The sequence below is a fragment of the Xiphias gladius genome, chromosome 21 (assembly GCF_016859285.1).
Source record: "Xiphias gladius isolate SHS-SW01 ecotype Sanya breed wild chromosome 21, ASM1685928v1, whole genome shotgun sequence".
In the NCBI taxonomy this organism is placed as follows: Eukaryota; Metazoa; Chordata; class Actinopteri; order Istiophoriformes; family Xiphiidae; genus Xiphias; species Xiphias gladius.
Window position 1 is genome coordinate 7,793,492 of NC_053420.1, and position 272,978 is coordinate 8,066,469.

The 272,978-nt window shown below is 41.1% G+C and overlaps 16 protein-coding genes and 1 non-coding gene across 37 annotated transcripts; 10 read left to right on the top strand and 7 right to left on the bottom strand.

Moving 5' to 3' along the window:
• The first annotated feature begins 212 nt into the window (after positions 1-212).
• Positions 213-14,082, top strand: lactbl1b (lactamase, beta-like 1b). Of its 3 annotated transcripts, none has more exons than XM_040116041.1 (7): positions 213-272; positions 3,481-3,652; positions 5,603-5,709; positions 7,929-8,086; positions 10,700-10,947; positions 12,504-12,609; positions 13,104-14,082. In XM_040116041.1, the coding sequence occupies exons 1-7, from the start codon at positions 213-215 to the stop codon at positions 14,080-14,082; spliced, it is 1,830 nt and encodes a 609-aa protein (XP_039971975.1). The 3 variants fall into 3 exon arrangements, with proteins under 3 accessions (XP_039971975.1, XP_039971976.1, XP_039971978.1); XM_040116042.1 differs by having other exon boundaries at positions 213-266; XM_040116044.1 differs by lacking the exon at positions 213-272 and having other exon boundaries at positions 3,547-3,670.
• A 2,397-nt stretch (positions 14,083-16,479) lies between these two features.
• Positions 16,480-22,739, bottom strand: nmur3 (neuromedin U receptor 3). Its single transcript, XM_040115964.1, has 3 exons — positions 22,684-22,739; positions 20,182-21,111; positions 16,480-17,054 (listed from the first exon to the last, which is right to left on the bottom strand). Exons 2-3 carry the CDS (start codon positions 21,092-21,094, stop codon positions 16,624-16,626), a joined length of 1,344 nt encoding a protein of 447 aa, XP_039971898.1. The 5' UTR covers positions 21,095-21,111; positions 22,684-22,739; the 3' UTR covers positions 16,480-16,623.
• Positions 22,740-28,837: 6,098 nt separating this feature from the next.
• Positions 28,838-38,646, top strand: si:ch211-220m17.5 (guanylin family protein). Its single transcript, XM_040115858.1, has 4 exons — positions 28,838-28,882; positions 37,584-37,804; positions 38,056-38,248; positions 38,399-38,646. Exons 2-4 carry the CDS (start codon positions 37,730-37,732, stop codon positions 38,455-38,457), a joined length of 327 nt encoding a protein of 108 aa, XP_039971792.1. The 5' UTR covers positions 28,838-28,882; positions 37,584-37,729; the 3' UTR covers positions 38,458-38,646.
• A 5,185-nt stretch (positions 38,647-43,831) lies between these two features.
• On the top strand, positions 43,832-46,287 carry LOC120783200 (guanylate cyclase activator 2B-like). The gene is made up of 3 exons (XM_040116005.1): positions 43,832-44,044; positions 44,239-44,425; positions 45,838-46,287. The coding sequence occupies exons 1-3, from the start codon at positions 43,973-43,975 to the stop codon at positions 45,906-45,908; spliced, it is 330 nt and encodes a 109-aa protein (XP_039971939.1). The 5' UTR covers positions 43,832-43,972; the 3' UTR covers positions 45,909-46,287.
• A 2,535-nt stretch (positions 46,288-48,822) lies between these two features.
• trnap-agg lies at positions 48,823-48,894 on the top strand. Its single transcript has one exon. It is a non-coding gene; the product is annotated as a tRNA-Pro (tRNA).
• A 14,524-nt stretch (positions 48,895-63,418) lies between these two features.
• alpl (alkaline phosphatase, biomineralization associated) lies at positions 63,419-78,920 on the bottom strand. Its single transcript, XM_040115495.1, is given in 13 exon segments — positions 63,419-64,378; positions 64,910-65,029; positions 65,144-65,335; positions 67,774-67,908; positions 68,054-68,123; positions 68,279-68,385; positions 68,388-68,418; positions 69,141-69,316; positions 70,686-70,860; positions 73,799-73,914; positions 74,998-75,117; positions 76,014-76,179; positions 78,780-78,920. Coding segments are annotated over 12 exon segments (1,629 nt in total). The 5' UTR covers positions 76,135-76,179; positions 78,780-78,920; the 3' UTR covers positions 63,419-64,112.
• Positions 78,921-81,144: 2,224 nt separating this feature from the next.
• ece1 (endothelin converting enzyme 1) lies at positions 81,145-106,236 on the top strand. 3 transcript variants are annotated; one of them, XM_040159106.1, is made up of 19 exons: positions 81,145-81,155; positions 89,306-89,392; positions 91,150-91,270; positions 93,141-93,353; positions 93,817-93,941; positions 94,071-94,217; positions 94,710-94,775; positions 95,146-95,334; positions 95,562-95,704; positions 95,985-96,099; positions 101,107-101,217; positions 101,315-101,413; positions 101,601-101,678; positions 101,790-101,893; positions 102,218-102,328; positions 103,571-103,638; positions 103,812-104,002; positions 104,565-104,660; positions 105,175-105,351. In XM_040159106.1, exons 2-19 carry the CDS (start codon positions 89,306-89,308, stop codon positions 105,349-105,351), a joined length of 2,241 nt encoding a protein of 746 aa, XP_040015040.1. In that variant the 5' UTR covers positions 81,145-81,155. The 3 variants fall into 3 exon arrangements, with proteins under 3 accessions (XP_040015040.1, XP_040015039.1, XP_040015038.1); XM_040159105.1 differs by lacking the exon at positions 81,145-81,155 and adding an exon at positions 81,668-81,807; XM_040159104.1 differs by lacking the exon at positions 81,145-81,155 and having other exon boundaries at positions 89,264-89,392; positions 105,175-106,236.
• A 276-nt stretch (positions 106,237-106,512) lies between these two features.
• eif4g3a (eukaryotic translation initiation factor 4 gamma, 3a) lies at positions 106,513-157,564 on the top strand. The gene is made up of 35 exons (XM_040158807.1): positions 106,513-107,512; positions 116,667-116,739; positions 119,204-119,371; positions 121,647-121,739; positions 123,095-123,127; positions 128,051-128,230; positions 129,127-129,238; positions 129,432-129,592; positions 130,648-130,782; positions 132,117-132,224; positions 132,453-132,501; positions 133,285-134,064; positions 135,031-135,119; positions 136,764-137,052; positions 137,279-137,403; positions 139,055-139,174; positions 140,078-140,233; positions 140,669-140,866; positions 141,702-141,848; positions 141,998-142,234; positions 143,318-143,422; positions 145,881-146,019; positions 146,356-146,468; positions 148,448-148,538; positions 149,465-149,582; positions 149,753-149,976; positions 150,869-150,981; positions 151,393-151,565; positions 152,704-152,829; positions 153,232-153,313; positions 153,840-153,938; positions 154,153-154,299; positions 155,510-155,591; positions 155,731-155,877; positions 156,565-157,564. Exons 1-35 carry the CDS (start codon positions 107,349-107,351, stop codon positions 156,744-156,746), a joined length of 5,358 nt encoding a protein of 1,785 aa, XP_040014741.1. The 5' UTR covers positions 106,513-107,348; the 3' UTR covers positions 156,747-157,564.
• A 2,812-nt stretch (positions 157,565-160,376) lies between these two features.
• Positions 160,377-170,864, top strand: hp1bp3 (heterochromatin protein 1, binding protein 3). Of its 3 annotated transcripts, none has more exons than XM_040116196.1 (13): positions 160,377-160,541; positions 161,012-161,092; positions 161,667-161,847; positions 162,678-162,740; positions 162,846-163,002; positions 163,100-163,243; positions 163,385-163,444; positions 163,743-163,882; positions 164,149-164,239; positions 165,127-165,286; positions 166,267-166,378; positions 166,915-167,064; positions 169,189-169,714. In XM_040116196.1, the coding sequence occupies exons 2-13, from the start codon at positions 161,026-161,028 to the stop codon at positions 169,712-169,714; spliced, it is 1,851 nt and encodes a 616-aa protein (XP_039972130.1). In that variant the 5' UTR covers positions 160,377-160,541; positions 161,012-161,025. The 3 variants fall into 3 exon arrangements, with proteins under 3 accessions (XP_039972130.1, XP_039972131.1, XP_039972129.1); XM_040116195.1 differs by lacking the exon at positions 160,377-160,541 and adding an exon at positions 160,880-160,889 and having other exon boundaries at positions 169,189-170,864; XM_040116197.1 differs by lacking the exon at positions 162,678-162,740 and having other exon boundaries at positions 169,189-170,864.
• Positions 170,865-171,378: 514 nt separating this feature from the next.
• sh2d5 (SH2 domain containing 5) lies at positions 171,379-177,377 on the top strand. 2 transcript variants are annotated; one of them, XM_040116503.1, is made up of 10 exons: positions 171,379-171,569; positions 172,026-172,092; positions 172,191-172,271; positions 172,389-172,463; positions 172,640-172,786; positions 174,018-174,218; positions 174,609-174,792; positions 175,252-175,357; positions 175,474-175,633; positions 176,405-177,377. In XM_040116503.1, the coding sequence occupies exons 2-10, from the start codon at positions 172,042-172,044 to the stop codon at positions 176,609-176,611; spliced, it is 1,212 nt and encodes a 403-aa protein (XP_039972437.1). In that variant the 5' UTR covers positions 171,379-171,569; positions 172,026-172,041; the 3' UTR covers positions 176,612-177,377. The 2 variants fall into 2 exon arrangements, with proteins under 2 accessions (XP_039972437.1, XP_039972436.1); XM_040116502.1 differs by lacking the exon at positions 171,379-171,569 and adding an exon at positions 171,576-171,816.
• A 1,968-nt stretch (positions 177,378-179,345) lies between these two features.
• On the top strand, positions 179,346-185,834 carry kif17 (kinesin family member 17). Its single transcript, XM_040115776.1, has 14 exons — positions 179,346-179,609; positions 179,893-180,039; positions 180,259-180,360; positions 180,634-180,823; positions 181,820-182,272; positions 182,440-182,534; positions 182,637-182,838; positions 183,034-183,131; positions 183,301-183,416; positions 183,728-183,956; positions 184,449-184,707; positions 184,856-184,917; positions 185,005-185,128; positions 185,542-185,834. The coding sequence occupies exons 1-14, from the start codon at positions 179,379-179,381 to the stop codon at positions 185,733-185,735; spliced, it is 2,502 nt and encodes an 833-aa protein (XP_039971710.1). The 5' UTR covers positions 179,346-179,378; the 3' UTR covers positions 185,736-185,834.
• A 2,939-nt stretch (positions 185,835-188,773) lies between these two features.
• On the bottom strand, positions 188,774-190,605 carry zgc:158258 (uncharacterized protein LOC791186 homolog). The gene is made up of 3 exons (XM_040116328.1): positions 190,501-190,605; positions 190,042-190,237; positions 188,774-189,927 (listed from the first exon to the last, which is right to left on the bottom strand). The coding sequence occupies exons 1-3, from the start codon at positions 190,603-190,605 to the stop codon at positions 188,774-188,776; spliced, it is 1,455 nt and encodes a 484-aa protein (XP_039972262.1).
• Positions 190,606-196,830: 6,225 nt separating this feature from the next.
• On the bottom strand, positions 196,831-202,229 carry yod1 (YOD1 deubiquitinase). 2 transcript variants are annotated; one of them, XM_040116403.1, is made up of 3 exons: positions 202,120-202,229; positions 200,130-200,342; positions 196,831-199,584 (listed from the first exon to the last, which is right to left on the bottom strand). In XM_040116403.1, the coding sequence occupies exons 2-3, from the start codon at positions 200,335-200,337 to the stop codon at positions 198,887-198,889; spliced, it is 906 nt and encodes a 301-aa protein (XP_039972337.1). In that variant the 5' UTR covers positions 200,338-200,342; positions 202,120-202,229; the 3' UTR covers positions 196,831-198,886. The 2 variants fall into 2 exon arrangements, with proteins under 2 accessions (XP_039972337.1, XP_039972339.1); XM_040116405.1 differs by lacking the exon at positions 202,120-202,229 and adding an exon at positions 201,966-202,071.
• A 1,427-nt stretch (positions 202,230-203,656) lies between these two features.
• Positions 203,657-214,935, bottom strand: pfkfb2b (6-phosphofructo-2-kinase/fructose-2,6-biphosphatase 2b). Of its 9 annotated transcripts, XM_040115996.1 has the most exons (18): positions 214,751-214,935; positions 214,477-214,548; positions 214,199-214,353; positions 213,431-213,556; positions 212,684-212,780; positions 211,181-211,247; positions 210,890-210,964; positions 209,704-209,760; positions 209,425-209,549; positions 208,981-209,188; positions 208,520-208,666; positions 207,634-207,738; positions 207,241-207,370; positions 207,058-207,120; positions 206,900-206,964; positions 205,956-206,123; positions 205,214-205,236; positions 203,657-204,538 (listed from the first exon to the last, which is right to left on the bottom strand). In XM_040115996.1, the coding sequence occupies exons 3-18, from the start codon at positions 214,281-214,283 to the stop codon at positions 204,469-204,471; spliced, it is 1,611 nt and encodes a 536-aa protein (XP_039971930.1). In that variant the 5' UTR covers positions 214,284-214,353; positions 214,477-214,548; positions 214,751-214,935; the 3' UTR covers positions 203,657-204,468. The 9 variants fall into 9 exon arrangements, 8 of the variants coding, with proteins under 8 accessions (XP_039971930.1, XP_039971931.1, XP_039971929.1 ...); XM_040115997.1 differs by lacking the exon at positions 214,477-214,548; XM_040115995.1 differs by having other exon boundaries at positions 214,199-214,548.
• Positions 214,936-215,191: 256 nt separating this feature from the next.
• On the bottom strand, positions 215,192-228,599 carry phtf1 (putative homeodomain transcription factor 1). Of its 5 annotated transcripts, none has more exons than XM_040115633.1 (17): positions 228,056-228,599; positions 227,696-227,734; positions 225,489-225,545; positions 225,325-225,394; positions 224,938-225,096; positions 223,910-224,090; positions 223,623-223,689; positions 222,730-222,921; positions 222,261-222,506; positions 221,514-221,642; positions 220,753-221,022; positions 219,443-219,574; positions 219,232-219,318; positions 218,824-218,979; positions 218,557-218,652; positions 217,428-217,553; positions 215,192-216,015 (listed from the first exon to the last, which is right to left on the bottom strand). In XM_040115633.1, exons 2-17 carry the CDS (start codon positions 227,729-227,731, stop codon positions 215,995-215,997), a joined length of 2,025 nt encoding a protein of 674 aa, XP_039971567.1. In that variant the 5' UTR covers positions 227,732-227,734; positions 228,056-228,599; the 3' UTR covers positions 215,192-215,994. The 5 variants fall into 5 exon arrangements, with proteins under 5 accessions (XP_039971567.1, XP_039971565.1, XP_039971564.1 ...); XM_040115631.1 differs by having other exon boundaries at positions 227,696-227,817; positions 228,056-228,598; XM_040115630.1 differs by having other exon boundaries at positions 227,696-227,857; positions 228,056-228,598.
• A 1,195-nt stretch (positions 228,600-229,794) lies between these two features.
• On the bottom strand, positions 229,795-230,736 carry LOC120782996 (olfactory receptor class A-like protein 1). Its single transcript, XM_040115636.1, has one exon. It carries the CDS (start codon positions 230,734-230,736, stop codon positions 229,795-229,797), a length of 942 nt encoding a protein of 313 aa, XP_039971570.1.
• A 4,471-nt stretch (positions 230,737-235,207) lies between these two features.
• On the top strand, positions 235,208-236,512 carry LOC120783184 (olfactory receptor class A-like protein 1). The gene is made up of 2 exons (XM_040115977.1): positions 235,208-235,254; positions 235,390-236,512. Exon 2 carries the CDS (start codon positions 235,405-235,407, stop codon positions 236,368-236,370), a length of 966 nt encoding a protein of 321 aa, XP_039971911.1. The 5' UTR covers positions 235,208-235,254; positions 235,390-235,404; the 3' UTR covers positions 236,371-236,512.
• The last annotated feature ends 36,466 nt before the right edge of the window (positions 236,513-272,978 follow it).

The window sequence follows — 272,978 nt, forward strand, 5'->3', positions numbered from 1 at the left end:
CCGTACAAAGGGAGAGATTGCGCATTTCTCAGTGCCTTTTGGTAGCATTAAAAGTATTTACTATTGGCCCAATACTAGTGGCCTCCTTTTATGATTGCCATCTACGAACTTGCCATCTTAGAGCAAGAAAGAAAAGCAGCCGGACAGATTTGGTGCAGAGGCTATAACTGCTTGTTTTTTGTTTTTCATGTAACAGCTGGTGCAGTAGAGCCATGGGCAAGGCGGGGAGTAAAGTCCTGAGAGAGACCTCAGTGGACGGGGTTCAAGCACAGGTAAAAGCAGCCACCTACAAGCCACACACATACAAGCTGTCCAAACTCCTGCCTGCACGCATACAAACTCGAAAACACTCGAGACAAGCTGGTAAATACACCAAAAAAGGTGTATTAAACTAAAAATAAATTCAGCTGCTGTGATGGTTAGCACTCTGGTATTTAGTGGTTGTGTGTTGGTGTGTGTATGTTCATGTGCGTGTACGTGTGTGTGTGTGTGTGTGTGTGTGTGCGTGTGTGTGTGTCCGTCCTGACTCTGGTGAAATGGGCCAGCTGCTGTGCTCTATACAGCTATCACAGGTTATGCAACCAGGATCAGCCGCAGCTTGCTTTCACACTTCATTTTCCCCACATTGCATCATCATACCTACAATCATCAAAATACATTACTGAGCTTCGGACAAACCATTAATATCTTGTGATTAAGCTCACTGAAGGAATGATAGTCACTGGATGTACCAAATGACGGATAGAAATTCTATTTATTGCTAAGATTTTCAGCTTTTTAAAAAATAATTTATATAAGCTACCCACCAGAAGTAGAATAAATCAGGTTAAATTTAATTTTATGTTGCGATATTGATAGATGTTGTGGGATAAACGGTTCATTTGAGAAACCATTTATAGCTAAAATAACCAGATGTCCACATGCTCTGTTTTGGCAGCGTCCCCAAAGACCTGAAAGATGTTTTTTTAACTTAGTATGCACAAGATTAAAAAAAAAAAATCTTTAGGACTTCTGGGACTCTATACTTTTAATATTATCCAGTAAATTAAATACCTATAACATAATGGTACTTTATCAGATTGATTCATTACATTGTAAATCCAATACTACCATTAAGCTTTCCTACTCACAGATTTTTAGTGTCCCTTCAGTTAAAATTGTGTTTTCACTTTGCCTCTCCAGTTTCTCTGTGCTGAACTTAAATCCGAGTTTAACAAGTGCATGGAGTAGTAAGATTTTATTGACATCACAACTAGTTCTTGAAGCAAGTTGGGTCCAATATGCAACTTACACAAGTTTGTTACGGAAACTAGAAGCCTCCAGTGTGCACACACTGAGGATCAACTTTTCAATGAAGTAGGAGTCATCTTGCAACCAGCAGCTAAACTTTAGAAATTAAAAGTACTAGCATACTGTATGCATATTCATACATTTTTGACTTCTCAGTGTCACTGTATGCATATTCATACATTTTTGACTTCTCAGTGATGGAGAATGTCACAACTGGTGTAATCAGGGTAACAAAAAAAAAAACAGAGGAAAGAACCAAAATGCATATGCTGAGGCAAAGCTATTTCAGTTCAGGGGTTTATTTAAGGCAAAGAGGGAAAAAAAGGCTTATGGGATGGTGAAGCGGGCACGGGTCAAAACCAGGAGAGCAGTCCAAACAGGAAAAAAAATCCAGAGAGGAGCAGGCAGGAATCCAAAGTCCAGCAAACGGCAAAAAACTGCAGAAACGGGGGACAAAGACAAGAAGCGCAAAGGAACTTCACGTAACATACTGACAAGTGAAAAAGGAGAAGGACAAGGCTATATCTACACAAGAAATGACTGACAAATGGGAAACAGGTGACAGAGAAAAGTTGCTGGAAAAAACACAAAAGCAGGAGGTAAAAACAACAATGGACACAGACGGAAGAAATTTCAAAAATAAAAAAGGAAATGACGAAACAGAGTCCAGGCGGGATATTATTTCAAGCAGAATATTTTTACATATCTTAAAACATGTCCTGGCAGGATCTTGAAGTATTGTCTGCAAAGGCCAGTGCTAGATATTAAAAGGAAACATACTTTGGTCTGAACAGTATAGCACATCTCATCATCCCATGGTATATGTCATCATATCATCCAACCGTACCGTCCGATAAGAAGATGAGCAGGCTTAGCCACCATTGGTCTTACTCTTGCATACAAACGTCAGATGAGATGACATTTTTTTTGTCACACTGTATTACTGGTAAATCTCATTGATTTATAGATTTTATGTTAAAGAATTAACGTTTTTCAGCAAATTCACAAGCAACTCCAAAAATAAATAGATAATTGAAAAGAATTTTTAAAATTGTCCAATATTAGCCATTAGTACCCTATCACAGATTATCGTATCGCCAAGTTTATTTTCAACCGTAAAACTTCTCTCTCAGTACATACCTTATTCACAATTCTTTAAAAAATATATATATTTCAGGGATTCTTATCAAAAAGGTTTGTTTATGTTGTGTGTTTACCTTTAAAAATAAAATTTAAACGGGCCGATTTGTCCGATATTTGAAACTCTCAGATATTGTGTTGGCGACAAAAATCCAGCATCAGTCAGGCTGTGCAGTCTTTATGTCAGCTGGCAGTGGTTAGAGGGAAGAGGCTGGAACGCATCTTATCCTTGGTCATTATCTAAATTCCCCCCCGACATCCCAAATTGTCCGTCATTCCCTCACCCAGTTGATCCAAAATTCGCTGCACCCAATTGATTGCACTTTTCAGCTCCTGCTCTAGCTAAAAGGCGCACCCTATCACCCCCATCTCAACTTGTTTTGGCTGAGCGGGTGCCATCTTTGTCAGCCCGCGCGGCTCGGTGGCGGACTCCGCGAGGCGAAGCAGGACTGAAGTGAATTGATTCACCGGGATTAAGGATTAAGATCTCCCCGGCCGCTTTGGTGGAGTAATTCCGGGGATTATGATGTCAACAGCCTGTGGCTGCAGGAGAGGAAATTGAATTGTGAGGGACGGGAGTGCCGATTGCCCAGAATTACAGCAGAAATCAGAGCTGGGAGTCCATGTCTGTGCCTTTCTCCTGCTCAGGAAAACCTCCGTGGGACACCATTTACTGCCTTCGGGGTATAGGAATCACTTACATAGTAGAACTAACTCTGAGTAAATGTCTAGGATGCTGATTGAGTCATAAGAGGATTTCTGTGTCACTGGTAATCCATCCTGCTCTGGCCTGTGAAGCATCAGGTGGTGAGTACCGCTAAGTGCAACAGAGATCACTTGTAGGGTGAACAACATGACAGGGATTCCTGACTCCTTCTTTTACAACTGAAGTCAACAGATAATATACAGGGGAATATGGAGAAGATGTCTGGTCAGACGCTGTAAATATGGGAAACTTTCAGAAGTGTATAACCTAACGATTGTACACATTCGCTGCTAACCTCCTGCGTGTTGTTGCTTGTTTGTGTGCCCCTCTGTCTGCCATTTAAGCCAACTCCTGCTGTGGCTGCTCCCGCTGCCACCGTCAAATTCGAAGGACTCACAAAAACCAGCAGGATGAAGGTGAAATGGACCCAGCTGGGTCTAGTATTCTTCCTCGTTCTCTCACTGGTGATGACAGGATGCTTCTTCTGGCAATATCAGCTGCCAAAGGTTCTGCCAGGTAAGGCCAACGCACGTGGTAACAGGTGAGGCACCTGGTGGCGTGGGACGTTTTTTTTCCTTTTGAAATATTGTTGCGGCCAGGCGACCGCAACAACATTTCTTGAAGCTAAGCAATCCTTAATTTAGCTTGGCTTGATACTTTAATGTTTTAAGGTTTTTTCCATCAACATCTCAGACCACATAGTTATTCAAGTTACTGAAACAGGAAAATTGCAAATAACCCAGTACTTGAGACTTGGACTTCATTCAAAATGATAAAGTATCAAGATGTGAAAATTTAATTTTAATTTAAATTAATTTTGACCTGCAACTAGACTGGGAGATGTACCTTGTTTGAGACTTGGAGGAAAAAAATCTGACTACTGTACCGGACCTGTTTGTTTTTGTTTGAGACAACACAGAGTTATTAGGACAAAGTTCATCATGTTAATTTTGGTAAAAAAAAATACAAATAAAAAAAATTAAACAGATTGAAACATAGCTGTTAGTCAGTTATGCTCCTTATCTGATCTGAGTGCAACAACAACACCCAACCTCAGCTCCTATTACGTTGATAATCGATAGATATTTTTTCTCTTTATTAAAAGATACATATCTCGTAATTAAGAGATTTTAAAAATCTCTTAATTGTGAGACCTTTATCATGCAATTATGAGATAAAGTCTTGCTAAATTATAAAAACTTGCTAAAATATTAGCCAACAGTTGTTGTACTTGCTGGGAGCGTGTATGGTTGGCAGCATCGCAACAAGTTCTAGATCTCAGGAGGCAGTGTCCATTAAAACTGTGCAAACAACTGGAACTTGACAGCGAGTTGATGGTTTTCATTTTGTCAGACAAGACAAAGTTGGATTTAAAAAAATCAAAGAATAAAGGCAACGTTCAAGATTGAACCGTGAAATAAATGACAGTGAAATGTTTTTGTTTTTTTTTTCATTTTAGTGCATTCAGTCCTGGAAAATCAGTGTAAATGTCAAACATCCCTCCAGCTGTACCAGTGGTGCTTCAGATCATAAGTTTGCTTTAAACTGCCGTGGGTCTGAGTCTCAGTGTCCTCATTCATCCTTTCATTCATTCAGTCCAGTTGTTTGTGCATGTATGTTCTAATAATCGCTGTCCTTTCAGCAGACTCCCACCTGCCTGCCTTTCCCACCAGCAGAATCACCTAACCTTCCCCCGCCTTAGCTGTCCAGCACTCTGTTATTTGCCTGCCCTTTTTGATCCTGATTGTGTTTTGGACCTTGCCTGTTTTTTTTGGATTTCTGCCTTAGCCTGGCCCTTTGTACTTTGTTTGGCTGCTTGGATTTTTGTATCCTTGGTTCGTTTTGTTTTTTCCTAAGTAAAGACTCTTTACTTTTACATCTGCCTCCTGCACGTGGGGCCCGTTTCCGAGAAACACGACATAAACATGTTGACACTTAATTACAAACAAAATGCCTTATTCTCCAAAATATTTCCCCGGTTTGTGATCTCTACATGAATCTGTATGAGTAAAGGGACATCAGGCGATATCATTAATGGGAAAAGCACAACTCCCTGCAGGTTCTGAATTATATTTTCCAGTATGTACTGATACATCTTTTTATATTCCAAAAAAATAATTTTCATGTATAGTAGTCCTTTAGAATGAAAATGCAAACGGTGGCCTCAAGCTACACTGAAACATATTGAAATACACCCTGTTCATGCAGAGTTCACAGCGGGAACAGGATGCATCTCTCTTGATCAGGAAGTTGTACATCATACATCCTGTCAAACTGTAATCATCAGCGTGTAGAGAGAAAAAAATGAAGCCCAGAGCCAGCTCAGTTACACTACATTATGCCGGCTTTTGTGCCATCGATACATTAATCTATCAAATATCAAGTGGGAATTACACTAGCCTTTCCCCCTGTCTTTGCTCTACTTTTTCTTTCTTTCCCTTGTCACATTTTCTCTCCGACGCCCAGATGAGGGGATGGGTCGCAATGCCAAATCAGAGATGACGTGTCCCCGCTTCCCTGAGCCCCTCCCACTGGAGCATCCTATCCCCAGTCTGAAGGAGGCACTGGAAAAGGTGAGAGGAGTCGTTCGTCAGGCAAAGATTGAAATCTGCAGTCGTATTTCCGTCATGCGCTCTCAAGTTCGAGGAAATTTACAGGCCGGCTGTCTTAATCCTTCACACCAAATGCCGTTTGCAGTTGACAGAAGGAGATTAAAGACATAGTGGATGAAAAACGGAGTGTCTGTCTGCGCAAAAAGGTTGTGTTTCTGTGCGCAGCGAACCGCAGTGTTCCCACTTGTTGTTTTGCCTGCTCATGTCACTTTCCAAACTAAAAGGCACCCCCTAATGAAAATAGCAGGTCTCATTAAACTAATATCTTTGGCACAGCAGGACATCAAAGTAATGGCTCTGGGGTTTCATATTGCATTTAATAAGGGATGCCAAAGGGACGCCAAAGTAAAAGCGCAGAAAAACAAAACATAAAAATACTGTGTGAAAGTACATTTGAGCTGAGGTGCTCATTTGATAAATTGATGCCTGCAGGTTCGATACAAACAGCATGAGTGTCATTACTGACTGTACCACTTCGAAACATGTTGAACGAATGGTATCAACATGCCAAGGCACCAGACCACCAAAACATGGCTTTGAGTTATTATACCCAGAGGAATTTATTTTGTCCTGCAGTGATGGAAGAGGTATTCAGATCCTGCGCTTAAGTAAAACCACAAAGTAAAAATACTTGAGTACAAGTAAAGGTTCTGTATTTTAAATCCTACTTAAGTAAAACTACATAAGTATTATCAGCTGAATGTACCCTAAAGCATCAACATTTAAAAGTACTTGTTCTGCAGGAAATCGGGCCCCTGTCAGGGACATATTATTATATATGACATTATTAGATCGCTAAAATACTGATGCATCGATGTGTAAGAAGCTTTTTACTGTTGTAGCTGGTCAGGGTGGAGCGAGTTTTAACTACTGTGTCTATACAGCTAAGTAGATTTATCACAAGATAAATCGAGGGATCATGAGGTAATTAATGGAGTAGGGAAAAAGAAAAAAACAAAGTTCTTCTACACAAATTTGTATTCATTTATTCATCTATTATCTAATCTTTTTTTTTTTTTAATATTGAATACTTCTATTTCTTTTGGCCTCAGAAAAGTTATTTGAAATGAAACCATCTAAGAAATTTCAAATGGAAATGTCTCTTTGATGGTACTGGGACAACTCACTGACATTTGAAACATGAAGCCTCAAATAGACACTGGTTTAATTTTCAGACCAGAATACATTGTATTTTATAAACTTTAGTATGTTTTTTATGGTAAATATTTCTGTGACATAAATGTTATAGAGTGAAAAGTACAACCTTTCCCTCCCAAATGCAGTGGAGTAGCCCACTACTCCTGGCATTTCCATTAAATTTTTCTGATGTGTCTCGTCTTGATGAATTCAAATTCTAAATGAGTTGGACGCGCTGAGCAAGAGGAAATACAGTAGCAGTGATTGTGCCAGGTAGAGAAATGTACACTTTGTGAGGGATTCATCATCAAGCAGTAAAAATAGCTGCGGCTGTGATCCCCTGCCGTTTGCAGCGGCTCCTCTGAAACGCATAAAGCGTGCGTTTAACATGTAGCTCAGAGCTACAGTTTGCAGCCTTAATTTCTTTTCTTGAGAGGCCAGAACAGCAAGTGATCTAAGTGAGCATAATGACAGAGCTGATGATGGCAAGACGTATTCATATTATGTGATGTCGACAGGAGGGGGGAACGGTCTAGGTCACAAGTTTCAGTAGCACATTTGTGATAAATACAGCTCAGGAAAATAAAATGAAAAAGCTTCCACTATACCTCCTCCACTCTATAGTCTAAAACTGAGTTCAAACTTCAGAGAATGTCACCTTAATTTCATATGGATTTTCACTGGAGTTTTTCACTTTCGCTAATGGTTTTCTTAACTGTGGGTGTTGTGAGGCCATTTGTCACAGTGATCAAGGACCGCAAACAAAGGTGCCTCGATTTGACACAGAAATAGTTTACATACATTTTGGCAAATACGCTTTTTCACTTCCTTGCTGGGAGACTGATGAGAAGAACGATACCACTCTCACATCTGTGAAGTGAAAATCAAGCCACAGCCAGCAGCCGGTTAGCTTAGGTTAGCATAAAGACTGGTAGCAGGGGGGAAACAACAAGCCTGTCTTTCTTTAAAGTTTATTTTTTATGAAATAATTTACATTTAAATCCATCTGAAGTGGAAAATTTTTCCTGCTCTGCCTCCTATAGGTGGACGTTTTGCTTCGGCAGAGCATCAACCCCATCAGCGTTCCCGCTCTGTCGGCCATTGTGATTTTAAACGACACAGTTTTATGGACCGGCAACTTTGGAAAGAGGAATGCCAGTGACCCTCTCTCAGGACCCCCCAATGAGTACACAATCTACAGGTGAGTCCTGGACTGAAGCCCATATCACAAATGTCACAAATGTCCCTGACAGTGAATCATTCATCTTCGTTAGCCTGCTTGATTAAAGTGGTAACCTGCAAGACCCTTGAAATCACAGTAAAGTAATACTTTAATTTTGAGGACGAAGGCTGAAATGTTCGCCAAGCTGCCAGGAAAAATAAATTCTGGTATAGAAATACTGTCGAAATAGAAATAGTCGTTTTTTTTTTTTTTAATCTTATTTTGCTTGGCCTAAAATTGGTCAAATTTAACTATACTGACACTAAAAACTGTTGGAACCAAGAACAAAATATACGCACGTTTTTGAGCATTGAACGTAAACTCCTCTGAAGCTTATTAAAACTGTATAAATACCAGAAATAAAACTGAGGACATGAGCTCAGTGTCTTCAAAAGTAGCTGATGATCACACATCAAACATCCTCATCTTTTCATGGTCTGTTCAACCACAGTGTTTATCTCTGCTCATTCTGGCTAACCAGTTTTTCCTCCACCGATTCTCTTGCCGAAATTGGAAACATAAAACACATTGCTTCCTGTGCTGCAGAGGAAACAGTGTGTTTTCATTATGGGATGAGCTTTGTTATATCATCTTGATTCAGTGTAATGAGACCATGGGCTCTGTATATAGATATCGTTGCACATCTGCACCGTAGCTCCTGACTTTGATGTGTAATTGATGCAGCATGATGGCGATCCCGTTACTCCTGAAAGTCTGATGATGACTCTGAAAAGGCAAAGTAACTGCTCAGTGTGTATGGCAGCCCAGGTCTCAAGCTACATAAAAACAGCTGGGATACGCAATTAAAGTTATTTACTGCTGGAACAGATCATGGGGGTTTCCAAACAAAGATTTACAGTAGTTAAAAAAAAAAAGGGGGGGGGGGGATATAAAACACAAAATCACAGCCACCCCGAATGACAGCAGGTGCCTAAGTACTACATTTGCGGAGTAACGGGCAGTCCTGAGTTGAAGCGGTGGACTGGGTGCTCCTCCAGTCACATGTGTGATGTTGGCAGCAGGGAGGAGTGACAGGCCAGTCACCGAAGGGGGAACTGCACAACAACGTTTTCCATACATGAAAACAAGATAAGCCATACTCCAGCATCTCTGTGAGGCTGTGCATTATCACAGAGGGGCGTTGAGCTAAAGGCTAACATCGGCATGCTAATATGCTCAGAGTGACGATGCTAGCATTCAGATGTTTAGCAGATATCGTATTTAGCATGTTTACCATCTTATTTTAGCATGTTAGCATGCTAAAATCTGTTATGTAGCACCAAAACAAAGTACAGTGGAGGCTGATGGGAATGCCGTTGAACAGGTAATTAAACAAGTATTGGATTCGACTTTTGAGATCCTACAGTTTCATTAACGCAACACGACATTTCACACAACCCCACATTTCAAACTCCACTGCTAACGTTTGTAAAGCAGACCTGCTGTTGATAAAGTGAAGTCTCCATTCCCAGTCCAAGAAAACCCTGATGAGAGTCCAAGACTTAAGAAAAGCTCCTCCATAACCACAGAAGATATTATGCAACCATGTTTATGGACTGAGTAGTGCCCCTCCGCCTGTGTCGTTTAATGTTTATAATTGGTGGAATGTCCCTTTAATACTTGACTTGAAGTACAGTCAGATACAAATGATCTAACTGTCGTCACTGAATGTCCTTTATGCTGAACTTGTAACGGAAATGCCAACATTTGTTTATACAACACTGTTTGACCAGAACACATTTTTGTTGTTACAAAATGTAGTAACGCACCTTGTTTGCATTACCAATTTACATCAGGAAAATACAGAATAAAATATAATCCTCTGGTGCAAAAACTCAATGTACAATGAAACAATTCAAAATCCGCATGGAAGGAAGGAATAGACCCCCTCCATTCAAAATTGTGTTTTGGTCAATGTTACTTCCCTTGTATGTTTGAGCTTCACCGTACAGAATGATGTATGTCAGAGTTTGGCACTAGAAGGCTAGCTGTTTCCCACTGTTTCCAGTCTTTAAGCTAAGCTAAGCTAACCGGCAGCTGGTTATTGCTTCATATTTACCATACAGACACGAGAGTGGTATTGATCTTCTCATCTAACTTTTGCCACATAAGCATTGTTCCCCAAAAATGTTGAACTATTCCTTTAACTGTCTTTACCAGACCATATGAGTCCCACTGCACTGTTGCACCAAAACACTGAAAAATACTGTTTTAGGTTCTACCACAATTCCAATGTATAAATCAGTTTACAATTTTGCATGTTGCTACTCAATAAAAACTATAATGAAAATACTGACAGTAAATTTATTTAATCTGGCACGGCATATTTTGCTGTTTTTTTACTTCTATTCAACCAAACAAGTCCATCATATGCAATTCTTTTAAACTGCTGGCCAGGCAGAAGGCAAAAGACATGTTAATGGGGAATTAAAAAAAATAAACAAAGCCAGCTGGCCAGACGTGACGATAAGAGTTTGCAGTAAACAAAAACTGTGCATCAGTGTGCCAACACAAAGACACAAAGTTTTTTTTTTTTTTGTCAGATTACACAAAGATTAAAACAATCGCATTGCTCCGTTATCTGGCTTTCAGAATTGCCAGCCTATCCAAAATCTTCCCGACACTGATGCTTTACAAACTGTGGGAGGATGGCAAGGTCGGCTCCCTCGATGATCCTCTGGAGAAATATGTGGAGAACTTCACCATCAAAAATCCTCTGGGGAAGACGCGAGACTCAGAGCTGAAATATGTGACAGATGGTCTGATATTCCTGGACAGCGGGGAGGTTCAGATCCGCTCCTCCTCGGTCACCCTGCGCAGGATGGCCAGCCAGCTCTCAGGTGCGTGGATCCAGTGGATTATAATGAATTAACTTAAAGTTTAACCAAACTCCTGAAACTCCAGAGAGCCCTGTGACTTACCTTTTCAGAGAGCCAACGGTTGTGATATGAAGAGATCAAATCAGATACAGTATGTCCGTTAGGTCTTCAATCTACAGTACATGTTAGGCAGTTGTTTGAAATTGCATCCTTTCTATCAGACAAAACCAAAAAGTGGTGCTGCATTCGAAAAACTGTAGATATGTTTTCTTTATAATTCTTGTGTTGGATGTGGACACAACTATAAGCACAGGAGCTGACCTACTGAAACTTAAGAATGGAGTAAAAACACCAAAAACTAGAAAATGCGAACAGTAGAGTGCAGACCTCCGCCAAGGCAAATGTCAAACACCATAAACCAGACTTCAGAGGAAAAAATTCAAATTCATAGTAAATGATCCAGATCTGCTCCAAAATTTAATGACTTCTTCCCTGACCCACGCCCCACCACTCCACCAAGTTTGGTGCAAGTCAGTTCAGTAGGTTTTGCGTAATCCCGCCGACAAACAAACAAACAGACACAGATGAATCCATAACCTCCTTGGTAACACAGTAATAAAAGTGATTTAGGTCTTTTTTAAGCAAAATGCCAAACGTAATGTTTGAAAGCTTCTCAAATGTGAGAATTTGCTGCTTTTCCATGTCTTACATTACATTGAAATGAAGATCTCCGGCTTTTAGACTGTTTATCAGACCAAAAAAAAAGCAACTCGAAAACATCCCCTTTGGCTTTAGGAAACCGCAATGGGGTTTTTTTTTTTCACTCTTTTCTGACATTTTATAGATCAAACAAAGCTTCGAGTAATTAATCCCAACCTTAGTTGACTTGACCCTTACCTGCCGTCATTTAAAGCCAACAACCTGCAAAGAGACCTTAGACATCTTTAAAAATATTTCTTGCCATTAATGAAGAGAAAAACTATGAACAACCATTACGGTCCTATAGGTACAAAAGAATTAAAAAAGGATTCCTCTAGTTTGTATTTAGAGATTGCTGACTTGCAGTAGAGATGCAATAGAGATATTAAACAGTTTATGTCGCAGCTGACTCCTAAGATCCTGGAGTTTTTTTAGCCGTTACATCTATAAATCCACAAAGCAAAATATTTGGTGTGGTCTTGCATAAACACGCACCTGTTTGTGTGAAGCAGATTTTTAGTTTGTAACACTTCACACTATGTAATGAAATAAAAGTAAAGATGAGAGAAACACCTGAGGCAAGGAGAATCATATATCTTTGAATGTCCTTCCTTGTCTCAGTGTCTCACCAAGGTATCAGGGCTGAAACTAACAATCGTGTTTGGAGAACTGTGAGTTTGTCACGCAACAATAAGTGTTGTCACAAACGAAACAAAATAACCATCAGACTGAAATATAAAGTGAAGAGGTTGGAGACAAGAGGTGGAAATGTCTCCTGCCTACAACATAGTATTCATCTGTTTGTTTGTTTTTTGCTGTTTTTACTGACTAATTTTAGTTTTTTTTATTTAACACTGTTTTACTGTGGGCTGATCCAGGCCTGCCCAGGAGACTCCGGGCCACAAATCTGCTTTGGAAAGGAAAAACGCAATCTGCAATGAATCTGCTACAAGATGATGTCCTCGTCGCAGACCCAGGCACCAAGTAAGATTTGTTTTGCTGCGTTATTTCATTTTGTTAATATGCACATTCTTATTGGGCAGACTGGAATAGTAATCTGTGTGAAAATGCATGAATATCTTTATTCTTAATGGTCTCTTTATTGTCAGAAAAAAAACCCCAAAAAAACATATTTTAGGCTAAATCTTTGTGATTTTCAAGTGTGGCACTATTAAAAATACTACACTGACCTAAACTCGTGTTTATTTCATTCATCACCTGAAAGTCATCAGTTTTTGATAATTTTAGGACTGAACTCTGAATTCACACGTGTTTTGTAGAGGTGCTGGAAGGTGGATTTTGTTACCATTGGACACATCCAGGCTAGTTGTTTTCCCCTGCTTCCTGGTTTTGTGCTAAGCAGCTGCTGGCTGTAGCTTCATCATTCAACTAGGAAAACCTCTTTTTTTTTAAATCATCTACAGGAACAAACGTACTTTTTAAGATATGCTCCATCTACATAACTTGCTTCCCTCCAGATGTCACTACAGCAACCTCGCTTTCTCTCTGCTTGCTCATGTGATGGCCGAGCGGGTGGCTGGAGTTGACTACCAGCGGTGGGTCACAGACAACATCCTGGACCGGCTGGGGATGGAGGACACGGGCTTTGACATCACCCCGGGGCTGCAGAGTCAAATGGCTTTAGGAGTGTACTCCAGTGGGAAGCCGGCCCCGCTCTATGACCTGGGTTGGTACCGGCCTTCAGGTCAGATGTTCTCCACAGCGGCAGACTTGGCCAAGTTGGCCATGATGCTGCTTGGTGCTTATCACCGCAAGCTGTTGGAGCCAGACTCATTGAAGATCATGCTGACTCCACTCTTCAGGTGCGATAAGGACTACTTTGCCAATCGTACCGGGACGCCATGGGAGGTGAACGAGCTGATGGGCTACGAGGTGGTGCGTAAAGATGGCGATTTGGATGGGTACTCTGCCACCTTCTCTCTGGTTCCCAGACTGAAGGTTGGTTTGGTAGTGCTAATGGCTGGCAGCAGGTCTCAGAACCAGGATGTGGTCGTCAAGGCCTACAACCATATCATCCCAGCCGTAGAAAAAGCCTTCAGGGAGGCCAAGAAGGTCCTCTTTGCTCCCCCAAACCCAGAGCCTTACATCGGCTTCTTCACCTACGGCAACATCACCTTCTATGAGATCAAAGTTGGGCCAGAGGGAGTTCTGAGCATGCAGCAGTTTGGGCCTCAGATTGAAGAGCTGATCCCAGAAAAATACAGGACAATAAAGCTCAACTACCTGGTCGACCGGGTGTTCAGAGTCGTGTTTGAAAAAGAGTACCCCTGTGTTTTGCGAGTAGGCACAGCCTCAGTGTCTCTGGAAGCCCAAGATGGCCAATTATTTAACTTCTACACGTTTGACAAACGGGGTTTGTCCCCTGGTTTTGATGCTCCAGGACTGAATACGTATAATGTGGTCAGAATAGCCCGCAGGCCATCCTTCTCAAGCTGAACTGCTGCAATGCTGTGGCCTAAAGACAAGTGGTATGTCCTTTTGATGTGTGAGGAACTGTAAACAAAAAGAAGGCTGTGAATATTGAAAGACCAAGTGGAAAAGTTGGGGTCATTTTGGTGGTCACAGATAGGATTGTGCTCTTGATTTACACAGAGCACAGAGAGGGACAGTGTTTTGTGAAATTAATTTTTCTTCTGAATGATGTATGTGACTGTCCTTGAACTGGTCCTTCATTATGCCTCCTAACTAAACATTCACGCTATAGTGATACAGTGCTTGTGTTTTTCCTGCCTTCATTTAAACCGCTCTCACATTGTCTTGGTCTGCTCCGTCCTCTGCTCCGTTTTCATGAGTGCGATCAGCAGAACACTGGCTTACAACAAACAGTCGTTGCGGTCATGTACATGAATATTTACATACATTTCATTTTCAATTCTTGGACAATGATCACAGTTCCATGAAATCATTGTCTCATACATATTTATCTTCTTTCGGTGAAGAGAAAAAAAAGATTTTGTTTCTTTGTGGTACTATTCTTGTGGCAGGTAAAATCAGGACATTTTCATGGCAGATGTGATTGTGCATCGCTTTTAATTAAATGGGGATGTTGCCATGGGTATGGGACTGCTGATTTAATATCAATAATCATGGACTTACATGTGAATAAATGGCAAAATATTTTGGCTCCCCAGTAAGCATCGAGTAAGGACAGAGAGGCTTTTGGTTGCCTGTGTGCCACTTTCCTGTGTAATCCCTGAAAATGGACTCCAATTCATCCCTACCACTAACACAAATTATGAATAATACACTGCCCTGACTGCTGCAGGAAAATTACAGATTCAAGTGTACAAAAATAACCCTCGTAAAGCAAAGGCTGATTTTGACCTTTTATAAGAGACTGACTCTCTGGGAATGTGATGGAAATGGAATATAGATTGAAAATGTTGCCTAGTCTTGAAACATCAGGTTCAACGAGTGAAATCGAGGGAATGTGAATGCAATGCTGCCTAAAAAATAAAACTGTTGTATCTATTTTATATGGCAATGGGTGAAATACTGAAACGGGCATTGAACTATGCAATCCACTTTCGTCACATGCCAAAGAATAAAGCTTGTTCCGATTAATTTTGGAAAGGGAAAAAGCACTTGGTTCATGCAGTACTGTAAGTCATCCTGGAACGAAACTGTATCAACATGCAAATTATACCAAGCGCTGATTTTCTGCTATTGTTGGGGCTGCTATTTTAGTTCAGATGTCACATCAGGCTTATGCAGCCTTCAGAGAAGCAACAATCACACAGTGCAGTCACAATGATGACGAAATTCTCATTACAAAGTAATAAAACATCTTAAGTAACCGGGCATTTACAAAAGTTTAAAAAAAAGTAATAATAATAACAATGGCTACACGTGGATAGCTTAGACATTTATTCATGTAGCTTTTAAATTAGGCATTGCACAATAGCCACTTTCATATCTGCAAACAAGAGCTTAACAATCAATCAAATCATGTACACACTGGCTGGCTGTTCAACAAGAGACCAAACAAGATCAAGAAAAAGCTCACGGTAAAGCATTACATTCTTTACTTGCTTACAAGTTCCACTGAAACACGACGAATGATTTGACCTGTTTTCACTGCCCGGCACCACGTCAGATTTCCGAAAAAGACCAAGATAAATCTAGTACAACATATTATCATTCAGATCAAATTTGTTTGTCCCACTGGGTTCACTCTATAAGGCATACAGCAGTTACAGCATAAGACAGCAGTTGGAATATACAGGCACTTTTGACCAACATTATCCATAGTAACAAAAAAAAAAACAAGTAATATCAAAGAATACTGTACAAACAAGCTCTTTAATGACATGTAATACGTTCAAAGGAATGGTTCAGCATTGTGAGAAAGCCATTTTCTTGGCGAGAGTTAGATGAGAACATCAACACCACTCTCACATCTGTATAGTAAATATGAAATTGGAACTAGCAGACTGGAAACATGGGGAAGCAGCTAGCCAGGCTCTGTCCAAGGGTACAAAAGAGATGCACCCAACAGCGCCTTTAAAGCTCACTTATTAACTACTTACAGTATAACTAGTTTGTTTCATCTGTACAAAAACGAAAGTGTGAAAACGTTGCAGTTTTACAGAAGGTTATGTGCTGGATTATTTCTTGGCCCTGTAAAATTGCAGCTAGTCATTGTTAAACTTCTTGGGTTTTTTACAAATCGAATAAATGAGATACGCATTAACATCTTAATTAGTGAGCGTTAGAGCTGCTGGAAGGTGGATTTTTGTACCTCTGGACAGAGTCGGGCGGGTAGATTCCCCCTATTTCCCGTCTTTATGCAGCTTTATGCTAAGCTAAGATGCTGGCTCCAGCTTCATACTGCATGGACCGATTTGAGCGTTGTATCCATCTTCTCCACAAACTCTCAGCAAGAAAGTCAATAAGCGCATTACACAAAATGTCACGCTCCTCCTTTGAAGCAGCTCGGGATCAGCTGCTTGATAGCTTATTCAAATCAAATCTCAATTAGAACACAGAGGTCTTGCAAGTCGTCTCTTCACATTCATATGTAAGGATTGCAGTGTCCACGCTCAGTGTCATGTTAGGAGACAGCAAAGGGATGAAAGCATTAGAGTCCTTAGCCTCAGCCTGAGCTCTGGAACTCGAGACAGAGGGTTCCAATAAGATTTTGGGGAAGGGCGGCGAGTCCTTGACAGAGCTGTTGTCCTCCGTCTGGGAGCACACAAGTTCGCGGAAACACTCCCTGAACCTTGTGGAGAGCAGGCTGTAGATGACAGGATTGACCGCAGAGCTGAGGTAGAAGAGGACACCCGACAGGATGTGGACGTACTGATAAATATTGTGCATCAAGTCGGTCCACTGGCTGATGGAACTCCACAGGAGCCGCTCGATGTGGAAGGGCGCCCAGCAGACTCCGAACACAGCCACCACAATTGCTAGAGGATCAGGCCAGAGAGAAAGCAGACTGCTTAAAAAGGTTTTATTCATTACAGGTTCGACAGTTTTCTTTCTTATTGCTCCTCTTCCATGTTATTTATTACTTCAATGTATTTTTGATGACACTTTCCCCTTTACTAGGAAGCTGTTCAGATGGAAAGAGAAGATGTAACATGCTAAAAAACATCACCCCAGATTAAATATTTGTTTTACTCCATTTATTTGACAGCTCTACTTACTAGTTACTTTTCAGATTAAGATTTTAAAGAAAACAAAACAGGATGGGCTTATTGAATATTCTGCATAGTTAAATATTACACCAGTGGTTCCCAACCTTTTTGACTTGTGCACTCTTATAAAAAAGCAGTTTTTGGTTGAAAGATTGCTCAATAACCTTCTAAATTTAAATAACTGTTATTGGTCCAAAGAGGTCAAATTATTCGTTATTTTACCAAAAAAGCAAAGATTAGAGAATCATTTTTAAAAAAATGTGTACAGACTTGTGGAGCAGAACTTCTGCTTTTTCTTCTGTCCCACCCCATTCGCCCCGTAGCTTAGGAAACCACTAAGATAAACTATCTAACTGTATATAGAGTAGTACTGATGATGTTTTTAAAAGAAAATAAATCAAAAAAATCTTGGAAGATGGAAATTCAGTGTGCCATTACCATTACTCCCATTACTCGGCAAATGTTGCATATTGTCACAGTCCGCTATCTGCAAAAGACAAACCCACAATATATGCCCCCAAAATCCCCAAATATAATTTAAAAGCCTGTGTCGAATAAAATTTGGAAGATTTCGTAATGTACACTTACTTAGACAGGATAAAAGGTGGGATAATATTATCCCATCAAATTTCTGTCATATGGCATGAAAGGTAGTTCTGAACACAAAGTCACGCTTATGTAAGAAGTGTAGGTGTAGAAAAAAAACTTGAGTATTTTCTTGTCATTTCATTCATAACCATTTGTAAATGTGTCCCTCTGAGCAGCAGATGATGGCTGACAACGTTTGGTGGTTGGAGCACTCTCACATCCCTCTCCTGGTGATCCATGAATAATGGTCGCACTGATGGAGGTTCAACAGATGCAGGCCGTTTACGACGGTGGACATACGTACGGCATCCAACTAACCGACATGGCTTTCTTTCGGAAGCTTGGTGGCAATCCCCGCGCTGACAAGATATCAATGATTTGAGAGCGGCAAACATCTGATGCTTAGTTTCTCTTTTCCCAACGACAGAGTTTGTGATATTTTTCTGTCAAAACCCTTAACACAGTTGTTGTTTTTTTTTCACTTTTTCCCCCTTAAGTAGTGCTGGACGTTTGGATAAATCGTCTTATTCCACAATGTTTTCGACAGTATCACATTTATATTCTGTATCATCTTGTTCCAGCTCTTTGTTGAAGCTATATGATGTTTACACTTAGTGAAATATTCAGACCCGTGAGTCCATGTTTTTTTTTTTATGGCTGCACCATAAATGCACCAGACATCAATAATGAATATTCTAGATATCTTTTGCATAATTTTATACACATTTCAGCCTGATATGTTTCATATGTTTGATCTGTGAGTGTGAATAATGTTTGGCTGCATGAGTTTATACTAACTGAACCAAATCTTCAAATCTTGAAGCTGCTATAATCAATATTTGTATATTAACAATGGGTCAGGTGACTACATGTACTGTACGTGTACCTCACTAGTAGCGAAAAACCTCCAGAGAATTATCACCCAACCCTGCAGTTTCCCACAGCTCCGTGGATTGTTTTTTAGTCATTTCAGCGTATTGTTTTGGTTTTAACAGCCCACTTAACTACTTTTGTTCACTCTAACCCCTCTCATGAGAGTTATTTCTAGGCACAGTTGGTGGCTGTGTTCAGCCAAAAAAACCTTTAAAACTCCAGTGTGCACTACCAGTCCAGCACCAAAGCGGCAGACAGACAGTCAGTGATTATCTGGCGGAGACAGTGAAGCATTTAGCGTCTAAAAGGGCCAATGTTTTCCTCAGTGGAGCTAGTGGAGAGAAGACTAGAGCTAGTAGAAGAAAGAATGTACTGGACTTACATTCATCACAAAATGGCACCAAATGAATGCTCATGTTTCCCCTGTGTCTGGTGGGAATTAGTAAATAAGCAACTGTTTGCCAACACAGTCACCACATCAACTTTATAAGCTGACATTAAGTCAGTGGCCGAGTCGAGTGGCCAAAAAATCCATAATGCAGGTTGAAGTGTTTCTCTATAACATAACACTATATTGCATTTATTGTACAGTGTATTCTGAGCATCTTTCGCACAGAAAATTCCTTACCAGTTATTTCATACCTAATATGCGTGACTAAATAATTATTAGGAATACCGCTGAGGTAAACCGTGAAATGTGCCTGAAAGCTCCAGAAAAGAAAACAATCACGCAAGCAGTCCTTTATCGGTCGAAATCATCAGTTATGAATTCAAAACCTCCAAATCTGAAGCTTGGTCAGGACCGTTCAGTATGAGTGTATTTTGATCAGATTAGATCATCAATGGCATCTCCCTGGCAATATAAGCAAACAACCCTAGAATTTAATCGTTATTTTGTTAAATTCTCACTGTTTCGAGAAAAAAAAAACCTGGCCTCACCTTATTCATGCAGATCTCTGCCAGCCTCCAACAAGTGAGATGAGCACAGACGAAAACGTGAATAGAGAAACATCTCACCTGAAAGTACCAGGATTGCTCTAACCTTGGAAGATAATACTGTGTTCATGTTGGGTTCCGTCAACTTAAAGTAAGAAGCTGATTGTTTCGAATGAACCCTGTCGTACAAACAAAAAAATGATTTACAAAAAGTGGCGGGATGGACTGTATACTGTAAGAACTGTACTACCATTGTAGATGATAAGTCATTAAGCCCCAAAGCTTAGAGGAAGTAATGAAGTAACAGGATCCCCTTCAGAATACAAATGATCCGTACAAAGCATTGACAATCCCCTGTCAGTATATTCTTTGTGTTTTGCTCCGGTTTTGTCTTTTGGAACATGTCTTGGCATGGATTGCGCAGATTAAAGGGGATCTGGTTTTAAATGATAGCAGCCTGTCATTTTTCTGAAGAAAGGAAAAAAAAAAAAAAACTCACAGAGCATCTTGATGACCTGCTTCCTGCGCCTGTCCTCCACGCTGATCTTCCTCCGAACGCTGCTGCTACAGTTCTTTCCCAGGCTCCCGCTGGAATGGTGTCTTTCCCTGCCCAAATGAAGCCCCATCACCAGGTACAGCATGCTAATCACCATCATGGGTACAAAATAGAAGCACACAGTGGTGATCTGCATTACCAAGTTATAGATCCACAGGGGCTTCAGCACCGTGCATGTGGCCGACTCCTCCATTCTCTCTGGCAGGTAGAAGATGCCATGCAGCGAGGTGTTGGGGATGGCACAGATCATCGACACCACCCACACGATGGTGATGACCTGCTTGGCGTGCTGATTAGTCGACAGGTATCGTGTTTTGAGCGGATGCACCACGGCGATGTACCTCTCCACGCTCAGAGCTGTCACGTTGAGGATTGAGGCGAAGCAGACTGTCTCAAAGAGGAAGGTCTTGAAGTAGCAGCCCCCCTCGCCGAAGGGGAACGGGTAGTTCTGCCACAGTTCGTAAATCTCCAGGGGCATCCCGAACAAAAGCACGAGGAGGTCCGACGCGGCCAGGCTCACCAGGTAGAGGTTGGTGGGGTTACGCATCTTCTTGTGTTTTGCTATCACGGCGCATGTGAGCAGATTTCCAGACAAGCCAGTGAGGAAGATGAGGAGGTAAACACTGGTCACTGGGAGGAAGAAGGGAGATTGTTTCGGACCCAGGATTTCAAAGAGGTTGACCTCAGTGAATTGGTCGTTGCTGTAATTCCCAGTGCCGTTTAGCGGAACACTGGTATTGTGGAACGGTCTGGATACGTTTGAAGAGGAGCCCTGCATAGACAGCTCCATTTCAGAGAGGAAAGCTGGAGAAAAACCAGGAGATGTCAACACATCCTGTGCCATATCTGGGTTCATTCAACACCGGGGACCTGCTATAGACAGAAAAAAAGACGCATGAACTGAAAAGTGCTGCCTTTGATTAACGACCCCGGGATGATGCCTATTGGGGGTCAAACTTCAGTTTAGCATTTCTTGTTGTTTCATAAATCCCTTTCCAATTAAAAGTATGTGATTCATACATTCCCAGAATTAAAATGGAGGATCATTTTAACCAAACTAGTATGACTAGGGCTGCAATTTAAGATTAAGATGATCTGATGATTATTTTCTTGATTAATTAATAAATTGTTTTGCCTATAAAATGTCAAAAAGAAAGGAAAAATTCAAATTCGTTGTTTTATCCGACCACCAAAAGTGTTCAGTTTAAAATCCTAAATGATTAAAAAAGCAGCAAATCTGAGAAGCTGAAAAAAAAGAGAATGTTTGGCCTTTTTTTTTTTGACTGAAATGATTATCAAAATAGTTTCTGATTAATGTCATGTGCATCTGCTAATCCATTAATCGACTAATTGTTTCCACTCCATAGTCCCACTTAGGAGTTTGGCATCCCAACCGTTTAAAACAACAATTGATGCTTCATTTTTCATAGCAAAATTAATCTTATAACGTCAGGACCACCTGGTGCAGAAGGCATTAATCCTGATAATCAAAACACACTCTGAATGTGTTTACCATGCAGAGCACACACGGATTTATTTATCCCAAAGTTGCATAAAGGAAAATTATTTCCACTTGTACGTTTTGGAACATAAGCTACATAGACCGTGAGCTCAAGTAAGCAGTTATGCACAGCTCACAGCCTATAATGAGACTATAAACTGCAGCAATGACGGAAACCTGATTTTCACCAAATTGTCATTTTCTCTCCAGGACATCAGTGACTCCTGGATGTCAAAAGACATTTTCTGTCGATCATGGATGGTGAGGAAACAATTTAGTGGGAGGAAAAACAAGAAAACAAACCAAAAAAAAAAACAAACAAATAATAATAATAAAAAAAAAAACCCAAATTGGTCTCGCATCGATGCGGCCGATTCGTCATGTGGGTGGAGGAATATTGCTCTCACCGCCGCACTAATATGGCTCCAGTCACTGTCATCAACTGGTGCCTGCTGTGGATAATTGGCATGACACACACCGCACCGAAGGATGCTAAGGACTTCCTCCACAAGGTTAATTATGTCGCCGCGTCTCACGCATCACCCCGAAGATCACAGGTTACAAGTGACAAGTCCGGTATGAGCTGCGTTGCTGGACGTTACCTTAAAAGACACTATAATGTTCCTCTAATGTTAGAACCTGCCTGCGAGGTGACAGTGACATTAGACGGCAGTTAGATTGGTAACTTTAAAAAAAACTGCATGTAAAATGTTTAATATTACTTTATTATTATTATTATTAGGGAATCGAGGTTAAACATCAAACACCAGTTGTGCTTTTTGAAATACTTCAGTCAAAAAGCAAATAAAAATGTAAATACAACGACAATATGAAGGATATTTTAAACTTGTCAGAGGCCTATAAGTTATTTTTCAAAAAAAAAAAAATTACAATGATTTGATCAATTCCTCTTTTATCTATTTACAATAGGATTCAATCCTCACCTTAACGCTGCTGCTCTGCGCGCCGCTTCCCAAAACGCGCTCCCCGTGCGGTCATGCCTGGAGAGGCGGTGACACACAGCGCAAAGCGGGCAAAAATAGAGAAACGTGAGTAAAGACGGCGAGAGTTGGTGGAGGCGTGTCGGGTCGAGGCAGAGACCGACGGGAGGACCGTGACTGCGCTGCGGCCACGTCCCATTCAGGCAGGGATTAAACTGCTGAGACTTAGAGAAGAGGGGGAGAGAGAGGCAGGGAGAGAGAGGGAGAGAGAGGGAGAGAGAGGGGGGGGGGCTCATGAGAACACGTATTTTTCCTAATTTGTCTGGGAGGGCATAAGCTTTCATTCACAAAACAAACAAAACAAAACAAAAAACAAAAAAAGAAATAAGTGAATGAAGAATACATTAATCACATTACAGACGTGAAATGCTGCAGCTAATTCAAGTGTAATTAGATTTCGCCACAGGAATACTAAAACACTGTAGGTGTTTTGTTTTTGTTTTTCTGTTCTTTGTTACGTCTTGATAAAATATTGTTATGTGGGAAACATTAGGGGCTGTACAGAAATGATTAAGGGGTGATGGGAAGTCGGTGGGGGGGGGGTAATGTGTTTTAATTTTTCTGGAAGAAAGGTTGTCTATATTTTTTTGGGGGGGGGGCAGAATTACTGCCAGGTCAGACAGGTTTTGCTTGCTGTAATCCTTCCTCCTGTCTAAAATGTCCCCTCCGTGGGTACGACCTCCTACCTCTGGGGCACAAATCCATAGTCGTTCTGTACGAAGATACATTCCCAGGTTTACCTGAAGTTAATAAGAGGCTTCAACGGTCTGCGTTTGCAGTCTTTTAGTATATGTGGTATATGTGCTACTGCCCCTGCACCGCAGTAGGCGGCAAGAAAACGAGGGGGGGAAAAAACGCACACAGGGAACTGCGAGTGAGGATTTTGTTTTTTTCCGTCACTCACGCTGGAAACACATTAGGAAGGGATCTCTGAATGGCCAGCATGAAAAGAAGGGAGTTGCTTTAAAGAAAGCAAAACCGGTTTCAATGCTCATATGGGCACATGACTGTTGGCTTAAGAAAGGAGTTGAAAAATGGTGAGCCTCTCCTTTAAATTAGCACAAGCCTGTGGACACACCTGCTTTGCCAAAACCGGCGATCCAGCCTTGCCCGAGCGCCCTCCAGACGTGACCTTGGCTCCCCTCAGGATCTCCAGGGACTCCCCCTGGGACCGGACTCTCCCCGCTCTCACTGCAGTTCGTGGACTCCCGCGTTTCATGAAGGCTGCTGGGAAGAGTTCTGCGGAGAGTGAGCCCTGTGTGTCCTCTGGTAGGAGTGATTGGACGTACACAAGACATATTCCAGGGTTGCATTTGAATATTAAACTGGCTGTATCAAAATGTCATACTACAGTGGCCTCCATCCAATGCAGGCTGCAAAATGCCGTAAGCCTCGTAGTATCTAGTTTGCAAAGTCATTGGGAGAGGAAGACAGGCTTATTTGTAACATAGCTGCAATTGAACCAAATAACCACGATTAAACCTGATATCCATAATGCTCTATAAACAATAAATTCTTAATAAACCCATCTGTCGGCTGGAGTACTGTACTCCAGCCAACAAATGTCATGATCCATTTTACGTTCTACTGTTGCACAGCATCTGTAGATCCTGTGAGACGGCATCTGGCTTTTCAGCAAATGCCCCAAAACTTGAACACAACAGACCGACGTTGGTTTTCTGTTTCAAACCAATTCAGTGTCAATATTGGGGGTTTTTTTTTTGTTTTTGTTTCTTTTTGTTTTGATTCTATAACCTTGATCACATTTATCATTGTAACCATGACGACGAAGATCCTCTAGGCTTAACAAAGCACTCATTTTAACCGAGATCTTCCCCTAAACCTAAATAAACCTTTTGCATAGCATTGTCACGACGTGAAAAGGTTATTTATTTTCCAACAGTGATTTGTAACAGTTCATCTGTGGCCCATCTCCTGCCACCGTAGGGGGGCTAATTCAGGAAACGCTCGTATGGGTCATATCAGAGGGTGCGGACAAACAACCTATATAGGCTTTAGATTGGAGGACTCGGTGGAAAAATAGCCAACGCGCCGGAAGAGACAAATTCCATACAGTGTTTATATTTTCATACCCTAAAATCGACCATAAGAACAGTAGTATGGAACAGCCTGCACTAATCTGCAATGAATTCCTTTTTGGAAGCAGAAACAAATTGTGAACACACCCTTGACATATCATCACTTTTCAAGTTGATACGATGAACTTGTCAGCAAACAGTTGCCTAATTACACACCCAGCAGTAACGGAGCAACATTGTGCTGACGCCTTTCCTGCCAGCCACAGAGATGTTTGATTGTACCTGCTTTTTGGAAAACGTTTTTTTTTTTTTCAAGAGATTCAATTTGTAGTTTCACTTTCCCGAGTTTGTTCACGGCAAAAATCAGTACAGTTTCCTTATAGCATCTATCTTTTGTTTAACTGGGTAAATCTGTAGGAAAAAGCAGTTTTCCAAAGCTGATCTATGTGAGAACTGAAGAGAAATTAAATATGCCATCAGCGAAGAACCTCCACAACCCATATTCACAGAGTAACACTCTGTCTGGCTGAAAATTCATTGACAATGAGCCATTAACTGATACAGCCTTCGATTTTTTGTCCTCTTTTTGACAGCAAAAGTTACATGCACAAGTACTATCAATTCAGAAGCTTGCATTTAAACTGTCGTTACCTTGGTTTGGAATCAAATTTAACCGCCACCCCCCCCTTGAAAACATAACGTGCACTAGTCTGCTCTTTCAACATTTTGGTGTCCATTTTAAAAAAGATTTAAACTGCTGCATTTCTGTGTGTATAATTGTTCAGACTGCATCAATGAAGAGCGAATGACCCACTTACTTCAAATCATTTCTCCTTAAAGACTATTTTTTTAAGCTGTACACCAAAAGTTGTGATTCTTATTAGTATTCAGCACTGGTATGGCTTCCCCCATTTTGCATGATGAGTACATCACGCCTTTCTTATTAAAGTCTGTTTTCTCAAAGTACAAGCCAGAAAAACGCTTGTCTATGCCTTTTTTTTAAATCCGTACCTCCGCATGCTTTTTTATTAATTCCTTTAGTCATTGTCAGATACTCCCTCAAAGATATTTGTCTTGGTTTGTATTTAATGTGGCTCTAAATTGTTTATTCCCCCTTTTATAGTATTGGAGACCTACTTAATAGAGAGGAAGATTTCTGCAGCCTGGATTTCTGCCAATTGTTGTATAATCCGTGAAATCCCGAAATATAAATAACATAAAACACCAAAATATATGTAAAGTATATATACAGTGTTTGGCAGATGCTCCTCTCCACATCCACGTACAGTCCTGTTCAGAATTCATCAAATCACATGATAATTGACATTTGGTAGCGATCAGATAACCCCATTTATCTGCTGCCCATACGTGTAGAAACTGCTGCGGGGACTCAAGTTGTGTGCTGACATAGCAAGTTTGAAGTCATTCCCTAGAATAGGTTACTATTTAAACAGCGCACAAGTCTGAAGAGCATTACTTTCCTGACCATAAAAATGCGAGAGAAAGTGCTACGTGCGAGTTGGTGTGGAATACAGGGGGCTCTGCATACTGCCGCTGGGTGTATTGACACACAGGAAGCTGTGGAAGGGAGCACAGACGAGGGGTCAACATGGGAGTGTCTGAGCAGGTGTCCGATGCGTTCGTCAGCAAAGTAAGACCAGATTATTACCAACCATTCAATGCGGGCAGCCCGTGGCCTCAGACACCGACCACTACCGAAACAAGCTTTAAAAAACACTGGCACATTATCAGCTTTTATATTGATGCGGTAAACTTAGAAAACAGCTTCCTATTTACAGATCCAGTTGATGGGGATCAACATTATCATGCATCTGGAGAGTTTCTGTCCACCTGGTTTACTCTGGTCTCTACCAACCCCTGAGGGAAATACCTGGCTCTAAAAGCTCCACTCTGCTGAGCAGGTAGCGTACGTGCAGTGGGTTTTTGGCTGAAAATGACGGTATGACGTCGGTGAGAATGAACCAAAATAGCAAATATAAGATCAAAACAATGAGCTGGATGAATCTGTAAAGCTCCATTGCTGAGGTGAACTGCAAAATCCGGTTATAATTCTCTGTTGGTTCATCACTGCAAACTACACCTCTCACACACAGCAGTCCTGTGATCCATTGCTAGAATAAAACTATTGATTGTAGCTGTTTTACGGTTGGTCCTGCTCTACAACCTGATCTCGAGGCCTTGTCTTGTCTAGTTTAAAGATGTTCATTATTTAAGTTCTATGCTTTTTATGCTGTTATGCTGCATGTTTTTTAAATTAATGTGTTTTCAAATGACCATGCAGCAAACCCGGTGCCATGTGATACTTTTGCGCAAGAACACTGGACACACTGCAGAAAAAGGGGAAACGGGAGGTCAAAAGACAACGCTGCGGTGACAAAGATTGTTTGATATTTTTCCGCCCTTTGTTGTGGATTTCGGCTCATCTCACCCATAATCTAAACACTTTTAAATTTTATTAAAAGTTTGATGAGATAAAACCGGAGCTAGTGTCACTGTGTTATTGTAGTTCAGCTCTGTTCATGTCTGCATCCGAATGCCGAGCTGCCCTTCTGGAGGTTCTTATCTAAAACTCATCAGTGATGATGATGATGTTGATGGTGGTGGTGTTGGTGTTGTCTAGTGCTTTGCTCATGGTGGAACTGTTGGGGTTCTCTCTATAATACTGTAAGGTCTTGACCTTACTCCATGATTGGACATTATATAAATAAAATGAATCGAATTGAATTGAAAAAGGGGCCCGGCTGCTCATTTTTTGCATTTAAAAAAAAAAATGCATCTTGGTCAAACTCTGCAGGTGTTAAAGGTAGATTTGGTTTCCCCTTCCTCACGTGTCTGTCTGTCCTCAGGTTGTTTGCTCTCCCTGTCTGTGTGTGTGCTGGTCTTTGTGTTGTCTCCCTTTAAGGAGCTGGGCGTGGCTGCCGGGGTCCCTCTCCCGCCAACTCACCTGCACAGCCGCTTCCAATCCATTCATTAACTCCCTCAGCTACTGCCGTATATACACCCAGCTCAACTCTCCAATCTTCGCCAGATCGTTCAGCCGTGTCTGTGGTGCGGCTGCTAAGGCCAACTTCAATATCTCGCTCCTTGTGTGGTTTTTCTCGTGACCTTCTCCAACTTCTAGTTTCCATGTGCTCAGGTACAAAACCTCCAGCCTGCTCCCGTTTCCGGTCGCACTCACCTCCTTCCTTGTTGCCAGTCATCTTCAGAACCATTGCACCTGCTCCTGCCCAGTTCTTGTATCCGGTTCATCGTCGATACCTGTCTTTCGTGTGGGCTACGGCCAAGACTCCCTCCCCTGATCAGCTAACCCTGCTCTGCTCGACAATCTCTGCGAATCCCCACTCGTATTCCCCGCTCGGTGATGCAGAGGGGGATACAGAGGATGAACCTTCATCAACAAGCCACAGTTATCACATTTTTTTTTATCTGACAACTACAAGTGGTCATCAAGAATTACACAAGACTCTCGAGCTTACTACCACCAAGTACAATCCATTAAAGCTGAGTTTTCGTCCCACTGTTGTTTTGTATATCGACTGCTGCTGGGTAAATGCTAATCACACAGGAAGAGGGACTATAACATTTATAACTGGAACAGCTGTACATGAACAATTACAGCATTAATACCTATTCAATGCAACCTTGAAAAAAATGAAAACAATAAATAAATAAAATAAAAGTAGAATAAATAATCATTGCAAGACAAGAGGAAGAGATAGTCACTGCTAGTGTTGTGTTTACCTGAAAAGTAGCGCTCTAAAAAGAAACATCACTAAAAGAAACAAAAAATACATCAGTCTTTGCTGGACACTGCATTTAATTTCAACTAAATGCCAACTGGATCGATGCTTTTCAGCATCATAAAAGATAAAGGAAAATAGGAAGGGAAAAGAAAACTGTTCTTTGCTTACAGACTAACCACCATTGTACTAAAGTGTCCCACATCGTCTTTTTTTCAGTTGTCTCAAAGCTCAAGTTCCAGCTCACACACAGGACTGCGGTGGCTGAACAGGCAGGTCTTCTTCCAGCTATAAAGACACAGACGTTGTCCTTGGCGCCTGAAGTTGCCAACAGAGGGCACAGTAAGTTCAGGTTACTGCGACTGACTGTACTCACCTCCTGTAGATTAAACATATCAATGGAAAGCCTGATAAGTGTAGGTGAAATGTTCCCTGGACCCTGACATCCATTTAAAGAAAAAAGAAAAAAACCACTGTATTGGACGCCCACCACTATGGACAACCTTGTCCACATAGTGGTGGGCTGTTCTTCTTAGTTCATGTTTATGTTGATAAGGAAAAACATTAGGACATGTATATAAAAGTCTGTGAAGATTCTCAGGCAACTAGGTCATGGTATTTCTTGAGGTTCTTGAAGATGACCTCCCATTTCACCTCTGAAATGAGAGGTGAAACGTCTTTAAGAACCTCAAGCAAGTCCAGTTACCTTCTTATATCACTTATTTATATATATATAAAAAGGGTTGCTCGTAGTCATGAACTCCCAAAGTATAATCATCCAACTTTGCAGAGTTCCCCTTAGCGCTGCAGAGCGTTAAAGCCTCTTTAAGTTTTGGTTTTACAACCACAACTCTGCTGTTTTGGTTCACTCTCACCGCTCTCATTGTTTCCACCCGCAGCACGCAGGTGTTTTCAGCAAAAAAAAAAAAAAAAGCTCAGATAAACTTACCGTACGCCACCTGCTCATCACCAAACAGCAGATATACACAGCAACTAGCTGTTGAACATAGTGGAGCATTTAGCAAAAGAGCCTTATATTTCCCTCAGGTGTTTGTGCAGAGCAAAACAGAGGTTAAGGAGAGTAAATGTTGGACTTGCATTTATTAACTGGACACAAACATGACTCCAAATGAATGCTAGGGTTGCTCTGTATCCGATGGATATGTAAATAGGCAACTGTGTGCTAACATGGCTGTTGTAGCAAGTGGCTATTGGCACAGCATAAAATAATTTTTTTTTTTTAGACAATAGTTTGCTTTCCCACTTTATGGCAACAGGTTGGGGAAGGCCCTTTCTACTTCAAACAGACAATAGCCCCCAGCACAAAGTGAGTTGCATAAAGAAATTGTTTTCTCGGTTTGATGTGGAAGCACTTGACTGGCCTGCACAGACCCCGGACCTCAATCCCATCCATCACACTTGAGATGAAACGAAACACCCACTGTGTTCGCCAGGCCTTATCACCTATCAACATCCTTGGCTGACCTCACTAATGGTCTTGTGGCTGAATGGAAGCCAATCCAGAAGAGTGGAGGCCGTGACAGCACTATATTACCATCCATGGTTTTGGAATGAGATGTTGAACAGGTGTAAATAGGTGTAAAGTTTGTGTTTCCATGCTGTGTATGCACTTGTTCTGATATTCATGCTACTGAGCATGAACAAATGTGGTCTGATACACTTTGAGTCCTCTTCCAAATCTGTAAACCAATGTGAAGTTTGACAAATAATACAGTCCTGGTTGCAAGTATTGGCACCTGTCCATTTTATGTACAGAATTTAAAATATCTTCAAAAATAAATGGTTATTAACCAATTTTGTACAATTTTGTGCATTCAAGCTCTTTTAAGTTTGCAGGAGTCCTTTTTGCAATGGCAGATTTCAGCTCTCTGCAAAGGTTTTCAATGGGATTTAGGTCAGGACTCATTCTTGGCAGTTTAAAACATGTTGTCCTGCTTAAAGACCCAAGATTTTTGCCTCAAACCTAGTTTTCTGACATTGGGTAACGCATTTCGCTCTAAAAGTCCTTGGTAATCTTCTGATTTCATAATTTCTTTGACACATTAAACGCCTCCAGTACCAGAGGCAGCAAAGCAGCCCCACAGCGTGATAGAACCTCCATCATGTTTGACTGTAGGTAGGGTCTTCTTTTCCTTACGGGCTTCGTTTCGTCGCCTATAAACAAACTGATGCGCTGCATTCCCGAAGAGCTCTACTTTGGTTTCATCTGTCCATAGAGCATTATCCCAGAAAGCCTGTGGCTTATCTATGAATGTTTTTTCAAACATCAGTCTTGCCTTTCTGTGCCTTTCTTTCAATAGTGGTGTTCTCCTTGGCCTTGGCCCATAGAGCCCTACTCGGTTTAGTGTGTGACAAATGGTACGGGCTGAAACCAGCAATCCAGATTGCTCCAGGTCCTTTTGAAGCTCTTGCGTGGTGTTTTTTCCACAATCTGCGTCAACCTTCACAGACTTTACTAATTTAGTTTCTTCTTAGCACCACGTCCTGGAAGCATTTTATCAGTTTCATGGCTGTGAATCTTCACAATAACATCACAAACTGTTGGATTTCAGGATCTTTGGCGTTTGCCTTGTAGTCTTTGGAATTGTTATGTTTTTAGATAACATTTCTGACAGGAAACTGGAAACAATCAGCCCCTTTTTAATGCAGTAAAACCATCCTTCATTGGTCAATTCAGGTCATATGAACACTGAAAATTAAGTATAGGTGAATCTTATTTGATTTTTATTTTGTTTGGGGAACTAATTTAAATTCATGAAAAGTGTGCCAATAATTGTGTCGATTGTACATTTTATGCCTGCATTTTTTATTTCACTATATTAAAGCATTTTGTTGTTGTTGTTGTTGTTCAGTAACTTTTGACATACGTTTTGAGACGTGTGGCATGTGTGTTTCACATATAATAGCCTACCAATATTGCTGCTTAGGAGGCCTGCAAGCTCTTAACCTTTTCTTGATGAAATGTGTTGAATTTGCACAGTTAAAGAATTGAATATCGGTGAATATTTTTCAGCAAAACTGAAGAAAAAAGTAGGTATTCCTTTTGCAATAATTGTGGTAAATGTTCTTCTCCTCCAGAGGAGCAATCAAGCAAAGTGGTGCAACGTGTTATAAAGTGCACTGAAACATCAAGTTTAAACTTATAATTTAGTTCACCTAAGTGCAATAAATGTGAGAGACCTAATTCAATATGATGCATTGAAGATACAACAGGGTTATTTATCTTCCATGATGTGCCTTTCGTTAGTCCCTTTGCAGCAGTTCCTCTTATCTTTATCATATGAACATGTTTGGCCTTTCAATTCATGACTGTTTTCACAGGCGTCCTTGAAAAGGGTCTGAAAGATACATCAGAGACATAAATCAAAAGGGCTGTGCTCTCTGCTTTGAGCTGATGATTTACAGAAAAAAGGTCGGGATTGTCTGCCTGAGAATAAAATAAGAGGCATGCACAGGTCTACATGGCATAAAACATGTTTCGGTCCCTCAAAAAAATCACAGCAGAATGGGCCTCGGTTGCTGCAGAGCGTTGCAGCCACCAGCTCATATAATACCTTGACCTCGACATCCTAGGCTGTCATTTCGTTTTAAAGACCAAGAATCTTAAATAAACCTTTGTCTGTGTAGCTGTTATTTTATTTTGCAATAGTTGGTAACCAGGGCAACGCAGCACAAATTGCTTCACCCACTGAATGAAATCACTCATGTACTGATAGAGTTTTTATGGGTCGACATAATAAGCACTTAGAAAATGTAATTTAAAAGATTCACTTAACATGGATTTTGAAATGGCTGCCTGAAATGATTGGATTTCATGAGCAAATTTTAACTAGAAACATATATATACGCATACACCTTCGCAGACTTCTCTCATTGAGTTTCTCCTTAGCACCGTGTTCTGGAAAGATCTTAACAGCTTTATGACTGTGAAACCTCTTGATAACTATACAAACTGTTGTAACAGGGATTTGAAGATCTTTGGCATACCCTTGTAGCCTTTGGAATTGTTCTCTTTTCATGATAACATTTCCGGCGCTCTCAGCCAGCTCCGTTGTCTTCGCCACTGTGAAAAAGAAACTGGAAACAGTCAGCCTCCTTTTATGTAATAAAACCATCATTCATTGATTGATTCAGGTCACGTAAACACTAAAAATTAAGCACAGTTGAGTCTTATTTGTTTCGTGTTTTGTTTGAAGAACTCATTTAAATTCATGAAAAGGGTGCCAATAATTGTGGCTGGGGTACATTTTGTCTTTGTATCATTTCACTATTATGCAAGTTTTTTCCTTTGCTCAATAATCTTGAACATTTTATCAAAATATTGTGGCTATACAAATTTGTTCTTTTTCATTTATTTCCAAATATATTCTGAATTATCTACTTGAAATTCAGGGTTGCCAATGATTTAAACCAGGACTGTAGGATGGTTACTGAAATGTTCTTATTTTGAGGTGATTAATGAAAGCTGATATTTACACTGTCAATTAATTTACCCTCTTGGCCTGAACATGCAAATTGTCAACTGTGGTTACAGTATATCTTATCAAGTTGTTATTGCTCAGTCAATTTTTTTTCATGTTTTCCTTGTTTCAACTTTGTAGTGACTGATAATTAGAGGCAATAACTTCTGGAAAATAATCGAGATGTAACTGAAGACATTTCTCCTCCTGCTCCTCCATCTTTTGAGTGTTTTTCATCCTCTGGCTTCTTCACACCTCAACAGAGGAACATATGAATAAATGTATTCCATAAAACTGTAAATCATTGAATAAAACTGTAGAAATGACTGAGGTGTCGAGAGGGGCCTCTAAAGCCCAAGGCCGCAAAAATGATAATCCCGGCCCTGATTATCATTTTATTTTATATCAGATCCAAACTGTGCCTACAATGAAGGTGAAGGTCATCCTCCATGAATTAAAGAAACAGATCCACACTGCAGTCTGTGTATCAGTCCCACCGTGATACACGTGGAGCTGCAGTTGAGCTGGATATGCCTAATCAATGCACCTAGATAATAAGTTACTCCACTTGATCAGATAAACACGACTATGATTGGTTTGTGCTAGGCATATAGTGGCACAACCCTTTTTTTAATTACCATAACGGATAATGAAATATCGATGTACCCTTATATGCAACCGGATCTTCAAATTGTCACTTCTGTGTTTCTGTGGAAATAACAGTCTGTAGAGTAACAGTGGCCAGACAAAGAAATCAGAAAAAACAATCAAAAACAAACAGTTTTCCTAACAGTCTTTTTATTATTTGCTTTGTGGATATGGTATGGTTACAGATGGAAAAAATAAAAGTTATGTGATTCCCTGTTTCCCCATTGTTTCTTTTAAAATACTTTTTAGAGGCCTAAATCCAGTAAGAAAGGAAAAATTATCCAGTAATTCATAATAAAAAAAATCCAAGATTAGAAGGACGTCTCATAAAATAATTATCATTTTTTTTAATAGAAAGAGGCTTTGCTAGTTTTATATCATCATCAGATTTATCTCCTGATATGTTGTGGGTATCTCAGACCAGAAGTGAAACCGCAGGGCTAGAGCAGTCATCATGCATTAAATTCAAACTATTTTTTTATTACAATCTGAAGGAAGCATACAGTCTTAGTGTATATGCATTATATTTCAAAGATGTCAAAGTAACTTTTGTCATTATTAGACGGGCTGAGGGGGAAGAGTATTATGAATATTATAAATCATCAAAAGAAGACACATTATGAGAGATAAGCTTTCAAGAAGAGAGTACAAAAAAGCAGACCTCAGTCTCTGTCCACTGGTCTACTGACATAAGGGCACAGCCAAGCGATGGGAACAGCGGCAGTAGATACAACACTTAGCGGAGGGCTGTCCTGCCTGCGCGTGAAATAAACAACGCTGATTTACTGGTTAGAGTGTGATCAACCGAGCATAAATCCGACACTCCTGACAAGTTTATTCTGCAGGAACTGGATGAGTCAACAGTGTCAATTTATGGCTTTGTAGTAAAGCTGCCACCGTTTCCCGAAGTCCAATATGACATATGATAAGCAATGAGATTCTCCATCACACGATCAATTTTTTACGCCGCGACGAGATATTCAAGTATTGTAGATGTAGACGACAGGTTGTGAGCAATATCCGTACATTTTTGAACATTTGTTGAGCAGTATTTATGCAGTAATGACAACAGTGTTTTTACTTTTCACATGATACATCATTTTATATTTCTTAAAGGAACTTATTCCCTGACTGTACATTCACCTCTTGAGTTATGCGTTGTGTCTCCTGTGTGGGCAGGTTAGGGATGAAATGCACTTCACCGGTTTTGGCATTTCTGTGTGTACTTGCTGTTTGAGAACGGTTCATTATCTCTTTATTGGCTGTGCTGTGACATAACATGTACGACAGGGAGGATTTGTGCAGTTTACGGCTTCAGATACGGCAGTAAAGAGCTCGTTTGCTATTGCCGTTGGGAGGATTGATATCACTCTCATGTCTGTACCATAAATATGAATATACAGTCAGCAGCGGGTTAGCTCAGCTTAGCATGAAGACTGGAGAGCATTGGAAACAGCTACCCTGTCTCTGTCTCAAGGAAACAAAATACACCCATCAGCCTCAACGTCAAAACTTGTAAATGGTTTTAATGTTGTGGCTGATGTGTGGCCTAACAGCACCTCTACAGCTAACGTTACATCTCCTTTGTTTAATGATTTAAAAGCGTAAAAACTCGGACATTTTTTCCCCTTCAAGTTTCCAAGCTAACCGGCCACTGGCTGCAGCTTCAAGTTTATCTTACAGGCATGAGAGTGAGAAAACTAAGCGTATTTTCCCAGGATGTCTAATTATACCTTTAACCATCATTCATTTTTGAGTTGATCCTATGGTTTAACTGTAGTTTGTGAGTGGACAGTGCCCGTTCATTTCAGTAAAACCTGAAAATCACAAAAAGAAACGGAGTTACAAGACCTTCACATGTCCACAATTTTGGAAATTAAACATATATTAAATGTAAACATACGTATAAAATGTTAGATAACAGATAGTCACACGCTATGGCAGCATATTTAACATGTGACACAGTGCACAACAGAGACGCCCTGGCACACCGAGTAAACTGAAACTAATAAAATCATCCACTTAATCACTGAGAGCAGATAATTATTGCTCAGACATCTTTGGCCTTCGTGAGTCACAGCACGAGCGCTGTCTGAAAAAAAATAATACACTTGTAGGAGAGTAGAGTTTAAACTAATCTCCTGCAATAAAAACAATAAAGCAATCAAGCCTTTTTGAAAGCAGAGGTTCATTATATTTCAAGTTAGTTACATCTCTGCTTCATTCACACCCTGATGAAGATCTGCGTCTGGCTTTGTCACACACCACGTATGACTCATGGTGTTTTTTTTCTCACCTAGTTTGCTCTTCCTGTGGACTTTGTAGGATTTGATGATGGCCACCAAAGGTAATAAAAACATTTTATATCAAGTTTGGACACTGCATTGTCAGATGGAGAGCAAATATTGGACTCTACATTCAGCATGTGGTCGGAAGCACGACTTAAAATCAATCCTCCGCGTCTGCTGGACGCGTACAGTAAGTAGGCCACTGTTTGCTCGCGCGTTTAAACGATGCTAACGTGCTAATGTTTATGAGTTGTTCTGCTGCCCGGCCGAAACGCTGCCCGCTGACCCACTTGACTGTAAAATGTCTGCGGTGAAAAGGGGCTCAGATGAAATACTCAAACAGATTCTATTCACACTCAGGCTGATGATTTACTTCCTTCCAGCCTAAGTGGACGTCATTAGTCTTACCTGTCTGAATAATTGCCCTCTCCCATGACTTGGAGAATATCTTTCACTTCTTGGCTCAGCAGAAAAACAAACAGTAAAATTTGACGAAGAAACAGACTCGACATAAATACCTTGGCCGAATTCTGAAGTCGGTTTGCTTCAATTTTTTTGATCAACAATACATAAGCAGCCTCTGGGAGCAGCACACTCTGTTGTAGTCGGGGTGAACGGATATTCCTGCGTGCGGCGAAATGCCGGTCATTATCAATATACTTAATTAGGCAAGCTGGTACTGGAAGGTCACAGGTTTGATCCCTGCAACAGCCGATGTGTCTGCCTTCACTGAAGTACTGTTGAACTTGTCACCAAACCTCTTTCATAGGGACAACTCTTTAGCTTTGAGGGAACAGCTACGAGAGATATTCATGTTGTTTCCAGTTCTCTTTATTCAACCCACACCTACCTCCCAAGAAATGTAACACCCGTTGTTCTTCACACCTAGTCTTAGTTGGCCTGAAAACCATCTGGGAAGTATACACATATCTTACATTTATTACCAATAATTAATTCAGATCTAATTAAGGTTTTATGCAGCAGAAGCAGAAAGCAGGAGTCTTACGGCAGAATAAAGTAAATACCATCTGATTAGTCCGCACCAGGGGTTAATGAGAACACTGCAGGCATCTCACGTAGGCTAGAATAATATTTTTATGTGAATTTAATGGTTTGTGTTAGCCGTGTGATGTGCAAATGGGTGAGTTCGTCTTCATAAGATGATCAGAAAGGCAAGGATATAAAAGGGAAGTATTTATATTTGAATTTAATAACTTTATCTATTTCTCTGTAACAAGCAACATGTAATGTGTATAGTGTTGTGAAACACAAACAAAAAGAATATATTTAGATATGAAATAAACATATGGCTCCTACTAAATATGATTTGCTCGAGGTCTGGCAGATATTTCAACCTATAAAACAAAGTCCAATAATGTGCATAGGTGTGAGTGACAGGACCTCCTAACAATGAGCTGGTGTGGCTTCATCAACATCAATGGAGCGCATGGTAACTCTTTAACCCAACCGGAGGCAGGATCAATTCTTCAGAACAGAGCAGAAAAGTGAGCCACGGATCCATAAATATAATCAGACAGGTGATGAGGTCAAAGTAGGTTTTATGAATTCCCCTTTATAACCCCATCGCTACACATTAACCTGTGAGAAAAACTCCCATTTTTGAAGCACCTCTGGTCACATGACCGCCGGGCTGCAGGGGCAGGGCTGTTTAAAAGGAGACCTTTCGGACGGAGGGAGAGCAGACACTGAGCCGAGCGCAGCCACAGCAAGAGCAAAGAGAGCTACGAGACAAACTGCTGTCAACTGTCACCATGAAGTCCGCATTCGCCACCATAACTCTCCTGGTCCTGGCTCTCGGCTGGACCTCTGAGGCCGTGCAAGTCGAAGTAAGTGCATCACCTAGCATTTCTGTTGCCGGGCTGGACAATACTCATTAGAAAAAGGAGTGACTATATTTATCCACATACACTGTAATACATTCTAAAGAATTACAAACCATTTGTCTCTGCCTGGTACTTTTGTATTGTCACATTATTTGAACAAACGCTACATCAGCAAACTGGGCCTTTAGTTAGGTTTCAGTTCTCTAATACAAACATCTTCCCACTTCTTCTCTTCTCTTCATCTGCCTCTTCAGGAAAATGGACTGTCTTTCTCGCTGGAGGCCGTCAAGAGGCTGCAGGAGCTGACAAAGAGCTGGGCTCTGACAGGACAACAAAACCCCCGATTCAGGGCTAGCACCGTGTCCCTCTGTGCCGACCCCATGCTCCCGCAGGAGTTCCTGCCGCTCTGTAGGCAGAGAGGAGCGTCCGCATCTCTCACCAGACTAGGTGAGACCATCACAAATCTTTGTGATGGATTTTCAAGTGAACATGTCAGGTCATGATTATTAAAGTACAGGTGATTCAGCGGTGTCTGATGTCAGGGGCTCTGCAGCAGTGGCTAATCTGTCACCTTTCTGTTTTTTGTCTGTTTTTCAGCTTATGTTCCGATGGACGTCTGTGAGATCTGCGCCTTTGCTGCCTGCACTGGCTGCTAAACAAACCCTGCAAGCCAGAAGCATCTTGCCGAGCTTAAGACTTGTGATTTTTATTCTCCTCCTCAGAACTATTTTGGGGAATTTCTCAAAATTTTTCCCTGCAATGATGAGACAATGACTTTATGTTCTGACTCTGGCCCACTGGGCACTTTATACATTTTTGAGGTGGTGTTTTGATATGTTTTTTTTTTTTTGCAAACTGTTACTTTATAGCATATTTACAACATTATTTTTCTGCTGAAAGTTCTTTCTCATGCAGTTTATTTTTGGAAGATTGTTTTTTACATTTCTATCTTACCAAGCTTTGTATACAGATTTAAAGGGAGAGTTTTCTTTTTTTTCTTCTTCTCCTTATTCCTTAACATTAATTTGAATAAAAACCCTTCGCTGATAGATTTGTGTGTACATTGTGTTCTTTCCTGTACAATTCAAACGCTCTATTACTATTATTAGTATGATATGTACTACTAGTTGCAGGTTATTCTCAGTCTTGTGGAAAATGTCTTTTAACTTGTAGTTAAAAAAGCAGTAACACTTTGGGAGATTGTGAGAGAGTTTAAAAGTTATAGCCCTGTGTTGAAAAATATACTTAAAGCTGCATTAATTTATTTTTGGCAGGTAGGGGACAGAAAAAGATCAAAATAAACTGAGAGGTATAAAGGTCATCACTACATCCAATGGCTTACAACATTAATATAGTTAATGTGTTAGCAAACAAACGCTTGCCTATTTAGACATTAAGCAGGCACAGAAAAACATTTGCGTTCATTTGGAGGCATGTCTTTGATCACCTGTCGAGTGTAAGTCAGTATTTACTGACCTTTTAGCTGTGTTTTGGTCTCCTCCTGAGAAACCTGTTTGGGTCTATCAGAAATGGCTGCCTGGAGGGGTTGACGAGAGTAGTAAATACAGATGTGCACAAGCAAAACTAGAACGAGCTAACAGAGGGTGCCACGCTCCATAGAGCTGAGTATTTGGTTCTTTATTCTCTGTAATTTCAGTGGTATTAGCCACATCCAGTGCTACTACCACAGTGTCTTTTTTTTGATACCATCACTGTGGGGTACTTAAGTCTGAAGTTTTCAAATTCAGCACAAACCAGTTTTTTTTGTGTGTGTGTGTGGCATTTATTTTCAAGCTGCTGCATAGTGTTGCCTTATTAGTATTAACACAACTTACACCATCTGCTCAGGCATCCTTTGCCTTCGTGTCTGCCTCAAAAATATTCCCATACTCGACATTATGAATAATTTATTCAATGTATTTGTATTTAATAATTTATTTTATGCATCTTATTTGACTCGGCTAAACTGCCTCACTATACAGATATACTGTCAGTCCAGGGCATCGGTGGACTCTGCCTACCCCCCCAAACACTTGCAATATGCGTTACTCATTACTCATTTCTGAAGCCACATAATTAATGCAATGATGAGTGTGTTTGTTTGAAGTGATAAAAACATACATGAATATATACAGTGAAAGCTGCACAGTATTTCCTGCGTGTGCGGCAAAGCAATTTTTTTGTTGTTGTTGTTGGGTGTTTTTCTTGCTTTATAGGAGAAAAACATCACTGCAGTTTCCCCCCCCCCCCCCTTTTTATTAGGTTTAAAAAGAGATACAGTAAATAGACACATACAGAACCGAAAAATATGAAAACTAAAACCAGGTCTGTAGCTACCAATGAAGATACTAAGGTCATGTCCTTGGTATTGTGTTTAGGAACTTGCAGATTTTAAAAAAAAAACTGAAAAGGAGCTACTTCATTTACACACAAGGCTGATTCTGGGTGATTTTGTAGACTATGACAAATCAGAATAACTTCACTTTGACTAGCTGTAGGCAAAAAAAAAAAAAACGATTATTATTGGAATTTATTCAAGAGATTTAGTATCCATCCACCAGATTTATATGCTGGCAGTGTGGAGAATGACTTGAAACAGCATTTAGACGTGTAGGGATCTAAAATTTATAAAGAATTTTGAACAGGTAAATGAATTGACCCTTTGTAGGGTTGTATAACAGACAAAGGTTCCCAGACCTTTAGAAAGAGGATTGCTGAAACAGTTTTACTGTTCCTGGATTATGGTGATGTAATTTATAGACTCGCTGCTTCCTCTACTCTTATGTTCCTGTAGACACCATTTACCATCTGCTCTCAGGTTCATTACAAGTGATAATAACAACGCTCACCTCACACCATTTCATGTGATACAGTTGGTTGGCCTTCCCTGTCTGAGCGACATAATACCACTGGTGTTTATTTATCTACAAAACATTTGTTGGTAAATTGCTATATGTATCATCCTTGCTGCTCTGGGCCATATTTAACCAGCGGCTGGTTGACACATCGGGAGCCCTGAACCAGAAGTGATCTAGGAAGAACCGCCTTTGCTGTTAGTGCAGCAGTGTCACTGAATAACCCACAACGTCGCCTAAAAATCCAAACACTTACAGATTGCTTTAAGCATGTACTTTCATAATTTTTCTGTTTTGTTAATGGAGTTTCTCTCCTCTTGTTATTTTGGTTGTATTTCTTTTCTAAACTGTTAACAGAGTGTTGCTGTACAAGGGGTAGGTATGTTTAGCCAACTTGTCCTGAAAAATAAATAAATGTTAAAAAAAAAAATTAAATTAAATTAAATTAATTACGTAACAAACGAGACAAATAACGGGACCATTGCCTTACAAGCCATACACACATGCATTTTAACACACTGTGGAAACAAGGCAGGTTGGGTCCATGGATTCATGCTGTTGATGCCAAATTCTGACCCTACATCTGCGTGCCTCAGCAGAGGCCGAGATTCATCAGGCCAGGCTACGTTTTTTTCCAGTCTTCAACTGTCCAGTTTTGTTGAGCCTGCTCTTGACTGACAGGAGTCGAACCCAACGTGGTCTCCTGCTGGTGTAGCCCCTCCGCGTCAAGGTTTGACACGTTGTCCATTCTGAGATGCTTTTTCTGCTCACCACAGTTGTAGAGACCGGTTTCCTGAGATACCGCAGCCTTTCTGTCGGCTCCATCCAGTCAGGCCGTTCTCCTCTGACGTCTCTCATCAATAAGGCATTTCCGTCTGCAGAACTGCCACTCAGTGGATGTTTTTCTCGCCATCCTGAGTCAACTCCAGAGACTGTTGTGCATGAAAATCCCAGTGGATCGGCAGTTTGAGATATAGTCAAACCAGCCCGTCTGGCACCAACAACCACGTCACAGTCAAAGTCACTAAGATCACATTTTTCCCCAATGTGATATGAAGTGCTACGTAAGGCCATATTGAAGTTTGCTGAAACTTATTTTTCCTTGTGGGGGGATTCTTTCACTATTTTGTGTGCAAGAAGCCACAAAAAATTCAATGTTTTCTTGTTCAGTGTCTGAGTGGCCTAGAACAGACATTTCTGTTGGGCCTCTGATCTTATTCATAATGTGTTTTCTTTTGTACTGGGAGCCTTTGATTACAGTGTGTTTGACACACTATAGGCAGTATCTTAAGCTGCTTCGTGAGGTAGTCACCTGGAATGGTTTTCAATTAATTAATGCTTTTGAGATCATCAGTTTTGTTATGATGAGGTTCTGTTGGTATACAGCAAATAGCCCTATTCAACTACAGTAGTAATCCACAGTCCATTACCACTTTAAGACATGAAGGTCACTCAATCTGGAAAATTTCAAGAACGCGTAGAACTGCTATGATGAAGCTGGCTCTCGTGTGGACGGCCCCAGGAGAGGAGGACCAAGAGTTACCACTTCTGCAGAGGATACGCGTGTCAGAGTTACCAGCCTCAGAAATCTCAGTTTAACAGCACCTCAGATTAGTGCTTTCCAGAGTTCAAGAACCAGACACATCTCAACATCAACTGTTCAAAGTAGATTGTGTGAATCAGGCCGTCATGGTTGAATTGCTGCAGGGAAACCACCGAGGGAGACCAATAAGAGGAGGAGAATTGCCTTGGCCGAGAAACACAACAAATAGAAACTAGACCAGTGGAAATCTGTATTTTGGTATGATGAGTGCAAATTTTATGATTTCTGTTTCCAACCACTGTTTCTTTCTGAGAAGTAGAGAAGTTGAACATACGGTATCAGTACGTACGGTTCCCACTGTGAAGCACGGGGGAAGAGGTGTGATGGTGTGTGGGCGCTTTGCTGGTGACACTGTTGTAATTTTATTTAGAATTCAAGTCATACTTGATCAGCAGGGCTACCACAACACACCATCTGGTTTGCACTTACTGGGACTCTCATTGGTTTTTCAACAGGACAATGACTCAAAACACACCAGTAACTTTATGATGTTTCATTAACATTAACATGTGAGGCTGTTGTCTGTGTCTGTGTATGTGTATGTATTTTGTGGGAGACTTGTACATCATGTACAGCATATTGTAGTTCTGCAAGTCCCATGCTACAAAATATACCATCATTTTGGATATTTTGTCATCCATCTTTTATCCAATCCGTTTTTCACAATACACTGACAAACGTGATTTAAAACAGCACACTAGGGAAAAGAGTGTCTGAAAGTTAAAAGTCACATATTATGCACAGTTATGGATTTACATTTAGGTTTTGCAGGCCTACAAGGAAATGTTTGCATGCTTTGTTTCTCCTAGACTGTCCATTGCTGCAGCACCACTATTCTCCCTCATGTTGAAACAGTCCCCTTAGGCCCCAATCAATTTCTGTCTCAAAGTTATAAATAAAAAATAAACAAGACAGTTCATGCCGCCCCCTCCCATTTTAACTCACTGGGAGAAAAAACTGTCAAAACAGGTCGATTTGTGACTGCTGTGGCTTCTGAGACAATGTCTCTGAGTTCACACAGTCAGACCACTTTTCAATGTTGATGGAGGAGCTGCAGACTGTGACTCATAATCATAATGACTTTTCTAATATTCGCTTATATGTTTCAAAACAGGGAATTAGATTGTCCTTTGAATTTCGAGCGATAAGTAACTGTTTTGCCAGCATTTTGAGCTTCCAGGAACTTTTGTTTTAAGGTGCGTTTTTTCCCCCCACTGTGTGAGCAAACAAAAATGCTGCCAATTGGATCTGGAAAACGTCATCATATTCAAACATCGCAACTATTCAAACAAGTGACCTATATAAATCGGCCCTGTAGGTATATAGCCTCTACCTTATCAAACAGCTCTTTGACAAATATCTGTGGGAGAAAGACAAGACATGAGATTTATTAGATGACACTGAGGGATCTGGTGCGTTATAATGATACGCAAAGTCAATAATTAAATATCGTGCTGACGGAAGAAACCACAGAGATAGAGGTTATAAAAAAATTTGGAGGATAGTGGTTATAAACTAAAAAAGAGGATCCAAAAGAGGTTATCTTTGACCGGTCAGCGTACCCCTGCCTTCACTCTACGCAACCTGCCAGTTGTCTTTGTTAATAAATCCCTCACTGATCTGTCCAGACACCTTATAAGAGGCAGCACAAGCGTACAGCGACCACAGAAGAAACATTCCTCTAAACTAAGGGGCATCTTGCATCATCTGAAAATGAGAACGCTCAGTGTTGTCGTTGTTTTGGTGCTGTGTGTGTGCAGTGGGGCTCTAGGTGCGGAGGTTAGGGTGAGTATCCCGTTTCTTGAAAATACTGTTGACATTCTTTATCTTATCAAGCTGCGTGTTTTGTTTCTTTCTTTTCACTCACGTGTTTCACTGCAAAGCACGCTTTCTTACTCAAATCAAAGCACCTGCCCTTGGGAAAAATTCGAACCGTACGAGATTTTCCTTGTGACTCAAGGTTGTTCCTTCCCCTCCAGCTGGAAGGAAGGAGCTACCCCTTGGAGGCAGTGAAGCAGCTGAAGGCGCTGATGGGCTTAGACGACAACGATAGCCCTCACCTGGCCGAGACAAGTGTTGTAGCCGCTTGCGCCAACCCTCTCCTGCCGCAGGTCTTTCGGCCGGTTTGCCAAGGGAAGGGAACAAGCATTGTTTTCTCCAACCTGGGTAAGACTGGTCCAAGGATAAATAAAGAAATAACAAATATGGAAATGTTATTGGATACACTATTCGTCTCTAAACAGCACACTACAGAGGCTATTGCGTGGATAAGAAGTTGCACTATTGAGATACTGGGTATTTACTCACAATAAGCCAATAACATATTTTAGTCTATCTCTCAGTACTATTCCCACTTCGTATCCTCTCTATCTCTATCCTCTCACTCAGGCGTAAACCCATTCATTCCCCGTGGAGATGTAAATCTGTAAATCTAAAAACGGGCCACAAATATGTAGTTTCATTTTTTCGGAAAATGATGGCATTATTTCCTAAAACAGCTAGGCACTGTAGTAAACTACAGCCTTGTAGTTACTCAAACAGTTTGCTGGGTGCTCTTCTCTGTCACAGATTAATACACATATAACTCACCAAGACAGTGAATGTGTGATTAATTCAAAATAGATAGTGGCCACATTCATTACATTGAAGGAACATGTCACCCAGTTGACAAATGTGTTTTTAACAGTTTTTAGTTTGGACAACAATACGATGTATTGAGCTTTGGCTACCCTGACAATACTTGGGTCAATTAATTGTTGGTTTTGGTCTTTTAATGGCATCTGCTGACAATTATAAGATATAAAATATCACCAAAAAATCCCTTTGACGAAGAGGCTGACGGGCAACGAGTGCAGCAGCTGCTTAGCCTGACTTGGCATTGCCCGGCTCTCTGCAAAGGTAACAAAATCTGCCCACCGGCACCTCTGACGTTTGCCAGTCAATGAATTATATCTCATTTGTTTAATCTGTACAATAATCCCTACAGAGAAAGGAGTCAGCTCAATCCAAGTCTCACACTATTCCTTTTATAACTGACCGCCTGTACCACCTGAGCCACAGCTGCTAAACTACCTGTTAAGTGAGCATCAGCATCAACATTGGGCTTTTGTTAAATTCATGTAGGACACAATCACACACGGGCTCTTAGAGATGCTGCTTAATCTACAGTTTTATTACTCAGGTACGCGCTGTCTCTCTCTCTCTCTCTCGGATTTGAGATTAAAGACACTGTCAACAGCCGCGCACTTGAGTTAGTTCACTCTAATGGATTCCTAGAGTTTAGTGTTTGCACATTATATTATGCACATCCTCTTACTGCTGCACCATAAAGTGTCTCTGGAATGAAAATGCCAGACAAGAGGCCAATGGAAAGCTGTGCAAACTGTCTGTGGGGACAATTGACGCTCATTAGACACAGACCGCCCCCTTGCTGCTGTATGGAGATGGATACGGCGACGGATCCCAGTATTTATATTAGCATAAAACTGGAAAGCTGGCCCTTGGGTGGTACAAAAACATACTTTAGGCCAGATAGATATTATATTATGTTTAAATATTTTTTTTCTTGCACTTTCCAGTGTATATCATCACGCCTTCGGATCCCTGTGAAATATGTGCCAACCCCTCCTGCTTTGGGTGTCTGAAATGAGGCTGCCATCTGCTAGACACACAAACACATGGACTGAGGGGGCCTCTGGGGGGGCTTCATCCTCCATAGTTCTTCCACTGTCCGTGTATAAGACATCCACAGTTATGGGCTAAACACGTCCTGTCATCCAGCAACCAAGCCAAATGGGTCTCAAGGCTAAATGGTCAACATACTGGATTTTATTCACCATAATCTTTTTTTTTTTTTTTAGGTAGATGCTGTTCATTCATACATAGTAAGACCCACAGGCTGACCCCTTGCTAGTAAAGTTTCAAAAAGGCTTTTCTGCATTGTTTAAACATTATTTTGATGTCTTCAACTTGCCATCATATTGAACTTCTAATTTATTGAATCTGATGCAGCCTCTCAATAATAAAAATATATATTCTTTGCACCAATGAAAGCTGTTTTTTTTTGTAGTTTCAAAAACACGGTCATGCTGACACACTCTTTGTCATACCTTTGTACAGACACAAATGCAAACATACACCATACACACACACACATGCATGCACACACATGAAGGGAGTGTGCTGTTTTATAGCATACCATTGATTGGACAAAAAATGAAAGGACATTACGTTAAGTTGAATGAAAGCAGATGACAACAAAAAGTTATTGTGAGGGGAAACTGTCATTGGTTCCACTATTTAAATCGAAAGATTCTCTAATTTTGAGATGAATCATCCAGTTTAAATAAATAGTTGACATACCAGGCTGAAAAACCAATAATACATCTCTGTTCACTCTTCTACTGTGGTTTCAGAGATCTATCTTTATTTTTTTACCCATAGCGATTACAAAGTTAAAGCTTATCTAGATGTTAACAGTACTTTTGGTTTGTGTTTGTATGTGTGTGTGTGTGTGTGTGTGTGTGTGTGTGTGTGTGTGTGTAGTCAGTGACAATGGATTTTTTGTCAATAACCATTTGGTAGGATAGCCAACCAGAGCAGGTAATTTATGTGAGCGTGATCAGGAATCTATGCATTACCGACATCAGGGTTCGATATACATGACATCAGTGACCTGCTTTCTCTACCACTGCGCTTTACAGTGTTCATGTGTCACACAAGGTCATCAGTCAGGAACTCCTATTTACAGTCATTTAAAGCTGCACCACTGCCTGCATAGTGTTTAATTTCCATCCACTGATCTATAAACCCCACAACAATGTGAGTTTAATGGACCAGGTGATGGACTGGTCAAATGAAAAGTGATCAAACGCAACAATCACTCTGTTTAATCCTTGATAGCTGATGTGATTTTCCCTCCATAGTGTGGATTAAACTAATTAGAAATAAAGCTCAAAATGTTTTTTTCTTGGGCATTGAGTCACATATTCGATGCCTGTGTTTACATGAGCATCCTGGTTCTGGGTCTTATCCTGTTTCAGTGATATTTGGGATATGACATTTATATATGATATTTGATATTGATACACATAAGGCCTGATTATTCATATCTCTGTATACACGATCATAACGGTAACCAAATTTTCTGATCGCCTCGCTGCAGGTGTCTCTTGATTTCTCACTATCTCAGCCACTGCGTTCTATCCCAACAAATGATGAATCGATTAGTAGAAAATACTCCACGGATTAATGGTGGAACGTATCTAAGTGCATTCAATTGATAGGGAATGTAAGTGTGGTTTTGGGGTACTTGTGCTGAGTGTTTTCATTTTGTGCTACTTTATTAGATTTTATGAACGAATGAATGACTATTTTCACACTTACATAACCTACAGTTATATTACACACACACACACACACAGACACAGACACACACTTACATTATACTTCCTCTTCACCACATTTCAGAGGGAAATATTTCACTTTTCAGATTAAGACTTTTCGTAAAAAAAACATATGATCTTCCTTCAAAATATGTTTGATCATATGTTATGATAGTATATAAAGTAGATATAATTAGCTCCCCCTTGACCAGCTACAACACTGGTGCTGAAATGTTTAGTCAATTAATCAGTTCTATCAACGGCAAATCAATCTGATTACAGAAAAAAAAAAAAGATTAAGCACATTAAAAACACAAAGCGACGACACAGTAATAATAATTAAAAAAAAAAAAAAGCAAACGTTTTCTAAAATGAAAAAAACAAACAAACAAAAAAAAAAACAGAGACAGACACCACTGGCTCAGACAGTTTAGTCTGCCCAACTGGATTTAAACGAAGACGGAAAAATCGGGGAGGGAGACCTCTCGCCATGTCTGGATCATCTGGTTTGCCCCGGCAGCTCCTTCTCGCCGACGAACGTCGACCTCTGGCGGTCATTTGATGGCGTGACAACAACAACGACAACAACAACAACAACATATCAGCGTCCCAGCAATGGACGTTACCAGGGGGGCTCGCCGTCAATTCCGGCCGTTAATGAAACACAAACCGGTCGAAGAAAATCCACGCACTCGGTAGGTGTGTACGCTGGTGCAACAGAACGCACTAATTGAGGATAAAGTTAAATTTGAACCGTGTGGCGTTCATTGTAAGTCGACCCTGTTCGTTTTGTGTTTCAGGAGGAAAACGAAACGCTTCACCATGTCAACAGCCACGGTCTTGGTCAACCGAGGGTAAGTGGACTGGAGAGTTGTGGCGAGCAATCGAATAATAGTTTTGCTCAGGCCATACATTTGGTGTTCATTTCTGTTCTAGGCGAGTGTTTTTAGCCGTCGGACTCCCGCTGTTTCCGCCCACGCCGCTGTTGCTCGTCGGGGCGAATCGTGGCTCGTCCCGATTCATGTAAGTGGGCAGTAACTTGGCAATGAAGAAAAGTAACAAGAGACAAGAAATACTTCTTTTTTTTTAACTAACGTACGACAGGCGAACTTCCCGTGTGATCAACTTTCGTGTAAAATCTCTAATGTGACTCTATAAATGCCAAAACAAACGGCACGTGGCTCGTTGGTCTAGGGGTATGATTCTCGCTTAGGGTGCGAGAGGTCCCGGGTTCAAATCCCGGACGAGCCCATTCTTTTTAATTTTATTTTTTGGGGAAAATTGAAGAAAGAGATGGTCATGCTGTTGAAGCAACGTTCAAAACTTTAAAATACACCCCCAAAGAGACCCTAAGATAGGCAATTAGGTACACAGATACCAACAATAAATAAATGACACCGAATGATTAGTAATTCGATCAAAAGCAAAACAATCAACAATTCCGATGGCACATTAATAATTAAGTTGGTTTATCAATCAAAAATGTCACTCACTCGTTCCAGATTTGTTTATTTTTTCTCTTTTATGCCATTATAAATTGTGCTTAGTGTTTCCATTGTAGGACACTTAACTAGATTTAATGAATGAATGAACATTCGTATTATACACACCCTCTTACGTTATTCTTCCCCTTCACCACATCTCAGAGGGAAATATTGTACTTTTGATACGGCATTTATGTGACAGCTATAGGTACTTTTCGGATTAACATTTTTCATGCAAAACACATGATCTGCCTTTAAAATATGATGCATCATTACAGATTGTAGTAACAGTATATAAACTACACAGTATAAAGTAGTTAAGATTAGCCCCACTCTGACCATCTACAACCGTGAAATCTTGCTGTGATGTTTATGCCTTAGTGATAATAAATGCAGTAATATCAGACTATGAATCTCTTTCAAAAGTAATACATTCATTTTTTAATACTTTTTGCTGCTAAGTAAAGAGTCTGATGGATGTTAGTCTACGTGGTTAATGTATGTAGGAGCAGCTCGGGGTGCCATTTGCCACTTAATGTCCCCTCAATTTACCATATTCAGTTTCTAGCAAGCTCATTTCTCTTAACACCCACCAGAGGGCACAATTCACTAAACTAGTTTTACTACATACTGCATACTTCATAGTATGTTGGTGGTATATGGATATACCCTCCGCACAAATCTATTATTTTCATTCAGTAATGTATTCACTTTTTTTTTTTTTTTCTGGTATGCTGCCACAAGAATAAAATTAGACTATATGTGTGTTGTCGCTGACATTCAGTAGACTGTCAACATGCTTATCGTTAAGTGTGTACTGAAATAGGTTGCAGCAGTTCAACCCTGAACAGGATAAGAAGTATAGCAAAAGGGGGCATGGATGCATGGTTACCATTATCCATATATAAAGTGACTCAACTCTTCACTGAAATTGGAGGGTTTTACTTTCATAGTTTTTTATATATATATATGGATAATGGTAACCATGCATCCACCCCCCCCCAGGGTTGAACTGCTGGAACCTATTTCAGTACACACTTAAAGATAAGCATGTTGACAGTCTATTGAATGTCAGCGACAACACACATATAGTCAGATAAACGCATTCACATTCATAAATAAGATCTAGAGTACCCGTTTCATCTAATGTGCGTGTCTTTGGACTGTGAGAGGACATGAAATCTCCGCATGGAAAGGCCCCAGTCAGCAGATCAGATATAAAACCCACAGGCTATCTTGTTGTTAGGAGATAAGGGAAACCCAGTGAATACATGTGTATTTTGACTTTGAAGATTTGTTGGTTTGAAACCAGCCTTGAAACCCTCCCCTCTCACCCATCACGGCCCTTTAAAAGACTTACAGCCGCTGAAAGTGTTATGAGTTATGTTTTTTCTGCATGCATTGAACCCAGCAACATAAACTTGAAAGTCAGTTTTTCGACATGTTGCTGTTGCTGTCAACATCAAATGAGTCAAGTTGCTGCACTTCCCCCAATCTTGCCACTGGAGGCCGTGTAACTGCAAGTACAAGAATGTGTCAGTTTACCGTTAGTTACTGTTGCTACACCCTATTGCACCAATCGACTATTTGATTAATCATCTTATGATTTCAGCTGTACTGGCAACTATAAAACTGTCACTGGCAGATTTGATCAGCTTGTTGGCTAGCCAATGAAACTAGTGTTAGCTTCATGTGTTGGTTGAGAACAATGTTTCCAGCTGATTGATTTTAACATAAAACTCATTTAAAAGGGTTCTTAAATATGGCTACATATGTAATTTCAGGCTAAAAGACTGAGGCTGAGGCTAAAGCTGCATGTCCAAAGCAAAAAAATCAGCATCCTCACCAGATAGTTATCCATGTGGTTAGTCCTAATAATGTAGGATCAGCCTGTGGGTCTTAATATGTTTTTACTTTTAAAAAAAAAAAGAATTTAACTTACAAGAGAAAAGGTTCTGAATATGACAACTAACCAATGTGTAAGGTGAACATAATGCAAAACCAGGCAGCATTGGCCAGGGTTGCCTGAGTCTAAATTTCCCCAAATTCAATAAAGAGCAGGACTGAGCTGCTAATACGACCTTCTGACAGCATCCAGAACCACCTGTGACAGTGGGGAAATGCTACACAGTGGATGTGCTACTCATGAACGGGGCTTTTTTTTTTTAACATAACCTGTAATCACACAAACTAATACAGTTAGATAATGTAATGTGTCTTGGCCTTGAAAGTAACAATTGGCTACTACTGTAGATAGGAAGCTAGTTATAAGGACATTCTAACATCTGCATGTTATGTTACAGGAGATAAAAACACTGTTTACTCAGTTCCTTATTCTTTTTCTCTTGCGTATTTTCGGTTTTGCAATTGCAAAAGAAAGCGGCCACTCTCTACAGTCACTAAGAGCTTCATGCACACTGCTTCAAAGTTCAAGGTGTTAAGAAATCCACAGTCTGACTGGACAACTCAGCCTTACTAAACTATGACTGGACACTTGCTGTGTTGGGGGGGGGTTATTGGATTTAGCAATGGTCAATATTCTGTTCCCTCCCACATCTGTCTTGTGCTTTGGCAGATAATAACCCACGCTTGTTGTGTGCACCATGGTCTTTGATGTCTCTCTTATGTGAAAGGATCCTGCATTTCATCAGAATCACTCTATATTCCAGGCACAACTGCTGCAGATTTCCTTTCACCTTGGAGAGACACACATGTGTTTGGCAATTTACCTCGGTGTCTGTCTGTCTGCTTCAATCCTCAACACTCTTATCTTGGCAAACCCTTCCCACCGCATATCTTGACCGACTTAATTTTAAGTAGGATGTGCAATAGATGATTAGCAATTCTCTCCTTCACTCATATATCAAAAGCCTAAACCTGACTGGATGATTGCACCAACTACTGAGCTCCCATTAGATTTGAGGTGATTGAGGTACAATCACTAAATCACTCTTCACTTTATATCATCAACAACCAGTCTTAACACTTGTTAGAGCAGTTTAGGGGGTTTTAGAGCCAGTGGGACACATAATCATCCCAATGCCCAACACATAGTTTACTGATTGCTTGATGCTTAATTAACTCAGTGGATGTTTTCAGGATTAAAATCTTAGAACATAAGATATGTAGTGTATGGGGCTTTGTGAGGCTATAACTTTTGCCAGTCCTGGCTTCAATGCTGCCTGAGGCATCCTGAGTCTGACGCAGCCAGATTACAAGTAGGATCTTTGCCTCTACATGACAGTCTACAGTAAGTAAATGGTTTACAAATCAGTTTCTGAAGTACTCCTTACAGCTGCCGAAACTGCCTAATATTGGGTAATGAAACGTAAAGCTGAACCATTTCAATATACAGTTGCACTCTGGTGGTTATTGCCAATAGGATAGAGTCTAACTCTTTAATTTCAATATTTTAAAAACCCTAAAATAAATAATACTATAACTTTAATAAATAATACTTTTCCTCCTGCTCTATTAAAAAATTGCCTAAGTCTCGAAAGTTCGCAACAGAAGATTCTGTTTTTTTAGTGTTCAAATTCCGTTTATGCTGAGCTGCCACATTTTGGGATATTTTGAAGGCTCTATTTTGAATTTTCTTTTGATACTTTACCAGTTACTTTGTCAATACATGGAACTTGTGATGATATATACCACCTCTAAATCAATGTAAATTATTTTTCTGAGCATCCAGGGGCAGGGCTCCAACTAATGTTTATTTCGTTACTGATTAATTTGCAGATTATTTTGTCGGTGAATGGTTTGGTCTATAAAACATCAGAATCCAGTAATCCAGCAGTTTAATAAATATCCTGACATCCCAGGCTACAAAATGGCAGAACTTTACTTGAACCAAGTGACCTGTCCAATTTTCTTGAAGAAACCAACTCATCCTTGCGTAAAATAGGGCTGACCGCTGGTTGTTATGGGAAAATTGGAGGATAATGACACACTCAGTTAAAATACTTGTTAAAGATTTAATGTGATTCAGCTTTAACCTTACATAACTGGTCCAGAATGCAAGTTAGCCAATATAATCTACAACTTGTGAACTTAAAGTGTAAAGACGGGTCATCTGAAAATATAACACAGTGAAGGTGCAAAATCACTCTTCATTCATCTCAATGAGTAGCTGAACAAGTCCTTTTATATTTAAAACTGAGTTTAATTTATCCAGTTGATGCTGTCTGTCATTTATGTCCGTTCAACAATTAAACTGTTAACTATCATTTCATTGTCAACTGTAAATCCATGTCCAATTTCATATTCGTTTTCACTTATACTAACATTAGGAAGTAACAATTTAGTTAATGATCAAATCTACACTCAAAACTGAAATTTCAAACCTCAAATGCTCCTCTGGGAGCATACGTCATCTTTAAAGATTTATATAAAGGAAAGTTTTGCTGCAGAACCATCAACCCAGTCTGAAGGAGCACGTTTGTCTCTTAAATAATCATCGGACCTGTTTGACAGATAATTCTATCACATCCATCTGTAGTGTTTAGCTGTGTCGATAATTTGAACTGACATAATGGTTGATTATTGGTAGAGCGGCAGGAAATCCTCAAAAAAGGCTTTTTTTTTTTTTTTTTTTTTTTTTATAAAGTTGGCCCATCTGTACCCAAGATATAATAAAACACAATGCTGAAATGGTATGTAAAAAATAAGATTATAAATAGAAGCCATAAAGGCGAGGAAATGGCAGCTAAAGATAAAAATATTGATGTCTACTAATTAAATCATAAGAAATAAGGCTTTCTTTTTGCAGCAAATTCTCAGTCTTTGCCCACCGGGAGACCTCGTTTGAACGACTAGGTCTGTGGACTAATAAATATTACTTATAATAATCATTTTTAGACCATCTTGAAGATACACAACAGTGGTACCCACAACTGTCTTTGTCATTTTACGTTTTTATGTTTTTTTCCAAAATTTTTTTAGTAGAGGGCTTGAGAAATCTCAAAAAGCACAGTTAAGTTTCGTTATATACAGAGTGGAATACAAACAGAGGTCTTGGATTTCAGCTATTACCAAGGAAACATTTTACCAAGTAGAATTGTAGGACAAAATCACAACAACTTGTTTTGCTTGGCAATATTTTTCCTCAGTTTGAATAAAAATATGTATACACACTAGATGCTCCATATTTTGGAAACACTAAATTAAGTTAGAAATTGACTCATCAACTGAAATGGACTGTCTCGGGGCAACTGGCATGACAAACAAACAAACAAACATAACCTGTCAATGACTGTCACGAGTGACCTTTTGACCTTTGTTTCCCTTGGCTGGCTGAGATTTCCTGCCACACAGGTTTTCACAGCTATAACAAGCATCTGCATGAACCCGAAATTCTCCCAGTGCAAACACTCCTTATCCTTTCCTCCAGAAGCCTCAATTAGAGAAGATTTTTTTACCCAGAACATAAAGTTCAAAGTCTTGTGAGCATTTTAAAGTTTGAACGAATTCTGTAGCTGCACATTTGTCAGCAAGCTTTGAAAACCGAGTGGGTTGAAATGTTCCTCTCATAGACTTCCATTATAAAATCATTATTTTCAAAAATGAATATAAAATTTCTGTTATATGCTAAAAACACAAAAAGTAGGAGCAAAGTCTTCTGAACAAGCTGCACAGTTTGAATGATGTTCATAGCACAGTCTATGCCGGATTGGATATGCGGCAAAGTTTGAAGCTATAATTAACAAAATGAGCAAATGGGACAACAAAGTGTGTGTGCTGGACAGCTGATCATTTAAAAATTAGTTTAAAAATATTTTAAAAGCTTTGATGCCAGAACCCAAAAAAACGGGAACTACAAATAAAAGAAAGGCAATGAATCATTTTCTGAGCTTTTTCTCTTATTCTTTCTTTGTGCACTATCATTTCTATCTCTCAGTCTTTGGTTCTCAGCCCCCAAACCCCCAGCTATTTTTCAACAGTAATCAGTGGTTAATCCCATTTTATAGCCAGATGGACAGATAGAAGGTCTGAGTTTCATAAGCATGGGATTACCTTCTGATTACTGTCTGGTTATCAACATGTTTCTTAACACATTCTTTATATTGGTTTTTTACTTTCCAACACACTCAGCGTAGACGAGTTGGATGAGATAAAGACAAAGAAACAACACTTTTTAGGATAAATAGAGACATTGAATTGATGAAGAATGTAAACTATAATCTTGCAGTGACCACAGAAAGGATATCTTCTTGGGCTGTAGGCTAAAGTACAAGCAGATGTCTGATAGAGCTCTTAGAGTTTACTCTACAGAAAACTGTATGTTTGCTTTCATTGATGGATCAAGTCAGCTGAAGGGAGGAATGTATGTGTAATGATTGACCACCAAGGTTTGTTTGGGAATAAGTGGATCCCAACAGTCACTTACTACCACATATGAAAGAGTCTTCTGTTTCATCAGAAATTCAAGCAGCCATTCATATGCTGACATCTTGAAAAAGCAAATAGGAGCTAGCTGTTCTAACAAAGAGTAACTGGACCGACTGTTAATTGCCATGGAACGAGGCAAAGGCCCCCAATATTGTGTTTTAATTGGGGGCATTATCAACAGTGGCAGCCTGTGGGAGAAGGGATTTGGGTTCACCAATCAGGTTAATTGGATATTAACTGTACTTGGCGAGTTATTCTCTTCTGTGATCATCAGATGAATACGGCAGTTATGGGACACCAGCCAAAGTAAAATACTCCGCTTCATTTAGAATTTCTATTCTGAAAACAGTATGGATTTAAAAAAGTTATCAATTTTTACATTTTGCCTTTTGATATGGTTTTTGTTATTTGCATTCTACTGTACCAATGTTGTATGCAGCAGAACGGTAATCATCTTGTTCAATTTGGATAATTTATTGGTGATGTGATGTGAACTCCTTCATAGTGGGAAATCCTTCCTCCCGCGTCTGTGATAGTAAATGTTCCCTGACCTCAGATACAGAACCTGATGTGAACTCTAACAAGTCTCATTAGTTTTCTATCTGTCCCGGTTAATCTATTGCAGTGACTCCTTTCGGGCTTAAAAAGCTCATTAAAGGTTAACTTGGTGTCCTCTCTCCCACACTGGGATTTTCAAGGTAACAAGAGGGAAATAGTGCTATGTTCACTATGTGGATTAGCTTATGCATGCAGCTGTGGAATACAGTCAAGACACTGGGTGGGGGAGGTGAGGAAGGACTAAAAGGAGAGGGCAGAGGGGATATAATTGGAACCAGGAGACTACCAAAGAGATCAGCTCTGCTTCATTTCAAAGCTCTTTTCTCAGGGAATGTAAGAGGAAAGAAAGCCGGTGCAGAGGTGAAGCATGCAATCAAATGATCCAATTTGAAAAAAGAGTTGAAGCAGTTTTAGAAATAAATCATGAACCAAAATTGACTCTTCAGTGTTATCAAGATAATCAAGCCCATCAAAATGGTCTTATTCTAACAACCACAGACTTAAAGTTTTAGTTTATATTGTTTGTTGTCATCAGTTAAACACCTTGTAGCCTCACTGAGGAGAGTCGGTTTGTCAGTTCAAATCATGTTGGTGAATGTTTAAGGAGTAGGATGTGCTCTTTTTGACTCCTTGTATTGTGTGCATAATCCAGATCTCTGATTTTGGATTGAACACTAATTCATTTTCTGAGTCCAGCTAAAGATGGCACATAACAGACAATGAAAATGTCATAAATGCACAGCTGCTCATCAGGAAAATCTAGTGTCATCAGTTAAGACTTTAATCAAAACTTTTCCAGCATCTTGACATGAAATTCAGCTCAAAATATCAGAAGAGGAGAGGTTGGATCAAATGAGTGTTAGCTCCTCCAAGACTTCTTTCAGAGATTTTTTTTTTTTTGGATTACACATCAATAAACTTCATTAAGACTCTGGTGGCCTTTTTACAGCTTCGGTATTCCCATACATCCAGTTTATTACTGCATCTATTCCTTGTGTCTTTTTTTTCATTTCCTTTTTATATGTATATTTCTCTTTTTTATGTTCATCTTTTCCTGCAGGAAATGTTTAAAAAAAACTATGTTTTTTTTTTAAATATAGAAAAATGAAATTTCTCTCATTAGACCTGAATGAGAGTTGTATCCTACTGCTCAATGCTGTACAACAAACTGCCCCCTTGGTATAGTGAAGATTAACTGTACTATAATCAAACGGCTAAGTCACCCCCTCTCTCACTCTAACTGTCTTTCTCTCACCCTACCTCCCTTTTCTCTTCCAGCCTTAACATCGCTGCGCAGCCTCATCTGCCTTTCTAGAATACACTGGGAGGTCTTGGTTGTCTAACCAAGAGTGCTGAAATAGTGGTGACCTTATACTGGCTGCCGGAGTCTCCTCGGGAGTATTTAGTCAGTCCTCTGTCCAGTACCTTGCGCAGAAATAGCTTTTAAAGTAAATATTAGCCTCTCAAGGATATTTGATAGAGGCATTATTGCATTTTCTCATATTCCTTTGGAAAAATAAATAAGATCTATTACAACATATATAACACACACTTCAAGAAACAGATGGAACTTGCTGCACTTCAAAATCAACTGATTTGTCTTGGTCCATCAGAATAACCGCTCATTGTTTAGCCTTGAATCTTGAGTTCATTAAAAATTATCCGTGAATTTCCTGGTGGTCTTATGGGGCCTATCTCTGTAGCCCCCAGAAAGACAAAAGACAGGGAAACACACAGTTGAAACACACTTAGAGAAATTCATATTCTCCCAGTACCACTCATCCTTATGACAGAGATTTTGGTTTGACCGTCAAAAACACCCATCTACAATTTTACTTTATTATCTGAAAAATTGGGTTGGCATCAGAGATATTGCCCAAGACTTAAATTTAAAAAAATCAAACAGAACTTTTTTGGTCATGATTGGAGATGTCTTCTTTTCGGTGAATCCTTTCTTTTTCTTATCTATTATCCGGAAACACATATTCCCAGTACGGTCGGACTTCCATTAACCCCCTCGCATCAAATATAAATCCATCTTAACTGCTATTTAAAGTGTAAAGTTAGGCAACTAACAGTAAGGTTAATGAAAAACAATAATGATTTTTAGTAAGAGACAGAATGGAAACCCCACTTTCCACTGTCAAAGCTACACATTTTGTACAGCCAACCATCCACCCAGGCCTCGTTGTTTGGCCATATAATTTTTGAGCTGCCTCGACCTTTGCTTTGTAGAATTATTTTCCAACAACTATTAGAACTTTTTGCTTATCGGAATCATTCGAAAAGAATTTGGATGAACAACCAAGAATATTACTCTTCTGGTGAAAGCACCTCGCATCACCACATATGCTATCCATTTTATCACTGGAAAAAGTTTTCGAGGCCAACCAACAGATTTCCTTAGTCAGTTAAAGGTTAGGGTAGTTGAGAGAGGACCAGAAGGTATTTACTTCTGTGGAAATAGAAGATTAATTAATTAATTAAGACGTGAATGCAGCAACAGCATCAGGCCTTTTCTCAGATCGAAAAAAATTCTGTTAAATGTTGGATGTAACTAATTAGCAGAAGCAGATAAGTGAGGCTGAAGGAAAGGAATACAAGTATTCTCGTGATTGTGTCCACTCCTGACAACGGGTTATGTTAACATTGTATTAGTCACCTCCAGTGAAATGATTGGGGTGAGCAGTGCAAGCCTCCTAAAGCTTTCCAAATAAACTTCAGTTTACATGAATCATTTCAAATGCCAAAAGGAAAAACAGAACAGAAAAAACAAAACTGAACACAAAAATTACTTATCTGGATTAACAATTGTGGCTTACGTCAAAGGAATCTTCTTTTGGGATAACTTGATGGCTAACCAAACAACCTGCCTAAGGTTGTTTTGGAACCAACAGTAGCAACATATGCATGGAGCAAGTTGGTACCCAGCTCAACTTTTGTTGCTGCAGTATCATTGCCAATGTGCTGTGTTGGTCAATCAAATAATGCAGATTTGTGGTGGCTTCCTTTCTAATTTAAATGCTATTTCTGATGTTAATTTCGCAGTGCCTATGATGTAAGATTAAACTGTTGCTGCTGTGATAATTTTCCAGAGTTGTAAAAATACTACTGTTTTAGAGCAGGGCTGATTTTAGCCTGAATCCCTGCATGTCAAGAGATTATTTGAGCCTGCAAGTTTCCAAACTGCAATAATAAAATGACAAGTTACAGTACACAGTATGCAGTTGTCATTTACTGCCACCACACAAATTTTCCCAAATACCAGTACATGTCGCCTAACTCCATCTGGTACAGTATTGTGTATATACAGAAGGTTTGAAAGAGACAACCGCCAGTCAGATCAAAATCCAACACACACCTGTTCTCATGCATCAAGGAAATTGTATATGCATGTAAAAGACAGTAATCTGGGATTCCGTCGATCAGCTCTCTCTGAAGCTGCTCCATTGTGAAGTGAATAGGAGACTGACTTTGCGCACCCAGTGACAGTACAATAAGAGACAGCAAAGCAGAAAGTAAAAAGAGTTATCTTATCAATGGCTCACAGTTGGTGAATGCAGCTGGTGAAATTGGCTGACATCCAGAGGGAAGAATCCCAGCCAGAAGTCACTCTTAAAATTTATGGAATTGAAATCCACTGCATAATCACTCAAACGGCAGCTCCCTTGATATATTTGCTTAACTAAGCAAGCCAAAGAGTTTTGGCTTTGTTTCACAAAATGCAAGAACGGCAACTGGCTGCCAACCTAAAACACTCATGTATGTCCCTAATTTTTTAACAGTAGTCATAATGGGTGATGTCACTACTTTGACAGGGTTCAAACTGTTGTTTGTTGTGTGTTGAGGTAATTGGAGATAATTGGGGATCTTTTGTGTGAAGTTAAAAGCTTGGTTTCATGTGTGTCTAATTAGTACGTAAATTTGCTGGGCACATTCGTCCCTGACTTTATTGGGAATTTTTCCTTCCATAAATTTAAACCACTACGGCTGGTCTCACTCTCAAGATCATTCATTTCCAACAGTCTTCAGTTCCTGCGTTTTTTGGGCGGATTTCCAGCTATTATATTAATGACTGCGAGGTTGTCTGTGAGAAGAATTTGAGAACCAAAATGAAAATATGTGCAAAAGTCAGGGCGGAGTCCTGATTCTTTCTGCCCTCATTAGCTGCAAAGGGATTAGCCCTCATGCTGGCTGCCCTCAGAGGGGTGATGGGAGCAGGGGGGTGTAGAGAAAGGCGATTAGGACATGTTCACCTCTTCCCAGTTAGAAATGATAAGAGACTATGAGATTATGAACAGGTTCAGAAATGTGCAGAGGGAATGACAAAAGTACTCAACACAGCATCTAAAGAATTAGCAAGTTTAGTAGCTAGAGGTAACCTTGGTAAAAATCCTTATGAATATAGTAAATATTAAACTTCCTTCTTGACATTTAACTAAGTATTTTGCATAGTGGATCCTGTTGTGGATCATTGCTTGTTTTATTAAATGCACTCAACTGAACTAGATCACCCAAGGGAAGGGGGTCAACAGCTCCATTTTTGCCCAGAGAATGATCTCTGCTTTGAAAAGGGGAGAATTAGTATCTTCTTGCAGCCTCACTGCTCCTTTTATACAGCAGCCCCGTAGCTGTCAGCCTTGCCTTGCTTTCTTAGTTTAATCTGTGTGAGGCTCTAAAACACAACACACTCCTTTTCTATTCATTTTTTTCAATTATTCAACCATGCCCACAGTAAATCAAAGTGGCAGAGATCATGACACAGATTGAAGAGAGGGTCCCTGATAAAGAGATGGATTGATTGATTGATATAAAACATCATCACTCAAAGTAAAAGTGGCCAAACCAACGGGAGAGAGATAAATTTAGCACAGAGGGGATGAAATGGAAAGCATCAAGCTGTCACAGCATGCTGCGCGGAGAGATTGAGGTGATGCGTATGATGAACGACTTGATATCAGTAGTGTCAGGGCGAGTGACGCTTTGATGACACAGTCAGAACTTTTCGGGGTCGACCAAGATCTATATCTACAGCAGAACAGTTACAGTTCTTTCCATTACATCCAGGCAGTGAAATATCTGACTGAGACCGATGATCAACTGACAAGGAGGATCTTGTACATAAAAGAGTATATCTATTTGTCCCGGCTCTTCATTGAAGCTATATTTATACCCACTTATACCCATTTCCTCGAAAATTGTAGACACACATAATTGTTATCTTCGCAAACTTTGGGATCTCGCCTAGAATTAAAAAGTTTGGTGGTTTTGAAAAATGTTTGGCTATGCAGCATGAGTTTGTAAAGACTGGCCCACCATTAAGGGTTAAAAGGCCATAGCACTGTGTTGTCATATTTTACCTCTGTAACTACAAATTAGCTATATTTTACAGGTTTTCTAACCCTTTTCAAATGCAGAATATACAGCCATAGATTTTTGGATGTATTTCTACCACCTTTCCAGAAAGCTATTGGTTGACATTAATTTCTTTATGGAGTATGGAATTTGAAGCTTGTTTTGTGTAATGCTTTACAGTGAACATCAGCTCTGCCAATGTGACATGTTAACAAGTTACAATACAACAACCTTATACGTAACCAACACCTCCCAGCCTCCAATTACTCACAAAGCTCATAAGCCAAAAAAGTTTTCTAGCTCCCAGGTTTGCTTCCGTGTTGTTGCTGCCCACTGCGCATACTGTATGCATGATTCTCGCACTGGCCTCGACGGCGTGTACCTGTTAAGATCATTGACTTCATGGATGACGTCAGGTAAATAAAATACCTTTTCTTGAATCTGGTAAGGTTTTCCAAATATATAACCTTTATGATTTAAAAATTTATAATACAAAGTGTAATAATTGACCTTGTTTGCACTTGGAGGTGTCCTGTCAACAGTTTACAGCTGTCTCTTTTGTAATAGAGGTCTATGGGGAAAATGCTTTTTGGGACTTTTTCATATACTGTGAGTGGCCACTTGGTACAGGCTGATTGGTGGCACTGTATCCAGCTCTATTAATACATCAATGATGTAGCTAGGGAATTATATAGAAAGATTATATTCCCATTCTTTGTTCCGGCTTCTATGCTCTGAATGTTCATTGTTTCTGTAACTGGGGTAAACAGCCATTAATTGGCAAAACACCTGATATATAAAAATAAATGAACAAATCAGGGACGTTGGCATGTTTCAGACATCTTAAACAGAGCTAATGAAAGCTTGGAATGGTAGATAAATTACTGATTTTTAAAACAAAGTAGAATGGTTTGAAAAAGGTTGACTTGAGAAGTGAAGTAGACATGAATTGTAGTCAATGGGCTAAATTTTGCAAAGCCACTGGTTTTATCCTTTAAGGGGTTGACAGTTAAATTTACTACTGTACAGTAATAGTGGACTTGAACTGGAGAATTGTGTACATAAAAATCAAGATCCCATATATAACCAAAGGCTTGGGTCAAAATTACAGTGTTTCTGGTATGCAACCTTATACGGAACAAGGCTTTGTGATATGAACTCCCCAGAGACTATGGCTTGCAAGAGAAAATTGTACGTCTGGTGAGGCCACCACAAGCATCTCTATAGACCTGACTCGATTCCAGCTGCCACGAGTGAAAGAGGACTGCGCCAGTCATGGCTTATCAACTTAACTTCTTGCCTTGTCGTTGATGGATTTCATAACAAAGCTCTTACAAGGCAACCACCTTTAAGTGTCAAGCAACACACAAAGGCCTTCTCCTGGTTTCATCACCCTTGTCATCATTTTACGAAATAAAAGGTTCATTATTCTGGAAATCCAAGAAGCACATACATGGTGAGGCATGTACAAATATATTTGAGAGTGAGATGAAGTTGGGGATTGAAAGCCCACTTGAATATTCATGCTATACAATCTGATACCCATCGTTATCTTTCGCTAAATATAGAATACAAAAGATTAAAACAGGATTAAAGGACAACAATTTGTAGCTGCCGAGAGGCATAGAAGATTTGTAATCTGCAAAGCAAGTTTACATAAAAGCATGAAGTGTCCCCCGAGGCCTTCAGTAGATTCCACACAGCCATTATGTGTGCTGATATTGAGAATGTACTAGTACCCACATGAGGACTTGATCTCATACACGTTTAAGCTAAACCACCACTTTTCATGCTTCAGCCAACATGAGTCCTCTGTTTTCCCAGTGAGCACGTGATTTCAAGGAATGAGTGGCTTCAGTCCATTCACATTCCATGCAAGCCACAACAGAGCAGATGGAAAAGTACAACATACAACATATGTGACCCCCTAAAGAAAAGGATGTTCACTAACACAAGTTTAAGGCATTAATGTTGCATCAAAACTGACAAGATTATCACAAAACAAACACATTGTCTTTATTGGTTAAGAGATTTTACAACTTCTGTTGTTGGACACAACAATGTTAGGTGGGCTTTTTCAGTGCTTTTTGCAATTATGCACAAGGTGTATTACAAGAAATCCATCATATTTTTTACTTTTGTTAATTATACATTCACTTGCCTCTGGTTTTGGCATAAAATTTGTCCTTCGAAATGTGTTGTAAACACACCATAATTACATGAGAGATCTTTTGCTTATGAGGTAGATTCTGTTAACTGCACATTTAAAATATGAAACATATTCAAACGTTTAAAAAGCCAATCTATCAATTCAAACCCAAAGGGTTTACATTAAACAAAGATGTTTAACAGGTCCTAAATTCCTTAATAAAACCTACTGAATAGACAATTCATAATTGAGATCTCTGATTTTGTGGCAATCTCTGCAACACCATTTTTTATTTCAGTGCATCAGGGGTGATTGATTATTTTGTAATGCTTTACATGTTTGTCTAAATAAAACTGATATACTTATGCTTTTGACCATTAATTATGAAAACATGAAAGTGCGTTAAAAGTGGTCCCATGATCAAAATAGTCAAGAGTGAAATTAGAAAATTTAAAATACAACAAAAAAAAAAAAAAACAATTGTTTGATGACTAGTTAAAAAGGATATTAACAGGATTAGGACTGTCCGGGGCAGGTCAGCAGAGAAGTCGGGTGACTGTGAGAAGGGCTGTGATGCTAGAGAGGACGGGGTGTAAACCAGCAGCCCCGCTGCGTGACATACAGTGTTCCCTGTTCTGGCCGATGCAGGCTGCATATGCCATTACGTGGGGGATGTAGTTCTGCTCATGGACCCCATGAAGCAGGTGAGCCAGTGGACCTTTCGCAAACACGGCAACATCCTCTCCTCCATGAGTCTCCATGCTCAGAGGTACAGCTGCCTGGGCCTGGTAGTTATTTTCCTCTGAAAGGAAGAAGCACAGAGAAAAGATTGTTATACAATGCTTTTATTGAGTAAAACTGAAATGTAAACAAAACCTTTGTTTAAAAGAAAACTTCGTCAGGCACCTTTAATCTTAGTTGTGCAATTCAAAGAGTTATAAGTCATTTTGTGATATCTTACTGGAATTTGCTGTGGTAGTGTTCCCTTAGTTGTTCCAAGAAAACCTATTTTATATGTCAAAGTCGAGCAGCACCCCATTATTCAGTCATGCTCTTTACCAAAACTATGATGGTGTTTATTGCAAGTACCTCAAGTGGAAAAATTAATATTGTCTCCTTTTCTGTCGTCCTTGTATATCTAAAATTGCTTTGATGTCATAATATCTACCTATGTGAGGTTATTTTGGGGAATAATACAACACACCATTAACAGCAAAGTGGTTGTACCTGCATTTTTTAGAAAGTTAAGAGATTTGGTTGGATTTTCCCTTTAAATATGGTTCCGTTCCTAATAAAACATACAGCCACCTGGTGGCTACACGATTTTACTTACTGTAGTCAATAGCCGACACGTTCTCCCTCACACCGTTGACAATTTTGTAACCTGGTCCGTTCCCATATAAAATGGAGGTGAAGGGCTTCTGATCGATATCACTCAACATGGGGGCCAGACCTGTGGATGGAGACAGAGCATTAGGCATTTTTACTACTATTATTAGGAATTAGTACTAGTCATATGGCACAACAAAAATAAATTGTACTGATGTGCATCATAGTCCTTACATACCAAATATTGTGCTTCCTCTCATTGTGTAGCCTCCGAAGTTGAACATATGAGAATGGTCAGCAGTAACTATGGTCAGTGTGTCATGGATGCTCGTCATGAGATCTGCAAGGCCGATGGCCCGGTCCATTTCCACAGCTTCATGTAGAGCTTGCTTGGCCTTGCCCTCATGGTGTCCATGGTCAATACGTCCCCCTGCAAGAGGAGAAAACGCTTAAGGCCGGTTCATGCTTTAAACTAAGTAGTTTGTATGACATGTCATTTGACCATGTCTGAAGCTGTTCAGCCAAGAGAGGCATGGCGCAATAATCGTTCAAATGGGTCTGGCAGTGCACGCTTTCAGGCAGTCTGAAAGTGTGCTAAAGCAGTAGACAGCTTGATAGCGAGGTTCGAACCCCTGCATACGTTCTCACATCCACAAAGCAGGCCAATCGCTGCATGAATTGTCAGATGCAGCCCCCAGTATTCCCCCATCAAAAATGCGTAGGAGCTGGGATTTCAGACATGGTTCAATGACCTAACAAGCACTCCGTTAGAAACATAGAGACCGCCTTATTCTCGCTAAGTCTGGCTGAACAATTGCTGTTACACTTGCAGGTGTTTTCCAAATAAATATGGTTATCAACACCTAAATTTCTGTTCCTACTATATCTAATATCATGCTGAGACTTTCTGCTGACACTGACAGACATATTTTTCAGTTTTTGTTTCAGCACCCATGATAAGACCAGAAAAATACCAAATGTTGTTGGAATGGCTTGTGTTTGGTTTTCTCCTACATAGGCTGCCTAGAGTACACAGCAACAGATATAAAAATTCACATGTTGACGGGCATTGTGGCTGGTGTGATCCCATCGCAAGGTGGTCTCTATTTCCAATTGTATTTTATTAACTGCTGCACAAAATGTGTCCCTTGAAGGAACAATTAAGTGAAGGGAACTTGGTAGCAAAGTAAAAGACTTTGAAAAAAAGGTTACTTTTGAGCCAACAGTAAAAACGGATGTTTTATCTAAACTAAGTGCCACTCAGTGAATCGTTAGAATGTTTTCTAATGACTTCCAATGGTATGTAAAAGGACCTGAGGTGTTATATGATTTTAATACAATCTGGTGTTATGTTTTGGCTGGCTGCAGGGCAGTCCGGCTAACCACAGGCAACCCTGCTGTTTCTACCAACTGTCACTCATATGTTTATGCTGTTATGGTGTCTACACATCATCAGACGTGTTAAGTACTGTAACAGTTATTACAACCATCAGAGTTTATCAGCTTCATGTAAACTTCTCCGTTATCAAAGCTACATTGGTTCAGGGGACTTGTTAACCATGTCAAATTTTTACAGAACTGTGACTAGGTCCTAAGACTGCTAAAGTGATTTTTATGTAAAAAGAAAAATATTAAGGGTCCTTTTCAAACATGATACCAACATGTAAAACTGGCAGCAGTTAGCGATAACAGTGCATATTTTAAAAGGGGCATATGTTCACAAAGTTGTCGACCACTTTATTATCTCTAGTAAAATGAAATTTTCATGTGCAATATTTTGGGTAAATTAAGACATGATCCTATTCAACATGAAAAAAAACGGTGAACCTATCAAACCTAACAAAATGTACCTAACCTAACAAATTGATGGTGGTGTCTCTAATTTTCATGCTCCCCAACATTGATACTAAACCACAAACTGAGTCATGTTTTCCTCTTTATTGTCAGTCAGCAGATGTCATTGATTAATTCAATTTCTTTTTGTGGAAGACATAATCAGACCTGTGTAAGAGAACAAGAGTAGGCATACCTAGTTGTGCTGGACCCCGAATGCAGTCAGTTGATAAGCTACACCAACACAGTACTTTAAGCATGCTTTCCCTGTGTCTCCAGTCTTCCCTCTGTTTCTTACAGTAGAGAAACAGAGGGAAATCTGGTAAAGGCAGCAAAGTGAAAAGAACACCTGCTAATGCCTGTAAAGCTCACTAATTAATATGCTTTATCTTGTTTGTGTAATCTGTTGAGCTATTCCTTTACATAATTCTGATGAGAGCAACAGGCAGCACCTTTTATCAGAAGGCCACCAATCCAAATCATTAAACACAACACACTGTGTGATTTTATCTCCCGACTGTTAACCCCAACTGGCCCAGACTCTGTTCAACTTGGTCCAAATAATCCTGTCTCCCAAGCCCCCCCTTCGTGCCTTGGCAGATATTTACTGTGATAGTTTAGATATTTACTGTGATAGATAGATTGTCTAGATAGATTGGCTTCAACAAAACCTATGGCCTCACTACCCTCCAAACAGAGTGCTTGTCCTTTGCCAAAGTGCCAAAGTAAGCCACTGCTCTCCAGCTCTCTTTTTTCTTTTATCACACAACTATTTCTGTCACTTTTCATGTGTACAACAAAGACCAACTCCATGAATGCCTTTTAAGACGAGACTATCTTTAAATGTGTAGAGTTATACCCACTTGTAGGATTTGTTTAAGTCAAGACTACGGAGACATGCTGAAAACATAGGGTTCTTGGAGAGAAATCGAGGTGTGAAGCATACTGGACCAACTCAGCAGACAAGCCTGACAGATCTGAATCCAAAACAAAAGAATACTGTCCAATTTCACCATTATAGAGGTACAAATTCACCTTCTACAAGCAGGTAAAATCCACTGGGGTTCTTCCTCAGGATCTTGATGGCCACCTCCACCATCTCTGTCAGTGAAGGATCAGTCTCAGTGTTCCTCTCCAAGTCATATGTCAGGTCCCCAGGTTCAAAGAGACCTGGAATAAGGGAAGGCACGGTTCAAGGAGAAACAGGATAATACACACAGAAAATAAGCCTACAGCAAATGCATACACACATAGTATGGCTCTTCATTTACACTTCAATGAGAGTTGCATAATGACACTGAGACTGGAAACTCACCCAATAAGTAATCCACGTTGTTAGGGTTCAGTGATAAGAGCTGCTTCTTGTTCCATACATAATGGCCTTTCTGCACAGTTAAAAAATAAAAGACACAAATGCAAAGCTTAGTGTGACTGGTAACACTGCAGTCACTTTGAACTCCTAAATATGCAAATGTAATTGGGAAGATAAAAGAGGGACCAGGGAGAAGTATAACGAGAGGGAAGAGGAGGAGAAATTTACTTTAGCCCTCATTCTGGAAGACCACTCCTCCACCAGGTTTCTCCCGTCTTTCCGTGTGCCGTTGTGCTTCGCCATGCCAGGGTACTCAATATCTGACTTGTTTTTGGGAACATGTACTTTCTCCCTCCACCCATAATCACCTGAAAAGTTGCAGAACAGAAAACAAAATTACTGTCTCAATTGTAGGCCCAAATGACTACATGCCCTGTGTGAGAGAGAACGTCAAACAGAAAATCGCAGTCTGGTTGTAAACAATTTAGTTAGTTCTGTTTCAGTAGAAAATCAGGTGAAACGTTAATGTTCACCAAAGTGTCTGTTAACTATTTGTGCGTCTTTTAGGTCAATGCAACCCAAATCACCTGGAGGTCAGCTGAAACTCTTGAGAGCTATCTAGTGTTAAGCTCTGTACTAGAATGAGGGCTGCAAACGATTATTTTTGTGAGCAAATTTCATGGCAATCCATCCAATAGTTTTTCAGATATTTCACTATAGACTGCAAGTGTGAACCTCATGGTGCCGCTAGAGGAAATGTCAGGTGACTGCCAGAGTCATGTTGCTTCGTTCTGTTTGGATCATGAATGCCTGTGCAAAGTTTCTTGGCAATCCATCCAATACTCGTTGAGATATTTCAGCCAGAACCAAAGTGGTGGACCAAATGACAGGCCAACATAGGAATCCCTGAAGCCATGCCACTAGTATGGCTAAAAACCCAATAGGTACAAGGACATGTTAGAAATTTTTGCTCAAAAAAATGACAGAAATGATTAATCGACTACCAAAACAGCTGCTGATTATTTTTCTCTCTGATCAATTCATCAACTAATTGTTTCAGCTCTGATGAGAATCAATACTTTCCGCTCACATCAATGTTGGGAATGTTTTCAAAGAGCTGTCTGGCGATGTCCTTGCAGCCAGCCTGCAGGGCTTCAGCTGGCATCTCATTGTCGGAGTACCAGTCTCTGTCCACACTGTGGGCGTAGGCAGCACTGGGAGTTGCATGGTTGACACGTGTCGTTGTCACTATTCCCACTGACTTGCCTGCAGTTGACATACAAATGCAGCTGTCTGAATAAAGGCTGAGTCATATTTTGATTAAAAGGAGAGTTTCAGACTCAGGAAATTCACAACATTTTTAGCACAAAATTTTCATGTTATGAATCACTCCACAGCCAGTATGGACAGCAGGGATGATTACAGGAACCAAAAACCTTTCTTAACGACAGTATGGGCATGTGAACCGAGACAAAGTCAGCACTTATCCTTTAATCATGTAGAATCAAGCGTAAATCATGTGAAAAACATCTTAGAATGTTCGGTTCAAGAGCACTTAGAAATTTGATCATCAAATACCAAAAAAAAAAAAAAAAAAAAAAAAGATCTCCGAAGTTTTGTTTTGAAGTCCAGGCCCCCCATGAAAATGCTGAAATCACTCAGCCCTAGCCCAAAAACTATTTTAACAGTCTTGTCCACCAATGATCAATGGATGGAGCAGTGTTTGTCGGCATAAAAAATGGTTTCCCTCTGATAAATCTTCTAGGTCTAAAAAGAAAAAATAACATAACTGGTAAAGCCAGCAGAGGACAGTCCCATAAAATGACCCGATGAAACACACATTTGTGTTTGCTTTCTGCAGGAGGTCAGCTGCTGCCTGCCATGTTCCCTGGGGAATGATTGGATTTCTTACTATCCATGACCCCTGACCCCACACACACCCTGACCCTCACCCACCCCTAACTTATCACCACTCCTGCCCTCTGAAAATACAGGGTACTAATCCCTTTCAACATCTGTTGTCTCCTTCTCTGTTGTGCATTTTATCATTCTGTCTTTTAAGTTGTGTGTTATGCAACGTGTGTTCAAGCAGCTTACATAATGCTGTGATGTATCCTTGAAAGTTAAAAGCACATTCTTAAAGAAAATCAGTGTCATTCATCGGGAAACTTAGGAAAAGACGTCATCTTTCAGGCTTTTGATCAAAACTATCTGCATGAAACATTGCTCTATGTTGTGTTCTGGCTCTATGGATACACCATTGAACTGATGATTGAAACTGAAGCCGCTCATATACCCGTGTGCGACTAATTTTTTCTGTGCCAATAACACGACAAACAACAACAACAAAAACCCCATTTGATTCAAGGACACAGAAACATTAGAGTTCGGCAAAAGTAAAAAAACATCCACAAACCTTATGAAACTTCATGGCAAGACAGAATTTTCTAAAAAATATGTAGATAACTCTACCACTAGTATTTTTACATGAGAGCACATTAAAAAATAACCCTTTCCATCAAGTAAATGTTACTCGCAAACTGCTCTGAGGATAAAAACTCTGCAAACCCTGTAGACAAGGAAATGTCTGTGAAAATGGCCCGCGTTGTATTCCGTTACTGTAATGGCACTCTACCTGCGTCCTTAGCCCATCTGAGGATGGAGGTGACCTCATTGCCCTGTGTAGTGTTACACTGGGATCGGACGGCAGCTGCACTCACGCCCACCGTGCCCTCGTTGGCCTTGACCCCGCAGAGGTAAGCTGTGGCTGTGCCAGCACTGTCTGGCACCTGTGCATTAGTGTTGTATGTCTGCAGAGACACAGGCCATTGACACGTGATCAGAATTCAAATATCGAATGGGACTGTTTATAGTCGCTCTGATGTAAGTTGTTCAAACGTGACACTAGCTAGATAGGTGCTGTTCCTACAATAACAGCCACTGATACAAACACATTTGGTGCTCTGTGAGGTATTTACGGCTAGAGCTGAAATGATTAGACAATCGACAGACAGTTAATCGTAACATAGTTAAACATAGTTCCAGGTTTTCAGTGTGACGTGTTGCTGCTTTTTCACTCATAAATTGAATCTCTCTACATTCTGGACTAACAATCAGACAAAACAAGCAATTTTTAGACATCACCTTGGGCTGTGGGAAATTGTGATTGGAATTTAAAAAAAAAAAAAATTCTGCTATTTTATAGACTAATAGATGAATCAAAAAAGTAATCAGCAGATAATTGATAATAAAAATAATTGTAAGTTGAAGCACTACATATAACATCAGGACAGTTATACAGTTATATTTACTTGTCTTTCTTACATGGCTTCGGCCGTGACTCCAGTTTTCCCCTTTGTTCCCCCGTTTTCCCTCTCACCCTTGTGTCTCCACCTCCCCTGTCTCCTTCTGTGTGTGTTTGCATGCGTTACTGGTGTGGCTCTCATTTTCCTGGCTCCTGCTTCTCCTCCACACCTGTCTTCCATTAGCTCATCAACCCTGCAGTACAAGAATCCCCCGCCTCTTCAACCACCCATTGCTAGGTTGAGGCATTGATCTCGATGCTAGTCACTTGGCTGTTCCTGTATCTAGTACATGTGAGTTATTTCCTGTGTTTCCTCATGCCTTTTACTGTGTTCAGGATTCCTGGTGCCTGTGCCACTTCAGCTTGCCAGCTGGCTACCTTGCTCATCTACCTGCCTGCCCTCCCTACTACCATGTTGCTTGTGTCTGCCTTTGGGTCCAGAAACAAACAAGCCCTAACACTTCCCATCTACTAATAAGCAATTTTCACTGCTCACATTCACGCTAAAAAAAAACAAAAAAAAAACTGATAGGCATGTGAATGAGTGTTATCAATGCTATAATTTAAAACTTTTTGTAGAATGTGTAATTCAGGAATATATCAACACGACATATTTCCCATAAATGTGGTCATTGTGTCTCTATGGGTCGTATGCATGAGACTCCTACTGTCTTTCCAAATAAAACGTAATTTTTACGTGAGTCATTTCAAACGCTCGTCTCTGAGTCTGACCGGCAGTAAATGCAGAAGGCAGCACCCTGGAATGTCTATCATGGCCAACTGCTCATCTAGATCCAGGTCAACTTAGCACCATCCATGGAGTCACAGTGACGAAATTTATAGGGAATACGCCAGCAGAGGTGCCTCAACATTACCGTCGGACGTTTTGGTGATTTGGTTAATTAGTAAATGCAGATTTGTTTTGTTCTACACTACAGCGCGATGATCATAGCTATGCACCGAAAACCCTCTGTGACTTCCCTGGCCCAATGTTGTCCATGGCGGTGACGCAAACCGTGCAGATCTATAATATTATAATTTAGAATACTGTAGCATGTTGGGTGTAGGAGTCAGTTCAAATGTACTCTGAGTTAATGTTATTGCGTTACATTTTTAAAAGGGGGAAAGTGAGGAGTGAAATGTTATATGGTGATATTAATTATATATGATAAAACTATTACATTAAAGAGCATCTTTAGGCTACCAGGCGTATATGCAGGTGTCTATGAATTGGTATTTCAATGCAAGTACGCCGTTCCCAGGTGAAAAAATAATAAATTCCAGTCAGGCACTTTGCAGCCTGTGCATACAAGTGATGGTTCCAAGTCTACGGACACTGCGGCAGGAGCATTATTAAGCTACATAAATCAAAAAGCTGCCACTTCTTATAGAATTAACAGCAGGATAATGCAGGAGATGTATAAACAACACTCCACAGGTGAAAGATCCACCGCCAGTATTTTAGCATTTAGCGTTTAGCCAGAGCCAGCAAGTCTGTGTTGATCACGCCACACGGCAGGTGTGTTTTATTTGGGACACCTGCCGTGGGCTCGCCGGGTGGTGCATTGCATCAGCAGCTTCTTCTCTGCTGCAGCTGCTGATTTGGCCCTGGTCATTAGTGTCCCTGTTCTGTTTCTACAATTTTCCTAGTAGTTCACAGTTTACTGTTGTGAAAGAATACATTTGTAGGAAAATCTCCAAACCCTGTTTCCTCTAGATAATCCACACAGATTCTGTTTGTCTGAAGGATTCTTACAGATGTCTCAGTTTTATGTAAGTAGTTGGCCTGCCTTTCTCATATTCACAGAAGAGCTGGTATTGTGCACTTGTAAGTGTAGCCGGATTCGACAAAAGTAATGCAAGCTATTATATTATAAATATATATTATATTATCAAGAATGATACGGAAATGTGTTTTTAATTTCAGTTCTTCCCTCTGCTACACTACAGCTGCCACTGAGGGACCATCTAATAAAGGAAGATGTCACCCAGTGCAGCGAGTGGATCATTGATGGCTTTTTAATTGTGTTTGGACAACAGTGAAGGTCTATGGCACAGAGAAATGAGCTATTTCAGGCTTTGGCTACACAGACATCACTTATTACTAGGATAAATTAGTTGTTGATTTTGTTCTTTTCATGGGATTTGTTGACAATGAGAAAAATATACAATATTGCCACACTTATCCTTTAAATGATAAACACATAAAGCTGCCGTTGCTGATGTTGTGTGTGTGCCTGAGGTATAAATAATGAAAATACTCCACAATGTCTGGCTGGCTTTTTGTAAATGAAATCTGTGACATACTGTAATATACAGCCAGTATAACATGACACACTAAGTGACCTTGTTTACGGTCACAGGCCTTTGTCAGGAAGCCATTAATGGCCACAGCACGATCAATACATTGTCCAATACTGTAAGATATGATAACCCAGAAAGACCTTGGCCAAAGATACAAAAGGGAATTTTTCCATCGCCAGCTGCGTCTCTTCTCCACTCTGTCCGTTAAGCTGACCCTTCAGTATTCGAGCAGCCGTCACCGTGGGAATGCCCATCCCTAAAAACCAAAAGCAAGTGGACTGTTAGGATTGCATCAATTTTCCTTCAGGATGGCAAAGAGAGAGCCCAACCATGACAAACATCAACACACATTTTATTCAGTGCCGCGCTCAGTTTGCAACGTCTGAAAGACTCTTGTTTTCTTTGACATTTCAGAACCAGATTACTGCTGATAAGCAAAACATTTTCTGAGATCCGAGTGACTTCAAAAACACATACTCAAAGGAAAAAGAAGATAGAAAAAACAAGAATATAGCACTTTTGAGGTGCTATAGGAAGAAAGGACCTTTTGTAGTTGCTTGCTTGGTGAATTTAACCTTCCATGATTTTTTGATGTTTGGTTGTCTTGAATAGCGGTACAAAGAGAAAACGGTTCATTGTGCAGCTGAATCTCATTACCTACATAGAATATGGTTATTTTCTTGTCTGGGAAACATTTTCCAGTTAGATAATAGTTCCCTGTTATATCTTACCAATTTTTCAACTTATTTTTTAGTAAACACACATAATGGAGAACATACCTTTTCCAACTTTAAAAAAAAGTTGTAAGATGCTGTCTGCTATTCTCTAACTACACTAACATGACCACGTATGCTGCAGTGCGCAAGAATGCCGTGTTGTGCCTATAGTCCAAACAGAGAGAGCAGAGGCCCGATGGAGGATAAAAGTTATTGTGAGACCAATGAATGTACCAGCACAGAAAGAAGCCCAGTGATGTGGTGGCAGCCCAGTTGTTTTGGTTGCTGCTGTTCATTAGAAAACATTTGAAAAATCTAATATATTTTTCACTGGATTACTGGAAACCTCTATAACAACATTTCAATTTAAATAAAACTGTTAGCCCTGCTGGGTCTGTCCACAATTAATCATATCTATAAAAAAATAAAAAAAAAAGACAAAGGCAGAGTGGGCAAGGCTCTGTGCTGACAATTAGGGTCTTTAGCGATGAGATTACTTAAAATCCCTCTGCAGCAAGGTTACCTTCCACTTTAAGTGGTTTTATGCAGGATTGGGATGGGGGGGGGTAGTCATCATTTCTTGCCACAAATCAGGATATAAAAATAATGATATCGTGGCTTACCATCTCCAAGGAAGAGGATGAGATTCTTTGCTTCGTTTTTATTGAGATTTTGCAGCATCAGAGCTTTCTGCAGGGACCGCTGAGCCCATGCATTCCAGAAGTTAGGATCCTTTTCTTGCTCTGTGCATCGCAACAAACAATAAGAAGTCTGGTTAGCTTTGGATATAGCTGCGGGATTCAACAGATACAGGTCTGTCTGTGAGGATGTAGAGTGTAGTGAATGTGGATCCGATTATTCACATTGTAAAACCACATGGACATACTGTATTACTGACAGATTACTCGCTGACACTGACTGTATATGCTGTATGTCATACCATCTGAGCTCTATTAACCACTGTAACCACAACATGTACTAGAACTGAGCTGAAAAAGTAGTCGATTAATTGACTAGTTGAAAATTAAATAGCAACAATTTTGTTTTAAGTGATTTTTTTAAGCAAACACTGCCAAAAATTCAGTGATCCCAGCTTCTCAAACGTAAATATTTGGTGGTTTCCTCAGTCTCCTACGACAGTTAATTGAATATCTTTGTGTTTTGGACAAAATTATTCATCAATTAATCGGGAAAATAGTCAGAAGATTATTCGATAAATTATGGTTACATATTAATCTCAACCCTAACTATAACCATGTTAGAGTCAAATCATCTGAAAGAGACGTACATTAACATTTAACATGTTGAGAATCCATGTTCTACACACTGGACAAGCTTAACCTTTTGTTATAGATTGCGATAACAGAGGCTGTTACTTGACGATCTTTTATTAGTAAATGTATCTAAACAATAAATTCCTGTTATTTTCTGTGGTGCAAACAAATTGAATAGACTGGCAGAAAATTTTCAAGAAACGGGAAATCCTTTCGGATAAATAAACTTCCCTCGAGACTTTCAAACATTCAACCACAACCTCGAAAAACCTCTAGTGTTTGCCGGACATCTCCTGTTGCGTTACAGACGGCTGGACGGCTTGCCGCTGTTTGTGCGGCGACTGACTAACACCACAGTAACTTACCAGGGAATTGTGGCTTCCCCAGACTCCCCGAGATCAGACAGGAGCAAATGATGAGCAGGGCTGTCGCCTTCATGTCGTCGTCTCTGTGTGGCTGACGCGTTTCTCTAGACGGCCATAACATGCCACTTTGAGAAGCTGAGGAAGCCTGTCTGCAGTCGCCTCAAAGCTATGAGAGAAGAAGGACACATTAGTCATTAAGTCTGTGTCATCTGGTCGCACGGTGACTGACATACTGGTTTAATATTTATTTACTCCGTGATGATTTGACTAAGAATGCTTATTTCAGCCAGATAACACGCTTCTTGGTCACGCTGTTGCACTGCAAATGTCCACTCCGTAAGTGACCAGTGTAACCACAGGCTTGTCTTATTGAATAGGCGGCCCCACTGGAACATTAGTTCTTTGCTTAGTGCGTCCTCAACAGAGATTGTGGAGAGGAGTGGTAGTATTACTCATTCCCTTCTATCACATAGGCTTTCCAAATAAAGAATCATGCAAAATGAAGCTGTGGGGGGGGGGGGGCAAAAAGCACAAGCAGAATCCAACCACCAGTCTGTTTTCATGTAATCAAAGCAGTGTGGATGAAAGATATCTCTTTCCATTGATGGTCTCACTTGTTAAAAACAGATCTTTCGGCCCACCATCAGGCTTTGCAGCAGAAACAAAAGGAAAGCTTGGTAAAGTTAAGCTTGAGGCCTTGCTGTGAATGTAAGTAGTCACAACAGGGGCCCTTGTGGGTCCTGGCCAGTTAGGCTTTCATCTACAATTATCCACACCCTCCTCCTTTCTTCCCCGTGCTTATAGTCAAGGTCATTTTAATGGGATTGTGCTCCATAGCGGTGAGAGGTTTAAGGGCCATAACAAAGCTGATTAACGCCAAATGATTGACTGGACACATCCACCCCTGGGAAGGAACCTCAGGATTGTAATACTTTTTATCACAAAAGATCTTTCACCTGCGACATTCTGACATAAGTCTTCTGATCCTTTTTTATGGAGAGGGTTGCGTGCATATATGGTTAAATCAATCACTCTCTAATTCAAATGTGCTTCCCCTCACTATGCATAGTCGTTCACTAAGCATGCGCCATACCTTTGAACTGCACTTTTTCATACTGACTATAATGAAACAGCTTGCTCGTCAACAACCCCAAAAGCTTGCTTCAGGCTGTGTAACTGTGCCAGGCTCCATCTGGTTTAATAAAAAGCCAGGATATCTGAACCACCCAAGACACACACGCACTCTCACACACATATACGAAAAACAGTCCTTCACCAACCAGGCACAAGTCAATGGATTTAATAACAAGGTATGGAATTAATACAAGGTATTACCTTGCTTTTGCCATTCCTCAGACGTGGCAGGCCAGACGTGGCCTCAAAAGCTGCTAGGTCCACCCAGAGGCAGTGAACCGGCCAGTCTGCAGGTGAAATAGCAAAGCAGCGCCACCACGGCTACCAGCAGGAGGCCAGACAGGACAGTGGTCAGTATCACATGAAATCCCACTTCGGCCATGGTGTCGCCAAGCATTCGGCCACCCCAGTGTGTCCCAAACCCAGCCGGCGTCAAATGGGGTGAAATTTCCTCGCACCAAATTACTCGTCCTCCCTCGGCTCTATGCCGAGCTGCCTTTGAAGCCCCGAAGCAAGTCACACGGGCACTTGCATGTGCTACTCCAGTAGGTAGCAGCTCCAAAGCATGGATTAGGCTTTTAATTATGCTCAGAAGCGGAGGGCTGACAAATGGAGGCTGACCTCCAAAACCCAAAACCCAGCGTTTATCACTGCTTCACTTCCAGAAAAGCAGGGCAACCGAGCGCTTTGTGTTGGGTCTCAGACAGACAGGAATGTGTTGTCTTCTCTGTCTCTGTTCACTCTGACTGGCAAGGACACTTAACACAGTGGCCAGATTTTAAATAGGCAACTTGGTTTTCTTCTCACACCAGTCTGCCTCGTCCAGCATCTTGCATGCACACAGAATAACTAACATTTACACAGGATTTTCGCACAGACGGCAACATTATTCTTATATTTTCCTGGTTCTATTAAAGATCTGATCTGTAACTATGTATGAATATTTATCGACTAACTAAAAAAAAGATAATAAAACAGATTTTATAATCACTGCATCAAGAACTTATATGGGCTGTGGTAGTCTTCAGTGGAGTCTACACCACATCTGAGATTCTGTCTTTACAAAAAGCCAAAAAATATATCACTGAGGGGGGGGGGCAGAACAGCATTTTATTGCCAACTCTCATACATTAAAGGGGTTCGGGGAAGAGGAGCGGATACAGGGAAACCCATGAACCCACTGCAAGCACTTTTACATTCTCCAGTTGTATAAATCACAAGGTTGTAATCAAAAATGACAACTTAAAATACTGTATTACTTATTCATAAATTAGAGAGAGCTATACTGCTGAAGACCATCGGGACCAGCACTTGAAGCTGGTGCGAAAAAGGATTAAAAACACAGCTGGTGTCGGTGCAACAGATCTTTTTTTTTAAATCCAGATTTGATCTTTGGACATTGCACAACACGGATAAACTCATGGGGATATTCTGACCGGATGCTGAGGGGAAAAAATAAAAATAAAAAGAATCCCCCCACCACCACCACCACCACCAGAATATACCAACCTGTAACCATAATTCAGTTTACACAGTTTACGACAGCGCGTTTCTCCCAAATCAATCTGTTATGTGTAGACACCCCCCCCCCTAAAAAAAAAAAAGAAAAAAGTTCATTGTAGTTTTACTTACTGCAAGTGGCTCTCCAGGCACAAAGACTACAGCCAAATGTGCGCGCAGTTCATTCAGTCCCTCTTCATTACGCTGAATGTGTATTGCTGCTTTCCCCGTTGCTTCTAAAGCCACGGTTGTTCGACTCTTCCTCTTTGGGTCTGAGAATAGCGGTTTCTAGCCCTCCCGGCGGGGGTGGGTGGATTCGGGGGGGTGGTGGGTACAAACAAACCTTAGAAAGAACGGTGCCGCGCTGCCGCTGCTGCCGCCTCCGCCGCCGCCGCGGTGGGAGTAGATGGACCGAGAGCGCCGCCTGCCTGACGATCGACGAACTGCCTCAAGGACGGAGCCCCATTGTGCCGGATTGGTGGAGGTGTTCAGAACACTTTGAGTGGCAATGCCACAATGTGACAAAACACTCCATTATAAGCAATGGTGTTACAGAGGCAGAGGTATTATCAGAAAAAAAGCTACTTTTAACTACGTATTGGGCCATTGTTTATTTATTTGAATGTTTTAGTATATACAGTATCATGCACCAGTGTCACATGCCACAGCATTTATAACTTTGGCTAGTTTGCAGGACCCACTCGTAGCCTTTTCCCTTTAAAATATTCAAGAAAACACACACAAAACAGCACAAAACACAACATTCGAGACACAAAGAAGAGCCAGAAAAATGCACCATATTGTACAGAATGGTCTGAGACCACTTTCCCATTCTCAGACATCAAAACTGGTAGCTGGGTTGAATGTTGTGGCTGGTCGGGGTATGGTCACCTTCGGCCCCGACCAGCCACAACATTAAACAGGCTCACAAGCTCAGTCATAGTACAGTGTGCAACATCTACAACTACAGCCTGATTTTCTTAATTTCGTCCATTTATTTTTCTCTCCTCACATTTTCCCAACCCCCTGTATTAGCTGATTAGATTATAATTAACCAATTTACCACCAAGTCAAATGGCCCTGGTCTGAGCGTAGCATACGCGTTGAGATATGTTTTGCTAACCCACAGTAGCCTCATTGGGATGCTCCTTTTAACATCCAACATGATTGATTTTTCTAAATGTGTAAAGCCGCCTCTATACTTTCGATTGCTTTGAGACCCAGTTCATCCTATGTGCTTTCAGAGCATGTGATGCTCTTTCTGCCTGGAAAATCAATATTTACGGCGCAGAAGCAGATCTGGTGAGGCCAAGGGAAAGATTTCACCGAGCATGGTAGCCCCCCTGCTTTTTCCACTTCACCATGTATCGTGTCTGCTGGGACGTTTGGTTTGCTTAAGATCACCCTGCTGTTAACCGTCTGCACTGCCAGGGCCTTCAAAACGTCGTCGATTAATCACCTAAAGTGCTCGATGAAGGATGGAGGTTTGCTGGCAAACTGTCAGCTTGCTGCAGGCAGGCAGTGGTTAAAGGTCGGGGGGGGTCTTTAAATAACATTCAGATGTAACGGCTGTGTGTGTGTGTGGGGGGGGGGGGATTTGAATTAGCAAGGTAGGAAGCCGTTGACAGCCGCCAACGGTTGTAACGCTGAAGCAGATAAATTAACATTACTCTGATACTGGTATTCGAGTATTTCCACTGTGTGGATTTTTTTTTTTTTTCCAAAGCTTGACTTTTTACCGCTTTAGCGTTCATGCTACCTACATTTATCCGGAGGCTGTTAACGGTTACTGACGTTGCAAATTACGCCAAGTAATCAAAAATATTAATATCAAATATTAGTGAATAAATGTTGATGTTAATTGGAAGCACCTCTCAGGGATACTTGAGTATTTTAATTAATTGGATTTATAGTTTTCATACTTTTTATCAAGTTTTTAGCCAGTGTAAATTATAATTACTCTGATACAGGTACTTGAGTATCAGTTTAGCTGAGTACTTAGCTAAACTGGTATATTACCCTGACGGGCACCCATTGGCGGTACACTGACACAGGGGGAGCTAAGTACCCGTGGAACTAAAGCGGTTTAAAGTGAGGCCGGTTAGCTGTATGGGTTTGGACATTTTAATCAAAACGGAAATGTGCTTAAAAATAAGGTTGTTCCATCTGTTAAGTGAGGTGGAGGAGAAAGTGGAGTAATGCTGCCATAAATGTACCGCAAAGGAAGTTTGTTTTTTTTTTTCACACAAGAGACAGGAAATTCTGAGAGATCAGCTTTAGATCGTCATATCACCGCAAATCATATACAGTGTTTTTTTTTTTTTTTTTTTTTTTAAGCGAGTGCAACACGATTTCCGGGGTAGCGGTGTAGCGGAGTAAGCTTCGGTGAACTATCTTGACAGCGAAGCGCAGTCTCTTTGGCGGTGTCGGCTGAGGCTCACTCTACTGTCCCCCGGTCAGAGAACACACCGGAGTCACAGCAGCGGCGTCGGACCACTTGACAGCAGGGTAAGAACGGGTCCTCTGACTGCGGACGATACTCAGATAGGCCGTTTAAGTAAATCACGAAACGTTCAATTAGGCTTAAAGATCTTTTTGAGAACTGACAAATCATCACATATGCTCAGTTCTAGGCTGGGATTGATTATTGCTGGCTTGTGTGCGGTTGTTGACACGAAAGTAAATGTTTTCCTAACGAATTTTTTTCCCGGTTAACTAACGCAATTCTTTGACTGTATTCTTTCTATAACTATAGCCTATGTAACGTTGGCTATATAGCAGTTACGGGACCTCGCATGAAGTTCAGTGACCTTCTCGATGCTGCATTGTATTTTAATCTCCTCCCAATTGGGACATGAGGCTTTGCTGCTACACAATAAGTTGTCCTCACAAAATATGCTAGCACGTTTTTCCCCCCCCTCAGGTTATACAGCTAACTTTTTTTTTTTTTTTTTTTTTTTTTTTTTTTTTTTTTTTTTTTTTTTGTTAAGCGAGTGCAACACGATTTCCGGGGTAGCGGTGTAGCGGAGTAAGCTTCGGTGAACTATCTTGACAGCGAAGCGCAGTCTCTTTGGCGGTGTCGGCTGAGGCTCACTCACTGTCCCCCGGTCAGAGAACACACCGGAGTCACAGCAGCGGCGTCGGACCACTTGACAGCAGGGTAAGAACGGGTCCTCTGACTGCGGACGATACTCAGATAGGCCGTTTAAGTAAATCACGAAACGTTCAATTAGGCTTAAAGATCTTTTTGAGAACTGACAAATCATCACATATGCTCAGTTCTACGCTGGGATTGATTATTGCTGGCTTGTGTGCGGTTGTTGACACGAAAGTAAATGTTTTCCTAACGAATTTTTTTCCCGGTTAACTAACGCAATTCTTTGACTGTATTCTTTCTATAACTATAGCCTATGCAACGTTGGCTATATAGCAGTTACGGGACCTCGCATGAAGTTCAGTGACCTTCTCGATGCTGCATTGTATTTTAATCTCCTCCCAATTGGGACATGAGGCTTTGCTGCTACACAATAAGTTGTCCTCACAAAATATGCTAGCACGTTTTTCCCCCCCCTCAGGTTATACAGCTAACTTTTTTTTTTTTTTTTTTTTTTTTTTCCCCCCTCACACATTTTCGTTTCACAAACTTCCTATGTAACTCAGTAGGAATTTCACACACGGTATAGGGTACCTTCAGTCAGTCATATAGCCAACAACAAAATATCTCTCTGCCACCTTACAGGCTAACACAACAGCTGCAACCAAAACCACATTTTTGGCAAAATTACTCTGTAGCCACAAAACAGTTGCATGTTGGTTTTACTTGGTTTAATGGTTGCAGGAGCATAAAATTAATATTTACTTTCACTGTCTAAATGTTAGCTTGGATTTTGAGCTCATTTATCTTATCGGGTCCTGGAGGGGTGATTTTAAGCAACTACACCAAACAGGATCATCAGTCAAAAGCAAACAGTAACTTTGAGCGTAAATCTACTGAGAACATCAGGGGCACATGTAAAATTTAATCTACTGCTTTGTTTGAGTGTTTCTCTAAAGTGTCTTGTTTGGCAACACGCCCACCCGAAACATACAGTTAAGACCGGGTCATCTTGTTAATCAGTTGCAAGGGAGGAGGAGAAATGGTGGCAAGCAGGCAAACTGTATTTATATAGCGCTCAAAAGCTGAACTCACATATTGCTTCACAGGAGCAAGAGATTAAAGAAACTAAGCAAAGTAGAAATTGAGCTGAAAACAGCTTTCAAAATATTGATTGCATAGTTTTAAAGCTGGGCAAGTCATGAAGTACTTAGACATTTCCTGTTGTCTTACTCTGTCATTGTTTTTTCCTTTTACTCAAGGAAAAAGCAATGACTAGTCCTTAATCAAGATATAGTTCTCCTTTATTGTGTGTTGTTCTAACTGGTGCAGCAGTTAAAATACCAAAAACTGGTGGTACCAATGCACAGCAGTTGGCTGAATGCTGTTAAATAACTTGCTTGAAGTTTTCCTTCTTTAACTGTGCAGACATGGAACATACAGATCACTAATCATACAAGCTAACTCCTGACTGATTGATTGGTTTAATAACATTACACGGCTCTAGATTTGTTGTACTCAGGGTGCTTGGTTTACTCTGCAGTTATTCATTACCTAGGTGTGATTTTGAGTGTGCTGCAGGGCGCCACAACAACAGCAGGAACAGGTAATCTCCTGTTATCTGTCTGTGCCTTGGCTGAAATACTCATTATAAGCAGGCTTTACATGTGCCACTCCTTTTAATCCTCACCCTATGTTGAAAAAAAGTCAAAGTAGGAGCTCTTTGAATTGCATTTGGAATTGCATCATCTATTGTGCCTTGTTTTACTGTACTGTGCCTGCCTAGTGGGGCTGATAAATCGTAGAACTTGGGCTACTTTCTGTAGATACACTGATGGCGACACAAGACCTGACTGGGTGAAATTTGATCAGTGCACGTACTGTGTGTCAGAGTACCTGAAACGTGCATAGAAGAATAACCTAGGGTGTTCTGTCAACCAAGAATCTGAAGAATTTCAGACCTGCAGCCAGCATATGGATAACCATGTGAGATAAAATGCAAGCTCTTTATTTAATTTTTTTTTTTTTTCAAAGTCCACGTGCGTGCCTGAAAATAAACTAAAATTGTTATGATTCTAGTTAAAAGTCCCTCTGCTTAGTTTAACAATCCTACTCCAGAGTAGGGAAAAGCTGAATGCCTGGGGAAGAAGCTTTTTTGTTTTTTGGCCTGTTAATACTTTACATTATCAGGGTGTTTTCTCCAAAGGAAACATCTCAGCGTTGTGAAAAGAAAGAAAATTCCTGTGGTGTCTTGACGTCAGAGGTCAGAAGCTAAAGCCTGAGACAACTTTGTCTTTATCTGTGGCCTTCAGGCAGAAACACAGGAGGACTGAGCGCAAAAGATAAAGTGTACAGGCTGCAGTGGCTAGAGGCTGCATTTATGAATATCTTCATGTTGAGTCATGATCTGAATCTGTTTGTTTACTTCATTTGATATGTGGACGTAAAGTCAACTTACAGAAACAAGCACATACTGTACATGGCACTGGGTCATGACCTCACATACAGGTCAAGGGTGGTGGTACATGGCAGCTTGTGTCACTCCGGTAAACAACCTCATACATAATACAGTTGCAGTGGTTGCAATTTAACTTCAGGTGAGATAAGGTCGAATCGGATGAAACCTCTTTGTACTGTGGTTGTTTAATCTTGTTGCCGTAAGAAGCGTTGAAGTGTGGTCATGTTGACATAAGGTATTCAGGTATTTCTGGAATGTTTTGCCAGCCTCATTCTGGGTCACATCCATGTGACGGAGAAGTTTCGAGCACGCTGTGTGTCAAAACTGAAAAGCAAAAGTTGTATTTCAACGGAAACATCCCTGTTGCCACAGAGGTCAGGTAACCCACTGTACCAAATATGAGGCTCAGATGGTCACTTAAGTTGTTTTTTGACGTGTAGTCTTTAATTTAATATCTTCTACGGTCTGAACCCACGTCCAGACCAGGCATCTGCCTGGCTTATCATGGTGGTTCAATGAGCCGCCTTCCTTTACATGCGAAATGTTTTTGCCGTAAATAATCTGAAGTCTACTTCCTTCCACTGATGTCTTGTCCGCTTATTTTTTTTTAAAACTCTATTCCTCCTCTTGTTAAATTCTATAAATTGTTTTCCTGTTCTCATTTTTCTCTTCAGAAGTAAACTGTCACACACTGTACGCTACACATATAGTACATGCTGTACCCTATCCAAAACACCAACCTACTCCAGATATTCTTCCAGTAATGCCCCTGCGCTACAAATAATTGTCTGGCTTGAAGGATCAGTGACGAATTACTGACGCATGTTTGTGGTTTATAGCCTCACTCAAGGCCTTGGGCTCACATCGCTTCCAAGAAATGTGGGATACTAGCCCTTCATACTATAAGCTTTTCTGTGGGAAGACACTTTCACGCCCTGCAGGACACAATAGGAGATCCGATACTGTCCAGAACTAACCTTGACCAGATACAAAATGATGCAGTTCTCATACTAATAGTATTTTCAAATGGCTCCCACTTGTCACTTAGCCTGACCTCCAGGGCATTAACAGGAACTCCTCAGCGGAATATAGTTTTTACAGATGTTATCTGACAAAACTTTCACCATTGCAGCAAGTTACGGCATGCTAATGAGGTTTCAGATGTTAATATCAGGATTATTCAGGTTCAGCATTATGCAGATCAGGATATAATGGTGGAGATCATGACTCATTGCATCAGATACAAAAGTTCATCGGCATATTTCCTAAAGAATGGCTTATATTAGTCACTAAATATCATAAACAGGAAAAGGGAAAGCAGTGTTGTAACTTAAACAGGGATTCAGCTCGGGGGGGGGGGGGGTCAGTCTTTTTGACAACATGCGCAAGCACATCTGCACCCCAATGCCAGGAAAGTGTTCAAAAACAGCGAGTTTGTGATGAGGAATGTGTGTGCGCACGCCATCAACACGGTCTGTGCCAATGGATGCCCCTTTTTGTTGCCCTGCATTGTGACACAAAGCAGACCACATGATCAAATCAGGGATGTTGTCTGACGTGTAAACGCTACAGTGAGGTGAATTTAGTTTGAGTGATTCAGTAAACATCCCGGGGTTTGTGAAGTGGAACAGCTGTAATCCTTTCATGAATTGTAGGTTAGATATCAATGGAGAAAGTGCAGTGTGCGTGTGTGTGTGTGTGTGTGTGTGTGTGTGTGTGTGTGTGTGTAAAGAGAAAAAGTCAAACATCAATATTCCCATTAGGCCTTTAGCTTTCAGCTATAGGTCATTTGAAAACCATTTATGTAATTGAAAGTGTCCTAAAAACAATTGGTGTCCTCTTACCTCTCCCCCACCCTGTCTGTCTCTCTGCATCTCTCATCACTTTAGTCCTCCATTCTTTTGTCCCAGCAGTCCTTTTATAAGCCGATAATGTGACTTGGCTGGCTGGATGCTGGGTTTAACAAAGTTTAAAAACCCACCGGCATGGGAAGGGTTTGGACATTTGTGTGATGTTATTTGTTGTTGTTGGCTTTATCTTAACCCTAAAGAAAAACAACAGCAGTCCCCCCCTCCCCCTGTTAAGGGAATTGATGTGCTGCATCTTGTCTGATAGATAACAAGATTTAACAGGAGTCTGTCCTTTGGTTTGCCAGGAAATCTCTGGAACGTTAGTGGTGAGGACAGGATTTTTTTTTTTTTTTTTTTTTGTTATTCTCTGGGGTATGTTTACGTGAAACAAGTGGGAAATAAAATTAAGCATGCATCTTCTACTGGACTGCCCTCTGGTTGTTTTTACAAGAATCTTCATCAAGTAAACATTTATATTTAGTCACTGGTTTGTCTTATGTTCATTGGATGTTAACAATGGAAGATGGAAGCCAGAGCCTGACGGTAAATGTCCAGAAGGACAGGGCCTGAGGTTGCACTGATAGAACAAAGGCAGTCTCTTCTAGAGTCTGGCTGAACGTGTGATATACTGGTTGTTCGAAAAAATATTTCAGTTGGACAAAGTATAGTCAGGATTCTTTCCTTCCAGAGTTACCTCTGCATTGTTATGCAATGTATTTAGTAACCAGCCTGGAGTGAGTGAGCTATACAGTTCTGTCAGGCTGAGAGCTGGCGTGAATTATCGCCCTCTTTTCAGTGTTGGCAATGTAGTGTAAGAATTTTTTAAGATTTAAAAAAGCTGTCGTAGTGCCTCATTTTCAGCTGTAGGACGTTTGTTGAAGCTGCTCCATGGAGTTTTCTTGTAAACAAAGTTTGTGCACATTCAGTGGCAGTCAGTAAAATGCAGTATTTTGTATTTTGGGCTGCAACTAAACGATTTTTCCTCATCGATTGATCTGCCAATTATTTTCTCGATTAAGCAATCACCTGTTTAGTCTACGAAAGGTCAACAAGTAGTGAAAAACAGCAAGTCAGACTTCCCACAGTCCAAGTTGACATCTTGAAATTGCTTGATTTGTTTGTTCATCATGCCAAAACTCAAAGATATTTCATAAACTATCGCATCTGAGAGAGAAAAGCAGCAAAATTTCACATTTGAGAGGCTGTAACCAGCAACTGTGACAATTTTGCCTGAAAAGTGGCTGACATGATGAATCCATAATAAAAATAGTTTTCAATTAATTTTCTTTCCATGGACTTAACAAATTTGCAAAGAAAATTTTAAAAAATTGTTTAAAATAATCCCGTGTTTAAGCCCATGTTCGATAGCTTGTACTCGTCTTCTCCACTGATGCCACGTGTCTTTGTGTTCCCACCACCATCTGTTGATCAGCGGAATAGTGTGAAAGCAGCGGTGAACGTGTAACGTGTCAGCGAGCTTGCGTCCGCACCCTTGAGTGTCTGTATGATACAAGCGAAATGGTCGCCCACTCCAAACTTTGCTACGTTACACTACTCTTGGTCAAAAACTCCACCATGTACCTTTAACTGGTGTCACATGGACATGGATTTGTTTCAATCCAAAACAATAATTCATTTGACTATATAAGTTACAGTTACTGTATATTATTTACAATTGAAAATTGACTTAAAAAATGAATGAGAATTTTGTGTTTATTAACTTCTTGTATGATGAGAACATTGGCCTCTTTTAGAGCTTTATTTACAAACATTACAGAAACTTTAAGTAGCATTACAAAACATTAATAACTCATATTAAGTTGTTTTCTAGTGTCAGTCCCTATATACCGGAAGTAGATCTGTCAGGCTGGTGGATCTGCGAGTTTTGTGCTTACACCTGGATCACAGATTGTATGTATCTTTAAAGGGTGCATGCTGTATGCAGCAGGCCTTTTGTTTCTATTAATGCCATTCCCCTTGGTTTGTACCTATAGAAGATTAGTTTGGCTGTCTGAAATACGGCTGACCCGAATGCCTCAAAGCTTCCACCGTTGCCATGGTAATCGAGGTCCAAATCAGTATTCGAATGCTGATTTTAAAAAAAAAAAAAAAAAAAAAAAAAAAAAACATTATTATGTAATGCATTACCACAAAAATCCAAAATAGCCAATTAAATGATAAATAGTAAGCCAACATTATTCATTATGCATCAACATTAATTATTGTGTGTTATTTTCGGACAAGGACATTTAATCTTAGTGATAGTTTTGTGCAACACAGCACAGTCATAAATTGACATCCTGTCAGGTGGATGTTATATTAATTTAGCTGAGCTTGCTATCTATGTTAGCAATTAAGCTTTAAATTCTGGCTGTGACACACACTTGCTTTTGCTTTTTTAAAAATACCTTTCAATTGACTGACTCTCTTTGCATTCAATGAGGAGGAAACTATTCAAAATGCAGCGTTGAGACTTTGTGTAATTGTCCCTGCGGATGAGGGGTTAAACAGGACAAGAACCGACTGTCATGCCTATCAGGTAGCGGTTACCATGGGCAGCTACAACAAGCATGTAGTGGGAGGAGGACATTTTTCCAGTCTCCTCCCACAAGTATATAATGTCCTATAGGAGAGACACTGGGTGTAAACTACCGCTGTGAGGTTCCCTCCTCAAATCCAACTGAAACCACACTGGGGAATGCAATCACGCACACATACTCGCACACAATCACTTCCACACACAGTCTCAGTCATGTAAGTCATTCTAGTCAGCGCTCCTTCCTGTTGTTCACTAGTTCCGTCTTGTTTCGTTACGTGTGTGTAAAGACTGGGCTGAGGAGGAAGTCCAAAGAGAGTTTTCCTTGGAAGAGCCACAAACCGGGTAGAAAGGAAGAGAGGACCAAGAAGGGGATTTTACAAGGACTTTTGGGAGGAGGTTGTTGTTGGTGTTGTGACATTTGCCCCCCCGGGGGTATCTGCCAAACGCCATGGGGGCTTTAAGAGGTGATGTTGGTTAGGAGAGGACTGACACAGTCTCTGTGAGCAAACCCGGTGTATGAGTGGAAGTGGCTCCAACCAGACCAAAAAAGATTCCACCTGATGGATTTTATAGGGAAACCCTACCCTGAAGCCTCCGAGACTGCCGTGGAATAGACACCACATAAAAATACTCTCTCATAAAAATCTGTTGAAGAGGAGAGGGGCTCGTAGGAGCATGGAATCACTGAGGGAATCTTTTCTGCATTTGACCTTTCAGATGTCAACCTATAAAAGAGCCACGCTGGATGAGGAAGACCTGGTGGACTCCACCAGTGACGACATCTATCCAACATCTCCCCTGCAGGTAAAAACACAAACACCTTGTGCTAAAAAATGTACGAGTGGGTTACTGTCATCACTGATTCACAGTATCAACAGTGTCAGTGAAACATGCGTCAGGCCAATCTGATAATGGTTTCTGTTAAAACACTGTACATCAAACACTGCTTGGTTTAACGGGATGTGGTCTGTTGGGTAATGTTTCTCATATGCATTTCAGTCCTCCTCCATAATATGTTACAGAGAACAACCTGCTGAACAGATGCTTCAGGTTGCACTGTCAGGTTTGACATGCAGATAATGATTGATGCATATTTGCTTTGCTGCTTATACAGAATTTTCTGCAATTACATTATCCTCGCTGGGATAACAGATGAAAACTATAGGAACAACTATAGGATGTTAATGAGTGTTCTCCAGGGTTTTATATGGTGTAAAAATCTCATTGTTAGTTAATGAAGTTATTTTTGACTGAGCCATTTCCTTTGGCACATAGGATATTGTATAATTTTTCAGCATTTGAACATTTTCTGTTCATGTACATTACCTATGGTTTTAAGAGATGGCATGAACGAACAGTATTCTCCGGGCACTTCTTAAAATCTCTGTTAAAGGATTAAATAGTCTTATATAGACTTTTAGGGCCATTTCTTGTAATTCTGAACCTCAGAACAAGGAGCTACGATCCGTCGGCGGTGTCTTTATTCAGATATTTTATTTGACCAGAATTATACCTGAAGTACCCGGAGAGAGTGCTTAATTCAAGACTTTGACATGATTTGCTGTGATTTCCAGGGTAATAAGATTTGATTTCCCGAGACTGTGATAAACTACGGATGGAAAATGAAGAGGCTTGGCACTGGGATTATCTCAGTTACAATCAGAAACATAGTTTAGGTCCAAACCAGCCAACCACGCTGAGCTCGTGGGATTAAGAAACCACTGTGGCTTTGGCATTTGCTTTAGTCACATTTAGTCTGACTGTCAAACTCTCATCTAACCTAATAGCAGTAAATCGGATCTTTATATATAGACTTGAGGGGTAATTGAATTCCACGGGATATATTTGAGGTCCAGGATCTGGCATTTCTTTACCGTGGGGATTCTCAAAGACTGGCCACAATGTTAAATGTTCACTGTGAAAGACTTGTGAGTGGCTGCTGGAATCAGTCCTGCAGGATATCAATTTCATTGGCATCCTTAACTAAGGCAACATTGAATAGAAAAAAAGTGGAGGAGCAGGGTGTGCTGTGGTAAGATCCACTGCACCGATCACTGGTATTAAAAAAAAAAATCACTACACACAAAGCCTGGACTTTACCTGGAGGTAACTGATGACCTGTTTGTTGTCCTTGTGTGACTTGCTCATCCTTTACAGGTGAACCACAAAAGCATCAGATATGGTTCAACAGGATTATTGAGTCTTTTTCCCAGTCTGGGACAAAAGGAAAATACTCTTTGAGTGCAGTTTAAACGAGGAGTGAGGGAACAATAGAAGACTGCTTAACCTACTTCTGTGTAGGAGGGTTGAAAGCTCCGTGACAGAGAAGCCACGTTGCACTGAAACCCAACCTGCCATCAGATCCCTGTTTGACTATATATTTATATATATATAGTAGTATAGCATATACAGTATATGTAAGTGTCCATGTTTATGTATTCCAAAGCTGACTTTAAGTCATTTTGTGTCTATTAACCATGCTAACCTTCTTCAAAACTGCCATATTTGATTTAACGGTTTAAATGAAGCAGTTAAAGGATTTTTTCTGTTTGTTTGTGCAGGTGACTCTGCTGCAAAGACGTGATCCAACACAAAGGGAGAAGAGGGTGCTGTTTTTAGTGTGTGTCGTGTCTGTGGGCCTGTTCATATCTCTCATCACAACTGGGGTCTTGTACAAACAGAGTAGGTTAAAAGTTCTGTTTAAACTCTGTGCCACTGAGACAAAACCTGAGAAACACCTGTGCTCTCTGTGAAGCTGAGGCCTGGCTCTGTCCAAAGGTAACAAAATCTCTTCTCGTTGTTTTACAGAGGGTATTTGCTGGACTATTTCTTGGCCAGTATTGTTGTTTAGGGACGTAGTTGTTTGTGCAGATTAAACAAACGAGATTTAATGTGCTGTGCGTAGGTGGACGTTGTTACCTTTGGACAGAGCCAGGCTAGCTGTTCCCCCCCTGTTTCCAGTCTCTATGCTAAGATAAGTTAACCAGCTGTTTGCTCAAGCTTCATATTTAGCATGCATATTGATCTTGTTATCTAACTCTCAGCAAGAAAGGGAATTAGCGTATTTCCCACATTGTCAAGCTAGTCCTTTAATGAACATCACTTTTGCTTATAATGATAAACAGTCAACAGTCATCTTGTTTCAAGATGTTGCAAAAGAGGTGCCCAGGTTTTTTTCACAAGTAGACTGAAAAATTTTGTAAAAACAGCAAAGGTTTTTTCAAACGTGTGAAATCAATCCTTGTAACCAACTGTTGTTTTCCAGTCCTTGAGAATCAGTTTTTTTTAAGCCCAGTACTGTTTCATCATCAAAGCCGGTTGTATGTGGGGGCTACGTAATAAAGTGTCCTCTGAGTCTCTGTAGGGAAGTGTAATTGTTTAATATACTAAAAATAGCACCTTCTCTTACCAATTTGTAAAGATGATTTTATCAAGAGAGTGTAGTTTTAGCTGAACGTGAAAAGAGAGGTTTAAAATAGATCTGTAAGCCCTGAGAGGCTTTTAAGTGCAAACTACAGAACAGGACTGTGGCCTTTAATACAGTATATGTTTTTTTTTTTGTTGTTTTTTTTAAAGAAAGCCACACCTTCAGCCAAGCTGCCTAAAAACAACTCTAAATCTCTCCCTTGAGCTTGTTCATTATGGAAAAAGGGCTTGTGGATTTACAATCACATCCAGGAGATGTCTCATCTGTGTTGGTTTCCTCAAATTTACCATGAGAAACTTAATTCCGCTTCCTCCCATTCAGAACCGCATGTCAGATCACACTCTGAAATAATAAAAGGAACAAGGATGAATTCTCCTCGGGGTACTAACCTCATCAATGCTCATAACTTTGTCTCAGTCTTGTCTCATGCCCTTATATGGGCAGATGGTGAAAGTCCTTACAGTGAATCAAGTTATAAAGGTGAGCTGGAATTTCAGTCTGCGCCCTGTAACTCCCAGCACTTATGCTTCTCTAAACACTGCAAGTTTTCTAAAGCTCATGCTGTTAAACAGCTTTTGTGTTTCGACTTTAAAAAGTAACACAGACCACCCAAAAGCCTCTCTGCTGCCTCTCAAGTTGTTTCCTCTTAAAATTATTCTAGAGAAACATTCAAAATATCTATTCTCAGAAGTCACATTTAGGCACTAACACAAGCCAAGGAGCAATGGCATTTATTTTCTAGCCAGTTAAACACTTTCTCCTTCATCTGTTAATCTGTTGTCTGTTTATTAATCAATTAACAATAAATTTGAGACATTGCCCCCTACAAAGACAGGATCATCAACTGTCACGTTTCAGCTAATCATTTATGAAGGATTTTTACTAAAAATGTTACTAAAATATTCAAAATCTCAAATTAATAGTAATAGAAAATAATAGTTTACAGATAGTCTGAAAACCTGCATGCATATTTGATTGTCCTACTGTGAAATATTCACTGTGGAACCCAAAAATGTTTTTTATTAAGATAAAGTTTTCCCCAGATTAGAGGGATAAAGTTGAACATTTACAACTGAAGTATCTATGAATTTAACCTGCTATCTTTTTAAATAATTTCTTTTGTAGCTCACCCTGGCTTGTGCCTAACAGAGCCATGCATTACTGTGGCCAGTGCGGTAATGGGAGCCCTGGACCGATCCATGGACCCCTGCCAAGACTTCTACAACTTTGCCTGTGGGGGGTGGGTGAAGAACAACCCCCTCCCTGAGGGCAAGTCCCGGTGGGGACCTTTCAGCAACCTCTGGGAGCACAACATGCTTGTGATGAAGCGTTTATTAGGTAAGGGTCCTTGTCTGAAGGGTGGCACAGTAGTGCAGTGGTTAGCACTGTCTCCTCACAGCAAAAAGGTTCTGGGTTCTAGGTACTGGGTTCGGACCTCGGTTCTGTGTGGAGTTTGCTTGTTCTCCCTGTGCCTGCGTGGGTTTCCTCCAGGTACTTCAGCTTCCTCCTACAGTCCCACAGTCAAAGACATGCAGGTTGGAGTAATTGGCAACTGTAAATAGCCCGTAGGTTGGAATGTGGGTGTGAATGGTTGGCTGTCTTTATATGTCAGCCCTGTGATTGGAGACCTCTCCCGGGGTGTACCCCGCCTCTCCTCCAATGTCAGGTGGGAGTGCCCCCCCCCCCCCCACCACTACCCCAGGCAAAGGAGTGATTTTCTGGCTCATTTTTACAGCACTGGTGAAACCACTTGTTTTTTATTCACTTGAATTCTGTTTCTCTTTTTTAATTATTTGGACAGAAAACACAACAATGAAAGGTCTGAGTGAGGCTGAGGAAAAGGCCCAGCGATATTATCAGGCCTGCATGAACGAGGCCAAGATTGAGGAATTAGGAGCTAAGCCACTACAGGAGCTAATCAGCCAGGTATGCTTATTTCCTAAAGCTGTCGAACATCAGACACATTCATCATCTCAATCCCTCTTCATTTCCATTAAAAGAATGAATTTCCTCGCATCCAGCAGTCTCTGTCTGCTTAAATCTCGTTTTTCTTAGATCGGAGGATGGGCCCTGACTGGACCCTGGGACAAGGACAACTTCCAGGAAGTTTTGCGAACAGTGTCAGCCAACTATCGCACCTCACCTTTCTTCACCGTGTTTGTTAGCACCGATTCCAAAAACTCCAACAGTAACATCATCCAGGTGAGAGGGTCAGAGATTTTTGTACAGGCCCCTTTTAAGAGGCTTTAATAGGCTTGATTGATTTCAACAGTTCTATATAATTATATGTATTGATTTAGAATCACATCTCAGACACTGCTCTCACACTGACTTCTTCGATCACATCCCAATAGACTTACATTCACATTTAAATTCTTACATTAAATTCCCTCCAGTACAAGCAGCTGCTATAGCTTTTCCTAAGGGGAGAGATTTTTATCTTTGTTGATAACCTGGGGAAAATCCACTCATTATCATTGTGATCTTAGCCAGATTCACACTGGCAGTTTGACATGAGAGTTTAGTCCTTTGTAGGATAACATGAGACCGTAACGAATGGTAAAGATATGATCTGTGGTGAGTTTCTGCTTTTAGCCTGCGTGCTGGCAACACAGGAATGAAAACAAAAGGCTGTTTGTCAGCACTGAATTGGAGGATGAGCTAAAAGTCATAGGATATTTCTCTTGCCTCCAGGTGGATCAGTCCAGCCTGGGATTACCCTCACGGGATTACTACCTCAACAAAACAGCGAATGAAAAGGTACTGTGAACAAATGGTATACAGCATTCAACTTGTTTTGCAGAAGTTAAACTCAAAATGCATGTACAAAGAAAGTTGGAAGCAGTTTTTTAGCTAATCCAGATCTGGAATTTTCTGGAATGAGAACCAAAAAAAAAAATTTATTTCGAGTTTGACAATATCCAAAGGCTCATTGCTCATTTGCAAAGAAAGCCCAGAAATAATAAAGGAGAAATCTTTCAGCTTCAGGGCAAAAACTCTGCATAGTTGCTTGTATTTGCTTAGTTTAGGATTACTTTCCTAATTTAATTTTATTACACACACAAACAACTCTCGTCCTCCCAACTACCCCCACCTCCACCTCACTGTCCTACCTACTTGGACTTTGCAGTATCTGACTGCATACCTCAACTTCCTAATGGAGTTAGGGGTTCTTCTGGGGGGCTCCAAAGAGACGTCGCGGACGCTGATGGAAGAGATTGTGGCGTTTGAAACCACTTTGGCCAACATCACAGTCCCTCAGGGGGAGAGAAGGGACGAAGAGCTAATCTACCATAAAATGGAGGCCAAAGACTTGACAGTGAGTGTCTCCTGGTTTGATAGTATCAGCTTGATAAAACAAAAGAAATCATGTACATTACTTGAGAAAATTATTTTGTACAAATGATGACTCTTATACTGCTATACCAAAGGAAGCGGAAGTTGCAGTATTGGACTGAAAGGAAGCTATACATGTTTGTGTTGAGACTTTTTTTTTTTTCAACATGTCAGCATGTTTTTGTGTGTGTTTTGTCTTTGCCTTTGTAGACTTTGGCTCCTGCCGTGGACTGGATGCCATACCTCACAGAAGTGTTTGCTCCTGTGCCTCTCAACAAGTCTGAGCCGGTGGTTGTTTATGCCAAGGAATACCTCCAGAAAGTTTCTGACCTCATAACTAAAACAAATAAAAGGTCAGATACCTAGCTGTACTTAATAGGTTTTCCATTTAGGTGTGAAATACAGGCTGTATGTTGCTATGTAAATTTAGCTTTGTAAATATCTGTTCACTCTGATTTATGCTGATGCAGTAAAATAAATAGAAAGGAACAGAGGAGCTAAACTCTGTAAGAATTTACACTTTTTACATCACATGTACAAGTACATATCCTCTTACTGAAAGATACAATAGTAAGCATTTCAGGCAGTATTGAAGAGAGCAACAAAACAATGAATTTGAAATTTCCTTTGCAGCCTACTCAACAATTACATGATAATGAAGGTGGTGAGGAAGATGGTTTCCATTTTGGACCAAAGGTTCCAGGATGCTGAGCAGCGCTTCCTTGAGGTCATGTATGGCACCAAAAAGGTAAGAGATGAAGATTTAGGCCTTTCACTATAATCCAGCATGAAACCGATAGATTCAAACACAGGTGGAATTAAGCGGTAAAAAGAGAAACAAGAGTGGGTCAAAACCTAGTATATGGCTGGACCGCGTATGATCAATGCGCCAAATCGAGGATGTAGTTCAAAATTGTTGTGGAACTGCTGTAAACAACTACTTTCAGTTTTATTACAAAATCACCATACGGTACGGTGATTTCAGCCGAAATTACTTTTAAAATGATCACTCAGGGAGGAAAGTTAGAAGCTTATTCACACCTGTGTCAGTTGCCATGCGGTCAAGTAAGTGAGACACATAAAGAGGTGTGCCTGCTGAGGGAAAGCCCGACCTCGCGCTCGTGGGGCAATACTGGCGACTCACTTCTACGGAAAGTAGCTAAGGGTTGTCCAAAAAGTCGCTAGATTTGTCGCTAACTGCTTTTGTGCAGGAAAGTTGCTAAAGGGGTCTGAAAAGTTGGTAAATCTAACAACAAGGGTGCCAATTTGGCAACACTGCCTGTATATCCCCCCTCTGATGACATAATAGAATCTGTTTGCGCCAATTTATTTTGAAAGAGAATCTGTCAATGGGGAAACTCCAAACACTCAGCTGGCCGACCAACCAATGGTGTAACTTCATCACTCAGTCAGTACGTCAGTCAGTGACAGACCTTTGTGTTTTTAGGGCTTACCACGCTATTGTGGTCCAGCCAAAAAAAGCAATGTACTGTACACATTTGACCTGCTGGCAGATTCTCATCCAGATAATGTATTTTTAGCATGTTTGTGAACTGAATACAAGCATCTCAGTTGCTGCTTTGTTATTGCTTTGCTGCTTTTTGATTTAAACCAACAGTTAAATGTTAAATGGAATTGTTACCAGGCATAGAAAAGCCAGTCCAGTCACTAGGAAAAGTCCTATTGCCCCCAGTATATGTGGGTTTTTTAGAAGTCCAGTATACTGTGTTCTGGCATAAGAAATGGCCCAAAGCCAAACAGCTGAGTTTAGACAGCTTTTCACTTGAACTCTTGTTCTTGTGTGTGATACTCAGCAGAGGATTCATTTTTAGTGGACACACACAGAGGAAAATTGGCACCAAAAGAGAAGCAGAATTTTCCCTTCATTGTGACAAGACTTTTCGAGAACTGTAAATTATCAGCTAGTGCTTTATGGCGGTTTTCTGTAGCAACCTGACGTATTAAACTTAATGTAAACAAGAAACCTGGTTTCCTTAATTAGGGTAAGAGGTTTAAAAGAGAAATGTGCTTAACACAGCTAAAGTTCTGCTGGAGAAACCTGATTTCTTGGCCTACAGTATATGTGTAGCTGGGGCCCTGTTCATACCTGGCATTAACATGTGTCTCAGGTGATCCGATCACAAGTGGAAAGCTCTAAGTATAGGTGCGAATGCACCCGAGACGCATTGAGGACGCATTTGAGATTCGATCACTTAGACCACAGTTGGAGGTGGACTGAGCCGCATTACGGCCAAATAGTTGTAGGAGTGTGAACACGATTGTGCACTGGGCCACACTGAAGGACGGCCTCCTCAACTGACGTCCTCTGTGTAAGTGGATGTACGTGCTCATTCGTAAGCAAAAACAAGTCGTACAAATCGCGTAAACTGGTTTTCTCGAGGATGTCTGGAAATTTCAAAAAGAGCATAGAGATGTGTCACAAGTGCGTCAAACATCTTGGGCGACTTGGTTTGTCTGGAACACGCCAAGGAATAGATTCAGTCTGTAATGATTTGATTTCTTCTTCCTCTTCTATTAATTTCCCGCAGACTAGGCATGAGAAGGTCGTTGCGGCCACCGGCTGGGTTAAAAACAAAGCATTTGGTCTTTGCAAACAGAATTGATGTAAGTGTTTGTTTGCATATGGAGCAGTGAAATGAGATCCGATCACAAGTGGTCACTCGATACGAATGTGGTGAGGCATTCTAATGCCAGGTGTTAACTGACGTGCATAGAGCTGTCCTCTTGTGATTGGATCACCTGAGACGCATGTTAATGCAGCGCAGTGGCCGCATCGCTGAGGCAACAATATAAAGGAATGAAGGAAAACGCTCTGTGTAGTCCTTTGTGTTTGAAAAGTTAATAAATCCCAATACTATTGAAACTGAAATAAATCAGATGGTTTCCACAACTGAAGAGAAGACTTTTTGTAAAATGAAGACACTTCACTCTACAGATCCTGCCGTCTCACTACGATTAAGAATGCTCCGACTAACAAATTAAAATATAAAAACACTCTAAACTAAATCATTATACTTTATGTATCCCTAATAGCTTTAAAATATGCCAGTCTTGATTCAAAAATCTAATACTGGGTAGATGAGAAATCTGACAAGTTGCACATAAATGACTAACTGCAAGTAATGAAGTGCATGTAAACTATTTAGTATGTTTTTCTGCCTAAGCATGTCTCTCAAAAACTTGTTTTTCATGTGCATGTAAATGTTCTGTAGTCAGGTGGCATCAGTGGTAAGGTTCACCTGAGTTACAAAAAACATTTTCTCACTTACTTTTAGTTGTTTCTGGCCCTGCAGATAGTTTGGGCCTTTCATACCCAGGTTTAGAGCTTGGTCTTTGTGATTTTCCCCATCACACCAATACAATAGAAGCGAATGGAATTTCAATTGTGGCATTCAATACGTTAAAAAATTTCTATTTAAAAAAATTCAATAGCGGCATGTCTTTCCAAGAACAGTGACCTGGTTTCTCTAGATAACCTCGCTGTGAACAGTTTTCATTGGAACAAGTCCTAGTAGACTAGGTCATTGTTTCTGGACAGGGGAAATTTTTTAAGTGTAGTTTTTGAGCGCAGCGAGTACCAGGAACAAAATTCTGTTCAGCTCCATTGTATTGGAGTGAAGGCAGGAATCTCTGAGACAGATATCTAAAATCAAACCAAAACAATCTGTGCTGCTGGATGCCACTACATTACAGGTAAAAAAAAGAAAACTTTGGTGAACTGACACTTTTACTTGACACAGTGATGAAGATGTTCAGAAATTGATGCCCGTTGTTCTTAACTGTGAATTTAGTTCACTCTGGAGCAAGCTGTACTGCCTTCTCAGTGAATAACTGACGGTGAAGGCTCCAGTGACCACAGGTCTTATCTGGACAAGATCCTGTTTCCTCTGCCTTGTTTTCCACTGGGGTCAAGCTGCAATAACAAACCTAAACTTTCTGTCCGTCACTTGGTGTATCTTTTTTAAGTTAGAGTGCAGCTGTTTCTCTTTTCCCATCTGTGCCTATGTGCCTAAGTAGGTTTTACAACTTTGCTCAGAATACTCGTCATTTCCTCACTGTGACCACGGTCTTTTTTAACTCCGTTTACATGCAGCTCCATTTGTCCTTGTCCTTCCTTTTAACCTGATAATAGCTTTGTCATATAGGGAATTTTTTTTAACCTACAGTCAGTGAATTCGCTTTCTGAAAGTGCGATTTTGATTGTGAAGTTTAGATGTAAAGTCATTGTTTTAAAATAGATGGAGCCATGGTTGTTGTGTATTTGTTAACTGTATGTTTAAATCTTGCAAAATTTGTGAAGATAAGGAAAAAAAAACAACTCTGAAACTGTGAGAACATGCAAAAGTTCCTGCATAATTCTAGAAATGATGTCCAGAAAATTATATCTGATCACAAAAATCACATAAAAACATGATTGTGCTTCAGAAGTGGACAAACTGAGCAAGCTGTTTCAAAGTTGACACATTTTTGTTTGAATAAAACAATGATTTTCACCAATTCAGAAAATATCCAAAAATATTTGGACAACATTTCTAATAAATCAAAGGCTTTTGTAGTCTAGTATGGTCTATGAGGCTCAAGGCAGTGTCAAACAATAGCCATCCAACAGCGCTTTACAAATTATGATGTATAACATTCTCTCATTGAAACTGCTCCTCTCCATCATTCATTTCCACTTTACTGCTGTTCTGGTGGTCGCCTAGCTTGCATAGCTTCAGTTATGAGTTGAAATTAGCCAAGGGTTGGCATGTGGACTTTCCTGTTGTTGCCATTTTATCTAACAAAAAAAACACCACTCAGTCCTTTTAGAGGGAACACTGTGTCTCTCAGCCTGCAGCGAAATAACAACTCAGCGTTGCTTCACAAGCAGTGAGCACAGAGGACATGAATTTCTCAACATCAGAACCGCTTCTATTCATCTTTTATTTGTGTTAATTTTCTTTGCTAGATGAATCTTCTGCACAGTGGCTCCTATGGATTTCTCAGTGTTCTACTTTATTGGATTTAAGTCTATTACAAAAAAATGCAAAAAAGATTTTTAACAGTGGCCGTTATAGTAAATTTTTTATGTATTTTATACATCCCATAAGCCTGTGATAACAAAAAACAATACAACGTTGCTGATATCATTTTGTCTTATTGTCTTAAAAATGCATTTCTTAATGGAAACATAAAAATAGAGAGTGTAGGCTGCTATTTTCACTTCTCATCCTTCTCAGGGTTGAGGGGGGTGACACCTGTCCCAGCATACAGTGGTCCAAAATCAGAAACAGATCGGTCGGGTTGCCAGACTATCACAGGGCTATACAGGGAGAAATGGTAGGAGTATTTGTGGAATGAGTAATCTCAGTAGAAATATTCTCACTATTCTCGCAGCACAATGGCTGCTATTCTCTGCACCTACACATGCAGCCACTGTGTGTAGTAGCTGAATGCAACATGTCCTCTCACGTACATCTGGGTTAGTCATGTTCGTGTGCCTCGCCAAGAACACTCTCAAAACTTGACTGTCTAGAGGAAGTAAATGTTATAACAAGGTTTCTGTACGTGAACCTGCGGAAGGATCATTACCGTTTACAGATATATAGGAAGTGAGTAATTGAAGCAGACTACATGGGTTGTACAAAGTCTGACATAGTGCAAAAATCGCATTGCCATTAGACTGATGATATCGGACAGTGTAAGAGAATATGAGGATGTATACATGTCTTGATTTGTCAATTTGATGTTGCAGAGCTGCACTCCACGCTGGAAGCTGTGTGTCAGCGACACTGACAGCGCCCTGGGCTTTGCTCTTGGAGCCCTCTTTGTCAAATCCACCTTTGCTGAGGACAGCAAGGCCATTGTAAGTTTTTTTTTCTTTTTTCTTCAAAGCACAATACCTGCTGCTGCTGCATGAGATGACGGACTTCTGGCTTTCCTCTCTCTCTTCTGTTCTTCAGGCTGAAGATATGGTTGCAGAAATTAAATGGGCGTTTGAGGACAGTTTGAAGTATGTGAGCTGGATGGACTCAGAAACAAAAAAAGCAGCAAAAGAAAAGGTGGGAGAAAGTGTCCTACTGTGTGTTTCTTTCCCAGGAGGTTGTACTACTGCTGCTTTAGGGAGACATTAACATCTGAACTGAGGTCCGTTGAACTGTTACTGTGCTGAAGTGGCTGAGAAACACAGCACTGCCACCTGGTGTGTGAATGTGTCTTTTACAGTCTCTTAAATGTCATCTTTCATAGGCAGATGCAATATACAACATGGTCGGGTATCCAGAGTTCATCATGAACGCCACAAAGCTGGACAAAGTGTTCAATGATGTATGTAAACTTGGAACTGTATTAAATGCCCCAATCATTCTGTCATTTTCATTTATCCCATAATATCTTGTTTTCCCCCATTAAAACCTGACCTTTTCTCTTCTCTTTTAGTTTGAGGTGGTGTCACAGCTCTACTTTCAAAATGTCATGCAGTACTACAACTTCTCAGCCAGAGTGACAGCAGACCAACTGAGGAAAACTCCCAACAGAAACCAGTGAGTTGTTCCCTTTAACGCTCATCCCCAGAGCCCCTCTTGCCAGAGAGAAGGTTGCACGCTCAGACGGGAACACATTCCCATCATACTGACTCAGCGAAACCCTGCTTCCATCCACAAACGCTCCCAGGCACCCAACTCCTCTCCGCTGAACAGATCCTTGTCTCTAATTAGGCTACGGGGGAGGGGCCAGATCAAAGTACCCATGCCTTCCAAACTGATCCGTGGTCGGCCTGGCACGGCAGACCAGGCAGAATCGATACTGTGAATGTGTTGCGACCATGTCGGCCTCATGCGGTGGCTCTGTGCTCCTTATTTTTGCAGGTGGAGCATGACCCCTCCAACTGTGAATGCATATTACAACCCAACCAAGAATGAGATGGTTCTGCCAGCAGGAATCTTGCAGGCTCCATTCTATAGCCGATCCTGGCCCAAGTAGGTCTCCTACATTGCACTTCAATTAGTAGAATAGGACAGACTGCAACTTTGCTGTCCACCAGAATGGAAAATTTGCCATACAAGATAAGTTCAAAATTGTGCCCATATAAACACGAAAACATGTTTTGCTTCTCTAATCATTGCTTCTGTTCATACACATTAAGAGATCCATTCCTATTGCGCTTTCAGATGAGCCGGTTCTGTGCAAAAAAGCACCCTCAGGTTCATCAGAGGCTAACATGAGGCTAGGGCAGGCTGAGTTAGAAGAATAACTTGCAATTTATTTTAGTAGAAAATTCCGGCATTTTGTTGCTCTCCCGTCACTGCAGCTCAGCAAGCAAACAGAGTCTGGGGAAACAGAAGGAATTCTGTGCTAAATGGATTTAACTTCAGAGAGAGCTGCTTGTACAGTCTACTGCAGATTGCTGAAGGCTCTTATTAGCCTCACATAAACTGAATACATTATACTGAATATATTTTTTCACAAAACAAGGACTGTGTATTTTTTCCCATATGATTTACAGTTACAGGTATGTTAGGAAGGGATCTATCAATGACCAGATTACAGGAAGCAAAAAGTCTTTCAATGCTCACATTGACACGAGAGCACTGTCTCAATGAAGGCATGAACAAATGTGAACCTATTCTTTAAGCTGACAAAAGCATACAAGCAGCAGAGAACAAAGACAATATTAAAACACCAATAAAGTAAAACAGCTGTACAATTATGAACAAAAATATCCAGCTTTATCCACAGAAAATGCGATTTTCCAGCTTTTTTTTTTTTTTTAGCATTAGAGTCCTGTCATTTGTTTCTCTCTTAATCGTTCATTTTATTTGAGTATTCCGAACTAATCTGACATGAGAGCCGTGATTCCAGGGTAGACATACAGTAGTGTCACAACGATGACAAGACCCAGGAAACATTGTGCTACGTCCCGTAAAGCACTTTATTTGAATAAGTTGTGTTAATAAGTTGACTTTTAGAGGTTTTCTACTTTCTATGCTAAGTTAAGATAAACTAACCGGCTGCAGCCTCATACTGAATGGACAGAGATGAGTCTGGTATCAGTCTTGTTATCTAACTCTTGACGACAAAGCGAACAAGTGTATTTCCCAAAATGTCGACTGTTGCTTTAACCAACTTGCGGTCTATGCACACAAATGTGTTATCTGGGATGAAATGGTGTGCCACATGTACATTTTCAAATGTTTTTTTTTTTTTTAAATGTTGTCCAGAGCTCTTAACTTTGGTGGAATAGGCGTAGTCATGGGACATGAGCTGACACATGCTTTTGATGACCAAGGTTGGTAAATAGCTTTCTTTTTAAACAATGTAGATTTCAGAGGATGATAAATGATGTGACCCTTCTAATAATAAGATGTTTAATAAAAACAAATTGTGCTCCAAGACAAAAAAATGTCTTGGAGCACGACTTGGCAGAGAAAACAGTAATATTTAACTGTGTGATTCAAATAGGGAGAGAATACGACAAGGACGGAAACCTGCGTCCCTGGTGGAAGAACTCTTCTGTGGAGGCCTTCAAGAAGCAGACTCAGTGCATGGTGGAGCAGTACGGAAATTACACCATCAACCGGGAGCCTCTGAATGGAAGACACACCCTGGGAGAGAACATCGCTGACAACGGTGGACTCAAAGCTGCCTACAAGGTCCGATGTCCGATAGGAAGTAGAATTCACCTTGAATATTTTCTGTATCTGTGTTCTGTGTAAACAAACAGCTAAATGCTGCTGCAAGAGAGCATTTAGTTTTGATTATGGAAAGTTAGAGCATTACTTATGTTACCTGAGGCAGCATTGTCGGATTGCATTTATACAAGGTCGTTAAACTTTCACAGAGATCTCAGATTAATCCCCGGCATTAGTTTATTTGTCGAGGCTGTTGTGGGTCGCGCCCATTAATCTGTAATGGAAAAAGCAGGTTGTCTGGTGCAACAGGTGTTTATGAGTGGCCTTGTCAGCCTCTGGTTACTTCCTCACATGCAAACATTCTTTCCATGTAATGAAAGATCAGAGGCCATGAAACAGACGAGCAAATCATATGGAACTAAAAGCGTCCCGCATTAAATGGTACATGTTATCCGGAGGGAAAACTGTGGAGGACCTATAGTCGATCTTCTGTTTTCTTTGTCTGTCTTTCAGTGTGTACTTTTCCACGTGCTAAGCAAAACAGTGATTGCGTGCGTGTAACATGATAATTTGTTCCTTGAAGGCTTATGAGAACTGGATCAAAAAGAACGGTGAGGAGGCCACGCTGCCTGCCCTGGGAATGACGAACCGTCAGCTGTTCTTTGTTGGATTTGCCCAGGTTTGTATCAATCACAGTATATTCTTTTATTTATTTTTTTTGGCTCGATCGTACCGTCGACATGCTGATACTACTCCTGTTTGTACTGTATGTCTTTGGCTCCCCTCCAGACGTGTTTTGAGACATGAAAATATTCTGCTTGGTATAATTATTTCTGTCTGATATGGTTTTTCCACAAAAAAGTTGAATTACCTTGTTAAAAATTAAAAAGTTACATCTGCTGATTCTCCCTCAATGAAAAATCCAGAATCTATGAAAATACAAATATTTTTCATTTCCAAAGTTTAACTGCTGGACACAAATTGTCGCCCTATAATTTTATAATTTCAAATTTAAATTAATTTCCCCCAAAATACTTAAAAAGCTGTAATGACAGGAAATGGGAAAAAAAAAAATCAGACCAGTCTCTTAACTTTCTGTAATTCTTCATAGAAATCAGCAAATAATTTTGAAGGACCATGCGGAAAAATGTATATCTTACATCGTGTCTGTTCATCCTTCGTTACTTTTGCAGGTATGGTGCTCTGTCAGGACACCGGAGAGCTCACACGAGGGCGTAATCACAGATCCCCACAGTCCATCAAGATTCAGAGTCATCGGCACCATCTCCAATTCACGTGAATTCTCAAAGCACTTTGGCTGCAAAGATGATTCTCCCATGAACCCTAAACATAAGTGTGAGCTTTGGTGATGCCTCATTGCTTGGTGCGGTTCATCAGCAAGGAGTGAAAGGGACGTTTGGGACAATAGCTAGAGATACTTGCGAAGTCTCTCTGGACGGGGGACACAAGAACCACTGAAACTCCTAGCACCTTGCCACTTAATGTTTATCAGGCTCCTCATGGGGACAAAGTGTGCCTGCTCTGTGTGGAAGATTTCAATCTTCAGTGCGTCTCCACAAGGACCGTTGGTTTAGCAAACAGCTTTGCACAAACTCTGAAATTAGATGTAGCTACAAATGCGCTTTTAGAACACTGGAAACCCAATAGATGGCAACAGAAAATGGGAGAACAACTCTCAAACAGCTTTTTTGTCACATAGAGCAATAAATAAGCAAAGTGACCTTTCTTTTTCTTATAACTCTTCACTGTGCTTGGACCTGCTCTATTTTATTTTTTATTGTATTTTATTTATGGTCACAAATTTTTATATGACGGTGAACCAGGAAGATGCAAGATTTGGTTCATACCAGGACAGTTTTAAAGCCGTTTATTAAGAATTGGTATAAATATGTATAATACTACAGGAAGTGCTTGTCTTTGAATCATTGCAGTATTTCAGACACACTGTGTGTACGGTCTGGTCAAAGTTAACATTTTATAGCGATATTGATGGGATATTTGTGTGTAAACACAAAGTAATTTTTGGAGCTGGTGTCAGATAGCAGGTTCCCAAAGTTGGCATTTCATTTCTGTAATGTAAGACCGATACAAATCAGAAACAGAATGAAAGAATTCAGAAATTCACAGCAATAAATTAAAGGAACAGCTGTTTTTTTTTTTTTTTTTCCTTGTTCAGGACTTGGTCATGTAGAGTAAGCCATGATGTGCCATACCTCTTTTTATGATTAAGAGTTCTTCACATTATTTTGTATAATAAAAACAATCTTAAAACATCTTTGTCTCATGTCCAAAATTCGTTCAGCTGTTTGACACCTCACTTTCCGGCACACACAAAAACATCTTTCTGGTGTACAGAGACGTGTGCACTGGATTCATATAATAACCAGTGTCTCGGATTATTACATCGCTAATTAGAGTAAATCCAGTGGGAAAATGTCCTGCCAACTTGCAGATGCGAGTCGGCCGGACGAACGGTAGGTGGCGCTGCATGCACACGAGTCCGTCTCATAGTTTGCAGCTGGTGCAGAGGACGAGCCATGAACCGTGCCGTGTAAAATAGCTGATTACTGAATGTGAAGGCATTTTGGCCATTCGCACACGCAGATAACTACAAACATTTGGGCACCTTGATATTTTAATATTTTAATTTCGTTATTCTGCCGCAGAATGAGTTAGTCATAGGTAAAATTTTCTTACATTCCGGACATTGATCCCGTTAACTAACCAACTAACTAACTAATTGGACTTGACAAAGACTAAATTAAAAAAAAAAAAAAAAAATTAAAAAAAAAGCACAAACAAAAAAGAAAACAGTATTTCGGAAACATTTCGAACGTAAACCATGTTTTGAATATTTATTTGACTGAAGGTTAGCTGATTAGCCGAGCGATTCCGTAACTGGCCGAGAATTGCCGAATCATCTGTCCTGCCCGGACTGCTGGAAGCGGCCGCAACGCCATGTTGGCGAAGTCTCTCATCTCGGTGAGAAAAAAATGATACAAAACATACTTGTCGAGAAGAAAAGGTAGATCGCCGAGGGAGGCTGAAGACCGCGGCGATTATTTCTTTTGAAAGATACGAACCGAGCCGGATCCGCAGAGGTTCCGGACGGGTGAGGGAGGCTAAACCTCCCACCGTCCCCATGAATAGCACCGCTGATCCGAACAGCGACTTTCCATGAAAAAAAAGACGTTTGTGTTGCTATTCGAGCTTCGTTATCCCAGTTCGTTAAAGGGATTTGGGGCCTGCTTCAAGAATCTGCTACACTTGCTCTATGTATGCAAGCTAGGCGTTGTTTGTATCAGTATTTATTAGGGTATTGTTTTTATTTGTTGATTTTTTTGCGATGAGTTTGCCACCGAAAGTGGTCCCTAAACAAGCCGCTGTCGCAGTTAGCGGACCTGGAAGTGTCCCCTCTCCGTCGAGCCAACTGCGGGCTAACCAGACCTCCGTGTCTCTGCCGCCGGGAGCCCCAACAGCTCCTCAGCCTGGCGCTGTACCGCCACCTCAGTATCCTTTGGCATGGGTAACATGGAGATGGCTTGTGATTTTATGCATTTCACTTCCCTTTATGTACGTAGCACATATCGCAGTTTTATTAGCGATAGATAATGGGTTGGGGTTGAGGTTGGATGCGGTGAGGATGGTTTCGTTTGGAGGGAGCTGGGAGGGGAGGGGACAATTAGCTAGCTAAGTATGCTAACATTAGCTTATCTTGCCGGTTGTCAAAGCTAACGAAAATGTCAGTTTGATTTTTGGGTGTTGACGCTACACTACTATCTGTAATTACATTTGGGATTAAATATGGGTGTCATTTGATTATAGTGGCATTATATATTAATGATGCACAAGATGACAATTTTTTAGTGTAGGAAAGCTCCATCACCGGCAAGCTATCAGGCTCTCCACACCGGTTGCCGGCTTTGTTCAGTTATCGTTGTTGGCTATCAAGGAGCATTAGCAGTCGTTACTGTACCAGCCTGCTAAATTAAGAGTAGCCTCTATGGCTAGCAAGTGCAGGAGTCAGTAGAGCAGGAAAGCTTCATCCATTTTAAGGTGATGACCTGCAACTTAATAATGGGGCTAATGCTAGCATTGACAAGGCCCCGCTGGTGGGAATTTCACCACCGTGCCCATTTCACATAACGTTAGCTTTTGAAGGGGTGTTCCTGTGCACCTTGACAGGCCTGTCAGTTCCTGGGCCGGTGATCTCTCTCTCTCTCTCTCTCTCTCTCTCTCTCTCTCTCTCTCTCTCTCTCTGGGCCAGACAGCCTGCATAGATTAGCAATAAGAAAATAGCTAGCTAGTTTCAAGAACGTCTTCACAGCTGCAACGATGTTTGCTCTAGTTTGAACTGTTAGTCAAACCACCATCAGCTGATAAGCGTGTTAAAGTTGCTTCACGGATCAGAATTGTGTTTTGTCTTCTGCCTTCTCCCAGAAATTTTGGCTCCAAATATTTAACATGCAGTTTAGGGCTCTAATCGGCGTTTAATGTCACGGCTTCGTGCTGTCACTGCCCCAGAATCTCCCTTTACCTTTGAATTTACACAGAGGTAGATCAGTGTCACGTTGCCCCACTTTTGGTGGAATGAAGTCACCGCTTATGTCACCTCCTGTTTTATTTACAGCGTGACGGTGTCAATAGTGTGAGGGAGAGGATTAGGTGGACGTCTCCCGTCAGTCAGTGGCAGAGAGATGTCTTTTGTGATCTGACAGCTTCTGTTGTGGCTTAGCTTCGGGGCATGATGTCTCAACCCGATTTCCTGGCACCCATGATCACAGCCGCCCTGTGTTCTGGACATCTGTAAGGGGCAGTAAGTAGCTGGTTATGGCAGGTGGCATTACGAAGCCCCTCTCTTGCTTCCAGTGTGTTGTGATGTTTTTGATTCGTCTGTGAGTTAGATGGCTAAATCCAGCAACACAGAAGATAATGATCTCTTTATCTGTTGTGCCATGTCCTCCTCTGACTCTCCGGGCTTTTGAAATGGCTGTTAAATTTGCTTAACCTACTTTCAGCTTTATGATTGTAAGTGCCTTTGCCTACCAGTTGAGTACAAAACTGCAACCTCTCCATTAACTCAATGCATGCCTTGTTAAAGGGATAGGGTTACAGTGAATAGGATAATGGTAAATATTTCTGTTTTAAAGTAAGAGACATCACACCTCTTGGGCATAAATGTTTTATTTGGCTTTTCGGTTTGTTGTGATCGCTTTTGCTTAGCTCAACCTTACCATTGGCTAAAGTGATCATTCTGATTTTTGTATAACATTATGGAATTTCTGAACCCTGTTGATGAAGTTGTGACTATCGTTCAACTGATGTAGTTGTACCGGTGTCCCTGCTAAGTTGACAGCGACAAACCTGTACCACACAGCCATCAGACAGCCATGTAGCGCAATGGCAAGTTACTTCATGAGACTTATTCTTATTGCTTTAGCTTTTTAAATGTCATTAAAAGATAAGAGTTAGCCTCACTGGTTAACTGAAGTTTGGCTGAATGTGTTTGAAGATAATATCATGAAGACTCAATTAAATTCAATCCAGAACATCCAATTCTCTCTAAGGTTTACATGATATTATGTCTCCACCTGTATGCACATGGTGGGGCGGACATTACACTAATGCCATGACAGTTACACATATCTAATGTACTTCTAATTCAATCCAGGACAGTAGTCCTGCAGTGAATTGTCCTCTTATGAAGTTAATCAAATCAGTTTTGTTGTTGACAGTGTGTTGAAGAGATGTTGTTTCAACTATGTGGTAATTTTTGGATTCTGTACTTTGCAGTGCTGTTGGATTATATTCAATTTCTTTCAGTATAATACAGTATGATTTATTCTCACGTTACATACTCATCTGTGCAGTAGGAGGGGAGTTAACAGTAAGAATCAATTGTATTAACATCTAATGAGTGAATTAATATGAAAATTAAAACTAGTGTGCTTGGTACTGGGATCTCCGTGATCGCAAGAACACCCTGATGATCCTAGGGCTCAGTTTTAGTGACCACAAGAGCTAGAGCACTAGAGTATAGGGCATTTGTCTTTCATGTCTGTATGAAAACAGACAATCTGAGTGTCGACACTTGTCTGACCTCTCCCTCTCCCCAAACCTCAGAGCTAGGGAGTGTGGGAGCCCGTGACTCTCCGTCTGGCCTCGGCTTCTGGTGTATGGGGATTCCCACTTGGGAGGATGTTGGCGTGTGTGTTTGTGGAGTCCTAAGATGCACCGCGGTTCGGCGGCAGGATGGTGAGGCGTGTGTGTGTGCATTGCGGGGGGGAGTTTGTTTCTGTTCCTGGTTGCCAGAGAAACACCCAGCGCATGCGTCTGCTGCTGCACTAGCCAGACAATGGCAGTGCTGCTTAACATTCAGAGCGAGAGGCCAAGGTGGCGCTTCCCACCATCTGCCAACAAAGGCCCAGGTCACCCAGCCTGCTTTAGCCCTCCTTTATTTCCTTCCATCCCCCCGTAGCTCACCTCTTCTCACTGCTGACCTAGCTGAGAAAACTGAGGGCTTCTCCCCATTTTCAGCTGCTCCTTTCTCTGGGCAGCCCCCTCCAAACCCTTCAGCTTTCATGGTACAGTACTTTTATCTCTCTTTGAAGAGGGTCACTACTTTTTAAGGCTCGTAGCTTTGCAAATGTTTTGTAATTAGTTGTCGTCATGGTTTGTGTTTCCTGTTTGGACAAAAGAATAACAGAATTTGCCAAAAAGATCAGAGAAGTCTAATGTCACCTGCTAGCCAGGAATGCAGTAAAGTCAGAGTTAGTTATAACGTGTCGCCGCGTCATGTGTACTCAGCTGGTAGGTCACACAGCACAGTAGTCCTATATTTCGGGACAGGTGTGTGCAGCCTGCATGAGAAGATATTCCCATGAGTATACTCACCGTGGGATGTTATAAATAAACTGCTGAGTTGTTATGAGCCAGCATGCAGGACTGTTCTTTCCAGAGAGGGAGTGGCCTGTTGAAGAAGACATCCTGCACACTCAGTGCTCTACCATTGCTTTAATCTGAAGTGACATTTACACATCACTGTGGATATATTTTTTGCAGTAATGAATGAGCAGCTGTATTTGCTCTAGAAAAACCCACCCGGTAACTGCTGAAAAACTGACAACATTTTCTGATAATGGTCACGTTGCTTTCAACTGTTCTTACAGTACTCGGTATCTACAGCGAGCTCTGCGAGATCCATCCAACCCACACAATGCAGCAGTGAGGCTGATGGTGAAGTTCAGATTATTCACGTTATTCACATCCACTTGTCAGAAAAGTACTGCTAGAACTTTTGCCAAATCTGTGTGATTATTTGTGTTGGAGCAAGAATTTTTGCTTTGCTTTACAAATGTACCAATGCAGTATTGCATGTACAGTGAGAGTAAACCGCAGTCAAATAATGGCTTCACTTGTGGGCAGTTGTAAGTGCGGTAGCTCTGGTAGGTTACTATTGTCGACAGCTAGCAATGCCATTCATTTTTAGCAGTCATCTCTGTCAGTTGTCCCTGCTCTTGTTGGTGTTGGTTATTTATTTCAGTCCTCTGATATGTATTTCGGAAGTCTTTTTTTTATGCAAAACAGAGTCTGAAAAAACAGGTATTTCATGGTGAAACCCGCTGTTGGTAAGTAATCGGGTACTGTTTGTTAGCACTGTTGGCAAGTGTTTTTAATCAGCTCGGCCACTTTTCGTTGTTCATGCTGGTGGTACTGCTCAATGCTGCTGCTGCTTTAAACATAACCCAGTAACATGGCGATAATTTATTTGGGGCCGCTGTCTCTGACTCCTGGCGTTTTGTTTCTGCTTCCGCCTCAGCGGCTCTGAGTAAATTCCTCGTTTCTTGATCAGTGCGATATTGCTCATATGAATATTGGATCACCTGTGTCATCATACACTCCATCAAGGTAATTCAGATTTACTCAAAGAGTTGTGTCCAGAGTTTCATAGAAAATAACTGTCACTGCAAAAAAAGGAAAAGGTTGCTTCCACTATGGCTGGTTACTGACTAACTGACTAACAGAAAGCCAGGGTTGTAGTTCTGAATTTTTTTCATCTGCACCTTGTTTGAGATACATAACAGACTTTGCAACCTTATGGCTGCTAACGGAAAACACATATACACTGTAGACATACTGTTGGAAAATCTCATGTGTCCTTTAATTTTTTGGTCTTTAGACCATCATTTGGAGGAGATTATGAACCTCTGCAGATTCTAAATTTACATTAGCACCGACTCGCCAATAAATATGTGAAGCCCCTATGTGCAGACCACGTGCAGTCGTCTCAGGCCTGAAGAATATTGAGGACGTTCCGTCTCCCTCAGGTCATCAACATCGCTTCATCACGATTAAGTGATTTTTAATTTCTGAAGTCCATAGTAAGTGGTAACTTGAATGTGGATTTATCCTGTAAATCTTGGAAAAAAACAACGTTGTGGTAATATTATTGTTTTTGTACTTATATATTTTTTGCAGTTACCTCCTTAGAAAGTGAAGACTGACTGTCTGTCCCCAGAACCATTGTGGCTTAAGATTTGGTTTGTAAGAATTGAATCCCCCAACTTACCAACTATTGTTCAAACTGTAGGGAAAGAGCAGTCTCAGCAACAGCAGGCAGGCAGTGAGAGCTTTGTGAGCTCTGCTTTTATCCAACTGTGTGTGTGTGTGTGTGTGTGTGTGTGTGTGTGGGAGGGAGGGAGGGAGGGAGGGAGGGAGAGAGGGAGGGAGGGAGAGAAAGAAAGAAAGAGAAAGTGGCCAGTGGGCCAGCAGGGGGAAGGAGGGTTTGTGTCTGCACCATCTGGGTTGTCTCCACTCACTTCCTGTTTCTCCACTCTGGACCCTCTGCACTGAGATTTCCAGGTAGACTGCATCATTCAAGTGATACATGGCAAGTTCCTTTATTCTTATTTGAAATGTATGCCATATGTATTTGTCACAAGACTTTCTGCTGTGACAAAGAAATTGCCTGTGTGTAATTATACGCCAGCTCCCACACAACAATTTGATTTAGGTGATATTTGTCTACAGAGCAGCTAAGGCAGCAAAAACAAAGCTCACCTTTCACTCTGACCCTCTTTCGCCTCTTTTTCTTGGATATTTCAAATGGTTTTTTTGCTCAGGGATGAGGTTAACTACAGTGATTCAGTGTTCATTGAGCTGTATCATCCTCCAGATCACACCCTGCTATTTGTAAGGCTGCATCTCCTCCTGTCTTCCCCTTTCTCTCCTTTGCACACACTCAGCACTTAAGTGGCTTTACAGTAAGCTAATGATGAAGCAGGAGCAGCAGCAGCTTTTTTTCTGTCCTAAATGTGGCTTACGGGTCACTGGTGGGGTCAGGGGACAAGCTACTTTATGATCTCCTCAGGGAAGAAGGGTCAGCATGGGCTCCTTTTAGGCTGTGGCACCAGACTTTACATTGTTAACACTAAACTACAAGGCAGCCTGGCCTTTTTTTCAGAGGTAGAATCCCTGTTTAAAATGTGAGTGCCTTTTCAAATTGTATACACAATTGTATGAACAGGGACATAGTGGGAAGGTGACGTATGACATCTGTGGTCACTGTCTTCAAATTCCCTTACAGCTTGAATAGCTGGCATTCTTGAGGTTTACTGTTTTTAGGATTATGTACCTTCAAATTTGCCTTATCTAAACACTGCATTTCTTGTCAGAGGGTCCAGCATTGCTGTGATTTTGTCCGGTTGGATGTTGCAGGTACATTTTCAGCCACACCGACACTCTCTCTGAGTCAGTCACCCTGTTGTAAGTTGACATTGTGCCTACCCTCCCTCCCTCAAGCGGAAAAAATGAATGGAGGTCAAACTAATGAGTAATTTCTAATCAGTGCGGTCAGCCACTTTCGTGGCTGTGCCTGATACGTGCAGTACAGTTTGACTGCAGAATGTCTGCATCCGTCTGGTTACCTGGCCACCCACATGCAGGGCTTGACATAAATGATGTCAGGAAATGTTGTTTTCTCAGCGCGATCGCTCGGATGTGACACCGCATACATTTTCAAGCTGCTGTCAGACGACTGCAATATCTTTACCAACATCATGTCATACATCACTCTTGATATTCTTGATGTGCATTCATGCTAGCCTACCCTTTTACGAACCCTCCGAGGAAATATGTAGCTAAAAACAGAAAATGCTTTTAATATCAAAGGGAATTTTCGTTACAGATGTCCTTAACCTTTTCATGTAGAATGCTTTTGCAGAGGGAGCACAAGACTGGATCAGTTATCCAGTTAAATAAGTCTCTTGCCGTGTTGCTTAAATAGCACTATGCAACGAAATAGATTTTCTGCTCAATATCACTGTTTGAGTTTCCATCAAAATGTAATAGGTGAAAAGTGTTGCACTTAAAGCCACGATACAAGTGTCTCCCTATTAACAGTACACCTAGTTTGTGGCATTACAACATTCTGCAATTACTACAGGTGTTTGTGTTCTGAGATAACAGAAATCTGCATACTGGCTTTCAGCCATTTAAATAGGGTCTTGTTTTTATAATTTGGCTGCAGTTCTAAGAAGATGAGGTCTGCCAAAATCCCAGGTAGATTTAAGTCTCTCATCTTACCGGATCATTTTTGCATTTGCTTTTCTTGCCCTCGCCACTGTTGATGACAACCCCTGACCTTCAGACGGAATGGTTCCTGTTGCTGCTGCAGCAGCAGGTCGAACCCTGGTTTCACCTGTCTGCGTCTTGTTCCCTACTCTCTGTTTACAGTCCCCGACACAGTTACAGCTGCCAACTAGTGGACATGTAGAGCAGATAGATCGGGTTGCCTCACTGTTGATAGCTCCCCACTCCTGTCTCACTCTCTGTCCGTCATCCACCAGACCTGAGTCAACAAATATGATCAAATAATTACTACAATCAACTTTTTCTCCTCCTTTGTGCCTTGTGGCTTGGAAGTACCACATTATGGCTCTTCAGACCATGACAGCTAATCTGTGAATCATGGAAAAAAGCACTCTCTCTGATAACCACACTACTTCGCAAATGTCCTCTCTTAGATTCTCCAAGCATGACAAAACGAGAGTCAAAATTGTGTGTAAAAAAAAAAAAAAAAAAAAATACTGTGTTAACCATAGCACAGTTTAACTGACCTGCTCCTCACCTAGACTGTCATGTGAGTGTGAAGAGACTGAGCCTCTAATTACTCCTAATTTCTGTGTGTGTGTGTGTGTGTGTGTGTGTGTGTGTGTGTGTGTGTGTGTGTGTGTGTGTGGGGATGGTTGTGTTGTTTTTCCAAATTCCCTGGCAATGAAAGAGATAATGCCGCCTGCTGTGCTTCTGCTTTTTGAATCGCAGCCCTCTTTTTAAACGATTCTTTTCTCTCTCTATCTCCCCCTCTCCTGCTTGTGTTGTCGGTTACGAGTAGAGGTGCTGGCAGGGGGCCAAAAGAGATGACAGCGCCTGCAGGCAAGAGCAGAGCAGAGCAAAGGAAGAGGGGTTAGGGGAAAGGGAGGCTTGATTTTCGGGTGAAAGGAAGAAAGCCAGACGTTCGGTTTCCCTTAAACCATGTGACCAGCAGTTTGTGAGCCTGTCTGACAGAGGCAACTGTTTGAGCAGGTTACTAGCCACAGGGCTTCCCTCTTCTATGTGGCTATTACACATTCCCTCTTTTGTCTCCTCTAACATCTGGTTTATGTTTCCCAAATGACTCATTTTACATGTTTTTAGAAGCATTAAAGAAAGTTACTTTCTGTTCTGGTCTCTGTTCAAACAGTTCCAGAAGTTTAGAGTGTTATAGGTTTCATCAGTATCATGACAGGAGGGGTTTCTTTAATCTATTATTAGTCTACCTTTTAGCATAAGAAAAAGAGAATTAATATTGAATGATGTTTGTACCTTGGCTAATCCCATGTCAGGGGTGAGCAGTTGTCTAATCTTGTGCTCTGTCTGTCCCCTTGCCTGAACTAATCCAGAAATCCATTTCAGATTTTCCCTTTAACTCTTGCAAAATGGTGAAGGTACATAGTGTACTCTGAGAGATGGGGCATTTTGGGCGGGGGGGTTGGGGGATCCTTGAAATCAAACTGGCTGTGCTATCGGGGTTTGAGGAAAGCCCTTTGGATCTGAATCAGCTAATGTATTACATAAAAGCACTGTAGACTAGAACTGTAGAATGTAACGATTTCCGCAGAGTGACGTGTTTGCTAAATGGGAAACTTTAAACTTTACTACACCAAGTTTTCTCACGTGGTTTAGTCAGCAATATTTAGACTTAATGTCTTTCACAGGAAAATGTAAAATATCATGGGAAGGTTAACTGTAGAGCCGTCCAACTCTTACCTGGCTTGAAATTTATTTTAGGTCTCCAGTTACTACAATTCTTCTTCTTCTTCTTCCTCTTGTTGTTGTGCTACACTTTATGTGGGAACTTGCCCCCCCCCCCAAAAAAAACCCAATCAGTCGAGGCAGACGGCGGCCCACCCTAAGCCCGTTTCTGCTCAAGCTTTCTACCTGTTAAAAGGGTGTTTTTCCTCGCCATTCTCGCCAACTGCACGCTCATGGGAGGAATGTTGGGTCTCTGAAAGAGTCCGGGCTAGACCTGCTCTATATGGAAAGTGCCCTGCGATAACTTCTGTTATGATTTGGCACGATATAACTAAAATTGTAGTTGGAGTTTTCCTTAATGCACCTTTTCCAGAATCCAACGGGTTCAGCCATCGCTGGACGACCGAATCTTCCCCACACAGCCTGGAGTCGCTGCAGTCTACAGCGTGAGTCGCTGCACGCAGCCCCTTTCACAAACACAGTCACGTACATATTCACCTGCCTGTACGGGTACCGCACTGCATACACACAAATTGTACACTTAAACAGCCAAAGTATGCCAAGTGTAACTGGTCAAAGTGTAGCTACTTACACAAGACTTTAACTCAGTTGGGAGATTATTTGGTACACCTGGGTAAAATTAATGTCATCTTCAGCACTACCTTTTATGAAGGTTTTAACGTTTGCTTTTAGTTTAAACAGAGAGGTGTTGGTTCAACTTTTGGAGTTTGTTGTTTATTTCGATGCCATTGAGCTGAATTGCATCTTACTGATAGATGGTTGCAATACTTAGGCTGTCCTCGCTGATTATAAATGAGATGGAGAAAATTAGAAACTCCTCTCACTGAACATTATAACCATTATAATCATGCTCTGATGAAGGCTTCATGCCGTCATGTAAGTTTGGCGCAGGAGACGTCCACCGGTTTCCTTTTAAGATTATTATAACCTTTATTAAGGTAGGATTTATTGTTGTTGTTTTAGCAACTGCACCTAATCAGTGTTTGGTACCATGCAAGATAACAGCGCCTATAAACTACCCATCCCCCTTCAGTTGTTTCATATTTTATACTTTCATCATTGAGTCACATAATATGGAAATTAGAGTTTTACAGAAAAAAAATCACATTTACTTCTATACGTGGTCCTTGACCGAACTTTAGGGCTATTTATTGTACTGCACTGTTCTGGGCTTGTCTTCATAATAATTCATATGTGCGTTTACCTGAAGGGCAGTGATTTGTTAGAGGGCTTGGTAGATGTAAGATACTGATTAGTGACAATCCTACCATTAAAAGTGCAGATACCTCTAAGTTCATGGTTGCACATCTTGTAAATGAATGTTTACTGCAGAGATTGGAAGGTAAGCATATTGATTTCCTCTTTCACTTCACTTTTCATTGATTTTTCTCACCCGAAATGAACTGAGATGACAAAATAAATGCAATTGTTGCACACCCCCAGACATTCCCCCTGGGGCTTTTATTTCCGTAATATCTTGCATTTATAAACATGGCAGTATACCTTAGATTCGCCACTTTGACACCACAAAGAAGATTTTGCCGGTGATAACATTTCTGAAATGTGGGAGGTAACAGTAGGTCGCTCCACATTGCAGAAAGAAAAGCGCTGTATGCTTGAAGATAGGCCATTCAGCTGTGAGCTTATTTATCCACTGTAACACAACAGTACGGGAAACGTTGCAGGTTTTATGAGATTTTCTAGCTCTGAAAAGTTCATTTTAGGGGGTTAGGCTGCAACAATGATGACACTAGTGGAAATAAACCGTGCCCATGGCATGAAACAGTTTTTCTGTGTAGTGGATGCTGCGTTTGCCCACTTTCCTTTTTTTTCCCCCCTTCGCCTCATGTAAAGCCTCTATACAGCTGCTTTCCTCCCCTCCCCCATCCCATCACTCTATGTATGTCCTCAGAATCAGTCACTTGCCTGAAGCAGAGCAGGCTCCTCCCCTGGTAGCAGCAGCTAGATTAGTTGCTTTATCCCAGGTCATCTGAGGGAAGTGGGCCACACAGAGAAAATGGAGAAATGCAGGTCGGATTGGTACTATAGAAGCTGTAAGGAACACTGCCCATAGTACCAAGTAGATTTAAATATAGTATACTGTACGTTTGGAGATGTATTTAAATGTTAGTGTCTGTAGCTGCCTCAAGGAGCCTTTAAAGCTTTCATTGCCAGGTTCTGTAAGATGGGGAAAAAAGGCCCTGGAGAGAAGAGGTGGGTTGCTGAGCTTTCCAGGCTGTCTCAGTGTCTGCCTCCTACTTTCTTCCTGCAGTATCTTGTCTCATTCCCTGTTGTGTCAGGCCTGCTGCAACAACAAGCAGCACCTGCACTGGTGCCAGCCCACAGCCGCAGCAGCCAAAGCCCATCCCACCACACCACAGGCTAAGAGCTGAGTCAAATCTCATCTTTGCCCGATACTGCTTGCTCGGCGGTGCCTGCTCTGAACCCTCCAATGGTCCACATCAACAAGGCTTGTTTAGCATGACTCGGTTGTATCAGGTGCATTCTGTCTAACACAGATGAGTGGGGATGTAATATGATTACTTGACCCAGTTTTGCCATTTGAGGCCCAGACATCCTTGCATAGCATAGTTTGGCATGGCAGGCTGCAGGAGAGGCCAGAGCCCAGTAGCCGACCGCAGCAGGCTTCAACACCCATGCACAGCTCAGGCCTTTACCTCTGCACACAGACAGGGGCTAATCCTGGAGATTGAGTGCTTAATTTACATTGCCCAGCAGGAGGGAGGACTAATGACCTGTGGAATCCTGCCACTGCTGTTCTTGCTCTACATCAGTGTGTGTCTGTTTTTCTCTTTTTTTTGTGTGCGTAAGTCTGACATAATATCTCGTTTTGTGTATCTGTCTAACCTCACGGTTTGTGTGATACAGGTACCCAGGCATGCTGGCACTCCTTACACTGCTCATGACATCACAAAGGGACACCCTAACTTGGCGGGCACCCCGCCCGGTCATGCCCACTCCGCGGCGCTCTCTCAGGTATCAGTACCCACAGCTTCCCCATATCGCTACCCTAAGGGCTGGGAGGCAGGCGGAGGGGTGAGTTTGTCACTGTGTCCGCCGTCATCCTCTCTTCGTATTCATGTTTGGTCTTTTCATTTGTCTGCTTTTTTTTTTTTTTTTTATGACCTCTGTTAGTTCATTACAGTAGGTTATTGTTTCCCAGTATAGTCACATCGTCACATAGTCACATAAGATTTTACATAAGGTTAATGTGGTTTACATGTCTAAATGAATAAGTTGTTTTTTTACCCAAAATTTGACACATTGTAAGAATTTGAACACTAGAGAATATTTTTTTCAAAATTTTAGAATTTCTGCTAGACTTTATAATAATAATTTGAAATACTGATATTGTAACAATTTTATTCTGAGATAATGTAATGATTATTGCATAATGTTTATTCTGCCCATTTCGCCTACCCCTAACCTGTATTATTTGTCTTTTCTTACATCAGCTTTTTATGTGTTTTATTTTCCTTTTTGTCGTCTTCTGTTTCAATACTTCTGAACAGCAGTAAGCCATGTGTGCAGGACTGTGTTGTTTTTAATGAAATTTACATCATTGTATGATTTAAAAGAGGGTCAAATTCTAGATCGATTCTGTGCCCTACTGCCTATAGACAAACATACATGTGGCAAAATGGAGATACACAGTGTAGCCCTTTGCAGGTTGACGGTCTATTGCAGGGCTAACGCATATATGTACAAATACATTCACATTTTGCAGTTTGGTCCGTAAGTGTTCAGACAGTGACACAATTTTTCGGAATTTTGCCTCTGTACACCACCATGATGGATTTGAAACGAAGCCATCAAGAAAACAAGGGGCTATGTATAAAAATGGCTGTAATTCCTAAACGGTGAAAGTTCAAGTCCTTTGTGGTAGTGTACAGAGGCAAAATTACAGAAATTGTGTCACTGTCCAATTACTTATGTCCCTAACTATAGGTGACCTGTATGCTGTAAGACTATAGGAGGAAAGAAGAGCACCTGGAAGATATAGTTTCAAATAATTATGACGGGTAGCATTTAATTCTTTTTACAAGCTCTGTTTTTAAAAAAAAAAAAAAAAAGTTGAAAGTGGGTATTAATGGAGATGTGGGTTCGGTTGGATTTAAACAGGATTAGTTAATTAATTACCTCCACTAAGGAGGTTATGTGATCATCCGTGTCTGTCTGTTTGTTGTTGGTTTGTTTATTTGTCAGCAGGATTATGCAAAAACTACTGAACCGATTTGCACCAAACTTGGTGGAGAGATGGGGCTTGGGCCTGGAAAGAACCCATTAAATTTTGGGGCTGATCTGGATCATTTACCAAAAATTAGAATTTTTTTTTTTTCTCTGAAGTCTGGTGTACGTTGTTTGATAATGGCCATGAGGGAGGTCTGCGCTCTACTGAGCGCACTTTCCAGTTAGGATTTTAGATGGTAGTGGTTAGGTAAGGGTTAAAAGGGACTTCCTTCGCTGCCTGTAACCACAATTGTGTCCATGTGCATGTGATGGAAATGGGATGGGGCAATAACAAAACAAAGAGGACCAGCTGGCAACAGAACAGAAATAAAGTGGGGCTGAGCCTTATGGGAAGATTCACTCACATCTCACCCTTCTTTGGTTAAGGCAGCACTACATCCTCTGATTACACTTGTACACTTGGGAAAAACACTAAACCAATATTAGTCAAACCGGTAGCTCTCAGTGTAACCATTAATCATAAAGAGAGTGACACTGCTGCTGTGGAGCCGGCATCTGTGGCCCCCTCGCTGCTCTCCGTTAGAAGCATTTCGACTCAGTGACTCAGCCTCTTTGGAAGTGTGTGACTTTGCTTGCGAGGAATCTAGTTGTTCCTCTTTACTGTTACAGCCTAATGGCCCACTGCCTCACCCTAAAGAAGCTCTAGTCTTTCACCAGCCCTCTATAAATAATCTCGTAAACCAGCACAAACCTGAATTATCACAACCATACCAGCAGCAGCTTGAAGAAGAGTAAGAGTAAGTATCTGTGTAAAACCACCTCTGCCTAGCCCCAATGCAAACTAGATGAAGGATAAAGGGACATGGGACTTGCAGTCCTTGAGGGTACCAATTATCTTTGCGCAGTACATAAACCCCAATCTAACATTTTCTCCCAGCATCATCCAAAATACGTTAGTGTTGTGATGTCTAGTGTATTGTTAAGGAATGTAACAGTTAGTCTTTTAAAGTGTGAAACGTCTTAATGAAATGACCAGTGACTGGTTGCCGCACAGCTCATGTTTTAGTATGTAACAAACCCTCTCCTTCTCTGTCCTTCTTTGCATTTCTTCTTTTGACAGTCTCCATACAACCCTGGACAAAATGCTGGCTCTGCCTCTCTAGTGTATTCTCCCCAGACACAGCCAATAAATGCACAGCCACAGAGTCGCCCGGTGAGTCTCCCTGTGGTCTTTGATTTACAGCACACGTGCCTCAGAGAAACCAAATAGATTTTGATTTACTGTGACTGTAGAAGTTAGTTTTATTGAGTCAGTGATGGAGGGTTTATGTGTTTTAGAAGCCACGCAGAGCCGATCCGAAGCTGCTCATGGCAGTGGAGCAGTTTAACATATTATTTATTTAATGGAGTCTCCTTCGTTGTCTCCTTAGAGCCTAGGTGTGGGTGGTGGCACTGCATCACCGGTGGCCTACATGACATGACTCTACACTGGTGTAATTTTCTCCCATCCATCTCTTCCATCATTAACTACCGTCTGAAGAGCCTTGTACATTCAGTCGAAACCATGTATAATTAATCTCAGTGAAAATAGTGGAAAAAATTGATAGCTTCAAAAGTAAATCGCAGTTGGCTGCAGAAGAAAGAGTTCAAATTGGTCTTCAGGGTAGTGGGCTAGAAGATATGGATGAGAAGATGAAGCGATTTTCTGCCAGATTACCTTGTGACTGTCTGACAGTCAGATCAGTCATTGTTAGGGCAATTGATGAAGAGTCGGGACCTTCCTCAAACATCAAATGGTGGCCCATGTGGGGGAAATTTGACCCAATTCCGTGTGTTGGGGGTGAATTTGGAGTTAAAATTGGGCCTAGTTCCAGCATAAAAGAGAGGCATCTGTACTGTGTACAGGGAAGTGTACACCTTTTGATACTTGTATTGTATTACATCCCCATGGAGACTCAGAAGGTGAACTGCATTATTAGGCCTGTGGAGTGTATTTAGTATGAAACAATTTTTTTTATTTACTTGTTTTCTTTTTTTCACACGCTATTAAATTGTGGATGGCTGTATTGTTGTTATCTTATATGATTTAAATATCTTTCTTTGTTAAATTTTAGCGTAATGTCAAGATTGCTTTAGTTTATATTGGTTAGTGTAGCCTAAGCAAAGCCATTTTTTAGATTCACGTTTACACCTTTTGTGAAAAATCTCCCACAAGAAGTCAAGTATCCAAATATCATATTTACTTTTCCAGCATTCTCTGTAAGCATAATTCCTCTTGACAATTTGGAGGTGTAATATCTACATTCTCCTGTAAATCCAATCTATCTGGAACTCATAAGCAAGTGAAAGCTAGTATTTGCAAATACACACTTTGACTTTGGTCTGTGTGCTGCATCATGTGCCATGTGTCTTTTAAAGCTTTTGTTGCGCTGTGGTTTTGTACTGTATTTTCGAGCATCTGCTTCCATCACTCATCTTATCTCTGTGTCTCTCTTCTGTCTTTCCTCTCCCCACTTTGCCATCACTGCTTCAATCTCCCTGCTGGACCTCTCCTCCCTCCCCCACCAGTTTGCTACGGGCCCTCGACCAACCCACCATCAGGTAATTTACCCCTGCTGAACGTCCCTCCCGCTCCCCCTCTCGCATCATGATCATCATCAAAGCAGTTTGCTGGTACCTGCTGGCAAAGGGGCTGTTCGTGGGGCGTCTGTTCCTTTAAAAAAAAAAAGTCTCAGATTTGAAAGCCTTCAAGTATCACGGATGCAGTTAAAGAGGTTTTAATTATAATGGGTTATTTCTGAGTGGGCTTTTACTTTGAGGATAACCAGCCAGGTGCACAAAGATGTTTCCTGAAGGGTGGAATTTTGCTCTATTCATGTTTATTCTTATGGTGAGACTGAAGTCGTTTCATTCCAAAAAAAAATGAATTGGTATTAGATAGTTTTTATCGGGTTTAAAAGTAATGAAGTGTGTGAGTGTCCCGGGCTCGTAATGATTGTGATTCTCCCAGCCGTTCCTTACACATGATATATTATAGGCATTTTTACATGATAAAACCTTGTCCTTGAATGGATTGACTGCCACTTCATGTTGTCTTACATTTTCACAAACATGCAGGCTTCAGCTGGACACTATTTTTAAACCAAAAAAATTAAATGAAATTAAAAGAATCAATGCGTTTATTTTCCTGTATGGTTTGAGTTCAAATTGGGAATACATCTGAATTCACTGGCCTTGTGAGCCCATGGTAATTGGCTTATCCTCGGAGTCTGGGAGCTGTCTTGCAACTGCATCTTGACACGAATCAACACACTTAATCAGCTGAATGGTCATCAGTAAGGCCTGACTAGTGCCAGTGCCGCTGGACACACTGAAGGGCCCTTATGTGCAGCAGAATATTGAGGCTAAATATCAGTTCTTGCTCTCCTCTCCAACCAAAGTTAATGTGATTCTGGTTTCATTAAAGCAAAGTGGAGACATTATGTGCCGTCAGCACTGGTCTGCCAGGGTGTTTTGCTGAATGTTTTGCGCCCGAAAATAGAAATAGGGACACTGTTATTTCTGTGCGTGTGTAGCTAAATATGTCCAATGTTTAGCAGTGACAACACCGTCATGAGACTGTGGTTTCATTTGTTTCCAGTAATCACACCAGATGCTGATTTATTTTTCATTGCTTACTGAAAACTTCTATAATCAAGGGGGTCCATTTCCACAGTATAAGAAGACAAAGTTACGAGGGATCGTAGCGAGTGGTGGTCAGGTGCGCTGTACTCAAGGAAAGAGGCGAGAACAACTGTTTGGACCGGCCCCAGTGTTTCTGTGTTCGTGGCTTACATAGAAGGAAAATACACTCTGAATCATGTTGGGCAGCTGACACTTTGTGAACCAGTGGCATTAGATTATGGGGGGCATGTTAATGTGTTCATGGCTGGTAGTGCATTATTTATGATGTTGTTTGTGTATCGCCTTGTGAATGCTAAGAGTCTTAGACATGTCAGGGTGCTGACATTCAGGCCATGTGACTTCCTGTTATCTTTGTGTTTGTTGATTCATTCTGTAACTATTCACACAGCTGCCCACTCTTAGTATTGATGTGTTATTCACACCTCTGGTCCCCAAGACGTGCTCTGTGCAAGTTGTTGTCTAACCTCCTCACCTTCTGGATGCTTCTGCGTGGACAAATTTCTAACAGACTATTAATAGTACGGTGTCAAAGTGCGTCGGGTGTGTTTGCTGGCATTGTGCATGCTCTGGCTGTCACAAACTGGCGCTGGGATCTCTTGTGCCACCACGGAAGTGGAGTCGGAAAGCAGATGTAGTTGAACAGTGGCCTTTTATACCAATGGAGAAAACACCCATTGTCTCCCTGAAACACACTTAATGCACAGTAAAAGGCTGCACAGAGATCAGAAAATTAATTCATTTGCCCAACATGCAAGTCTGAATTCAAACAAGTGTCATCATTATTTCATTTTTATTCCCCCACTTATCAGTGTAACTGACTTATTTGGATTTCAGATACGGCTTTTTGTGTATGCGTTTGTTTTTAATGGCAACTGTAATTTCCACTGGCTTTGACCTTCTGGTTCACAGAGAGCACTTCAGTGTGCAAATTACTCTATTAATCTGAATGTTACCCATGAGTATGTCCCCTTTGTTGGCTTTGAATAGTGGGAATGTCATGCATTATAAATAAGTCAAGTAGTATTAATTTTTGTTAACCTTCCCACCTTAACTTACACTGTATATGGTATGAAGTTTGTCAAAAAACCTTTTGGTCCAAAGGGTTTTCACTAAACACTGTAATTTCCTTTAACATAAATATTGTCCGGGCCAAAATACCAGACTACCAGGGCAGTGAGGTGACACCTATCAGTTACATAAGATCGAGGGGATGTCTGTAACTCACCCTAGCCCGCAGGCCCCAACATCATGTCTGTTGCTGAGCCAGCGCTGCAAGTGACAGCCAGGTCCCACTGGGGCTGGGAAATGCCAATTTGGCAAAACAACAGGTAGACTGGCACATGGGCTCGGCCTGCACAATTTGAGAGAAGAAGCGCAACTTGAAGTAAAGTGTGTGTGTGTGTGTGTGTGTGTGTTTGGATGGGAGAGGCTTATGTGCATGTGGATGTGTGTGTGTTTATGTTAGGGTGGCACGTGGCCTCAAGTCAAATGCTGATGTGACATTTTGAATGTGACTTTTCAGCTTTTTCCAGTCTACCAACCAATCAGTGATAAATCAGCCCTCATTCTGAGTTTCTTATACATTGTATGAGTTGCTCTTTCCGATCAGAGTTGCTCAGGACCAGTCGCTGTGTCAGGCAAATGGAAATAATTGGATGGTTTCCTGCCGTCATGTGTGTGGGTGAATGATGCTTGTTTTTGTATTGGGACTTCAGTCTCACCAGTGCAGTCTCCCATTGGCTTTTCTCTCTCTCCTGCTTTCAATACTCAAGGGAGGATTCAGGCCCATCCAGGTAACATTTACCTCTGTGTTAAAAGTCTCAGACCTGCATGGCATGATGAGGATCCTCCTTCAATGATCCCATCCCTCCTGACTTCTGACCCTGTACACCCCCCTCATTTTCACTACAGTGTATGCTCAGTAGAGAGCTCCTTTATCATCATTTTATCCCTATGTCCGGTCTTTTATCCTGTAGAGGATCATTACTGGACTTTTCCGGGTTTTTTTATATATTTACTTTTTTTATTTAATTCTATTTAATTTTTTTTTTTTTTGTTTTGCTCCATTCATTTCTCATCTTTAATTAACTTCCACATTAAGATGAACAGCATGCGGAATGAAATAGATAAAGTATATTACTCCCTAAAAAAGTGTTTTTTTTAGTTTCTTTTTATGTCCATGTGATAAAGTGTCTGTTACTGTTGGAAATATGTAATGTTTAATGTATATGTATATATTTTATCGATGCCTATTGGACTTGCATATAGTTTCAGTGTTGTTTGAGACTACACTTACTGTTTCAGTGATTTGTTTTAGGCCTAAGTTACCGAGCACTTTTTTGTTGACAGTGTTGAAAAGTTGTTTTGTCTGTTGACTTATATTTCTTGCCATGCCAGCGATTTTCCTGAGACTTTCTTTAAGTAGCTGGTAATGAACAGTTTCCTGGTCATTTCCCAGATTTCCACAGGGCTATTTACAATAAAGCCATTGAACCTGATTTATTATGTTGAAGGTGATTTCCCTCCTGGGTATTTTTAGACGGCTTTACAGCGTCGTTTATTTTGCCCCCCTTCACTGGAGCACACTGTGACTGTGGTTGGGTATTCCCAACCTGAGCCCTAGTTGTTTGGAAGACGGTCACAGCCGTTGGCAGTGGTCTTTCTTCAGGCCTGGCACACAGAGATTTCTGCATTAAAATTTATGTGTTGTCCAAACACAAAGCCCGTCAAACATTAAACCTTTAACTGATTGAGACATGTGCTGTATAGAAGTCATTGTAGCTGCAGTCACTACAGTATATTTTCTACATTTTTGGTGCTCTGTGATGCACAAGAAAAGGCCATATGGCTACCTGATGAGCACAGCAATGCCATGTGTCAAACTTTTAGTACAATTGCAAGGTTTGCCAAGCTACTCAGGCACAAAAAGAGGTATTTGGAGCCATTCAGCAGTCCAGCGGCTTTTATTTTTTACAGCTGTGGAGTCTGGTTCAGCTTATTTACCTAAGTGCTCTAGAGGCCTTTTGTTGCTTATCAAACCGTAGGAAAAAATTATTTACAATCATCTCAGTGTTTCTCTTTATAAATGCTTAAATATCAATCACCAAATTTCAAAAGACATACAAACCCAATGACCCACAGGCAAACTACATTAAACTACCAGTGTCAGTGTGTGTATGAGGGTCAAATTTTAGTTGATCATAAAAACATAAAAACTTAAGCAAGTGGTTAAAATCTACTGAAGTTCAAAGAACAAAAAAGGGAAAAACGTTTTTAATGTGCACCTTCCTCACACCTTCATCAGGGTCATAATCAGGTACAGGTACCTGTAACTTAAAAAAAAAAAAAATGCTGAATTGAGACAGTCCACTGTGCCTCTTTCTTTTATTGAGCATTTAGCTTAATATGGATTACTTAATCATTAAACAGAGAGTTGTGCTCCCCACTTTGTAGATGGATCTGATTATGGGCTGTTTTATAGAAGCACCAAAAAAAAGCAGTATAAAGGTGTGCATATCTGCCTGAAAATCATTTAGTAATTTATCCCTCAAAGTGGCTGAAATGTGATGCTCTGAATGGTCAACATCAATGATGAGAGTTCAGAGGAATTTGCGGTGCTGGACATCCTTTTTTGTCTTTCTTTTTTTTCTTTTTTCTTCTCTTCAGCTGCTGATAAAAACCAGGGCTGTCAAACTGTGTGAATGTGTAGGCCACATGGTGAAGACACCTGAAAAACTGTACTTGTTTGTGTTTCACATAAGCATAAGACTGCCGCCTCTGGCATAGTACTTAATGTCTTTTGTCGTTTCTCTGTGTTTTCTCTCACATGTTTACCTTCAGTTTTTCCAGAGGACTCAGATGCAGACTGCGAGGCCCACCATCCCGACAAACACACCCTCCATAAGGCCCGGCTCACAGGCACCCACCGCGGCTGTCTACCCCGCTAATCAACCAATCATGATGACCATGGCACCCATGCCTTTCCCTTCCCCACAGGCTGCACAGTATTACATCCCGCAGGTGAGATGAACACACTGAACTGGGTCTTAAAATTACAGTTGAAGTTGTTTACTGTAATTTAATATAGCAGTTCCAGATATAGTCACGTGTGCCTAGTTTTGTCAGAATTAACAGAGAATTAACAGAGATTCTTATGTAAGAATTGTGATTTGTCTTAGATGGAAATCGAGAAAAAATATTTGAGTTTCATCCTTACAGCAGTTGTTTGATTTTCTTTTTTCAATTGTAGTGAATGAACAAAAAGTACTCTGTGATTGCAGCTAGTACTGAAAAGATCACATGATTACTTTAATCTTACTCGCTTTCTCATACGACTCTCATGTCTGTTTGTTCAGTGTGAAGCTGCAGTCAGTCGCTGGTTAGCTTCCCTTAGCATAAAGACTAGAAACGGGGAAATGGCTAGACTCCAGAAAGTTACTGTTGATAAATTCAGTGGTTCCACACCTGTCCATAGTTATAGCTGCACATTTGGTGTATTTCTTTGTATAATTCATCATTAAAAAACAAAGATTCCAAACATCATCATTACCTTTTTTTCTTAAGTGTAAATTAAGCAGAAATATCAGTTTTGCATTTTCTACTGCAAGTGTGATCATTTTGGTTTTGCGCTGAGTGACTGCAGAGAAAATACTCTCAGGTTGCGGCTGGTGCCTGTTAGATTTGACTGATTACTAGAAATACAGGTCATAACACTGGTCCGGGTGGAATTTAAAAGAGGGCTTATCCAAATTCTCTACAAAGGACGATGAAAGTCCCTTAAATCAAATTTGAGTGTCCAAAAAAGAAAAAATCTGATTGCAAAAGTGTGCAGTTTTTAAAACGAAAGCTGTACGATTTCTGTCTTGTGCTCGCTGATGATGTATTAATATGTCCCTCCCTATCCTCCTTACTTGCAGTATCGCCACAGCACGCCCTACGTGGGACCTCCTCAGCAGTATTCTGTACAGCCCCCAGGGTCTGGCACCTTCTATCCTGGTCCAGGGCCGGGGGAGTACCCTTCCCCATATCGTGAGTCATTAATCCAACAAAGATACGCATCCAGCAATATGCCCACATCTCATTTAAAATCTGAATTTTTACCAAACAAGTAGCACAAATACACACTACCTGTAAGCCTTGTATGTCTCCAGGGAGCCTACGTGTGTTTTACTAAAATGTCTCTTCTTCTCTTTTGTTTTTCTTCTCTCGCGAATTCATTCAGATCCCCTCAGGTACCACCCACCTGTCTCACCCTCTGTCCCTGCTCCCGTTCCCACAGCTGGCCCGCCCTACTACCCAGGACAGACTGTGTACCCCCCCTCACCCCCCATCATAGTGCCTACACCACAGCAACCTCCACCAGCCAAGCGTGAGAAGAAAACAGTGAGTATCTTAGTAGTTCCTCAGTCGTCAGATTTTCATCGGTTATCACAGAAGTGATTTCCATTTTTACTTTAAGGACCTCTCATCCAGATTGGCTGAAAGTTGAACATCAAAGTTCAGTTTTGATCGTGGAAACAGCAGTTGATAAAACAATCTCATCTCAAGGTCCATTTAGCAGCTGTTCTGGAGCTTTTGATCATGTCATGTGATCTTCATTAGCCAATGGAGTGTGCCCAGGTGTCCCTGAGTAACAAAATCAGTTTTCCCTTGTTTAAGATATGTTTAATGTTTTGCATAAAATTTGGAAGTATTTTTACACATTTTATTTGAAAGATAACAATTTAATTTAACTTTTAAATTCACCTGCATGAATGTCTATAATCTACCTGCACATTCACATTCCAACCACCTTCCTTTCACAAAGCCTTAAAGACATAGATAGATAGATATTTTAGAAACTTGCAAAGATAGATTTACTAGCACCAATATAAATATGACCAGGCATTTCATGAATTTGACATTTCACTGTGACTTCACATACTGGTCAGTTTTCTCCAAATTAAATTGAATTTGGCATGTTGTCTATAGTGAATATAATGAGAAAATAAGGTGGGAGAAGATATAAGTAAAAAAATATTCTCAAAACCAGAAGTACACTGACGCTATACTAGTATAACTCTTTAAAAATTAAGCCAAAATGCACAGCTGAAAACCAGTAACATGACATTACCGGAGTTTGAATTACGGGCTGAAGAAGCTGTGTGTAAATTTTGTCAACCTTTGCACCGACACTTGGCAGCCAGTGGCGGTGCTTTCATTTTGCTTGTTGTTACACACCGAATGTTTCTTTCTATTCGGAGTACGATGCACACTTCAGGACACTCTCTTCTATCACAAGAGATGTTTTATTCCTAATTTAGACCTGGTTCTTGTTATTGTGCGCATCAGTCACAGTGTGTAATGCTGCGGATCAGCTGATGCTCACAAACATGTGGCTGAGTCAGGGTCGTCCAAAGACTTGGGTGCTTTAGTGAGGTCTGTTTTCTGTGTCATTGTCCTCCCAGATCCGTATCCGTGACCCCAATCAGGGTGGCAGGGATATCACAGAGGAGATCATGGCAGGGGGCTCAGGGAGCAGGAATTCAACGCCTCCTGTCGGTCCCCCCTCCTCTACCCCCACCCCACCACAGGTATGGCTCTCTCCCAATCACACTCACCCATCGGTCACCTACAGTAGTTGCGGTTGAGGGGATGTAGCATGAGGAGCAGCTGATTAGACCGGGGCTTCAGCTGGGGAGAGGGGAGACGTCTCATGTTGCTCGGTAGCAGTGTGAGCACTCTGCTCTAATCCTTTCTGCTCTCCACCATGTATGTGGCAGACAGGACATAGCCTCTGTGTCTTCGGTATTTCATTCGGCCATCTCGCTCTCTAATAAGAAATTCGTGATGGCGTTGAGTCCTGTTGTCAGTAGTTTTATAAATGTGGTTGAGATTTTATTTTCTTCAGATACACAAGAAGTCTTGGTTTCCTGGGCCTAAGCTCCTGGGAACATTAAGGTCACAAAATCTTACAATACAGATAAAAACAAAGAGTCATTTTTATCACCATCAGTACACACCGCATATGTTTAGACATGCATGTTCGTGGGCATGATTTGTTAAAAAACACTCAACACTTGATTAGTAGTATAATAAATTCACTGTTTTCTTGTTAACAGCTGTTTTAATCTTACACCTGCTTCCTTCCAATCACTGTTTCTATTCACTCACTATCTTTGACATTAGATTGCATATGCTCTGTGTGTATACTCCTACTCCTTCTACAGAATCCACTCAGGTCCCCTTAACTATCAATTCTGTTCTTTAAAACAAATTATTTAACTTTGTGTTTGGGGCAAGTGCATGGCCTAGGAGTAAAACTGGAAAGGCAGTGGTTCTAAGTCCCAGTCTTTTGGACCAGTATCACTGGTACTGCTACCAAATCAGATGGATAGATTGGAAACAAGCAGGGCTCTGGGTCATGGTATTGAAACTGAAAACCACAGCACTAATGGCACATTTAATAAATGAAACGGAGCAAGCCCAAATTAGACGACTTTCCTGGATTCTGATGAGGGACATTGTGACTTCTTCCTCTCTGTGTCCTTCTGTGGATTAACAGTGTCTTTCCTCTCTTTTCCTGTCTTCTTGTGCCCCTTTGATTTCATTTCTTTATATATCTACCCCCTTTTATCCTTCCTTTATTTTGCATTTTTCTGAGCCGTTCCCCTCCTCCTGTCATTCTTCCCGCATTGATCTTCATTCCGTCTTGTTCCTCTTGTTTTGTCCTCCATTGCCGTCCTCTTAATCTAACCATACCCCATTGGACTCCTCATTTATGCTTAATCCTGCATTTGGCCTTGTTTGTTTATTTGTTTGTATGCGCGCTTGCCTTCATCTCTGTGCCTTTCTCTCTGGTTTTCTGTGTTGCTAGTTTTTATGGCCGCACCCTCATTATCCTCACATTTTCTACCTCAAATCGCAGCAGCAGCAGCTGAGCAGCAGCCAGACACCAGAGCAGCAGTCGCAGCCTCATCCTCCTCAGCCACAGCAGGCCCACCCTGGAGGCTACACGTTGGAGCCCCAACAGCAGCCCCAACAACAGCCACAGCCACAGCCCCAGCCCCAGCCCCAGCCGCAGCAGCCGCAGCAGCCCCAGCCCCAGCCCCAGCCACAGCCCCAGCAGCCCCAGCAGCCGCAGCCCCAGCCCCAGCCACAGCCCCAGCAGCAGCCCCAGCCCCAGCCACAGCCCCAGCAGCAGCCCCAGCAACCCCAGCAGCCCCAGCCCCAGCCGCAGCCCCAGCAGCCCCAGCAGCAGCCCCAACAGCAGCCATTGACAACAGGGACTTCAGACACCAAACCAGGGCCAGGTCTGCCCCAACAACCTTTCTATTTTTTTAAACTACCACCACAGCTCCTAACAGGAAGGGATGCCACTCTTAACAATCTAACCAAGGCAGTTTTAACAATAGTTTGATATTGAAATTGTAAAAATGTAACATTAGACCATCAAGAAAATGAAACTAAATGTTTGCTTGTTTTACTGCTGTGTCATTGCCTCCCAAGCAAGGCGATGTCATCTTTAGATGCTGCTCCCCCCCATGGAGCAGCATCCCCAGTAACCCTCCACCAAATCATCTTTTTCTCAAACAATGATCAAACACATTATTTGTATCACTTTTATTTTTCCAGGAAAACACTGCACACCGAATTCTGTCACTTTCATTTCATTTACAAATCAGCATTCAGTGTTAGCAGGGCTCCCTGCTCGTCCGGTACTTATTTGGAACATTTCATAAGCACTTCTCAAATTAAGTTTTGGAATAAGTTCTTTGTGTACAAGTTTATTTGTAGGCTTACGGCTGCAGTTTTAAACTCCTAACCGCCATGCAAATGTTGGAAATGTATTTCTGTCTGGTTTGTTGACCCTGGGGCTTTAACAATCATCAACTGTTAGTTGACCTTAATTGCAATTTTTTCTCTTACAACAAAAGATTTATTAGTTTATATGCTGCAGAAAACCCCAGAGCCATGTTTACATGCTTTACATGTTATCTATTTAAAGAACTGTTAGATATAGTGTATGATATAAATATTACCTTTTGCTGATTAAATTCTGAAGACGTGTTAATCTGTACTCTTCCTCCCTCCAGATGATACTCCGAAACTGGAGCCAGTTGTCCAGAAGTCTTCCTCGCCTGGACTTGTGCAGCCTGAAGCACCCGTGGAGAGAACGGAGGCCAACACACCTGTAACTGAGCCCACTTCTGCTATTGAACAAGAGTCCCCCTTCCCCGCCTTGCTGACAACCCCTGTCACTGTCCCACTTACAGCGGCCAACACCAGTGAACGTCCCTCAGCCAGGGAATCCACTGCTTCAGCCTCTTCTCACTCGTCCACAGTCGGGGAGCAGAAACCCTCTTTGGCGCCACCTCAGGCTCCCAACACAGACAAGCCTATTTCAGACGCTCCAAGAACTCTGGCTGCCTCGCCTGCACCGGCCCCCAAAGCTTTGAACGGCCTTGCAGAGTCTGGGACTGAGCTAGACACTGCGACTCATGAGCCTTCTCTTATGCCCCCTGCTGCACTCGAGCCCCAGGCCTCTGCTCCTGCTTACAGAGAGGCCGCCTCCTCTGAAAGTTTGCCTTCTGACGTGAGGCCAGATGTCCCCATTGCTGCTGCGCTTGCCCCCATGGCACCTGTGGCTGTGGTGCCAGTCACCCTGACCTCAAGCCCCGCCCCAGCTTTGCCAGTTATGCTCCCCCCTGGCCTTCCGCCTCTAGTGCAGGCCACAACAGAGGCCGACGAGCCGAGCAAATCCTCAGACACTAAAGACCTTGTCCCCAGGGTAGGGACAGAGGCGCATGGTGGCATTACTGAGAGCAAAACAGAGTCCCAGCATCAAGCACTCATCAGGAAGAGTCCCACTACAGGTACCCTTTATGCTGCTTTTCAGCAGCTGTAAAATTCATAGGCAATTTGTTTCAGTAACTAAAAAGTTTTAACCTTAAACAGAGGAGTAGTTACGCTTTGGAGTGAGTTTTCCTGGTGACAGGGAAGCCTAAAATGAAAGGTTGTTTTATGAGCCAGCTACTTTTTATGGTATTATGCCTAACTAGTAAAATTAAGTGGCCCTCCGATGCACTAGGGTGTTTATGAACGCCCATACCACACGCACTGCAGATTACCTCTCTGCAAACACCATTCTGATAGTGTGATAGAATGTACTCCATGCATCCAGAAAATCCTGGGAATTATGAGAAACGTTTTAAATTTTTAAGATCATTTTCATATTTTTATTTGCCAGAAACACAAACAGTCGATGTTCAGAACCAAATGGCGGTTAACAAGTGGGAGTATCTTTTTGAACATTTATTTGTTTTGTAAAATACGCCACGAAGTTTTGAGGGGCTGGATGTACTCAAGGTTCGCATACATGTCACAGAAGGTAGTCCTGTATGCTGCAGAGAAATACCTGCCAGACCGGTAGAACTGAAAGTTATTAGAGCCCTGCTAATTGATCTCTCTACAGAATGAGAGAGAGCACTGTCATACACCTGTCACCAGTTTGTTTCATGAAAGTCATGACAAATGTCATTTATTCCAGCCCTTATTATTGCATCATGTCCATGATTGCTGTAAATTATAGCAGGATCAACACATTAAGGCAATGTAGACCTCTGTAACTTTAAAGCATTTTATGTAATTTTCTGGCTTTCATCATAGTGACAGGCATATCCGCAAAAATTATTTGCCAGGGCTGTTTGCTCATACAGACTGATTTTTCTGGCCGTGAGTGCTTTTTGAACACAAATTTCACTTTTAAATCTATTGCGGTTGTGGTGTTCACTGACTGACTGAGGCTGATTGCACGTTGCCGCGTTTGTGTTGTCCTGCAGTAAATCAGACGGCTTCTGCTATACCAAAGACCTGGAGGAAACCAAATGAAGCGATCTCTGCCGGAGAAGCACCTCAAAAGGAGGATGAGGTGAGAAAAGACACCTGTTCTCCTCACAATGCCGGATGAAGAGCAGGACAGAAAACACTACGTTGAAGCTTTAAAGTAGAGATCATTTCACCTCCAAAATTGTATGCGTGTCTCTTAGCAGAAGTCTGTTGACACACAGACAGGAAATTACCCTGTGAAATTAACCTACTTTTCAGTCATTTTATGTCATGAGATTTTGTCACCCTTTTTAAAATGGTCGGTCTCTCATTTTGGCACAAGCCTTTTTGAAAATGACTACCGAGTATTAAAGGAGCGAGACAGAGAGGTTGAGCGAGAACGGGAAAGGCACAATGTGGGCACTGGTTCAAGTGGAAAATGTTTCCATGTGTGTGGTTGGGGAAGCAGACATAAATGACTTTGGGGTGTTGTTATTGTCCGAGAACGACAGCAAGAAGTTATCCATCATCTTCATTGCTCACCCAGCCCACTTTATGTGAAATCAGCTCTATCCCATTCTCGTTTCCCTTCCTTTATTGTTTTGTTCTGGGCTTGTAGCTGTGGGACAATTTTCACACCACCAAATAATGCTGTTCCTTTAGCTCACACTGAACAAGCACTATGAGGTTATATATCATTACTAGAGCTGCAACGATTAATTAATCAGCAAGTGTTTTGACCATTGATTAATAATTTGAGTTCTTTTTTTAAGCAAACAAGCCAAACATTTACTGGTTTCAGCTTCTCAAATGCTATCATTTGTGAAGCTGTGAGCATTTTTATTTTGTCAAATATGATAGAAAATAAAACATCTTCTGGTTGTGGACTGTTGGTCAAATAAAACAAGTAATTTGAAGGCATCACTTGGAGCTTTAGGAAATTGTGGTGGGCATTTTTCACTACTTTCTGACAGTTAAATAGACCGATGAGAAACCAGACCCAAAGATTAATTGAGAAAGTAATTGTCAGATTATGTGCAATAATGAAAATAATTGCTAAGCGTCACGCTCAAATTAGACAATTTTATGCAGAAACACACATTCACACAAAAAGGTTTAAAAATATTGCAAAAAATAGCCAGCCACATTTTAATAGCTTAGAACACAAGTACATTCTCTTCAATTCAGCTTTTAATTTTGGATTAAAATAATTTTATTGATCCAAAATTTGATTTATACAGTCAAACTAGCTTAACTTTGGACTGCAAGTGCTCTCACATTGGCATGTTTCTGGAAGAGAAAAATTAAAAAATCCTCAGCTCTACCTCTGACCCATTCTCACCTCTCTGCATTTCATCCCTGAGTCCTTCGCTAATTTTTATTCATTCATCCCTCAGTTTCCTTTTATTTTAGTCTCTTTGTGTCCATCCATTTCACCCTCTCTGCAGATGACCCCCTTACATCCTCATAACTGATAATCATAGACAGTGTAATTTACTGTAGATAAACTGTGATGCTTGTACATCATTACATACATTAAGAGTATTTAAATGTGATGGACTGTTAATTAATTACCTAGATGACTCTTTTGTACTTTAAATCCCCCACAAGACAATCAGGGAGAGCTACATGACAGCAGCCACTGAGCTGGTAGGAATTCATTATTTTGCTAAATTATAATAGAGAAGGGCATAATGCTTACCGCCAAACATTGGGGATCTGAAAACTGAATGTCTCCTCCTCACAGGACGAGCCGAGGCCAGTGGATCAACCTGCTGGAGACCAGGCCCTGCAGTCAGCTCCACTGAGCAGCAGCCCCGTGCCCCTACCATCAGTCTTCACTTCCACCCCTGCCCCAGCTCCCGCCAGCAGCCCAGAGGCTGACAGAGCGCCCGCCGCCCCAGAGGAGAATGGTGAGGCTGAGATGGAGCCCATGAGGAACGGGGCAGGCCACACCTCAGAGACGGAGAGCAGCGACAGCGGAGCCACCCCGGGAGACAAGGAAAACTCCACAGGGGCTCCACAGGACATGGAAGGTGAGACTGCTCTTGTTCTTAAGACAGTAGTTTTGAAGTGACCATAGGCAAAACTTGAATGTAAAAAAATCAGAAGTTTTATCAGTAGAATCACAATGATTCCTGTGTATTGAAATCCAAATTTTGAGCATACCTGTGTCTGCCTTTTGGAGATGCCAGTGCGTAAAGCTGCTGTGTCGATTCTGTTTCTCTTTCCTTCCCTCCTTAACCCCGCTTGGTGGTCCAGACCTGGCCGAGCCCAGTGGGAAGCGTCAGTATGACAGGGACTTCCTGTTGGGCTTTCAGTTCATGCCTGCCTGCATACAGAAGCCCGAGGGCCTCCCACCCATCAGTGATGTGGTGCTGGACAAGGTAAGTTCCAGATAGCCCTGCAATCTCCCAGATTCAGAAACCGTTACAGTACAATCCTTTTGTCTAACAGCCAAGTGTAGATAAATGGATGGGTGGAAATGTCTTGTTCGATCTGTTTCCTTAGCAGATAAGGAACTGCCTCTGGAGGTCCTTTTCTAAATTTGGCTTTATGAATGGAAAGTGGCCAGTGAATTTTGTGGGTCTGTTGTCTAGGCCTGCAACTAACGTTCATTTCCATTATCAATGAATCTGATGATAATTTTCTCACACAGTTGATTGTCTTGGTTTGTAAAATGTTTGACTGAAAAACGCTTGTCATTTTCCCAGAGCCGGACGTCTTAAAAGTGTTCAATTCAAAACCCAATACTCATATTTGAGTCACTAGAACTAGTGAGCTTTTGGCATTTTTGCATAGAAAACGACTTAAATTGATTATCAAACTTAAGTTCCTGTTGATCAACTAATCGTATCTGCTCTACTGTTGTCCATTTTGGCCACAACGTCGGCGTTAGCCGCTGTAAATAGAAATGCATACTTAATATTTAAGTTTTGATTTTAATGGAGCCCCAACGACTAGTAGATTAGACATCAAGCCAGAACGCCAAACATTCTGTGATTCCAGCCTCTCAAATGTGAGGATTCGCTGTTTTATTTCACTGAAAATTCAGTGTCATTGGGTCTGTTAGTTGGACAAAATGAGTAAATTTGAAAACCTTACCTCAGGCTCTGGAAAACTCTAATGGGCTTCAACGTTCTGCGGTTGTAACGCTAAGCGACTGAGCTATTAGGTTAATCAGTTAATCAGTAATGAAAATAATGATTAGTTGCACCTTTTGATTTTGAATAAACTTCTTTATGAGACATTGTTCTTCGTTATTGGCGTTTTTAGTGGCAGGCTGTGTTGTAGACATTGCTTTACTTTATTAGATTGTGTGCCCTAGATCAAAGATACGCCACAGAGAGTTTGGGTCATTCTTCTGATCCCCACATATGTATGGGTGGAGCATATGGCCCGCTGAAATGCTGTTTTGATTAAAACCACATTGCTATTATGTCACACTTGGCAGTGGTAAGAGTACATGCCCCTCCCCCGCCTCTCCAAAAAGAACAACCAGACCGGCAAACAGTTGATTGGTACCGTTCCATAGTCTCATATTCTCTGTGGGAGAGAGTGAAATCTAACTGGAAAGTAGTTGAGAGGAAGTCAAGGACGTTTGAAAGACAAAGAGCTGGATTTGTTCTTTTCTCCTCCCCCACAAGTATCTCGCTCTCTCCTGTGCTCCTTTTTGCGTTCCTTCCCTTCCACATCTGACTTCTCTCGCTGAACGGCCCGCCGAACCGAACAAGCATAATTCATTAACAGCGCAGCAAAAACACATAAACCAAAAGCTGGTAATGTGGTATGAGTGTCATTTCCAAGGGGTCAACTTTAAGGGACCACAGGGTTACAAATGCTCTCACATACACAAACACACCAGACTCCTTTTGCCCCATTGCCAGGATTATTAGGGGATCACTGCTCCCCCTGCTGTTCAGCTCATAGTGTGTGTGTGTGTGTGTGTGTGTGTGTGTGTGTGTGTGTGTGTGTGTGTGTGTGTGTGTGTGTGGGTGTGTGGGTGATGATGTATTGTGTAAATTATGTGTTGTACAGATGAACCAAAACAAGCTGCCATCTCGAGTGGTGGATTCCAGGGTGATTTCCAGAGGACCCGATTTCACACCTGCGTTTGCAGATTTTGGCAGACAGATGACCGGAGGACGAGGCGCTGCAGTGAGTCGCACATGCACAGACACACACTCTCCTAACCTGCTGCAATCATTCATAAAATTACACACGCACACATTCTTCCACTTTCTACCTTCTGTTTCCCTCTACGCTCTGGCAAAATAGATAACATGACGCTTTTAAGTAGGGGAAAAACTGAATTGGTACAAACACAGCTGTCAGACTTTTCCCTGATGACTTATAAAATGATGTTGGAGGTCAAGGATCTGATACCATTTGAGGAACTTGGTTTCAGCTGATGGTTAATTCAACACAGAAAAACCCCAGTGCCTGCCGGGAGCATTTCTGAGGTACCTTAACTGAGAAGATCGATACCGCTCAGATCTCTTCGTTAAGCATAAGCTGGGCACAAAGAATGGGAGCAGGTGCTGGAAGGCAGACCTTTAGCAACTTTGGATAGACAAGGCCGACTGCTTAGTCCTGTTTTCAGTCTTTCTGCTAAACTAAGCTAACCGGCTTCTGATTGTAGCTTCATATAGCAGTATCGATGTTCTCATCTCACTTTCAACACCAGCTTACAAGAGAATTTCCCAAAATGTCGAACCGCTCCTTTAACCGACTCGAGTGTAGCAACATATTAGAGCGAATCAATTTTTCTGGGTAGGATGTTAGGTCAGTGATGCGACTTTGCTTTCACGAGGTAACGAGTAACGTCTTCTGGCGTATTGTCAGCTGCACGTGGCACTTAAAGTTGCAAGGAATTGTCAGCTAAACTATATTTATGTTGCCTTTCATTAAACACACAAAAACTCCAACTGTAATCGACAACGTGTCATTTCAAACGTGTCCATTTGTGTATTTGAGGCAATTTGTAGGAATCAAGAATATTGACGTACAGTACTTTTTTATTTATTTATTTATTTTTTTCCTCTATCATTGCATGTACAGCTTATGAACATCGGGGCACGGCGGCCTCCACCCAGGAAGATCATCATGAATGTGTCGGTGAACGATGATGTTCAGCTGAAAAAATCAGAGAACGCCTGGAAGCCCGGAATGAAGAGGGAGGGCTTCGTGGAGGATTCAGAGGCACAGAAAACACAGGTAGGGCTGAATATGCACAGACATGCGTCAAGACACACAAGAAATCCACAAAGGCGTGGCTGAATACTAAAATTGGCTACATGCATCAGACTCATTTTTACATTGGTGATCCATAAAATGCACTTGATTTGAAGATTTTTAAATTTTAGAAAGTCTAACTAGTTGTTTGGTTTAATTCTGTAAATATTGGAAAAGCAAAATTAGTGCATAGTTATTTGTCAATAAATGATTCAACCTACCACAGAATGAAATGACTTTACATAATTTCCTCTTTCAACTTGTCATGGGAAATAGTGTCTTTATCAAAAAGTACCAACAATAGTAGCTTTACAACAGTACAGAGTTAGTTTCTCTTGTCATGTTCAAAATCGTGTCTGAGTTGAGTGAGTGAGTGATCGTTGTGATTAGCTACCTCTAATGACCGATTCCCCTCAGGAGCTCTTCAGGAAGGTCCGCAGCATCCTGAACAAGCTGACGCCTCAGAAGTTCAACCAGCTGATGAAGCAGGTGACAGACCTGACCATCGACACGGAGGAGAGGCTCAAAGGAGTCATCGACCTGGTCTTTGAGAAGGCCATCGACGAGCCCAGCTTCTCGGTGGCCTACGGAAACATGTGCCGCTGCCTCGCCACGGTAAGCGGGCCGCCGTGCCGGTCAGAATGGATGAAGTGTGTAGACTTTGGGATAAGAGAGGCTTGTGTTTGTAAGGTTAATGCTTTAAAGCGTTGGAGTTATCCAGAAGCTCTTTGTAGGAGAAGTGTATGAATATATTTACCGGATGCAAAAAGATGACAAGGGAATTTTAGCACAATAATAAGTTTAAAAAAAAAAAAAAAAAAAAAGACTCCCACAAACTGCAGTATACTCTATGTGTATGCATGCAATGTGCATCTCAATATACAGTCAACAACTTGCTAAATGTTTACGCAGCAAACCGATCGATCGGTTTAGATACAGCTCTGCCTTGATGCAATATAATGCTGGGAAATGCAACGCAATTCAATACCTCACGATGATATAGTTTTCATTTTTTGATGACTTGCGAGAAGAAACGGTAAGATGTCTACCAACTTCAGCAGACTGCTGTTCATAAGGAAACTTGTTGGAATTAAAACATGAAAATCAGTCAGAAATATTCCTGTCAGACAGGTCACAATTTATTGAAAATGCACATCCTCAATTATAGAGAATCCGTTAACAAGAATTTGAGAGAATCATTTTATTTTTCTGTCTGCAATCAGTTGATAAACGTATCCTTATGTATATTAGGCATTAAGATGAAAATAATGCACGCATGGAAATGCAAATGTTTAAATTTATAAAAAGTACATTATAACCTTCAGGAAACTCCTGACACCTGATTCACTGTAAATATATCAAACATTTTTAAATGTTTAGTTCATCCCTTACCTCATCCTTATGCTTCTGTTTCCCTGTTATATCCACTATGTCCACTGTTCACGTACAGCTCAAAGTGCCCATGACAGACAAACCCAACACCACAGTGAACTTTCGCAAGCTGCTGCTAAACCGCTGTCAGAAGGAGTTTGAGAAAGACAAGGTGGACGATGTGGTGTTCGAGAGGAAGCAGAAGGAGCTGGACTCTGCTGCATCGGTACGTGTGACGCCTGATTTCATGCTTTGCCGGAACATTTTTAGTACGGAAGAAAGTAAAACTCCTAGGTCTGTCTCGACTCTGAAAAAGAGGCTTTGTGAAGAACTTTCAGGGGAAGTATTTGTTGAATGTTTGCTTGGTCCCGTCAGGCGACGGAGCGGGAGCGTCTTCAGGAAGAGCTGGAGGAAGCCAAGGACAAGGCCCGGCGGCGTTCCATCGGCAACATCAAGTTCATCGGCGAACTCTTCAAGCTCAAGATGTTAACGGAGGCCATCATGCATGACTGTGTGGTCAAGCTGCTGAAGAACCACGACGAGGAGTCCTTGGAGTGCCTGTGCAGACTGCTCACCACCATCGGCAAGGACCTAGATTTTGAGAAAGCCAAGGTGAGATAGAGTAGTTAATTTAAATCTTTATGCTAAGCTAAGATAGCCGGCTGCAAGCTGTAGCTTCTTATTAACTATACAGACTAGAGATTGGTATCAGTCTTCTAATCTAACTCTCTGAGAAAAAACGCAAATAAGCATAAATCCCCAAATTTCAAACTGTTCCTTAAATTTGTGACAAAGTAGCTTCATTGTGGAAAGAGCTACACAACTGATATAAAAGAACGTTGAAATCAGATCACTGTTCAGTTCACAAGAGACTAAAGTCTTCAAAACAACGTGTATAAGCTCGTGAAGAATCCTTGATTTGTCAGTGATTGTTGGTGAATGAAAGCTTTAAATATACAGTATTCACCGGAATAAAATGCAGTTGGTTGTTCAGCAGATTTTCTCCCATTCTAAATAAAATATTAAGAGTAATTGCATTGCTTGCAGGGATTAAGCTATGAGGTGGACACTTTGTCAGCAGCACTTTGACATCAGTACAACCGCAGGGCAGCGCATGTCAGTATGTCCAACATGCCACCAAGCAACAAAGTTTTCGGAGACGTAAAAGAGAGAGTTCTGGTGGGATTCGATCCTCAGATGCTTGGAGAAACATAACTCTGAGGGCCTTTCTGCTTTCTCTCTCTGCTGTATTGCGATCGGTTGTTTGATCCTCATCATCTACCACTCACCCTGCAAAAAGAAAACCCTCTGGCCAGGGAACCTGCTATGAACTCAGCACAAAAAGTTAATTCTGCTTCATTTCCTTTTGTGTTTGCTACTGAAAGATGTTTTAACTGTTTACCAGCATGTAAGTGTAGCGTCCATACATAAAATCCTACAGAATGTGGTCATAAATCATCCTCCTTGTCCTTCGGATGAGTTTCATCCTGTTTTAATGTGGTAATATCCTGAACATAGACATTTTATTGTAGGGCCATTGCAGCCAATTGGATCCGTTATATTACAATCTTTGTGCTGCTGGTCGATTTGAGTAGAGACATAGAGCATAAAACCTTCATCTCTCCAGTTAACTGTCTCTCTCTCTCTTTCTCTTTCCCTTTCCCTTTCTCTTTCTCTTTCTCTCACGCACACCAGCCTCGAATGGATCAGTATTTCAATCAGATGGAAAAAATCGTCAAAGAGAGGAAGACCTCATCCCGGATACGGTTTATGTTACAGGATGTTATAGACCTTAGATTGGTGAGTATGTGTTTGTGATATTTCTTTTTATCTGCACAGCTGTAGAGAGTCCAGACTCAAATGCTTCAAAGTAACTCAGGACAACGACGTATTTTCCCAGAGGTGTATGTCATCTCTCTGACCTCCTGGAACACTCCTGGATATTCTGGTCATATCCTGCTAAATGGATATCTACCACCGCTATAGTTGTTTTGTTTTTTTCCCCCAAAAAAGACTGATTTTTTTGGGGGGGGCTGTGGTCTGTAGCTGTGGTCTGTAGCTGTAGGAAAATACATAGCAGAACAGAGGCAAACCTGAGGCACAGACACTGTAGATCTGTACACACTTGGTGACTGGGGTGCTGATCACCTCTCACTGCCGATAACACATGATGGTTTTTATCGAGGCCGTTCAGAGTCTTCAAGCCATGTTTGTAAGCACGTGCATTCAGAGCACATCAGTAATACTCTACAACCCGTCAGCATGCGGATTAAAAAACAAACAGGACGGGGGGAAAAAAACACTATCAAAATACTCAGACAGGAGTATCTCAACAATTCAATGTCCCTTAAAACATTTTAAAGCCAGCATTAATTCTACCATATATCATTGGACTATATTTTGAAACAGTATGGTGTATTGTGGTAAGATGCCACAGAGTAAAATGTGATTTGCTTATTATGGATGCAGTACTGCTTTACCATTACTAAGTGCTGTTTTGCCAGTGGCTTTAAAACAGCAATTACCAGACAAAGATGAATTAAACTATACTAATGTAGACGTAAGGTCAGATCGGGGCTGGCTCATGTGGCCAAAATCACCCAGCCTTGATTCACCCTTTTCTGCACAAATGCACATAGACAAAAACACTACTGACCACTTGCAGCGTTGTCATCATTATGCATGTATAATAAATACAGACAGCTGTCCGTGCTTCTTGGCATCAGCCTGAGCAGGCGAGCTAGCTCTCGCTGCCAGTAAATGTAGAATCCACACACCAGTCAGTCCTTTCCCATGGCTTTACCTCTTAGCACAGTATCTCATCAGCGAACGTGGCAACCACAGATAAGTGTATAGTCATTTTACAGCCCCCCCCCCCCTCTCGTAGATGTGACGCCATCCTGCGTCATGAGTCAGGTCAATTTTATTTCTATAGCTAAGAAATTTGCCAAAATTTGCCTCAAAGGGCTTCACAGTCTGTACATCATACGACACCCTCTATCCTTAGACCCTCAGTTTGGATAAGGAAAGACTCCCATAGAAACCCTTTTAGCGGGGAGCAACAGAAGAGGGATCCGCAGTAGGTGTAGTGTGTTCAGAGTGGACGGAAATAACAAGATTAGATTACAACATGGAGAATCAGAATAACTATATTACGTAGATGTGTCACAGTCAAACACATTGCACATTTAGTGTAACTATTCATGTTACTTTCACTCAACACAGCTCGTGTAGCCAGCTGTCATTTATGATGCACAGTTATTGTGTTAGTTACTATTTTTTAGTTCATCTTGTAATAACTATATTTTGCACATTGTAGACATTTTACACATTTGTACAAAAAGAATAATTTGAATTAATTTCATTCATTGGCCAGTGTCAGGTCAGACACAGTAAAAGGGCCTACCTCATACTTCATCTCTGCATGTATGTTCAAATACAATGTCTTCACTCATAGATTTTGACCAGAGGCTGCAAACTAGCTTCAGCTAAGACGCCCTCGTATATTCATTACATCCGAAGCATTGTTTCTCCTTATGTAACAATATTTGTCTGTATTGTCCCAGTTAAACAAACGAACTAATAAGTAGTTGTGGGCAGGTTAACATTTTCTGGCGTCACATCACTAGCAGAAAAAAAATATATAAGGACTAAGAGAAATACAAACAAACGGGGAGCAAATGACTTAACATTACAAGTGTCCTGCTGTGCTTTTCCAACAGAGAGGCATCTGCATTGATTAAACTGTGATTTCCTTGCAGCTTTCACCTAACACAAGCTTTTCGAATCGATGTGTCTGTCTCCTACATGATGCAGGAAAACACAGATTCCATCCCTCCTGTCAAATTTGAAATTAAAATGAGCAAGGCTACTTAGGCAGTGCAAGGATCTACTTTGTTTAAAAAACAAAAGCTCTGTGTTCAGCATCGACACAAATGTTAATGACAAATGATGGGTTGTTACGCAAGTTGAAAGTGATAACCTTGTTAACAGATCTCTCTGTCAGTTATGATCACTGGTTAATTCATCAGTGTGTCCCCGGGCATTAGGATATTCCTCTGTGATTGACAACAACTTCTGTGTATGCTCTGATGTGTCTGGTACTGTATGATAAAGCCAGCACATACTCCGAAACACTCTGGGCTGTCATTTGAATTGGCTTAGATAAAGAACAAGGAAATCCGTTTGAAACTACAGAATCTGACACTACTGGTTTGATTGGGGTCCGAAGTCATTGTGGTGGTCATTTTTCTTTCAGCACAACTGGGTTTCCAGAAGAGCGGACCAGGGCCCGAAGACCATCGAGCAGATCCACAAGGAAGCTAAGATTGAAGAGCAGGAAGAGCAGAGAAAAGTGCACCAGCAGCTGCTGTCCAAGGACAGCAAGAGACGGCCAGGTCAGGCCTGCAGTCTAAATCCTCTTTAAGGCTTAGAATCACATAGGCAGAGCTAAAGTGACTCAGGAAGCCTGCAAGCATACAGGCAGACTTCCTGTCCCTATAGCCTGCAAAGACGCTATTGTGCCCAACAGCAGACAGGAAGCCCCCTACTCCCTCGCATCTGTTAGACGGCCTGTAATATTTCATCATGTATAGCAGCATGCTACAGAAACAGCCAAAAATATGGCTCTGTCCGCCACTTTCACAGTCGTTTGACTCCTTTGTATTTCCACTGAACTCATTTTAAACCTGCATTTTCCCTGCGTGTGTGTGTCTGTCTGTCTGTCTTCATAGATCCGAGAGATCAGAGAGATCAGCGCGTACAGAGAGATGAGACCTGGAACACTGTGCCCATGACAAAGAACAGCAGGACCATCGACCCCAACAAGATCCCAAAGATCTCCAAGGTGAGACATGCTGCCAGGGCCATTTAGAGGCATAGGTGAGCTAGACTGGTTAGTGAGGACGCCACCAGCTGAAAGGGCGCCAAACACTTGGAAGATCTTATTTTTTATTTTATTTTATTTTATTTTTTTAATTATTTATTTATTTATTTTATTTTTTTTGTAATTGAGATGCCCAATCTGCTTTTAAAAGTCACTGACTGACACCCAGTCTCATACCTCCTACCGGTAGGAGTATACAGACACACTGCAGGCAGGGGACACTCTGTCATATCATTTCAGACTGCTGGCTGCCACTTACTTTGCGTCCCACGCAGCTCATTTGCTCACATCACTGCATACGAATCATGACTACAATGACACAAATAACTAAGTGCCGGCTTAAGTTCCATGCAAACATATCATATGATTTTAAAAACTGGGATAAGACCCTTAACCGGGACACTCTGCATTTGTGTGCACTGGTGCATCCTCTGCTGAAGTCACATAGAGATCAGTCAGCCAAACAGAAGATATAATGATAATAGTTTTAAGGATCTACGCCCTGAAAAAAGAAAGGGAGGGATGGATGGGGAATACTTTATCAGTCCCAATTATATACAATAAAATAAAAATAGATTTGAGACTAAAGATAGAACCACATGCTCTGCGAGATGTAAAATGTAAAAAGAATTTAAGTTAATATTGGATCATAAGGCGTGGTCAGGACTTCTCGAGGAGATGCTCCCATAAAGACAAGCAGAGACACATGTTATGTGACGCAAGATTCATACAGGCCTTTAAATAACCAAGCTTCTTATGTTTGATATCATACTGTGTATTGAACATGATTATTACCAGGAAAAGACTCATAACGGGCCTTTGTGTGAATGCAAACCTCCTCATTGGCTGCTACTGTATGTGTCGATGATGTGACACAGGCCAGTAGGTGAGAGGAGCTGAATTTAGTTGAATTCGACAAAAGTATCACGGTGTTATCTGGCTATTGAGAGACCAGTCTCCTCAGGAGCACCAGTGGACGTCCAGAAACCAAAATGGCTCCGGGAATGGCGCGGCATGCTGCTGCCTCACACCCACAGTCTCTCCCTTCAGCTAAGAGCCAGCCAGTTCAATGATGTACAAGGGTTTAGTTTAAAGAAAATCCATCAAACCAACAGAGGCTGAATGTAGTGTTGTTGTGATATCAGGAATGGCCACTGATCAGAAGCTGGTCTCCGACAGTCTGAAAGCATTTTGTATTTTCTGTGTCCGATGGTCTGTGTTGAATCTGCAGGCTGTCTTTTGAACAGTCAGTCTCGGCTGATCACTGCCAGTATCTTAATTTAGATAAATTGTTGAGGTTGTTCTTCGTGTTGTGACAAGTTTGTCTCCCCGTCGATCTTCCGTTTGTTTTTCCATGGTAGTCACAAGTTCCCTTACTTGTGGTTCTTATAGGCAGAAAGTTTCCGTACGTGGCAGATAACTGTTTACACAGCACCAAGATGAATCCTGTGGATCATCATAACCGGGCTGTTTACACAAACTGTCCCTGTTCTCATCTGATGTACATTATTGTTATACATGTTCAGTAGTACAAAGTCCCCCCCGCTGGATCTATGAGGTACTGCAGTGTGTGTGTTTTTTTTTAAAACAAAAAAAGCAAGTTTATGTTTTTGTGGCGCTCCACCTGCTGGATGCACTCTGTCATGTTTCAGTGTCAGTTGAACAGAGGAGAACAGTCCTTAATTAAGCCCTTTGGTCACCTCACGTAAAAAACAGTATGGTATGTATACAGTCATTCCGGTGGTACTTGTCCTTTTTTTTTAGCATTGGCAGAATTCCGGCAATGGTGAAAAAAGAAGCTTATTTTTCCCTCTGCTGGGCATATTGAGGCTCAAGGGAGACAATTCTGTACCTATAGTTTTGAGTTTTTCGTTTTCCTTGTGTATTTTTTTTAAAGCGGGAACACCGAATTTGGTTCTTAAACGATTCTCTTTCTCCAGCCTCAAATGGATGAGAAGATCCAGTTGGGCCCACGGGCTCAAGTCACGTGGGTGAAGGGCAGCAGTGGAGGAGCCAAGGCCAGCGACTCAGGTAAGATGGCGCAGCCAGTTGAAACGACATTACAGGAAGAAAAGACCTGGAGATACGGCACAGAACGGAGGGGACAGGGGAAGCATGGGTCATCACGCAGCCAAGTATTTTTCATCTTGTGTCTCAAAGGCCCGTTCATCAAACAAAAACACCAAGACTGACTCAGTGGTGGAGAACTGATCTTCCAAACTTAGTGGTTTTGTTTTTTGTTTTTTGTTTCTTTCCCTGACATCCCTCAGCTTTCTGCCTGTCTCTCTCTCTCTCTCTCTCTCTCTCTCTCTCGATGTCAGCTGCTGACTTGTCAACATTACATGTCGATTTAAGTTGTAACAGTTCAACATTTCTAAAATTACCGTGGCAGTCTCAGTTACACTAGATGGCGAGAGATCAAAGAACTTAACCCTGCTTAACACGACATCATCTGCCTGATGACACTGTGGCTGCAACTGGCTTAAATGTCACCCGCTTGTCTGTATGCTTTAAACGAAGTGCGACCTGTCGTCCGATTACCTCTGAGGATGTTTATGGTTTTTCCCGACAGCCTCGCTCAAGGGAAGGAGCAAGACAAAACACTCGCTGCATGAAAGAGGGTGTCAACGTCGCATTGTTGTGTTTGTAAAGTTACAGAAAAACTGTCAGACAGGTGTTGAAGCTTACTGACACCTCACTTTTGGCCTGAAGCACAATGGAAATTTTTTCTTTTGATCAGCATTAAATTTTGTATTTGCTTCTGCTCTTGACATATAAATCTTTTACATAAATATATATCATATATCATATCATACCATATATATAATGAGTCAGTTGAAGCAGCACTCTTCTAAATGATTGGACCTTGACTCTAATAATCCACAAATCACTACCCTGGATTTTTCTGGTCCTTTTTTGTCACTCGTGTCTCCTACAAATGTTTCTCCTCGTTACAGAACTATCACGGACAGCTGGCCTCAACCGTTACTCCGCGCTGCAGTCCACGCCCTCACCTCAACCCTCCAGCACACCTCCACAGAACCCAGACTTTGACTCCAGGAGAACTCTGGGAAGGTAAAGGGACAACGTCACCTTTTTTATTCCGGGCTCCTGTTAGTTTCTTTTCGCTGCCCTCTGGTGAGGGTGTCTTTGTGGCTCTGATAGCTAATTTGTCTGACCTTATGTTGGCAAGATGTCTCAAATCCTGATTCTCATTTGCTTTTTTTCCCCCCCCTCCCCGGCAGTCGTAGCAGCACAGGCCGAGAGCGCAGTGAGAAGCCACTGATCTCTGCCCCGCCATCATCGCGGCCCGGGACGTTCACCAGGGGAAGCAGTGCGAAGGAGCTGCTGGACAGTCAAACCCCAGAGGAGCCGCGGAGAGACCGGGAGCGAGAGGGAGCCGAGCCCCGGAGACCGAGCGTCACCGAGGACAAAACGGAGCCGGAGCGCAGCAGAGTCAGAGAGCCTGGTGAGCCACACGGTGCTGCAGTGGACATTCATGGAAATAATACTGATACATAAACAATCCTTATTGATATCACAGTGATATTTGCTTTCTGCCATTTTTAAGTAAATATATGGAATTTTTATCTACATTTTTAATCTATTTTATAGTAACACAGAATAAGATTAGCTAGGAAAAAAGTATACATAAAAATTTTTACTTTCTCTGCAGTTTTTCTCAATCTATCAGCAACAAGAAAATCTGTTTTTGCCCTCATTGTCATCTTTTATTTACACAATATTAAGTTCATGTGAATTATTGCGTGATGATGTAAATTACACATATTTTCACATTTGACTTTAGTTTGTCAGTTTTACATTCCTCGTGTTAAAACAGCTTTATCGGGATCAGCAAACAATCATATCTTACTATCAGTTTCATTAACTTGTCCACTGATAGTCCTTGTATTATGACACATAGAAAAGAATTTGGAAGCGAAAGCAGGTGGAAATCCTGTTCAAAAACAAAAGCATCACCTCACTACAAATTATGAAGAAATGGTTTTTAAATTAGTTTTGGTTATAAATCCCATGACCTGTGCTATTAGTCTGTTCAGTGAGGTTCTTTACTTGTCGATATAAAAATAAAATCACAAATTTGATCTTAAAAGCAAACTTTGCCCCATGATTATTCTCTACAAGCTGGGATTTGTTATCATAGGTCCAAAACCAAATTAGAAAAGTATGAACTCTTATAAATTACAAATGGACAAAGCCATTATATCAACCATTGTGATGGTTTTTTCATTAAATTCAGAACAGAGTAGGTTATTTATGAGGAGATTTAAGAGACATCTGAATGTAGCTCTTACCAAAGACACAGTGTTGTGACTTTTTTTTTTTTTTTGCACTGACAGTGAAACCTGAGCCTGTGGTCCAGACCCTGGATAGACCTGCCCTATCTGAGGAGGGGATAGAGAGGAAGTCCAAGTCCATCATCGACGAGTTCCTGCATATAAACGATTACAAGGTGCTGAGATTCACAAGAAAGTCAACAGTAGTCGAGTTCAGTGATTTTTAGACACTAAAGGTTTAATGCACATTAACAAACTGCTGCCTAAAAAGAAATATTATCAATGAAACAATGACGGATAATCAGATAATTTACTTTAAAAAAAAAAAAAAAAATAGTTGAGGTAAATCAAGCATTTTGTCTTCATTGCTTATAACAAATAACTAACTATAATAATTATTTGAGGAAATTGCTTATACTGTATGAATCAGTGGGTATTGATTCTTTAAGCTGCATTTAGTGAAATACTGTACTGCTACTTTTAATTGCTAGAATGTAAGAATTCAGATGCTTGCGGTGCTAAGTTCCCCTTTTGTCCCTGCTCTCCGGGTCACTCGAGCTTGATCATATTTCTTCTGTTTTCTGCAGGAGGCTGTCCAGTGTGTGGACGAGCTCGATTTGGGCTCTCAGCAGCACATCTTCGTGCGCGTGGGGGTGGAGTCGACGCTTGAGCGAAGTCAGATCACACGGGACCACATGGGCCAGCTCCTCTTCCAGCTAGTGCAGCAGGGAATCCTGCCCAAACCCCAGTTCTACAAAGGGTCAGTTCACCGGCTTAATGTGCTGTCTTTATTTATAATAATCAAGCGTTTTTTATTGACATGAAGCTAATTTTTATCACAGTGTTGTGTGCTCACCTCTTTGTTGTGAGTGTGGCTGCTGTGTAACACTTTATTCATGAAAGCGATGGCACATCACACATACTGTCTTTTGACTCTTTTGCTCTTTCCAAAATGTCCTTTTTCTAAAGATTTTAAGGTGACAGTAAGATGAGGAAAAGAGCTGCAGTTTTTATTTGGTTTCATCGGGTAACTGTCGCATGTTAAACCAAAGCTGTTTCTTCAGGACTTGAAAGAAAGATATAAAGAAAAAGCCACTGATTCAGTTTCCTCAAAAAAAGGCCCTAGGAGACATTAAAAAGTCTTAAATTTGATTTACAAAAGTCTTAGATCTTGTCTCTTGGTTGCTGTAGGCAGTACTGGTAGTTCTAAATTGTGATGTGATTGAGGGTGCCGGGAGACCTTATACACGTATACACTGAAAGTGAAGCTGGTAAAACAATGGATTTTTCTGCAGGAGGCTGGTCAGTCATTTTTGTGAAGTTTCAGTCGGCACTATCAGACCTATCAAACACCGTCACTACTACTAGCTACAGTAGCTATGAAGCTCATCAGCTCACAATGGGAAAGTCTCGTTTTTAGCAAAAACTAAAAATGGACTTGATAAACTTATAAGTTGTAAATGGTTCATAAACCCATCCATTTTTCTATCACTTACCCTGGTCCATTCAAATTAATGTATAATTAATGATATCAGTAGGAATTAATGCTATATACTGCTAGGGAGTATTGAGGGGGGAAAAGTATATTAGTAATAAACTGATTTTCCATCATACTTTAATTTCACTTTGGCCTGTTTGAATGTGAAACAGATGTTAAACTGCATTCTATTTGCTATTTAAAAGGTCTTTAAAAGTAAATTGTGTGGCTGTGTGAGTTGCTCAGTGACATCCACAGGCCAAAGAAAAAGGGACCTGTGCTAGAGGGCTCTTTTGAGGTGGAGGTCTTCTCCCCCTGCAGAATCCCCTGAAGCGGACTTTTGCTCAGAAATGAGATGCTTTTCTGTGTTTTTTGAGCAGTTTCGGTTCTAACCGCCCCCCTGTCCTCGTGTTTTTCTCAGGTTTGCAGACACGCTGGAGCAGGCGGACGACATGGCCATCGACATTCCCCATATCTGGCTGTACCTGGCCGAGCTGCTCAGCCCTGTGCTGAAGGAAGGGGGCTTCTCTATGAGAGAGCTCTTTAGGTACTGAGACGTCTATACCTGAGTCATGCATTCATGCCTAAGGAGGCCATATACGAAAAATATAGTGAAATTTGATGTTCAGGGAAAAAAAAAATCATCAGCTTGTGAACAGTGGTGCATAATATTGGCTTCAGTCACCTCAGTCTGCACAAGCTTGGAGGTCACGCTACCTTTTCTTCTTTTCAGGCCCTTTGTTTACCACCACATCTTAGTGCTCGGTCTCATAAAGGGGAAAAAAAATAACCCTCAGAAAAACGTCACATACAAGCTGTTAGGTTTTTGCATGAAGTGCTGCAAATTTGCTGTAAACTTAAACTCTATATGATGGAAAAGTAATGTGCGGACTTTTTTTTTTTTTTTTTTAAATTTCATTTCATTTCTGCCGTCTCTGTTTGTTCACAGTGAATTAAGCAAACCTTTGCTTCCTGTGGGAAGAGCTGGGATCTTAATTTCTGAAATACTGCACATACTATGCAAACAAATGGTAAGCAACACTTAAATCAGATTTTTATTTATTTTAATTTTTTTTTAAACTTTGTTCTGCACACATTTATATAACCTGTTCGCCTATGGAGCCAGAAGAGTAAACCAGTAGCTGAACTGCAGATAAAGGCATGCACAGTTAAAGGATGATCAATGATTGGTCATTCCATTAAATGTCTTTCCAGACTGATGATAGATAAAGAATATATATTGTTTATTGTTACACTGAAGTGGAGTTTACCTTAGCAATTTTTTTATTATTCGTTAATTATAATTATACTTTAATTAATAATCAGTTAAAGGAATAATGCAAAATGTGCATCCCAAGAGTATCAGCAAGGCTTAGGGGCTTTTTTGGGCTTTTTTTGTTTCCATTCATCAAGTAAATCACTTGCATTGTATTTGGTAAACATCTATTCAGCATATAGCACTAACATTTAATTTTGCTCACTGCTTTAAATTAGATGAAAAGTAAAAAGATATTTCGGAGAAGAGAGTTGTGATGTTGTCCGGTCTCGTCTCCACAGAGCCATAGGACTGTGGGTTCTTTGTGGAGGGAATCTGGCCTCAACTGGACTGACTTTCTACCAGAGGGAGAGGACGTCCAGGCTTTCATCTCACAGCAGGTTGGTGGCAAAGCCCCGCACTCAAATCAAGAAATATCATTATCATGGGAAAACTCAGAGTCACCATCCGTCAGCTGTTAAACTAACAAGCTGATAAAGATCCCTTTCCAAAGTCCTCGCCATTGTTCTTCCTCGTCTCCCCTTTTTTCCATTTCATCGTCTTTCCCTTATTTATCACTTCCTCAACATATCCATGTCCTCTTGACACAAACAGAAACTCCAGTTCGTTCAGTCGGACGGCTCCAGCCCCGAGGCGGCTCTGTCTAGGAGGATCTTGTCTCCTGAAGAGCTTAGACGACAGCTGGAGAGACTCCTCCTGGAGGACATGGCCAGTGACGAGCAGATCTTTGACTGGGTAGAGGTATGGCAAGTGACACATGTATGCGCACGTTTGTCATCAACCGAGCTCTGCGAGACTCAGCGGGGCAGCCTGTTTTTCAAGATTGACATAACTCAGCTTATTCACACCTGGTGGGTTGCATGTAATGAGCAGAAATACTGAAGTAACAGTTGAGCATAAGTGGCAAATGCCCTGTTACGTTTTTGTTTTACTCTATTGAGGAGAGTATAGCCCAGTACAACTACAGTCTTATCTGCTGGCTACTGAGCAGGAGCAGTTGGGGTTTAAGGGGCCCGGCTCAAGGGCACCTCAGTGGTGGGTAAGCACTTCCTCACACAGATTTCCCAGGTTTTTACATGGGTAACGAGGAGGTGGTGGCGGTCGCAGCCACTTGGTGTTTTGAAAGTACAGATACAGTTCAAGGCGAAATACAAAACTTTTCACATGCTGTCATACCATGGTGCATCGATTGCTCCTTACCACAAGTAACATGCAATACAAGTCCAATGGACTGCTTTAGTTTGAGCTGGTATTATACTTCCCAAATGACTGACCTGACTCTACGCAGACACAGCCTCTACTAGTCGTCCACTTTTAGCAGGGTTGGCAGTTTGATCCCCGGCTTCCTGTTCACATGCTGAAGTGTCTTTGAGCAGGTCCCTGAACCCCAAACTGCTCCCGACGGTCAAATGAGCGTCTTGCATGGCAGCCCGCGCAATGTGTGTGTGCGGGCGGGGGGGGGGTGAACGGAGGAATGGAATTATAAAGCTACTTTTGGATAAAAATGCTACATAAATGCAGTCAAGTTACTATTTACCACTCTTCAGCTGCACAGGTAGTGACTCATAAGTAAGTAAGTTGACTAATAGTAGTACTGAGTACCACATCCACCCTGGACAAGTAGCTGTTAAGTGATGAGTTGGATAACCAAGGATAATAGAAGGGTGTTGTGGTCGAAATCAGAATGTTTGGGCAGAAGCAGAAATACTACGTGGTGCAAAGGGAAACCGGTGGGAACATTTGTCCTGTAGGACCACATGGTTGTCTAAGGAGGGTGTCTCACTCCCATACCCTGACACAAACATGATGCTGCTTCCAGTACTGTGGGGTTTGTTTTCTGTATTCATATTCCAAGTGTTTCCTGTTCCCCGGTGCCCCCACTGCTAAGCTGGGCCATGTGAAACTGACAAATTTTGTGTTTTGTCCTCCTCCCCCGCGCTCCATTTCTCAGGCAAACCTAGATGAATCTCAGATGAGCTCGTCCCCCTTCCTGAGGGCTTTGATGACAGCTGTGTGTAAGGCAGCAGTGAAAGGTAACCACTCCATCACCTGGAGGAGTGATTCCTCTATTCTGCTAAAATCGCACCACTGAATGCAATATTTATACACTGCCAAGACTCTGAGCGGAGCGGCGCAGCACGCACTTACTCTGCCTCCTGCTTTACTGCACAGATGATAACACCAACTGTCGAGTGGACACGGCCATCATCCAGAGGAGATTGCCTGTATTACTCAAGTACCTTAACTCAGACACTGAGCGACAGCTGCAAGCACTTTATGCACTTCAGGCGCTGATCGTCGCCCTCGATCAGCCTCCAAGTAAGTTCTGCCTCAGAGTTTACTCCTCCCAATGAGACTAGGAGATTAATTTATCTTTACGTTTTCTTCTTCTTTATTTCAAGTAGTTACCTAGTAGTTTCCTAAGTTGTGGTTCCACCACTGTTTTAAGCAACAGAATTGTACAAAATGTAATCGCACCACAGGGTCCATTTAGTGGCTGTTCTGGAGCTGCTGATCTTGTCACAAGATTTATATCAGAAGGTGAGGTTTGCATTGTTATCCTGGAAGTGTAGATGTTCAGATTTCCATTTTCTTCTGAGCACTTTAAGGACCTTTTTATCCATTTTGAAAAAGAAGTTGAGACCCCTAAGGATGAACCTATTCTCTGGAACATTAACTTTAATGTAGGTTTAGGTCATTTGAGGAGCATCGTTCAAACTCCGGCACCAAATAACCTTTTCTTGAACACACTGGGTACAGATTACATTGATAAAGTTAATTATATCATCAGGAATTATTGTCAGAAACTGTTGGGATGTACTGAAAAGTTGTGATGATAATGGTAGGTTATATTGTCCCTGCTGGTTTTCCGTCATACTTCCATCCTTTGTCAGGTATGATGTTGTAACCGATATTAAATGTCATTCTATGTGGTATTAAAAATGTCTTAGCTACACTACATTCCCTTTATATGAATGTGTATTTACTCCCTCCCTCCGTCTCCAGACCTTCTCCGGATGTTCTTTGACTGTCTGTACGATGAGGACGTCATCTCCGAGGACGCTTTCTACAAGTGGGAGACGAGCAAAGACCCCGCCGAGCAGCAGGGTAAGGGTGTGGCCCTCAAGTCTGTCACGGCCTTCTTCACTTGGCTGCGGGAGGCGGAGGAGGAGTCGGAAGATAATTGACGAGGGAGGCACCCGGGGACATGACGTAGTAGAGCTGCATCCTTACAGCAGACCAAACATTCAAAATGGGTGTGTGGGCAGGACGACATGTTTACGGCTGGAATTTTTTTCTGCGGTACAGTTCTGAAACATGCCGCCATTTTGAGTTTGGATTCCAACGGCGGAAGCACTAAATACCTGTATTATACATAGAAAATATTTTTGTTTTAAATTTTAACTTACTTTTCTTTTGTTACTTTTTAAGAAGAGACTTAAAAAATACATAGGTTCTGGACTCTTTAATTTATTATTTTTTTAAGGACTGCAAATATGAAAGTTATTTAACATTTGCAGATGCTCACAAAAACAGAACAGAAATAACAATATAATTAATTATAATAACAAAATAATAATTGTGAAATGAGTAGCCTCCCTGGACTCCACACTGTTTGGTTTAAAAACAGGGTAAAACAAAATTATTTTGGGATGAAGGGGAAGCAGAGATAAAAAAAAAGGAGTGGATGCACAGGAACTGTCGACGTTGTCCATGTATGACGTTTGAGGTCAAGGGTCCTCTCCCAATAACCGGAAGGCCTTGGCTTGCTCTGCATTGATATGTACATACACCTCGTGAGAGGTAGAGATATGCATTCAAAAAGCGATGCAAGTCAGTCCACAGAACTGTCAAAACAAATGCAGACGAACAAACCGGATACATTCAAATGAAATGAGCAAAATGCAACTTTAAAAAGCAAATGGCAAGGGTCGCTGAACATGAAATGCTTGTAATACTTCAGACCTACAGAGCAGATTAAATGCTTGTAAATACATTAAAGACAAAAAAGGTATTTAAAAAAAAAAAAAAAAAAAGCTGATTCTCATGATTTGTTCTTTGGATGGTTGGTGTTTGGAGATGTGGGTTTTTGCTATTGGTGGCTCCCCTACAACTCTCTGTGGGTGGGTGAGTGAGTGAGTGAGTGAGTGAAACTGGGGCAGTGTTTCAGTTTTCCTGTTCTGGACAACACTTTAGCATCTTCAAAAGAGCTTTTTGATCTGACCAGGAGAAGCAGCTGAGAGACCAGCTGGCATCCGGCCCAGGATTCACTACATGGGTACCACTCGATCCTCTTCTGCTGAGTCATTGAAGCACCAACAAACAATCTGTAAAATGTCTTTGAAAGTGTCTTAGCAGCGTGTCGCTGTATATTTTTCTTGTTTTTTTTGTTTTGTTTTGTTTTTTTTGTTTCCCCCACACACACACACACATTTTTTATATTTGTGTGTCTAGATTGTGGATGAATCTAGTTGTGATGTGTCTCAATGTGGTCAGGCACGCAGTTTTATTCAAATTACAATGTCTGTGTGGTCACACGCTAACCAGATCACCCGAAACACATTTCAGGCACCCACTGTGAACACAGAGGCTAGAGCTGTAATGATAAATTGATTTGTCAATTTATTGGCAACTATTTTGATAATTGGTTAATTGTTCAGGTCATTTTTTTCCAAGCAAAAACTCCAAATATTGATTGGTTCCAGCTTCTTGCTAGTGAGGATTTTCTGCTTTTCTGTTTTCTGTTAAAAATTGTTCTCTCTTTGTGTTTTAACTGTTTTTCCAGACAAAACAAGCAATTTGAAGAAGTCCCCTTGGGCTTTAGGACAAGCATTTTTCACTTTTTTTCAAACATTTCATAGACCAAACAATTGATCCAATCTATTTATCAAGCAAAAAGCTGAGAGATTAAACGATAGTGCAAGTGAAATTTAGTTGCAGCTCTAATGGAGACTGCGGTGAAGTAGTCAAGACTCAAATCATACAGTTGTCAACTGTTAAGAAGAGCAAACAGGACAGATGATAATGCAAGACTGTGAATCCACACAATAGTCTATGAAACATCAAAAAAAATCGCTGATCTGAAGATGACGTCTTCATATGTCTTGTTTCATCTGACCCAAAGTCAAAAACCTGAAAAATTCAGCTTATAGTAATATATGCAAATATTTGCAGCAAATCTCTTTTGAGAGGCTGAAGTCTGCAAATATTTGGCATTACAACATTTGCTTGAAAAAATTACTGAAAAAATCAATTATCAAAATAGTTGCCCATTCTTCTTCTTTCAAATAATCATTGCAGCTCTATTTCTAAGCATAGACTCAACGCTTATTTTGTTAGAATATGAGCGCTTGGTTCCTGGCTCGTATTCAGTAAGGGTTTGTTTTAACGCTCTTTCCAGAAAGCTGAAACACGTTCCCAATGTTTTCTTTCTATATTCTACACTGAACGTTTATCTACCACTGTACTGAACAGTAAAAGTTGCATTTCTTCTGATGTTAACCGAGACAAAATGGTTAGGGTTGTTGCCATTGGACAGAGCCCCCACCTCTGCTCTCACTGCAGAGATTTTCAATGCCTCTTGTCTCAGTTACCTCAGCTCTCAGTGTAATTACACATCACCGGTTTCTTTCATCGGTTTTACTGCCGTTTTCTGTCCATATTCAAAAGTTGATTAGGGTGAATATGTACTGTACATCTACCCAAGCCTTGATTACCAAATGGGCAACGTGGGCACAGTGAGTTCATTTGTTGTAAAGTTGTGTTTTATCAAATTGCTTCCATTATTTGTGTCAAGTAATTAACTCTTAGAAAACCACAGGCACAGTAGTAGTATTCCATCACAGAAGTACTGAAAGGCTGCAACCAACTATTTTCATTATCAATTGGTCAGACAATCTTTGTGTTTAATCGATTGATTGTTTGGTGTATAAAATGCCAGAAAATGGTTAAATGTAGTTAATAATTAATTTGTCTGAACAGGCCTCAAAAATACAAACATGTTGACTTTACTCTCATAGAAAAAAACTGGGAAATAAGCAAATATTTACATTTGAGAGCCTTGGACTTTTTTTTTTCTGCATTTTTCCTTCATTACTTCAATGATTAATCCATTGACAGACAATGATAATCAATCAACTAATTATTTCTGCTCTGGAGCACTGGTTGGTGTCTGGGCGTCTGGGGGAACACTGACAACACTGACATGTATAGTTGGGGGGGGTCAACGGGAGCCCAACAACAAATCTGTGCCCCCCGGGGCTCCTTCCACGTTAATCAGGCCGTGGGTCTCCTCCTTTACGGGATGGTAAACTCTGAGCACCTTTTTAACTTTAACCAAGGGTAAAGTACTAAATTTAGATTGCACTCAAGAACTACAGCTCCCATGAGTCCCAGCCATAGACAACCTGCCCAAAACTCATCAGAAGCCCTTTTTTTTTTTTTTTTTTAATGTTTAAGCTCTAATAACTGGTTCATCATGCTTCAAATAAATAGGTGCTTAAATGGTGTTGGCCGGTACGTTAATGAACACCGAGTTAACTCAAAAGTATGGACAGAAAAACCTCAGTCTCATGTTTGAGCTTTTTTAGAAAGACAGTTGAAAGAAAAATTAAAAAAACAAAAACAAAAACCCTTTGAGTTAATTTGGCGAGCCTCTTTTCCACGAGCTGCGGTCGTCTGTCTAAACGCCACGCGACAGCGGTGACAATGCTAACCGAGTCGCAGGTTCTCGTGTGTGTGTGTGTGTGTGTGTGTGTGTGTGTTTTTAACTTCGTGGTTTTTGAGTGCCAGAGAGGAAAACACAAAGGTTTCAACGGTCGGTGTCGGCGGCCATGACAGTGGGAATCCTCCGACGTGCTTGTGTGACGCCGCGACGTGACCAACGGCCGTAATGGGGCGGGGCTCGTAAACAGAGAAATCTAAATAAAGGATCGTGCAGAAATTTACTCCAAAGTATCTCACTTTTTCTCGACAAATAAAAGGTAAGTTTGATTCGCGGTGTGGTGGGTTATTGTCTAAACGCACAGTTGCACGGATGCGTTTCTTGAAAACATCACAGTTCGGTTGGTTTCTACTTCATGCAACTGAAATGAATTTTTATCTGCCTTGTGCGACGCCATCACTGTATGAACCAACGGACAAAATGGCGAAATTGCCGAAAATTTCGCGCAGCTCGGGCTCTGGCTCCTGTGAGAATTACCGAAATTTGTTGGCAACGGTTGGCGGACGAGCCAGACGGCAGTGCGCCGTCTCGAAGGTGGTCTGCGTTTTGCGGAAACACGCGCGTACCTTTTCTTGTGTATGGGGATAATGGGCCTCAATGAATGAAAGTAGGTCTGGCAGTCTCACCATTTTTCACCACGCACATACAGTAACACGGAATGGGCCTCGCGGCGGTGTTGTCTTGATGGGCCCTCGTGGTGCTCAGATGCGGGCTGTTCTCTCCATCCAGGTTAATCTCGTGTGATGCCGATACGCCGAGTAGCAGCGACTCCAACCCAGGAGAAGGCCCCCTCCGCTGCAGCAGAGAAAGGTGAGGCCGGGGTCGCCCGTTCACCTGAGCGAAAGCCCCCTGAACGCACCATCATCCCTGACACAGATTTCACCCCGTCGCAACCCCCGAAGCCATAATCTGTAGTCTGGAGATGGATGTGCGGTCGTCCCATGTTTGTTTATGCAACCGTTCATCACAGAAACAAGTCTCTAGACCTGAGCAATAGTGTTATAATCATATACAGAAGTGTATCATGTTTTCTTCTTTCCCTATAGTATTTACCTACAGCGCAGGGGTTTTTTTTCTAAATGTAAAACAAGGTTTTGCCATATGAGATGACCTGCTGACTTTGAAATAACATCTCTTCCTTTTATCGATAGTATTTTATTGTAGATGTTGTGCTGGTTAATTATACATTCATGAGCTTGGGTTCCGGGCAGTATACTGTATTTCAGTTTTGGGTGCCTGGATAAAAAAGTCTAAGGACCCCTTCTCTAAACTATAAATAAAGGCAAAAGTGCAAAAAGGGTTATCTCAGGGTTATCGCTATTTTTAAATGCCAGCGGCACATCTTTTTTTTCCTGCCTTAATGTCAATGACCGTCTCCCCTCAGAGCCTGAGGCCTCATCGGAGGAGTCACCCTCTGCCGACGAGGAGCAGGCGGCATCTTCAGCTGCGACAGCCGAGATGGAGGAGGGCGAAGCCGCGGGCGAGAAGGAGCCCACAGAGAATGGAGAGAAGCCCAGTGAAGGGGCCGAGGCGGAGAAGGGAGGCAAGGGAACAGAGAAGAAAGAGTGAGTTTCACCAGAGAGCTAGTGTGAAACTGACCACTGCGATATTTCACTTTGATGGCACTTTTATCTGTTTATATTATCCTTACCTCTGCTGGATAACAGCAGGCTGCTCCTCTCACGGTTGCGGTGTTGCATTTCCAAACGATGTGACCTGTCACAGCCACATTCATCCCCTCTTCACATAGTTGTCAGACAGATGTACCAGTCCCTTTGCCCGCAGTCTTGGAGGAGTCCAGGAGGAGAGGACGTTGGCGTCAAGAGAGTCTGATAATTTGTTACCTGTCTAGTCCATATCTGAAAACTCAAACAAAGAACAAGTTTATCTACTATGATGTACACAGTTCAGAAGAATGCTCAGATGATATTTTGTTTTCCCCACTTATCCAAAAAAATAACACTGAGCAAAATGTGTCCTGGGTTCTAGAAAAAGCCATTCAGTTTAGCTGTAGGGGATCAAATTGTTTGGGCAGTTCACAAGCCTCATGGACACATTTTTTTTTCATGACAACGTAATGACCTTTGTTTAAACCAACTGTCCAAAGTATGTATGGAAACCCGGGTGGTGTAAGGAAATGTGTAAAAGCCTTCCATTTAGCTGTAGGTGATGAAGTATCAGGGATATTAAACCTTGCTTTTCAAGTTAACAACTCGTAATTTTGGTAATTTCTCCTCCTTTGCTTCTCCCAGACCTTGACAGAGCAAACATTCACCCTTCTGCACACAGTTCACTAGCACAGAAATTCAGTCAGGGTCAAATTATCATGGTGGTCATTAAGACAGATGTTCTGAAACTTAATTTTGTCTTTCCCGTCGGTGACAAACGGACAAAGTGACAAATGCAAGGACTGCGCGGCTGGACAGTGCGCAACACACTGCTATGTTCTCCTACTAAGGTGAGGATGTGATAAAGATAAGGGTGGTAACAATCACAGTGAAATATCGCTTCTAAAGAGTCGACCCACTTCACTGAACTTGTTTCTTGCTCCTTTTGGCGACAGGTTGAAGGATGGCTACAAGTACGAGAAAGCCAAAGTCAAGAAGGTGAAAAGGACGATTCCTGCGTGGGCTAGCGTCACTGCCAGCAAAAAGCTTCCTGTTACCAACTTTGCAGGCACTCAGAACAAAGTGGATAATATCCTCATTGAAGCTATTACGGTGTGTACAAACTTTGTAAATCCATCTCTCAACACAGTCAGTCGAGTGTGTTTTATTTTTCCCTTTTCGTGTGATTTAATGCCCGTTTTCTTTGCAGTCTTGTAATGACAAGTCTGGGGTTTCGTACCAGTCTGTCATGAAATATATAGTGAAAAAATACCCGGAGATGGAGCTTGACAAGAAAAAGTTTCTCATCAAGAAAGCAATGAAGAAGCAATTGGAGAAGGGCACCATCAAACAGGTAAAGAATGTTGCTTTTTAGACAGTATTTCTCCTATGTAGGAATTAAAAAATAAAAACATGTTCTCAAATCTGGAAGAAGCCGCATAGTTTTTCAACAAAGACGTCTCTTTGTCTCCTGTTGTCTCTTTCTCTGGCACAGCTGAAGGGTAAAGGCCTTTCAGGAACCTTTGCCATCGGGAAGCAGTCCACCTTGTCTAAGGTATGTTAAAGCAGAGGTAGGAAGTGAAGTGATGTACAGTTTGATACTAAGGACCTCAATTTTAGCATGCTTCCTTAGTGGGTTTTTTGAATCTCAGGAGATCAGGGCTCATATTTATCAAGCCTTTCAGAGTAGGAAAAGTGAGTGAGATCAAAGTACAATATTTTATGAGTGTAATCCAATCTAATCTAATAGTGTTAAAGATCTAGTATCAACAGTTTCCTTCTCCCATTTTTCCCTATGAGACTGGGATGTGTTTGGTTGTAATCGTCATGTCTGTAAATGGGTGGTGTTTTAGAAATCTGCTCAGAAGCAGGAGTCTCTGGGAGATGCTCTTCCTCTCATCATCACTCGGCTCTGTGAGCCCAAAGAGGCCTCCTACAATCTGATCAAGAAATACTTGGAGCAGCACTTCCCCAGCCTCAACATTGAGAACAGGTACAGTGCGTTACAATTATTTTAATAATTGGTGCTCACTAAAATTAAGCTTCAGACGTGACTTTAAAAAGGAGCAACAATATTTAAAAAGGCAAAAAATGTGGTAAAGTTGAGTTTTTAGAAATTTCAAGATGACACAGCTGAGTAGTTTACCAGTGGTCTAGATTTCAGAGGGTCAGTAACTTACAAAAAATGGGTGTGTAAAGTTTTTTTATTGGTTGGGATTGATGAATATGTGATTGATTTATTGACTGGTTCATCCTCAGACCAGAGGTCCTAAAGGCAGCTTTAGTGAAGGCAGTAGAGAAAGGACAACTGGAGCAGATCACTGGCAAAGGAGCCAGAGGGACTTTCCAGGTAAAGCCCTCTACAACACTGTTCGATTAAATTTCCCTCCAAAATAAGTGACATATGCTGTTAAAAATGACCGGTAGCACATGAATTGTTCAATTCTGGCTGATGAAATTAAAGCCAATGTGGTGGACAAGGATGTAGTGTTTGTCATGAGCACCACTGGTTTATGTCACAAGTTCTGCTCTCAGCCATCATTTATCTGTGCATCTGTAAGCGTTAAACAGTAGCAAGCTTATAAGATAATGTCTTGTATGGTCAGCTTGCAACGTAAGAAGCACCCGCACTTAACCACTTCAGTACATGCTTTGTTTCCGGGACTACATTACTGATTAATATACCAACTTGAGCATCATTTTTTTCAGTAATATTGGATATTGCAAGATATTGCCTTTTAAAGCGGAAAAAAAAACAAAAAACGGGGAAATATGTGTTTTTCAAGTGCCAGTAAACACTATGATAGGTCCTCTCTTTCGTTTTCATACTGGCAGCATAAAGAAATACTATACAGCTAAAAGCTATAGAATCAGTCAGAGGCAAATGACGGGCTGCCTCTGAATTAAGGCTGCAAATAACATTTATTTTTTTTATTTTTTTTTTGTTATCGATTAGGTAAATAAAATGTCAGAAAATTGTGCAAATCCATCCTATTTTCCCAAAACCCAAGGGGACGTCTTCAAATATCAAGACTAAGGAAACCAGAAAATATTCATGTTTTCGTATTTTTAAAAAAAAAATCCACTCAGAACGATGAGTCAGTTATCAAAAGCGTTGCCAATTATTTTTTCTTCTGATCGACTAATCAATGAATCGACAAGTTGTTGCGGCTGTAGTCTGAAAGCACTATAAACCAAACCACGTAACCTAAAAATGTTTATATCCCACTGTCACAGTTGAAGCGTACTGGGAACCAGGTCCTGCTGAAGGGCGGTGCCTTGGAGGACGCCATCACAGCTGCCATCACAGCCATGAATGAACCTAAAACCTGCAGTACCACCACTCTACGCAGATACCTAGTAGACGCCAACAAGGACAGAAAAGAGTACCAATTAGGTGAGACTCCCTCTCGCTTGCTTACATGACTCAGCAGGACCGCTGCTGACTGGCTGCTTTCTCAGGTAAACACATATTGGGATTGACTCGGGGGGACAAGTATTTTAACATTAATGGTTTACAGTTGGAAAGGCAGTTCTTAAATTTACTCAAAATCATCACTCAGAATGTTTATAGTTTGGTTTCTTCATGTGGTTACCACTAGGCACAGCAGGGGAACCAGGAACATAACTATAAACGTCTCGAACCACACCTACAGTACAACTCACTTTTGTTCATATCCTCAGTTTGTTCCAAATGTGCATAGTTCCCCCCCCCAAATCTGGTTAAATACTCTATCCAAGCCTCCATCTCAAACCTTGTGTACAGCACTGTGGCGCTTTGGTGTGTGAATTTGTTTCCGCAGATCCCGACAAACCTCTAGCTCTTGTTCTGAGGTCCTTCTGGAGATTACCGATTGGCTGGAAACAGCTGTTTGACTACACAGCAATTCGGACAGCTGTTTCCTCTTTTAAATGAAACATCAGATAACCACTTCTTACCGATGAAAGAGCAGGAGCAGGCACTCTAAATATGCACACACCAACACTCACGTCTACTAACAAGCCTGGCAGGGGTCATGTGAAGGCATTGATACAGAAATTGTGCTCTTAGTCTTTTTTTTGTGAAAAGTGGACTGCAGAGATGTGGATTATGCTGCAAGAGTGTTTAAGAAGCTCACATGGATGTTTTTTTTGGGGGGTGGGGGGTTGTTTTGTTGTTGTTTTTTAACCATCAGTGGAGTTTGTAATTCAGTGTAACCACAGCTGCTATTCTCTGCAGAGGATGAAACTAACTTTTACATCCACATTTCAAGCCCAGAGGGTTGAGCAGCTCAAAAGGTAGACTCTTGTGTTTAGTTTCCCTGCGTGGTAAGATCTGGGTAACAAGGTTTGTGCGTCCAAAATGAAATGACTAAAAGGGTAACTTCTTTTCCTTAGTGGCCAATCTGAGGAGAACCTTGACAAAGTGTAAAGTACTCGGATGGATGGAGCAGATCACTGGTCACGGCTTCACGGGGACCTACCAGCTCTCGTTCCCTTTCTACCCAAGGTATAGCAACTACAGTTGGAGAAAAGGGTTCCATTAATTAACCATTTGATTTTCAGAATACCTTTTTTTTTTTAAATCACACTCTGTCTCAATGCTTAAAAATCTCAAAATTTTGGGTTTTGGTTCCTCCCAGTGTCAGAAAAAGACACTGCCGGTCAGCAACACGCCCAGATATACAGACTGTTCTTCTATTTATGAGATATGGATGGTGTAATTATGAAATCTTCGTCTACTAATTGAGATATTCTTAGCGTATAATAATTAGATACAGAAGTAATTAGAAAAGGTCTCCAGTCTATTTTCTTTAGTGAATCCAATACGCTTCCATAGTATATAGTATGAAAAAGTTTAAATATATTATATATTTGAAGTCAGACAGTTCAGTTAGTAGCTTGCTTTGGAAACAAAATCCACAAAAAAATGTGGGGGAAATAATTAACATACCCAGATTTTGAGATATTTGCAAGCTGAAACTTTTTATGTGTGATCCACCTTTATATGAATTGTCATATCTTAATTTTCATTTCTCTCTTTAGCCCCACCATCCTGTACCCAGACAAGTTCAAAGAGCTTCAGAAGCAAAACACTCCACCCAAGCGGAGGCGGACGGTCGACTCTTCTGATGAGGAAGAGTCAGAGTCAGAAGAGGAGGAAGAGTCTGAGGACGAAGCTCCCTCCCGTAAGAGGTGGGTGTGAAAGCTCTTATTTGGTCTTTGGATAGTATTCCTAAATACAGGGCTTTAGTCTGCAGGGAGTTTCCCCATCATTTCTAAAGACGCTTATGTAACGGCTTTGATCAAAAGAGAGTAATGTCTGCACAGTGACTCGGAACCACAAAATACACTAATCCCAAAGAGTAGGAGTACGGAGACAGTAACAAGTACATTTACTAAAGTATAATTTGGAGTGACTTAACTTTAGTATTTCATTTTTATACTATATGCTTCTGCTCCATTTCGTTTCAGAGGAAAAAGCCTTTCACTGCTGTACATTTAACTGACAGGTAGAGTTACTGGTTACTCTAGAGATAAAGATTTTACATAAAAACGAGAAGATTTAGTTAACGTGACCAATGTGCATGCAGAGACGCATGCGGTGTAGAGGGGGGAAGAGTTTAACCCAGGTTAATTTCTGTTGCTACAATTTTCAGATGTTCCCTAAACGCCTCACGTCTAGGGACTCGGTTACTGCAGTGCGTACAAATCAGGCAGGTCTGTGGACTTAATTTAAGCCCCTCTCACGCTGGACAAGAAACCCGCTAACATCTGGATGTTGTCTTCAGTGGGGAACGGTACGGTTCGCTTTCATTCCCAGGTCAAATGACTCTGCAGTGATCACGGGTATTTATCAGTTCCAGCTCCGATCGTCAGCGATGGAAACATGACACACCGGGCGATACGCTAATTGTCGCTCCCCTTTTTCCGGCGCGATGCTATGACGCGCGCCAGAGTCCCGGAAATTGGCGCGTAACTAGCTAGTAACATGTATTGTTGTTTTTTTTTTTACTTTTACAGTCACTCGGAACAACGTGTAACGGCAGTTTTGTTCTTTTTTAAAACTCAACGCATGCAGTGTTGAGTTTGAAGAGACTGAAACCAAAGATTTAAAAAAAGTAGCCACCTTAGCATGGTCACTGGCCTCCGTAGTCATTGCTGCTTTCTACTGTTGACCAACCCTGTTTTCCTGCATGTCTGTGACGTCGAACGTGACACATCAGAAAAACAAAACAGAAACTCAAACACATCTACTGGCAATGGGAAAGGAGTCAATCACCTTTTTGTAACATTTAAAAGAACCTGCATATACGTGCTAATTTTGGTGTAAAAAAAGGGGGGGGGGGTGTATTAGTTTGAAAAGAATGAAACAAGGCGCTCTAATATAAGATTTACATAAGTTGAAACCGAGTGATTTTATCTACCTGGCCGGGTCTTGTTCTACCTTGGCGGGCTGCCCAAGCAGAGCCTATTTATGAGAAAGGCAGACTTTTACTTATGTAGGATTTCAAATGCTGGACTTTTACTTGTAATGGAGTATTTTTACACTGTGGTATTGCTGACTTTTACATGAGTAAATGACCTGAACACTTCTGCCACTTATCTCAAATATCTCAAAAAGATCAAGTTTTAAGTTACATGAAGGGAAACGTGTAAAAATCATTACACATGAAGATCTCCACCACTTACACCGACATAACTATATCTTTTGGTCGCGGCTATGGACAGTTACCAAGAAGAGGCTTTACCATAAATAAATCAGAATTTACAATAAGTATTTTATTTCATTAGTATATAGTTTCTCCCTCCACCTTTAGAGTAGCAGAGTATTAATGTCTGCTCATAAGGGGCATGATTAGTCACTCCAATTTTTTTTATCACAGTTACCATGGAAAAATACCATATAAAAGTTGTGCATATTTTGCTAAAGTGATCAGATTTTAACTTTACAGTAAATTTGTTTGAAATGAAACATGACATATTTCAACCCCCTGGTCTGAGAAGGGGGTTTTGGATTTTTTTACACTAAGAAATCCCTGTTAAGGGATTTGGTTCAATCTCTTTGTTGTAAGCATCACTCAGAAATTTGAAGATTGAGCCCCAACAAAAATTAAACAGATCAGGCCCCATTTTTAACCATTTTGACCTGTTGAAGATGTAACTGGGATCGAATGTTGTCCATCCAAATTAAGGTGTGGTTTGGAGTCAGTGTGTAGGCGTTACTCTTTTCATCAGTAGCCTTGCACCTACATGTAATGTGTGTGTAATTATGGTCCTTCTATTTAAGTAACTGCTGCCTGTTCACATTACTCTTAGGAAATCTCAAAAGAGGCCTCCACCTAAGGCTCGCCGTCCTCCACCGACCCAGAAATCTCGAAGTGCTAGTCAGTCAAAACCTAAAGGCAGAGGACGTCCCCTCACAAAGAAGTCTCCGGCCAAGCCAGCGGTGTCTTCAGCCAAGAGATCGCCAAAGAAACAGTCAGCCTCTAAGAAGGAATCCACACCGCCATCTAAAGCCACACCTGTCAAGAGAGGAGCTCCTGCAAGAAAGCCCAAAACACCTGCCGTTAAAAAGCTGAACAAAAGGGCGTCCAAGCGACCAGTGTCCAGAGAATCATCCCCTGAGGAGGCCGTAGTCACAAAGGAGACAACAAGGAGCGGGTCCAAGCGATCTAAACCTGAAGAGTCGACCCCTGATGCGCCTGTAGTTAAAAAGCCGGTGACCAAAGGTGGATCCAGGCATCCCGAGCCTGAAGAGTCGTCCACCGAGGAGCCTGTAGTCAAAAAAGGGGCAAAGAGCAGCAAGCAGTCCACTCGTAAGTCAAAGAGAGGGAAATTCTGAGCCCAGAAAGCGCCTTCCACGGACTGGGCCGCTCTGAATATGCAGCAGTCTGCCGCTTTGTTTCAGTGCTCTCTCTCTTTTTATCATTGTTTTCTCCCTTTTTAATGGGGCAGTAGTTTTTTTATTTCTATTGTAGAATAAGAACGTTATCTTATCCTAACATTAAGTTTACTGTACATTGAGAGTTTCTGAATTTCCTTTTAATCACCATGTTTAGAAAAGCTCAGTTAGCGTTGCCGTTACAACAGATGTGTGACCAGCTGCCAGCTCGGGAAACCATAGCAGGATCCGACATACTGTAACTAGAGCCATGTAGTGACTTCTGTTTTTATATCTCTTCCTCATCCACTCTGTAGGTGTTGGCAGCACACATTCCTAATATCAAATGAAGTGCGATATCAGTGTTTTCGGAGGGGTTGAAAAGAATGTCCATTTTAACTTAAAATGTGGGTTGAAAAGTTTTAACAGTTACTAATATTAATATTTTTTAAAACACAGATTTTAAGACTGTTGTCTTGTGTCCTGGACACATTTTATCAGTTATCCATATGTGTCCTTATATCATTTTATTATTAATTATTTGTTTATTTAAAACAAACAAACAAAAGATGCCCCCAGAAAGGATTAGGCCTGCTGGTGCCAGGTTGAGGACTTAACAGAGGATCAAACACTCGTTAGTAATCTTTTCAAAACAAGTCACATTGGGTAAAAAGTCTTTTTTTTTTTTTCATGTGTGTGTAAACAAGCATATACATAAATTGATTTTATTGCTTCACAGCTGTAATTCAGTACAAATCTGTAAGAAATGTGTGTTGTGAATAAGAAAAAGGAGGATAATAGCTCATACATACCCTGCATGCATGTATTCCTTGTGTTGTTAAGCTTTTTTTCCAAGTCATTAATAAAATGGCTATATTTGTAAACTTTGCTCTTAAGTTAATCATTTGAGTGGAGAAAATCTACAATACAACCAGTTTGTGGTTATCCTGATTCTGCACAAAGCTACGCTTCCCAACTGTGGGGTGCTGGAACAACCGGGTGTCCTTCAAGGAATTTTGAAATGATCCACTTGAGCGATTCACCCGATTTAACCGCCTCACTTCCCGGAAGCGCACTCGGTGCCAGTTTGTAATGTATGGGGGTTGTATAGCCTTACTGTCAAAACCATGTGTAATGATTGGGTTCATCCTGGGACAAAATCTTCAGAAACAGACTCGACTGTTGGATGTTTTGATGTCTGTTTTCGTTTTTTCCAACTGTGTCTAGAGAAACAACAGCCTCGCACATTCAGATTTGTCGATTATATTGCCAATATTATTCTTCGAAATTATTATTATTATTGTAATCAAAATGTATAGTACGTTGCCTGCACGTGGAAGAGAGGTACGGGGCTCTGTGCGGTCACGGAAATTAATTAGTACATTTAACTAGCGTCGCCTCGACCAGCTCCAACCGTAAAATGCTGTTTCTACGCCGAGCTGTAATTCATCCAATAGGAACAGTACTTCTTCCACCGCAGGGCGATTTGTGATGTCAACGGGAGGAATTGCGCAAAGATCAGGAATGTCTGGACGGGGGGGTGATTAAACGCGTTATCTTCCACTGTGTCACGTGAGGCAAAGGGGGGGGGGGTCACATACACCTTCCTCCGCCCCCTGCTCGCCCCGCCCCGTTCCGGCATCAGCACACCTGGAAGACGGAGTGGCGGCAGCAGGTAAAGGTGAGCACCACCACCACCACCACCACCAGCAGCAGGAGCAGCAGGAGGAGGAGGAGGGCCGCGGTGTCAACAACGGCCTGGGAGGAAGACGCGGACCGGACGGAGGAGGCGGTGGAGGCTCCCCGGGTGCGAGAAGTGAGTTGGTGTGATTTGAGAGCTTTGTTAACGGCCGGTGAGCTGCGCGCAGGTTGAGGCGCTCCGCTGCGCCGTCGGCCTACACGGGACGGAAACGAATCCGCAGCTTTGACCAGCCCAACGCCTTCCTGCGCACTCACAGCGACGACGACGCGTTTGCGGCGCTGGAAAGGGGGATTTAAGGGCAACGGCCTGCGAAGCGATACACGTTAAAAGACCTGAATAATGTTTCCTGTTCTTCCAAGATGTACGTACCGTACACAACACGGGGCCGGACCTGGACTTTGCTGTATATCCTACTGGTTTTTTAATCCCCTGTTCTACTACTTGTGTGACTGTTTGACTCTAAAGTTGAGTTTCCTAATTTCTCTGTGTGTTTTGACAGGGGTTTAAATGGACTCTTGCTCCTGGTTTAGTTGTGCTCTGCTAAGATTCTCTTGCTGTGTGGTTTCACAGGGAAAAATACGACAGCATGGGTGAGGCTCCAGTGAGAGAAGATGGTACGGTGACAAGATCAGCAGAGGTAACTCTGGAAAAGGATTTTTCTATTTGCATTAGTGTCTTCGTGTGTGTGTGTCTGTTTTTGTTTGTTTTGCTTGAACTTGTGCTTTTGCTGTAAAGTATGTGGGCTCATTTCCTGTGGATGACCGCTGTTTGGATGACCAGATAGAGCAGCTGCACGCTCAGCTGAAGTTCCTTAAAGTAAGTCCAGATCCGTCTGAGGATTCTTGACATTTATCAGTGTCTCAAAAAAGCCACTAACCGATGCCAGTTTTTGTGGAGAAAACAGTAACTAATGCGCCTGTTGTCCTCAATCAGACATGCAGGAAAAGACGGCCTGTATCCCTAAAATTCTCCATCAAAGGTGTGAAAATGTACAATGAGGATGAAACGGTAAGGACGGCGATTTCTCCCCAGTGAAATCGGTATGCACACGCATTGACAGCTTGATCTAATCAGTGTGTTTTTAACCTGAAAGCGTTAAGGATTACAGTTAACAGTGTAGTTTCAGTCTTCTGGCATCTCTGGTTCCTGTGTGTTTTACTGCATGTCACCCTCCGTGCCCGCAGACCCTCCTGATGGCTCACGCCCTGCGTAGGGTCTCTCTGTCCACCGCCCGGCCCATCGATGCCCAATTTGCCTTCGTCTCCCACAACCCGGGCAGCACCGATGCCCAGTTGTACTGCCACGTCTTTCGAGCTAGGCATTCCAGAGCGGTAAGGACGTGCCCATGAAATATCTGTGGGATTTGGGAATTGCTGTGAATATGGTCTTGTTATAAAAACCTTGTCGTTACGCGTCAAAGGGAGAATGTGTCGTGTGCGGTATTTTTAAAGAGACCTGGGGGTTGGTGTATGAGAAGGGGGCTGATTAAAGTTTTAAAATACTGCAAACAAGTCCACCAAAGTTGCGCCTGGTTAAACTTTACAGTGCAGGTATCTGTCACATTCTGTGAAAACCTGTACAAAAACGTTGCGGTACAGTGCCACAACAACACAACTGAGATATAGATCAATAGTCAATATAACCATTTATCGTAATAAAAAGAGAAATAATTCTAGTACGGTTGTACTTTTTCTCAAGGGAACTGCACACTCACACAGGTGTTTTCAATCACGTTAAAGCTGTGTGGAGCTATGCTGGGAATTGCACGATGTCACAGACTCTGTGGTACCAATAAGAATGATGGGGGGGGCTTACCCCGACCGGGAACGAAACTAGAACACGAGTGAGCGAGATGTCAAACAAGCTCAGTCTGTACACATCCACACAGTCCTAAAAAAAAAAAAAAAGAGGTATATGTGGAAAAGACCTGTCTGGGTGGACTCTGGGTGTCTAGAGACTTTAATGTCGCTATCACAATAACCCAGGAAGACTTTTAACAAGAGGGAGACCCTCATTCACCCCACGCGTTCGGACTGGACACAGTGACCTGTTGGTAAATACGCATTCTCACCATTCTCATCGCATTTACAGGAAGAGACCAAAGCCCTTTTTTTTTTTATAAAACATAACCATACCAACTCTTAACTAACCACACCCGTCTCTAAACCTAAATTCACCATTGTAACGTCATAATCTTCTGCTTAAAACCATCGTTGCTGTTTGGTGCGCAAATAACTCTGCTTCAGCCCATAGTCCCCATAGCATTTATTCATTTTGCGGTGAATACATTTAGAGCGTTGGAAAGGGAGGTTAGTGTTTATTGGCAGAGACAGAAGAGTCCATTTGTGGTGACACTTGTTCCAAAATAAAGAGAGACGGATTGCAATTCTTTGTTTCGTAATATTATTTACTATTGGATGTCTGAGGCTTGAATTTGCAAGCGAGGTCTTTTAAAAGTGTAATTGTACTTTTTTTACCATTTACTTTGCCACGTAAGAATCAGGTTTATGAGAGGACACGGGAAAGCGTTCAACAGTGTTAACTTGGTCTTCTCTTTTTTAGGCCCAGTTCCTGAACATGCTGCTGTGCCGCTGTTTCCAGCTGTCTTACTTAGAGAAGCACCCAGAGGAGGCCCAGGACGACTCCGTAGGCTCTATGCCTCGTCGCAACCCTTCACTGCTCAACCACGGTTTCCCTCTCAGTGTCAGTGCCCTGGTGTCCTTCAGGAGGGCCCCTTTTCAAGGGTTGTTGCCAGGCACTAAGGTTCGGACCTTAACATCTTCTTCCTCTATTCACTCCTACAAGTTAATATTATTGTGTATCGCTCTTGAACGGCAGCGTTTCCCTTTTTAGTTCGCAGTTTACCCTTAAGAAGCCTCTAAGTTATATTTTTCTGTGACAGCGCTGAAATGATTGATTAATCAGTAAACAGAAAAATAATCTACAAATATTTTGATAATGAATTAATCATTTCAGTCTTTTTTTTTTTTTTTTAAGGAAAAATAATGAAAAAATACCAAATATCTGCATGTTTCAGCCTCTCAAAAGAAGATTTGCTCATTTTCTTAAACTGAGTATTTGGGGTTTTTGGACTTTTTTGTCCTTTTCAAACTAGTTGCACTCACACAACATTTTATTTTCCCCAATCAATAGAAAAATCAGAAGTCTTCCGACGACCCACACAGCAGCCAAGATGAAGTCTTCCCCACCTCCTCCCCCTCCCTGGTTCGCAAGAAAGCCATCCGCACCAAAGCCCTGCGCTCTGGGGCTTACCGCTCCTTCACTTTTACGCCGCTCAAACAGCGCAATGTTCAGGAGCGACTGAACGCGACACAAGGTGGGCCGAGTGTTCACAGAGTGCTATCAAGAGTCAGAGAGTTGCTTAGGTAAAGCCAACCCCCTCAGTGTTAGGTGATGGGCAGTCACTCACTGTCTGTCGTGGTGTCAGAAGGTAGTTTTTGTCATTTAAACTACTTGGTAAAGGTGATGGTTAATAGTCTTGTCTCACATGGGTCGTAAAACATTTTTCTTAAAGCTTCTTCCTGTTGAGCTTCTCTCACTAATGTTTATTTGACTCTTAACACGCTGAAACACGAGCTTTTAGTTTTATGGGTTATTTCATCACCACTTGCTACGTTCTTAACCGATCACTCACTACACGGACCTTGCATTACATTGGATGTGTTCCCACACAAACTTGGCTGTTGGGTTACGTCCACTTTTGAAACTCTGGAATTTAAAAAACAAAAAACAAAATCCAGGTTCACAATGATTTCTCTTCTTACGTGTGAAACAGAAAAGGCGGAAGACAAGACACCGGTGAGGAGGTCCCGCGCTCCAAGCCTGGCCGAAACAGAAGAAGCACTGGCTCAAGCAGTGTGGTGTTGGGCTGGTATCGCAACGTGAGCGTCCCTCATGCATTTAAGATACCTCGCTGACAACAGCTGCCTTCTCTAGCCCTTTATTTTTTCTGGAATGTGTCAGTGGTTTTTATAATGGCGTATCATCTGTATTTCAGTGACAGCAGCTATTCACTGCTGGCAGATGACGTTCTGGGTTCGTACCTCCTGTGCCCCCATCCTAAAAAACCTAAGTGTGGCTCTCTCATCCTTCGCTCCCCCTCTGGCCTGATGACCTACCTTATAGAAAACACTCGTAAAGGGAAATTCCTGCTGGAGGTAATTGGTTTTTTTTGGTCAAGGCATGTTGAATCTTATACATAATTATTAGCAAACAAAAAGCCTGCTAGGATAATATTTGCTTAGATTCATGGTGGGGGAAAAAATACTAAGATGTAGACGGAAATAGAGAGGAAATAGTTCTCTCTCCGGACTAGTTCCAAACTAGTTACATTATGAATAACACTGAACATATAATTATATTATCTTTTTCAATGGAATATTGATATTGTAGTTTTTGTATCAAAGGTACCTATATTATTTCACCAAATATGAACCCTTTCAAGTTAAATTTCCTCTTGGGTATGTATGTATTTTGTATCCTTTTTATATCAGGTGAAACATCAAAAATCCAAGATGCAGTTTTTGTGGCTCATTTTGTACATACATACATAAAAATTCAGTGTTATATTTAGAAACCGTGGTAATTGGGCCTGCATTTAAAATACAAATCAGTGGATCTCAACAAAAGTTGGCCTTGCAGAACCCCAGTATTGGATGTGTGGGTTTGTGGGTGTTTAAGAGGAAAAATATTCTTAAATTTTAAACTGTCAAACCAAAGTATTGCAGGTATTTGGACTTATTTAGTGTGCTAAATTTCATAAAACAGCACTGAGACAACCATTTATGAACCGTAAACTGAATGATGAAATTATTGTTGGCATTTAATCATAAGTGTATTTGCAAACCAAAAATTCGGTGTAACCCTAGTTGGGACTTGTGATTTTATAGTGAATTTTCTCTGTTTCTGTCTTTTTATCTTTGTGTTAGAAATGCAAGACTGAGTTCAGCTCCATAGCAGAACTCATTGAGTACTACACAGAGACCCAGGATGAGCTGCCAAGCTTGCTGAGCTGTGCCCGTGTAAACCACTGTTACGAGTGGGAGGAAAATACCAGCAAACAGCAGTCTGTAAAACAACACAAGAGCCTGAACAAAGCCCAAATTAAAAGTAGCTCCAAGAAGAGATGGTTCTAAACCCTGGACACTGGAACATGTGGTTTGCCAACGTCTGAGGATCCAAATTAAGTGACACCTTTCCTTTTTTTTCTCTTTTGCACATATATCATCTCTTACTTCAAAATCACATTTGGTGTTGTGGAGAGGCTTCTCAAACTGTAAAACATAAGGCACCTTTTAACAGCGTTGGCACTTAATGTATATAATCATTTTATGAAAAAGTACTTATTTGTCAAGGATGTAATATTTTGTGCTTGCTGCTTTTATGTCTAAGTATATTTTTTAAAAGTATTTTTATATGTTGCTATAGGGCATCAGAGGAGTTTGTTAGTGTTTTTTATGGTGTGAAATTAATAACCTCAAACTGGAGTGGACCTTGTCAGATTGTTGCCCCTGATGGCAGCTAAAGCCATAACTGTTTTTCTTCTTCTTCTTTTTTTTTTTTTTCTTGCATTGCGAAGATGTTATGCAAATATATCTGATCAAATTTTATTGTTTCATTGAACTTTAATCTTGCTTACATGTTGTTATTCTTTCTGTGTTTAGTCATTAAACCTGGAGGTTATGAAAGTAGTAATGTTATACGGTGAACTTCTGATATAAGAAAGCACGACCATGACATCAGTTATTTTTTGTATTTTCCGACCTCAGAGTGTATTAGTGCACTTATATCACAGTCACTAAGAGGGGAAAAAAGTAGGGTGTGTTCGAATTTTTTATGTTTGTTTTACTGGTAATTTTAACCGGTAATGTTGTGTACACTTTAATATACCTTTTGAACTGATGTTAGATCCGTGGTCAAGTTTTTCAATGGAACTTACCTGTAATAGACACTAATATATCATGATATGAAATTAGGCCTCCCCTGGGATTTCGATTATCATAAGATTTTTTTTTCCCTGATATTGTTTTCCTGTCCAAGTTAACTCATTACAATTAAGTTAACGTATTTCTAGTTAGTAATTTGTACCATCTTTTCCACATTAGGCCCACAAACAGTTTTCTTATTGTTCACTCCTGTTTGAGATTAAACGTCAGGTGTTTTCTGTTTTCAATCCACGCCCTGCAAAAATTTTTTTCCATCATTATATGACTCTGCATGGCACAATCTCTCCTGCACCTTTGGCAGTGAGAAAGATGCTACTTAGCTCCGGCGAATACTCGGGCAACTTGTACTTCACACAATTTCTAAGTCATACGGCAGAACTGCACACGGGATCGCTTGATGTGCCAATAGGGTCACAGGAGATTTGTACACTTATATACACTCAGTTGCCGGTTTAATGAGTACACCTGGCTAAAAGTAATGCAGTTTAAAAAAGTTCTGTAATACATCCTACCTTCATGAAGGTTAAATTGTTCAGTTTTTATTGACACTGTTTAGAGTGGTGTTGATTCATCTATATCAACTGATACTTTTGGAGGATTTAGTCTGTGGTGCTGCTGAACAGTTGCATCATAAAGAGGGGTGTTGGTTATTTAGCCTACCCTCACTGATATAAATGGGGTGGACAAATAATTTAAACACCAGCACCGATAATATCCATTATTGATTAATCTGGCAATTATTATTTTTTGATTAACTGGACTACTACACATTAAAAATAGTTCTAAAAAAACAATGCCTCACAAAAATAAAATGATTAATGGACTATCAAAATAGCTGATTATTTTTCTGTTGATCGACTGATCAATTAATCAAAAGTTTCCACAAAATTTAAAATACAACCTTCATGAACGCAAGGTTTATTGGAGAACTGTTGCTTTAACGTTAGACTGCATTCGTTTTAGCTGGGTGTATCTAGTAAACTGGCAACTGAGTGTATTTGTGAAACATTTGTAAAAATCTTAAATAGGTTTGAAAATATATTTTATAATTTCTTTAATCAATTAGGAGTTCCTTCTCTGCTGTAAATCATTACACGGGTGTAATAATAAGTTATATAGTTTAACGTTTCTTACTTTGTTTAGATAATATAAAACATCCTCCAGTGTGCTTTTGCTACTTAGCATTTAGCCTAAATGTTCGGCAGGAAAAAAATAAAATTTAGCTAAAGTTTAAAAAGGTCTTTAAGCACCATTGACAATGTACAGAATGTACTTACAAGCACACACTGGGCTAACTTGACAAGGCAGATAAAAAAGAGTATCTGTTTAAAAAAATATGACCACAAGTTCAGGAAGATATGGAAGGAAGCTGGATGGAGACAACACGTCTACACGAGGGACTGTAGTTTTCCTTTTTGCTAAACATTTTATCAATAACTATCATAAAAAACGTGATTATATACATATGTAAAGATATAACACATTTTTATTCTAATGCACTGACCGTTGGCCTGCCAACTGCGACCTCACTCCCTCCTCACCAAAATGGCCGCCAGTTTCATCCCCAAGCGGTTGTTTGTGGTTGCTAGGCAACTTCAAAACGCCGTGGGCAGAGGAGCCGGATAGCAGGGGACCTGTAGCGATATTTGACGAGGACAATCAACATTGTGTCTGGACATATTTCCGCCTCCACTCAGCTTTTTTTTTTTCTTCTTCTTCTTTTTTCTTAACTCTTCTTCAACTTTTTTTTTTCTTCCCTGGTGTATGTCCTCCACTGGTGGTCATCTCTTCTGAGTGGGCTTCCAGAGTTTTACGATTGTTAGCTAGGCGTTAGTAGGCAGAGCTCTCCTGCCGCAGATCAGCTCTGTGGAACGGAACGTCTCCTTTGCTTCCAGTTTTTTTTTTTTTTTTTTTTAATCTGCTCACAAGCCAACTTCTGCGGAGCGAATGGTGAGATATGGGGTCAGAGTCCGTGAAGGTGGTGGTCAGATGCAGGCCCCTGAATGACAGGGAGAAGGCTCTCGGCTCTAAGATGGTGCTGTCCATGGACCTGCACCGCTGCCAGTGTTTCATAGAGAAGCCCGGGGCGGCGGATGAGCCACCCAAACAGTTCACCTTTGATGGGACCTACTTCACTGATCAAACCACTGAGCAGATGTACAATGAGATTTCCTATGCTTTGGTGGAGGTAAGCTCCTTGAAACAGTTTCGAGTCTTTTTTTTTTTTTTTGCTTTCAATGCAAATACAAAACAACAGTCTGCAGATCTGGGCATTACAAAAGTAGCTCGCTGGTCACTGGACACCCTCAGTCCAACATAAGTAGCCTTTATCTTATTGCCACTGATTGCAGACCTCATTATTTACTTAACATTCTTCTGTAACTTGTAAACTCCAGCAGGGTGTTGTTCCTTTTAAAGAGCCCTAATGCAAAAGATCAGTGATGCCCTATTTTTTTTAATTTTCCGTACAGGGTGTCACTGAGGGATACAATGGCACAATTTTTGCCTATGGGCAAACTGGAAGCGGTAAGTCTTTCACAATGCAGGGGGTGTCCGAGCCTGCGGCCCAGAGGGGAGTCATCCCGCGGGCGTTTGAACACATCTTTGAGAGTATTCAGGTAGGCAGGGCAACCGTCGTTAGTTGTGCCACATATCCATTTTATGAATTCATAAATTTCATGCAAAAAGAGCCGTTTAGTGTGTATTTATAAGGTTCTCTGTTGATGCAATCTGCATACCTGCCTAAGCCTGATGATTCTAGTCTCTGCCCGGGCTTGTCCAAGCTTTGTGTGCTCAGAGAGGATCATTTTGTGTGTGTATGTTTATGTGCAAGCTAGTGTGCAGAAAATACAAAGTTCCTGGTGAGGGCCTCCTACTTGGAGATTTACAATGAAGAAATCAGAGACCTTTTGGGAAATGACACCAAGCAGAGATTGGAGGTAAGTCTCTTAAGGCGCTGTTGATTCAATAAACGAATCGGGCTACACTGTGTAACATTAGAAGCCAAAAGGATTGTTGTTCTTTGGAAAGTTAAATGACTATGAAGCCTGTTTCTCAGACTATTTTGGCAGTGAGCACGGTGCTTATTTTTTGAGCACAATACTGTAGAAGTTGCCATGGTGACTTAAAAGAACAGGATTTATATGGTTTTCTTGAAGGTGGAGGTGTTTTTGATTGTGTGCGTGTTTTTGTTGTGGTTGATGAATGCCCAGCTGAAAGAGCACCCAGAGCGTGGGGTGTATGTGCGCGACCTCTCCGTGCACACTGTGCACAGCGTGGGAGAGTGTGAGAGAATCATAGAGCAGGGCTGGAGGAACCGGGCGGTGGGCTTCACGCTGATGAACAAAGACTCCTCCCGCTCCCACTCCATCTTCACCATCCACTTGGAGATCTGCAACACTGGTGAACACACACACACACCATTAAACAATACCTTTAACACAATCAATCATATATCTGATCTGTTTAATGTGCGATAAAGACGTTTTTATTTGCATGTAAACCTGTGCTTGTAGAGGCATGTGGTGTTATAATGTCTAATAATGTCATCAGCAGCTCAGTTAAAGAACAAGTCCAGCTTCTGACGTCATTGAGCTGTTATGTTGAGTGTTTTTTTGTTTTTTTTGTAGTGTGCCATTGTTCTTTTCGGTGTACCCAATTTCCACTGAACTTATATTTCCTGAATGACTTGTTTATAAAGAATATAAATATGTTGCTTTCAAAGAAAAATGGGGACAATGAAAGACAAAAAATATTTTAAAAATGTGTAAAAAAAAAAAAAAATTTAGCCAGGTAGCCAAACACCATGCCTCGTGGCTGCATTATATCCTGCTTCATTGGCTATATTCTGTGGAGAAATTGCCGTTGGTGTCTCTACCAGGATGGATTTTTCCTTCTATGATTAAATGTTGGTGCCAAAAGGATAGTCAGTTATACCAAGAATAAGAAAAAAAGATATTGTTAGACAATATATTAGTCAAGTCAGGTCAATTTATTTTTAGAGCAAATTTAAAACAACAAATGTTGACCAAAATTGCTTGGTGGCAATTCTCATCAGATGAAAACATACAAATTATTATGAAATCTAAATACATAAATAAATGTAAAAAAAAACACAATAGGCAAATTTCTCAGAGAACTAATGAATAATAAAAAGACAGTGTGAGCAAGTACTTGTACGTCTACATGATGACTATCAAAAAAACTAAAGAGGAAAGATGATAATAGACCCAGAAATGCAAAGTACATTTCAAATAGATATTTTCTTTAACAGGGCTTGTATCTAAGGGTTTTTTTTTAATACATTTTTTTGCTTAATACAAGATACAGATACGAACTTTAAAGTTTCATCTAAAGCCATATTGTTCTTCACATTCTCTTTGACACCAACATTCTCAGATGCGGCGGGCCAGGACCATCTACGAGCAGGTAAACTCAACCTTGTTGACCTGGCAGGAAGTGAGCGTCAGTCTAAAACCGGTGCTACCGGTGAACGACTGCGTGAGGCCACCAAGATCAACCTCTCCCTCTCGGCCTTGGGTAATGTCATCTCTGCCCTGGTGGACGGACGCTCCAAATACATCCCCTACCGGGACTCCAAGCTGACCAGGCTGCTGCAGGACTCCCTGGGAGGAAACACACGCACCTTGATGATCGCCTGTCTCTCCCCTGCAGACAACAACTACGAGGAAAGCCTGAGCACGCTGCGCTATGCCAACCGAGCCAAGAGCATCCAGAACAGACCTTGTATTAATGAGGACCCCAAGGATGCTCTGCTCCGAGAGTATCAAGAAGAGATCAAGAAGTTGCGGGCCCTCATCTCAGGCCAGCTGGGCTCTGCTAATCTTTTGAGTAAGTGACATGTTTTGTGCCTAGTCTTTTGATAAAAGGGAAACAGCATCTTTTTATTGAAATATTGTCAAAGTACATGTACATATTGAGAAATGTTTAATTTGTATTCACCTGTATGTTGAAAAATTTGTATAACTTGTCTTGCTTTTTGTCCTCTTATCATGCAGCACTGCTGGCTGGTCAGTTGTCTGAAGTGTCCCCTGATCCTCCTTCAAGGCCACAGTCGAGCAGCACAGAAGCGGAGAAGGAGAAGATTAAAGAGGCAACTATAAGCCGTTCCCACACCAATGTATCACTTCACATCTCTGCATGCATTGTGTAAGGATCAAGTGATTTATGGGTCTGTATTCTGCTCTCTCCACAGGAGTATGAGGAGAGGCTGGCCAAGTTGCAGGCTGAGTACAATGCGGAGCAGGAATCCAAGGCAAAGCTGCAGGAGGACATTGTTGCCTTGCGCTCCTCTTATGAATCCAAGCTGTCTAATCTGGAGAAGGCCCGAGCCAGCAGGGAGAGCTCTCTCCCAAAGAATGACAACAGAAAATCCTCCGCACACAACAAGGACCCATGTGAATAGATTATAAACTGGTTTCTCACCTTTCTGTCAAATAGCACTGGTGAATCAAAACTGACAAAGTCTGAACAAAAACTGAACATTAGCGAGGTCGTTGTAATTGATGGCGATGTGTATCAAGAGTTCTTGTCACTGTGTCCACACCCTGTTTACTGACACTGCTTTTCATGCTTTTGTTTCCCAACATCAGTGAGCTCGAGCTGTATGACGCAGGTCGCTGAGGAAGAGCTCTGCCTTAAAACTGATCCGGTGCGCCACGGTGCAACTGAGAAAATTTCTCTGGCCAAGGTACTGTCCACCACCGCCATTAACACTAATCATCCAAAAAAATACGCTTTCAAAATGACATACCCCAACACTTCAGAGAACAGCTGCCTGAAATTATTTCTGGCATGATAATAAACAATAGATTATTAAAAAACTCATCGAGCGTTATTTCCTCGTGTTGGTGAGCCAGCCTGCTGTACCTCGTGCAGAAGTTGGTGTCCAAAAAGGTCCAGGTGGAGACAGGCTCATAGACTCACCTGATGTCATCACAGCAGGGCCTCTGGACCAGAAACATGTCCTGGAAAGGTTTGTGGGCTTCTATGGTAAACCCGCACACATATTTTACGTACACGGTTTGAATCTGTCAAAATCAGGGACATTGCACTGGTCTTTACCATCAACACTACTTGTATTTCATAATAAATGTCTCCCTTAATTGTGTCTTTTTAACATTGTTCATTGGATACGGAACATGTTATGTGACATGTTATTGCTCTATGAAAATACGCCAGGACATTAAGCAGCTTCCAGTGCTTCTTGTTGTAACACAGTCTGATGTTATTATTCTGCTTACTCCCTGTCCATGCATCATTCCGATTCATCTCTCTTCTACACAGGCTGCAGCAGCTGGAACAGGAGGTGGTAGGAGGGGAGCAGGCGAGGAACAAAGAGTTACAGCAGAGACATCGGCAGAGGAAGAACCTCGCCGACCAGAGAAAAGTCCAACTTATCCGCGCTTTGTCAGAGAACAGTGAGGAGAGCGAAAATGTGCTGTTGAACGTCTACAACTCCATCCAGGAGGAAGTCCATGCCAAGAGCCAAATTCTGGTCAAGGTGCAGGGCAAGGTGGGTCACAGCGGCTGTGGGAGAAATCTAACAGGTTCTATGGGACATACAGTACAGCAGGTGTGGAGCAATGTTCAAAAATGCATCTGGCCATGACATATACTGTATATTTTGTCTCTTCTCTAACCATTTTTTTTCCACTGCTCTGAAAATATCTGTCGATAATTTAATTGTCATCGGAAAAATTTCCATTTTGCTACTCCTCATGGTCAATGCAATAATAGCTGAAACCATACTCAGTTCATGACAGCTTTTTTTATTTACCCAGACTCAAGCATCATTATCAAACATCTCTGGGTCTCAGCTGTTTTCTGGGTGTGCATTACAAAAGACCACAGAAATGAATGCTTACTGACCACCAAAAATCTTGAGAGGTTTGCCCAAACCGATTCTGGATCATGGGAAATTAAAATTGCAGAGTCCTTAAGCTTTCAGTACTGCATTGTATGCTCTGCCCTTCAACCATAAAGCCACATTAACCTGTTATTACAGCTGAAAGCAGCCAAACTGGAGATCCGTGACCTGCAGGCAGAGTTTGAGGTGGAGAGGAACGACTACCTGGCAACCATCCGCCGGCTGGAGAAGGAGGGCCAACTGCTGAACAGCCTGCTGGAGCGTATGGTGCCCCTGGTGCGCCGCGACTGCAACTACAGCAACCTGGACCGCCTGAGGAAAGAAGCTGTCTGGGACGAGGACAGTGCCACTTGGAGGCTGCCGGATGTGATGGTGCAGAAAACAACACTGCCCTCAGGTACAATGTGTGAAGAAGATACATAGAAAATAGACGAAGTCAAAGCTTATCAGGGTTTAGTAATGATGCAGCTTGTGAGACTGTAAATTCTATGCGTTTTGCAGATTTTTTCCCTTAAATATTATCTTGCTTTGTTTCTCTCTCATAGCAGTGCATCCAAAACTTTCAACTGGCAGAGGCTCAGCTGCTGATAGTGGAGAACCAGGCACGGTGTGTTTATGCGTTTTTGTTTCATGCGTCATCTTTTGCTCGCCCACAGTGACACGCTGACACAGCTTTACCCCTTTGGCTGTGTAGCAGGTGGAAGAGGACAGGTATAAGGAAATGCTGGACCGTAGTGACAGTGAGAACATCGCCAGCAGCTACTTCAAGTCAAAGAGAGCCAGCCAGCTGCTGGGGGGTGATGCTACCAAGGGACACGGTAAGACCACTGACTCAGCAATCCACAAATATTTACATACATTATAAACTGTTCAGTTAAACATTTAGCTCTATTACAGAATAATGTCACTTCATTCTCATTGTGGGAAATCTGCAGGTTGTCATCATCTATTCATTCTGTGAGTCTCTGGTCCTTCTTTCTTTGAGGGGAAGCAAATGTAAAAAACGTACAATGGAACAAAAGTAATCATAGATTGGAGAGAGTTTAGAAAAAAATTAAAATACTACCTTTTATGTTAAATGCACACTGAACAGATTCATTTTCTTGAAATAAAATGGTAAAGGCTACAACTGAGACGACGTTCTGCAGCAGCCACAATGCCAAACCAATTTATATACCCATTTTCCCTCTTATGATGATCTTACCCATCTGATGGACCTTTTCTCCTACAGCCATCCACTCTCCTCCCCTGCTTAACGGGGCGGGCCACCTTACAACACTGAGCGGTTCCACCCTGAACCCACCGGTCAGCTCAGACTCCGTCCTGCCACGCCCCTTCCGCCTGGAGTCGTTGGGTGTCCCCATGCCCAATGGTAAGGTGAGGCGCAAAAAAAGCAAACCTCACGTCCATAATGAGGGGATTTGAAAAGACTGTGAATTCCCATGCCCATAAAAAGATTTTATATAACTCGATTGATCAAATACAGTACATAGTACAATATCAAATAGTACAATATTTTTGATAATTACTGCCAACCAGAAATGCAGTATGCAGTGGACACTTTTTGTGGATAGTTGTGTCATGTTTTAAATCACACAGCAAAATGCTACCTATAGTATGATACTACCCTTGAATTTTTGCACTGTACTTAAAAACTTTTGATTCGTGCACTGTGAGACTAAAAGTCCAACTACTATGGTGTTTAACTTCTAATGTATTTTGGCCGTTGCTGATTGTAAACTACAATTTTAACCTCTTCCTTATCAGACATTTAAAAATCTGCACCTGATGCTGAATAGATAAAATAAATAAGTTTGTCCAGTTCATGGCTAATTTCATTTACTTTACAAAAAGCCATTTAAGCATTTAAGTAATAAGATCTGAGCCAATGACATGTCGGACCAGTTTGTAATGTCACAGCAAATGGGTGACTCCACTGTCACAAATGGGTCAGGGGCTGTCGTCAAGGCCGCAGTGTTGACAGGTAATAGACACTTATCTCATGTTACATATGACCTCTGGGTTCAGCATTGTGGATTTTGGTGTGACTTTACTAAACCCTAATAAAGATGAGAGAACCCTTAATTTATGCTTGAGCCAAGTACAAATATGTGAATCATATAAATAGATGCTGATGTTAATATTGAAAGTTTTTATAGATTTATTTTGATAATCAACTATTTAAATAATTGCATTATGGAGTCTGTATCTCTAGTCTAGCAGCTACAGCAGATGCACGAAATCCCTCAAACTCTGTAGTTGCATTTGCATCTCTACTGATAAACTCAATCGTTTCTGCAGCTCACTTTTCTGTTGGAGTATCATATTTCTAATTTTGGCTATTGCCTGATTTATTCATCCATTGTTTAATATTACTTGACTGGCAGAGACCTGTGTCAGTGTCACAATTTGACACCCTTTATTTGCCTGTGCGCAGACATACTAGACACAGATACGGGCCTATTAGGCGAGGTGCTTGCCCTACTGAGAATGTAACACTAGAGAATGCAAGTGCAATTGACTCTTGTAATGATCAACCACCCACTAATTCAGTTGAGGCTTCAGGACTGTTAGATAACAACTGCCTTGCCATTCAAAGAAGTCAGTGGGAGGAATTAGAAATCTTACATGCAAGGGATATCATGAAAACAAAGAAAGGAAAGCACTGGTCTGCTAAGTTCACACGGAGGTGGGGCTCAAGATAATCGGATAATGGAAGAACAGCTGAGCAGGCTTTCTCATCGCCAGAGTGGTGAGTAATATGAGTAGGATGACTGATAGTCATTGTGTAAGTGGAGTCACTTTGCAGGTTTACGGGGATGAAGGTTTGAGTTCAATAGTTTTTGCCTCTTTGTGGCGGTTACTCAACAGCTTAGTCTGAAAAGGCAAACCATAAAAAGAGCTCAACATAATTACATTTCATACTAGACTGGCATTCTGTTGAGCGCATACCTCCACTAAGGCCAATGACACACAACATATACCAGACTTCAGAGAAAAAAATTCTGATTCACCGTAAATGATCTGGATCTGCCCCATATTTTGTTGGCCCCATCCCTCCACCAAGTTCAGTGCAAATCGTTGCCAAACAAACCAACAAACAGACACTGGTGAAAACACAACCTCCTTGGAGGTAGTCACATGTCAAACAGTCCACATGGCGAGGTAACAGTTTCAGAAGTTATCTGAATAATTCAAAAAATGTTGGCGGTATTTTCTCACTTGCACAAAAACAGCTGGACTGATGTAAGGTATAATACTGCACTTCAATGTTGTGAAGATAAAGATTTAAATACATAATACATTACATGCAGATTTTTTTTATTATCAGTGATGGATTTATGATAAAGAGTTGGTAGAAGTTATCACATTATCATTTTTTTTCACTCACTCCAGTATTTAAACTACGAAGGCAGTCACATGAACACAGTTTGTCAAACATTATTTGAGACCATCTAAACCACCTATACTGTTTAAAATTATAGTAGAAACAAATCTGTGAGCTACTGGTACATCATATTTTAAAAATCATGTAATGCTGATAGCTACTATTGTTTAGAAAACACTGAAAAATCCAAAAACACTTTCAAAGTTTACAATAATGTTGAGCTGCATATACTTATCTGCTCCTTTGAGACTTTGCACCAAGAAATGTACTCAATGGTCCACTTATAGGCACATCTGTGAATTATGAAACGGTCGGTAATGTAAAAAAAAAAAAATCTCTTGATTTGGGTTTATGTTTCCTTTTAAGTAAAAGTGGAGTGGAGCAGCCTGTGAGGTACAGTATATAAGGAAGAACACAATTAATAGAAAACCACAATGTGGCTTGCTTCTGTACCACCATTATAAAATGGGATTTTTGTGCACTCCAAGGCTTATTACAATATAATCTTATGTAGCTGAATTAGGACAAATAATTTCTTATACCCATAAACTTGAGAGTGCACACTAGTGTGTGCAAAACTGTATTTTAAACATTCAGCAACCAAATGCTGCATCTGATTTGGAGATGTTAGAGTGAAGACTATATTGATGTTTTAACTGCTTCCTTTTTTTTATAAGCACTCTTAGGCTGACTTGGTATCCTGTTGTGCCTAACCAAAATTTGGTACAGCAAACATAATAAAAGATTCTGATTAGCTTTCATTACATTATCATACCATTTTCATCAAATACGGAAAGCCTCAGGGGTTTGAAATGTGTAAGGTGCATTTCCAGATATTCTTGAGACCTACGCTCTGTAGTTGGAAAAAAAACTGCCCTCAAGTAATTATGTAAGCATGACCTAGATTAAAAGTGTTGGTATTCCCTTTTAAATTCTTCTTCTTCATCATCTTGCTTTAGTTTGCCCAAGTGCCAAGTTCTTGCTTAATGCTCTAACTCTCTTAAAGCTGATGGTACTCTTGAACTCTCCCTAAGTACTGCATTTATGCAGGAAGACTTCTGCTGTTTACCTGTTTTTAGTCTTTGAGCAGTCCAAGCTTTCTGAGTGCTTCTTTTCTATCAGCTCCCATCCCAGGCACCACCATCACAGTATATCCAACTGTGTTTGAGGGTTTGTGGGGTACAGGTTGAGCTGCAGTGGTGGTTTTCACTGGCTCAGCTGCTGTGATGCGTCCTGGTTCAGGACAGTTTCCACCATTTCTGTGGCTGTTCAGGGTAGCAGAGCACTCCAGACCAGCTGCCTTTAATCCATTGGATTGAGAAGGATGTGATACAGATGCAGACTGTTGGTCACACCTTGAGTAGTGATGGAAACTGGCACTGCTTTGCAGAGGCCTGTTCTTGGGTTCTGTGGGCACTTGAGAATAACAAAACGATGGGCTTCTTGATGGATTTCCATTAGATGGACCTTCGGTAAATCTGTTAAATGTAGGGTCCAAAGTGGAGTGAAATTTAGGGGGAGATAGTGGGGCTACTGTCTCATCTTTTAGCTGTTCGTTTTTAAGGAGGCCAAGCTTCTGCAAAGCTTCCAGTCTCACCACCTGGGGATCTATCGCATGCTTGACACTGCATGAAAAGTCTGAGGTTATCAAAGTTTCATTTTGTGTTTTCACAGATATGTTGACAGGGATCTTTTTGGGTTTAGGGGCCACAACTGGAGGACTTATCTTAGACTTGGAAGACTCTGAGTGGGATCTGTCAGATCTTGGCAGGTTTCCGAGGTATGGGCCTTCCATTGTGGCAGGAAGGTGCTTGTCCAAATCTATAGTATGATCAACTGTGGGACACAAAGGGGTCTTCTTTGTGGAGGCACTCCTCCGCAGATGAACAAGTGCCTCGTAGGACAAAGGTCCTCTAGGTAAAGGACCCTCAGGTGTCCTTAATGAGTAGTCCCTGGGTTTGGTGGGAGGAGGTATCCCAACATGTCCCTCTAAAGGTACTGAGGGAGCAACAGGTATGTGGTTGTGTTTGTGACAAGGTTTGTTGCTTGACGAAGTGAACTGAGGCTTGGAGCAGAGGTTCTTGTCTGGAGGAAAGCCTTGTTTAGTTCTTCGTACTGAACACGGAGTGCTGTTTGCCACAACAAGTGGTGTAGGAACCAGGTAGCTCTGCATGGGTTTCGGGCCAGCATTTTCCTTGAAGGGTCCTTTAGGGGCATGTTTTTGTGAATCTGGTAGACAAAGAAGCACATGTTCATCACTGCGAATACAATGAATTGCTCTTCAAAGTATTTTATTGACTGATGTATAGGTAATTCTGCATCTGTCCCCAAAGATTAACTCACCGTTCAGCTTGCTTTTGCTCATGGAGGCTGACAGGTCGGCCAGTTTGGTAGCAAGGTTGCCAGGGCTGGGCAGTTGGTCAGGTTCATCATTGGACAGTCCACTATCCTCCTCAGCATCCAAAGACTCAATAGTCTCCTCCAAAAACATGAGGCAGGCCTTTTCTTCAGCAGACAGGTGCTCCAGACTATCATCGCTCTGTAATACATAAAAGAAATTAGATATCCTTAAAAGCAACATAAACTCTCAGAAATCGAATAACAGAAGAGTTGACATTACTTTTATAAAAAGAACGTTTAAGACCTTCAACCCTTCACTTCTAAATAAATAAAAAGCTGTGAAACCGGACTCATTCCTAAGTTTTAATGTTTCAGCTCTCAATTACCTACATGTTTTTTTTGGGGGGGGGTATTTCATTCATACACATTCTCAGACTAAAGAAGGTTAGGTTGGTCACTTACAAAGCCAGAATTGGCACTGACAACGCTGTCACAGCTGCCAGCACTGTCCATGCCAGTCATCATCTCCAATCCAATGCCACCGGGCCACGTATCACTTTTGGGCATTTTAGTACCCTACTTATCCAAGGTTAGTGGCACAGATTGTTGTGTTTCACTGTGTGAAAAATAAATAAATAGAAAGTTAAATTACAGTTTAATTTGTCCCTCTACAAGCTCAGCAGAGCGAAAATATTATCAAAAGAATAGATCATTCACAAGTAGATTTCATTTAATAGACTTTACCATATTTTAACCACACTGTTCATACTTTGCCTCTGTGAACCATTTTCTTAAATGTCCTCTCTTCTAGACAGCCATTGGTTTGCATTGAGTCTTGTACAATATGAAATCTATAGAGTCCCTAAAGGACCACTTTGGACATTTTCTTAAAAATACTTTGCTACAGGATTGCCTTTTCTTTCCCATTGAAATAACTTTTTTTAAGAGTAAATTTAACACATGGACTGAGTCAATGAGACCACAACATTTAGTAACGAAGTGAGCTCTAACATGTATTTTTTTTTGTTTGTAAAGGGATCAACCATAATATTAAAATTCAAGGCTCTAACCAAGTTGAATTTAAATTCTATAGGACAAGAAGCTATGGCTCAACATTTTCTTTTATCTGTAAAGGAATATAGACTTTGACTTCCTCTATAATTGATGAATAAATGACAGTACAGTGTGCAGAGACACTGATTAACAGTACAACGCTTGGAGTCAAGCAAGCTGTACATTTGTTTCCCCCAAAGGTTTCCAACAAACGTACGCAGACATGGAGAGGAAAGAAAATTAGCCGCTGTGAATGAACAGTTATCAGCACCACAGCGGCGTGGACAGCTCCAGAGCAGGCTGATCCGTGTTTACTATTAGCTCCAGATTAAATATAAACAGTGTCAGACATTTAGAGATAACCCAGATTAAGCATGATGTACATTGTGGTCCGGCTTGTGTAGGGTTGGGTGTTTTGATCAAGAACTGTACATATTGCACAAGAATTGAACAACACATGACCTGGACAAGAGTGCACAATTGTGACCTTCATACCTCATCATGCCATTAAAGAACAACAAATGTGTCCAATGGCAAGGCACATATGCATTGTAGCTCTAGGGGAAAGTATCACAGGAGAATGTAAAAACTATTTCTCAAGAATTCAAAAGTGATTAAAGACAACTCAAAACTATTACAGGTGAAATAAAACTCCTAATAAAATATAAAAGTTGGCATTTTAGAACCTCTGTACAATCAACTGTCTAAACCTACTATAGATAGCTAATCCGCTGCATTAAAGAAGTCATGTTTTTCTTTGCTCAGCGGGACAGTTTTAGTTTTGGATTGGATGCATTGAGGCGCTCCTGGGCAAACTCCTACACCCAACATTTAAGGGGCAGTTGCTGCAGAACAGCAGCCGTTTTAGCAAAAGATAAGAAGTTCACGTTATTTTCAGAACATCCACATTTGCTTTAGTGTTCTTCTTTAGGTCTGATTTTCTGATAACATAGCTTGTGAGGGCAACTGTGTTTTTAACAGCTGATTCTTAGCTCTAAGATGCTGAAGCTCCCAACAAGAACTTTTCAAAACAACATTACCATGCAATTGTAACAACTTTGGAGTAAAAAAAAAAAAAAACAAGTTAAATGGAAATTAATGTTAACTGTGGTGCGTCTCACATGCACACCAGCTTTCTGGGTGCCTGGACAACCTTGTTGGTAGAGAATGACAAAGTATACCAGCTTAGTCTGTTTCTGACAGCTATCTAAATAGTCCTCTTGCTGCATGCGATTCAGATTACAGCACACATGCCACTCGTAATCCTCCTGGACCGGATCAGTTTCAGAGGGAGTGGAGGGCAGCAGTAACAATCTCGTGAAAGTTATATGATATCCAGTGTGACCATGTTGTCTTACTTAACTCAACAGTCTGCTGTTAGGAAATTAAAAATGTAAATTGTATCACCATGTTTAGAGATTGGTTTTCTTCATGGGGGTGCTAAAATGTATGCACCATTCTGCTACTGTAGGATACTTTGGATAAAAGCATCATGCTAATGGTGGATTTACCAGATAGCCATTAGAAATTGAAAGGACAGTTGTTTAACAGCCATTCATGCATGAGATTTTTACCAGAACAAACAACTTTTAAAGAATAAACACATTTTACTTTTCTACTGGTATTGTAGAAATACAGCTGGAATTTTAGTATAAAGGAGCTCCTGTCTGATCTTTTTGAAAAGAAATTCACTTTTGGATAAGTTTCAACACCCTAAAGACAAGGGCTGCTAAATAGGCCAATGGAGGCACAAAAGCAACCCTGTTCACTGTTCATGGTTTGCCATGTTATCCAATCCCTGTACAATTTTAAAGCCCCTATCGCCAGGCCAGTGTGTAAATGTCCCCATCTGTCCCGTTGCATGTGTGTCAGGATATGAATCTGAACGCTGTAAAGTCTGAGATAACGTTAATTGTGTTTTTAACCTGACACAGTCTGGCTCAATCACATGCAGATAACCAGAGCAGCTGCTGTGGTCTGGCGATGATTTAAAACAATTTGCAGAATCTCGATTAAGCATTTTAAACTTTAAACCAACTGATTTTGTTTCGGTAATCACATTTGTCTTCCCTATTTAATTAAGTGTTATATGTTTTTCTCAGCCATTAAATGTGTTATTGAGTTGTTTCGTTTTTTCCCTACTGTCATAATAAAACCTCAGACATTCCATTTCCAGTGAAAGGACATCTTAAACACTGTTGAAAATATACTATAGCGTTATCTCTATGGACACCTATGAAGAAAACCAGGTGATGCAGAGGTTGAGGCAGTAAATTTAACTGCCATGTCCAACTCCTTGGAACTTTAATCTCTGGGACAGTAGCAGTTTTGTTTTGACTGCGGTTGTCAAAGAGCAACTGCCCAAGGTTTTATTATCTTTAATGCATTATCTGAATCCGATTATGCAACTAGTGGACTCATCACTGTTCAGTTTTTCAAATACATTTTAACCCCCACTACCTGGCCTTCAACCCTCTGCCTCCAGTTTTTTTTTCAGGCGTCCCAGTTCATTTGGCTATTTGTCCTTTGTAAAGATTATCTGCCCCAATTACAGTCTCTACAACATACACAAACATCCATTGATCAAAACGTGTATAGTATACATAAGACTGCTTTCATTTGAGTCCCAGGAGACCCCTGAAACTAGTCTGCAAGTAACACAAAGGCTGACTAAACACTGTAAACATATGAAATTCAACAGGTTCCTAAATTACATCAGCTCCCTGACACTGTACACAAACACACAAATATGAAGTCGGAGATCATCATCATGTGGCAGAAGAGACTATTTTTAAAAAAAAAAAAGAAAAAAAAAGGATTTCTCAGGAAATAAAAACTGTACAAATCAATCAAAATTGATCTTAAACTCAGGTTGATTCCATTTACTGGATGCGAGCTATAAATCACCTTTACATTGTCAGAAAAAACACAATCCCCCTAATATAAATGGTCGTTTAGATTAACTGGAAGTGCACGGTCATTGGAGAATGTTGGGTGTCTGTAAATATGAATTTATAAAGACTGTTGTCTAGACCTGCTCTATATGAAAAGGGCCCCGACGTAACGTCTGTTATGTTTTGGCGCTATATAAATTAAATTGACGAGACTTGACTACTGATCACATAGTTAAATTATGTCGGTAAAAAATATAAAATAACATAAAAAAACAAACAGCATTAGTCGACCACGTACCTGTTGGACGCATTAGTCATTAATCCATCTTCTGCTTCTTGTGCAGCTCGAGACGCCGTGAGCGAGCGAGCGAGCGAGCGAGCGGCTCTGAGACACCTGCACGGAGGACTTCGTGCCCTAAGCCCTCAGCCAATCGGAGAGCAGCATTTTCCTTAAGACGCGCGAGCCCTCGTCGCCATAGTACCTGCACCTGCGCTAATCCGCTGATCAGTGTGTCCGGTTCCGGCTCTCGCTTTCCACCGTGGACCGTGTGGTCGGGGTCGTTTTGGTCCAGGAATTATAGCCCCAACTTGTTGGAAAGGCAATACAACGGAATTCCTCGTTACTCCCAGGAAGTAGTCACCCTCCGCCGGGAGCAGTATTTTCGTTACACTACAAGGCGTTTGTCTGTGTTGGACATGTTTTGAACATGTTTTGTACGAAGCATCTTCTCTAGGACCACACACACACACACACACACACACACACACACACTCACTCAAACACACACACACTTGGGCTGCAGCTAACCGTTGTTTTCTCGGTTAATCCATTATTTGCTTGGACTGTAAAATGTCAGAAAATATTGAAAAGTGTTTTCCCAGTTTTCCCGGAGCCCAAGGTGACTTCCTCAGATGCCTTGGTTTGTCCAAGCAAAAGTCCGAAATACAAAGATATTCACTTTACATTGATACACGACAAAGAACATCGTTACATTTGCGCTTTGAGAAGCTGGAACATGCAAATGTTTGGTAATGGTCTGGTGATTTTTTTTTTTTTTTCCCCAGGAAAAAAAAGTCACCAAACAATCTGTTATCAAACTAGCTGTTGATTCATTTTCGGGCAGTCGATTAATCGTTTCAGCTCTAACACACGAATTTTTAGAAGGGCACTTGGACAAAGGGGTGATTTTATTAGCATTACCAAATCTGTATATTGGAAAACTGAAACTTTCTTGATTGGAAAATAATCTATCGGACCTTATCGGACAAACATTGACCAGGGGTTTGTCATAGCAAATCAGTTCAACTGAGCACTTGATTTTAGAGCCGTGGGTCTGCCAAAGGACTAAGATAAAAAACAGAATTTTTACATTATCCCTTATTACCCAAAGCTATAAATAAGTCATATCAAATGACTTCAATTATATATATCCTTCCTGCAAATTCCTTAGATTAAGATTTCGTTTTGAGAGTAAAGTCTGTTCCTTTTGTAACACAGATAAACTACAGGGAATTTTTTTTTTTTTTTAATTTTGTTGTCGATATTGTTTACAAAGTTAAGTAAAATTGGAAAAAGGAAATCAATGCATAATGAAACACTCTGTACTGCTATGTACGCTGCTATAAACCAAAAACTGTTGCCGAATAATTTTCCGTCCATCACCTAATCAATTAACTGATTAATCACTCATACCAGAGTGTCACCCTTGATTTAGCTGTTACGTGTATCATTACTGTGAGGCATGTCAATTTCGTTGTATATTAACTGCAAGAACAGTATACTGCGACAACCTGGGTATAATAAATACGGGATAGAATTTGTATGGATTCGGGACACAGCTAAAATCTCACCACTAGAACAAATGGGCTTTTCAGAGCTGCTTAAGCATTCGCCCAAATGAGCTGTGAAGACAGCTTTTCGCGGCAGTCCTTATATCTAGTCACAGGAGAGAAAAAGAACAGGTTTTAACTAATAACATTAATGATGGCTCCATCCCATTGAAGTGTCCCACTGAGCCAGTCTCTACAGTTTTAAAAAAAAAAAAGGAAAATAGGTTTTGCAGTGATGCAAAGCAATGGCCTTAAGCATATCCCATCAACATGCTAGGCACAAACTAGTTTAGGCCTAAAAGCTACATGCAAGTGTTAACTCTTATCTTTCACATGGACTCTTTGTAGTGGCAGTGGTAGCTGCTACAGTTGGTCAAACAGTGGATGAATAAATCTTAGATCCTATTAAGAAAGGGTAGATGTTCCTTAAAATAACATGTAGGTAGCGTAATCCCACTGCGATGGCACAGGATCAGTGTTGTTTAGCCAACTTGGGTTGATCTCCAGTGGCCATGGATTGTCAATAATGAGGTATAAATAGAAATGGTTATCTTTCTGTTATCTATTTGTATCTGTACGTGCAAAAATATTCAAAACCACTTTAAAAAAAAAAAAATCAAACAGGTTTCCCCCATTGTTTCAAATGGATTGTAGAGTTTTCCAGGACAACATAGTTTAAATATATACATTCTAAATATATACATATAAGATTCTTTGCTATTAGTTTTCTGTAAAGGTTTCATATTCATTGAGACATGAGAACTGTGAAGCATTATTATCTTGATGCGAGTTGTCCCAATACAATCGTACGGATAAATAAGCAATGTTTGACAATCCAGCCCTTTGATGGTGAACAACGAAATAAAGCGTTATATAAAGAGTTTTTACCAATCACTACAAATATGAAACATTAAAAAAATTAAAATAACAAAATTAAAATAAAAAATAAAATACACAAATTGAAAAGTGAACTGAACAAGTTGACAGCTGATACAAAACGACTCGTACACACCACCATTGGCTATAACTTTTAATTGTGACACAACACTGAAAAAAATCAAGTAAATCCAGTTGTTCTGTAGTGCTCTGTGTGCAACATTCATTGTTACTGTCCATGAAGAGTCATAAGAACTCAGTTGATACAAAATACAACAAAGCCATTTCATAGTTTCACTTGTATGCCAGCTGATGAATCCGTTATTACTGCCAAAATAAAATAAACTACCTAAGGTAACAGATGGGGGGGTTTCATAGTAATTCACATTTAAATAAAGAAGTAATCTGACATTTTCGCTTTGCCTTTTGTTTATTCCTAACACCGTCTCAGACTCTGAACCAAGACAAATTCTCAAAGAAAGTCCCAATCAAGTCCTCCATTGTCAGACCCTTTTTTTGGGCAACAACTCAGTACCAGTATTCTCCATCCGAGATATGTGGAATAGAAATACTGGTTCTGCATAATAAACTGAGCTTCAAGGAAAAAACTAATCCCACAAATATCTTGATGGCCTCTTCCAATTAAGCATTTCTGACCTGATGTTTAACATAAACAAGTGCATGCTTCATCCCTATAGGCAGTGAGTATTAAAGGAATAAGCAAAGAGACAATGCCTGACTTTAGCTGAAAGTGTGAGAACATCCTCCAATTGTGCAAAACATACAGTGGAACAAGGTTGGCAATTTTTGGACAAGCACTACAAAGTAAATCAAATCCCTTTACTCGCAGTTCTCAAACACCCTGACTAGAGTTGCTCTTGAGCTGCAAGTGTGAGATGAAAAATTCGAATTGAAAAGGTAAAAGGTTAGCGTTTAATTAATGTTGATTAGCAAAGCACATAATGTACGGACTGTACCTGAACAGTAAATGCATTTAGTGAGCAGGATTTCTCTCACGCAGCACGACTTGCACTCAGTCGTTTCAGATTTCTAGTCAATACTCCACCCTCTCACCATGATTTGTGTTCTGAAATACAATGCTCAAGCACTTCATGACCGCTTAAGTGTTTTTCAAAATATGCAGCAATAAAAAGAAAAACATAACAAAACAAAAAAAAAAACCTTGTTTTTAAAAAGATTAGTTCTTACAGCATGGCATCTGAAAATTACACACTAGAATTAAAAATTACACTCCTGAAAACCTGCCGTACCAATGGAGAAAAACAAAGTGCTAAGCATTTTGTAAAATGTTTTGTTTTAACCACTATTATTATTTTTTAAATGTATTGTTTTAATCTAAAAGAAGCTCAGTGATAAACGATTTTTCAAAATGCATAACCTCAATCTCACTGACCACTGCTCACAAAATTCAAGGCAATGTCGCAAATAGCACATTTGTATGGAGATGATTCCAGCTTTGCATTAACACAGCCTGACTGTGCTGAACAATTCAGACATCTAAAGTCAACCAAACTATCGGTTTTAAGTATTGGAAGAGCGTCTGACAAACCTCTGTCCACAGGTAAAGTAAAAAACATGCTACATAACTGACATGATGAATAACAGTCAAACTTAGTGTGCTGATCTTAAGACAACTGTGAGTAAGATCCCATCATAGTACAAATAATTCTTAGTGGTTGTTTTAAACTTTTTGTAGAGCCAGATAATGAGGTTTTACACATATATTAATTCAGTCAGTCACCGGTAAGTATTGGCAAGTTGGTGTATTTTCTAATTGACAACACATCAGCCACAGCTTGGTTCATCTCAGAACAACCCGGCCGTCGAGTAATCCAAACAGATTTAAAACAAATCCCAAGAATTGTTTGCATATTTTCTTGGACCCAGTTAAACAGATCTGAAACCATCCCTAAAAGACTAACGTGATGGTTTAACGACATCGGAGCGCTGCAGTAGCGTTTCTGACGTTGAGAACTGACAGCAGTTAAAAAGTAATACTGAACAGGTTAGAGGCTGAACACAGTGTCTGCAGATTCTCCATAGATGTCGCTGGACAATGTGAGGTAGAGGGTCACACAAGCAGACAGACAAACAGGCTGACAGATATGCCAGACACGGGGCACGGGTTTGGTAGTGGTTGTATTTGTGAGAGGGGAAAAAAGACAAGACAATGTTCACACTTCCCCAAAATTGGTGTGGCCTGTCTCCTTGGCATGCTCACGAGCTTCCTTTTGTCCCACCAGGCCTGTTTGGCACACCATGCAGCGCAATGCAAAGCGGTTTACGTCCGTGAACTGCCGCTTGCGGCGGGCCTCGTCTGCCAGCTCGAGTGCCTGGGCCAGGATTACGTCATCGGTGGTGGAGAAGATAGTCTGGGGTGGGGCGTCAGAGCCGGGGGTTTCTTTCTGCAGAGGGTCGTAGTGGATGCCGTCGTAGATGAGCAGCACACGTTTGTGGTAGCCAGCGTCCTCCCCAAATCGGTCTACTCGGACCGTCTGAGTGTCCACCACACAGATCTCACATTGGTAAAATTTGGACAGGATGGACACCTCGATGGCCCCTCCCCAGGTGTCGTCACGTCTTATCCAGGTGCAGTACTCCTCGTTGGTCTTTCCCAGCACCGCTTCACAGTAAGCTGCAGGGTCACTTGAAACAATCTGGGCTATGAGGCCTCGCATCTCAGGAGCGCAAGCGGGGTCATATACACCACCTTCCACCACATAATACACACTGGTGAAGAGGCAGGAGTTGTCAGCTGGGACCACTCGACGTGCCAGCACAGGTGAGGCTTCCAGGCGTGGTGCTTTAGTCACAGTGGGATGATCCTGAGGTTTTGGCTTGTTTTTTTCTTCCTCAACAATGAGTGTGTCTCCTGTAGAGGATGACACGTCAGTGGCACAACACAGTTCAGCCTGGTCAGACTTTGGCTGACAAAGTACAGAGGAAAAACATTATCTTTTTTTTTATAGCTATTCATTTTAATCTCTTGCACAGATTAAAAATGTCTCAAAAATTTAAAGGTAAATGAGTTAAAGGGTCAGTTCACCCAATTACCAAAAAAAAAAAAAAAACTGTTTGCCAAGGTTTTTGAGAGTTCCATCTCTGATGTTTCTGCCACCACTGCAATACACTGAAGGTGAACTTAATTTGGTTTGGGGTGCTCAAAGCATTGAAAAAATTAAGTTTAAAAAAGTTCCACAGCAACTTGTCTCCCAGAACCTCTGGATAATCCACACAACACTGTCCACAGTTGTCATAAAGACTACTTTTTCTACAACCTACTTAAATGTTTCAGTCATTCTACTTATGTCTTGAAAAACAGGTTCAAACATTAAAGTAAAAAAATAATCATATCAACAATAAATGGTGTGCATTTGGTCCATGTTATCTGTTTATTTTTGATGTTTGACGACTAACCTGATTTGATGGGATAATCCTTGAGGTGAGCATCTCCATTTCGAAGATCAAGGCTGGAGGGTGGGTAACCAACCATAATTTTCTGCACATCACAGGGGATACCAGTCAGCTCCTCCACCTTACTCTTCAGCTCTTGGACACAGGACTGGTGAGTCAAGCCCTGCATTATGTGGCTCCCATTTTTGGTCTTACAGCGAAGCCTCAACATCCTACCTGCAAAAACATGTTACAACAAATCTGAATTTAACTGAATATATAACACGGCAGGTAACTGCCATAAACATTACTGATCCACCAGGGCATTTGTTGACAAAAGATGGGTATAGCTATTGAGGGACACTTAGTATACATCTCAATTTACAAAGAATAAATGCTGAAGCTAAATCTAACAGTCCTGCAATAAATCCATCCTTCATGAAGGTTATAATGTTCAGTTTGTGTTGAAATTGTTTCGGAGAGGTGTTGATTCACCTGTGTGATCATTTTGGAGGTTGCAGTTTGTGTTGCTGTATAACTATACTCCGTTATGCGGTCAGGTGTTTCTATTATATTGTCCACCTTATTTATTTCGATGAGAGTAGACTAAATAACAGAAACGCAACTCAAACAATTTCAACACAAACTGAACATTATAACCTTCATGAAGGAAGGATTTATTGCAGGACTGTTGTGTTAGACTGCATTAATGTTAGCGAGGCGTACCTAATAACCTGGCAACTGCACACACACAAACACTTATTCATTTATATATATATATAAAAACATAATACATGCGTAATTAATGGTAGTCATCTTTATTTAGACGGAGGAATGGAAACACACATAGTGAAATGGCGTGACATTTCTAATTCACTGTGTAGAGCTGTTGCAAGAGCATGATAGCTGGCAGGGTTGCACAAATGTCAAATGGATCCTTTAAATGTCACAATCGTAGTAAAGTTTGATTAACAACCTTCCACCTTTTTCACAGTTTCATTTATCTTGAAACAAAAATAGTGACTTGCTTCATCACTGCAAATGGTTCAAATGTAAAACCAGTGATTATTTGTGGAGGTACAGACCGGGGTTGGAGAAGGGCCAGACGCCATGAAGAACTACTACACTACTAAGTACCAACTCCGTGTCGTAACCATATAGCTATTATTTGAATAGCCAAGTTCCTCCTTATCCGAACAAGCTAATGTAACTAGTACATCATTGAGGGGTTTAAAGACTTTGAATCACTTAGACGTTATTTTACCCTTTTTCTGTAAACATACATTCACTCTAAAATGCTGCCTGCTCGAACTGGTGATGAAATTTTCTTTATTCTCGTGTTTTTGTTGTTGTTGTGGTTTTTCAAAGTTACCTAGCTCGGAACTCAGCTGCTTTGTCGTGCAGCGATAAGCTACATTAGCTTGCATCGGCTAATTGTATTTGTTAGCCAATGTTAAACTGCAAGCATCAGGATGTCGGATACCCTGTATTGTGCTGGCCGTTATATTATTGGACTGCTTTCCAAATAGAGCCGCTATAACAATTAAACTGCTGATGGACAGCAGCAGTGGAGTAAAACACCTGACAGCGACATTGCTTTGTTTTATTTTCTTTGTCCTGGCAGTTAACTCAGCAATAAGACAAACAGATAGCGGGCTAGGCTAGGGACTCTTTGCCAAGTAAATAAAATACAGTATTTTTTGGTGCCACTTGTCACTTAACTCGACAGACAGCCACGGCAGTAGCGACATTTATTCTGAAATTGTATGAAAGAAACATAATTGCTCTGGCAAAGACACAAATTAACGTTAACGGGGCAGCTAACCACACCGTGTGCTAAGCTTAGCATGCTAGCCTGACCATCAACTTGGCGTTAGACTGGACAGTTTTCTTCCCTCCGTTTCGCATCCGGATTAACTCTGGTAACTTCTGTTACCCATCAGGCGACAGAATCGATACATGGCCGAATACATTAAATTGTATGACAACGCGCTAAATTGTTTTGTTTTCTCACCTGCCGTTGACTGCAGCCCTGCCTCAAACAACAAGCATCCAGTGAGACCGCTGATATTCCGAACGTCATTCTACGTCCTTTTTGACGTAACGACGCTAGCTCGCCCGTACCGTGAATTACCGTAAATACACACCGCAATGTTTTCGTAACATTTACAGTTATGTGTGCGTGCTTCATGCCTCAAGTAAGCGCAGATTGTTTTTTTTTGTTTTTTAAGAGGAAGACAGGCTCAGGTGCTCTAGCCCTCCTGCTCTTGCGGCGTGTGCCAAACGCACTGTAACTAACCGGCAACGTCGTTTAATCGCCAAGACTTTTTTCAAGCGTTTCTGTCCACGTCAAGTTTGATAATAATTTGTGGCGTATATCTGCACAGCCCTTACTCGCTATAGACTTGCGTAACTGGCTCAGATTAGGGAAACATCTCACAATCTTGGTTTCGGTTATGTTGCATGTGTTTTGGGGAGTAGTCGTATACTTGACCCTCCTGTCGTTACAGTGTCAAAATAGTCCACTACACGCAAAAGGCCTGCATTCAAAAATTCCTATTTAAGTAGAAGTATTGGCAAAATGTACTGAAAGTAAAAGTACTTGTTCTGCAGTGAAATGCCTCCTGTGAATGATGACTGGTTCTATCCGACATTGCTTGATTTCTAATACTGGTGCATCCATGTGTAAGCAGCATTTTACTGTTGCAGTTTTAACTACTTCACGTGCAGTTCGCTACGTTTAGTCCAGCGGTTCCCGACGTAGGGGTCCGGCCCCTCAAAAGCATCAAAACATAAATCTGAGGGGGTCCTGAGATGATTGATGTTTATTTAAATTGAATTAAACCATGTGAGAAGTTTAGAGGGGGAGTCACTCTTTAGTGAAGCTGTTAACAACTCATAGACATCTGTGACTGGGGCCCAACTAGACACTTTTTTTTTTTGGTAACGTGTAAAAATGTTTGGAAACCACTGATTCGATCTTTAACAGTGTTTTTTTTTTATTTTCTGAGGTTATCATACGTTTTTTATGAAAATCTTAGAAAATCTTTATGTTAAAATCTTAATCTGAAAAGCAACTAGTACCTCAAATAATGTAGTGGAGTTCAAAGTACAATATTTCCCTCTGAAATGTAGTGTAGTAGAAGTGTAAAGTAGCATAAAATGGAAGTACCAGAGTAATGTGCAAGTATCCCAAAATTGTACATAAGTACAGTATTCAAATATAGACCAAACATCCCATACCTATCAGGCTCTAAAATCATAAACTGTAACACCCTTGAATTTGTCTTTATCCCAGTAACTAAGGCCTAATATTTATCAAGCAAGGCAGATTTTTTTTTTTTTCAACCATGTCATTCAGTTCTCTAATAATTTTGCCACAACTTTACATTAAACAAGGGACAATTAAATCAAGGTCAAAACTAAATAAATAAATAACATATATCAGATATGGATCCCTCCATTAGGGAGAGGTGTCATGTACTGCAAAGATTCATGTGTCTCCTACATTTCTATTGAAAAAAAAAAATCATGTCACTTCAAAACTCACTTTTATTGTCAGCTAAAAAGGCACAAGTAGGCTGCTTTGAGCAGGGCAACAACTTTACGGCAGCCTGTGACAGAAAAGCAAAATTTGTTCATCTACTGCTGGTACAAAGTATCTCCAGCAATTTGGTGTATTTTCTGACAACAAATAAGATGCTTCATTAACAGAAGGACGAAACTCAGTACAGTATTTTAATCTCCTGCAGAACCCGATGAGTACCATTCTCTCAAATCCATGACATAAGAGATAACAGATGATGGCTTCGGAATACATAAGAATCACGACTACAGATCGTTTGTATACGGTAGATGAGTGCATTTGTATTAGAAAAATATTTTTACATCATCTACTTTATGACATATTCTGTTTGCAATAGAGAAAATTGATTTTCATCATAATAATGCATAACTTGTTCCTGTTACATTCGGAGGCATATAGAGGAGCTAATTCTATCAGTATATCTATTATTCAGTAAGGCATTGTATTATTTACTGTAATAGAGTATGTTCTGTTGGTTCACTGATTTCTTCTTTTGCACATGCAGGCGTGTTTGATACTATAGATAAAGCTTGCAGTTCCAAGTCTCAGCATGCGGAGTAAAGACAAACAGGAAGTTGAGATAACTAGGAACAAAAATGATCTGGTGTCTGGGCGGCCTCTTTTTCAAAATCAAACTTTGACTTCGTCCTACACTTACTCTGACTATGATTTACAAAAATGCAGTTAAAAACAAAAAAAACAAAAAAATCAAAAAACATTTCTTTCGATCTTTTGGTTCACGATTGAATTGTGCCGCTTAGAAAGAGGCTTTCATCTTCACTCAGAAGCGGACACAGCCACTAGTTTCTTCGGGGCTGTCAAAGTCGATTCCTTCACACAGGGACTCCTTCAAGAAAAAGAAAATGTCACTGACATTCACAAATTAATGCCTTACAGCAGCAAATGCTATTCAAGGAATCTAATAGCTTCCCGGGCAGCCCAGGAGTCTTACGTTCCTATTTGAGAAACTAGGTCATTATGTGAGGTGTGGTAAAACCGTCACAATACTGAAGACTTTTCTTTAGTACATTCTCAAGAAGTGTTTCATTTTTAATCACACTCTGACCCTTGATTGGCTCCAAATCAAAATCTTGCACACTTCACTTTCATCGATACTCAAACACCCTTGAATTACCATAATTTAACGTGTGTATGTGTAATGGTTACTTGTTTGCCATTATTTTACCATTTTAAAATTCTGTATATACACAGGTGGATTACAAAGACTATCATGAAAGAGTTTTATTGTAGTCGCTTTCTCTTTTGCAGCCAATTATTAAACTACTAAAAAAAAAAAAAAAAAATCAGCGCGTGATAAAGTGCTCTTGAAACATAGCCGATAGCAGCTTTCTTTGTGCAAAGGTGATGGAAGGTTAGAGAAACCTAAGGACCGAAAACCATAAAAAAAATACACCACTGTGGTAACTTACTGTATATTAACATGGGTTAAAATGAGATGAGTTGAAGTATGGGAAAGAAAATGAAGGGTGGGCTACATGTAGCAAGTCTCCGAAATACTCACAGACAACTGCTTCCTATCCGGGGCTTTAGGACAGGGTTCGAGAACGTGGAGAAAGAAAGACAGAGATAGATAGAAATGTGGAGATGGGCTGAAGCACTGTACCCACAAGGCAAGGCCAACAAATGCACAACACATACAAATACGAATATGCATTTTTAAATTTCAACACTTCTTGTAAGTTTCAAATCTGTCATTTATGTATTATATTAATTTTCTCAAATTTCCCTTAAAATTTCCCAAATGGGTTTCAGTTTTTAAAAATGGGATCATCACTTTAGAAGATGTAGAGCTAATATGTATATTATGTTTATTATGATCACTTGTCATAAAACAATACAAGATGTCTTTGATTTTTGTGTGTCTTTTGTATTCCACAATCAACTCAGAAGGCTAACTCATAGGGAGCTTTCCTCAGCAAATAAGAGACATGCTGTACTGCATATTCAAGCCGGAGACAGCCCGGTGGTGGAGCAGAGGTCATGCAAGACAAACACTGGACAGGCCACGACATTAGAAGAAGAGAGCAACCTGTTTCAAGACCCGAAACATGCCCTGAGAGAGAAAAACAGATAGAGAGATGGGTTCCATGTGTGTCAGTTTCAACACAGACACTTAATCATCGAGAGGATCCACATCGGAGGCGAGGGAATGGCAAAAGCAGGGTTACAACTGTGGTGGGAGGTGACTGATTATAGTTGACGGTGGCTAATTTAAAGGGGGATTCTGTAACTCTTTCACTAACTTGGCTTTGCCGTTCCTCTGGCATCAGAGCTGATGGGGTGGGGGCGAGAGGTAGCCAGGGCTGGTTGCCCGCGCTGTACAGCCTTGGACGCTTGACCTGGTCGTGACTGGACAAGGGAGTGTAACTATTCCGCCGATGTATGAGAGCAGAGTCCCTCGGGATTTTATCCTGGTAGGAGATGAAATACCGCAGGTGTTAAGGAAGAAAATGATCTGGGGAACACAAAACACCAGGGGAGGCTTGACCAAACACAGCCAAGCAAACTAGCCGCCCTCTCCACATTGATTCACGGCAACAGATAAGACAACTGAAGCCATTTTAATTGACAGAATATTTCAGGTACAACCCTGATCGCACAGACAGACTAACACCTTCTTCAATCAAAGGAGTAAACTTTTTAAAAGAAAAAAAAAAAAAAGGATCTCAAAGTGGGAGCAATTGCTCAAATACAGCAGCTTTTCATACATACATAATCTCTGTGTACATAATCACTGAGCATAATATCAGAATGTGACCGGGGCGATGGTAATGATAAGAGCAGCCAAGCAAGGTAGCATGATCAGCCAAGCCTTCAATCAAGGTAAAATATTTACAAACTAGCAACTCATTTTACATTCATTAGCTCACAGCTCAAGCTTTAAGGTTAAAGGTAAAGGGGACATGGCAAAACAGGGATAGAAGAAAGGGAGTCAAGGAAGAGAGGTCTCACATACAGGGGATGAAGTGTGATTGCATCACAATTGAACTGAACTAGTAAACACAACAAAGAAGAGCCCATTAGACTTCAGACCAGAGAGATTTGTTGTTTCACAAATTATTTCTGTGTAAGAAAACAATACACAAATATTTTGCACATATGATGACATTTGTGACTTTAATTCATCAATGCTGGATGCACATTTGTGCAACAATGTGATTTTTCAGCTTGATTCAGAGCAACTTACAAGAGGCCGGTCTCGATGTGTGTTTACTGCCTCCACATTAAGATAAAACATTTCCACTTTACAACCTAGAAGATATAAGATAAAATACATTTGAATAAAATACTGAGTAAAGATCATTCATAGTGTAAACTGAAGCTCAGTCTAAGAGAGGGACCTACCATAGGCAACAGGGGTAAGTTTGAGCACTGTGTGGAGCGGACATTTCATGTACGGTAGATCTTCTGTGGGAAGAAGAGAAAGCCACAAACCCCAAGTCAGCATCTGCATGCATGAGTGCACACTAGTCATAACCTTGTGCTGTGTGTGTATACCGAACTGATGCACGTCTTCCGCTTTTCTACCTGCACTTTTGTCCAGAAAGTAAGCCAGCAAACAGCGCATCACAGCCTGGTGGCAGATGACCAACACGTTGCCCTGTCTCTCTAACTCCATGATAACCGGCTCCAATCGCTGAACAAGGTCCTGGTAGGACTGTTGAGCCAGAAAAGACAGGTTTAATCTAAATGTAGGGGGGTTATGTTTAAAAAAAAAAAAAAACAACAGTTACCCATGAACTTTTACAACTTCTAACAGCAATTGGTAGGAACAGAAAATGAACAGTGAGAGAAATTCTGTTAGACAAAGAAAGGTGATGATGGAATTAAATGGATCCACTGCCTGACTGGACCCCTGATTAAGACAGAAGCACTGTAGCTGTGCAAAACTAAGGGATGGAAGGAGTGTGCTCAGGTTACCTCTCCTCCTGGGTAGCGATAGTGGTACTTGTCCTGGTCCCTCAAAACAAACTCCTCCGGTAATGTCTTCTGGATATTCTCGTAGGTCATCTCCTCACACACACCCTGGGGAAGGATAACAAAACAGTTGTTCTCATGTCAAAAGGCCCGAGTACGGTGAAGAGAAGCCCTTTCGCTGCCATGAAAACACGAATGCAGAATTCGTTTATCGCCTACATAGAGACTATATAAAGAAAAACAGTAACAGTATCTTTTGAAAGAAGAATGCAGAGACCAAATGTTCAGTCAGGTAAACATTAAGTCCAGGGAACATTAAGATGCACTTGAAGATTTAAAAAAAAAACACTGGTTACAGAAAAGAAAATGCTCCTCAGGCACTCTTAGAGAGAGCAAGGAGAGAACTTATATTAAAAAATAAAACTCATATCCGTTAAAACACCCACTGGTTTCAACCTCACAGGGTATTTACCAGGGCGTGAATAGTGAAGTTATCATATAACTTCTCTCCTTGCTTTGTCAGAGAGTGCCTGGAGAACGTTTTCTTTTCTTTGACCAGTTTCTTTACAAACTTTGGTTTTCTTCATGTCTTTTGTGTCTCCTCAGGATGCTGCTTAATGCTTGAAAAGGAACAAAACGGTTGAACTAGTTTGTGTTTTTGCAGTTCCTACTTACCGCTAAACTGACACATTTTACAATTTTGTACTGTGTAACCTGCTGTCAGGAAGGCCGGCTTTCCCCCACTAACCTAAGCGTTCCAAAAAACATCATCGAAACATGAAAACATCTCATATATAGTCTCTATCTATCTATCTAATCCAGAGCCCTATGAAACCGTAATGATTCTTAAATTTGCAAAATGTGTTAGGTTAGATGACAGGGTACTGACAGCATCGATCTCGTTGAGTATCTTCCACTGCTCGTAAGGCACCCGCAGCTCCTCCGCTGTCTGGATGGTCCTTCTCAGTTGGCTCGTCCACACCTTCAAATCTGAGAGTTTGTGCTCCTCGATGAAATCTCGCAGGGCATGGGCGAACTGGGGTGTGGGAGAAACAGAGAGAGGTTTCCAATCATCTGTCCGTTCATCATCTATCAATCATTACTTTTTTTTTTGTAATGGTATTTCTGCTTTATTAGATTAATGTTCACTGGACAGAAACAAGAAAATGGGAAATGGAGAGAATTAAATGTGATAAAGGTCATGACTCAGGTGTTTATAATATAGAAGTCAAGTGCACCTTCTCCCAATGAGCCATCTCCCTGAGGAAGGCTTGTAAATGGGTTTTGTCGGAAGACACCCGCTTTGCAGCTCATGAAATGAGGATTATGAAAGAGAACAGGAAGTCGTACCTGTTTCCCTCGAGGAGAAAGTTCAGAGTCTCCTCCGATGCGGCCTTCAACGTTGTGGTTGCTCTCTCCGTGCCGACACAGGTAGATGGAGTGCGAGTGGACATGGATGTTCATGAGGTAGTAGACTATCTTACTCTGGATGTAGTCCTGCACCCGGTTCACCAGAAAACGTCGGCCCACGTTCATCACCTTGATGAAAGAAAGGTCCCTGCAGGTGGTAATAAATCATGTAGGTGAATCAAATGTTTCTTTGCTGTCACCATCTTGTGTTTATTTTCTGAATTGCACGGTGTAATTCTCCAAAATGACAGGAAGCAAACTGCTCGGTTAAAAACCTCCTAAAGATTGCTTCACAGGAGTGACCCAGTAGTATTTTAAATATAGATTTTAACCGTAATGGCCTGTTTAGATAAAGAGAAGCAGTAAGAGCTGATCAATTCTTACTTGTCGTAATTGTCAGGATCTAATGGTTGGTAAGTAACCTTGTAGCACTCAATTCGTTTAAGGAAGTCATCCATTACTCTCTCTCTGTGTCGCTCAGGGTAGTCAGGACTGGACACCTTCACTTCCTGTTACAGGTATTCAACACATTCAGAAAATGTGAGGAAGCAGGGCAGTTCTCACATAACACTGCAGACAGCGTGAACATTAACAGATTAAGGGGTTGACCCTGATACGTCACAGGCCAAACCTTGAAGTCCCGTAGGTGACATAAGATCATACCAGAATATTAGCAGCAATGACCTCTGGGTCGTCACACACTGACTCCACGAAGAACACCTGTTGGAAAGAGAGGAGTTCTGAGGTCGACATATGCTGAAGCTTTCTGAAACTGTCGGCTGAATCAACATCATGACGCACTGTCATCCAGTTTCTGGGTCAGAGATTAAAGGTGCCCTGTGGGGTTTTCTTGTAAACAATCAAAAGTATGATTACATTCACCGTTTCTCACAAAAAAAGCACCGTGTACATCCCTAACACCTAACAAACATGTTGAGTGTATTTTCTTCCTCATAAAACATTTGACAAAGCTGATTTAAAAAAAAATATTTTTGAAACCTGCATTATTTATATCCATGTTTGCTAGCTGGCAGTCTTCTTCTTCTTCCCTGCATTCCTGGCACATACAGTAGCTACGTTTATGCAAACAGCTGTAAGTCAGTGGAAAAGCACAAAACTGGTAGCAGGAACACGAATCACGTGGTGCACAAGATACAAACAAAGCGAGGACCCATTAGTCAAAACATGGCTCATAGCGCTACTGTTGCTCAAAAGCTCCACGTGGCTCCTTTAAGTGCGCTTCTAGACTAAAATCTCCTTTTGCATGAAAAATTGTAAAAGTGACACCGTGCAAAATTGAAATAATAAACACCCAATCTTCTTCCTACAAATGAAAATTTGAACTTGTAAGCTATAAAACACAACCTTGCTCATGTAATTACACTCTGGATTTTTGTCACAACAGCCTCATTTGTTCTGGTATGACCAGTAGCTTTTAGTGGCCAATGTTAGATCGATGCTTAGTAACTGATATTGATGAGTATGCTCACCGACTTTATGACTCTTCTTATACTTGTGCTTCTGTTAGATTACCCTTTAGTATATTATAGATACAGACGATGATGTCTTCAGCTGACTCTTCGGAAACGAAAGCCAATTTAATCTGCTGTTATCTTGTAATTACCAGTTGTGGCCACAATGGCCCATGTTCATCAAAAGCTTGTAGTCTCGCTTTAAATACTACCATACAAGTAGTGCAGTTTTCCTGGAATACTAATATTCCAGGAAACTGCAGTGTGAATATTTAAATATCAAAGTCCAATTTCCACCGAAGCCCAAGAGCGAAAAGATAAAATCATTGCAAAATATGAACAACACAGCAATATAAACAAAATTTTCCCAATCTCACCTTGAATGCATTCTCTTTCACAAAGGCTTGAATGAGGTCTCGGCGTTCTCTGGTTGTGTTTGTTGCATCAAAAACCTGATAAAAGGAAGACAAGGGGGGGCGCAAAGAAAACATTTCTCATGTATAATAATGTGGGTGTCCTACGGTAAAATATCTGTAGGCCAGTTCAGGATTAAGACTGTCCTAATACCAGATGTGTTTTTGTTCTAGATATTTCAAAGCTTTGGGAAAGGAGCCAGGGTAGAGACACATACGGAGAGACAGATGGACAGAGAGGCAGACAGTACTCACTGCGATCTGACCTCCCTCCTGTGTCAGGTATGCCTTCACATCCTGCAGAGCCACCAGAGCACACTGCCTGCAGGAGAGAGAGCCTCAGTATGAAATAGTCATTCAGTATAATCCACATTCACTGACATTGACATCATTGCATCACTAGTATTACGTTGCAGGTATCATGTAGATCTTGATTCTCAGTGCTTTTGTAGTATTTAATTATTGGTTGCTTCTGCCTTTGCTCAGCAACCGGACTGGCAATCTAAAAAAAAAAAAAGGCTCATGTCTTAATTGTGGTATTTTTCTCTAAAGGGTATGTGCATGTCACCTGGGTCAAAAGATCAGTTCTCTCAAAACACACCAAGCTTCTCTCCCCCAGTGGTATCAAAGCATGTATCAAAGCATGCAGACAGTTTACTTTTCGTGTGTCAGCAGCAATACATTTTTCCACAAATTTGGTACATGGAGGGAAGATGGGTGGGATTCTCTGAAGAGAACAACACTACATTGTCCCAAATGTACAGTATTTAAACATTGTGGGACCTGTGCAAATTTGCTTTCTTGCCAAGAGATGGATAAGAACATTGATACCACTCACATATCTGTAAGGATAAATATGAAGCTAAGGCGGTTTCACACTTCTTAGCTGAAACAATGATTAAACAGAGGAAATATGACGAGTTCATTCGTGGGCTTACAGGTGACGGTAGGTGGATTTTGTTACAGAGGAATCCACGCAAGCCGTTTCCTCCTGTTTAGACTAATATTGCCAAGCTAAGCTAAGCGGCTGCTGGCTGGAGCTTCGTATTTTTGCATATTATACATGAGAGAAACAGTCTTTTAATCTCCCTCTTGGAAAGAAAGCAGTATTTCACGAGAAGTCAAACTACTCCTTTAACCCCACCCAGCTGACGAGTCACGCAGCAAAAAGACAAACTCTCGGAATAATTTACAGCAGCTGCTTGTCCCGAGTTGGACACCCGTGCAACACCCTGGAGGGCTCGTGTCAGCCTCAGAGTGACAGCGGCAGCAGCTTGTTTAATATCTAGGTCAGAATTCAGCACTGGGATGCTGTCAAGAGCCTTTCACATTTTCATCATAGCACGACAAACCCCATTTCAATTATTACCACCTGATAAGACCACGAGGGAGAGAGACAGCTATGTTCTATGTTCCTCTTTGTTGTTTGGAGAAATTAGCGGTGACTTTCAGTTTACCTGCTACAATCTAATAACCCCAAGGATGTGGTGGTCGATGCTCTGTCGTGTGGTTTGTTTTTGTACATATGAACACCGTGCTGCCCCCAGCTGAATATCGACTGTTGGCCCAAAAAACAGCTTAGTCACTGGTGCAGCAGTGGAGGAGGCTGCAGGGACCGAACAGACTCATGTTGACTGAGAGAAATGTGTGTACTTAAGACAGCAGAGATGATGTAGCCTCTTTCACTGTGAGACAGATGATACGCGCACCTCCCATTTAATGACTGAACGAGCGCACGTTTGTAAAAGCTGAACTTACTTTCTTATTTTCATGGCCTCCTCATTGTCGTGGCGGAAGAAATCGTAGGACTTATAAGCTCTGACAGCCTCTCTGCGGTACACGCCCAAGTTAAACACTGCAAATGAACATATGACATTAACACTCTGTCCTCGCTGTGCTTGTCAGAAGTCACCGGTGAGGTAGTTTTAGGAACAACGACAACTATTGCAACTCGAATGATGCTAAATTTTTATTTCCTATTCTGAGATACTCTGACATACAGTACATACATTTAAATATACATGCCATGTGGGGTTGAGCGGGAGGGTTGCTAAACCAAACAACACAGAAAAACATTCAGACCATCACTGGAAAGTATTTGAAAGTCAAAAAATATATAGGATTCACCTGTAATCAACATCTTAGTGATCTTAGCACCCGGAATTCACAATGTACATCCATCAGAAGGTTAAAGACAGTGTTACACATTATTGGCAAAGACTTTTTGATATACTTGTGATGGCCCACACTAACGGTCTGAGGTCTTAATAACAACCAATTCTCCTCCAGATATCTTTAAGGTTGTTCGAATGTTCTTTAGATATATTCAGACTTAAAATATCGATTTAAAACTGCGACACAAGGGAGTATAGTTTGTAAACTATTATATACTGTACTAAAAAGTTGAATAGACAGGATGTCCGTATCAACTGTAGTTTGAAATATGAATCGAAAATTTAAACTCTGGACACAGAGAAGGCTTTTGTGTCTCATGCCATGTACTACCTTTGGTCGGGACTCCTATCCAGTTGAGGTAACGTGTGAGTTTCTTTGACATGTAGGTCTTCCCTCTTGCAGGCAGGCCGATCATTACGATCATTGTAGGAGAATTTGTCATGTAGGAAGCCCATGCTGCACAGGAGACAGATATATATATACACATTTGTCATGCACATTACTTAAAAGTCCTACACAGTTCTATGGAAATAATGTCCGACCCTCAAAAGCTAATCCCCTGCATTACAAAATATGCTGTATAACTAACTAACTAACTAACTAACTAACTAAATAATTAAGCGAAACTGAGACGTAACTGAAACAACAACCTTAAGACAACATAATAACTAGGCCATGTGTGTACTGGACCAAAAATAATTATGTCTCTTTAAACACAAATATAATTTGTGGACTGGGATTAAAAGCGGCATCTGGAGAAAGTAGTGGAAGAAACGTCCTGGGAGAGAAAAGCCATTTTCTAAAGAACAGTGGAAACCACAGAAGTTGTCACACAGAGTATTTTTATGTCACTGGTCATAATCTACACTCCTTCCTTTCCTACTGAGAATCACTCCCTTGAAGACTGTCTTTTTTGGGCTGGAGTCTAAATGAAGGAGCTCCAGTGTCACGGCCAGGTGATTCAGAAACAATTGGTGAATTCAGTCCAAAGTGAACAATACAAGGTATAACTTTACATGTGCACCTGCGGACTTTTACAGCAGTCATGCAGAAGAACTCGTTCAAATCTAATTGTGGGAAACTTGGGAGTTTACTTACAGCATTTCTTCTCAGTTATTCTCAGGTCTGTTTTCTTGGCTTCTGCAGAGTTTGCACAGCCGTTGTCCCTCTGAGTGCTTAACATGTTGAGCTCAATTTGGAACCAGCTCTCTCTCTCTGTCTCTGTCTCTCAGAGGGGCATTCTCAAAGCTGGTCTGAAACAGAGGTATCAGGCAAACATGTAATGTGTTATCTCCATGCCTCTCTGACAGAACGGAAACTTGCACACAGAACGGTAGCTTTTCTATGAGTGTGTTATGTTTATGGCTTTATTTAACCCTGGCAACACCGTCTGCTTCTATCAGAGCCAGAGAAGCAAAGGATGAGGAGAAAAGGCGCTGCCACATCATCTGTTAAAGAAAGAAAATCCACTTGGCTAAAGGCACAAAAAGACAAACGAGCAAGGCAAGCAATGATTTCCTATGTAACCTGGGTGACTGTGTTCATGTGGCACTAAATTTAAAACATAATCCACATCAAACATAATCAACACAGGACGCGATTTTTAACAGCATCATATACAGTGTTTTTATTTAATTTTTTTTTTCTTACCTGGTCGGTGGGCAAATACTATGAGTGCTGCCGGCCAGAAACGCCTGTGCAGACGCCGTTAAACGCCTTCGGTACGGGGATCTCCGGGTCTGCAGGGCCGTGCGTTTGCGTCCGCCGCTGCGGCCGGAGGAGTCAATCTGGTCGGCCTGTCCTTGGTTGCGGAGGTGCCTCCTCGGCCGGCTGATGTCCTTCCAAGCCGGAGGTGTGCCTCTACGTCATTTTCCTCTCCCCTACCGTAACGTTGGTAATAGATCTACGGCAGGACACGTCAATGCACGGCCCAGTTTCACTCGTTCAAAAGCCCTGAGAACAAAAGCCATTAGGGCTCTGCGGAGGATCAGGTGCGAAGCGGCGTGAGAACAACGCGGTGCAGGTGGAGCACAACAACAACAACAACAACAACAACAACAACAAAAAACTTACGCCAGCATCCATGGATGAAAACGATTTTATTCACCTTTATCAAACACTTTCTTTAAGCATAACTACACCTTCTTTGCATAGTTATTTTAGTCGACGATAGTCCTCAATACAAAAGGCAGACAGTGGTCAAAGAGTCATGACTTACAGGTACCATTACAAGTTTAAGCGCTAAAACAGAACCCCAAATAAATAAAGCCCACTTACAGCCACAATGTTTCCTCATTAAACAGTACAACAGGTTGAAATCAAAGTTGATTCCTATGGAAATTCCTTTAGTACAGCTGGCCGCCCATTCTGATTTACTGGCTTTAGATAGCACAGAGCTTGTTTTATAGTTAACTGAACTACCATACCGATGAGAAACATTAGCAAATAAGACTAAACTATCTGCATTATTATCTGCATTGAAGTCATTTACCTTTCACTTTGTGTCCACATCATCTGTACAAGACACAATTGGAAGTTTGGATGCCACAAGAGCCTGAAAGGATCTCGGACCTCGACTCAACACTATATTTAACCACATACTGAAGAACATTCAAGGGTCAAAAGTTAGACACTGGGCTAGTGGCTTGGCCGAGGGGAACTGTGCGTTTCCACACCAGCTTTGCAGCCAGTAAATGGCGTGTGAGCCATTGTCAGAGCATCTCAGGCTTGTGAATGACCGATGAAACCCAGACAGACGTTTCAGTTGGAAGGCACAGACACTGAATATACTGTCAGTAGGTTTGCACACTTTTTGTAGATGAGAGGCTCTCTGTGGCAGACAATGGGATTTCTGGTCTCCAGTGTCCGACTTGTAGTGGTTTGCTGTTTTCACATTAAGGCTTGATTTTCCACAGCTGGATGTTAAACAGAAGAGATAAAACTTTAAGTAGAAAAAGAACATTAATGTCACTTCATAGACATTTTAAAGAACAGCAGAAATACAGCATTACCTGTGGTTAAAGGAAAAGTTCAACAATTTGGGAAATGTGCTTATTCACTTTCTTACAGCGTCTTTTACAGAGGTAGAGCAAGGAGATAGTTAGCCGTGCTTAGCATAAAGACTATTCAAAGTTCATAAATATACCAGCAGCTCTAAGGGCCGGAAAGAATGAAAAAAGAGAAGTTCAAACCCATCTTACTTTCACACCTCGCAAAAGTGGCCAATTACGGCATGGGTGTTAATGTCAGATAGTTGGTTTCGGAAAGTTACAGAAATGGTCGGACAGAGCCCCCTGAACGGAGGTCGCAAAAAGGGCGTGTGGCGAGATGGTTTCCAAAGCTATTTGGCTATTCGACAAGCAGTTCTGATGGCCCTTAAAGATCACTGATTCACATGATATTTTTTTTTTTTTTTTTAAATCCGTAGACAAACAAAAATGTATAAAATTGCAAGTTGTGGTTACTTAGTGAGCGTTAAAGGTGCTGGCGGGCATATTTCTAAACCGTTTCCCCCGGCTTCCAGTCTTTGTTCTAGGCTGAAGCAATCATCTCCGGGCCCCATCTACATACTTATCACACAGGTATGAGAGTAGTAACAGATCTTTTAATCCAAGTCTCTGCAAGAAAGTGCAGAAGCGTATTTCTTAAAATGCCAAACTACTAAACTGCCAGACTTTAAGTATTTCCTGCCTTTACTGAGGGCATACTTGTAATTTAAGGCACTGCCTTCTAACCACTCGAAGCCACTTTTGAGTTCATCTTCTCTCACCACTCATCTGTCACATCTTGAATTTATTCTCAAAATGCTTTTTTTTCCAGCTTGTCTGCCAGAGGGCCATAACATAAGGAAGACGGTTTCTAAGATATCCCTGTATGCAACTATAAATGGAGAATTTCATAAGTTGCATTTAAAGGTCACTCCAGCAATTTACTATATCAGTTCCATAAACTTAGTGTATTCACATGAGAGAGATACGACACAGTATTAAAAAACGGTAACACATGAAGCAGCTGAGTTTGAGTCCCCAATCAAGCACCAACATCACTGGATATCCACATTTTCCACAATGCAACATTATATTGTCAGACCCTCAGGTAAGTGCTCGTGTTTGTTGTCTCAAAGCCCAATAGCGCTCTGTGTGAGAAGTAAACTGAACTTGATGTGTAAAATTGGTGAAGTGAAGCTTTCATCTATTTTGTTCTGTCTCCTTGAATTAATTTCCCAGAAACCAAGGAGCTGTATTATTATTATTATTATTATTATTATTATTATTATTATTATTATTATTATTATTATATTAACATTTAGCAGAGAGACTCCACTCACTCTGATGTTGAAACCGAGCAGGTCGCTGACCACAGCAGACACAGCAGACAGGATGACCACTCTGGTGATGTTGTAGATCAGAGGGTTCACCGTCAGACCCAGCAGTCTGAATGGAGTATCCAACTCCTGGGGGCGGTAAGAAGGAACACAAAGTTTATTGAGATTTACGACATGGGTATCCATATCTTGATGCAAAGAAAAGGTCAAAGCCAGAATTTATTACGGATTTTACGCCGCTGGCAAGAATAGCTCCATTGGGCCACCAACAGAAATATTAAAATGACATATTACATATTCATATTACTATACAATCAAATTAAATTTATACCTCTCAGTATAATGTTATTGGGGATGTCTTTATTGAAGCTGATTAAATTGTTGAACAGGGGTAACGGGAGATGAAGAATGCAACAAAAGGTCCCCAGCAGGACTCGCACCGAAATTATTGTGGTTCATGGTCAGAGTCTTAACCCCTACGACATGGGATTTCCTAATATAGTTTAACTGATATCAGTGGCTATAGTCTATCTGGCCAACAGGATGAGGCATCGCTTTTAATTGTAATTCAAATGCTATTCTGTGTTCTTACTTTTTGGGCAGTATTTAATATGTATATGAGCTACTGTATATGATATTGTTTGTTTTGTTTTATTTTCTTACAAATAAATGAAAAGCATTAAAGGAAAGCTCTCAGTCAGACTTTTTTTTTCTTCATGGGAAAATAATTAGTTAGTAAGCAAATCTTACCAAAGTTGGAGTACTTTTGTTTTTGCCTGTTGCATGCAAAGTGCAACTATGGTATAAAGTAAAGTATGAAGATTGGAGACTCAGTATCACTCTTATTATTAAATGACTTGACTTAGTATCAAGGCAAAAACTTGACTGTAAAAACCCTAAAATATCTGCTTAATCATATTTTGACTAAATTAAAATACAGAAAATACTGTATTCTCAATTTTTTTACACTTGGAAAGAAAATAGGACATGTATTGGCTCAGATGGGGGGAAAACTCCGAGGCAAACTGACAGTGATAACAGCAAAACAACTGCATGATCAAATACACTGAGACAAGTTCATAGTCAATTGGAAACTGCGACCTCAAAACAGACCAGCTAAATTCATGTTTACCTTCATCAGTTTTGTAGCTAGCTTCAAAACGTTGTTCACTATACTGAGTTCTTCTTTCTTATTGGGCTTCTTCTCCATCTTGAGATACAAATTGATCTGAAATCAAGAAAAGTTGTGCAAACTGTGAACTGTGTGAGAAAGACCTAGCAATTTATTTAAACCTTGAATGAATTATATTTTGACACTAATAACGAACATCAAAGACCAAATGTCACTCGCAGAGAAGTAACCTGCAACCCCATGTGTTCTGCAGCCATGGGTGCTCACCTGCTCAGTGAGCAGCACTGAGGAGTTGCTGTATTTGCAGTTGGTCTCTGAGCCCAGCGTGGCCAGCCGTAACAGAAAGAGGATGAGGGAGGAGCCCCACACCATCAGCTCCCAGTTTGTCAGAGACTCTAGGAATGTCTTGTGGCTGTGCAGAAGCTGAGGTAGATCAAAAGCAGCAGTGATTATATAAGTTGTCCTGAGCACTTTGTTGAAGGTTTTCTTGACATCAAACAGAATATAGAAAATATTTTGTATCTGAACTTTACGGCTTATCTTCACTCATTAATATGATTACACGGTTGCATGTATTGTGGCTGTTTGTCTCTATGCAAGACTCACACTATTTTCACATTATTTAAATGTATGTTCTCTAAGCAGATTAGATCTGTCCGAGTAGACGTGACTGACCTGGGCACAAATGATGAATGAAATGGAAAGCGCTAAAAGGAAGATAGTGGAGACAATGACATCAACGGAGCGCTGCGGCCCTCGTCTCTGCAATGAAGCAAGGTAGTGATGCACCATTAAAAATAAAGGCAGGTCCATGCAAACCCTCTAGTGGTAAGACAATATACAGTAATAAAAGAACGAGAGAGTGTTAAAACAGGAGAATACAAACCCTGAGAAAAGAGCGTAGTGACAACCACATCTTTATGTTCTGGACTTTCTTCAGCCTGAAATGAGGGATCTCAGATTTCTTGGCCTTGCGAGCTGAAGTGAGGTGGCTGAAGTACTTAGCAAATAAAAGTCTCTGTTGGAGAAACATGGACAAACACTGCAGGACTGCTATATTCTGTCAAGTGCTTTGCATCTCTTACAAAGAAGCAAGTCAGCGATTCTGTCGTCTGTAGACGTCACCTGCTAAGTGCCACTAGGGGGAGGACCAGATAACACCAGTGAATACAAAGTTTGATCAGTGTAGGTGAGTTGCGTACAATCTGTATTCATTTAAGTACAATGCTTCAAAAAAAGTACAATCAGCCATAATAATACATATGATCAATGATTAACCCTGAGAACCCTGGGCTTTTTGCTCAGTTGTCTCTCCCTTTATTTACAGGGTTTTAGCAGCGTCACTACATGCCTAACCAGGCATGGCATATATTGTTATTTTAGATTAAGCAGTTTAATTTTTTTTTTTTTTCAAGACAGGGCAAATATCTGTATATGAATGGACAGAGGCAAGAACTATGTTAATGGGACATCATGAGCCTTGGTAATGTCCAAAATGCATTGATTGGGCAAACTGAAGAAAGAGAATATATTAATGGATTATGTCACTTCTTTTTCTTACTTGAACTGCAGTTCCCACAATGCTTTTGGGAAATTCAAGAAGGAAGTATGATATTTCCGTAGAGTCAGTGAGTTTGCTTTAGGCATGCACCTTGAGCTCAGTTTTTTATCCCGTATTTCTTTACATTTTGAGCGTTTGGGCCATGGAAAGTCATGTAAAATTAGTTATTAGTATTCCTGTTTGTGTTGTAACCATGGGTGTCAAGACTATCGACGGGATTACTTTTGAAACTACAGAATACTTCCAAACGTGGTGATTAAGAGGCGTGATCTGGAGTTATAAGGAGCGTCTTTTTTGCTGTGATTTCTAAGTGGTTTTATGGAGGTTGATGAGATATTGATATCCCTGGAATGTACAAGTCAAGCTGAATCTAACATTATGTATCATGTCTGGGTGTTCAGAATTGACTGAGTTTTGACTCTGAGCTGAAGGGGTACAATTTTTGACATAAATTGCATCAGTCAGGTTCAATGGGTTAAAATTTAAGGTGTTCGAATGTACAGCAGTGCAATGATAAGAAGGTTAAAAACTAAGATTATTGTTGATACTGGTTTACTACAAAAGCAACAGAGGAAAGACATAACTGGAAATAAAGAACAAGAGAACGCTTCAGACCATACAAAGTGACCGCCCACCTGTTTGTACGTTCTCTCAGCCACGCACATCATGAAGAAGAACAGTCCAGTGAGGCAGACTCTTTGCACCGTTGTGATGAAGAAAAAGGCATAGGCCTGGGCATCAAGCGGACCCACCACCACGTTTACCAGCTCTGTCAGGGACAGGGAGCCAAGGCTCGATATGTCCAGATGCTGAGCCAAGCGGAAGGCAAACGGAAGCAGCGCCAGGGTGGCAGTCATGAGCCCACCAAGGACGAGGTAACCCATACCCTGCTCCACTAACTTCACCTGTTAACAAGAGAGGGGGAGAGAAAGAAGACATCTTGTTACGCTCAAACATTTTTATGCTGATAAAAGCTACAACAACAAACAGTCTACTCAGTCAGACAACACTGTTGTATTAGATTAAAGCAGGCTTTGTACGATTTTGCTAAAATCTACAAAAGATTATATATGTCTGATAGCTAAATGTTCAACATAAGAATATCACATTTTGGTATCTTTGCTGTCATGTCAAATGTAACTTCAAATTTTTATCTGCCACTTTGCGTTATCACTGAAGATGGCTCTACTTATAATTACAATATTTCCTGCAATATTTGAAAGCAGCAATGCGGTTCTAAAGATATGATTCTGTGGAAGATAAACCAAAAAATCTAGAAGATAGCGTGTGTAAATACTGGACTTTCAGGCTTGAGACACTTGAACTTTGCTGCACAAACTGTTTGGGGGTTCGTAGCTCCAAGCCGTCTTTACCCAGAGAATATGTGCCAACAAACCCGTGTGAGGATGATCCCGCTGATCTCCAATACGGACATGTCTGCTTTCTTACACTCGCCCTGCTCCCATATTATGGCACTGACTCGATCCTTGGATGGGTGACATGCCTGAAGCCAAGACAGCTGGCTCTAATATGAAAACACAACAGATAACATCCTGTTAACTGATGGTTTCTAATGTGTAAAAAAATGTAGTTAGTAATTCTGCAATGGGCTTAAGATAAATAGAGCTCCAACAATTCGATTAGTCAATCGACCGAAAATTAATTGGCAACTATTTTGATAATCAAACAATCGCTTTAGTAATTTTTTAATCAAAAATGTCAAATATTTGCTGCTTCTAGCTTTGATGCTTTTCTTTGTCACACATGGCAGTAAACGGAATCTCTTTGGATTTTGGACTGTTGGTGAGACACTACGGTTATTCGATTAATCAAAAAAACAATTGGTAGATTAATCAATAATGAAAATAATTGCTGCAGCACTAAAGCTAAAATCAGATTACAGGAGATGGTTATGGACATAACACAGTCTACATGGAGTTTACCATGTATTACCTGGGACTACTAATCATTTTTCACATTAAATATAAGACATTAGTTATATAAATGCCAAGTGGTATCTCTCAAGTATTCAGTTTTGAGCGCTTGACGTCCTTGATTAAAAATTTACCAACATGATAAATCAGTAATTTCCTGCTGTAAAACCACAGATAAAACCAGTATTAAAGATAAATGACGCTCTTACTCCTGTGATTCCCTGCTGTAGGCTCTCATCGTCGCTGCTCAGAGTGGTGGTTTGTGGGAGTGCCAATCCAGCGTTGTACCTCCCGTTCCCCTCACTGTCACTGCTACCCGTGGTGGCAGAGTCAGGCCCTTGGAGAAACTCCTCCCACATTGTGTCATCAGTGTCGGAGGCAGGACGAGAGCCCACGCTCGGCCTGAGGCGCTCCACCTCTCGAGGCTTTACCTTGATGGAAGCTCCACTCCCTTCCTGTTCGTAAATCAAACAGTATATAAAAGAGTTTTTTTTGTATAACACACTGACCTGAACTTCTTATAGAAAACAAAAAACTTATGTAAATTACATATCTAACTCCAGTTTTATTACTCTATGTAATAAAATATCATCTCTCTGCATGCTTGTTGTATATTAAACATGAAACTTGCACCTGTACTTTCAGTTTCATTAACATACAGTGAAACAATAAGTTTACATGAGGTCTAAGTGTGGGGTTAGACTTCAGGTTTCTCTTTCTAACAGAAGACACAAGCGCAGAGGCCGGCCAAGCTGTAGGAGGGTGTCTCTCTTGATTGGTCGGTGAGCAAATCTTTTCAACTGGCTGTACCCCCTCCTCTTCCTCACTGGAGAGCTCGTCGGATGCCCCAAATCCTGACTTTCTTTTGGTCTGTGACAGAACATCAAGACACAGAAACAGTATCTTAAAAATGTATTCAGAAACATGTGCATAAATTCGACAAATTACATATTTTCAAATGCCATTTGTATTTCAGTCCTCTCACTTTTGATGCATTTTGCAAATTACTCATAACTTTTTAAGGTTTAAGGTTTAAGTTAAAGACCTAATGGTTAGAGCAACTCTGAATACCATTCTGTACTGCATGAAATTAACAAAATAACAAGGCCATCTGAAAATCTAATGAACTCCAATACAATATCCCTAGAGTAAATACTACATTCAAAAAGGTTCTAATATTTATTATAAGCTCTAGTCATGGTTGAGGAGGGTCATTTGTACTTCTACTGTATTGGTATCATTATTCTGCCAATTTTGAGACAAATCCAGGTAAGAAAATACTTTTGAGGAAATTAAAGATCAGTTCAAAATGAACACTTAGACACTAGCCAGTTGCCAAATACTGCTTTAATTTTGGGTGTGACTACTTTTCCAATACAGCCAACCAGTAGTTACTGACTGCTTTTTTTAATTCTGAAAATTGCCTGTACTTCTGAGAATGAGAACCTTTTATCCACCACAGCTCACTGACCTAAGTTTGTTTACTAAAGATCGACTACAGAGATGAGTGACTGTACCCTCCTCTCCTCATTTCTTTATAATCTCTGGCTTTCTTAAAACTGCCAGGGCACCTGCTGTTCTGTGTCCACGCAGTCATTCTTTTCTTCAGATTTTTTCAGCCCTCTGCCCTTCCTCGGCCTGGAGGAGACAGAATAAAAATAACAGTCAAGCATGAGAGATTGTAGATACAGCAGGCATTGTCTAAAACCACAGGAACAAGAGCATCTGACTGCATGCCACAGGTACAGTCTTTGGGTCTAATTGTGTGCATAATGTGTAAGTTTATGCATGTGCCAAGAGTTGAGAGTGTGTTAGTACAAGCAAACGAGTGTGCAGTGCCTAACAATGAGAAAACCACCTCCTTCTGCGCGCAGGGCTGGTGGTGTTGCTGGCAGCTGGACTGCCCGAGGGCCACCAGCTGGACTCAGTCGACACAATCTGGCAGTGCACGGTGCCCAGCAGCAGCATCAGACACATGGGTCCAAACACCTCGCTGGCACTCGCCCCAGGGACCTCCAAGTACAGCACGACTGCTGCCACTGGAGGGGAGCAAAACATTTGGCAGTCTCTTAGGGGAGATATTACAACAGAATTCATGCTTACTAATGAGGTCTTTCTGTTGCCCAGTCACAACTCTGTGTAAACTGTGACAAATGTGGACACTGAGTTCAGGCTCTGGGAATGGATTTAAATGTAAGTAAAATTGCAAAAAGTCATAGTGAATTTGAAGAGTTTCCTGTCCATTGAACATATCAAGAACCATGTACTGTATTTCTTTCCTTCAATGACTTTAAGTGTCACTGGGTTCCCATGACTTAGCAAAGTCAAAAGAGAACATCAAAAAACCCTTTAGCACCAGTCTGAGGGATTTTAACTGCCGCAGCAGTAATGTTTTAATTAAAGAACTACACACACTGAAAATGTCAGTGTTGCAATAAAAGTCTTTTAAAAAGGAGCCACAGTGTATAAAGTCTGCAGATTCAGTCTTAAAGTTAGTTTTAAAGCCGTCACTGGATGTGCATGTCATCTCTGTTCATTTCTCATTGCTTGGCTCCATATATTCTCATTCTCTATCTTAAGGCACATAAATTATGGTATTATAGAGGGGGCTAATGAAGGGATTACTATTCTTCCAGACCTCGTTTCCAAGTGATGTTTTAATGATTTTTTTCAGTAAAAGACAAGAGTGAGTCGAGCTGAATTGTTTTGTGAAAATTCACAATGTCAAGACAGCACAGTGTGAGTCAGTTTACAATCTGCAGTTTCCTGCTTGGGCCCTGGTTCATCATGTAAAATATTTAAAATGTTGTTCAAATTTAGTGCCATTTTATAAGAAACTCACAGCCCCATTATGAAGTTTACTTTATTGGACTCAGTGATGCTAACCTTGCATGAAGTATAGCACAAGGATACATGAGGAGATGGACTTGGAGGTCACCTGGATCCACCACTGGAAGAAGAACGGGAACAGCAGCACTCTGACCAGACCCTTTCGAGTCAGTGCTGTCCAGGGACTCTCTGGTTTGGCTTTGCTGAATGTGGATCCTGGGGGCAGAAATGAGTCCACCTCAGCTTTATTGAAACGAATACAAAAATGGCTATAAAACTCATATTCCCACTACGCACTAGACAAGCTATTGTTTTTGATATTATATTTATCTGTAATTGGTGAAGCAAGACAAAACACAAGAGCAACCGACAAATTATTTTTAAAAAACAAATCAAAAAAACAAAACAACAATAGGTGGATAGCTACTCTTTATTCATCCTTACCTCTTACTAAGTCAACATCAATGAGGTCTGGCTTGATGTAACACGTCTTCTTTGGTTTGCTGTCCAAACCCTAGATGAATGGCAAGGTTGTTTCAATTTAGTGGTACTTCATAACATAAATACACACACATTTATTTATTTACAGAGATTTGCAGGTGTCTTACATTTAGATCCGCCTTCTCCAGAGATTTCTCCCAGACTTGTTGATCATAGGCCCCAATCTGTAACAACATAAGAACTTTTATAATCTTTTACCTTCACTATGGGGGATATTTACTGCAGATTTGTCCACCTTATTTAGGCTCAATTCCGTCAAATTGAGTTTTTCCATATTTACTAAATGAGCTTAGCAAGGTTTTGCCCAATTAAAATGCAAGAAAAGTTTTGTTGCTGCCGAGACTGAGGGAAGAGAGAGGCAAAGCTAATAATAACAATGAGTCTTAATAAATACGCTGAAGTATATGGCTGTAAAAACTGCTTCAAATAAACTGGGTAATTAAATGCCTTTAAAAATGAATATGAACCGATGAAATTTTCATTTGGCAGACAGCAACTTAAGAGCCTCACACATAACGCAATGATGAGCGTGAAATGGACATTTCCAAATACATTAGAACATTGCAAATAACATTTATGGGTAAAAGTTGGGACTTTTATAATATTTCAAGTTCATGAGCTTTCTTTTGCACTCCGTTGCTTTTTACACATGTCAACGAAAGAGTTAAACAGCTTAGCATCAGATCTCCAGCTTTGTTTGGTTTGTACAAAGCCATACAAAGCCAGGAAGAGTAAACAAGGAACAAACAAGGGGTATGTTAACTAAAAAGAGGCTTTCAAGATGTTTTTCACTATAGTCCTGAGGCCTTTCAGATTTTTTTTTGTCCATGTAGGGCTTCAAAGTAAAAGTATCATATCAGTATCATCATTTTTACATCTGAAAAATAGCCTTTTAGACTAACCCTGGCTCACTGAAATTTTTTAATCAATGAGCAGAGTACATTTCAAATAATATAATACATCTCTTATCTGTCAATGAATCTTTGTCATACACATCATTTGATTAACATGTCACACATCAATAACCAAAAATTGCACACATATACCCTTCATGGTAACACATGTTGAAAAGTCACCATTTAGATAGGGTGTATAAGCCGTAATTAATGGCCTTATCAAAGGTTCATAAATAATTTCCTAATACTTTACACATCAATCATAATTCATTAGGAAGACCCAACGGATCGACTGTTTGACCACTCATCTTTTGGAAAAGGGCTGCACAACATTTGGAGCAAATTCCATTTATAAACTGCTTATTAACATCTACAACTGCAGACTTATTCTGATGTAACTATTTATTAACTTATACACAGAGTTTAACTTTCTGTTGATATGTGTGCAAAACTTAAAATATTAAATATGTAGTACAATTCTTAACTTAATTTTAAGTTAAGAAGTTCACATTCTTTTTGTTTGAATTAAGACTCTCTTGCATCAGTGTGCACTGTTTAAATAAAATGTTTTGGTAATAATGTGGCTGTGTGTCTCTATTCAGTAATAATGCAGTTATAAATGCTAGTAAACCATTAATAAGTAGTTAGGATTTTGCGCTTTCTCGTGAGTCATCAGGTTTGCAGTATTTAAAGGTTAGTATGACATTAATAAAGGCTCTTGGGTTTCTCAATTTCTAATAAGCCATTAGCAAAAGTTAGTTAGTCACCTGCAATTATAAATGTTAATAAATCATTACTAAAGGGTACTACAATGATCCAACAAGACTGCACTTGTAAATATTTATATATATATAATTACAAATTATACTATTTATAAAAATGGATTTTGGTTCAGATGTCCTGCAGCCCTTTTCCAGAAGGTGATGGTCAAAACAGTCAAGTGGAGAGGTTTCCCCTCAATGAATGAAAGAGCTTGCTACAAAGATCAGTAAGGCGTCTTGCTTGAGGAGGATTTTCTACAATCGGGTAACCCTAAAATTGTTGTAAATTACTGGCTTATAACTGATCTTCAAAGCATGAGTAAATTATGTACTAACCATTAATAAAGTCATTAATTACAACTGTGTTTGTATACATTTGCCTTACAAAATATTTTCTCAGTCTCTGCATATTCGCTCCAGATAACAACTTCTTTTTTTTTTCTTTTTTTTTTATCCTTTTAAACTTCTTAGTTTCTAGTATGTTTTAGTCAGATACAATAACTGATGGATTCAGGATAGAGAGACAGAAAACTAAGAATTTTATCGCATTGGTAACTTGTTTATTTCGCCATATGACACTAAAGCTTTTGAATGTTTTTTCTTAGAAATTAGTTTGTTGGATACATTTTAAACGTACTAATGTCGTGTCGGTCTTACCTTCTCTTGGTACCAGGCTATTCTGGCCATTGTCATCTGCTGCTGCAAACCAGTGAACTCGGAGTCAGGTCATTTCACACAGAGCACAGGAAAGAGGGAGGAGGACTGGGCATCAATCCAGACTTGTTCATTAAACAAAAAAGGGGCATGGCCACATTAAACCTGGCATAAAAGCAGAACAATGGGGCACAGAAGTCAACAGAGGAAACTAAACATAAAGTTAACGTTACCTGTAAAAGCGCCGTTAACGTGTAAGTTGGTGAAGTTTTGAAAAGCATCTTTAAGCAACGTTAAACTATATAGCAAAGTAACCGTTAGCTAACAATAGCCGCCCGTTAGACAGTAGCCAAAACAGCTTACCTGAAATAAAAAAAATTCGGGGGGATGTGGCACGAACTGGAAGAGACCTTCATTACCATCACAAACTGGTCTTTAAATACTTTCTTGTCTTCAGTTTCAGGGGCGTTGCAGCGTCTTGTTGTCAAATTGAGCTAACTACACTACTGCGCATACTGTGAGCTTTACCTTAACTGCCACGTTTCGACGCGATTAATGACTTATAAATGTTGCATTTCTAAGATATTCTCTCCGTGCGCATATGGCTATCTACAGATACGTTTATTCCAGGTGGTATGTACCTCTCTAACTTCACTTTTGTGTAATATTTAGCCCATTTTCCGCTTCCCATTTCCGGGGTTTTGTTGCGTTTATCTTGGGATTTTTTTCCCTAAGTCTTATCTGTCAGGCAGAATTTGCGCCCTTTCAGGCCGCGTCCAAAATCCTCTAGTTTGGGTAAGATTGTCAGATAATAAACGGCTATCATTGCCTTAAACCTTGGATTAACAAATTGTGATTTATATTTTAACGTAAACATTTGACTGATAAAACTTGTCGCATTCCAGTAGATGGGAAGTGCTGCCTGAGATGCCAATATGAGCCCAAAAAATACCCTCACCAAGTCCTGAAATTTCAACCAATCAGAGCGCCGCAAGAGAGAGAGAGAGCGAGACTGAGCAAATAGATTACACATGAAAATAATGGTTAGGAGTGCGATTAATCATTATTTTAAGTATTGAGCAATCTGCTGATTACGTTGTTATATGATTTGGTAAATAACATGTTAGGAAAAGTTAAAAAAACAAAACAAAAAAACAATCTTTAAAACTTTAAAGCCCAAGGTGGCACTTTCAAATTCAGGGCTGTAGCCAGGGATTTTAGAAATACTGACCTCAAAATCCCAAAGACCCCCCAGTGCAACCCCAACCGCCTGATTATTATTATTATTATTATTTAGTTATTTATTTTGACAAGTCCCCTTTTCCTCACATTGTCAATGTCAGTTTAACTTCTTAAATATATGTCTGATAAGCTTTAGCCACTCACTAAATGCTGTTTAAAATCTTCTCCCCCAATGCCAGGAATGAAATTCTGGTGGATAAAGTGCAAATTACACTATTTTAATGCACGTTTCTGACCTTAAACAGTCCATTTTAAAACTTTAAAACTTTACGATATGAAATTTATTTGAAATTTCATAATATAAAAAGTCCTTCTCTGGACATTGAAACCACCAAATTCCCTGAACCATATAAAGCACAGGTCATTAATTGTGGCTTTGGCCCCGTTCCAACTGCATTCGAATGACCAACAGTCCCAAACTCAAAGACAATCTGTTTATTATTAAGAATAAAGACAAGGAAAAGCAGCAAATACTCACAACTCAAAATCTGGAACAAGTGGATGGTTGGCAATCTTGCTTGAACAATGAGTTAAACAATTAATCTCTTCACAAAACTTCTCATTTCAGCTCAATTGATGATGATGAGAATTATGTGATTTTCTGCTGCCATACAAAATTACCACAAACTACATTGCAGGTACTGGCACCTTTGTATTTATGATTCTCATGAACAATATAAATATAAGAGAAACCCCAGTAACCCCACTGCAGACAGTTCCTTCTGGTACTACTTTCTAAAGGGTCCATTGCTCAGCTAAATGACAGTCATCTGTGCTCAAATGCTCAAAATGATAAGGTTCAAGAGTACAACTCTCTGGTCCAGCAGATGAGTCAACAGCCTGTCAAGACAGAGAAAGAGTCATTTGTCATTTGATTGCTGAGTGTCCACTGACGGTTGGTCTTGCTCAGATGCACACACGATCTTCGCCTTGACCTTCTTGTTGGAAGAAATGATAAAGTAGGGGCTGAGAGAGGCGTAGGAGGAGGAGAAAAACACCCTCATATCAGCCACCACTGGTGACACCTTAGCCACCGTCAGCATGTAGATCCAGATCACGTTATCAATCCCAAAGAAGACCACATATAGAACAACCAGGGTGACCACTGTTTTGGCAGCCCTGGTCTCTGCCCCACCGCCCTGAGAGCGACGGATCCCTCTCACCTTGAGGCTGTGGCGGTGGAGAAGCAGCAGGATGTAACTGCTGGAGCCCACCATCAGGGCGACAAAGGCAAAATCCCTCCCGGAGACAGCCACCCCATTGATCACGTAGGACAGGTTGTCTCTGAAGTCCACATGACAGAAGCCCAGGTTGAGGGTAAAGGCAGGGACAGTGCCATTACGTGGAGCCATAGAGAAGAAAGGGGCTGCGATGCATATGGCCATGTTGAGAAGCCACAGCCCTGCAAAGGTGGGGAGGACCAGGGAGGGAAGTGCAGGCTTCAACCTAGACAAACGGGGCCCAGCGGGGGCGATGGTCACTGCCTGGTACACACTGAGCATGCAGGTGATGCAGACTGACAAAGCCCGGCCGATGCGGTAGGCGTATATCACCACCTTACAGCCAGGATCATTCAGCAGTTCCCTCAGTCCAAACACAGTCATGGTCTGAGGGACGCAGCGGGTCAGTAGCAGCATTAGGTTGGCAAAGGCCAAGTGGCACAGGATCATGTCCACAGGAAGGAGCTTGGGTTCGGTATAAATGATGTGGCCGTACGCCAGCAGCACCACCGTGTTCCCCAAGATGCCCATACCTGTTTGCAAGAGGAAGGAGACCCCTTTGATGGTCACACACAGATCCATGACCGCAAGGCCTGCACCGGTCATGATTTGCAAAGCAGACAGAAATAAATCTGTTACTAATACGATACACATAACAAAAATCCTCCAAGTTGGTTACATCGAGCTAGGCTACATATAAAAACCTGATATAACAGATAATATAATTGTGCCATCTCCAGGTGTTCTATCAGTGTTTGAAATCATGCTCACCTGAAGTTGCAGATGAAAGGTAAAGCCTGGTGTGCATCAGCTGTTTAATAGCCAATGTAGTTACAATTTATAGTCTTCGATGCCCCTTGAGATCGTTGCCCAACATCGCGGTGTTCAGCCCAGTTTGGCAAATTAACGTAACAGGCTAAATCTGAGATGGTCTCAAAGGGCAAGCACTGCAAGGGAATACGGTACCACTGAAGGATGCACATTTTTTACGAGTCTGTCTTTTTGCTTGATGTAATCATTCCTCCTGTTTACACTGATGATTAATAGATCCCTTCATAACGTGTTTCGGCAGTAATGAGGGACAAAATCCATAGTCCTTTTTCTGTGCAAAAATATTCTCCAAAGTTTATTTGAAGCTAATACGAGGCTTCAGCCATCTGGGTTAGAATAATCAAGTAATTTTTTTCTAAAGTTCTAGTATGTTAAAGTCTAAACTTCCCTCTTTGTGTTTCCCTGGACAGTGTTTCTGTAATGATCTGCAGCCGATGATTAGTAACAGAATGCAGGAGCTTCAGTCACAAAGACTGTGACAATCACAAAGTCTGTGTAATGTGACATCCTAAATCCCCTTCAAAATATTCACTTTATTCAAGGTAGAAAACTACACCATTCAGCCACAACATTAAAACCAGTTGTCAGTTTTAATGTTCTGGTTGATCGGTGTATGTTCCGAGGGTTATCTGAAGCTCATATGAGGCTTCAGCAGTCAACAGTGAACCCTCTTTCAAAGTGTCTCAGATCTTTTCCTCCTGCGACCTTGATAACAAAACAGAATCGACTTGGTCTGCTCAGCATTTTTATACATGCCACAGAGCATGATTGGATGTAAATTGCTTAATTGTACCACGCAGTGCACCTGTGTGGACGCATCTACATTTGTTATGTTTCCATAAATCTATAAATCCATCCAGGTTTTTCCTTGAATTTGTCAACCATCTGTAGCTGGAAATTAGAATACATTTTCTGGTTCGGAATCAGATACATTAGTATGTGTGTGATATTTGGCAGGAGTCTGCAGATCACCCTTCATTTTTAATGCGAATGAGGGTGCTTCAGGCTGTACATCTAAACAACATTCCCGATTAGTTTTAGGCTTTAATGTTGGTAAATTGTTCATGGTCATAAAAAGTTATTGAGCTGCCATGGGTCATATGAATAACCTATGTGAACAGTTATGTGAATTCTAAACTTGAATGGTATTTTCCTGTTGTTAAATTCCACATGTCAGTTTTCAGTTTCTTTGGACGGAGACACCGCCTGCACGTCAATCTTCTTAAATATTATAATGCTATTTCTCTGTGGAGTTAATAAACTAGAGTTAAACAACCCCGATGGAGACAACAGTGTGTGGTTATTGTTGACGCAAAAGAAGCCTGATGATGCCTCGAATGAGCCATCAAGAGGCTTTTACATGCAAAGCTGGTGCTTCAATGTGCGCTCCTTTCCTCCCTCATGTCTTGGGAGCATGTAAAAGGACACAGAGGAGCAAGACAATTAGCCATATAACAATGCATGTCTGTACTAATTGGGGACATGGGGACAACCAGCCATTATTCATTTATGTTCTTCACTCTCATTGCCAACATACTGTTTGCTTTACAAGAAGTTTGTAATAAGTACCCAGCAGTATCTACTGTATATAAACTGTAAATGGCAAATGTGTCTTACTTTAAAAGCACTCTAACCTATAGGTCAAATTTCTCAGTCGCAAAATTCAGGTTGTGTGGTGAGATAATGTTGTTTGAGAAGCTTGTTTTATCCTGAGAATAAGCCTTGGAATAAGTCATCTTGAGATATCTTATTTCCCTGTGTGTTTTTAACATGTTTGCATGTTCAGGGAGCTAATTAAAATGGCAAGTTCAGGCATGTTGCGCTGAGGGGATTGTACAGATGTACAGTGCAGTGCACTGCAAGTTTTTAAAAGCAGGTTTTCTTCCCCCCTGACGTGAGTTTTTTTTTGTTGTTGTTGTTTGTTCATGGCCAATGATTTCCCATTACAATAATTTAATTTGTAATTTTACAGTAACTGATTCCATTAAAATAATACCTTTAGAGTTGATCTTCGCATTTGATACAGGTCATGCCAGAAACTACCATATCTAACTATGTCCTGGAACTGATTATTTTTTTTGTGTACAGCCAGGGAAACTTCTCAGAGGTCCACGGCACCACCTTTAACTATGACCTCAATAATATTCATGTAATTATATTTACAAATTTTTCAACACGGTCGACAAAAGCTGAAGAATGGAAAAATTTTAAGGTGCAGTTTAAGGCAAAGCTGATGTATTGGATTGTATTTGATTGCACAGGTGTACCTAATAAACTGGCTAGTGAAGGTGTATGATACATTTGAGAACAAAATTAGTTACTGATTTTTTCGTGTATAATAATACCTGAAACATCTTCATTCTCTTGATGGTTGCCTCTGAGATAATTTTTTTGAATTAAAACATTATCATAAATTTTTTACTTGCAACCTACCGGGTTACTGTTCAGAAAGGGAGATGCATAGACAAGCTAAACTCTTGCTTTATTAATTAATTATCCTAAACTAGGAAACTAAAACCCAGGTATTCCATTAATTGAGCTGTTTACATACAACTTCAATTAGTTCAGATAAATATCACTTTTTAACCATTTTTACCTTTAGGTATGTTGAAGAGAGCAAACATCTTGGGATAGTGAAGAGGGAATATTCAGCGCACCTTTCACTGTGCCATTTAATCCGTCTGTTTCCATTTAAGGGGAGGGGGAGGGCAAAAGTGAAGTCCCATGATTTTATATTTAATTTTTCTTTATATCCGCATTATGTTCACTTTAAACTCTGACACAACTTACTGTATGTTTTCTGATAGTGTTCAAACATGGAAGCAAAATAACTGATTCTTGTGTAATGCTCAGTGGAAAACACAAACTGAGCCAAAAAATGTATTTTCTTTCCTTTGCCTATAACATCAGATCTACACAGAGTAATTTATCAATTGAGGCAGCTGTCTGCAGCACCTGTTTTCTCTGTTCTTTAAATAAAATGTGATAGATGTATAGTTAAGATAACTCCAGTCAATGTTATTCATAGAGCTAAAAATCACAAATCACAATCTTTACAATCTGTATGTCCCTAGACCCTTGGGTCAGATAAGGAAAAACTCCACAAAAAAGCAGCAGAGAGCTCCCTCTTCTGCACTATATGTCCTATAGTCCAGAGTGAGCAAAAATAAATAAAGCTAAACTAAATGAAACAAAAAACAAAAAACAAAAACAAAAACAAAAAAACATAAATTTATCTTTATATAATTTAAATGTTGTACCTCAAAGTCTATGTACATTCTGTTTCGACTGCTTCCAAGACAAATTCCTCTTCAATATAAGTAGTTAAATAAAATAAGAAAAGTTAAATTTAAGTTGAAGTTTTCTGACATGTAAACATGCAAAATAAGTAGTAAGTAAACCAACATCACAATTATTGTACATGTAACTAATGTCATTGTGGCCATATTATAGTATTATAAGAGTAGTCTGGGCTTAATATTAAGTACTAGGTCACCATTGAGGGACATGTTGCAGTAAATCATGCAGCCCACTCACCCTTACAACATCCTCACGGTTTGGGTTTAATTCAATTTTTAGAACTTTTATCGCTTTGGATGAATCATACAATCATAAATTGGATACTATGTCTACAAATGAAAGTGTAGGTGATCTATCATGCAGACTGTGGAGTGGAATGTCCTCTGGCTTTTACTTTGTTTTAGCTTTCTCCACTGGAGGACACTGTGGTGTTGGTATCTGACTAACCAACACAAGAAAGGTCTCTTTAATAGGCAGTGGCTTGTAAAATTGATCGCAGAAATAAAAAATACAAAAATAGAGTGGAAGGTCTAATAAGGAAACCTAACTAGAGTATCACTAATTAAAAAAAGAATTCAATAGTCTCCAGTAAGTGAAACAGTGACACTGAGAAATGGTTTTAATTTAACTTTTTTGATTATCAACATTAAGCTAATAGATATCATCCTTTCATTAACACAATTTTCTCTGTCCACTGGTTAGAACTATGGAACCTGCAAGTAAATCCAGACACAGCTTTCTTTGTGTTATCCTGTGTGTCTGAAAGCCAGCGAGGGGACAGAGGCAGTCATCTGAATTGATCTCAAGTAATTGGAGGCCAAGGGAAGAGAAGTCAATGGACCATGCAAAACAGACCCGCCAACCGTTACCTGTTTGCAAGTATAAGAACTCAAACAACTCAACTACCCCAGGAGAGAGGCATCAGAGACAAGGTCCACTCCAGACCTCTTCAACTGTGACTGTTCTTAGGTAAGAGTGTAACCTTGTACAATTATTTTTCTGGTATCATTTTGAATGCTAGGTATTACTTAACATTAAGAAAGGTATTATATCTTGATAATGTAAGGGATATTATTGATTTTGTAAAACTGTTTTACACTTCAGTCTGTCCCTGCAGGAATGCCATCAGAAGAGTTTGTTCATGGGATGCTCTATGTTTCCCTCACTGTTGTTGGGGTCCCGGGTAACACTGCTGTCATCCTGGCATTCTTTCTTTTGCTGCACAAGGAGAACCAGCTCCTTCCAGCGGACGCCATCGTCCTGCATCTGGCCTGCGCAAACCTGCTGGTGGTGGGTGTTCGCTGTCTGCTGGAGATCGTGGCCTCCTTCCGCCTGGCCAGCATCTTTGGAGACATAGGCTGTAAAGCTGTGATTTTTGTCTACCGGACCTCCCGCTCCCTCTCCATCTGGCTCACCTTCGTCTTGAGCGCCTATCAGTGCCTGAGCATTGCCCCTCCCGGATCACGCTGGGCCTCTGCCCGTGCCTTGGTAGCCCACTATTTGGGCTTTGTGTTCCTCTTCCTCTGGATCCTCAACACCTGCATGAGCTCGGCAGCCATACTCTTCTCCTTTGGAAGACAGAATAACTCCAGCATGACAAACCATGGCATTAATGTGCTATACTGCTATGTGCACTTTCCCTCAAAGCTGTCCAAAGAGGCCAACGGGGCAGCCCAGGTGGGAAGAGACGTGGTGCCCATGGCCCTCATGACTGTAGCCAGTCTGATCATCCTGGTCTTCCTTTACAAGCACAGCCAGCAGGTGAAGGGACTCCGTAGCAGTAGTGGTGGCAGTGGACGAAGCGGTGGGGCCGAGCAACGAGCTGCCAAAGCCGTGGTAGTGCTTGTGACCTTGTATGTGGCCCTCTATGGGATAGATAATGGGCTTTGGGTGTACACTCTCACTGTGCGGAGGACCATGAGTTCATCGCTGATCTCTGACCTGCGTATATTCTTCTCCTCGCTCTATGCAGCACTGAGCCCCCTGGTCATCATTGTATCCAACAGGAAGGTGAATGGCAGGCTGAGGTGTGTAGTGCAGGAGAAGCCTGTTAAGGAGAAAGCCACAAGTCTCTCCACTATGTGAGGCCTGCTGGGATGGCTGATTACTCACAGAGCTGCATAGAAAGCCAAGGTGATAAGGACTGAGTTTTACCAAAGTCCGGATCATGCATTCATTCTGTCTTTGTAATATACTGGATAAATAATGTTTTGTGATAGGAGTTGCAGGAGAGACTCTGTAGTGTAGCTCATAATAATGTTGTTTTTTTCCTATATGTATGAAAACATTTTACTTATGAGACTTCAGTCATATTGTAAAATAACCTATGAGATTTTAGCACCTGTACCTTTGGATGAGAGGGTGTACTTGTGGGGGGGGCTTATGTCTCACTGACTATAATTAAGGAGAAAAACTGTCATAACAACATGGTTACGCACTATCTTGCTTTGTTTGTTTATTTGTTATGTTCCGTCCATCTTAATTGGGTGGAAGTATTATAGCCGGTTGACTCAAGGCTCAATGTAGCTGTCAAATGACTTGAAGCTGCCCATTTAGCAAAGGCTTTGAATAGAATCTTGGAAATGTCCCGGGATAATGAGCCAGGTTAATTGTCCCACAGAGAATTGGGTAAAAACTTGATTGGAAACCCCCTTCTTTCGAGAGAATAGATGTAGAAGATGTTCATTACTCAACACTTAATTACTGAGAAAAACTTTGGAAACGAATGTCTGAGCTCTAGGGGTGAAGTTATAAGATGAGGAGACTTTAGGGACACAAAGCTACAATATCATCTTGGCACAAGCCCTTAAGTGTTTGGTGTGGATGTGGAAATGTGGGAATTTAGAAGTCATTATGTAATTGCCATGTCTTGGAGAACTAAGGGCAGAAAGACAGGGTGAGGACATAACAACCTGTGTGATTGACAGTCTAAAAGTAGATGAAGTGGGGCTGCCAGCACTCTGTGATCTTGCAGTAACTCTGAGGAGCAATCACCGCAGAGATATTCAACTGCTGTCGCAATGCAGGTAAGAAGGAGGAGGAGACGTCCTTTTTCTGTGCTTGTGTAGAACTGTTGCATTCAACACCAGGTTGACATCGAAGGATATTAAAGGCCATATCTTTCTTCACAGAGCATCATTCACCTTTATTTTAAAATTTGCAACCATTACAGCCCATGGTAATGTGACTATATTTTTACAAAGCTCTCTCCAGATGACAAATTCCATGTGTCTTACTCTTCAAACCACTGAAATCTGATTGGCACTTTACACAGACTCCGGTGGAATGAAGGATAGAATACATGGATGGTTTCATTAGAGCAGCGAGCATGCCGGTGCCTTTGGTGAGGAATCGTAGCATTAGTTGACATGGATGATTCCCCTCAACGCTTTCAGTGATGTCATTCTTTCTGTTTCTGTCGGGACAGAAGTGGCAGATTAGTTAAAAGAATCAAATGCATGAAAAACAGGTTCCATTCGTGTGTATTCTCATGTCTCCTTCTATGTGTGCATGTGAGTGTGTGTGTGTGTGTGCGTGTGTGTGTGTGTGTGTGTGTGTGTGAGAGAGGGAGTGCGTATGTGAAGGGTGTGCCAAGCCGGCCTCTCCCCTGCACAAGACAGGACCTGTTTTTCACTGTTTTCCATCCTTCTGGAGTCCTTTGAGCCCACTGAAAGCAGGGTGCTATTGAACAAGTAGAGACCAAACACATGTACAGACCACATTACTCTCTATTTACTGCCTCACTTTCAAATCACCACCAACCTTCAGCTCCCACAGTTCCCCTCCAAGACCTAATTCTGCATATAAAGCAAAGCTTGCAATAGCTGATACGTGTACATTTTGTCATCTATTCAGCCTCAACTCACCTGCTTGACAAGGCAAAATTTGTGAAATGCACAAGCTGTCTGGAAAAATAAAAAACGTTGCACCAGCAACCAATGAAATAAACCAAAGAAATAAACCTACAGATGCTAACTCTTCTATTTCTGTGTCTGTAGTTGAAAAATGTACACAGCACAAACCTGTAGAAAAGAGACACACACACACAAAAAAGCTGTCAAGTTGTCCAGAGTGGTCGGAAAAAAGGAGTTGAAGGGTTGCAGTAAATCCCGCCAGGTGGTCCATCCCTGCCATCCCTGTTGGCAGTCTGTTTACCTGAAGCAGGTACAGGTATTTTTGTCCCCCTTCTCCACCAATGGCAAAGCAGCAACAGGGTTAAACCTCGCCCCTTTTCTGCCTTGAAGCCAGTCCACACCCTAATATACCTTTTTTTTACTCAGGAAATGAATGTTAAACCAAAACCCTCTCCTGAAAAATTTTTGAGATACGCAAACATCGGAGTCTGACTCACAATAGTCACCGCGTGCAACGTGTAGCAATTTGTTCTGTTTATACTGATGCAGTTGCAAACTGATGACTAATATAGTGATAAGAGGGAACAGCAATAACAAGCATGATTCAGCAAAAACATTAACCTCCTAAAATCAATGATAAATAAATTGATGATGATTTTGCAAGCACCATGATTCTGTTTACTTCTAAACGATCAATTACTATCGTAACGTTGAACTTTATTTTTCTGGAACAAACTATAACTTAGTCATTAAAAAAAAAAAAAATCTTTTCTCTGATGTTTTTCCCAGTTAAGAAGAGTTCTGAGTGACTCTAGCAACTGGAAACTTTGGGGCTTATTACTGTGGTGAAAATGTATCAGTAATAAACACATCCTGTGGTACTTTCAAAACTCAAATTTTATGGAAATGACAGACGTAATAAGCCCTTTTTAAGTTTGCTGATACCGTCTTTGCCTTTCCTTCAAAGGGATGTTTCTTGAGGCGTGTTGTTTAGAGGATTTATTCCCTGTTTGAGTGAAGGTACTGATGGAGAATGCCATTGAGAAAGTGTACTTTTATGTAAATCAACTAATTTATTATTTTTTAAAGTGCAAAACAGAAATAAATTCCATCTTAGAAGTGTTTTTAATTCAGTGCAAGGCCCATTTAGTGTTCTTCTGAGCACAAATAAAGAAAGTATCTGAAAACTATGTGAAAGCTATGTGCTCTAAACTCTACCTCCGAATACTTGCCAGGAGGTGACCTGAGTTTACCAGGATTTTTATTTTGTTTTTTGCACTCTTCTCCAACTCCAACTCCGACTCTTCTCACTCAAGTTACATAGTTGTATGTGTGTCACCCATTTCCTTGCATCCACCCAGTTTAACTGATTCCCTCAGACAGGGATCCCACACGGTCGTGTTTCAGCTTGCCTGGAATGCTGTACTGCATGTAAGCAAGGAGCAAGATGGTGGGAAGAAAATTTAACACAGTTGAGGCGAAAGTTAGACCTGTTTTGTCTCGACAATCCCAGCAATATTTCTTCATTTAGGCTGATTATCAGCCACTTCATAGAAATGTATCTGCAGCTTCTGGCGTTCAGTGGTTGATTTTACAGTTCTCACAGCCTGAGAGTCTTGTGGCGACATATACACAACACATGCTGAGAGTTAGATGAGAAGACTGATATTACTCCTAAACATGTACTCTAAATATGTTGTTAGAGCCAGCACCTGGTTAGATAGCACAAAAAGGAGTAAGTGGGGGTAGCCCCACTTATCCATCGACAACAACAAGTCCACCTAATAGATTTTCTACAGCTCCCTAATGAACATGTCATATCTTGTTTATTACAAAAACGACAAGTTATACAAGTAGAACAACAAGTAGTTAGTTTTGACAGAGCCAGGATAGCTGTTTCCCCCGTTTTTTTTGACCAAGCCAAGCTGACCTGGCTGCAGCTTCATATTGTACGAAAACAGGTGGTATTGATCTTCTCATCTAATTTGCTGCAAGAAAGAAAACAAGCACATTTCCCAAAAGATCACACTATTCCTTTAAATCTAAAGGAATCTGTTGATTATTGAAAAGTTACAAGACAAAGCCTCTTTTAATTCAGTATAAAAAAAAGTCAATTAAAAAGAATCAGCAAAGCCATGGACCAGACTGAAGGTGGGTGTGGATGTGGGGTGTGGTGTGGTTTAGGCTCTGAGGCCCCAGGGCAGCAACCTCCTGCAACTACAGCTGTGCTGAGACTTGAAAGACCTGCATGACGTTGCTCCACTTCCAGCAGCGTACCACACTGTAAGGAAAATAGAAAAATAGAAGGGAATAAGGAGTGGAAGATAGAAGGTTGGGTTTCTGAGTTTGAGAAAAAAAACTGTATAGACAGGCATGGAAATGCTGTCATATGAACTTCTGAGAAATAACTGGATATCAATAATCTTTGACAGGAAAAAGATGGGTTTTACAATTTGAATTGGCTGACACTGAAAGCTGAGACCTGTCCTGACGTGAACCAAGTATCGCAATGTCAGTATTCTCTCAGTATGTGGTTCGTAATTTATTACTCAGCGCTGAATTAGTTTTTGTTTTATCTTTATTCAGGTAGTCTCACTGAGGTCAAGATCTCCTTTTTAAAGAGAAAGATACATTTCAAGAGAGAAATAAATGTATATCAGGGAGGAAAGGGCTTCATTGACATGTGAGTTTGTAGAGATTTATCCTTTGATGAGCCAATCCAATGTCCCTCAGAGACACTGATTCATGCTGAATGCCGTGTGAATGCATTAACCCAGCGCCCAGATTTTAATCTCTTTAAATGATTGCGTTTAAAAGGCAGCTAACACAGCTGGGCTCAAACCGGGGGTTTGAAAGTTGAATTAAACTCCAGGAATAATAGTGAAGCTTTATCTGCAACTGCCTGCTCAATACAGTTATTTCTTTATTTTGAATAAAATGCCTTAGAACTGAACCAAATGAAAAACTCAGCACTCCTACTTCACTTGAAAACCACTGCATATAAACTTCCGACCCAAAAACTGCTCAGCTATTGGACACTTAAACCTGTACTGTATATATGGGCTCTCAATGGAATTTGTGTCATTAGTGTTGCAGCTGCAGAGAATAAATTGATAGTCTTAGATCTTAGGGAAAAAGTGCAACACAAATATCTTTGAAACAGGCTCAATAGTCAAAGGTCAGTTCAGCATTTTGGGGAATACACTTGTTTGATTAGATTTTAAACCAACCATCAGATCCAACAAAGACCTTTAATCAAAAAGGAACATAATGTGACTTCGTATCAAATTAACGCCGTAGCAGTAACTAGGATTCAGCCCTTTATCTCTCATATCTTCCCTTTTAAATGCCACAGTGGTGGAATTTTCCACAAGCCACTTCCCTGAGTTCGCAGAGGAATGCAGACAAGACGCTGCAAGCCTGCAGAGCGCGGCATCTCGGCAGTAACAGCATGTCAGGCTGCCTTGGCTTCTGTACATCATGTCCACCTCCTTAATTCTCCCTTCAGGGGGTTAAGCTATTACTCACAGTGTAGCTCTGTCCTGTAGTGTTGCTAGGTGCCACTATTGCTGATTTTCACGAGGTTCCTGCAAAGGGCTGGTCCAGGACCACCGATCTAAGCACTCTGCATTCTCTGATTTCGTCCAGTAACCAGTTCATACAGTCTAGGTGTTGTTATTATTTATTTTGTTACATAGTTTGAGGATTTAAGTAATTTAAATGCATCGTTCAATGTGTTTGTGTGTCTAAGTAACTCTCACAAAAGCTCTAAAAGTAGCAGCACGTTTGAACGCAATTGAAAACTGTTGGAGACATTTGCGACTGCACTATCAAGCGGCCATAGATTGCTATCTGTGCCTTCAGAGCAACAGACCCAGTAAAGTTATACAACTTGGGCATGTGCTGACATAACAGCCGCACATATCTCATCTTGCTACTACCACCCTTCACACAGGTGAAGGAAGAGCAGAATAATGTGAGGAGAAAATGATGGAAATGTGCCTCTTTGGAGCCAAAATTACTGTCTGTAGAGGTGTGTAACAGGAAGAGGTCAAAATACATTTCTCCACATACTGTATACAATGTATATTTACACAAAACCTAAATGTATAAGTCTTACACTATTAATGGGATATATATATATAAGATAACAAATTGCCTGCAAATGGGAGTTGTCAGTGTGTGATGACAAGGAGCTTTACTCCAACATACTATGAAAAATTGAGTCTCCTTGTGTTTTTTCAGAACAAGTGGTGTCATTCCGCCCACTTAAAGCTGAATAATAGATACGAAGGATCCTCTGTGTATCATACAGCTGCTGTCAGAGTAATTACAAAAGACATGAGGGGAGCATCCACGCAGCCATTTCAGACTTTACACGAGTCGAGTGTATCCCACTGCTTTTCCACAGTCTACTGAGGTAGAACAAATCACAAATTAAAGACACACTCACTGAGTTTTGTCATAGCTGCCTCATTGTGCTCTTAAATCCCCAAGCATCCAACCAGCTCACTTTTGACTCTTGTATTGACTTTCAAAACATTAACCACGAGCTCCAAGGACATTTTGGGAGTTTGGGTTGCTGTTGGGTGCTATGACAAAATCCGGCAGCGCACCTTTAAGTATTCGAAAATGGGGGAGGAGAGAGTACCACCTGTTGATTCTTTATGGTATTACAATAAAGGGGCAACTTGAATAATGCAGGTGCAGTGCTGAGAAGCTCGATTCCTAAATAGTTCTGGGCAATATGTCGGAAATCAGTATTACGATATTAATTTTTTTTTCCCAGATACATACTTTGAATATCTGATCCAACACACCTGTCTATTCGACTTTTCGACGTCCAACACCAGACTTATGTAAAATAATACCACTATATAGCCATAGCAACACATTATGATACTACTGAAAAACAACAAACAATCACGTTAAATTATTACTGCCAAGCTCTTTTCCTGAACAAGTTAAGCCTAATATGCATTTTTGGAATAACATGTTTGGGGGAACAATTGCTTTTGGGCCCATATTGCCTTCAGGTTTCCATCCAGTACAGTGCACGCAACACACTATAGAGCTTCATTATAGTTTGCACACCAGACCCAGATTCCAACCAGCGCTCCTAAACTGGACTAATACCTGTCCCCTGGTTTTCTGTACGTCAGCTCGTTTGTGGTATTTTGATCGAACGCAACAATATTTAGGTCTATGCACCATGTGGGCACAATCTAAACTAAAATAATTATTAAGGTTTAACAGGTAGCTTTTGAAACCTCCATATGCAAGACAGGGCCACAAGATTACATGGTAATATATAACCTAGTTGATTTTATACTTCTGGGGGACAGATTCCCAAACATATTTACATGCAAACCAAAAAAACGATTGACACATAGTGAACCTGGGACTTTAGGGGCCTCTAGAGGTCCGGGGTCCTTGGGGAGTTGCCTGCTCTTCCCTTTTGGTAATCCAGCCATGCTTGAGGGTTGAGTTTGGGGATGATTTTAGAAATTAATGTTTTTACTTTTGTATCACTCACCGGTTTTAATGTTTTGGCTGATTGGTGGATATTCACCATGAAGGTCAGCAGCACGAAGCAGCTCTAAACTTATACAATAGATTCATGTTCTGAATTTGTGTCATTTTGAAGAGCCTGACACTTTTTTTGAAAAGTCTGAGGGACGGATTTAAATTGGTCCATATGTACGGACCTTTTTTTTTTCCCTTAATGTGGTAAATTGTTTAAGCTTTTTTAGGAATTCTTACATATTAAGTTGTTACGCTGTCAAAAATCCACACATTTCGACAGGTATTCACACTAATGCTAGTTAGACTGGACTTACTAGTAGTCCTAATTGGCCCCCCTCACGAAGCACATTCTAAATTACTTCCAATCCAGCATTTTTTCAGCCTTTTCACAGACACACTTCAGTAACAATTGAGTAACAATTTTGTCAAGCCAAAACGAAAAAAAAACCGGATCCGAGTGACCACATAAGGTGCTTATTTTAATAAGACTGGAAAACATAAGAAATGTTAGAGCGTTTTCTCTACAAAACTGAACAACTGAAGAATGTGTCAATTAATGATTCTCACACATTTATGTCATTATACTGCATATGTTGTTGGCACTGTATAATGGGCCTCTCTCCTAACCAGCAATGTAAACATGTGTTAAATCATTTAACAGACCGGGCTGCATTTTCAGGCTCTTGGTAAAAACATGCAAAACACATATAGTACATCACCTTACAATGCAGTGATGTTTGACATCCGAAGAGCTTCCTGGATTCCTGACACATCTGTAAAGCTAAAACCATTAAAAAAAAAAGAAAATCAATGCAGATAAGAGGACAACTGAAGTGCAAATGTATGGTTCCATTCATGATAAGAGAGATATTTTTATGTAAGTAGGCAGAGGAGGAGACCAGTGTTCTCTAGTGTCACAGGTTTTGCAGAAGTCTCAATGCACTGAATAATGTATTGACTCATATGTCTGGAGGAGCGCCACAGTGAGTCACACGATCAATGGCACAGCAGCAGTGCCAGAACTTTTTATATAGAACTCTTTTCCCCAGCACAATCTCGTTCGTACCAGCATTAGAAAAACTATTCTGATGATAAATTCTGAATTCATGTCGTGGAAGAAAGCTGATGGACAGGCAGGGGCTGGTCATAAACAGTGTCTTCATTCAGGAATACATTGGTATTAGATAAGGGTTAGCAAGATTTGTAAGGACGGTGACAATACGCGGCTGTTCCCGTTCCCCTTCTGCACCGTGGCAATGATATATCTCAAAAACTAAATGTAGCATGATGTGCGATTCTCTAAAGAGCACACGAACCATTTGTTGTGGGGAGAATAAGAGTTTACTAATGTAAAGATAAGTCATAAGAGGCAGAAGATGAATGAAGATGGTTTCTGTGTAACATACTCACAATGACAATGCTGACGTGCTAGTATTAAATTTTCTATCCATTTGAAATATACTACCATTAATCAAAGTTGCCTTGCTTTGGAGAAGCAGCCAAAGAACTCACACTCCAGAGTTTTTATGAGTGCCTCCTTGGTAGTGATACTGACGCACAGACCGTGGCTACCTAGATACAGGAGCTCTGTCCAGAGGGTCTGTAGTGCAGACTAATGTCCATTTGTCGCTGTAAGTGAGTAACTCAAGCTGCCTTATGAAAAAAAAACAAAAAAAAACAAACCCCAAACTGGCACTATTCCCTCAGTACTGTGAGATCACAACAATACCCATGATGTTTTATGGTCAGCTCTTTTTTCTTATTCTATTCACACATTTCATCATAGTTCATCCATTTACTTACACTTTATTGACTAGTTACAGCAGTGTTATTACCTAGAAGGTGAGACAGGTGACAGAAGACAAGATGTGTTACCAAAAGATAACCTATGCATCTCACTTCATGTAAATCAATAAACCTATAAATAATGGCTTGCAGGCTTGCCCTCGGAGATAAATGCACAGCGGTTATCTTTGTCTCTAATTTTCATTTAAACTGTTGTGGATATCACAGCTGTGCAACAGAAAGAAGATGAAAATACAGCCCCACATCTACTGTACATCCCTTCCACCCCCAACCAGTCTTCGGCTGTAAACACACACCAACACAAATAAACACACACACATCTGGCCCATTTAGGTGGATGGTGTTAGACCCTTATACCTCAAGCTCTCCGGCTTACTTCTACCCCCTGTGGTCCTTCGAGATACACTCATTAACAGTAGAGGGCATTGGCCACATCACCTCATCACCTCCCTACAGGATAGAGGCCCTCCACCTGACCTTGGAAAACGTCCAGGCAATGCAGCACATCAGGCCTCAGGATGTGAGTATGGTTCAGGTTATGGGATGAAGGTCAGCGTACCGCAGCCTCATGCATGCTGAAGAGCTGTGCTGCTTTCCAGACAGGAGGAATTTCCTGTGGTTTCTCTCATTCTATCTTGGACGGAAAACGCGACCTCTGAGCATAAATCCATCTGACTCTGACGGGTCAAACTTTTTGCATTCAAATCTTCAGGCTTGGGTTTCAGCCCAGGTTCAAAATTGATGGCCTGCTTATGAGATATCATCAGACATGTATTGTAACATTGAGTGCTGTTGCCTTTCCCTTGAGATGCTCTGAAAAATGAAAATTGTAGTAGCTGGCTGAAATTCCAGCCGGCAGCTAAAGCAGACCTCTGAGCAACAGTGAGATTATAAAGGGGAACCACAATTCAAATGACATTTTCATCCGGAAAGACGACCCTGCTTTCTTGACACAGAGTAGGCGGAGGCAGAAAAAGAAAAGCCCATTAATAAGGAAGATGGAGTCTAATGTGCAATCGACCAGAGGGTCTTTTAGTGATTACTAGCTGTTCATTGATCAAGCACTTCAAGACAGGAACAAAGAACGCTTTGAGGGGGACGAATCCTCTGCTCATGCCTTTTCCTCAGAATTCAGAAATTAGCACTCAAACCTCGGACATTCAAATGTCTGTTCTTGGGTAACCCCCCCCCCCCCAAAAAAAACAAAAAAAAACAAAGTCTCACATATGAATCTGAATATGAATTGTACTTAAAAATCCATTTACTGTGTTATTTATTCTATTTTAGATGTTTTTAGTCATGCTAGCAGATTGGCTCTTGGGATGGCAATGATGGTCAGTCGGTCCGCCACTTTGGGCCAGAGTAAAATATCTCAGCAGCTATTTGATAGATTGTCAGGAAATTTAGCGTCATTATTTTAGCGCCAGTCATGGTCCCCAGAGGATGAATCGTAATGACTTTTCTGAAACACAAAAAACATCTTTATTGCCATTATTAGGGAAAAAAGTATGTTTGTCCACTGGTTTAGCTCATGACCAAATACCTACAAAAGTACCATATACCACCAGCTGTACTTTGTGTTTAATGCTAATTAGCAAATCTTAGCATGCTAAAACTCTAAACTAAGATGGTGAACATGTTAGTCATTAATCCACCAAACATTAACATGTTTGCATTGTAACTGTAAGCACGCTAGCATGCTGATGTTAGCATTTAGCCTCACAGAACTGCTTTAATGGCTGTAGACCCTCATTCGTGTTCTTTTACTTTTAAATATGTTTTCATAAGCATTAATGTAGATTACCTGTTAAGGACTGTTTTGTTCAAGCTTGGCACATGCACATAAAGTCCAAATCTATCTTCCTATCTTCACATTGTGTTAGCGTTTTCCTTCAAGCTCCTCTAATCGATATTTTTACATTAATAATAAATATGATATAAGTAAAAACGTGAAAGGTGTCACTTGTAGTGACAAACCTGTAGAGAATTATCAGTCGACGCTGCAGTTCCCCTCAGCTCCAGAGAACATTTTAGGATCTTTCAGTTCAGTGCTTTGCTTTTGCAGCCTGCAACTTTAATGTTTATAGCTATGCTACCTGCCCAGAGCCAAATGGCAGACAAAGTTAAGAACTATCTGGGGAACATAGTGGAACATTTTGCCAGATACACTTAATATACAGTAGGTTTAATTAAGTGTTGTAGTCATTGCTCCAACAATAGGATGTAGACAGTGTATTCCTAAAAAGCTCATTTCTGGCTTCACTGATTAATTGCCATAGTTCAATGTACCTGCACAAGTCACACCATCAAGGAGAAAGAAATTTGTATCAGGCTGCAATAACTAAGTCTTTCATAAAAATGTATAGCACCGGAGCTACAGCTGTTGATCTGAGCCCCCTCGATTCCTGGTGTTGTGCCAAACTTTGTATCCCCATGTGGTTATCTGCCAGTGTGTCCTTATTTCTGACCTCTGGATTTGTTTTGCTGCTGCAACTTAAATTTTTTTTTTCTTGAAAAAATATTTCACAGTTTGAAAAAGCAAAGCAGGCAGCAGCAAAATAACCAGCAGAAATGAACTAATTTTATTATATTCCTCCCTGGGGTGAGATCAAGGTAATGACACAGGAGAACATTTGTAGTGGGTACTGAAAATGTTGTATTCTCCTTATATTCTGCAAAGATTTTAGGGGATTTCAGGAGACTTAAAGTCATATTGATGACATAGTGTGAAGGAATTTAAAGAAAGCAAGCTCTTATTTCATAAAGCTGCTGCTTTTCTGTATCAACACTGCACACAATGAAACACAAAAAAGGTCTGCTAAGAATCTGCTAAGAAAGCATAATGGATCGCAGAACAGCACAAAAGTGACACCTGCCAAATTTGAATGTATATTCTCTGGTCTGTCTGCAATATGTCACATTTGCAATACATTACATTGCTCGGTGCCGGCCCTCCCTGAGAAAAACATGCTGTTCCTTGCTACAGTGCATTATGAAAGGTTGCAAATGGGCTAATTTGCAGCTTTGACAGCACCAGCCTCGGCAAAGGCGGGTAGTAATAGATTTTGAGGTGCCGCTTCAGCGACTGCTGTGATGTGAATGCTGTGGCTGAAAGTAGGCATAGGTCAGGCTTCTCTGGAAACTCTGACAAATTAAAAACAGAAAACCTTTGACATTTATCATGCTAAGAGTCTGCAAAGGTCATTGCCTGTACTTGCTGCTTTCATTTTCCTTCTCCGTCCCCTCTGGACATGTTTTGCTGTGATTGCTCATAGCCTGCTGGAGGTGTAGCAGGGGGAATCAGGAGCTGTGATTTCAGAGAAATACTCACACGATGACAACATTTCTCATGCGAGAAGCAGAAATATGGAGTAAACAGAAATGTAAACCTATGGGGTCTCTGCCGCTGCTCTGCTCTACCTCTTATTTATATACAGTACTGCACCATACCAGTTGTTAATGGGCCTATCATGATGATTAGTTATCACATCGGTTTCATAAGGATTCTATTTGGAAGTAAACTGCTGTTGTGTAAAGAAAAAACCACAGGCATTTAATAACACTCTAAAATTCATTTCTGATTTCCTCACGATACGTCATTCCACACCATAAACACTGAAAACTTGTAATCCCACCGGACCATGACTGTCTCATTTAAATGTTAATATAATTCCCATCATTCATAATTTAATGTGCTCCCTGGCATTTTCCGTTCATCTCGGTAATGCTATCTTATGTGACAAGCCAATTTACTGCTGGAGTTGACCAAATTGCTTTAGCATTGTAATACTAACGCCATAATAAATCCTTGACATACTGTTCCTCCTTAGGTAATAAAAAAAATAATAGAAAGTTATACACGTTCACCAAGAAACCACTTTTCATTGAGTTCCCGGGTGTTACACACGCCACCAGACTGTGCTGTTAAGTCACATATGATGAGGCTGGAGAAACATTACATCTGAGGAATGTGACAGAGATTGCCCTTTTTTGCCCTCTTGTTGTCAGAGGTGGCTTTAGTGGGGCTGAAAGCAGTGTGAGTGATACCACAAGCAGTTCTAGGAAAACGAATCAGACAGATTATAGCTCTGGAGAGAGGGAGAGAGAGGAGAGAGAGCGGGGCCAGGCTTAATGCTGGTGGGTGTCATTTTGTGCGACCTTTCCTGGAATTACCACTGTGCATGACCCAGAGCATGTCGGCTTGTCACTTAGACAGTCTGGGGGCTTCTGCTGCTATTTCCCCCACTTCCAGCCATCCTTCCTCCGGCAGACATTGCGGCCTAACTCAGCCTCCTGATACTTGACTACCTTCCAATTGACCTGATCATGGCCAATAGCTCTGATAATCCCTTAGTTCTCATTAGCTCCCTCACACAACTTGAACTGAAATTTGAATTCTGCGGGCTTCCTCTGTGTCTGCGAGGTAGCTTAACCTTTGATAAAATGTCTTAGCAAAGAAAACCCAGGATTAATCAACTCATGGAGGCTATTGTGGGAGAAAATCAGCATCAGAAGTTGATGATTGTTTAGTTGGGGGAATATGAATGTGGATTCACTAAAGACAGAGACAGTCGAAGCTTGAAATCCTGTGATTAAGACATGTAATCCTATGTTAATTGTAGAATTGCAGCATATGTTTAAATGGGGATGACTCACTGGCACATACAGTATGTGCCATTTCAAACCAGGTATATCTAATTTGCTTTAAATGATAAGTCTGGTGTTATTCTTTACTTTCTTCTTTATCAACAAATCTCATGTGAGAACCAAAAGCATATATGTGTCTGACTCTTAAGAATTTCCAACTTCCCTGCCGTATTAAAGGCACTCAGCCCCAAACCCACTGGTTCCTTGTCAGAGTCACTACAGTTTCTCAAGGTTTTCCCTTGTGTTTGTAGTGTTTTTTTTCCCTTTCCACTGTGTTTCCTTTCTTCCCCCGTCTGTGTCTCTCTGTAAATGTGTTTGTATGTGTGTCTGTGCGGTGGGCTTGGGGCTCCTCACTCTCTCCCGGTCGGTGATTGCCAATCAGTCTATGCACCTGCCATCCATCATCTAATCAGCCCAGCAGTACATCTACTCTGGTTCTTCATCCACTCTTTGCCAGATCGTTGCCTCAGCCAGTTTGGCACCAAGTGCGCTTGGCTGCTTAGTATAGTGTATACTAAGTTTACCTCGTGTATTTGCTTGATCTAACCTTTGTTTGACCGTGCCTCAGGCTCATCCCCTGCTTACCTGTCTGCCTGCTTGACCCCCCCCGGCCATGCTCACCGCTCAGCTCATCACTGCAAAACCCGTTCATCTCCACCGGACTCCAGCTTCCCTCAAGCCCTGTCTCACCTACCGACTCCTCAGCCATCACCCCCCCCCACCGTGCCAGCTTCCCTCAATCTCCTGCCTCGCCTGCGAGTTCCACCCTCATTCCCCGCTCAGCTCAGCCCTGCAATCCGCCGTTTTCCCCTTGGCCCTCCGTCTTTACCTGCTGGAGCCTGCATTCCCCCATTCATCATCCATTCCAAAGCCTTTTGCAATAACATCCTTATCTGATCATCTAAAAATCATATCTGTGTTCTGCATTCAGGTTCACTCGTTAAACACAACATTCCTATTGAGTGAGTATCGCCCAAAATGTCACCCAGTGCAACAGTATGCTCAATGTGCTTCTAACGGGTTTTGGAAAACAATGGAGCTCTGTGTCACAAAGGAAGAAGCAATCTGGATCCAGCTACATATACAGACATGAGTTGTATCAATCCTCTCATCTAACTCTGCAAGAAAACAAATGTATTTCTCAAAATGTTGATTTTATTGCCTTTAAGACAGGTTAGTATGATAGCAACAGTATGCAAAATTCTATGGCAAAGAAAAGTGTTTGGATTTTTACATGCACGACAAGTCTTGAACATCAACTATTTTTGAAGCAATGGGAACCCTGTGTGGAGTGGAGGAATTGGGGGGCGGGGGGGGGGCTCGTCTAATAATATGTCCCAGTGAACAGGGCTATGACAAAACCAGCTGGAGCTGGAGCCAAGCACTGTGTTCACAGGAATCCACTGTCACATGCAAAAATTAAACCATTCTGCCCTGCAAGGAACAAGGTGCAATTACGTCAAAGATCTAATTAAAATAAATTAAATGAAAAGTGAGGAAAGGGAAAGAGATGCAGAGGGAGAGAAAAAGAGGGAACAGTGTTACGATAAATTGTCATTTTACTTGAAATAATGTGTAGGTTTGTATCAATCCAAAGAAAAATCTTTGAAGACATCTTATATAAATGCATTTTTTCCTTTGCCTCAACATGTTTCTCCCCAGGGAGGTTTTTTTCATATATTCGTGACAGAACTGTATCTATGTTTTCCCCTCCCTTCACATCCCTCCCAATATTTGATGTCCTCCGCAATCCAGCCTTTGGACACCCTGGTTCCAGAGACAGATGAGAGGAGATGATTCATTCATCAGACAAGGCCCAAGACACAAATCCCAGCTGACCTGCTGATCAGATGGTTGATATTGCAGATCTTCCTCGGGGCGGGCGCCGGGCTACGCTTATTAGGGCTTTCGGTGGAGCATGGTGCGTGGGTCATCATCTCTCCCGTAGTGACTCCGTGTGACAGGAAACACAAACTGGCCTCACCTCTGAAATGAACACATCACGTAATTCAAACGTCAAACCAGATAAGGAACTTCAGGGACTATTGTTTGATATGTGGGCTGGAGAGGACTGTCAGAGCGGTAATAATTTATTTATTAGAGGAAATATGGATTTGGCCTCAGGTGTGTGTGTGTGTGTGTGTGTGTGTGTTTTTTTTTTTGTTTCTAGGGGCATTCTGTGGGTAAATGTGTCAAATCAGAGCTTTGCAATGGCGAGAATATATACTCATCAAAACTTTTCTGATTGCTTTGGATTGGAAATTTCAACATGCAGCGCAGAGGAAGATGATTGAGTGCAGCTGTCCGTGATGCTGAATCTGACATAGAAAAACTTGTGTGTTTGCTTTCCCTATCTGTAGGTTTGACACTGACAGACAGTACATTGCATAAAATAATTATTCTGAGGTGTTTGGATTAATAAAAGACTGATAAACACAGTGTCCATCTCAGGGATTTTATCTGTGAAGTGCATTAATGGCAAAGTGCCCACTAGGCAGATTAGAGAGCTGTAATGTTAAAAGCCTATACCACAGCCGGCAGATGAAAAGCCAACTCCAATGATGTTTTTGATGTATTTTTATTACTTTTAATATTATTATTATTATTATTGCTTTCATTTGAGATTATCATCTGTTCTGTTCTTTAATTCCTGCTACACCTGCAGTAGACAGGAAGAGATTCAAGATCAGGAGGAACAGGAATTTTCTACGCTAATTAAAATACCATTTATCTAACTTCATGTCTTTCTAACATCAGAACCTTTTGGTGTTATTATAATTATGAAGTGAGTGTGGGGGGGGGGGGACATGTTCATTAGGCCTCATTTCATCTCAAACTTAGGAGTAAAAACAGTTTTTGAATTATGGCAGTGGTGGATGACGTTCTCAGATCCTGTATTTCAGTAAAGGCAAAAATACTGCTACACTGTAAAAACAGGCAATTACAAGTAAAAGTCTATGTTTCAAAGTCTAATTTAAAATGTACTCAAATATGTAAGTATGACATTATTTTCTGCAAAATGTATGTAAAGTATCAAAAGCACTTTGATATGGTTTGTCTGTACGGATGACAATGTCAGTCAGTTGGTCTGTCCACCACTTTGGTTCAGACTAAAATATCCCAGTCATTTTTTGATGGATTGCGATGAAATTGATGAAACATTCGTGTAGCTCTCAGGATGAACTGTAATAACTTGGTAAACCCCTTATCTTTTTTCATCTTGTGCCATCATCAGGTCAAAATTAGATTTGTCCGATACTTCGGTTTATGACCCTAATACCCGCAAGACAAATGAAATTCCCATCAACCTCAGCTCTAATTTGTTTTTTTTTTAGTGTTAATCAGCAAATGTTAGCATGCTGACAATTTAATGGTGAGCATGGTAAAGATCATACCAGCAAAACATCAGAATGTTAATTTTGTCATCGTGAGCATGTTAGCATGCTGACATTAGCATTTAGTTCAAGCACCGTTGTGCCAAAGTACAGCCTCGCAGAACTGCTTGCATGGCTGTCTGGTTTATGAACAAATGTCATGTATATATACCAGTAGGCTGGAGTTCACAGGTTATCTCTAATGAAAAGCCCATTACCTTCACTGGCTGGAAGAACTGGCACCCAAAAAATGTTTATGCACTGATAAATATGGACACAGATTCCTTTTTTTTCCTCTTTTTAATTTTGCTTTTCCTTGGCAGCCAGAGGATCTACAAAAACAATTACAAATATTTTACCTCACGTCTGTTTTGACAGTTATATATCACAACAAAATCAAGGGCATAAGGGAAAAAAACAAACAAGCAAGGAAGCAGAAAAAAACACAGACACACACACACACACACACACACACACACACACACACACACACACACACACACACACACACACACACACACACACACACACACACACACACACAACAGACACACACAGACACACACAGACACATACAGACACATACACACACACACACACACACACACACACACACACACACACACACACACACACACACACAAACATAAATGACCATCTAGGTTCAAATCACTTGTCATTAGATTCATCATCAAGACAGCCATCTCTATAGTCTGAGGGAATCTTTTACTTTACTTTTCCTTTAAAGTCATACTTTGACCAATTGGATCACAAATGAAGACAAAAAAAAAATAGCAAACATAACAAAACATTATAAAATTTCCATATGAAAATGTATCAGGTTCCTTCCCCATTGGCCGCATTTCGCAGGCATCAATTTCTGGTACGAAAACAACAGAAGTTTGTACAGCACAAGACACCTGGGATGAATGGTAATATTCGAGGTTTGCACATATGTCTCGCGTAAAATCTTGTCTTTGGGGTCTGGTAAAGTCAATCCACCCTGACCATATATTGGTAAATTTTTACTTGGTGTACTCTGAGGGAATGTGTCAATATCTCCATTTTATATATCCTATTTGATTAACTATGTCCTTCGAGTCACAGATGCCATATTAAAACCAATATCAACATCTTCAGTGTTGCTCTGCGAGAAAGTGCAAGCTAGTTTGATGTTTAGAGACTTAACTTGCCTTCTGAAACCTTTTTGTTCCGCTTTATGTTATTTAATAATTCTAATAATGAGATGAAAATGTTCCACGAATCCTTTTCCAAAAACCGGGGATGGATGCTGATGGCTGGATGCTCTTGCTATGCACCGCTTCCTTTTATTTGCTCAACCACTCTGCAATGATTTCCCGTGCCAAGGTAGAGGCACCGTACATTAAAGTCTATTCTGAGCACAGGCTTCATCCTCCCTGTGTATTGTGAAAGAATCCAATAATAAGGCTGAAAGTGAGAGAAACCCTGCGGAGATCTAATCAGCGCCACACATTGTACTGAGCCGGTGTCCAATGTGCGCGTGAGCTGGGCTCATCAGTAGCCATTTTCAGAAGCCAATTTGAGAATTATTATCACTTGTGGTCTGTGGCACATTTCTTATAGCACAAATTAAACCAAAAGCCCCTCTGACATTTGTGCTGAGGTTTCAATGGGCGAGCCCCAGAACATTTGCGGAGGGGCAATTCAGAAATCTCGCTGAGCTGGTGGTTAAATGCCAATGATGGCATTTTCTCTTTCAACTCGGCAACAGTGCACCTCCGCCCCTTTCTGACCACACCGACTGACTCCATCTTACACCTAAGAACCCAGTTTTATATTTCACCACAATAATTTGCAGCCCCACGGAAGGTTCAGTCTGTTCCTGCTGAATATTTACACATGCAATATCTTCCTCTGACAAGAAGATGCCAATTTACTTGGCACACACAGCTACTTTCATCCAATAAGCCAGATGCAAATGAATTCCGGTAAAGAAGGTCAAACATATTCAAGATTTTCCAAGCTCTCTTTAATAAAAAGGGTCTGATGTTGGTCTAAATATAGAAGTGCTCTTAAAATATGATTCACACTGCATTGAGTGCTGGCTTGTAACACGTTCTTAATAGCATTTGACTTCCCTGCTTGATATCAAAATATGGGATCTCCTTCAAGTTCACTATAAATGACTAAAAATCGAATTCATTCGCTTCAGGAAAGGAAAGGGCTTGACATTTTTCTGAAGAACTGATGCATACACAGGGCTCAAATGTGTTCAGTGGGCAGGATACCAGAGGAATTTGGCTTAAAGAGTGCATCCTGCTCCACGGGATACGTGGAAATGCTGAGTGAGATGATCGAGTTCAGTCCACCTGTTCGCAGAGTGAATGACCTCCAGGAACAGGTAGACGTCCCAGCAGGATAAGTTTACACTAAAGCCAAGCATGCAGGTAATGCAGAGTCGAGCGATGAAGCTACAGACTCAGTGTGAGTGCAATGAACTCATACCCAAAGTTTAAATAAGAGGCAGAGACGTGTCAGAAAGTAAGATGGCTAGAAAAAACCCCTGAAACTTTGCAAATACGAGGTGCCGTCTGGTTTTCTGGGCAAACCGGAATTATCCACATAGCAAAGTACCTCAGAAAGGTACATTAGATCTGGCTGAAATTAGATTTTTGATAGAGATGATGTTCAAATTTACAGGTTGCGTAAGAAAAATACCTGCTAAAGCCTGGAACATGCACCCCGTGGGAGCCGAGGTGCCCCCATATCAAGAGTTCAGAGTAACAGTAGAGGCACTGTCTTGCTTTTCATTTGGTTTGAGGAAGATTACGCTTGAGAAACTCACGAAACTCGTTTGAGAAATGTTTGTCAAACTCAACTGAAAATTGCTGTTTGAAAACTTAAAGCATAAATCTAACCACTGTGTTCCTTGTACAAATTTGTATTTTTATAGTATGGTAGCGAAACCACTCAACGGTTATGTAAGAACAAATATCATTTTACTTACATTTTCATTTTAGATATTGTAAAATATTACTAGCCAGTGGTGTATGAATACCAACTAGCTCCACACTGCTGCTCCTTATCATCAACTGGCGGGGATGCTGACTTGTTGCCTAGCTCAAGTTGGTTTAGCCTAAGTAGTTTAGCATGATATTAAGTGTATATTTCAGATCCTCTTACAGGGTTCTAGTTGCAAAACGGAAACCTTGCAAACTGAGCTTGAGACAGAGTTTTATGATTCGCAGTAGGCTGCCCTAGCAAAATCTGCTAGTGACACTCGTCGTTTCAGCCAATTGAATCCACAGTCCTCGGCTAGAAACTAGAGGTCTCCTATTGTCTGTCTCTGTCTGAAACTAAAGACCAATTGCTTCAAAAATTCCTGCTGATTTCGAGTGATACATCTACCAGCTTTGTTACTGTAGACAGTATGTGCTGCGCTAAAAGGGAAAGCTTGACAAATGTAGCAGTGGTAACTGAGGGGGCGGCCATTCGTTCTATCTCTACCAGTCAACATATTGATAGCTCTGCTCTTTAGAAGAAAAATATGCCATCACACTTGGTTGTATCCCCTCCTTGCGCATTGTTACGGTGGTCCCAGACGTGTGTGTCCACCGAAACTCGTACCATGTTCCCCTTAATGGGGAACGAGACTGTATTAAATTGACTAAATATTTGCCTATTTAATACATTGGTCATGACCATTTAACTATTCACATTCGAGGTGTTGAACCCTGACCCCTACTTGGAGTAGAAGTTTTTTGTTGCAAATTTGTGTTAAATATCGGTTCTGATGCTGTTGTAAGTTCATAGTTGCTGCATGTTTTTACCAAATACCCCACAAATTTCAATGATGTGTTGAGTAATAGTTATGTTATGAGCTAATTTAACACCTTCAGAATTCTAATACAATTGAATTGCATTTTGTAACAGATATTGTTATAACCCCCACTTTTTTGTCTCTAGCAGCTTATTGTTTTTTTTTCATTTTTAACTCTAGTGGGGTCAACAAATCAGTCAATCAGTTAGTAAAATCGATCAGAAATCCTTAAAGCAATTATTCACATAAAATATTTCTTTATTTTCAAATAGCCCTGGTTATACATCTGTATTTTAATATGTATTAAGGGTCAGAAAAAAATGAAAGCTCAATACCTCAAAACAACTATAAATGTAGCTGGAGGCATTTAATTCCACTTAATTAATGACCTAAAAGTTTGGATTAGATCAATACCAACTCAAGAACATTACAAAACTATTCTGGTCTATCACCTCTGTTTTGTTTTCTCGGTATTTACAGTATTGATTTGTTGCATTATAAGCACTGGAATAAATGGGAAGCCACAAAATGTCAGCAAATGTCAGCTGGTGAAAATGCATGACTGATGGGCGAACTGTGTGTTGTCACATCACCTTCACACACAATTGGCTCCCACTGTCTGCCTCTCCCTCCTTCCCGCTACAGGATGCGGCATCCTGCAAAATACCTTCAGAGTCAGGGAGGGTAATAAACTGACGATAAGCACCGTGCTCACATAAACAGATCAGGGAACTTCATTTACGCACTGCTGTAACTGAGGAATGGGTCAATTTACCCTCAAATCAATCAGCGGAGGAGGTGGATTGTTTCTAAAATTCAGAAGGGCGGAAATCTTTTGCCCCATTTCTAATCTGTCAGGAAGTCGTGAATGGGGTCTCTGTCATTAGGTTATAATTTGCAGGTTTAATTGAATTAGTGAACTGAGTGAGCTGAATGTGAACAGGGCAGAAAGCTATGAGTGTATAATACCTGAGATGTTTGCTTGACAGCCTCTCTCGCAATGACTCTTAAAATAATGTTTCTTTTTCATTTTACAACTTAGTTTCACCGTCAAAACGCTCAGTACAGTTCTCATTCACTGTACAAAAGCTTTTACTTTTGCTGTTCTAAAGTTCTTGGTAGGTCTTTGAAATACACATAGAAAGTGAACACAATAGTGGAAGTGAAAAGGTTAAATTATAAACAGTATTCATAATTGTACCCATCGGTGGGACTGCATCGTACTGCGTGATATGAGTTTTATGGTTATTTTATTAGCATATTTTTATATCGCTGTGATAGTTGTTTCCTCACCCTTTGTTGGTCATTTGGGATGGAACAATGTTGGCCCTTTAGATTACAGCCTGCTAATTAAAGTATAATTATTCACTATATTACTGTAGTAATGGTGGTTGTTGCTGCACTGTAACTGCAGTGTTACTGTATTTCTGGCCTATTATTATTTTTGTCACTTTGTATTTCATTTTATCCATTCACCTAATAACTTAGTTTCGTTTTAAAGAAAATCTTTTGTTTTCAGCTTTGTGTAACAACAGTTTTACCATCTGGGAACATGGGAACATCATGAGAGAAACATGTTGGAAGCTCAGGGTGAATCTGGTCGTCTGAAATGTTGTCATCTTCGCGACCTGCTACGACTTGATCATCTGATCCAGTGACCCCCCACCACCACATGGCTGCTCAGGCAATCCTTTGTTTCCAATGTACAAGGGGGCTTTATGTCTGTTAAAGCATCTTTTGGTTTTTCTTGAAATGTAAAACTGGTCAAAGAGAATTTAACATAATTTTACTTTTTTTGTCTGCCTGCGCTGTGCAACGTCAAGCCAGGCTTCAGGCTTTCCATTCTCAGACTGCACAAGTTTGTGGTTTGTAGATTTACTGCTCATTTAATACAACAATGATTACATTTATTTTACAACAATCCTTTAATAATTAAAGAGGCAGCAAGGGCAGGCCTCATTTCTAGTCAGTGCCCTTCGAATTGACAACTGTCACTCTGTCATTTTTTTTATTTATTAAACTTACACAGTCTCTGGCTGACTTATGAAAATGAGAATCTTGTAAAACAAGGTTTAAATATGCACTTGATGCCTGTGCATGCATGCCATGTTGCACTAAAGAAAAGCAATATGTAAAGTGTGAGTGTGTCTCAGCATCCTCACCAGATCCATGTGGAAGACTTGCAACACTAAATAAATTAAAGAAACATCATTGTTCGTGTATTGCAGTGTAACAGAACCCTGTTTGGCTGTTTAGCTCGAATACCGGTTCATAATTTCAACTAGTATGTTTTGACTTGTAACGTTACAAGACAAAAGGTTTTCAGGAGGAGGAGTAACTATGTGTCTGTCAAACGTAACGCCATCTTGGGTAATGGCAGCTGGGTTTGCTGGAGTGTAAACTGCCCCAAATCCAATAGAGAGGCAGAGATCCTAATGTCAGAAAGTCTGATAGCTTCCACTCGGTGGGGAAAGACTAAACGATGTGTCAGTTGTAAACAGGCCTTTTTTTTTTTTTTTTTTAACGTTACCTGTAACCCCCCAGCAAACTAATCTAGATAGTTAATGATGTGCTTCTTGGGCTTGAAAGGAACTGAGTAAGTAGTAAGAAGTAAGTAATGCGTTACCGCTAGTTAGCCAAATGATAGCAGCTTACGTTAGTGCAGATAAACCCATTGCGTATTCAATTCCTTACACTTTTGCCCATGTTCTTGGTTCTGTAAAGGCTAAAAAAAAGAGACACCACCCTCTAAAGTTTTATAATGCTGAATATTGCTCTTACAGCCCCATGAATAAGCTTGACAAGCCTGAATTGCCTCGGTACGACTGCTGAGTGTTGAGTGGACGGTTACTGTTCGGAGGAGGATTTTACTGTACAGTTAACTGCAGCAGATAGTTTCTGTTGAAACTCATAGATAGTCATAGAAGTGTTAGACTGAAGTGTGACGGTTTGAGGCGGTACCTGTGGGCTCTTTAGCAGCTATCACAGTCTCTCTCAAGTTGCTGGTCAGCATTGGATTTTGACTGCTGTTCGTGTTTGCCAGTTTGCCTGTGTTTGGCAGTTTCCCCTGTTGCATCACGTAAAACAAGAGGTTGTTGAGGCTGATACATCTGCATTTCAGGTAACTTTCATTTTTCAGCCCCTCTTAGTTGTCTCACAGTGCTTTGAGAACACGATATAGCAGTGATAGTATAAAGTCAATTGGATGTTATGTGGTATACAACCTAATGCTTAATGAAGCTATTGTTCTTACTGTAATTATTCTAGTTACATGTCTCTATATTTAAAGGACCGCTGTGTAGGATTCAAGGGGAGTCTATTGGAAGAAATGGAATATGATATTCATAATTATGTTTTCACCAGTGTATAATCGCCTGAAAGTAAGAATCGTTGTGTTTTCGTTAGCTTAGAATGAGCCCGTCATATCTATATAGGGAGTGGGTCCTCCTTCCACGGGGCTCGCCATGTTGCGTTGCTATGTTTCTACAGTAGCCCAGAAGGGACAAACCAAACTCTAGCTCTAGAGTGGGCCTTTTGCATTTTTACGTTACCCGACGGCCATCGTAGGTTCTGCTTCACGCTTGGAAAGGGGGGGGGGGGTGAAGGGAAGGGTATTCAGTTGGTTAGACTCTGCAACCTCACCGCTAGATGCCACACGATCCTACACACTGGTCCTTTAAAATATCATGTTTTATAACTATAATATTTGTTTTGCTTCCGGACTGACCACAGAATGATACTTCTCCCAGATGTCTTTTAAAACTTGGTCTGTCTTCTAATACTTTCTGACTTACTTTCTGTTGTTTCTGCCTCAAAGCCCATTTGTTCCTACTGAAGACGGAAATCTTTTAAAACAGGTCACAGACACATAGCCCTCTCTCTGTTTGCTGTAACAGTGTTACTTTTTACTATATCTTTTTTTTTTTTTTTTTTTTGGAAAGACCAAATAATTTCCCAGGACAGCTGTGGATTAATACCCACTTGGTGTTCTAGTGAGCATTTATGACAGCAGGACAGTGTATGTGGGACTGACTCAAAAGAAATCACAGTGCGTTTATGGTAATGAAGGAACATGTCATGCAGTGCAGTGCTGTTGCTCGATGTGTTTATTAAAGGTTTTTGGACAACAACAATAGAACTCTATGGCGCAGAGGAATACGATATATCGGGCTGTAGCTACTTAGGCGATACTCACGAGTAGGATAAATTCATTGTTGGTTTTGGTCTTTTCATGGGATTTTCTGACAATAAGAAAAATATAGAATACTATCAGACTTATCTGTGCGTACGAATTTTGGGTAAAGTTAAATTCCACAATCAGAGACACCACAGTTGTTTTTAAAGGCGGATGAATTCATTAGATTTTCATTGGCAGGTCCAGATCTTCCCAGTTGGACTGGGGATTTGAAGCTGTCCCACGGACACATTATTAACCCCTGCACAAACCACCAGTCTAACCTGAAAAATGCATCTGATTTTACTTTTCTTTTGGATGGAAAACATGTCCGGCAATGTTTTATATGTACATCCCAACAGAAAAGAGAAGTTTCTATGAAAAGTCCAAGCAGGAATAAGCGACTAGGGGATAGATAATTATTTTGCAGCACATGACTCCTTCTGATGAATGTCTCATTATAATCTGGAGATGATGGATGTGAGTTGGATAAAGCCTGGTGTGACTGTTTAGGCAAAATGAGAGATATGAGGGCCTCTCAATCCCATTCTTTGCACAGTGAGGTGTGACGGTTCAGTGCAAGGTTTTAATGGCTTTCAGTTGTTATTATTCTGTATGTTATGACAGCTTGATTGGGCCTGCGGTCTTCTTTCATTGCTGTTCCATTTGCATGCGCTTCCCTTCGCCTCCTTCCACGGCTTTGTGTTGTTATGGTAATTTTCATGAGGTAGATTGCATCTAGCTGGCTGCTCCACTTGGGTCCTGTCTGTGAAGCCCGCAGCAACAGCATAATAATCATAATGAACACATCAGAACAATGCCAGGGCAAAAAAAAAAAACCACGCACGCAGACACACTAGAGCAGTTTCAGTGACCACTGTGGTTCCCTAAGTAACTAATTACAAACGCTGATGAAGCTGTAGATCTCGGTTTACCCTCAGGTGCTGTATTTTCATCGGTTTGTACTTGGATCATTTCACTCATACGTGTGTGCACGAGCTCACTGTTAGGGTTATATTTAGGGTGGGGGGGTCATTTCAGAGCAGCAGCTGGGCTGATAATCGGAGCGTTTCAACCGATCAGGTGCCCTCTGGCTGCTTCAGGTGAAATTTACTTGTTGAAGTAAATTGCACATTTACTTCAAAAATGAAGTAAATGTGAAATTTTAGTGCAACTAGTTAAAGTGATTGTTTTTTTTTATTTTTTTAGTACGTAATGTAATTTTACTATCCATATTTCTGTCCACTCTCTACATACAAAATGTATTGCATGTCCGTCTGCCCGATAAGAGGGATCCTTCCTCTCTTGCTTTTCCTGAGGTTTCTTCCTGTTTTTAAGAGAGGGGGGGGGTTACTTATCCAAACGGAGAGTCAACAGGGCTAAAGGACTAAAATTTGGAGTTAGCTTTTCAGTACATACAGGGGGTTATTCTAACAAATATAAATGAAGCATTACACTTCTCTAAAAGCCCATTCAACATATGCCTGGAAAAACGGGTCCTTCCTCTCACCTGAAATCGCACTTTCTTCTCAGCCCCGTGAGCATCTGCGTACCGATTTCCAGCACTGCGAAGGTGCATTTTTTTTGGCCTTACAGTACCTGTTAGTGTGTGTGTGTGTGCCTAACAGGGGTTCATGATCACGGGGCCAGTGAGGAGTAGCTGCCATCTGGCCAGCCCCGAGGGAGTCGGGCCGATCGTCCGGAGCTGCTCGGCTCTAACAGGTAGCCCGGCTGACATGTCCGGCTCATCCCCGCCCCACCGCACGGCCGGCCGGCTGATGGACCCCATGTCAACCCCAACGATGTGAGCAGCTCTGTGGTGGTGGTGGGTTCTCCTTCAGAGGCATGGCCGTCCGCGAATCACGCGACACAATGTCCCACTCCCCAGTCACAATCACATCACATATATATCTGAGCCTTTACCCGAGGTAGGGGGCAAACATGACTCAAATAATGAGGCTTTCTCTGTGCAACACGGACTCCGCATCCCAGCTCTTTGCCTTACAACGACGTGTGGTTACATTATCCAGCCTATAGATGGCAGTGTTTCAAAGGACATTTCCTGCCGTGTGCATTTTGCTGTATCTGGACTTCTGGGTGAAAATAAAACATATGAATTCATTTTCAGATGTGTTAATGGTTTTATTACTTACTTTACGGTGTGTCAAAGAGGCCTGACTGACTGACTGACTGACTGACTGACCGACTGACCGACTGACTGAGTGGGCCCAACCAGCTGTTATATAATTTCCTTTCTAGCTTCATCCAAGCCAAATTTCCTATTCACCCCAGAAGAGGTGTGAATACATGTTTCAAAAATATGCAACGGACCAAATATGCACCCCAAGGCAGTCATTTTACAAACACATGAAGATGACAATCAACTTGATAAATAGGCCTGTTTTAGACACTGACATTATCTTCATCCTGTGTGCTGCTGATAACATGGGCAGGCCCGGTCCATTTTTTATATATTTTGAATTCTAAGTATAGGCTATTGCTGTTGAGATCAGTATTACATGTATTGATTATCTCTCAATATGACTAATTGTATTATTAATATTCATCCGCCTTAATGTATAAATCTACAAGCGCACCGAGGAGACCGAAAGACATAAAAATGTTGTGCAGTTCGCTCAAGTTGTGCCAAAGGATGACGCGACGGAGGTTGGGTCTAAAAGCGGACACCGTACGTGAGGTGCAAGTGAACTGATGGGTGACTTCATGTAGCGCCGGCATCCTCACGCACACACACACACACACACACACACACACGCACAGAGGCGGGGGGGTGGGGGGTGGGGGGTTAGAGAGAGAGAGAGAGAGAGAGAGGTTATGTGGCAGCGTGTTACAGAAAATGATCAATCCCTGAACGAGGCGGGAGGGTCACTTGATACCGTCTCTTTCTCGGCGGCCGACGGGGAGATGCTCACTGCTGCCGTCCAGATGACTCCACCGCCGGTGCGTCGCGGCAGCGCGTAGAATAAAGAAACCGGCAGTTCCTCTCCCGCCGTATTTTGGCGTCCGTGCACGTCCGCATTGACAAGGCTGATTGACTGAGCGACGTTCCCCTAAAGTCCCAGCGAGGTGGCCGGACCTGCGCTACTCATGAATGAGTCTCCTCTTATTTCAAGGTGAGTAGTCGATCCTTTGCCGTTGGTGCCGAGCAGCCGAGCACCGTGCCGGGGCGGCGGAGGGGGGGTAAAGTTGGGTAGACTTTACGCACCCCGGACGCAGTGGAAGCCGCTCGGTGACACCGTGCACGCCGAACAGAGGTAGTATACAAAACGTCGCGTTAGCAGATGGTCAAATTGTGTCTCTACCGGCCACCTGTAACAACCGGCAGATGTGGGCTGATGCTCTGAAAACGGAGCGACTGTAAATGCCTGAGCCTCAGTACCAATCCGATTCACAGACAGGGAGAGGGGGCAGAGCAGCACTCCGTACGTTCGCAACAAATCATTTTATTATCAGGGGGATACATTTCACTCTACTTTATACAAAGCCCGCTACAGCTGCCCCCTCGTGCAGATTTCTTTTTCCAGAGGCTCTTTACAGGCGCGGGTTATTCCGTGTGGCAGCCATCAGAGCACCGGTCACCAGGAGTGAGGTACTCAGCCTGGGGAGATAGGCAGGCACTACTGGCCTGCCCCCTCCGTCTCCTGCAGCTGGAGCTCGTGCAGCCTTGGCGGCCAGGGCAGAGCACAAGCAACTGGGACCCTGATAAGGCCGGTCAGGAGCTCAGATGGAACCTGAGCCCGAAGGAGCTAAAGCGCACACAGTTGTGGCGGTGCCAACCCCAACAATGCTGGTGAACAAGTGCATTTTTGTCTTGAGCCCCGGTCCGTTTGTGTGGTAGTAGAGAGGGGGTGGTGAGGGCCGGTGGAGGGCTGGCTGTTGGATTCGTGGCTCTGTGACTCTCACCCTCTATGCAAACCAGATGAACCCCTCTCCTCTCTACATGCTCTTTCTGGTCTGGCTTATCTGGCTGGCCAGTTGGACTAGCTTTTATTCTCCTGGCCCCTCCAGAGTTGGTAAAGCCTCTCACAGAGAGAGAGAGAGAGGGAGAGAGCGAGAGAGAGACTGGCTTCTCTCTTAGCGTGTTCATGCCAGTCATGCGCTCCGGCACTTTATCAGTTGCCTGCTAATTTTAGAATTTAAATGAATCTCCACATAGTTCTGTCTCTCTCTTTTGCTCCATTTGACAGCAATAAATGGAACTGAGGTTTGAGTTGTGATGATTTCTGTCTCATCTAAGGAGTCTTATTAATGTAGTTGAGGGTTAACCACTCCAAACTCCTAAGTAGACCCATTTTTTAAAGTGTCACTTAATCAAAAATACAAAAAGAAACCCTTAGCACTTGTGGTTTGTTGCCACAAAGATAATTTTGGGGTTACATGCCAGGGCATTAAGATATTTGTCTCTGATATGTGTGCCGCCACACCAATAAAATAGACTGTCTGATGGATAATTTTCATTCAAAATGACATTTGAAAAACTCAAAATCTGGATGTTTTTTCTGTAAGAGCGTCCTGCCTACTACAGATAGTCCACAGACCTAGCTGGGATCCCCTTTCACTGGAACCGCTTTAAAAGAAATCAGTTTTATGAGATCCAAGGTCCGTGGATCATCCAGTGCAGCCTCGACATATTTTCTGGAAACAAAATTTTGCAAATTAGCTTTTCAAATGCTATTTCTCATTGCTTTGAGGGGCAGAAAGAAATTTCCATTTATTTGTAAGGGCAGCGACTGAAGCTTCAGAGGCAGACATCTAAAGACCTTGGCACTAATTTAATGCAACTACTGGCTTTAAGAAGGAAAATGTTATTTTTTTATTTAAGAGAAAAAGGGGCATGTCTGAGAAAATTAAGGATAATTAAGCATACAATTCTTCTTCTGTTGGATTGCTCATTGATTTCTATATGCTAGGTGTTATATTTTTACTAGTTTTTGATAGTTTTGAATGTAGGGGTTGCAGGTGAAACTGCATTACTTTGGAGTCTCTTGAACCTGGAGGCAACGCAGGACCAGTGTAGGTGAAGTAATTTAGAACATCTGTCTCTGTCACACACCCCCCCACACACACACACATTTTCAGGCCAGGACTTAAGTGTTACCCGAGACCTCTACAGAGATTAATGAGCTATACTGTATGTTTGAGGAGATACAACAATAGGAGGAAAAAAAGGAAATAAGGAAAAACAACACTACAGTCGTAAAACAGCTTTTGATTTAAATGACCACCGGTTCAATCCATGACATTGATTTCGGAGTCATTTGAATATCAGGGAGCGCGATGTGGGTCAGGGGCAAGAGGCGACGCACAGTCGCTGCGATAGTGCATCGGGCGAATTAGTGTATGTAACACAATTACACGGTCTGTGAGTGCACAGCAGCTCACTGCTACTACCCATAGCCGGAGACCCCCCGCCTCCAAACCCCCCCCCCCCAACCACTACCCCAGTTGCCCACGGAGACACTGATTAAACACGACTGTTCAGATGCTACAGCCCGAGGAAGAAGAAGAAGGAGAGCCCCCAGTGTGTGTGTATTGTGCGTGTGTTAGTGTTTGCACGTGTGTGCATGTACTGTACGCGCGTGTGTGTGTGTGTGTGTGTGTGTGTGTGTGTTCACAGACGCGCTTGTTATACTGTACGTATGCGCATTCACTAGTGTGTCTTTGCGTACGAGTGTATACATCAGAGAGCAGAGAGAAAGCGAGGAAAAGAAAAGAGGCGCAAACCGTGACATTAAACCGACGGTGACGGGAGACAGAGAGAGATAGGTTGTCCTCACTCTTTCCTCCCCTTCATCCCCCTTTCAATCTTCCCGCTTCGGCTCGCTTCAGCGTGTGGCCCCGGGCCCGGAGGGAGGTGGATGTGCGGGCAGATGAAGGCGGAGAACGGGTGATGATGCGGAGGTAGAGCAGAGAGCAAGAGGTGGAAACGGGTAGGTAGGTGGCGGGGGTGAGAGAGACTGGTAAGGACAGGGACAGACAGACAGGGGGGACAGAAATGGGGAGAGACGTGGCGACAGACAATGGCGGAGAGAAGTGAGAGGGAGGAGACGTACACGCGGAAAGCGCGCAGCTCACCTGCCAGATGGCAGCTTCGGCGGCGCTCAGCATGCAGTGATGGCGGACCTGCAATATGGCGCATCGCCTCCAGATTGTCGTACCGTTGCTGATACAAACAGTGCAATAACTTTGCTGATGTGTGTGTTTTGCGTGATTCTCTTTGGCACTGGTATAAGCAGGCAGCATACGGTCGTAAAGACAAGCTGACAAAGTTGAAGGGATGTCACGTATATTTTTTTTTCTTGGAAAAAGCATTGACACATTGAAGAATTTGTAATCTTTTTTTTTTTCTCAAAGAGGCACTCCAGTGGTTTTATACACGAAGATCGAGTTGTACAGGGGAAGTATAGGATTCAGTGGTTTTGGAGCTTGACTCATATCATGGACTACAAAAGTCAGGATGTCTGAGCCTCTTTTGCACTTATGTGGACCTTTTTTTTTTTTTACAAAAAATCTACCCCTTTAACCAGTCTCTCAAGTCAGGTTTCGGTGGCAGTGAGCCTTAAAAGCAGAATTTTTGATTTCATACATCCAATGATGGGGGGAACTAAAAATAGCAGTCCTAGAACATTCAAATGAACTATTAATTAAAATTTGACAATTTAAAATAGAAATGAAAATACTGGTCACGCAAAATGTGTTATTAAACATGGAAGATGCCATGGCAAATCTGTGTCACGTCACTTGCAACCCTCTATTTCCCTCCACTTCAGCAAACGCCTCCAACTCAAATAATTTTCCATTTCGAGAAAATGAAATCTTGGTCCTTCTTTCTTCACGGCATGTCAGTAGAAGTAGGTGAAATCCTCAATAAATAACATCAGCAACTCGTGAACAATTCACACATTGACCAGGTCCTTCACAGAACACCTGCAACTTCCGGGTTTTCTACGAACGTGCTGTACAGTTTGCAGTTTAGTCAACCGTTAGAACTGTCAGCTCTTCCTAAAACACTGTATCTGCATGTTTGCAATTGCTGGAAATTAACCATTTTAAGGAATTTAGATTTTATGAAAGATCAAGTTTATAGATATAAAAATGCGTATGATTTATAATTGCTTTTCCCCTATGACTCGAGACGACAGAGTCTTTGGGGAAAAATAAAAGCCAAATCAAACACCCACTGAATGAGTTGCTTGGGCTGGTCTTACAAAAAAAAAAAGTAAGTCCTAAGTTCCCCCATAAATACCCAATGTGGTTGCTTGATGGGAACATCTTTAAAATGGTCCCCATAAGGTAAACTACAACATTTCCCAGAAGCTCAGAGCACCTGGACTATATTTGAGACTGCTGTAGTGTTCAGCCCTTGGCACACACAAGTCAGGTGGGAGTGGACTTAGTTAATAGAGTTGGAGAATTCAATTTTAATTTAAGGATCAAGTCCTATCAAAAAGGACAGGTTGTAGCAAAGGGAAATCTTCTCCGCTGTGTATTCGATGTAGAGGCTTTACTGTGCCCCATTTGCCCTCTAGTGAATTTTCTATTTGAGGAAATTCACCTGTGTTTGCAGTCCTGGTAGGCCTTTGGCCGCCCACGGGTACCGTACTTCTAACCAGGCAATTCCTATTTCTGAACATTGCGAAAAAATGTCCATGCGTTTACCCCAAATCACAGCCAGAGACTTATGAACTTGGAGTTTCGGAGTAGGTTAGAATTAGGGACAAGCTGGGTCGACCATGGAGGCAGACTGAGATAATCTGGGCAGATGCTTGTATTTGTACAGCTTTAGGGTGAATGGCCACGAAAGGCCTTATCTGCACTGCGGATTAAATGTTAAATGGGCTTTGGAGCAGCAGATACTTAGAGGGAAAGTTGTTGAATAGTAGAACATGTACCATCTCTCCTCCTCTTTCCTGTTTGTCTCTCCCTAACTCGTTGTCAATCGCTGTCTCCTTTTGCTCACAGTGATTTGTCAGCAGTGGAGGTAGCAGCTGTTCCTTTTGCGCTGTAATTTCTTTGATCGTAATTATTCGTGCCAGCTACCTCCAACCTTGGCATCCTCCACCCCACGAAGCCATATGGGCGAAGAGGGAGAAAACCGAGAAAACATACAGGCTTCTTTGGAAAAAGCTCTTTGATTTTCTGTGTGCAGAAATCAAACGTGGACATATGTGCTTAACAGCTTCACATGGATGCTCTGCATCGCTGTGTTCCGTTATTTTTCTCATTCATACACTTGGGGTGTAGTGTCTGCCAAATGCAATGTATTTTCCCTGTCAGGTCTCCATGATTTATACATGCGGAAGCCATATAGTCCTGCACTTTTGCGACCAAATCAGTCTGAGCAAAAATATGGCTTTGTTCTACAGAAAGAGCAATATCCACTTAGACAGAAAAAAAGAAAGAATCTCAGAAGATGACAGCAGCCAATAAAATTACAGCCATAGAGACTGAATAGCAGGCTGTCATTTACTGAGCCAAGTAAAGATGGCTAAAAGAATGCTCTTACAGTACAAAAAACACGACTGGAGAGGTATTCTGTACTTGTCTTCAGGTAAAGAGCCAAGAGCTCACATTTCAACACCCTAATTCTCTATTCTCTTCGGCTGCACTGTCCACAGATCACTTTGAACCCTGGTTGGACTCCACTGTTTACCCCTTGTTCTTTCTCTTGCACTTAAGTGATGTTTAAGGATGAGGGGTGCCGGGCAGCCGCTGTAGCACGGCTGACACGCACACGCTATGTGGCTCCGGAGAAAACGCAGCTCGCTCTGTCTTCTTCTGCGGTCGCTGAATTATAGAAGACCTTCTATTGCACTCGAGCCGCACAGGTTTTCATCACAGCGCTGGAGGTCACTTTGACTTTCCCGTCTATGCTCATCATATATGCAACACGGGGGTTTCGGCAGTTGAGAGGAGCCCGCTTGAGGTCACCATTAACCAGGGAAGAACGACAATGAGATTTATGGAAGAGGAAACAGGGCCGAGAAGAGGGACGGGAGGAGAAAGGCATGCGTGGTTAAATCTGACTGTGGCAGCAGTGCCCTTCATCTGGTCCGTGCTCTTAACAGCAATTTCAGATATAGTACTGTATCTGCATGTATAATGCATATGCCCTGAGATAATGGCATGCATTGCTGAGGAGGCTGCTGACTGTGTTATGGCGATGTGTTGGAATTGGTCCCCTATGTCACATTTGCCTCTGCCCAGTTCCCTCGCAGTATCCTGCAGTTATTAGGAGCAGAGCATGTTGCAATGACATAGTGCTGTTTTACTGTTCCCCGCAGAGAACCTCTGCTACTCTACCATCAAGATTAGTGGCTGACTGGAGAGTCCTAAAGGCTGCAATATCTGCTGTGACCAATAAACCAAACAACAAGAAAGAGAAAAGGCAATTATGGTTCATTTTTGTTAATATAAAACCATGCTGGGACACACAGACCATGCCAGAAGAGCTGCCAACAAAGCTAAATGAATTTACAGTGAATCACATGGTTTCCAGAGAATACTTGCATCACAAAATGCTAGTGTCATTAATCTGAATACTGGTTGTAATTTTTTTTTTTTTTCCACGACTGAGAGAAGTGTCTGGAGGATGCACTGCTGTTTCAACTTACATTGTAGAACATAATGATGAAAATTAATCACAGGCCAACTGTCACAAAATTTCAGTGTGCGCCATCAAAGTGAAGATACCCTGTGGGTATCTGCAGTGCGAGCAGCCGCGCTACACATTATGCCCTCTGAGGCCCGAGTCTGTGTTTCTGTGAGGGGGCCTTACGAGGCGGGGCCCATCGCCCTGGGCGGCCCCTCCGCAACACAGCCACGGATAAAACACGGTGGACTGATCACAAAACACTGCTTTTTCCAATAAACCCCTACAGGTCCCTTGTGATTCAAAATGACATTCATTTAAAAGTCATTGTTAATAAAGACGGCATTTTCATGTCCTAATTCCCCGACTCATCACTGTAGGTACCAGCGACAGCCCCTGGCTCTGGCTTGCTGGCTCCCTCCTCCCTCCTGTCTCTGCCACGTTTGACCTACTTCTGTCTCCACAACATTGTAAACAGATCTACTAATTGCCTTCATTTATTCATTTGGAAGTCAAGTTCTGTTGCGGCTGGCGCACTCCCAGCTCATTCATCTGTAATGTGTACAACGCTAGCCCTCCCCCCAGTCACTCATCCATGTGGATTTGTGGAAAACCCCAGATAAAAGCATGCCATCAGACCATGTGAGTTTTAATACTGTAAGTGCAAACATTGTAATGGACGGTAACCAGACGTGTTGCAGCCAAAAACTCTTTCAACCGATCTGAAATGATCCCCTAGAAGGAACTTTATAGACTTAGACTTAACACTTCCATCAGCAGCCCCGTTTCAGAAAACCTACTGACACACACAAAAAAAAAAAAAACATGCGCATCTCTGCCCAGCCGGCTTGTAATCATGAGGACAGAGGCTGTTATGACTATTGTAGTACAGGCCCCTTTCCGCCCCCATGGTCTCATACCGTTATTGCTTTCGTGCAGCCTCATAAATCTAGGCCACAAAAAACAACTGCGACAAAACTTTTTATCACCTCTGATGCGACTGACAGTGACTCCCATTGTTGACTAAGTGTGAGAACAGAGATGTTTCTTCTGACCTTTAGAAAGATCATGGCACAGTCTGCCGACTGCGCTCCCGGTCTCACACAAATCTATAATCCAAAACGTAAACAAGACAAACTTGAACACCATTCTCTTTGTGCTGAATCTGTCTTTCTTTTAAGCGGAAAGATCATGTTTCACTGTCTTTTTGCTGCTGTTTGAAAATGTAATTTTTTGAAAATGTGAAAAGGTACAAGAAAACAGATAGTTTTAACTTAAAGACAGACCTTTTTGATATTATCCTCTGGGCTTTAACAGGGAATAATAAACCGATTAGGTCTCTGCCCATAAAGGTGCAATCTTCGCTTCAACAGAAAATGTGCAAATCACCCGAAAACTCCAGTGATGAGGTTTTCAAATACCATCAGTGATATTATTGAGAATAGCTCATTTGAATTTGTATTTTAAATTTGTTTGTTGAGTTGCCTGATAGTCACTGGCAGAGCACGGCTTCCTACTATCAAATTTGATAGGCTGTGCATCATTTTCACTGCTCTAACAAAGAAATATCCCATATGAACATTTTAGTTAATCTCTGAAGGCAGATGGGTCAAACAAACAAGATGTTTAAAAAAAGCTAACCATCCCTTCTGTCCCATGAATCATTCCTAACCAGGCGCTACAGAAGCTATGACAGCATTTCACTCCAATAAAAGCTGAAGGCAAAGGATGGATTCGGTTCCACCGATCTAGATCCAGGTCAAAGGGTCGTGTCTGTGGAGCACAAGAGGCTGGCTTCTCCGTCATCTACGTTGCGAATGTGATTGGTGTCCCCAGAGGCCTCAGCAAACCATGTTCCTGTGTGTGAGTGTGAATGAGTCACGTCTCGGCTGGAGCG

Coding starts and splice junctions, on each gene's coding strand:
- lactbl1b (XM_040116041.1), top strand. CDS start 213: ATGGGCAAGGCGGGGAGTAAAGTCCTGAGAGAGACCTCAGTGGACGGG. Junction 273..3,480: donor TGGACGGGGTTCAAGCACAG/GTAAAAGCAGCC, acceptor CTGCCATTTAAG/CCAACTCCTGCTGTGGCTGC. Junction 8,087..10,699: donor AATGAGTACACAATCTACAG/GTGAGTCCTGGA, acceptor TCTGGCTTTCAG/AATTGCCAGCCTATCCAAAA.
- nmur3 (XM_040115964.1), bottom strand. CDS start 21,094: ATGAACCCAGATATGGCACAGGATGTGTTGACATCTCCTGGTTTTTCT. Junction 17,055..20,181: donor GCAGGTCATCAAGATGCTCT/GTGAGTTTTTTT, acceptor CTGATCCTCTAG/CAATTGTGGTGGCTGTGTTC.
- si:ch211-220m17.5 (XM_040115858.1), top strand. CDS start 37,730: ATGAAGTCCGCATTCGCCACCATAACTCTCCTGGTCCTGGCTCTCGGC. Junction 37,805..38,055: donor CTGAGGCCGTGCAAGTCGAA/GTAAGTGCATCA, acceptor CTGCCTCTTCAG/GAAAATGGACTGTCTTTCTC. Junction 38,249..38,398: donor CGCATCTCTCACCAGACTAG/GTGAGACCATCA, acceptor TCTGTTTTTCAG/CTTATGTTCCGATGGACGTC.
- LOC120783200 (XM_040116005.1), top strand. CDS start 43,973: ATGAGAACGCTCAGTGTTGTCGTTGTTTTGGTGCTGTGTGTGTGCAGT. Junction 44,045..44,238: donor CTCTAGGTGCGGAGGTTAGG/GTGAGTATCCCG, acceptor CTTCCCCTCCAG/CTGGAAGGAAGGAGCTACCC. Junction 44,426..45,837: donor CATTGTTTTCTCCAACCTGG/GTAAGACTGGTC, acceptor TGCACTTTCCAG/TGTATATCATCACGCCTTCG.
- ece1 (XM_040159104.1), top strand. CDS start 89,264: ATGGAATCACTGAGGGAATCTTTTCTGCATTTGACCTTTCAGATGTCA. Junction 94,218..94,709: donor CCAACAGTAACATCATCCAG/GTGAGAGGGTCA, acceptor TCTTGCCTCCAG/GTGGATCAGTCCAGCCTGGG. Junction 101,414..101,600: donor AAAAAGCAGCAAAAGAAAAG/GTGGGAGAAAGT, acceptor CATCTTTCATAG/GCAGATGCAATATACAACAT.
- eif4g3a (XM_040158807.1), top strand. CDS start 107,349: ATGAGTTTGCCACCGAAAGTGGTCCCTAAACAAGCCGCTGTCGCAGTT. Junction 137,404..139,054: donor GTGATGTGGTGCTGGACAAG/GTAAGTTCCAGA, acceptor TGTGTTGTACAG/ATGAACCAAAACAAGCTGCC. Junction 155,592..155,730: donor GTGTAAGGCAGCAGTGAAAG/GTAACCACTCCA, acceptor TTTACTGCACAG/ATGATAACACCAACTGTCGA.
- hp1bp3 (XM_040116196.1), top strand. CDS start 161,026: ATGCCGATACGCCGAGTAGCAGCGACTCCAACCCAGGAGAAGGCCCCC. Junction 161,848..162,677: donor AAGGGAACAGAGAAGAAAGA/GTGAGTTTCACC, acceptor AAACGGACAAAG/TGACAAATGCAAGGACTGCG. Junction 165,287..166,266: donor CAGAAAAGAGTACCAATTAG/GTGAGACTCCCT, acceptor TCTTTTCCTTAG/TGGCCAATCTGAGGAGAACC.
- sh2d5 (XM_040116502.1), top strand. Junction 172,272..172,388: donor CTCAGCTGAAGTTCCTTAAA/GTAAGTCCAGAT, acceptor GTCCTCAATCAG/ACATGCAGGAAAAGACGGCC. Junction 172,464..172,639: donor TGTACAATGAGGATGAAACG/GTAAGGACGGCG, acceptor CCGTGCCCGCAG/ACCCTCCTGATGGCTCACGC.
- kif17 (XM_040115776.1), top strand. CDS start 179,379: ATGGGGTCAGAGTCCGTGAAGGTGGTGGTCAGATGCAGGCCCCTGAAT. Junction 183,417..183,727: donor CAGAAACATGTCCTGGAAAG/GTTTGTGGGCTT, acceptor TCTTCTACACAG/GCTGCAGCAGCTGGAACAGG. Junction 185,129..185,541: donor TGATGCTACCAAGGGACACG/GTAAGACCACTG, acceptor TTTCTCCTACAG/CCATCCACTCTCCTCCCCTG.
- zgc:158258 (XM_040116328.1), bottom strand. CDS start 190,605: ATGCCCAAAAGTGATACGTGGCCCGGTGGCATTGGATTGGAGATGATG. Junction 190,238..190,500: donor TCAGTGCCAATTCTGGCTTT/GTAAGTGACCAA, acceptor TATGTATTACAG/AGCGATGATAGTCTGGAGCA. Junction 189,928..190,041: donor GAGCAAAAGCAAGCTGAACG/GTGAGTTAATCT, acceptor TTTGTCTACCAG/ATTCACAAAAACATGCCCCT.
- yod1 (XM_040116403.1), bottom strand. CDS start 200,337: ATGTTGAGGCTTCGCTGTAAGACCAAAAATGGGAGCCACATAATGCAG. Junction 199,585..200,129: donor GGATTATCCCATCAAATCAG/GTTAGTCGTCAA, acceptor CATCCTCTACAG/GAGACACACTCATTGTTGAG.
- pfkfb2b (XM_040115997.1), bottom strand. CDS start 214,283: ATGTTAAGCACTCAGAGGGACAACGGCTGTGCAAACTCTGCAGAAGCC. Junction 209,189..209,424: donor GATCCTGACAATTACGACAA/GTAAGAATTGAT, acceptor TACCACCTGCAG/GGACCTTTCTTTCATCAAGG. Junction 205,237..205,955: donor CAGAGGAACGGCAAAGCCAA/GTTAGTGAAAGA, acceptor CCTGTCCTAAAG/CCCCGGATAGGAAGCAGTTG.
- phtf1 (XM_040115633.1), bottom strand. CDS start 227,731: ATGACAATGGCCAGAATAGCCTGGTACCAAGAGAAG. Junction 224,091..224,937: donor TGTGCTATACTTCATGCAAG/GTTAGCATCACT, acceptor GCTCCCCTCCAG/TGGCAGCAGTCGTGCTGTAC. Junction 222,922..223,622: donor GCGTGGACACAGAACAGCAG/GTGCCCTGGCAG, acceptor GTTCTGTCACAG/ACCAAAAGAAAGTCAGGATT.
- LOC120782996 (XM_040115636.1), bottom strand. CDS start 230,736: ATGGATCTGTGTGTGACCATCAAAGGGGTCTCCTTCCTCTTGCAAACA.
- LOC120783184 (XM_040115977.1), top strand. CDS start 235,405: ATGCCATCAGAAGAGTTTGTTCATGGGATGCTCTATGTTTCCCTCACT.